General features: G+C 42.7%; 2 protein-coding genes and 1 pseudogene across 4 annotated transcripts; 1 reads left to right on the top strand and 2 right to left on the bottom strand.

Annotated features, from left to right (window-relative positions):
* The first annotated feature begins 58,470 nt into the window (after positions 1-58,470).
* On the top strand, positions 58,471-58,953 carry TWIST2 (twist family bHLH transcription factor 2). The gene has a single exon (XM_066640296.1). It carries the CDS (start codon positions 58,471-58,473, stop codon positions 58,951-58,953), a length of 483 nt encoding a protein of 160 aa, XP_066496393.1.
* A 41,970-nt stretch (positions 58,954-100,923) lies between these two features.
* Positions 100,924-284,192, bottom strand: HDAC4 (histone deacetylase 4). 3 transcript variants are annotated; one of them, XM_066628010.1, is made up of 27 exons: positions 284,044-284,192; positions 263,583-263,813; positions 232,350-232,421; positions 202,700-202,944; positions 199,331-199,481; positions 195,568-195,688; positions 191,742-191,863; positions 184,568-184,699; positions 180,391-180,503; positions 176,304-176,420; positions 176,014-176,212; positions 169,808-170,046; positions 160,682-160,936; positions 159,525-159,711; positions 157,413-157,546; positions 148,980-149,100; positions 142,488-142,534; positions 141,929-142,036; positions 137,386-137,441; positions 135,871-135,958; positions 133,428-133,547; positions 131,165-131,262; positions 118,011-118,129; positions 115,638-115,771; positions 112,881-112,965; positions 107,146-107,290; positions 100,924-105,680 (listed from the first exon to the last, which is right to left on the bottom strand). In XM_066628010.1, the coding sequence occupies exons 2-27, from the start codon at positions 263,602-263,604 to the stop codon at positions 105,641-105,643; spliced, it is 3,270 nt and encodes a 1,089-aa protein (XP_066484107.1). In that variant the 5' UTR covers positions 263,605-263,813; positions 284,044-284,192; the 3' UTR covers positions 100,924-105,640. The 3 variants fall into 3 exon arrangements, with proteins under 3 accessions (XP_066484107.1, XP_066484195.1, XP_066484280.1); XM_066628098.1 differs by having other exon boundaries at positions 169,808-170,031; XM_066628183.1 differs by lacking the exon at positions 232,350-232,421.
* Positions 121,294-121,406, bottom strand: LOC136637862 (5S ribosomal RNA; annotated as a pseudogene).
* Positions 284,193-286,838: the final 2,646 nt, after the last annotated feature.

Here is a 286,838-nt window from a genome sequence, read left to right as displayed (position 1 = left end):
GAGGTGCTGATCTTAGGTTTTTTTTTGAATCATCAAAACTTTTAGTTATCTTAAATTTTATGTTTTATCCTAGTGCCTAATGCATTGTAATACACATCATATTATACAACTGCATACCATAAGATATGGTTAAACTATTGATGCTATGCCAGAAATATTGGCATTTTTGAAATCCTTGCACAAAAATTAATAAAGAAACATCAAAGTATTCGGCTGAATATGAAATTATTCAAATTTTGTTGAACAGTGTTATCTAGGAAGGGTGCCTCTGTGAATGGGAGATATGCCTAAGGAAGCTAAAGCCTGGATAATTCTGTATCCCTGGAGTTTCCTACTGCTTGGGGAAGTAAGGCACAAGACCTTACAGATATAACCTACTTATCCACGGATTTTTTGCCCCAGTTTTATCTCAACATGATGAGAAGGGCCCTTTAAGGAAAAAGTCTAAACTAAATGCCTTGCTAAAGGGCAGCTGGCAGACAATCAATCAACCATTCTCTCTCCTGGTGCTTTGAACAGCTTCAATCCAAGGCACTTGTCCCCTCCCCCCCAGCATGTGTATGAATGCAAAGTGGAAGTGATGATCACCTCCTCTTTGCATTCTTTCCCCTCCAATGTGCTCTGGAAGAACTGAGGGGTCGCTGCCTCAGAGTGAAGACTTTCTAAGCACCTGGAGAGAGACTGATTGATTGTCTGCCTTTGTTCTGCATTACAGAGGCAAGGAAGGCTGTTTTTGCACCCTCAAACTCACTATGTCTTGTTCAACATCAAGCAGCTTTGTAAACCCTGAAGGAAAGTTCTTTCTGTGTTCTTTCAATTTAAATTAGCATTCGCCACTTGGTCTGGCAGGTCTGAAGTTAGTGAAAATGCTGTACAGGCCTCCCTCCCCCATTCATTTGACAGGTTAGGGACCAGAGCAGCGTTCAAAAGCCAAAATTGTTGAAAAGCTTACAAATGTTTAGCTTACAAATGTTGCTTCCAATGCTTTTTTAGCTAGCATACAGCAAATACCTTTTTTATCTTGCAAATTCCTGCTGCCACCCAAAGATTTCTGCAAATGAACTCTCATTAATGCTTCCTGGAATGGGAATAGATCCAGAGCCAAAGTTAGCTCTCTCTCTCTCTCTCTCTCTCTCTCTCTCTCCCCCTCCTTCTCAACACACACACACACACACACAACCCAAAACAGTTTAAATCACAATGTTTTATGCAAATCAACATGGGGAAGGGCAATTTTAGCCTTTTGAACAACAGAGAGAGGTTGAAAGAACGGAGCATGCGTTGAATGAATGAGTTCCAGGTATAATAATAAATAATAATAATACAGGTATTTATATACCGCCTTTCTTGGTCTTTATTCAAGACTTTATTCAAGGCGGTTTACATAGGCAGGCTGATTAAATCCCCATAGGGATTTTTACAATTGAAAGAAGGTTCTATCTTTCAAAAACCACAACAGTCCAGATGTTTCACTCTGATCTGGTTTCACATACTGGCCTCCATCCTCCCACGCTCAGAGCAGATGGAATAGCTCGGCTTCAGCTTGTCAGCTGCTTCAAGGTCGCACGGTGCCGGTGGCCTCGAACTGGCGACCTTGTGGATGTTATCTTCAGGCAAATGGAGGCTCTACCCTCTAGACCAGACCTCCTGCCCAATTGAATATAATTGTATATAATTATACATTTAATTATACAGGTATAATTGAAATGTGTTAAAAGAGCGGATCATCGGAAAACAAACGGTCAGAAAGCGGGGTATACCTGTAAAAGTATTTCTCTTTCTCTCTCTCTCCCCTTTGAGACACATGTATATTGTTCTCATAGAATGTGGCAAACTGGTCCCCTTAAAAGCATGAAACTATAAAAGATTTAGAGCCCACTCCTAAGCTCAGTGCTTACTGAGCTTATTTGCTGGCTTACTGCTGGTGCACACTGTCGCAAATGTGCCATAAGGAGCTTTGCTCCACCAGCTCCTGAACATCCGCATCAGTCTCGGCACCTGACACAGAGGCTTTTCCCATTGTGGGGCTACTCCCTTTACTTGGGGGAAGGGGGTGAAAGTCCTCTTCTCCCGAGGTGTTTCCTGCAGCTGCCTTGGGTGCGCAGGAGGCGGTGGTAGCCATCTTCAGTGCCACCGCAGCCACGCACCCCAGGAGCTCAGGATTGGGGTCTAAGTAACAATAAAGCCTATTACCCCTACTTGCTAGGTTCTTTGTCTAGGGATGGCTTCTTGCTGATGCCCTTATTTTCATCGCCTGCACAACCGTTGTTCATTGTGCTGGGATTCTCATATTTTTGAGTAGTTCATCATTCCTAGTCAGTGAAAACTCAAAACAGCATTCCCTTCTTTGGAATGCTCTTTTGTGTCTTTTCAAGGATTTAATCTGAGCCTAGAAACGACCTTTTCCTAATGCTACCACCATCATTTCATGGTTGACCCAGAAAACTCCCATGTGTTAAGTGGTTGGCCAAATGGAGCATCTTGAGAATAGTCCTTTCATATTTTTTTAACTGTGTGCTTCTAGAGTGTCATGTGCACTAATGAAGACAGAGGTAAACAGGCATTTATAACTAAAGAACTGTTTTTTTTGTTTTGCTTATTTCAGATTATAGCAGCCATTTTCAACCATTGTGCACAACCATTGGTGTGCCGTGAATGGTCTCCAGGTGTGCGACAGGAATTTGGGAGAGGGTTATTTATTAGTAGGGCCATTGGGGGATGTAAGCCCCCCACCAGCAGTGTAGTGTACCTTGTCAATTGTCAAAAAACTGACGGTGTGCTTTGAACATTTTAGTCCATTCCCAATGTGCCATGAGATGAAAAAGGTTGAAAATCACTGGATTATAGTAATAGTTCCGTAGCTCCTCGTCACTGAAGACAGCATGTTGTAAATCATGTTTTATTCTTCAGCTATCATGTTTTGCTTAGGGCCAAAGCCAAAATTTGCAGCTCACCCATAGTTTAGTGCTTGATTTGATTGTCAAAAAAGAAAATGTTAAAATGTAGGATGTGGAAGGAATGTTGAGCAAGCAGAATGACCTTTGGATTGTGTTTTAATTGGGCTTCTGAGAGCCAAAATAGATGAGACATAGGAGAGCTGTAATTGAATCTCCTGCTGTTTGAATTCTAAAGTCACTAAATAAAGCAAATAAAATAGCTATTCTCTCTTCCCCACATTAGATTGGGGAGAGTAGAGATAGGAGCTGCTAGTTTGACCCTTCAATCTGGGTCCTTACCCACTGAAGTGGCATTCACAGTTCAAATGAGAGCCATTTCTCTGAACCTGCTCCCAGGGTGGGTTTCAAAATGAGGATTTGCCTTCTTTGGCTCAGAAGGGCCCATTGCTGATTCATGGGAATCTTCTTGATGCCTTGGTGCCACCCTTATGAGGTGTAGCGGAGTAACCTCTAAAATCTTAAGACAACTTTTATTACAGAATCTATAGACTAAACGTTACACTCCCAATTCCATTTTGATGAAGAATTTTGCTGCATTTCTAACATGTTAGTGGCTGATACAGCACAGTCAGTTTGCTTGTCCCTGAGTTGTCCTAACAAGGATGTTAGTAAATCACATTAGTTGCAAAAGCAGACTTTACAATGGAAAACCTCCCTGGCTTGTGCTGTAGCAGAGCAGAAGGAGCTGGCAGGAGATGTCATTCCCACATCCTGCCTGAACACTTTCCCTGCTCTGAACACACACATATAAACCAGAGCCCAGCAATTGGAATGATTTCTCTTCCAGGTTTTCAATCTTGTATGCTGATTTAACCTGAACCATCCCATGCTTTATGCCAGGGAAGGAGGATTGAGAGTTGCACATTTGAAGAGAAACTGAAATAAATATCAATAATATTACAGCTGTTCTTTGGCAGCACATAAGGGGAATGTCCCCCTGTTCCCAAGGGGAAAAGGTTGAATGCAAACAGAGAATCAGCTTTGTTTTTATTTCAAGTTTGTCTTCATGATATTTCCTTCCTCTACTTGTTTGATTAACGTTTATGCCAGTATTATTTTCCGACTATCATTTTTGTGCAACCCAGTTCAATCTCATGCAGCAAAAATTGTATCAATTATGAGTCAGTCTTCTGAATGATTAAGCAATACAGTTGATTCTCTAACTGTACAGGTGGATAAAATAGCTCATCAGTGCAAATATTTTTATTACCAACAAAAATGGTTTTTCAATTGTCACTATTGGCAGTTGGTGCTGCTGGAGGCTACTATCTGCTCGTGTTATCTAGGGCAGCATTTCTCGAACTGTGGGTTGTGCCCCAATTTTTGGTGGGCTGTAGGTCCCGGAACCAGGAAACTGCAACCTAAAATGGCACACAACCCACTTCAGTGCCTGCTGTGTGCTGCCTGGTTCAAAAATTGGGTCACAACCCACAAGTGGGTCATGAGAACCATGGCACACTGCAGCCAGTGAAGTGGATCACAGGCCAGCGTGACCCAGAAGCGACTTCTGGGTCATGTGCTATTTTAGGTTGCAGCTTCCTGGTCTCAGGGGGGCCCTGGATCCACCTCAGACAACACAGTAGATTGCCATGAAGGGGATGAGAACCCTGCCCTAGAGATCTCCAGCCCTTATTGCCAACAGTTGCTATTGGCAGTTGGTTCTGCTACTGGACCAAAGGAAGAGTTATAATCTATTTGTAGAGTATTAGAGAGAGTGTAGCCACTGAGTTACCTGTTGCTGTTAAAATGGGGGGGGGGTGCATTCACATATGGAAATAGTAAGCATGCAAATGAAAGTGATGTCAAAGAGGCCCCATGAAAGCAACCACAATAGATGTGGTACTCCAGTTCAGACTGCAGTAGATCTATCAGCTGGTGGAAAAATTGTATTTTTCCAATTATAGTTTGAATTCATATTAAAAGCAGTACCTTACATGTAGTTATGTCCAGATGTAACATCTGGACAGTGGGTTTCATACAACTTACATATTGGCTACAAAACCTATGGTAAAAGCCCTAACTGGAGCTTCCAGGTTCATCGCAAATGACATTGTGCATTGATAATTCATGCCTGAACATTAACCATTTTACTTCTTATATCTATGAAGCATTTTGTTGTCTGCACTTGCGCCCCCACTGATCACATTTACTGTCACAGATGGCAAAGAACAAAGCCTTTATTGTTTATTGAAAACAATAAAAAGAAAAGGATGTGTGTTGTACATCTGGAGGCCAGAAGGTACAACAAATGATCCATGGGACAAGAAATAAAGGAGCAAGACTAGAGCTTGCTAGTGTCCAGCATTTGAAAAATCCATGCCGTCACACAGTACCAGCTGGTCATTCAAGGTCTCCTTTTATTATTATTATTATTATTATTATTATTATTATTATTATTATTATTATTATTATTATTAACAGTATTTATATACCACTTTTGAACTAAAAGTTCACAAAGCGGTTTACAGAGAAAAATCGAATAACTAATGGCTCCCTGTCACAAAAGGGCTCACAATCTAAGAAGATGCAAAAGAACACCAGCAGACAGTCACTAGAACAGACACTGCTGGGGTGAGGTGGGCCAGTTACTCTCACCCTGCTAAAAAAAGGAGCACCCACTTGAAAAAGCATCTCTTACCCAATTAGTGGGGGTAATTATACCCCCACTTTTGCTTTCATTATATGGAAGAATGCATAATTATAGAGAACTCAAAACAGAAAACTGCTGTAAATGGTATGATATTTCCAATGTGTGTCATATAAGGCAGATACTGGGGTTTGCAAGGAATTCCTCCTGACTCCCACTTCAAAAGGTGTGAATCCTCTCTTCTGCACCATCCTGCACCAAAAGCTGGCTAACAGCCCAATCCTATGCATGTCTACTCAGAAGTAAGTTCCATTAGAGTCAATGGGGCTTACTCCCAGGAAAGTTTGGATAGGACTGTAAGTGATTTGCAAAAGTGCAGTAGCACCCTGTGGGATTTTTCACACTGGAAACAACCAGAATTTTTCGGCATCACACTTACAGCAAATATACTTCATGGTTAACTGTAGTGAATGTCACCGAAATGTCTAAAAGATTCAACAAGACACGATTCTACCTTTCCCCCAATCATATCACTGGATTCACAGGACCAGAAAAACCTAAGAACATCTGCAGGTGTTCAAATGTGAACAATAAATATGGTTAAATGAAGAAGTTGGCTCCTCTGTGTGAGGGTCCATATGAGAACTTACCAGTTCATTATTATATGATACCTGTGCCATGGGCTGGCCCACTCAATTTAGTAGCGGGGCAGGAGCTTTAATACGACTTTAAGAAAAGGATTTGATAAATTCATGGATGGAGCATCCAGCTATCAACAACTGTTAGCAAAGATAACAAAATCTGCTAAGGTTGCCCCTCAGGCACAGAGAAAAACCATCATCTTGACCCATGCTTGTTGCCACCCAGACCAGTGGAGGTCACAAGCAAAACAAGGAGAAGACAAAATAAAAAATAAAAAAAAGAGATGGATACATCAAAAACAGTACTTGCTGGGAGAGTGCTGCTAGACTAGAGAGAATGTTGTTAGAAGAACACTATCACGCATTGGGTTTGGTCCACTACTGTTCATCTGCAGTACTAGGAGAAGCAAAGTCACCTATCCTGTTCCTAGTTTGAGGTTGCTTGCTCCTGCTTTGGCAACACTTCTCATTAACTTATTTCCTGACTTGTTTTATGTTTCCCTGCCCAACCACCATGACCATTTAGTTCCTCTCCTGCCACGTATTCCTGCTTTGGAATTTTATACTACATTTAAAGATATAGCTCATTTCATCCCAGACGCTTTGCATGGGTAATTGAAAACAAACCTATAAATAAAACAATCCCACATACAGAGCATCTCAAGAAAATGTACACCTGCTGTATAGTGTCAAATTTATTATGCTATAGTGTTGGTATCCTTCAGTCTTGGAAGACTATGGTATAGTCTGAATAGTGGTTCTGGAACAGAGTGTCCTCTCCAGTGCGCGAAGCCTGGGTAAAGTAGATATGGAGGATAGACCCATGCAGCAAATTCCCCCTCTCCATGTCACTGAAATGGTCCAATGGAAAGGCAGAGGCCAATATGGTTGGTTCCAGCAGCGTCGCAGGAGTTGCCAGAATGTGACTGTGTTCAGCCATGAACTGCCTCAGGGACTCCGGCTCCGGATTTTGCCTTGAGGTTGACTCCTGAAGCCTTTTCCATAACTAGATGTAGCCACAAGGCAGTGGTGGTTTGGGATCCTTCTGTTACCCTGCACATGTCTGATCCTGTCTGATCTTGGGTCAGGCCTGGTTAGTACTTGGATGGGAGACCGCCTGGGAATACCGGGTGCTGTAGGCTTATACCATAGTCTTTCAAGACTGAAGGTTGCCAATCAGCTCCTATTATGCTATAATTCAAACATATACTACAATACTATAATTTGCACATATACTGCATATGTTGTACACAGATTCAGTTGCTCTACTCCAACAATCAGTTAATGAAGTAGATCAAGAGCTCAGAATGTTCCCCATTGCCATCTATACACCACTGTCAGAGTTGACGAAGGGATCTCCAAACATCCACCAATCTATGTGGCTGGGATTTTTCCATACATCTCTTCAGTTGTATCCCTGAGATATTCTCAATGTAGTTCTTACACCCAGATGAATTTGCACAAGATGGTAGCCTATAACCAGTTACATCTGTCTCTCCTGCACTCTTTGAGAAAGACAATAGCCTAGATATAAATAAAACTGACACATTTTCTGTTTGTTTCTTTTCAGTGACTTTTCTGTGAAAAAGTTTTAATAGCAGCGCTTGAGCGTTCCTGACAATATCCTTCTTCGTGCAGGAGAGGTTCCAGATTTCTGCTCCCACTTCCCCCTTTTCTTTGCACCTACAACATCCAACTAAATGGGGTTGAGTTTAATAGCCCAATCCAAAATAAATCCCTGTGTGGTAATGCAGTGGCAATGGCACGGCCTATACTGCATGCGGCTGGAGTTCTCTTTGGGGTAAAGGAACATTTGTTCCCTTGCCCTGGGGTAAACCCCAACAGCAACAACGGGTCAACTCAGACCTGTGCCAGCTATATTGCTGGCACAAATCTGCGCTGATCCATGCAGTCAGAACACACCCAGGTAGTGCCAGCCCCACAAATCCTACCCCACTCCATAAATTTTGAAATGAAAGAACAGATCAAACTTGAGAAAAAAAATTAATGCAGGAAATTTCTAAGCTTATAGCACCACAGAGCAGGTTGCTAACAGCCTGAATGCTGGTTAAAACTAGCTCTAACACTAAACAAGAAGTGGAGGTTAACCGCTTCCTGTTTAGCATTAGAGCTAGTTTCATCCAGCAATCACGCTGTCAGCAGCACTGCTCTGCTGCTCTGCAGCTTAAATGTTTATAGTGACCTGTTTAAACAAGAATACATCACCCCACTAAGCTTCTTAACCATATTAATTGGTGGGGGGGGGGCATTCAGGGGCCACCGATTCATGGATAACTGAATCTGTGGATACGATGGCCTGCTTGTATTGACAGTTGAAAAACTATAAGGACAGTGTTGAAGTATGGTGGGAGGGAGATAAGGGAATTAAATTTAAATTAAACCTGTTTAAACAAGAAAATATCAAACTGGTAAGCTTTTTTAAAAAAAAATTATTTTGTGCAACAAAAAGAAAAGAACATATATAAATGTGATCCTTATAATTTACCAGTTAGAGAACTGAAAGAATGTAGGAGAAGCACATAAATTAGGTATAACATAATTTAAAAGTACAGTTCTCCCTTCTGTTTTAGAGTTTGGTGCTCAATATCTTTTGCTCTGCTTGTTGCTCTGTTTTGCTCTGCTCTGTGCACAAGCTGTGATATTTCTGACTGTATAGATTAGCACTAACTCATTGGATGCATTAAGAAATCTGAAATGATACACCCAAAGACTTCATTTAACACAAATGCTCCATACAGAGATAGCCTTTGAAGCCTGTGTACACCATAACACCTTGTACAAAGCATTTACTTGCTTCACTGGGAATATATTTTGTATTGGCCTCTTGCAGTGGAAAAGAAATGCATATACAGTACGATGTATATACTTTTTTCTGTTATTCTAAAAACAATTATTATGACTAATGGTAATTAAAAATATTTGATTAGGTTTGTAGAAATGTGTGGGAGCAGAAAATACTGACAATTCCATGGTGACTGCTCAACTAAATGGAACCAACTGAAAGACCTTGAATTATTTATTTGCTTCCCTCTTTTGTTTGAAGTGGAATTGAATGTTTTTAATAAAGCCCTATTTTATAGCTCAGAGGAAGGTCAAATAAATCTTCATTATAATCAAAGGAATGCAGAGAATTGTAAAAGTCTATAGAATGGGGTTCAGGACCATGTACCATGAAGCCCAGTTTAATGTACTGTAGTTTATAGGTGTACAAAATTAGGGCTTGTCCACATTGAGATTTGCTGTTAATGTTATGAGTGTGTAACTGCTGACAAATCACACATGTAAAGAAAAAGTATTATTTAAAAAAAATTTTATTTAATTCCCTACGTGCAAAGATTAAGGAACAGTACAGTAGGGCAAAGACTGCAATATTTCTTTCATATGCTGAGAAAAGACAGTATCTTTTGATTGTAGTGTAGCTCATTTTGTTATTATGATTGCCTCTAATTTTGCTTCTAATTATGGAATTTCATTAAAACAACAAGCATGCCTTACCAAATGTCCTGCATGTGTTTTCACTTTTTGAAACCAATGCAAACCACATGCAGTGACTTTTTCCTCTTCATCGCCCTTAGTACCATTGGCAATACACAGCTGAAAGCTAGTACTAGACTTAGGGTTTCACAACTTGGGGAAAAAAATCATAAACTCTGATGCAGGTAACGTTTGTTATGACTAGTGGCTCAATGCTGCACAGACTTGGAGGCACATGAAGGTTCTGCTGCATCCTCAGGATGCATCCTCAGGATGGCAGCTCCTCATGGAAGGCAGTCTCCAGGATGAAGAACATCATTCTGGAGAAGAGGCAAAAATCCCCCAGTAGGTTCCCCTTCTTCAGAAGATGCGCCCATATACACTCGCACTAAAGATACTGTTCGGGGGGAGTGGGTCAGGGGCTCCATGTGGTTGGCTTGGCAGGAACATTGAAACATGGTGACGGGAGGTGTGTGTCTGTGATGGATGAATGTTCCACATGGTGACTTTGCCTGCCTTGTTGCAAAGGTTGCTGACACAACGACTTATTTAGATAGGCTGCTAGAAAGTGCTGGGGTAGGGGCAGTGATGCATGTCAGCACCAACAATGCATTGTCATGCAACCAAGAGGTCCTGAAGGCCAAATTTAGGCTACCAGAGAGGAAGCTCAAGGTGAACACCCTCAAGGTATCATTCTCTGAAGCTCTACCTATTCCATGAGCAGGGCCAATTAGGCATGTGGAGATTAGGGGGCTCAATGAGCCAGTGGTGATGATAGGAGGGGTTTCACTTCAATAGATACTGGGACAAGCTAGTCCTGGTGGTGCGTAACATTAAAAAGATGACAGAACAGCTTTAAAACTAAGACCTTGAAGAAAGCCAACATGAGTAGCATCCATTTCAGGACTTTTCAGCCCTATGGGACAAGGCTGGAGATGTTCTAGAGCAGCAATGCAAGGACAGAGTAGAATTTAGGAAGGCAAGCACGGCAGGACATGAGAGCTGGTTCAGTTGTAGGAATAAGGAACAAACAAGCTGTCCTATTCAGGGGAATCAGCATGTTGCTATTCTTATGCAAATTCATGGTATGGTAGCTAAGATGGGGGAACTGGAATGTTTGAGGGCTAGGGAAAATATTGATGTAGTGGACATAACAGAACCCTGGTGGAATGAGAACTAGTGGGATATCACTACAGGCTATAAACTCTGTATGAGGGACAGGGAGGGGTGTGTTGCAGGTGGCTTGGCCCTCTATATCAAGGAAGTAGTAGAATCTGGCAGAGGGTGTCCAAGTTTGCCATATAGGAATTTATGAGGCCCAAGGAGCAATTTAATCATGGGGGAATGCTCTTATCCTCAGGATCAAAAGTCTGAAGGGGACCATGAAATAAGAAACAAATGAGGGAGGTGACCATAAGAGATACTGTTGTGATCATGGGGGGAATTCTAACAAGAAACCTGTTAGAAAAGCAGTTGGCCTACTAGACCAAGGGTGTCAAACATAAGACCTGCAAGTCGAATGTGGCCCCCAGAAGCAATTTATCTAACTCAGTTGTAACTGGATTCTCCCAGCATGATCATTGGGCTCTCTCATATCTTGAAAATCAGTCCGTTCTTACCAACAGTGAATTTGCTACCTATTGATTTACTTATCTGTGGGCAGGGATATGCCAGAGCCATACCTCAGAGTCCACCCCTGAGTCACCTTGAGTCACCCACGAGACATAGCAGTAGCCATTGTGACTCATCCAGAGCTGTTTTTCGAGCCCAAGTAATCCGAGTCACAGCTCATCCCAGTCTGTGGGGAGTATATTCCCACTTATCTCGCACCATCCACTGACTGTTCTTGACGATCTGCGTCTGTTCGCTGCATCCGCCAGCATTCTAAATGTTTCTACAGCCTCCTGAAGGTATTCACAGTGGCCACTTTCAGCCCTCTCCCTGCCATTGTAAAGATCTGTCCTGTATTCGGGACCTCTCCACAGCCATCCTGACACTACTGGGGTCATTTAGGAACTCTTTGCAGCTATCCTGAAGCTATCCCTGGCATCCATTCTCAAAAGGATTTGCTGCATCCGACTCATTCTGTATGAAATCCTGACTAGCTTAGCTACCTCTCCCCCAACCTCATTGATCTCATAGGATCAATTATTCCTGTGCATAGATTCGGTATTCACTGGTTTTCCAAGAACCTTAACCAAGCAGATACTGAGAACTGACTGGATCTTCTGAAGAGGGGAGAGACTGCATTTGAAAGTCGTGTCTAAAGAAGCTTTGAGCTATGTTTTCTGTTTGTGTAAATCAAAATTTATTTCACTATAGTAATTCTGACACCCACAGCCAAGAAGCTGTCCCAAGCTGTTTCCTGTGCTCTGTGGTACTGCTTTGAAACAATTTTCAGCTGGGGTTTATAGGAGAGAATAATTAAACGCAGCCCCATCACAGTAAAACTTGTTTCCGTCACTCTTGAAGTCAGAACATTCTTGTCGTTTATGCTTTTGTTTATTTCAGTGATATTGCCTGGGTAATTTTAACTGGATTAATTAAATTTTTTTAGAAGACAGATGTGGAAGGAGGAAGGCGCAAGCTTCTCCCTGGCTTGGTAGAACTGTTTGCTATAATTTTCCCTGGGTTACAAGCCTGAGACTCACCCTCTGGGCATGGAGTAATCTTGATTCTTGCTCTAACCCTAAATGCACGCAAAACCGGAAGGATGATAAAGGGCAAATCTAATGGAAGTTTGAAAAGTGTCTTATTGGCATCTCTCCTTTGAACAATTCTTGAATAAGTGCTCTTTGGATTAGCTTCTTAACCATGGCATGAAATAAACATGCAGGACATGGGTTACTATTGCTGGTGCTAGTGGAACACAACACACTGTGAGAGTTGTGTGATACCTTTCCACAGGTTTCCATGTGTTGCTGTAAATTAATGCAGGAGAGTCACCGCATAAAATGGTGGATAGGCATTTGGCAAACAGTTTAAATTGTGCAGGTGATTCCACTCACCATTTCACTCCTGAGCGAGCACATGAAGGGAGGAGACATGAACCTGCTTTTCCCTCAGTCTCCATGTGCCTCTCATAGTGCACGCATCTCATCACACTGAGTGTGATTGAAATGTTTAAAAGTACACTGTGTATTTTTCAAACATGGTTCCTAAATATAACCACCTAATTCACTGGGTTCAACAGTTCTGAGAACCAAAGAGACAATGATCTGTTTCAAAGATGGAGGAAGAACTGGCTCTTTCGGACAGCGTAAAATGGTATGTTGATACTCAATTTGACATATACATATGACTGCAACAAAACATTCATCTGTGCCACCAAGATGAGAAACAGAGAAATTTGTCAAGTCAGGGCATCAAGTGCTCCAAAAGCTGCTCAGGTGATGAGCCAAGCAGGGGTGAGGAAGGGGGGCGGGAGGGGGGGGGAAATCCCTCAGGCCCAGGCTTCCAGGGGAGCTGGGACATGACAAAAAAACAAGAGAGAACAAAACAAATTTATTACAAAATAAATGTAGGTATCTCAAGCTCAGCCTATTCAGGGCTGATTTTCCACTACAGCTTTAATTCACTTTCAGTGCACTTCTATTACCCCAATGCATTCTGGACACTGTAGTTTGTTAAGGGTAGATCTAACAGCTCTCAATTCCTTAACAAACTACCGTGCCACCAGAAAGCATTGGGGGAATAGAAGTGCACTGAAAGTGGATTAAAGATGTAGTGGAAATGCATCCCAGGTCTTCTCCATAAGCACCAACATGTATTATTAGTACAATTTAAACATGGAAAAGTGAATCTTACAACTTTATAACAGGCCCCAGTAGTTCTGGTTTATAGGAAAATTTGGGGGGGGGGAATAAGGCATCTTATGAAGTGCCCAACTGCACTTACATTTCACGATCAGAAAGACAAGCCCCCTGGCTTCCAAACAGTTAAAGATTCTGTGATGTTTTGTGGCTGGGTATTTAATAAAGCTGGTCTTGCTCTACATGGCTGCAAGTACCTCTGCCCCAGAAAGCAAGAACAAAAATCTCCTGCCTGTGTTAGGGTAATTAAATAAAATGCTCTGATGACAGCTGCATTATTTCTGGATTCGTTCCACAAGTGTTTCATTCCAGAGATCAAGTGGTACCTTGAAAAGCCTTGACATTAAAGTGTTTCTGATCCACAGACAATGTTCCTGGCTGCTGTATCCATTCTCTTTTTCCTTTTTCAATTCCCCCTTACCTGGTGATGGGGCAGCCTCTACTCCTTCTACTCTGTGGATAGACGTAAGGCTCTTCCACTCAAAAGGGAGAAATCAAAGTTTCTATTGGGCTTCCCAGTATAAGCAGCACTTTAGATCCAAGTTTACAATATGCATCCACCATATTTGTAAGGGCTATCGCCACAGGGCCTTACAACAATTTTAAAATACAAATGAACATACTATTTGAAAAAACACAATACACATTCCCACCAATCAAAAACCTGGCTAAAAACACAGTAGGCCAAATATGTTTTGACAATTCACCCTGGTTCCCTGTCCTCAAAGTGCTCACAATCTAAATAAGAGATGCACAAGAGATGCCAGCTACTGGAAAAGCAGCTATATGCCATATGATTGATTGAACTGGAAAACCAGAAATGACAGTAGGGAGAAAGTTGACCATGATCCATTCTGTGCATAGGAATTGCTCAGCCAAATCTCCAGTTTTAAATAGCAAAAGGGTGTCTTTTGGATCCAAAAGTAAATAATTAAATTAATTGCTCAGAGAATACTCTCTCTTCCAGAATAGTAACTTTAACCATTGTTGTTCCTTGCTGCCACCATTAATGCCATTTTCCCCTTGTGGCTCCTGCATAAAGCAGAACATAGAAAATAGCAAAAAGGCACCCCAAATGAACATCAAAAAGGCAAAAGCTAACCCTAGTGAAAAATCCTGACCATCCAAAAAATAGAAGAGATTGCTTTTGAACTGGTTTATTTATAGATTCGGGAACAGCATCTGGGAAGTATTTGTGGCTAAGCAAGTGGTATGCCTTTGCTTAGGTGTCTGACATTGTAGTTCATCATTTTACCCAATTGTTGTGGTATCTGGATTGTTTCTAGAAAATTGGAAAAAGCTTTGCTATCCCTGGAGGATGAAGTCCTATTCCTCTGATCTAGAAGAGAGCTATTGAAAGAAACAGACACAGCAGGGAAACAATCATACTACGTTCCTTTTCAGGCACCACTTTATGCTGTCATGCTGTGACTCTTCCAGAGTGGCAGCTTTTGATTTCCTAACTGAATAGATTTGGTTAAAAGGTTTAAAAACAAACAAATCTACCTAATGTTGATTTTCTTGGAAATGGAGTTAGATCATATATGACCCATTCCTTTCTGAATATTGGGCCAATGTCACACAGATATCAATGTGACATCCATCACAGTATTAGCTTGTCCAGGTAATACAGTGCAGTCTGATCAGTATCGCTTACATAGCACTCCAGAACAGGGGCAGGGCAAAATAAGATTGTGAGGAAGGTCTAAATTCCACATCAGCTGTGCCACAAAGTTGTTCTTTAAGCACCCAGCCACAGCAGAAGCAATGCATACTTCATCTGACATTTAACATTGCAAACCACTGGGAAGGTGTAGCACACAGACCTATCAGAGGATGCAATGCATGGGCCAATCATTAGGCTGCTTTAGGCTCCCCATTAGATACAGGATACCTCCTGCAATGGCCTGGCTCACTACCCACATGCACATACATCCTGTGCCCTTTGCATCATCCCTGGCACTGCAACATCTTGCAATAGTCAGATTTGTGTTCAGAGTAAAATATTTTTTGTGTGTGACTTTCTTGGGCAAGGTCAGATTCTATTACTTATAGATTATACTATATATATGTCATCACCCTGGACAGTAGTGCAAAAAATGATTCCCTATTCTACCAATGTTGCGCATTCATATCACCCCTGATTCAGGCATATGGAAGCACCTTGAATTTTTTCTGTAGGCATTTACCTCAACTTGGAGATCCCCTGAAAATGTTGCCGAAAAGCACCATTGACAGTGATACACAAGCACATCTGTAGTGGAATATGAAGTGTTGCCAGTGTAAATTTATTGCAATATATTCTGTCAATTACCAATACAGGTTGAGTCTCATTATTCCTGAGGGTTCCATTCCCAGAACTCATGTGGATGGCAAAAATTGAACTATAGCAAATCAATTTAAAAAACAAAGTCCCCTTTGCTAGGTGACATAAAAACAGCCTTGCTGACCTTTGTGATGTTAAGACAGAGTCATTAAGATGGCAATCCAACAATCAGTCTCTCTCCATGCACTGGAGAATGATGGATTGTCAGCTGGCTGCACTCTCTCTAACTATTGTAAAGGACTGTTTTCCTTTAAGGGCCCTTCTCATCATGTTGAGATAAAAATCTCTACAACAGTAAGAAAAGTATTTTAAAGAGGTGCATTTTTCCAGTTCTCCAGGGATTAGCACATTCCTTGTCATTTGCAGTGGCCATTTGTGTTGAGTCAAATCCGTGTATAAAAAATCTGTGTATAACAAGGTTGGACCTGTATAAGGAGAATCTCTTCATAGTCTTCAAAGAGGTCTCTGCAACCTAACTTGGAAAGATGAATGGAGGGGGGAAATAAGTGAGAAAAAAATTAAATATAGGAGAGTATATAACTGAGAACTGGGTAATCATCCATTCTGCCTAATACAAAAGTCCTTGTATCTCAGAAAATTTAATCTGCATTCATCTAGACCAGGGTGTCAAACTTAAGGTCCGTGGGCCGGATGCAGCCCCTGGAAGCTCTTTGGCTCTCCCAACAGCTGCTCTTACCTGCTGAGCTGTGCTGAGGTGTCACTGCTGAAAGGGCAGCCCACCTGATAATTGGGTTCTCCCATAACTTGGAAATATAATCAAGATTCGTATACTTTCTCTTCTGTCATTTGCAGCTAAGGAGTTCCTAAGTGAAAAACTGCTTATTTCTGGGCATTTCTGGCTTAATGATATCACTTCCTGCTTTATGACCACACCTGGCCCACAGCAGGCATCATGAGTGCCATTCAGACCACTGTATGAAATGGATTTGACACCCTGTGATGAAGCAGTTGTGGTTTCTGTGGAGGATTTTCCCTCCAATTCTGAGGTGCTTCAGGTTTCAAGGGTTAGCTAGCCAGTTAGAAAGCCAGGGAGGCAGGCCAGGGAAAAGAGCACCAGGTCTGAGGAGATTTTCTCTCCCTCTGTTGTGCACTTCTGACAGGGCAAGACAGGGAGAGCCCACTCTCTGTTGCAAGGCTGCTGAGGAGAATCCAGACAGTTATGTACCCAGGGCTTTTGGCACCCAGGGCAATGCCTGACGTCATGATGCCACATAGTGTCATGATGTCATCAGCGCACTCGCTTCTGACGGGGAAGCACCTGGCGCACAGGTGCCTGCTCAGCAGCCGGGCAGGCAATTTTGCCCAGCCAGCTACTGTCAGGGCGCACATGCGCTCCAACTATTTCTTGTCAAGAAGTAGCCACAAAGTGATCGCACGCTCAGCAGCTGCTTGGGTGATTTCAGCCAGCCAGCTGCTGACAGGGCACATGTGCTCCAACTCTTTCCTGATGGGGAAGCAGTTGGAGTACATGCTCTGGCAACCCCCCTTGTCAGCACCCATTTACACCACAGGGGCAGTACACTTCTGGCCCCAGGGAAATAGAAAGGGTCCAAAAATAAGCCAGGAGCATTAAGTTTTGTTTATGTTAGTTTGTCCTCCCCATTCAGACATTGGGAGCTCTTGGTTACCTCAGCTTACACTAGGCCGACTTGGGATCCAGGCTCTCAACCTAGTCCAGCAGGGCCTGTGCATGCGGCTTCCCTTCACAGCCAGCACCATTTAGGGGATAACCTGTGAAGAACCAAGCCTATTTACATTGACTTTTTTTCCTCATCCCTTAATAAAACCTTTTTGCTTAGAACCTCTGCCTGTTCTGGGATCAGTTCAGCCTCTGGGATTTGTCAGCCTCCCTGCTCTACAGGTATTACGGTCAGAGCAACGGCATTTTATTCAAGCATTCCTGAATAGCATTCTTGGGGATGGGTTTTGCCCAGGGAACCCTCTGGGAACCAGATCTCTTGGGCTGGTGGCAGAGGACTAGGTCTACCAGGTCTTGTTCCACCAAGCTGCATGTCCAAACCAATTGGAAGAGTCAGGGATGGGAAGGGAGTGAGTGCTTGCTACTAGGCATCACTGCCTAGTAATCTCTTGTTTTCCCTTTGGTTAAAGACACTGTGCTAGGGTGAAGAGGGACAGTTATGCTCCCCTTACCTAAATATAAGAGAAGCACCTCTTGAAAAAGTGCCTCTTTACCCAGTTAGCAGGGTAAATAGCAGGGTAATAGCTGCACAAGCTGGCAGCACAAGCACAATGACGTTAGCTGACCTGCCAACAATGGTGTCAGTCTCCATGTCAGCCAGTACAGGTGTGTGCTGGGTGGCACCGGGGGGGGGGGGGGTAGGAGAGGGTGGCAGGAGGGAGTTTTGGAAGACAGGAAGGGGCTTTTCTGTGTAGGGGAGGGTGGAATGGGGAGGATTGTGCCTGCGAGGAGGCAGGATCAGCAGTGGCAGTGCATGCCATATCCTAAACCCTGCTCCTGGACAGAGCAGCACTACATGGGCTTCTTGGATGTGTATCAGCTGTATAACTGGCACAGATCCGAGTAGCCCCTTAGGGCAGGCTGGGGCACTATTTGGATTAGGGGGGAAATATTCCCTTACCCCAAGGTGACCTCCAGCCTGCCCCTAACCCGCATTGGACACAGCACAGGCCATGTGGCCTGGCTCTACTAGGACATGCTAGGATTGTGTTGCAAGATGCACCACAAGACCTTCACTGCGTTCACTCATATGTAGAGTTTACAGACTGACTTGCAAGGGCGATTATCTTGCCTTTTGTCTCACACGCATTTGTTCCTTTCTCCTGTTCTTCTGCACCCCAAAAATACACAATCAAACCAGTTCTTCCAACGCTTGTTTCATTTCTCTCATTTTGGAAACGAGTTGGAGTTTCCTGGTTCACGCTGATGGCGACTTGAGTCTCTTTGAAGGGCAAGCCTCAGACTTCAGCCTGGGAAGTTCTGGATTCCATTATCTCCCTTGTTTCTGGCACAGTTCTTGTTCCTTTGATAGGTACACACACACACAGAAATGCAACAGATTGACCCATGATGCTGGGTGAAGCCTTCCCTGTTAGAGACAGCTGTTAGAGACCCAAAGCAGGAGATACAGTACAGAGATACTTTGCAGGACCTTTATTAGACCCACCGTTCACACTGTGCCATCTCCCAGGTTTGCTGACCTGTGAGTGGAGCCTGATACTGTGCCTGTAAAAGCAATGTGACCTCAAGGGAAGAGCAGTGATCATGTCCCTGCCAAGAACAAGCTTCACCAATGAATTTCTGTGAATCAAACACAGGAGACTAGTGTCTTGGGTTCCCGTCCCCCTGCAAATTGGTCACTGTATTATTTTTTCAGTCTAGAGGTTTTGTTAACTCCTGACAAGAAGCAGTGGTTGAATATGGTCATATAATGCTTGCCAAGAGCCCTCTGAGCCAGGAGCACCCCCTTTCCTCCCTGCCTTCTCTTTGTAATGTTCTGCTCACTCAACAATGGTGGCAGGTTGATGACATCATCGCAGTTGCTGTTTAAAGGTGCTTGTTCTAACTGCACTTTGACAGTTAGGTTCTGTCCTTGACTGGATTAAGCATGTTGTACTTCACTTTATTTCTACATTACTTTACCAGAGCTGCTTTCAGGGTAAGCAATGGTGTCTGCAGCTCCCCATGCCCCCAGTGACAGCACTGATGGGACATTTCCTTGACACTACTGCAGGCAATGCCAATAATGGCCTAGGTAGGGATGAATATTTGAGACTCAGCAGATGAGCCAGGCAACGCTGCTTGTGTTAAGTACTCAGTGAATGCTGCCAGGAAGGCAGCCTTGTCCGTCTGTCATCCGTGTAGGTTCAGTACCACCCTCCTTCCCTCCTCACCAGGCCCTTTGTCTGCCCCCTTGCAGGAAGCGCCTGCCTACCCTCCAATACCCAATCCCTTCACTGCAGCAGGGGCTTGGGCTACAGGAGCCCCCATCTTGGCCACCCACTGGGAATTGAAGGAGGAGAGACTGTGAGCCCAGTACCTCAAGTGGTTCCCCAACCTCATTTTGCTGATCTTGTGTAAAATCCTACTGGACACACATGTGCAACCTCCAGTGTGTGCGGAGCCTTGGAGTAGGGGGAGAGGAGAAAATCCATCAGCATCACAAATGGGGTGTGTTTGGACATCTGCACAAATGGGTGTATATCAACATCTTTGCATGTAATTGTGTGTTTCTGTGTATGTCCATATATGTGGATAAATCTATTTATATAGAATTGAACATGCAAAGCAATGAAGGTTTCAGCCCAGAAGTTTGACTGCGCGTCAGCGTGCTTGTCTTTCTGCATTCTGGGAGTCCACCTGCCATCCTCAAGGTTTATGTCTGGCAAAGGATAGCCGCTAAATGCATCTTCTGTCTTTATTCTCAGAGCAAGTCACTGAATCATCTTTGGCGGTCAGAGGGAACTGCCATACCCTCTCATGAGCTAAGTGATGACACCTCTTGTGCTCTGGAACCAGAGAAAGCCACCAGAGACGTTGATGCAGGATATGTGACCAGGTGTGTTCGGTGATGGTGCAGCCCACCACAGCCCACCCCCAGACTCCACCTGCTGTCACTTCACAGTCTGCCAAAACCAAATGGAGTGTTCTTAATCTTTCTGTCTCTGAAGCCTCAGCCAAACCCAGCCAGACCCAGAGGAAGAATGCTAAGCACAAAGGCAGCTGGAGGATCTTGTCAAAGCTCTGGAGAAGGTGAAAGCACCATCCTTGGTACTTTAGTGTGGTTGACAGTGCATGTGAAACTGCTGATTGCTCTTGGTGATGGCATGGGCGCTAGCCCATTGGCATTGCTCACAGTTGACAACAGGGTGTCGATGCTGTGTACCCCTCCTTGTCCATCCTGCAGGATTACCATCATCCTGCGTTGAATGTCCTGAGGGGGGAGGGGGGAGTCAAGTGACCATGTGTGGTGTGAAGTGGATTATACCGTACATAGACATCTGACCCATTCTGCACACATCTATGTCCTACCCTCCACCACCACCCCCAATTCTTGTGTAAATTCACACAAAACTTGTGTAAAATCTTTTGTAACATTCCACTGGACACACGTGTGCAAATGGTCAGGATCACTTGAGGGCTAATATCTGTACCCCATGAAATGCTGGGTATGGGAGTCAATCTCTAGTATGTGTGGAGCCTTGGAATAGGGGGAAAGGAGAAATTCCACGAGAAGCACAGATGGGGTGTATTTGGACATCTGCACAAATGGGTGTGTGTCAACATCTGCTTTAGTTACCTTTGCATGTAACTGTGTGTATGACCATATAAGTGGATAAATCTATTTATATAGAATTGAACATGCAAAGCAATGAAGGTATCAGCCCAGAAGTTGGACTGCGCATCGGCGTGCTTGTCTTAATGCATTCTGGGAGTCCACCTGCCATCCTCAATGTTTATGTCTGGCAAAGGATAGCCGATAAATGCATCTTCTGTCTTTCTTCTGAGCTAAGTGATGACACCTCTTGTGCTCTGGAACCAGAGACTGCCACCAGAGACGTGGACGTAGGATATGTGACCAGGTGTGTGTGTCTTCGGTGATGGTGGGATGCGGTGGAGCAGCAGTGATAACAGCTTGGAAATGTCTCACTTTTCATAGTTTCACCCTGCACGGATGGCACTCAGCCTGTTGATCGGAACTGGCCTTTGAAATCAGCTATTTTCAAAGAGTTAGGGCTCAATCCTAATGGTAGTGCATCCCTGCCAACGTTCCGGCAATGCAGCTTGTTTTGTGGCTGTCACAAAAGGTGACACACCATACAGTGCAGCTTGTATACAGCAACTTGCTGGCACAAGTTCAAGTGGATCTGGGTCAGGGGATTGAGGATCGGAAGGGGTATCAGCAGTGCTTCAGCCGCTGATGGCACTGCTCCCCGGCTTTGATCTGTCCCCTTACTCCACCAGTCTCCTACATTTCTTCCTACCCTCTTCCATCACCACCACACCAACACAGCCCACCCCCAGACTCCACCTGCCGTCACTTCACAGTCTGCCAAAACCAAATGGGGTGTTCTTAATCGGACCCAGCCAGACCCAGAGGGAGAATGCCAGGCCCAACGTCAGCTGGAGGATCCTGTCCAAGCTTCGGATGAGGTGACAGTACCATCCTTGAAAGTACCAAACTGCAAAACCGCTCTTGATGATGCCCATTGGCATTGTCCACAGGTGCCTTGTTTGCAACGTGCAGAATTTTTTTAAAATTTCTGGACTCTTGTGATGAAGCCTCTTTTATTTTCCACTTTCTCCTAACTCTTAGGTTAGTTGGAGATAGAATCAGCTAAGTCCATCTCTGCCTTCCACCATTAAGTGTGGCCACACAATCCAGCTCTTTTTTGTATTGCTCATCTTCCTGGTTTGACAGTAAAGAAACCAAAGATCATACCAGTCCCCCTGCTGAGACTGAAATGGACCAGTCCATTGGGCACTCAAGCCCACCTTGACCAGGTAGAGTGTAGACTCTGGTGATCTTGACCCCACTGATCAGGAAAGAACAGTTACCAGGGTTACTTAAAGTAGCACAGCCACCTGCTCTGGGCTATTGTTGATTCTGATGCTCTTAAGGTCATCCAATGTATCCAGAATAAGATGCTGAAGAAACCAAGAAATGACATCTAAGTAACTGCTTTTCTAGGCAAGGCTTATGTCTTGATAAGTTGCATGAGGATTGTCTTGTTTTCCCTCTGCCTTTCCACATAAGATCCGCCTTTTATCTAACTCTAAGATCAGTGCTCATCAAATTGTAAATGCCTGTTTTTACCACCACTGGGGTGAAGCACACCCAGCTTTCACAGAATTGGAGGGGGGCAAATCTCTCTTCCTACAGCAGCATTCTGCCCTGTTTTTGTCTGTTTCCAAAGTTACTCCCCCACAACGTGGGCCATGAGGCTGCACTGAGCCACCAGCTCTGGCAAGAAAAAGTAAGGTTTGCACTGAATGTGACAGCTGTGCTTCCAAACTGGTCCTACAGCTCTTCAAATGGTGCATCTGTTGAACCTTCTTCACAGGATCTTTGTGAAGATAAAATGGGAAAGCCACATGTATGCCACTCCAAGCTCTTTCAAGAACAGCCACAATACAAATGAATTGAATAAATAATACGATGAGAATGAGCAGCAGCCATCTGAAAGAAATTCTCTTTGGTCTAACTGCGGCCTGTTTGGACACCGTTGTCATAAAGTCTCTCTCTCTCTTTCTTGCTTTCAAGTTGATGGGACCTCTCCCTGTTCTCCAAAAGGTGAGTCACTCTCTCTTATATTTGCTCAAAGGGGTACCAATTACTTGGGATATTTTTTTATCACAGTGGACATAACCCACAGGGAGATTCTTCTGCATGGACTCTGTCATGCCTCAAGCTACAGCCTTTAACACTGTTCTTTCCACTTTGTCCTGTCTGCTTCCTGCAGGCCAGTTACAGGAGTCAAGTGCATTCCATACCTATCTCCTAAGTGATGTCCCCTGATGCACCCCCTCACCCCCCCACACACATAATTAAAATTGCTCACCAGCCAGTTGCTTGAGTTTAAACGGCAAGATCTGAGGCTTGGAGTACTCTGCAATGGACACCATCTGTGATTCAGTTGTTTGTTTTAGGAAATGGCAGGTGAAAGATAATTTCTTTATCTGTTCCAGCCGTTTGTTGGGACAACCTTGTAAGACCTTCAAATAAAGCATCAGTAATGGGACTTTTCCAACATGCTTCAGCTTTGCATTTCTCCTTGTCTTTTGTGACCTCAGCTTTGGAAGGTTTATCATTTAGGCAGCCTGTCTGCCACCCCCTTCAGGGTGGGCAGGAGGACCTTTTTCCTGCCTTTTGTTGGCATAACAAGACTGAGAACCATCTGAAAGGTGGAGCGCTTTTTACTTTTAGTTTCAGACTGTTTATAATTTTGTGTTCTTTAGTTCCATAAGAAACACCTAACTCAGTCCCCCACTTCAAGCTCACAGTTTCCTTCAGAGGGTAGTAGGCAAAGTCCAGCTGCAATCCTAGTTGAGATTACTTCTGGACAGAGCTACTGTCACTTTCCAAGTTAGCAACTCATTTTGCACCAAATAATCTTTTTGTGGAAATCTGTTATCAAGAGTAGCAGGCAAACTAGAATGGCATTTCCAAACCATTCAGGTAACTCCACAGACAGGCTGATCAAAACTCTGTACTTTCCAGGTGGCATCTGCTTAGTCCAGAAGTGTTCCACCAAAGGCTGAGGCACCAGAAAGCCCAAGCAACAGGCATATTGGTAGCCACAGCAATTTTGACACTATCAGCTTGAGAAGGCTGAAGTTGGAGTAGGGCTAATAGCAAATCGCTATCACAATTGTTATCACATCCTAATAGTTTACTGGCCAAGCGACACTGTAGGGAAGTGTTAGAAAAGTGTGTGTTTTTTATTGTGTCAGTGTGTGTTTTTAAAATGATTTTAAAGGATTTTAAAAAAATTAAATCTTCTTAAAATAGAGCAGTATTAGTTTTACTAGTTCTTATGTGACAGGAATATTTGCATGGTCTTGTGTTCCAGTTTAACACAACAGATTTGCATTCAACTTTTCCTCTTCATTTGCCCCATTTTTGTTTAAATGCCAAGGCCCCACATGTCCATTGCATCAAAGGGACAGGATCATATGCGTTTGACAGCATTATAATGGGATTAAATCTGTTTTCTTGGTCAGCCTAACAGCATCTTTAAAGATAAAAGAGACACGCTTTGTAGCGTCTCTCCCATAATTACTAGGCAAAATCAAGTAAATGAACAAATTTGGTAACATCATCAATGGATTCTCAATTCGGAATGGCATAGAAAATGAACTTTTTGTTATCCCAGACTAACCAAGAGATAATAGAAGGCTTAGGAAGAGAAGAGAACAGGTGACGACAAGGCTCTTAGAAAAGCTACAAGTATTTAAAGCTTTAGAGCCAACCAGGTCTGCAAGCCAAAGTACTGTGTAACTATACAGGTGGCTCTCTGTAGCAATAACAAATTGAGGGGGCTTCTGGAGATTTTGCTTAAAATTAAGACCAGAACATCCTTTTCTTTCTAGTGACAGCAAAGAGTAATAGTTTTTTAGTTTTAAATTTCCATTCGCAGCTGATTGTTCAGTTACAGAGAATGGAAGTACCTTTCTTCAGTCTTGAGGAAGCTTCAACATCAGATTGTCCATTCTGGGCTGGTGTGGACTCTTTTGACCAATTCTCCTCTCAGTCAGATCATTATCTAATGGACTGTTTGCCTCCAGCAGATGAAGACTATTCTTGGCTGCCTCTTTCTTGCCAGTCCTTGTTTCCTGATGCTCAGATACCACTCCCAGATCTTGGTGGGCAGATTCAGCAGCTTGCGGGTAGTGCTGAATTGGACAGCTCCTTGTTGCTTCTATCAGATGATAGCGATCCGCAGCAGGAATATCAGAAGCCCCTTCCTGCTCACCCTGGCAGGATACAAAGACATGCCGCCAACATCAGGGAGAGAAAGAGGATGCTCAGTATCAATTCTGCTTTTGATGAACTCAGAGGCCACGTACCAACTTTCCCTTATGAAAAGCGTCTCTCCAAAATTGACACTCTCAGACTGGCCATAGCATACATTGCTTTGCTTAATGATATCCTGACTTCAGGATCTGATCCCAAGTCCTATTTGCAGAACTGTCTGAAAAATGGACATAGAGGTAATCAGAATGCAGTCTGGAACACAAGTGGTAAGTGCCCAGACGTTATTTTGATAAAGACCTGCCTTTGATTGCTTTGCAAACTGGTTTTGATTGCAAGATTCTTAAATTAGTTCAGGTAAGAAACACTCAAGTGAAAGAATCGTTCAGAGCAAGTATTTGAAAAGATTGTTAATGTTACAATATATCAAAACATTTCTGGGATTAAATAATAAATATGTAAGTATTGTAGCCGCCAATAATGCGAAGTTTCCTTTAAAAATATTGTGTTGTTTAATAAATTCTTGTTGTTTAATAAATTTTCTAGAACAATTTTGCTTCATAACACTAAAGAAGTCATCAGTTTGCCTTGGAAAACCTTGCTTTTTGTAAATATTCTGTCTGCAGTGTCACATCTTTTAAACTGTTTAGTAGGGGGCTTTCATATTTCTTTTTACAGGCCCTTGAATACATTCCCTGTTTTGTCACCAAACAAATAAACCAATGGTTCATGAATTTTAAAAGCCCCAGGCGTTTAAAAGAAAATCACTAAAAAAGGAGAAAAACATAGGCATTTGTCATGCAGGAACAAAATTTAGCCATTATCATGTAATATTATTAACCATAATAGAGGTAATAAAATACTGCATTCCCTTGCCAGTGTGACAAAGTGGAAGATAAATAAATAATTACAAATATATGCATGTAGAATCTTTGCTATATACTCACTAGAGCCACAATATTAGACAAACCTGTGAGTAAGCCCACTGAATGGGGTATTTCTCAATAGAAATGCATAGAATTGTGCTGTAGGTGGCCTTAGGCAAGCCAATATGTTCCAGTCTAAATGTCCTTAAATACAAGAGAGAGAGAATAATACTGTACTAACCTTATGGGACCTTTTGTGAGTACAAGTTAGTGTTAGTGCTTCAAACACTCAAAACTACTACATAAATGCCTACTTTTTTATTTTTGTTTAATGCTAAATGATTATCAAGTAATATTAGTGAAAGAATTATTGTGGCAGTAATGAAGATGATGAGCATGTTACATTCAAATGTAAAATAATGAGACCGGTTCAGCGAAAATAAAGCACTTACAAAGCCCATTAATTTCTATAAGGCGAATCTTTCCTATTGAAAATAGTACAATCCTATAATGTATATGTTTTTTCAGAGGTAAATCCCATTGTGTTCATCAACTTCAGTGGCATTAGGTAGTATAATTCTGTGAAGGATTTCAGCCACTGTGCTTCACCTTTGGATTTGCAAATGTCAAAACAGCACAAATATTAATAAGTATATTTAGTAGTTTATATAGTATACTCTCTCTATATATGTGTGTGTGTGTGTGTGTGTGTGTGTGTGTGTTGTTGTTGTTGTTGTTGTTGTTGTTGTTGTTGTTGGCATCCTTGGCATATTGTTGTTGGCATCCTTCAATCTCGGAAGACTATGGTGTCACGCTCTGAATGGTAGTTCTGGAACAGAGTGTCCTCTCCAGTGCGCGAAGCCTGGGTAAAGTAGGTATGGAGGATAGGCTGTTACCCATGCAGCAAATCCCCCCTCTCCAAGTCGCTGAAATGGTCCAATGGAAAGGCAGAGGCCAATACGGTTGGTTCCAGCGGCGTCGCAGGAGTTGCCAGAACGGGTATGTCCCATTGGATAGATGGGACTCGTCAGCCTGGGAAGGCAGCTCATCTGAGAGAAGGAAAACTCTGATCCCAAATCTCCACTGCCTTGTGGCTACATCCAGTTATGGAATATATATATATATATATATATATATATATATATAGAGAGAGAGAGAGAGAGAGAGAGAGAGAGAGAGAGAGAGTAGTTTGGAATCTTCAGAGCCTTTCATATATCAATGCTCAATGGATTTGTCTGAAGTCACCAAGAGCATAGAGACAAGATGTGAATGAGCAAGCCACTCAATAAGTCACTTTGCTACATGTATAACAGGTCTAGCATTGTTATACATGGATTTTTTATACAGGGATTTGACTCAACACGAATGGCCCCTGCAAATGAGAAGGAATGTGCTGATCCCTGGAGAAGGGAAAAAATGCACCCCTTTAAAATCACAGTTTAAAAAACTGCTTTTTACTGTTGCAGAGAGACAGTCATAGAAGTGATTACAGGTATAACCTAAATATCCACAGATTTTTCTTTCTCAAAGCTGATGAGAAGTGCCCTTTAAATTAAAGGAAAACAGTCGTTTAATAATGCCAGAGAGGGCAGCTGGCTGACAATCCATCACTCATTCTCTCTGCAGGCTTTACTCCTCCCTTCCCCCTGAGCATGCGAAAGAAGGCTAAATGGTAGCAATCATCACCTTTTCCATTCTTTCCCCCTTGTTGGGGCTCCTGGTGAAGGGAGGGATTGCTGCCTCCTAGTGAAGACTAAGTGCCTGGAGAGACACTGATTACCTGTGTGTGCATTATAAAGGTCATCAAGGCTGTTTTTAAATCACCAGAGGAAAGAGACTTTGTTTTTTAAATTGATTTGCTATAGTGCTTTTTTTGCCATTATTGTGAGTTCTTGGAAGGAACCCACAGGAATAATGAGGCTCAACCTGTATGTTTAATCATAGCATAAAGCAGACTCCCACTGAAACAAGCAAGTGGACTTGAAATGTTCAGCATCTACGAAATCTATTGAATCAACACAGTCCATCCTGATGGTACTTTGCTAATACAATGAAATAAATTAGACATCTACTTTAAGGAAAAGCATGTTAATTAATCCTTTATATAATTTTCCCTCTTAGCTTCATCAAATGTAGGTTACTGATGGGAAAAGTAATTGTGAGACAATTGATCACAGATTCAGCTATTTGTTAGAATACCACAAGTAGGGTTTTTTCCAAGAAGCATATTCTTTTTCAAGCTTTCTGGTTAACATTTTGCTCATGACATGTCCACGTAATGAAGTTGCTTCTTTGGAACAGGTGGGGCAGGTGTTCATTCTTCATTGGGTTTATTTCCTGCTCTCTCTGCAGATCTGACAGCCCGTTTGTCCTGGATAAAGTGGGATTAAGAGTTGCACAGGATGGGAAAAAAGAACAGCTTCTTCAAAGGCTCTCCTACATCAGCTGTTAAGTTCTCACCGTGGCAAATTTAAGGCATTACAAAGAGGCACATAAGAGACAAACAGTATTAGCAATGAGTGATTCCATGTATTCTCTCATTAAAGGCCCAATCCTATGCTGCCGTGGTGCCACACTGTACAGTGGTGCTGAAATGGCTGCTGCTGTATCCTGCAGGGCTAAAGCAGCAGCTAGAGGTCTCCTCAGGGAATGTCAATTCCCTTACCCTGTGTAGAACTCCAGAGGCCCCAATGGGTCTACTCAGAGCTGTACCCACTATTTAGCGGGAGCAAAACGAAGGAGACCCATGTCAGCTCTGAGGCTCTGCCACTGTCCCTGCGCCCCTGGGCCCAATCTACCCTCCATCCTGCCCTCCCTCTGCCCAGTTTCACCCCATCCCTGCTTCCCTCCACCCAGAAAATGCCTCCCTGCCGCTTGGCAGGGAGCTTACCATCCACTGCTCTTGCTGCACCTGCCGCCAGCGGGGAAGCCCAGCACAAGCCTCCCCACCAATGTTGTTCCTCTTGTGGCTGCAGCAACGTGCCCTATGCGTGTTTGTGACAACTGTTGCACGAGCAACACTGCCCGGGCTCAAGATTGGGCTGTTAAGTGACTGTGAACCAGCTTGGCGGCTGTAGCACCATAAGTCTCACTTGTGGAAATGAATTGTAGTTTAATTTCGAAGTGTTTGACAATGTGTACACAAGGATTATTGGTTGATCTGTGTGCACCTATTGTGGAACCGAGGGCTCACTCCTGAATGAGTCATGAAATTAGAGGAAGAAAAGGCTGAGAAATGAAAACTGAAACAGGACAGCACCTTTGATCTCAGGAAGGGACTGGATGGTCAGTCTGGGCACAGCATCTGCTGAGCATCGTGCATATATTCCAGGACTTGAGTTTCATATATCTGGAAGGAAAGGCTGGATTTTAGGAGAAAAGACTTTATGGACTTTATGAAGTCCGTCATCATCCATGTTGAGACATAATGTGACATAGTTTACTTTCTGAAGTATGATTTCATGGGGTGCATACTGTGACTCAGTTAAAAACTGCAATACAGGTCCAGCCTATTTATACATGGATTTTTTTATACACCAATTTGAGAACATGAATGGCCCCTGCAAATGAGAAGGAATGTGCTGATCCCTGGAGAAGGGGAAAATCCACCCCTTTAAAATCAGGTTAAAAAAACTGAACAGTCCTTTAACAATAGCCTCCTTAATATGAGAGAGAGAGAGAGAGAGAGAGAGAGAGAGAGACATGGCAGCTGGCTGACAATCCATCAATCATCTCCCCAGTGGACCCCTCCCTTTCCCTGAGCAAGTGAAAGAAAAGTGATCCCTTTGCATTGGTGACTGGAGGGGCTGAGTGTAAGCTCTTGGAAGAGGACTGATCCGATGGATTGTCTTGTTATTGACTCTTATCTTACATCACAAAGGTCAGTAAGGCCACAAGATAAAAAAGATATTTGCAATTTGCAAAAAAAATTGCAAAAAAGCATTGGAAGCACCATTTGTAAACTTAAAAAAGACCAGGTTCCGCTTTTCAACTGTTTCCGCTTTTCACTACTGCTCCAGTCCCCAACCTGTCAAATGAATGGGGATGCCTGTATCTTACACCTTTCATCACATGGAAAGCACCATCAGGCTGGCTAACAGTACAATCTTAGGCATGTCTACTCAGAAGCAAGTCCCATTATGTACAATACTCACAATGGAGAGAGGTGAAAAATGGTGTACCCCAAGGATCTCTCCTGGGACTGATGCTTTACAACCTGTTCATAAATGACCTGGAGACTGGGTTAAGCAGCGAGGTGGCCCAAATTTGCGGGCGACACCAAATTTTTCCAAGTGGTGAAGACCAGAAGAAATTGTGAGGAGCTCCAGAAGAATCTCTCCAAACTGGGAGAATGGGCAGCAAAATGGCAGATGCATTACAATGTAAGTGTAAAGTAATGCACATAGGGGCAAAAAACCCCCAAAACTTTACATATAGGCTAATGGGTTCTGAGCAGTCTGTGACAGATCAGGAGAGGGATTTTGGGGAGCTGGTGGACAGCTCAATGAAAGTGTCGACCCAATGTGTGGCAGAGGTGAAAATGGCTAATTCTATGCTTAGGATCATTTGAGAATAAAACAACTAATATTATAATGCTATTGTACAAATCAAAGGTAAGACCACATCTGGAGTATTGTGTCCAGTTCTGGTCACCGCATCTTAAAAAGGATATAGTAGAAATGGAAAAGTTTCTGCAGACACTGCAGAAGAGAGCAACCAAAATGATTACTGGGCTGGGGCACCTCACTTACAAGGAAAAGTTACTGTGTTTATGGCTCTTCAAAAAAGGCACCTGAGGGGGAATATAATTGAGACATACAAAATTATGCAGGGGATGGATAGAGAGATGTTCTTTTCCCTCTCACACAACACTAGAACCAGGGGATATTCACTAAAATTGAGTGTTGGGAGAGTTAGAACAGATAAAAGAAAATATTTCTTTACCCAGTGTGTAGTTAGTCTCACTGGCATCGCTAGGTGGGTGCAGGGGGTGGAGGGGGTCATGCACCTGGGGGTGACGCGCCTTGGGGGAGGATGCACTAACTTTGCAGCTTTTGGAACTACCCCATCATGCCATACACCGTTGGATGCAGAATGACCAACAGAGTGCAATGCAAAAAACAGAATTGAAATAGCTCCTTTCCTTCAAAAGTTATGGCCAAAAAACCAGAAAGAAAAAATGCATGGAGCCCTATGGAAAGTGAAAGTGAGCCGTATCGCGTGTTTACACGCAAGTAGGCGTACTTGCCATAGTATGTCAGAAAGGGCAGGATGAGAGGAATGCAACCACATCACAATGGTCCTGATCCAATGAATGCAGCCCCAAAAAACACAAGAAGGAGGTCCCTGCGTCCCTTCCAGCTGCATCTATTGAGCCCGAAAAGAAGCCACGTGGCCATGTTTACTCACGAGTAGGTGAACTTGCTTTAGTCCAGGCAAGGACTGAGAGGACTCAGGTAGGCTGAGAGGACCCCAAGGATGTCAGAATGGTCCTGATCCAAATAATGCAGCCCCCAAAAACACAAAAGGGAGAAGGAGGTCCCTCCCTCCCAGCCCTATGGAAAGCAAAGCAGCCTCATGGTCATGTTTACTCACAAGTAGGCAGACGAGCCTTGGCTGGTGATCAGGTCAGGCAAAGGGGAATGTGAGGACACCAGAATGGTCCTGATCCAATGGAACTGAAGCTCAACATATGTTCCAGAAGGCAGCCTCTCCCCCCCCCCCCCAAAAAAAAAGGGACAAAAAAAGAAGCTTGACTGGTAAGGGGAAAGTTTTCTATTTTGCACTTGCAAAGCCAGGTGGGTCTTTATCTGGATATGCCTGACATAGAAGAACTTTAAACTGGGCACTGGGAAGGCTGGAAATCTCACTGATTGTTCTTGGGGGGTTGTTATTGAAGGCAGACTACAGAGTAAGCTCCACTGACCACTATGGGACTTACTTCAGAGTAGACATGCATAGGCTTGAGCTCACAGGCTGCAATCCTACCCACACTTTCCTGAGAGTAAGCTCCATTGACCACTATGGGACTTACTTCAGAGTAGACATGCATAGGCTTGAGCTCACAGGCTGCAATCCTACCCACACTTTCCAGAGAGTAAGCTTCATTGACCACAATAGGACTTACTTCAGAGTAGATTCACTTGGTGGAACAGGACTGGCTTCCCTTTATTTATTTCTTTTATTTTAATTTAATTATTTATAATTATTTATTTTAATTTGCTTGATGATGTCACTTCTGGCCATGACATCACTTCCAATGGACAGATTCCTGGACAGGAATTCCTGGACAGATTGTCATTCTAAAAGGTGGGTCCCAGTGCTAAAAGTTTGAGAACTGCTGCAATAAGGTGTTAGTAAGTTGACATGGGTGTGTGTGTGTGTGACTCTACAAGTTTTCAAAATCACTAAAATCAGAGTCTGGAGGAATAATACGATCGTTATTGAAATCAATGCGTAATTTCATGCAGAATGCAATGAAACAAACCACATTGAAATATCTGTGTTCTAACAAAAGATACAGCCAAAAAACCAGTGGGGGTGGGGCGATGGCACATCACCACGCCCACTACCTGGGGCGTTGCCCTGCCACTGCATGGGATGATGTGCAGGCCTCCCGCACCGGGTGACGCTAATCTTAGTGACGCCACAGGTTAGTCTGTGGAACTCCTTGCCACAGGATGTGGTGATGGCATCTGTCCTAGATTAAAATTAAAAATTTAAGATCAAAAATTAAAACAAAACAAAAGCTAGGAACACCAATAAGCATAAACCAGCAGATTAGACATCCAGGCCCCAAAACATGAGCAGAACTAAGTGCCACAGAATAAAAATAGAAAATAAAAACAAAGATGTTTTTGTGGCCCATCCGCAGGCCAGTACAGATTGAGCCAGCAGTCCTGAGGAAATGAGTTCCATAACCTGGACTGGTCATGAAACTTGGTCTCCAGTTATGAATGCACATTCTGAATAGAATCTTTGGAGTAATTCATATCTATCATCAATAGCTAACGTTGACACTACGTACAGTTTCTTTATGTTGGATATACTATATGAAATATCCTTGCTGCAGTTAAACATTAGTTAATGCTAAGAAAGGAAAGATAACAATGTATTATGCATTATTTAGATACTAATTGCTTAGTATTGCCCTCTAGTGGCAGAATGTGAAAGCTCTTCCTTTGGGTTAAGAATAAAAGCAAACCAACGATTCTACTATTTCAGTGACATGTTCTTATCCTTTGCTTTGTTGTTTTGCATTCTAAAGCTCTGCTTGTGATCTTACCTGTCCAAGACAGGAAGACAAGAGCTGCCAGCCCACCTCCCCTCAAAACTTCCTGTTCATGGTTATACTGGGTACTTGGTTAATGTAATCCATATTTGAAAATGCTCCTTTTCATTTGTGATGTCCTGATTTTCCTTAGTACAAAGATCTTTCACCCCCATTCTCACTTCAACAGCCTAGTGACAGGAATTTTTTAAAAAATCAGAATCATATTGTGCCAAGAGATGCTCTGTTTAGGAACCCCAGGGTGGGTCTCCCATTTCAATTGAAAATGTACACAGTCAGAAACTGAGAAAGTTTTCATTTGTTTATCATTTGGTTTGATTTTAATTAAAAATGAATTTAAACACCTGGCAAACATTTATTTTGCAAGTGAATGCACATGTCTAAGAGGTAGTTAGCCACTTTTATACTTACAAAAGGAGACAATTGCAATGGTCCCTTGGCCTTTGCAGTATCAATAGCCACAGATTTGACTATTTGTGGATGCTGGCAAACCTGAGCACAGTGCAGTCTCTGGTATTCCTGGAAGATACTTCCAGGTTCATGACCGCTTTCCTTGGCCCAGAGTCACCCCAGAATGCACTGCAGTAGAATATGGAAAACACTTCTGCAATTCATTCTGGAGTGCACCAGGGCCAAGGGAGAGGGTTGTGGGCCTTGGTGCAACCCAGAAGTGGCTTCTGGGAGCTTCAGAAACTGCCATAAGAACATAAGAAGAGCCCAGCTGGATCAGGCCAAAGGCCCATCTAGTCCAGCTTCCTGTATCTCACAGTGGTCCACCAAATACTTCAGGGAGTACTCAAGACAACATCCCCCTATCCACTCTATCCATCCCCTGCATAATTGTGTATCTCAATCATGGCGCCTTTTTTCTAGACTGAACACTGTAGCCTTTCCTTGTAAGAGAGGTGCCCAGCCCAGTAATCATTTTGGACGCTCTCTTCTGCACCTTTTCCATTTCCACTATATCTTTTTTAAGATATGGAGACCAGAACTGGATGCAATACTCCAGAGTGGCCTTATCTTTGATTTGCACAATGGCATTATAATATTAGCTGTTTTATTCTCAATACCTTTTCTAATGACCCCAAGCATAGAATTAGCCTTCTTCACCTCTGCCACACATTGGGTCAACACTTCATCTAGCTGTCTACCAATACCGCAAGATCTCTCTCCTGATCTGTTACAGACAGCTCAGAACCCATTGGCCATGTGAAGTTTTGGTTTTCTGCCCCTATGTGCATTACTTTACACTTACATTGAAATGCATCTGCCATTTTGCTGCCCATTCTCCAGTTTGGAGAGATCCTTCTAGAGCTCTTCACAATCCCTTCTGGTCTTAGCACTCAGTAAAGTTTAGTGTCATCCGCAAACTTGGCCACCTTGCTGCTTAACCCAGTTTCCAGGTCATTTTGAACAGGTTGAAAAGCATCAGTCCCAGTACAGATCCTTGCAGCACACTGCTTTTCACCTCTCTCCACTGTGAAAATTGCCCATTTCAGTCCTGAGCTGAGGTGAGGTGACTTTTGCTTTGCGTGGGATTGCACTATCCATTCGCTGTGACCAGCAAAATATGATTGAGGCACATGGCGTGACGAGTAGTCATACAGTTGGTGATGTGACTGGCGAAACATTAAACTCAATCAAGTCCTTTATGTTTGGAAAGGCAATTATTTAACAGTTTCAACCCAGCAAAATTGCCAGCCAACATCTGAACTGGAACACAAACATAATTTAAAGTTTGGCACCAACACTGTCCCTTTTTTCATAGCCAGTTGAAAAACATTGTTTGTAATTCTTAATCTTTTTATCTCTTGGCCTATAATACCTATAAATATGTTTACATTGTATTTGTAAGTGATGTAACTGAATAATTTTGAATTGTTTGAATTGAAAACTGCACTGTAATTATATTAAACCTGATACTGATGCTTAAAAATTTGCACTTGTGAATAAAAACAGAACACACCACATTTTGCATTTTAATTCAACAAATTTTCAAAACAAGAGCACCTTTTTCAGATACCTCTACCTATAAACTTAGGCGTACAGTCCTTAAATGCTTCTGAATGTATTAATGGGGCTACAATCAGAAGTGTTGGAAATAGGAAGATAATTCTTGAAAGATACATCATGTTAAGTAAACAAAAATCATAGGAAATGCTGCACTAGTATGAATTCTTTCTGAATCTTTTAGGAAAAAAATCCAAAGCCACAGTATGGTAATATCTTTGTCAGGACCAAGCAATGATGTGAGCTTTCAAGTGCTGAAGCAAAATTCCATCTAGAGTTGGGGCACTCTTGGGTGGGTACAGTCAGTGGCATAGAACAGTGAGGAACGGCAAGTATTGCAGGCACTGCAGCATGCTGTGTAAGCAGCCCCTCCCACTTGCCATTATTCTGGGCAGCAGTGGCGATGGTGAGTGGGAAGGACCACATACACTGTTTGCTGCGGCACCTGCAGTGCCATGCCCCCCCCCCCCGGTCACTCAGCTACCGAGCACACTTTAGAGCACTGTCATGGGCATGGACGCCATTCACTGATGGTATTTTTTAACTAGAAATATCCCTATTCTCAAACCAAGCTCTTGTTCTTGAAACAGAATCTGTAAAATACTGAAGGCAGTAAAAGGGCACTAAGAGTAAATGTTGGGCACCAGAGTGGCCTGAGCTGTATCCAACCAGGTGCCAGCTGGAGTGCAACTCAGAGTAAGGCTATTTTCACCCTTACCCCATGTTGTGCCCCAGCTGCCCCATAGAGTTACTCAGAACTGTGCCACTGAATTTGCTGGTACAAATCCGAGCAGCCTGTGTAAGGCTGACTGGGCCAGGAGTGGGGGTTAGGATTCAACCTGCACTGCCGCAGCTGATCCCACACTCCTCCCTGGCTCAATCTGTCTCCCAGTCCACCCTCCCCACCCAAAAGCAACCCCTCCAGCCTCCTTTCTGTCATCCTGCCACCCTCTCCCGCCCCTTGTGCCAGCCTGCCTGGGCCGGTGCAAACCTACCCTCCAGAGGGGATCCAGCACCTGCAGGCCAGTGCACATCTTTGTGCCAGCCTGGCTCAAGAGTAGTTGCAAACTTGCTTTACAGTGCATTCGTGTCACTCTTGGGTCCAGCGCAGGGGGCTTGCGCTGGTGAGCACTCCTTCTGGATTGCGCCCTGAGTCATCTGTCTTCTGGAGAATTGTCCTGCAGGCAGCGTTGTATCCTGATGGGTACACAGAGTGGGAAGAGTGCCATTCTTACACTCACCATCAATATGTTGAGTATGTCAGATGGTTTCTTCCTCTGCCTTTCCTTCAGCCTTGTGCTTATACCAGAGGAGAAGGGAGGGAACCTGGAAAAGCAATGGCCAGTTAGATGGCTCATTAGGCCTGCCAGCTGCATCTCTCAGCCCCATTATCACTAGTTTTACATGGCATGGGCTCCCAGGCCGATCTGTCTTATACAGACACATACCCACATGAAGGTAATGTAGGGACAAACCCTTTCCCCCCTTCTCCTTTGGCCCTGCGTGTTTGGCATGGTAATGTACCACTATCCCCAAACATCAGAAGAAGGCAATAGCAGACAGCGAAGCAGCCAGGATTGGCAGACTCAGGCTATTCATCTTCTCTAGCTTTGCATACGAGTGAGGTTGGCTGGATGGAAACTAATAAGAGACACTTGCTAATAACACGCACAACCACAATGTAGAAAGCCACTTAACTCATTGGCTTGCAGATGTTTAACGTACAGGTTTCTATTTCTGTATGTCATTAAATCTTAATTGTGCCACCAACTGGGTTCAAAACATCTATTTTGTATGACTTGAAAAAAGTACTGCACTCGGATTGGCTGGAGAGACTGATCCTACCTCACAATCTCCTCTTCTTCCGTGCCTCAAAAACATGTGCAACTTGCTTTACTAGCCAATCCATTACAGCCCAGCACACAAAAATAAAGCCATATAAAATAAACCAATGGAAAGAACTTGTGCAGAGAGAACTATTAAATAGGAACATATTCTTTAGATTAAATGAACCTATTTGACTTTCCTGGATTTTTTTCCACAGAGATCAAGGGACTTTGGTTTGGGCCCTTACAAAAGCACATTTCCTATCCTGGCACTGGAGCGCAATAAGATCAAACTAATTTAATTCTTCCGCCAGCACCATGCCAGCTGCTCATGAGGAAGAGGCAAGGAAGGATTTCAAATACTGGTCAGTCAATTTTCTGTCAGAGCATCACTATCTGCTTAGTCCTTCTACCGTTCCCTCATGTGATCCACAATTATGTGCTTCTCACAGAGATTTACATTGGCCTGTTTGGGAAGTGATATAGGGCCCAATCCTATCCAACTTTCCAGGGCATCTGCAGCTGCAATGCAGCCCTGAGGTAAGAGAACTGACGTTTCTTTGCTTTGAGAAGGCCTCCATGAATGCCCCCATCACATAATGCAGTGCGTGCTCCATTGGCATGGCAGTGGAAAGTTGGATAGGACTGGCCCACAGTCACCCAGTCACCTTTGCCAGATGCAAGGGAGGGCACCAGGATGAGGTCTCTTGTTATCTGGTGTGCTCCCTGGGGCATTTGGTGGGCTGCTGTGAGATACAGGAAGCTGGACTAGATGGGCCTATGGCCTGATCCAGTGGGGCTGTTCTTATGTTCTTATGCTCTTAAGTGGAATGTCCCCATCATTGACTCAAGGTAAAAATACCATGGAAATTATCTCTGCAGTTGATCCTCAATTTACACTTCATTCATGCAGGTTCTTAAACAGGCAGCCAATTGTAACATTTGTGTCAGCTATGAAATGTTGCTTTATATTCTATTTGTCTTCCCACAAATCATTTTGTGGAGAGAAGACAGTCACCAATCTCTCAGGAGGTTAACCTTCACAAGCACTTGTGAAATGTGATAAGTGCCTTCATTTTAAATATTCATTCCAATGAAGAGAAATAACAAGCAAGGGGGAGCCTTACCCTTCTCTGTCATTTGGGGCACAATCCTAACCAGGTCTACTCAGAAGTAAGTCCTATTTTGTTCAATGGGGCTTACTCTCAGGAAAGTGTGGTTAGGATTGCAGCCTGAGGGCCCATCCTATCCAACTTTCCAGTGCCGGTGCAGCCACAATGCAGCCTTGAGGAAAGGGAGCAAATGCTCCCTTACCTGGAGGAGGCTTCCATGATTGCACCCTCACTGCAGGATGCAGCGCATGCCCCATTGGCATGGCTGCACTGGTGCTGGAAAACTGGATAGGATTTGGCTCTTAGTTGATACAGATGTGGGCATTGCCATTTTAAAAATTCATCACAGAGTAATGACTTTTCAACACACATTTAGTTGAGAAGGGGGGACAGGGGATAGAGAAGGTTTGTATAACTCACATATATATCCGGTGCTAATGACAGGCTCTGTGGCAAATGGTTCTTTAAAAGGAAATGTTGGTATGTAGCATTTTGACTACTAGTTTCTTTTTGCTTCTCCCAATCCTGAAATAACTCTTTTTACTTTCTTTATTGCTTTTGCAGAAAAACAGCACTGAAATTCTACATCTGGCTTTGTATAAATTAAAATACAATGCAAGCACAGGTTCATCAAAGACTTCATCAAGTTCCGATATAGCATTTCTTCGATATATGTCATGGCTTCCTCCTAAGGAAGTTGCTTGAACCATTCACTAATGAGGCTATGCCATATCTCCAAAATGAGATGTGATAGGGCAAAGCGGGTGTCATTTTTTGAGTCAGCACCCCAAATTCATATAAAACCACCATAAATTTTGACTTCTTTTCTGATCCTCAAATTCAGGTGTAATTAGTAGAGACAGGGTTCTTTAAAAAAAAATTCACACACAAACACACACACACACACACACACACACACACAGAGAGAGAGAGAGAGAGAGAGAGAGAGAGAGAGAGAGAGAGAGAGAGAGCAGCTATTGAGAACAATTAGAACCTCTTTTATTCTCAGGGCTGACCTGGTTCACTGGAATATGAATCACAGATTAGCGAACACAAGCTCTGCTGGATCAGGCCAAAGCCCCATCAAGTCCAGTTTCTTGCATCTCATAGTGGCCCACCAGATGCCTCAGGAAACACTGGAGGCAAGAAGATACCTGCATCCTGTTGCCACTCCCTTGCAGGTGGTGTTCAGAGGTAGCCTACTTCTAAAATCAGGAGGTTGTGTATACCTTTCCATTGGACCATTTCAGCGACGTGGAGAGGGGGGATTTGCTGCATGGGTAACAGCCTATCCTCCATACCTACTTTACCCAGGCTTCGTGCACTGGAGAGGACACTCTGTTCCAGAGCCACCATTCAGAGCGTGACACCATGGTCTTCCGAGACTGAAGGATGCCAACATGTAGGATGCCAACTGAAGGATGCCATCATGGCTTGTAACCTGTGATGGACTTTTCCTCTGTAAATCTATCCAATTCCCTTTTAAAGGCATCTAAGTCCAGGTGCCATCACAGGATTCTTCTGCCTCTGCTCAGCACCCTGCATATTGGCTTGAGTAGATTCCCTAACATCCCAATCCTAAATGTGAGGGCCACCACAAGGAGGTGCTGGCCTCAGCACTGGCGCCATGTCCTCTCTGCCAGTGCAGGAGTGCCTTAAATCACTTTTGTGATGGCAGTTGCTGAGGCAGTGTGGAGGACTGCCTCAGCTCAGGACTGGGCCCTAAATTAGCTCTGCAAAAGTTAGGCTGCAAAAATGCTGTGCAAAGAGCAGAACACCCATGGCCTATGATGCCATGGCAATACATGTATAAAATCTCTAAGTTTGAAAATGGTGTCTTTATTCAAGAGAAGCGTCTCTGGCAGCAGGAATTATAAACTGTTTACTGGGTTGGTTGGTTGGTTTCTGTTCTGTTATGTTGGTTTCTGTTCTGCCTGCAGATTATGTACTCCAGGGCTGAACCTGAAGCATGGAGTTCTGAAGACCTTGAGGACAAAAGCCACAGAAGCATGATCATTTCCCAAACAACCTGGTTAAATTTTTTGGCCTTCTTTCTTTCTTTCTTTCTTTCTTTTTTTGCTTGATGAAAGTGTTCTGTGTAGTGTCATTGCTGAAGGCATCGATAGTGGCAGTGAGATCTTTCCCCATAGATTAGTGTAGATGGTTTTTAAAATGGGCTAAAAAATGATCCCAAGTAATTGGTCTTTTTTTTACTATTAACAGTTCAAAGATGGACATTTCCTGACTAGAGTGGGACATTTCTGAGCACAGAGGATTGTGGTGAATCTCACAACTTTAATCACAATAAGCAAGACTAACTGCACGTGTGTGGCTGAGGTGAGGCTAGACGCTCAGAGCTCCTGACTAACAAACTCTGCCACATCAGCTCTCAAAAGCAAAGCTTAACAGCTGAATTCATTAGCAGAGGTAATACCAAGAGGGGAAGGCATGTTGGCCAACAATAGTAAAGAAAAACAATTCCATCTCTGTTAAATTGATATCATATTCCCTTTTTGATGAAAGGGCACAAATAAGGAGTGAAAAGAAGTTAATGGAATACAACAGCCAAGTAAATTGCAGGGGGAAATATAGAAAAGGAATCAGGCAATATGAACACTGGACTTGAAGCTTAAAACCATATTTATGTTTAATGCCTGACACGCTCACAAAAGACCTGATTCTGTCACATGTTGAGTCCATTCCAACATCACAGTATGTCAGGCAGCACGAGCATGAAGTCATTTTTAATGTGGGCTTGACCTTGTCAGACCTTTTGGACACACAACATCTGTCTCTTGCACCTCTGTATCCACAGGGGATGCAAGATTGCTATGAGAGATCTTTTTGCCCACAGACTAAAAATGGCACTTTTCCCATGTGGTCACAAGCCAAAGTTATGTGGGCTTCTCAAGGTTTCTCTCTTATCTTCAGTACTGGGATATGCATCCCATAGACACAGCTCTATTTTGCATACCAAGGGGGGCTTGAGTGGATGGGGGCTCTGGAACTTAAAAAAAAAAAGGTCAAAAAAGAGCCTGCCTGGGACTGAACTTTGAGGAGTTTTGCAGCCTCAACTGGCCCCCCTTTTGGCAACTAGCAACCAACCTTTATATTTTGCAGCCATGGAGCACCCTTCCCACCTTAAAAAAAATAAAATATTCCTCAGTGGGATTTGAATCCCTAGCCTCTGGCTCCACAGACCTACAGTTTCACCACTGAGCTACCAGAGCTCTTAGGCTCAAAGTGTTTGGAACTAATACTTGAGGCACTGATAGCCACCAGCTGGGCTGAAGACCTTATATATTAGTTCTGAACACTTTGACAATAGGCTTTCCTATAGCCCAATGGAGAGAGTGCTGGGCTGTGGAGCACAAGGTTGGAGGTTCGAATTCCTCCCTAGCCAGCAGTGCAGAGCGGGGTGGTGCAGGCAGGGGAAAAAAGGTGGGGGCAAGGAGGAGGGGAAAAAAAGGTGCCGGAACGCCATTCCGGTGCGTTCCATTACAAAAAAAGCCCTGTATATACAACCGTTTTTAAAAACTGTGTTGCCTATGACTGTTTCCAAAATCTGAACATTCTCTCTAACCCCATTTTGGTTTCTTAATATAACATTCCTAGGAACCAGCCAGCATTTCACCCTGGAGGGGATGAGGTAAAGCTTTCTTAGAAAAGGCCATACTAAATAAGGGCCATTACTCAGAACAGAATACTTTAGCAACTGGAGCTACTGTGTGTCACACCCTCTACGGCAGTGGTTTGCAAACTGGGGCATAGATGCCCCAGTCCAAAGGCCCTGGCCTCTTTCCCCTTAAGGGGTGGGGGCAGCGAGGAGGCAGCGACACAATCCCCAGGATTGCATCGCTTACAGGGCTGCAGGGACTGGGATGCACTCACCAATCCCTGCAGCAGCCGTCCTGGGGCATAGGCAGCCCTGCACGAGTGTCTGCAGGGCTCCCCAGCTCATTAGAAGTGCAGCAATCGTACTAAGAACTGGTGAGTGCATCCTAGTCCCTGCAGCCCCTTAAGCAACACAATCCTGGGGATTGCGTTGCTGCCTTCCCCCCACCCCCGCTGCCTCCCCCTGCCCCTGCAAGGACTTACAGCAGTGCAAACTCTCCAACAGAGTTTGAAAACCGCTGTTCTGTGGTCTTGCATAGTGATCCCCAGACTTACCTGGGTCATGTGGGTCAACTTACCCACAGCATCTTCTTTGAGGCTCAGCCAGGTGCCACCATCTTGGATCTCACAAAATCTCATGAGATCCCCCAAAGATGGCAGCACCCAAATCTCACAAGATTTTGTGAGATCCAAGATAAGCAGCACCTGGGAGAACACGTAGGAGGGACCACTGGGGACATCCTGTGGCATCTCTGTGAATTTGCCAGGACACCCAATGCACACTTTGGGAACCCCTGGTCTTGCAAATTAGGGCCCTCTACCTTGCTATATTATCTCTGCAAGCACAAGTCATGGCATAAAAATTAGGTTCCAGCTGTCCAGGGGCCAATTCTACCTGAACAGTTCTTTTAGATTCCTTCTCCAGGAAGCCTGTCACAACAATGACCTGCGAATTGGTGCACTCTCCATACCTTTTATCCCTCAGGAACCTCTCTAAGCAGACAGCAATCAAGCTTTTGTACCCTTCTGGAAGGAAACATCTGAACTCAGTCAAGTTCATGAAATGTGATGTGTGGAAAAGTCATTGAGGGCTAATATTTTGTTCTGGACTTATAAGACAGACATCAGAAATGTGTTAGTAATGTAACTGCTTGGTTACATATATGGGTCAATTTTCATAACATAACATGTGGGAGAAACACGACCTGCATTTTTCAGTTTTGATAGGAACACATGTAAATGGTTAAGAACAACTCCTGGACTGGAGGGTAGCACTGAATGCAGTGATTGCAGGAGCAAGCCTACATGAGTGATTTGCTTAAAATCTGATTGCATGCACCAGATGCCAGAATAAAATGAAGCATGACTTCCTCTTAGATCCAGGGATTTCAGGAGCTTTTTTAAAAACACTGCTTGCAGAACTCCCTTGCTTTCCAACTTTTGCACCATGCCTGGCCATTTCATCCTAAAGCAATGCCATGGTTTATCTGGCAAAGGATTCTTAACACTGGATGCTTGCAAGATAGAATTTCTTCTGCCTGTCCTGAAAAAGACAATACTTTTTCCTATTTATATTGAGGGGGAAAAAAGATATTTTTTGCTCATAATAGTTTTTGTTCAGCAAAACCTTTTCACTGGAATTAAAAAAAAAAAACTTCAGTAGCTGCAGATTCACTTCAATTCAAATCATCAAATAATAATTCAAAAAATTCAAATAACACAAGCCTACAAAACTGAGGGTCAGAAAAGTTTTTCCCAAACTTTATGATGGTTTGATATGAATTTGGGGTGCCAATTCCAAAAATGGCATCCATTTTGCCCTATCATTAGTTTTGGTGATATAGTATAGCCTCATTAGTGAATGGTTCAAGCAGCTTCCTCATGAGGAAGCCATGGTGTAGGATTCCTCATGAGGAAGCTGCTTGAACCATTCACTAAAGAGGCTATGCCGTGTCTCTAAAACTAGACGTGATAGGGCAAAACGGATGCCATTTTTGGAATCGGCTTCCCAAATATACCCAGGAATTGGTGTAATGTTTTAGGAAGCAAAATGTGTGTTGGCCTGTGTAATCAGGCTTTTGACATGATTTAATAATAGTATCATACAGCAGTTGCAAACATATGAACAGTTCAGACTTTAAGGATTTTGAACTTATTTTGGAGATTCAAGATAGCCACTGGCTAACAGCTCTTTTGCTGGAGTGCTCCTAAAACAACATCTGTGTGCCTGATTTTGGTCCACTTTCTTAGCATACCCCCCAAAAAAATTTTTATTGGCTAGGATTCCTCTTTTAGCTCTGCTATTTTTTACTTGATTTTATAACAGACAAGATGAGGATTGTTCTGGATCGGTTTCTGACTGCTGTGGAACCAAATTGATAAACACTCATGAGGAGGAAAAAGAAACGCCAAAGAGTTTCCCCAGGTCAGGGCTCTCCGACGAAAGCTGCTAAGCAACTCTGTTTAGAGGATTTATCAGGCTGGACTAAAACAGCAACTGAGACTCCCATCCCTGCTACTACAAACAAATTCTCTGTATTGGAACCATTATCTCCTGCAGTTGAAAAGGAAAATGGGGATTGTTGTGAAAATGCCCCTGAACCTGTTTATGAAAGATCTCTGCAAGCTGGGAGACACAATACAGCTTCTACATCCTCCCTTACAACAAAGGAAAATACTACTCTTATCGACCGCCTCCAGGAAGATAATGCTGACTCAGACGAACCTCAGAACTTAAAGGAGGGTAAGTTATCACCTAATAGTCCCTTGCTGCCTCCTATGGCGGAGCAGTGTGTGATAACAGGGAGAACTGCCTTGATTTTCTTTCAAGAAATAAAGTGTATAGCCTCCCGTGTTCACACCCTCCAGGAGTCAGTCACCTCCGAGAATTGTTTTGTAAACATTTTGTTGACTCCCAGCCACCGCAACAGCAGACACACTGGAGGCATAAAAGCTTCACTCCTTTATGCCTGAGAGGCATAAAAGGCAAAAAAGTTTAACTCCCAAGCCTAAGAATGGGGAAAGAGAAAGGGAGAATGTGGAGAAGATAGAGAATCCAACTGTATCTTGGCATCTTCTAGTGAAACAGGTGACCCTTGAACTCAAAAAGAATGTATATAATGTTGGGAAATGGCTAAATAAATTTTAAATTGTGGATTCACTGGCTAGATTACTTAGATCAGATCCCAAATGGATTGATTTAAAATATTTCCAGAGATTGGCTGCCCCTCCAGATAGAACAAAATGGAGGCTGAAATTTTCTAGCCCGACCAGCTCCCTGATGCTTTTCAGAATGCGGGACTTTCTGAACTCTTATGAAATAAGAGCAATGAGAGTTTTTACAGATATAAACCGGCCATCAATGCTGCCTTCTAAATGCCTATCTGCAGCTCCTTCAGATGTTATCATTCCAAGGTCAAGATTTGGGAGGCTTGGCGTGCAGCCTACCACTGCTGCTGCAAATGACCTGCTAGAGAGCTATGTGGTTAACCCTCAAAATACTTTGAAAAATCTGCCCAGGACTTGTGCTGCTAATGGTTTACAGATGAGCAGTGCTAAAAATTTGCATGATGCTCCAAATGACCAGGATATTTTGGAAAATCCTTTGAATACAGCCACAAATGAATTGGAAGAGATGACAGCCTCCCTTGGCAAGGCTAACACCTAGGGTCCTTCCCACAGTGGCAGTAGAAGCTATGGTCCATTCAAGTCAGGTATGCCATGTTGAGGACATGGACACAGCTTCCCCCACTGGACCCGGCAGAGCTGGATGACTCTCAGGACTTGGTACTTCTACTGGCCTCTACACAAGAAAGTGGAGGAGAAAAAGTTGAACTAACATCTCCTCCTGCCAAACTATTTGGGGAGCCAATAAATACTGCTGATAAGGCACCCAACAAAGAACAGCCAACAGCTTATTTACAATCATCTAGCATTAGTGCTGCACTCCAGAAATCCAGCATGGTCAATGGAAGCAATATGGAAACTTTACGCACCCAAGACAGTATTGGGGAAGAAGACCTGGATTTTAGAGAACTTTTGTTCCAGCTGGAGGCTGAGGAGGGATCTCTTTCCCCAGAGGTTTTGGAGGCTTTTAAAAATTTGACTGCTGGAGAGCAAGCCAAAGTTATTGATAATTTGGATAAGATCAGAGTCCAACTTAAAGACTCCTTGGCTGGCCAGATGACCATGACCTCAACTGTTATTGGAACAAGGATTGCTCAGACAGACTCTAATGCTCACCATCAGAGTCTCCTGAGCACAGTTATATACACAACAGCTGAGATCCAGCGACACCAGCAATGTCTACTTGATGGGGTGCCTCTCTCAGATGAGGTCACAACTGTCCAGGCCTGCTCAGAAGAGAAATTAGGTCCTGGTACTGCAATTATTCCTTCACAAGTATCTAAGGAAATTACAATAAAGCCAGAAATACATAGACAATCTGATTCATCTGAGCGAATGACAATGTCTATAAAACAGCTGCAGGCTGCATCTGAGGATCACTGACCATCTGCTGTTCAACATTTTAAATCATAGAAGCTTATTTCTTTGGGACATGGAGAGGAAGACATCCAAGCTCTCCGATCAAATTGACTTACATCTGCAATATCTGATCTCACACCAAGGACATATTAAAAATTTCTTTCTTGGAATATTGCAGGATGGCAAAGCAAGGTTAACGATGATAATTTCCAGAGGTATTTGTGTGATTTTCACGTAATCCTTTTGCAGGAAACCTGGTCTCAAATTCCTTTATTCTTTCAAGGTTTTAATTCCTACAATATTCCAGCCTATAGAACAAGTTCCAAGGGGCGTTTGCAAGCGGGGATGACAATTTTTGCCTCCTTCCAGCTAAATTCAGAGCTGGTGGTCACCAAAACAACTAGCAAATTATGTCATGCAGTCAAGCTTATACTTAACAATCTCCAATTAATAATTGTAAATGTTTATCTCCCTCCTGGCTTGAACAACCAATTATTATCCCAGAATTGGAGCACCTTTGCCGAAATTGTCAAGGAGTTAGACATAGAATTTCCTTCATGCCATGGTCTTATTGGTGCGGATTTCAACGCCAGGGTTGGAAATTCAGAATTGTTGCTCAGTACTGCCGTAGACCTTGATCATGATTCATCCTTCCTTGATTTATTTACTTTAGAAAGATACTCCAAAGATAGTAAAATGAATGGAGCTGGCCAGATTCTGTGTAAATTATAATACAATATGGCTAAATGGCCTTGCTGATTTCCCCAATTCAGGTGAATTTACCTACATTTTAGCCATTGGTTCCAGTGTTATTTCTTGGTTCCACTTCACCCCAAGGTAAATGATGATGATCTAGGAATGAGTGATCATTTTCCTTTAATACTTAAGTTAGATTTAGGTTTTTTTCAATACTCTACCCCTGATGTAGAGCTTGAAAATGAGTATGAAATTAGGCCTAAAATCTTGTGAAATACTACAATAAATCAGAAAATGAGGAAGCTGCTCTACACAGAGCCAAATAAGAGCTATAGAATCCAACTCTTAAATGAGTCAGATCTGATAGACCTATGAGATTAATCATGATTAATCACCTTAATCATTAAACCCCCATTAAGGTGGGTTTCATCCACCTTAGTCTTCTACGCCAGAATGCCCTCCGCTAAAGGCAGTATAGAGGAGGGATCCCAAACAATATCCCCTTGGTTTGATAGGGATTGCATGGAACTCAAAAATCAGATTAGATCCGTTTACCAGCAGTATCGCTATTCAGTGGACATTCAAATTCCCAATACATATCTTACACTAAAGAAGCAGCTGAAACAATTGATTCAAGAAAAGCGACATAATTATGCTTCCCGCTTGTAGTACAAACCACTAGCCGCCATAGAACATAAAAATTTTAAGCAATTTTGGGGTATAATCACCAATTCCTCTCAGAAAACTGCTCCTCGCTTTCAGATGGTCATCTCCCCACGAGTGGTGCCACTACTTCTCCACCTTATTCTGCCAAGAGGGTGAAAGTGGCTCAGCATCTCTTACTATGATCTTTTAGCAACCACCCCATGGCCTCCTGTATCCCCTGAAGAAATTATAGAGCTAGTCTCTCAAAGTAAACAAGGGAAAGCACCTGGGCCAGATTTGGTATTGTTGGAGATCCTGAAAGTGGACCCCGAATGGTGGGCCCCCATTCTATCTCACTATTTACAGTGGTGGATCAAACAGGTATAATACCAGCTGAATGGACAAATGCAACTATAGTGCCTATTTACAAAAAAGGCAACCATCGTGATCCCTCCAATTTTAGATCTATAAGCCTTTTATCAGTAGGGGGAAAACTTTATGCAAAACATCTCTTAAACAAGCTGTTATCCTGGATGGAAGATCTGGGCCTTCTAGGGTGGGATCAGATAGGATTTCGAAAAGGATTTTCACCAATTGATCACTGTGCTATTTTAGCTCATTTGATTGATAAGCACACAAGGCTAAAAAATTAAAAACTATATGTTGCTTTTCTGAATCTCAGCCTTTGACTCTGTTACAAATTAGTTAATATAGACACTAGACTTCTGATTCTTATTCAAAAGCTTTACTCAGGCACCACCTGCCAAATTAAATTTATATCTTTGGGGAAATTGACCCCCAAAATTCAGGTTGAAAGGGGAGTGAAACAGGGGTGCATTTTAGCACCCACCATTTTAAATCTTTTTCTATACGATTTTACCCCCTTTTTGCTTCAGATAGATGGGCATATTCCTAAACTAGGTTCACTGCATATTCCAGCATTGCTTTATGTGGATGATGCAGTGCTAGTTTCTTGTACACCTATTGGACTTAAGCAACTTTTAAATAGAACTTCTGACTATCTGAAGTGTAACAAACTCGAATTGAACTCCCAGAAAACCAAAGTTATGGTCTTTTCAAAATCATAGAGCCCAGGTACTTGGTCTATTAGAGGGGAGAAACTAGAACAGGTCAAAAGTTTTAAATATCTTGGAATTCATTTCCACTACAATCTTTGCTGGGGTACTCATCAAAAATTGGTTACAAACTTAGCCTGTGTTACTTTGCAGAGCACCAATCAATTCTTTTTTAGTCAGGGCAATCATTATATAGCAGCTGCTCTCAAGGTATTTAATGCCGTACAGCTTCTGTACAGATGCCCTATCTGGATCAGCACTATAAATCACAGCTTTGAGAGTATCCAAGCTAAATTTTTGAGGGCTATCTTGGGTTTACTTAAATCTGTACCATACTCTGCATTATGTTTGGAGACAGGACAATCGCTCTTAGTATCAAGAGCATGGCTTTTAGCCATATGTTATTGGCTCCAGTTACACTATAATGTGAAACCGGGCAGTTTCCTATCCAAAATGTTATCTGAGTCTGGTTCTTCTAAATGGTATAGCCAAATTAAACTGAAAATTGAATTGATTGGTTTTTCATTGGATTTTTAAAGTTTATTTTCATTCCCTGGATTTTACCAAAGGGTAAAGCAAAGAATGCTAGACATTGAGGCACAAAACCTATTTGAACTTGCTTCTAGAATTTGCTCCCCTCTTAATTTCTCTATCCCGCTTAAGTATGGGCAAATTGCTCCTTATCTGAGTTTTTGATCAACGCCTCTGAACGTTGTGCAATCTCCTTGGCAAGATTCAGTGTGTTTCCATCCAAGGTCACTGAAGGCAGATATAGGCAAATACCATATAAAGAATGCCTCTGCCCTTGTAATTTGGGAAATATTGAATCAACCATACACATTCTTTTTTATTGTCCTCAGCACACTAGATCCCGCCGCACTTACATGGCTCCACTTCTTGGCAAAATGAATGGTCTTTCGGATGAGGCAAAACTGAAGAAGCTTCTGTAGCATTTTAGTGCTACTTGGGAAGCAGCTCGAGATGCTGCTTTGGTGTGGCAGAGAAGCCATGGCAAGAATTAGACAACAGAGCAGGTTTTAGAGAGGTGCAGAACAGCTGGAAGCAGGATCAAGAATGAGAAGTCTGTCTTGCCCCACCTCCTGCCAGCTTTATTTATACTTTAAACATGTCACAATCCTTTGCAATACTAAAAAGGTTATTGTCGGTGAAAGATTTTACTAGGAGCTTCTACTAGGCTCTGACCACAACATTCCTTTGACTAAGATAAGGGCTACATCTTCATAACATCTTCAAGGCTAGCTCTTTCTATAACCTTCTACTATTTTCCAGAGCACTGGCTTTTCAACACTCAACATATCAACAAAGCGTGTGCGCAGTCACAGGTGTGCCTGCCAGGTTTGCCAAATATGCAAAGACATCTCAAAGTTCAGCGCCTGTACATCACTACATCTTCTAAATGACTGACTAGATGTACTACAGGGAGTTTCAAAATTTTTACTTTTAGTGATTTCTAAGCCTTCTTAATGTAATCTGTTTTTAAAAAACTGATACTTTATGTTGAACTGTAAATGTACTATTAGCAATTTAGTAACTCACCGCAGACACCCGCCTATAAGTCGATCCCACAGATAAGTCGAGGGTAGGTTTTGAGTCAACAACCATGGAGTTTTCTATGACCCTTGGATAAGTCTGGGTTTAAACTTAGGGGGGTGTCTGACTATAATTTTGTCTGGTTTTACTCGAGGCCAGATCCTGAAAAATAACCCACCACTAATTGTTGCCTAAGAACTGTAGTCTCTAATTTATTAAAAATATAGTAAAAGATCATAAGATACATTTTTATTCTTTTTAAATTCTGGTCTTCATCACCTTTTTGTAAGCACTATCAGAGTAAGTGCACTGTAAACAACATACCAGTAAAACAGTGGTTCCCAAACTGGTATTCATGTACTCCCAGGGACACTCAACAGGACCTTTAAGCATACTTGAAAAAGAATGGAATAATGGTAGAAAAAGGCAAGTCATGTTCTAGAATGCCATGCAAGACAGGAATGCCTTGCAAGGACCAGCTAGGCAGAAAGGGAGATAGCTAGTTGGCTGTGAAAGCCCCACCAATAGCTAGTTTTTGGTCATCAATTCATGTATGAACCAGTGATTGAAAACCAGCACAGTGAAAAAGCTGAAACATAATATGGAAAGTGATCAATCACCCAGAATTTCTCAGCACACTTCTGGTGCAAAACCGTGCAACGGCAGAGTCTTCTGTTCTTCAAACAGATGAAAAGAGAAAATATGTGATGCCTTTAAGTCTGGGCTTTCATATGGAGGAGATGAGGGCTTGTCTTACTAATTACAAACATTTTGCTAATATGAAGGGTACAATTTATGGAAATGGGCTGCCAAGGGATATGCAAGTGAAAAAGGTTGGGAACCACTGCAGGAGAACCATGAATCAAATCCACCTTTAAGGTGTCTGGTGTGTTAAGCCAGAAGCTCTATGTACAACATACAACACATAACTGGGAGTGTGCAATTCAATTCACAGCAGAGAGATGCAGCTGCATATATTTGCAACCCTTTTTACTCAGAAGTAGACCCACTGCTTTCCATGGGTGTTATTCTTAAGTAAGGGTGCATTGAATTGTAGCCTGCTTCAAATGGAAAGGAGGATCCCATCCTGGTGTTTCCAAAAACAGATCTGCTTTGCAAGCATTTGCAAAGCAGAACCAGGCTGCAGCAGAAGGAAGGAGAATAAAAGGTTAACAAATTGCTTCTAAGGAGCTGTACCTGCCTGCTGCTTGAGAAACAAAACTGTTCAGAGTTGAAAGGCTCTGCCCTCTGATTGACCCAGAGATCAGGCCAAGTGATAATTGGAGCTTGATTACTTGGCAAAAATTTCAGATACTATAGGCGAGTAAACAGGATTAGGACTGATTATGTCTGTTTTTATGGTTATCTAAGCCTAATAAAGGTTTATTCATTCATTCATTCAGACTGCAAGGGCCCAATCCTGTCCAACTTTCCAGCACTGGTGCAGCTGTGCCAATGGGGCATGCACTGCATCTTGCTGTGGTGCAGAGGCAGAGATCTCAGGGCTGCACTGTAGCTGCATCAGCACTGGATAGGATTGCGCCCTGAAACACTATGCTGCACCAGCCTGATTTACCCTGAAGTAATGGAAGTATGGAAATGAATAATTCATCTATAATACTTTCAGATGACTGTGACTCCTACTGGTGAAAAGCTGAGCGACTTCCTCAAAATAGAAGGTCGGCCTGCAATCAAGACTGGCCCAGGACCTCCTGATGCCAGAAGCGCCCATACCTGGTCATGTGCCAGCTTCTGTTCCTCCAACACTCTCTAGCTCACTCCTCTCCTCTCTGCCCATTTTCTCCCCCTCTTCCTTTTCCAATCTAGGGAGTGGGAGGATCAATGCAGGTGAACAGATGAACGGAACTAGATGCCCCCCTGCCAGTCTTTCCCATCAGGCAATGGCTTCACTAGGCCTCGTGGATGGGCTGGCCCTGGCTGCAATCCTATACAGGTTGAGACTAATTATTTGCGTGGGTTCCGTTCCAAGCACGCACATTCCAAGCGTGAATTTAAAAAACGCACTATAGCAGATCAATTTAAAAAACAAAGTTTCTTTGCTCCAGTGATTGAAAAACAGCCTTGCTGACCTAAGATAAGAGTTATTAAGAAGACAATCCATCAGCACTTACTCAGCCTCTCCCTTCACCAAGGCAAAATGATCCCTTTCTTTCTTTCTTTGCTGGGGGAAGGGATGGGTCCGAAGGAGAGAGAAGGACTGATGGATTGTCAGCCAGCTGCCCCCCCTCTCTCATTAAGGAGGCTGTTGTTAAAGGACTGTTCAGTTTTTAAAACTGATTTTATTATTATTATTATTATTATTATTATTATTATTATTATTAACAGTATTTATACAATATTTCAACTAAAAGTTCACAAAGCAGTTTACAGAGAAAAATCAAATAACTAAATGGCTCCCTGTCCCAAAAGGGCTCACAATCTAAAAAGATGCAAATGAATACCAGCAGACAGCCACTAGAACAGACAGTGCTAGGGTGAAGCGGGCCGCATTTTAAAGGGGTGCATTTTTGCCCTTCTCCAGGGATCAGCACATTAATTCTCATTTGCAGGGGCCATTCGTGTTGAGTCAAATCCATGTATAAAAAATGTGTGTATAAATAGGCTGGACCTGTACACGATTTTCTTGGACTCGTGCATGAACAGACATTCATCAGATTGTGCTATTTGAGATTTCCTTGTTCATAAAGCATTTCCTCCCCTCATTCCCATTCCCTTTCAAGTGCAGGATCACAGCTTTCCAATGACTTGCCTTTGTCCTCCACTGGTTTCATTTACTTTTATTTATTTTTCACATTTTTATAGCACCCTTCCTCCAACAAGTCTTCCCCTCCTTTTGTTCTCAACAAAACCCTGTGAGGTAGGTGAGGCTGAGAGATAGTGACTGGCTCAAGGTCACTCAGGAAGCTCAGAGGCAGTCCTGGTGCTTTTCACACCAGGGGCTGCCCCCCATCTGCTGCCCCTCTGACCTGGAAGTAATTGCAGTGACATCAACACATCACTGCAATTAATTCCATGCCACCTCCTCCTTTCCGCCTTTTAAAAAAAGGTGATGGAGCCCTTCGCACTGTTGCTAGCAGCACAAAAGCCTCCATCAGAGTTTTTTTGTGTTGCTAGTAGCAGCACCCAGAAGGCAAGCACCACTTTTAGGGACGCAAAAAAGCTCACTGTTGGAAGCAGCATGGAAAAACTCTGATGAAGCCTTTTGCACCGCTAGCAGCAGCATGAAAGGCTCCATCATAGCTAGAAACAGTGCTCGCTTCCTCCAAAATCAGAGGAAGCAAATGCTGTTTCCAGCCAGCTACCCAGCCATTCTGAGGGCCTCCTTTCTTTAAAGGGGAGGAGAAGAGGGTGGCCCTTAGACACGATCCGGAATCACATCGACAGTGGCTGTGGGAGTGCGTCCACTGTCAGTGCGATTCGCCATCAATCTTGAGGGCTGCCCTCTTCTCCTTTAAAGAAAGGGAAGGAGATGATGGTGGCCCTCAGACTGGCATGGAACTTCACCAACAGTGGCTGTGCTCCTGCAACAGTTCAGGACTGCACCAAAAATCTTGTGGCAGGGGGGTGGGTTACAGTGCCGTCCTCCCAAGCCTGGCGCCTGGGGCATTTGCTCCCATTGCACCTCCCAGGTACACCACTGAGGAAGCTACATGACTGAGCATGAATTTCAATCTGGATCTTTCAGGTCTAAGTCCAACTCCTGAACTGAGTCCAACACCAGAGATCTTGAAGAAAAATAAAAAAGGGGAATGTTGGGTACCTGCTGCATGGCACAAACTGGCACACCTTCATACAGCATTTCCTCTGAAACCAGCATACTATAGTAGCATAGTGAGAGCCAGGGTAACACAAAAAACTGAACTGTGAATCTGGGAAGTCTCTGGATTGAATCTTTCTTCTTCCACCAACTCACTAGCTGGCCTTAGGCTAACTGAACCCTTTCAACCTTAGTGCGCCCCATCTCCATTATGGGGTTAATACAGTATAACTGACATACACTACAGGGTTGTTGTAAGCTTTTTGAGAAAATATATGTGAAGTTCTCTAGATCAGTGGTTCTCATACATTTCACACTGGGACCCACTTTTTAGAATGAGAATCTCTCAGGACCTACTGGAAGTAATGTCATGACTGCACTGGCGTCACTAGGGGGGTGACGTGCCCTGGGGGAGGACGTGCTAACCTCGCGGCTTTTGGAGCTACCCTGTCATGCCATACACCGTTGGACATGGAATTCACAGTGGAGTGCAATGCAGAAAACAGAATTGAAATAACACCTTTCGTTCCAAAGTTATGGCCAAAAACCAGAAAGAAAAAATGCATGGAGCCCTATGGAAAGTGAAAGTGAGCCGTATCGCACGTTTACACACGAGTAGGCGCACTTGCCGTAGTCCTTTGGAAAGGGCAGGCTGAGAGGAATCCAACCACATCACAATGGTCCTGATCCAATGAGTGCAGCCCCCCAAAACATGAGAAGGAGATCCCTGCCTCCCTCCCAGCTGCGTCTGTTGAGCCCGAAACGAAGCCACGTGGCCGCGTTTACTCGCGAGTAGGCGAACTTGCCTTAGTCCAGGCAAGGACTGAGAGAACTAAGGGCAGGCTGAGAGGACCCCAAGGACATCAGAATGGTCCTGAATAATGCAGCCCCCAAAAACAAAAGGGAGAAGGAGGTCCCTCCCTCCCAGCCCTATGGGAAAGCAAAGCAGCCTCACGGTTGTGTTTACTCATGAGTAGGCAGACGAGCCTTGGCTGGTGGTCAGGCCAGGCAAAGGGGAATGTGAGGGCACCAGAATGGTCCTGATCTGATTGAACTGAAGCTCAACATATGTTCCAGAAGGCAGCCTCTCCCCCCCCCCCCCAAAAAAAAGGACAAAAAAAGAAGCTTGAATGGTAAGGGGAAAGTTTTCTATTTTTGCACTTGCAAAGCCAGGTGGGTCTTTATTCTGATGTGCCTGAAATAGAAGAACTTTAAACTGGGTACTGGGGGGGGGGGGCTGGAAATCTCACAGATTCTTTTTGGGGGTTGTTATTGCAGGCAGACTACAGAGTAAGCTCCATTGACCACTATGGGACTTACTTCAGAGTATGCATAGGCTAGAGCTCACTAGGATTCTAGGTCCTCCCTGGTGTCTCTGGAAGTTTCATATCTGAGTGGGTGGGCAAATGCACCTCGCCTCTCATGTATACATGCGCAAATGCTCACAAACACCAAAAGATAATTCAGTGCACACTCTGCCGTTTCACACATTGCTCCTGCTGGGTATATTCTGAATTGCTCGTGATGCAGTAGAGCGAAGGGGTGTTTTTCTAGTATGTCTTTAAGCAAAGCCCTTTTAATCAGTGAAGGACAGGCTACTGCAGAATAAATGAATCCCACATGCAGAGTAGCACCCCTGGTGAGCACCTGTTTGTACTTTCTCTTCTGCCTCCCAGTTCTGTTTCAATCCTACCCACACTTTCCTGAGAGTAAGCCCCATTAACCACTATGGGACTTACTTCAGAGTAGACATGCATAGGCTTGAGCTCACAGGCTGCAATCCTACCCACACTTTCCTGAGAGTAAGCTTCATTGACCACAATAGGACTTACTTCAGAGTAGATTCACTTGATGGAACAGGACTAGCTCCCACTTATTTAATTATTTCTTTTCTTTTAATTTAATTATTTATAATTATTTATTTTAATTTGCTTGATGATGTCACTTCTGGCCATGACATCACTTCCAATGGGATCTGGCCAGATTGTCATTCTAAAAAGTGGGTCCCAGTGCTAAAAGTTTGAGAACTGCTGCAATAAGGTGTTAGTAAGTTGACAGGGGTGTGTGTGTGTGTGTGAGAGAGAGAGAGAGAGAGAGAGAGAGAGAGAGAGTGACTCTACAAGTTTTCAAAATAACTAAAATCAGAGTTTGGAGGAATAATACCATCATGTTATATATCAATCAATGTGTTATTTCATGCAGAATGCAATGAAACAAACCGCATTGAAATATCTGTGTTCTAACAAAAGGTAAAGCTAAAAACCAGTGGGGGTGGGGCAATGGTACATCACCACGTCCACCACCTGGGGCGTTGTTGGGGGCCCACTGCATGGGGTGACACGCAGGCCTCCCATACCGTGTGACGCGAATCCTAGTGACACCACTGCGTGACTGGAAGTGACATCCCCAAGCTGGAAAATTTTTAACAATTCTAGGCTGTAATTCTACCCACATTTACCCAGGAGTAAGTCCCATTTATTATAATTGTTAAAAGATATACATAGTAACTTGTTAAAAGGTCTATAACATTTCCCCACATGCAATCACATATGATGATAGCATCAAATCTAATATATTAAAAGTAAAATATTTAAAACTCACCAGAAATTGGCTCATGACCCACCTATTGGGTCCCAACCCACAGTTTGAGAAACACTGCTCTAGACCAGTGGTTCTCAAACTGGTGGGTCACAACCCACCAGTTCATGCAACACTAAAGGGATGGGGGAAGGGGAAGGGATGCAAAACGGAAGTGCTTTGGTCCCGCTTCTATTGCAGGTTCCAAGCCTTGGGGAGCCCTGCGGAGGGCTGCGCAGGGCTCCCCGCACCTCTTGCAGTCTGATGCAGCCCTACACCATGCCAAGTAAGTCACAAGCACCCCCCCTCGCTCCCCTAGTGGTGTGACCCTGGGGATTGTGTCGTTGCCCTAGCCCCTCTCCCGCAAGAACTTACTGAGGGAGTAAAGCTCCCTCAAAGTTTGAGAAACCCTGCTCTAGACAATGAAAATGTTCAATGTCCATCAACATCGTGTGATTTCCAATGTACACCCAAAGCTCTCCCAGTGGTAGGCTGCAATCGTGATGGATACGTATGCATCAGAATTCAGTGTACATCATTCCAGACAGTTTAACCCAGGTAGGTCAACCTCCAGCTAACTTCACTAGCAATAACCTTCCTACATGTCTGCATATGAGAACTATACTAAATGTAAATATAATACATTCTGCAGATTGAACAACAAATGCATAATACCTTTAATTTATTATTTGACTCATTAAGTGAAACTTATGTTAACTGTATTTACTACAAATTAAAGTAGAAGAGAATGCACTGGAATTTAAACTTGGAAGAAACAAAAAGATGGATTAGCTCCAACTGCTTCTTCTACTTGGCTTACAGAACATGGGTGTTCCTGTTATCATACTGAGAAAAAAAGTTATTTGGGCGCCTGACAAGGAGAGGTGAAATCCCTGTTTTGCACTCCACAGAAGAGTTTTTTCCCCCCCTTTCCAAATGAAAATAATTACACCAGATAAAATGTCAGCCGCTTCTCTGTGGCCTTCAAAATATCAGGGGGGGACATCTTCTTTGGGTCCTTTCCATAGCCCAATAAACATAGCCTGGGGCTTTAACCTTAAACGTATTCCACAGTTTGAAGCGGCAGCCTGACATTCTCCTTTACAATTAGCTAAATCTGACATCCTTTGCTGGTTTCCAGACATCCCAATGCAGACCCCTTCTGGTGTTGTCTTTAATCTGGAGAACCTGACATAGCCACAAATACATGAGTACTGAGTTGGGGAAAAGTTGCCATTGCATCTCATAGAAGGTGCATGTCCAGGATTTTTCGTTGTGTAACATAAAACTTTAAAAGTTTAGCTGGGGGAAATGCTTTCCTCCCACTGGCGTGCTCCTCCAATCAGAAAGCAGCCCTGCATCACCCTTATTTCTGACCACTGTTTAGCAACTGAGCTCAGCTAAAGTTTCAAAAAAAGTTAGAATAACTTCCTCTCTCCAAGACCTCAATTTTTGCACAACTCTGTCCTTGAAATAAGATCTCTTCAAGAGACCTGGAAAACGTTTGCTCAGCAAAACCCTTCTGTTTTTCCAAAGGCTGTCTCAGGAATTTAAAGCACCCTTTTAAAACACACACACACACACACACACATACACACACCACATAAGGAGGGGGGAAATACTTTTCCCTCCCCTCCTTACAGAAAGAATGGAAGAAAGTTCCAGTTCTCCTGTTTCTCCTGTGGATAGCTTGGGGACCAGTGAAGAGGAGGTGGAGAGGCAGCCAAAGCGATTTGGGAGGAAGCGAAGATGTAGTAAAAAATCGAGTGAAGATGGAAGTCCAAACCCAGGCAAGAGGGGAAAGAAGTCCAGCCCAAGCATCCAGTCCTATGAGGAGCTCCAAAGCCAACGGATCCTTGCGAACATTCGAGAGAGGCAGAGGACTCAATCCCTCAACGAAGCCTTTGCAGCTTTAAGGAAAATCATCCCTACACTACCTTCTGACAAGCTCAGCAAAATCCAGACTCTCAAGCTGGCTACCAGGTACATAGACTTCCTCTACCAAGTACTTCAGAGTGATGAGATGGACAACAAGATGACCAGCTGCAGCTATGTGGCTCATGAGAGGCTCAGTTATGCCTTTTCTGTGTGGAGGATGGAAGGAGCCTGGTCAGTGTCTGCCTCACACTAGCCATCAGGGTTAAAACCAACACCACTGCCAAAGGGGTAGGTAGCTCATTCTTTTTACTTGGGGTGAAGCTGACTGACTTGTGCTGTACTCTGTGCAACTCCATGTTAAAGGCACTGGAGATGACGAGCAATTCATGTGGCAAATATCAACATGTGATATTGAATAGAGATGTGGGGTCAGAATCACAGTTCCACGATTTAAATGTAGAGTATACAGCTATAAATGTAAGTAGCTGTTAAAGTGTTACTTGCTCATCCTCAGTTACTTATATGTAAAATAGGAACAAGCAGCAAAATACATAAAGAACTCTTGTTGTCCTCTGTAGCAGTAACTTTATTGTCGTTGTGCTACAGCACAACTAAATTTGTGGTCCTTGAGATACAAGCATAAATATATACAACAATTCCAACAATCACACTCTACACACTCACCCACACATTCTATACAACATGCATCATAATATAAAAACAGTATAACCGACCATAATGCCCAGGAGTATGGTAACAACTATATCGCCTTATTCAACGTAATTATGGCTGTGGGGTAAAAACTGTTCAGGAATCGTGTGGTGCTGCTCTAATAGTTCTGTATTGTCTACCTGAAGGCAACAGCTCAAAGAACTTATGAGCTGGATGGAAGGGGTCATGCATTGTGTTTACATGCGTATAATGTTCAAGCGAGGTTCCACATGAGTCAGTCAGTACCATAGCCATTATTTACTTCTAATCCCAATAAGAATCTTGAATGCTTGAAGAAATCTTGAAGAAAATCCTTACCTCTGGCATGACTCTCAGGATTCATGACCAGGCATAACATATATGAGATTTCTGGTATATCTGGTCATACCAGGTGTAAGTGTCTGTACACTGAGAGATGAAACATAGCTGTCATTCAAAAAATGACACCAGGAAGAGAATGGCAAAACTGACGTCTGTAGGTCTGCATTTGTTAAAAAGAACTTTAAAAGAGAGGAAAAGACAAGCAGAAATTGTACTGACAAGTAAGATCTGGAATAGCTGCTAAGTGTTTTTAAGAGTGTGGAAATAAATGGAGAAAGCAGACGTACAGCAGTTTTATAGCATTGTCCTTTAGGGGCGAGTGTTAGGGGCCGTTGCTTCTTTAAACAATCAACTACATTCTGGTCTTAGTGAGATTTCTGTAGGTTAAACAGATTATGGGTTAAACAGAATACAGTACTGAAGTATTTGTTTCCCTGGGCTGTGCCCCTTCCACATCACCTATGAAAGGTTAACTCAGAACAAGCCTTCTTGTCAGTTTCTGGCGACGTTTGCTTTCCTTGTTCATAAATTAATGTCATTTATTTGAGCACCTTTGTAACTTTGCATTATTCAAAATAATATCAGAAAAATGTAATCGTTTTCGTATTCCATGTAACTCATGGCAATACAAACATTAATGTATGTATGATATACAATTGTTCATATTCTAAGCGTTGCAGGTATCCACAGATATGCAGATAGACAATAATCAATGTTCTTAGAGCAAACATTTGTAGTTCATAAACCTAGAACAGAAGATATATTTTGTAATGCAGAGTGCGGCATTTAGAAATAACACACATTATTTGGGGGAAACAAATTTTGTAGATTTCCACAAATAGTAGTGCTCATCCATACATCTTTTAGCATATACCTGTATAGGATTTACAGGAAAAGAAAAGAAAATCTTGGCATCCTATAATCTGGAATAAGGCAGTGCCTTAGAGTTGGAATGACTATTGTCAAAACAGAAAGCACAACAAAGGCAATTTGAAAATCTTTTCAGAAATTGTCAAATAATTGTGCTTTATTTGTATTTGAAAAACAAATACAATATTTGAATGCATGTCTTAAAACTTTCTTTCAATTTAGCAGTGGCTGCAAATTGAGTGAAGCAATAAAACCCTTCATGATTAAAATAAAAATAACAGTTATTTCTGGTGTTGTTTTGCTTTGGTTTCAGTTATAAAGAATCATGCAAAATATATTTTAAAATTGTAACAGAACCATTTTTTATAAAACAAAATCCACTGACTTCTTTTGTGTAAAAATGATTTGCAAAGCCTAAATCAAGAACAGGAAGAGGGAGAAAGTTCAACTTTGTGGGAATCTTCTGCTGCCTTTGCCCAAAGCAGATGTAAAATGTCTCAGACACATATTTGGCTAGAAGTTTAGATTGTGTTTTTTTCTATTCTGTTAGAGGAACAATAAATGCATCTTGCCTGCCATTATGGAACTCTCTTTTGGCTGCAATCCACAACTCTTTACTCCACACAAGGCCCATTGAGTTCAATTGCTTAGAGCAGCCATTTTCAACCACTGTGCTGTGACACACTAGTGTGCCACGAGTGGTCCACAGGTGTGCCACAGGAATTTGGGGAAAGATAATTTATTAGTAGAGCCAATGGGGATGTGAACCCCCCACTGACAGCATGGTGTGCCTTGTCAATTGTCAAAAGCCTGATGGTGTGCCTTGACAATTTTAGTTCCTTGTCAGTGTGCCATGAGCTGAAAAAGGTTGAAAATTGCTGGCTTAGAGCAAGCAGTCTTCATTTATTCTCTCTTTTATAACTTTCCTAAATTTGTACATTTGAAAACCAGTTAGATGCAATTAAGAATCAGGATGTAGCTGTACCATATTAAACTCTTGTTAGTTTATACTCGTAACATTGCAAAAGCTTTTCCTGAGCATAACACTACCAAAAGCAAGTACTGTTAAATAGTTTAAGAGTTTAAAAAAACAAAAAAAACCTGTGAAAGAATATTATGGAATTTCTTCAAGTATCACACCATGCCCGAGTAGAGAGTAGAAAACAATTCCTATCCAAATGGACTTTTAGAAGCATTTTTACACATACAGACTTATGGTTGCTTATTTTAATGCTGGAAAGTAGTTTAATAGGTATCTTTTTGAACCCTGCCTAGTGCTGAAAGTGGGTCTTTAGGTTTTTTAATTTTTTATTGTAGTAATTCATACCTTCAGATTTTATTTTTTATTATTATTATTATTATTATTATTATTATTATTATTATTATTATTTTAATTTCCACTGGTCAGTTAATGGGAAGAGGCTTGTTCTGTGTTCAACAAAGCTAAAGAAAATTCCAAAAAGGTATGGATTTGGGCAGTGGTTTTCAAACTCTCAGGGAGGGTTTGAACTGCAGTAAGTTCTTGCAGGGGGAGGCCAGGATCACAACACTAAAGGGCTGCAGGAACTGGGATGCACTCACCAGTCCCTGCAGCAGCCTGTCAGGGTTGCGGGGAGCCCTGCACGAGTGACTGCAGGGCTCTCCGCAGCTTAAAAAGTGAAAGTGGAGCAATCGCGCCCTGCCTCCACAAAACCAGAAGTGGAGAGTGATCGCTGTGCTTTCACTTTTTAAGCTTCGGGGAGCCCTGCAGAAGGTCGCACAGGGCTCCCTGCACCCCTGACAGGCTGGTGCAGGGACTGGTGAGTGCATCCCAGTCCCTCCAGCCCCCTTAGCAACGCAATCCTGGGGATTGTGTTGCTAACTCCCCCCTTGCCCCTGCCCCTTAAGGGGAAAGTGGCTAGGGCTCTCTGGCTGGGGTGTCGCAATGCCCCAGTTTGAAAAGCCCCGGATTGGGGAAATATAGGTTGATAATTTTAATAGTCTTATAAACCTTAATATTCTTAATGTTAATATTTATTAATAGTCTAAGATCCAGGTAGCCCATTGTGCAAGCTGTTACATTTGGATAAGCATCATTACTGAGAGCAAATGTCCCCCAGATCAGCAGGATTTAGAGATTTCTTCATACATATTTCTTCTGTGGAATGTGCAGTGAGGTCCCTAAGTTAAAAATTGTCCTGCTTGATGTCACTTCCAGTCATGATGTCACTTCTGATGAGTTCTTACAGATTCTCATTCTAAAAAGTAGGTCCCAGTGCAAAACGTTTGAGCCCTTCTGTTTATTTCAGTGTCTTCTGTCTTCCCATTTAAATAACAAGCAGATTCTTTCGCTGTCCACCACCATACCACTGTAGTTTAGGCTTCAATCACAACACAGACTCACCTGCCTGCTCTCCCTCACCCAAGAACCTGTGCAAGGCATCCCACCTGAGCGCCAGGACTGCAGGCAGAGGAGTGCATGCTGGGATCCCAGGGAAGGAGGCTCCACTTGCGGGCTTGCAACTTGCTTGCTAAGATTGCAGGAGGGATGCTTGACTTTTGCAAACCTCTTGCCTGCTCAGATGCCCCTTGAGGAAGAGGAGGAGGGACATGTGCCTCTCTCTCTCTCTCTCTTTCTCTCTCTCTCTCTGTAGGCGGCTGGCTGGAAAATTGGTAGACACGGCCGTTCCCATGATCCTTGCCAGGAGGAAGAAGGGGACATGCCTGCCTGACTCCCCACCCAGCTATGCAATTTTCCTTACATGCCCCCAGTGTTTGCAAACTGCCCACTCAGCCTTTTCATAGTGTCTAGGCTTCTCCTGCCTGGTTGTGTGCATGCATCTTCTCTCTTTTCATTCTCTCTGATTTATTCTGCCAAGAGACAGAGGTCTTCTGTGTGAAGTAAGCCTTTGGTGGTCAGAAGATCTGACAGATCTTTAAACAGATCTGATCCAGAGCACTTTGCCTCTTCAAGTGGCTGCACTACCATTTTAGACTCCAGCTCCAAATCAAGATGATCAATAAACCTACTACAATCAAGTAACAGAACCTCAAATCTCTGAAATGCTGGGTGAGATCGAAAACTTTAAAAAACAAACTTGTGCACCACTTAACATGTGCGCCACTTAACGCCAGGGATATTCCAATCCCTGTCGTTATGCAGTTAGGTCATTATGTGAACACTCAGTCTAATCTATTGCCTTTGTTGTGTAAACAGAGCTTCCCTGCCAGACACTGGCTGGTTGCACAGGCTACTGGAGATAGACTGCCTTTTCTTTGCATTAAGAGCCTCTCTATTATGTAAACAGACACTCTGCTGCAGGCTATGGGAGATGCAATTACCTCATTAAGAGCATCTTTATTGTGCTTTGACCACCATCATATATGCAGTCTTTCCTTAAGCGAATGGTTGTTAAGCAGCTCACGCCTGCAGTTGCTAACACAACAGTAATTTTCTGTCTTAAAAAGATGGGATTGTTCGCTTCAGACACAATGGAGGAAATAGACACTGCAAGGGACATAGAATCCTGACTTGAACGTCTGTCAGAAGAAGAATACAGCAGAGCCAGGCTAGCAATTATTAGAGAGCTGAATGGGGCTGAGCCTGCAAATCATCCAAGATTTTTCTGGTCCGTTTTTGCAATGAATGGCATAGTGGTGTTTGGGAAATGACTGCAATCTGTCCAGTGTCTGGGATTTTATATGCAGTATCACTGGGATTGCAAACACCCGAGAGAGATGCATGTCCCCCAAAGAGAACTATGTTCAGGAATTATTATGCAATTATTATATTATTTAAAAAATTATCTTAATTTTTTTACCAGCAGTGAAGCTGCTGGTAAGGTTAACATGTGGCATCTCCAGCAGGGAAATGAAGTGTCACCTTTTGAATGTCAATACAGTTTATCACGCAACCATTAAAGGCACAGCAAATATGGCAGAGTAATCCTAGACCTATGTGACAGAAACTAACTTTTTTTCTGAGAACACCATTGCCAGAAGTGGAAGATCCAATAAGCCCAGAAAAAAATTCTTTGGATCTCCCAGGAACTGTGAGTCACTTAGGGCCCAATCCTAGCCAACTTCCTAGCATTGGTGCAGCCGCAATGCAGCCCCCAGGTAAGGGAACAAGTGTTCCTATAACTTAAGGAGGCCTCTGTGACTGCCGAACACCACAGGATATAGTGTGTGCCCCATTGGCTTGGCTGCACTGGCACTGGAAAATTGGATAGGATTGGGCCCTAAGTGATGCCTGATGAAGTGCGCCAAATGCTTCCCCCCTTGTGATGTTCCAAACTCTGCTCCTCCCACTCTAGCTCTCCTCCCCTCCACATTTCATTTTCCTGTCTGCCTTCCTTTGCTACTCCAAGGAGTGGCAGGAGGAGCAGTGGGGGCAAGTAGGTGGATATGAATGGGCACCCCCCACCTCGGCTGCCTGAGGCAACCATTTCAGTTGGCCTCTTGGATGGGCTGACCCTATTAATATGTGAAAGAGAACAAGGAACGAGTCATTCAAATGCACAGTACTCAGGTAGTACAGCTCTCTCATGTGACCATACACTTCAGCATTTGTATTAAGTGAAAAGTGCGGAAGAGTTTCGCAAACATTTTATTCCCTCTCAGAAAATGCCCCCATGATTTAAAAAAATGGAGTGGGTGGGTGGGTTTGAAAATGTACAAATATTTTTGTGCCTGGTTTTCAGTATACAGTCAGTTCTTGGTATTCACAGAGTTTAGGTTCCTGGAAACCCCAAATCCACGGAGAGAGAGTCATTGATCAATAAGGGTTTAGGAGGGAGATGTCAGCAGGATACCTGCTACTAACTAACCTGCCAGCAGGAGACCCTCAGGATCACAGCTGAAATCTTCAAAATGGCACCCACGAGTAGCACGGAAAAGTTTGCACATTTGAATTGGTTCCAAGTTCTCAGAGTGTGGTTCTGAGCAAATTGTTGTATTTCAGTGTTATTAAATGTTGAACAGTGCAATCTTATGCATGCATACTCAGAAGTAAGTCCCACTGGGTTCAATGGAACTTACTCTCAGGAAAGTGTGTCCAGGAATGCAGCTTAAATGTGAACTTTACATATATAATGTACCTTTTTAAAGTTCTGCTTAAGAAGGCATATGAGAGGTTTGTCACAAGAACAAATACATAAGCTACATTATTTTATTGGCATTATTGTTGAGCTGTGTATTTATCAGGAATGGGAACTCCAGTTAGGTGACTTGAATTTGAGTTACAAAAACACGTGTTTTTCACTGACTCATGCAGACTCGAGTCACCTGCATCGATGACTCGGGCATTGACTCAAGTCTGAGGCCACTGACTCGGCACTCGGTTCCCACGCATGCAAACTCGAGTCTGTCCGTGCTTGCTTACTTTTTTTGTGGCATGAAAGACCTCGTGGGGCCATCATTCAAAATGGGCAAGCAGCAGGGAAGTTCTAGCCAGGAGGCAGGCAAGGGTTAATGTTTTTGGTTATGCATTTGGGGGATGGTGGGAGCGGGCTCTCCTGTCCATCTCTGAAGGAACTGATGATCATTGGAAGAAGGATGGGCAGTTTGATTTTTTTCTTTGAATGAGGTAGGGCAGGAGGAGGAGCCCAAGGGGGTTCTTAGAATTGACTGGAGAACCAGGGAGGGGGAGAAAGGGAATTGGGAAAGCAGGGAAGGCAGTTTGTAGCAATCCCACTTTTCAACCACAAGGTTCCTCATGGCTCTGTTGTTTCTTGGGAGAAGGAAGTCTCATTGAATGATCTGTGCAAATGGGACTACTTCAAAGTGGAGCTGAAAAGGATCAGGTCATACTGGTAAGCCTCCCAGCTGCTGTGCATGACCCTTCTCCCTCTTGCTGCTTCTGTCCCTGCTCTCACACAGTCCATCCCACCCCCTCCCACCTTGTTTATAGATGGGATGGGGACAGTAGGGAACTGTTTAAAGAGAATGTGGAAACACACACACACACACACACACACACACACACACACACCCCTCAACAGCAGCTCTTTTTTTCCCCCATGGAGCCACAGCTGATTTTTTAAAGGGGAAAGATCAGTGACTCAAATCTTTTCGAGTTGCCAGACTACTCTGGGTGACTTGGAAAATCTGCCCATTATGGCTCATTTTTGAGTCAAGTCATGGGGGTAGAGACCCATGACTCTACTTGACTCAAACCACGCTTGATTCGACCATCCCTGGTATTTATTAACTGCTGCTGCCAGTGGTCACCTTATCTTACATAACAACAACAACAACAACAACAACAACAGGTATTTATATACCGCCTTTCTTGGTCTTTATTCCAGACTTTATTCAAGGTGGTTTACATAGGCAGGCTTTATTAAATCCCTTATTAAATAGGGATTTTTACAATTTCAAAGAAGGTTCTTTCTTTCAAGAACCACTACATTCAAGGTGTTTCATTTCGATCTGACTTCACATTCTGGCCTCCATCCTCCCACGCTCAGAGCAGATGGAATTGCTCGGCTTCAGCTTGTCAGCTGCTTTAAGGTCGCACGGTGCCGGTGGCCTCAAACTGGCGACCTTGTGGATGTTATCTTCAGGCAGATGGAGGCTCTACCCTCTAGACCAGACCTCCTGCCCTAACAGAATTACATGTTATGAATTCTGATAGACCTCCTTTATAACATTGATTAGCAGTTAATATGCCATAATCATTGGTTGATTTAATCAATGATAGCATCAATTAAACCAAGTGGTCTGATAGTTGGTGATCTCTGTTGAGTATTTTGAATGAGACAGTCCGTGGAGAAGATGACACTTCTCAAGGCTTGGGGAGAGCCAGAGAAATTGACAGACAAGACATCCTGTACTTTTTTCAAATTTATGTTAAGGCTCATTCATGCAGTCAGTTTCCATTAATTATCAGCAGCCACAGTTCATCTGCAATCATCTATACCCAGATGATCACATAGGAAAATAACACCATTGCTTCCCCCAGTTACAGTCACTGGGAAAAATGCTGCAACACTTTTGAAAACTAGTCAATTCTGTGTATGACCCAGGTCACATAAATGTTGCAGCTATGACCTATGTGCCCAGGAGTAGGGTGGGATTGGCAATGGGTTCCCAGCCTCATACTTTTATTTTATTTATTTATTGGGGTTGTAGCACAAAAAACGGTTGAAGACCACTAGAGAATCTGACAGTGTGACCCAGCTCATAGAAAGCTACTCGTGGTAATGTACTGTACTGTATTGTTTGTTTGTTTGAAAAAGTTGTGTTCTGCCCTTCTCCCAAGATTCAGGATGATCTACAATTGTATTGTACAATACAATGCTGGATCCACCCCCTCTGCTTTCAGTTCCTCCCCAACATGCCCCATTATTCACCCTCCCTGCCCTGACCACTGATAACTCCCCGGTGCCTCTCAGAGCTGCTGCTGCATGTGCTGCATGTCCTCTTATCATTTACAGTAGTGTCCCAGCAGTGCACAACAGCAGCCCCTGCAAATCACCTTGTACTACTGCAATGTTAGTCTGGCAGCAGAAGATCTCAATAGGATTGGGGTGCTAGAGTTGTTGTTTCTGGCAGGATCATGCTCCATATATGTATAATAATAAAATATTTAATTTATTTCATAGCATGATAATTAATTGCTCCTCATAACTGAGTTTAAAGGCACCTTTTAAAGTTGTGGTTCTTGAATATTTAGCAGGGCTGGAGCAAACTGTTCCTGTTCACCCCAGTGTAGTATCTTCTCCAGTGTCTATTTCCTGGTGACTCCTTTGTCCTTTATTTTGATTATAAGGCCCTTTAGGACATGGAACCATCTTCTCAGTCCTTGTGCTATGTGTTTGAGAACTTTTTTGTTGAAATGTTTGTATAAATAGTCTCTCAAAATAATCATAATAATAATTAACAGTGTTTTTTATTTCAAGGGAAGAGTTATGCAGTTATGCAAAATCTATCTAAATTTTCAGCCCTAGTGTAGCCATGCCAATGGGGTGTGTGCTGCATCCTTTAGATATAGGCTTTAGATATAGGCTGCAAACTTTAGATATAGGCTGATGGGTTCTGAGCTGTCTGTGACAGATCAGGAGAGAGATCTTGGGGTGGTGGTGGACAGGTCGATGAAAGTGTCGACCCAATGTGCGGCGGCAGTGAAGAAGGCCAATTCTATGCTTGGGATCATTAGGAAGGGTATTGAGAACAAAACGGCTAGTATTATAATGCCGTTGTACAAATCTATGGTAAGGCCACACCTGGAGTATTGTGTCCAGTTCTGGTCGCCACATCTCAAAAAAGACATAGTGGAAATGGAAAAGGTGCAAAAGAGAGCGACTAAGATGATTACGGGGCTGGGGCACCTTCCTTATGAGGAAAGGCTACGGCGTTTGGGCCTCTTCAGCCTAGAAAAGAGACGCCTGAGGGGGGACATGATTGAGACATACAAAATTATGCAGGGGATGGACAGAGTGGATAGGGAGATGCTCTTTACACTCTCACATAATACCAGAACCAGGGGACATCCACTAAAATTGAGTGTTGGGCGGGTTAGGACAGACAAAAGAAAATATTTCTTTACTCAGCATGTGGTCGGTCTGTGGAACTCCTTGCCACAGGATGTGGTGCTGGCGTCTAGCCTAGACGCCTTTAAAAGGGGATTGGACAAGTTTCTGGAGGAAAAATCCATTATGGGGTACAAGCCATGATGTGTATGCGCAACCTCCTGATTTTAGAAATGGGTTAAGTCAGAATGCCAGCTGTAGGGGAGGGCACCAGGATGAGGTCTCTTGTTATCTGGTGTGCTCCCTGGGGCATTTGGTGGGCCGCTGTGAGATACAGGAAGCTGGACTAGCTGGGCCTATGGCCTGATCCAGTGGGGCTGTTCTTATGTTCTTATGTTATCCTGTGGTGGGAGGGTAGTTATGGAAGCTTCCACAAGATAAGGGAACGTTGGTTCCCTTGCTTTGCAAGGTTGCATTGCAGCTGCACCAATGCTGGAAAGTTGGATAGGATTGGACCCTCAGTCTGCTATAGCATATGGTTTTGAAAACTGAAGTAGCAACAAAATAGGAAGGTTGTTAAAACTTTCACACTTCATTACACATTTCTAAAAAGATAGAGAAGAATTGAAAATTGGGGGGGGGGGAAACCCCAGTATTTTGAAAAGTGGCATTTTCAGTTTGGAAATGGCAAAATCATAGAAGGGGATCTACAGATAGAATCATGATGGTGGTTTTCCTTCATCACTAGCTGAACTTGATTTCTCCTGTTTGGCTTTCTTCACTGGTCATTATATACCAGTGGCCAGAATCCACCGCAGAGGCAGTGTATTGACAACACAACCTTATGCATGTCTACTCAGAAATAAGCTCCATTGTGTTAAGTTGGGCTTACTCCCAGAAAAGTGTGCATAGGATTGCAACTTTAAGCATGCCTAACTTGGGGGGAGGGGCAGGACTATGGTCATTTACCGCACTTCCTGGTTCCTCAGCAAGATTGATTTTTTCCTCAGTGAAACACACGAGGACTGTATGCACATCTAGTATAGGTGGACCTAGTATCACCTAGCCTACCACCAATCCCTAGATGCATATTTATTTTCGAATTGGATTATATTAGCTGATTGTTTTTACAGCAGTAAGATTAATTTTTTTACTTTCGTCTACAAGGAAACCTTCCATTTCTTGCCATGTGCGCCACTTTCCATTCCAGAATGTTCCAGAAGTGCACAATTTTAAGCGCTGTCAAAGCACCATTTATGACATCTGTAAAGCAGCTACCACTGCCAGAATGCTAGCTCCAGCAATGGTAGAGCCCAAGCTGTAAAAGACTCTACTACATATGGTACATACTACTACTAACATATGGTAAATGTTGATTGAGGGTAGTGTCCATGGTCGATGCAAGGTACCATTTAGTACCTAGTACTGGTACTGCTCTGCAAACATGGGAAATGGATAGTACTCAGCTGAAAGATAGGTTAGTCCCACCTTTGCGGTGTGTGTATATCATAGTAGATCTGAGTCACAAACAGAGATGTCATAGGCTGCCTGTCTTAAGGTTAGGCTTCCTATACAATCCTATAAGCATTAACTCAAAAGTAATCCCCACTGATCTCAATGGGACTTACCTCTAGGTAAGGATAGGTGCATAGCAGTGGTTCCCAACTTTTTTGACTGGCAGTTCCCCTGACCTACTGGGCCATTGGCTGTGGCTCCCCATTAAGGTTACAATTATACATACATTATACAGGGTGGTGGTTTTTCACGAGGATTCTGTGGCTCCCAGGGAGTCATGGCTCACAGTTTGAGAACCAGTGGCGTATAGGATTCCATCCTTTGTTGCCTCTACATTTTGAGAGAGATCCAGAAGTAACTGGTCTGCATAGATGAATTTGTTTCTTATCACATTCAAAACTGGTACGTACCTTGAATGGCATAATGTTGCTGCCCTGTCTCTTCCTTAATTAAATCATTCAAGCAAACTGAAAATTAACATCGCAAAGAATATTCATTTGCTATTTTGGCAGCTGTGTGACCTTGGGACAGGCATTTCTAAAGGTCCTGTGGGCTCTTAGCTGAAATTTTACTGCTCTTGGAAAGGATGTACTCATCTTTGATCTGCTGGGATATGTAGGATGCCAAGGTCTGCAAAAAGAGAACATTGACAGGGGATTGAATTTGAATGGTGGGAGCAAAGAATATCAAGTTTTGATTCTACAACTCTAGCTGATTTTTTTGTTTATTACTTTAAGAACTGCATATGGTAAAGCAACACTTAAACTAGTGGTTTTTCATTTGTTTTTGTTTTTTTATGAAGGTCTCTGACTTTGGTCCAGTGCTTTGATTCATTCATTATTGCTCCATCCCCAAATTTAAGAACTTTAAAAATCCAAAGTTTTTAAAACGCACAGCAAAAAATTCTATCTATATATAAAATTCTATCTACTTGTAAATTATGCAGCATCCATCACATTTAATGTGTTGAGTCCTGTGTTGTTGTTTTCTTTGAAAATTATTTTACCATTTGGCTGCATTCCCATTCTTTGTCCCACTTTATCTAAAGCAAATTCTTGTGACAAAGCAAACAAATACAGTCATTTGCACTGAGCACTTGTATGGGAGCATTTGTATGTGACACCAAAAAAATGTGAGAGCAATTTAAATGTTCTCCTTAAGTGTCGCATATGAAACACTTCATCCTGTCTTTTTTTATATAGTTGGTGGAATTAGGACCACTCAAAAATCAAAATACTTTCAGCAGTGTTTTAAAAGGCCCAAGGGTAAGATTTTCTGACATAAACCTTTTTAGCAGTATGTAAAGAATGCATAAGAAGCCATTTCAGATTTCTGGACCAATTTTTAGCTTATGGAAGTAGTGGTGTAGCTGAGGCCCAGGGTCACTGAAAATTTGGCGCCCCCCCACAACAAAATCAAAACCAATTAGTAATTAATAATTGTTATATTAATCAATGAATAATACTAATCCATTAATGTATCATTAATTAATATACAGCATTAATTCATCTATATTATTAAGAAGCAGTAATACATTATCAATCTCTTGCTATGAAATTCAGCATGTACTAACCTCATAATTTAGACAAGAAGTGAAACAATATCAACATGAAAATAAAACTGTTGAGAGAGGGAGATGAATTAATAAACAAATGAATAAAACTAGTAAATAAGACAACTTTTTATAAACATTTCCAAACAAAACTGAATAAATTTGGGCAGTGGATTGTAAGCAATAAATCAGCAATGATAGATTTTAAACATTGGAGTGGAAGAAATGTATAAAAACAAAATGGTTGAACTTGCTAGACTAGCTACACTGGAAAGGAGTTTGAACATCACCAATTTAATGCAGTACTGATGGGAAAACATCAAATGTCATTTGGGGTTACATTAGCAGACACACTGAGTACATGCCAAGGGATAATACTGCCTGCCCCTCTTTTTAAACACAGATCAAGCCTCAATTCAAAGAGTATTAAAAATGTTATTTACCAGGATTCCATCCAGTGGCATGATTCTGTGTTGTGAAAAGTCAACCCCTTTTTGCTTTGCAGCTATAAAACTAGTTCACTGACTATTTTTGTATGGTTCAAATGAATTACCTTGATACCGTTATTTTCTGCATCAACTTTCCTATAATTTTAATGCTGCCTTCATTCCAGTTATTGGACAATGGGAATATATTACTCTGGGGCACAAAGGTGTTTCATAAAAGGAAACGTGGCAGAAAATTGAAATCCAGCACATTTTAAGGGAAAAAAAAATCACTGAATAAATAACAGAAATGTCCATTTGCCTGTCCCTTTTAATCCTACATCACACTCAAACTATTGGGCACGTAACTGAATATCACAACTGTACCCGAAGAAATAATGGAGTGTCTTTACAGTAAAATATAACAGCAGTAAACTGATGAGTTTAACTCTGCCGATAGAGAGGCTGTAAACATGACAATTGACTGTGACTGATTTCAGGCTAAGGGCACAATCCTGAACCACCCTTGGGCTGGCACAAGTGCTTTACAAGTGTCACACCACCCCAGGAGTTGGGAGGCTGAATCCAGCACCATTGCGCCAGGACAGCAATGAGTTCTGCTGGCCGAGTCAGGCCAGCTGGAGGTCTGGGGAGAGCAGAACGGGGGCATTTCAGGATGGGAGAGGGCTGGCAGTGGGCAGGCTCATGAGTAACCCAGGGCTGGGTGGGAGGTGAGCCCAGGATCCAGCATTTAGGCTGGATTCTAACCCCACTCCTGGGCAACCCTGTGCAGCGCTGGGCTGCTGCTGTGTTACCTGGGGTAAGGGGGATTAATCCCCCTTGCCTTGGACTGAACCGCAGCCAGCCCCAACCCTGTGCTGGATGCCTTGGAGGCTCGGATTGGACTGTTAATTACTCTGCACTGAGTTCTACAGCACTGTGCAGGAGACCTTAAAGGTAGAGAGATCAGCAAAGTATTGGAACTCTGATTTGACTTTTAATAACTCTTAATTACCCTTAAGGGCTTCCGTAGCTTTGTTTAAAACTTAGGAGAGCTTCAGAAGCTTGGAGTATGTAACTGATTTACGGCAACAGTTGCACAAATCAGCAAAATGGACAAGATAAGAGGTGGTGTGGTTGCTGCTGATGCTGGGGGGGGGCACTGCCACCTGGTATTACAGGATACCCCAAGCCCTGTGGGAGCTGTGCCAGTATGTGGAAGTAGATCAACAGATATGCTGTCACATTAAATCTGTTGATATACTTTGCCATGAGCACCTGTTTTATTAATACATGAAACTAGAATATCAGAATTCTTCTAGAACTATGATCAAATTTTGTTGATTAACTACTGAGTAATTTCAAAACAAAGAAAAACAGATTCAACCAAATAGGACTGATGCTCCCTCAAGTTCAGTTTCTTCTCTGGAAAAAACCTTAGTGTCATTTGAAGTGGCCTGACATACTGCAAGGTGCAAAAAGCCTGATAATATTGTTGAGGGAATAGTGATGCTAGCAGCAGTGCAAGGGTGAAAACTGTGGAATAGATGCTGTCAAGAAGAGAGAAACAGTACTACAGGTGGACCCACGTTATCTGCGAAGGCTCCATTTCACGTAAAGCCTCCAGTGGGCCTCAGAAAGACCTCCGGTGGTCCTAGAAGGGCACTGCCTAGAAGAGTTGCCTCCAGAGGCTTCAAGTTGGGCCGAAATTGGTTTAATGGGGGTCCAGAGGACCCGTGTTGAACTAAATCTGTGGATTCAAAATCCAGGGATAAGTAGGCTCAACCTGTACTTTCTAACAGCATCAAACAACCAATTGTTAGAGAATATTTTGGATCAACGTCTTACGGTGCTACCATTTCTTTCAAATTTTAGTTGCAAATGGATGAATCTGTGGATATAATAGGTCATCTTCAATTCAAGGTTTTTTTGTGAGATACAAAGGAGAAGAGCACTCCAGCAAAATTTCTGCAATGCCTTACCAACTACCAACCAGTACAGAAGACATCCTTAATATGGTGAACATTTCCCCTTCCCCCCCCCCCCAAGAAATATTGCCTTCTCTAGTTGGACTGTTTGGCTGTGTGCACTGATGGAGCTTGGTGAAAGTTTCAATATGGATTACATAGCTAAGAACCAGGTAGCATTCTGGTTGCAAACATTAGGAAGCCATGATGACCAAGGTTAGGGCTTTAAATTCCTGTATTTTCAATAAAATGTGTGAAGAGAAGGGATCACATCAGCAGGACTCATTGTTCCACTCTGATTTCCGTTGGCTGCCTCGAGAAAAAATTCTTGGACGAGTTGCTGAATTTAAAACTGAAATTGAAATTTTCCTACAGGAGAAGAAGCATACATTGCCTGACTGCTTTGGAGATGTTGCTTGGCTGGCAAAGTTGGTTTATTTGACTGACATCTTCAGGCACTTGAATGAACTGAATGCAGACATCAAACCATCATGGACATCAGTGAAAAAAAATTACTTCACAAAAAAACTTGAATTGTGGAGAGAAAAAATGACTAAAAGACAAAATGGCTGATTTCCCAGAACTGAGTGCTGTGCTAGAAGATTTGTCACAAATAGTGCTCAGTGATATTTAAGTTTTTCCGAAGATCATTTGCAGAAGCTTGAGGAAGAAATGAACAGATATATGCGTGAAAATTTGACATCATGCAAGATAGCTGGGTCAGGAATGTATTCTATGTGAATGAAGGCTGAGAAGATACCCCAGGAATTCAAAAAGAACTGACAGTCTCCAGGGAAATAAAATGCAGAATGAACTTTTTGAAAGCCTTTCGTATTCAAAATTTTGGACTCTGCTCAGAATAAGCCCATTTTGACATGAGAAACTGAAAGAGCTCTTCTCCTGTTTCCCACAATCTGTAAACAAACAAAAGGTTTGAGTCTTTCCTCAAAAGGGAGTTCTATGGGCCACTTACAGCAGTGGATCTAGCAGATTGCCTGCTAGAAGGCTGCTGGGGGAAGCAAGAGAGTTCAGGAGTTAACCTGGAAGATTCAGGTTCAAATTCCCCTTCAACCAGGAAGCTTCCTGGGTGACCTTGGGCCAGGCACTATCTCTCAGCCTCTCCTGCCTCACAGGGATGTTGTGAGAATGAAAAGAAGGTATTTGTATACCACCTTGAGCTTCACCTTGAGTGGAAGGGCAGTGTAAAACTGTGAAAAATATATGGGCAATACAAAATGAAAACTTCAGAGTAAACTAGACATGATATTTTCTGTTTTGTGACTGGATGTCTGGGGGGACTCCGCACAAGGGAACTCCGCACAAGAGCTGAGTTTGGTGGAGTTTGGTGGAGGCGGTTTAAGCAGGGAAGCAGCTCAAACCGCTATCAGCTGCAAGGAGAAAACCGTATGAGCACAAAAATTACACTGTGTAATACAAAAATTGATTGTGTTGAATTTTTAGTATTTTTTTAACAACTCATAGGCAACAACTCCAACAGCAATCTTATTTTTTTTGTATCATCAAAACTTTTTTTTAGTTAACCTAAATTTTGTGTTGTTATTTATCTTGTTGCCTAATGCATTGTAACATACGTATTATACAACTGATTAGTGTTATTTGTGGCTAAACTATTGATGCTATGCCCAAAAATAGCAGCATTTTTACATCCACACACTAAAATTAATAAACATTGAAATACTCAGATAAACACAAAATTTTGTTAAAGTGTTATGCATATAAGGATAGCCCCCCCCCATAGTAGTTTATTTAACTGATTTATATCCTGCCTTTTCCTCTGAATAAAAAGAACACTCAAGGCGGCATACAACACAGAGGGGGGGAAATAGTAAAATGTCAAAATAGGAATGAAATACAAAGCGCAATAATAATAAGAATAAGAAGAATAAACAATAGTACAAATTAAATTTAAAAATATAACCATAATTTGAGGGGGCTATCTTGAACCATACCACCATTTATACTGCCCTCTCCCTCGCAGGGCAGAGGCAGGAAGTCTTGAGCAGCCGATTGGCTGGCTGGCTGGCTGGGAAGGGGGTAAGGTATGACTGCTTGCTGGGCAGACTGGTGTGCTCAGCAGCAGCTCAGTGCTGATTTCAAGCCGCTCCCACCTGCCCCATGTACTGAGATTAGCTAGTTGCTACAGAAACTACACAGCTAGGCTAATCAGCAGCACTAATCACTCTTCCTAATGAGTATATTTACTAAGAAGCTGTCTGTTGGATTGCATGACTCCGGAACAGCTAGATGACATGAGTTTGGTATATGTTCTGAACGGCAACCAGACAGCAGACATTGATAAATAGGTGGCTTTTTAAATATTATGCAAGGACATTATCCTTGTATTGCAAAATTCATGTAACCTCACTGACAGCCCAATCCTATGCACGTCTACTCATTATAGTCCCATTATTGTCAATAGGACTTACTCCCAGGTAAGTGTGGATAGGATTGCCTTAATCTCTGCAAATGCAATGACAATTTGTTAGTCTCTCTGTGTACTATGAAAGTGTAGAGCAAATCTAGATGATCTTGTAAATTCCAGCATCATATTGACATGGTCTAAAGTTCCATGGTCTAAAGCTCTCATAAGTTCCATTAATTTAAATAAGGGAGTTAGGTTTGTGATTTTTATCTATTTCACAAAAATCAGAGACCCTGGATCAAACTAGATGTCACCTTAAACATGTGAATAGAGATTTCCCCCAGACAAACAGCAGGCCAGATTGACACAAGAGTGGGAGGAGAAAGGGTTAAAACTGTCTTCTTCCATGCCACGGTCCTGATTTGAAGCAGGCCCGATCCTGATGTTCTAATATTTACTGGACAAAGAATGGTTGCCCCAATCACATGCTTAAAGTTACATCTAGTTTGATCAAGGAAACCACACTTTCCACAGAACAAAATAGGAACTTTCTTCTGAGTAGACCTGGTTAGGATTGTGCCCCAAGTCAGAAATGCTCAATCACTTAAATCTTGAATAGACTCAAAATTAAATTGCAAAAAACCCTTGTGTTTATGCCACTCTGCCGCAGAAGGTGATGTCCCTTCCCAACCTTCAAGAAAATTTTTGATGTGTCGTTATATTGCTAGGATAAGCAGATGTACATTGATTATGTTTTTTCTAGAGCTGCACTTCTGCCTCTCATTGTCTGTTTTACTGTTTGGGTGGTTGTCATGAAAGAGGAAGGGGGTCTCTCAGTATCTTCAAGCTAAATCCAGGATGGTAGGATCTAGTGGTTAGCATGCTCATTCCAGTCCTGCTCCCAGGGCCTCTGAGAGGAATTTTGTCAGGGGGTACAAAGTTTCTTTTGGGCCCCTTCCCAAAGGGGGAAGGGGCAATGGGAGCAGGCAGAATGGGAGACAAAGTAAGGCGGGGGGGGGGGGGTGCTGACAGCCAGAATAGTCTTTAAAGCCCAGGTCTACCAGGCTTCTTGATGTGGAGCCCAGGTCTACCCAACCATGCAGCATTGGCGGCTAGATAAAGTAATATGGAAAACCAAACACACTCCTTTATCTCTCTAAAATATTTGAAGTTTAGCAAATCATTGCAGAAAATTAGCATTACTGTAGTTAGAGTCACACTAGAATGGACAGTGTCCTGTGTGCACCAAAATAAACTTCTGCAGCAGCTATAGACCTGCAGCTGGGTCCCTGAGCTCCGATACAGTCCTTCATGGTTATTGGGTCCACAAGGCAAAGAGCTATGGTAGCAGGTCAGTTTCCTCCCAGATGTGATACGGTGTTAATGAGGGTCATGGATGCATTCCTGGGCCCAGTGTGCATGGCTTGCAGCAGCAGTTGCCACTGCATGCCCACCATTGTGCCCCCAACATCATGCTCAGGCAGCAAGTTCAGGCGAGTTAGGAAAATGTCAGATCCCAGGAACTTTCTGGACCCCCTCCTTTGACTCCTGGGCCCAGGTACAAATTACCCCCTTTACTACCCTCTCCTAGGCCCTGCCTGCTCCCTCTCCCCCACAGCTGAGTGGGAAAAAGACTTGGTAGACTGTATCTGCTGCCACCAGCTCAGGAGCCAATGATCAGTCTCATTCCTACCTCAAGTAGGAATTCTGATTCCTGAAAGAGAAGGTTCGTCCCTCACCGTGGCTTTTGACTTATTGTTTCCAGTGAGTAAGATATAACTTTCTGAACACAATGGGCAGGATGTGGTGACGGCATCTGGCCTGGATGCCCTTAAAAGGGGATTGGACAAGTTTCTAGAGGAAAAATCCATTACGGGTGACAAGCCATGATGTGAATGTGCAACCTCCTGATTTTAGAAATGGGCTATGTCAGATGCAAGGGAGGGCACCAAGATGAGGTCTCTTGTTATCTGGTGTGCTCCCTGGGGCATTTGGTGGGCCGCTGTGAGATACAAGAAGCTGGACTAGATAGGCCTATGGCCTGATCCAGTGGGGCTGTTCTTATGGCTTACTTCTGAGTAAAGTAAATAACACCATTTTCAAACACCTCTGCTTATGGCATTGTACAAAACAAAGGAACAATGCCTGCAAGCCTGCTGCTCCCAGAGGCTGAATGCACAGAAGCTGCTAATGAGTTAAACTTACCGAAAACATGGAAATACATGTATTTTGTATTGAAAGCAAATACACAGGAAAACAGGGGAACTTGGGGAAACTGATTCATCACAGGTTTTATTTGACTTTAGTACAGGGGAGCATGACACCCCCCCCCATTTAAGTGGCGCCCCTAACCAAATTCACTCTTTCTGGCCCTCCACTGTGTTTCTCTGCAACCTTCTTTTGACTACAGCAGCCCTGAGAGAAGTGATGCCATTACCTCTTATGTCTTCTATTTGACACTTTTGTTAATGCAACCCCAGAACGGCATTTCCTTTCCCCTTTGTGTATCAGTGTGTCATATTGTGACCTTAGGAAAAGAAAGGAAGAGTCAAAAAGAACAGCATTGGAATGCATCCAATACTAATCTGTTTATTTTTCTTTCTTTTTCCCTAGTCTGTCCAGTTTTGGAGACTGAAGTGAAGCTGAAATGTATCCATGTTTGTGGCTTGTGAAACCTTAATAACCTCAAGAGAACTGGTCTAAAAGAACCACTTGACTTCCCTGGCTTTGAACTCTTGCAGAGCATTTAGAGGGAACAGAAACACAGGACCAAAGCTAATGGGTCTGAAATGTTGCAACATCTCTCTCCCCAAGAGACTAAACTAAAACACAAAGAGACTATTCAAGATTGTATTTGCTGGAGCTTTTGCTTGTGTGTGTGCTTGTTACATTTTTTTTTTTTTTTTTAGAGAAAACATTAATTCAGGAACACATAAATGAGAAATCCTTGGGTTTGGATTTCATTTTCCTCTTTGTGTTTTTTGTGTGTATAGTTTAATTAAAATCATGTTGTATAAAGTAATGTCAAAAACTGGACCAAGGCTCTTAGAAAAAGCAAACGTTCCCAAGTTCTGCACAATTTCTTTTTCTCATTATGGATGCCTGGAATTCAGATTCTTCTTTCTAAATACCCTTCATGACTTAACTAATCGATTAGCTAGGCTTTAGCTAGCCTCTCTCTTTTGAAAGATGTACTGTACCAGCGGGTAAGTTTATTATTTGTTTTATTTATTAAGACTTTTTAAAAAATAAAAGACTGTAAAGGTTCTGGCGTACACTGCTTCTCTAGTTCATAAAAATAAAAAAAATGCAGTTTACAGAGAGGCATTTGATTTGTCAATTTCATTTAAAAAGTACATGAAAAAAATCTGAAACAAATATAAAATTTGTTTTACTGACTGAACCATAAACTGCGGGCAAGCAAAATGAAGCACTTTGCAGTGCCATGGATTTCAAAAGAGGGCAGTTAACTGATAGAGCTGAGCCAAACATTTTCCAGGTTAGCATTTCAGGCAGAAAGTTCCAATTGGTTCTTAACCACCTTTCTTACAACTGTTTGCTACTAAGCCAGGTTTTGCTCCTACATGGCTTGTTCACTGCTGTTTTATGGGAAAAAAAGAAAAAAAAAAGCTGTTAGAAGTGCCCTATCAGTAATTAGCACTGCCCAGGATGGTCTGCATATATAGGAGAACTAATCCACCATACTAGTTACCAGTTGGACTGAGCTTCCCAGAATAAATCATATGTCAATAAAAATTACTTTTGGCTTCCCATCAGGTTGTATAACCATGCTGAGCACAAGAGATGCTATCTCTGGCAGCTTCATCTTGAGGAGGACGAATAGGGACTCGGAAGAGAGAAAGAATCACAATGTCCATACCAGTTTGATATGTGTGAGTGTCAGCAAATACACAAACAAATTCACAAAGGTGTGCCCATCAGAAGGGAGTCATATGAATTACAACAGAAGAATTTGGATTCACCTTTCAGAATGCTAATTCCATCATGCAATACCGGCCACAAAATGGGGGTGGGGGTTCAAAGGCAAAGCATTCACTAGAACTTGAAAAGGTTAGTGGTCATTTACCTTACAAATCTAGGCGGGTCCATAGCTTGCTGATACTCATAAAGTAAACAGGTGGACACATTTCTTCCAGATTAAAAAAAAAAAAATCTGACCTCAACATGGAAACATAACTACTTTTTAAAGCTTTGCAGGCTTAGATACAGAACAAACATTCAAAACCCCATGTGGAAATGGTTTTCTCATCCATGAGGTTTTTTTCCACAGAATAAACCTTTTCTATCTGCAAGTTTGCAATCAACCAAGTGGGTTTTGAATGTTTGGCAGGAAACTCATGATTAGCTGACATCTGTGACTTTAGAGTCCTCAGAGAAGGTGTGATGAACAGCACTGAGGGAGGGGTTAGTGTGGCCTTCTCCACAGATAAATTCGTGTGAATGCAAATTCCACGTGGGTTGATGCTCATGGATGCAATTTCCCACAGATGTGATTTGGACCTTACTGAAAGGAGGGGCTGATAGAGGAGGACATGTCCAATCAGCTTCTAAGAAGTGAAGATTGCTTCCTGTTGAATGATCAATGAAGGAAAATTTCCCTACAGCCAGGTGACAGCACCAGTATCTGCATTTGTAGTAGCCGCTTCTTAAAATTGGAGAAAACCCCTTGGGCACGGAGACAGGAAGACACATTGGGCCAAAGCAGTCAGAAGTAGTTAACTAAACAAAAGGGGAACATGTGCATAGAGGGAGTTTCATGGAGAGAAGTCTGTGTAACTCTTACTCATAGATATCCAGAGGCCAAGCAGGGCGTATTTGCAAGCATCCATGCTGTGGAAGTGAAGTGGGAGTATTCTGCTTAATCCAGTCACGGTCTCTTGGACAAACCAATCACACTCTCATCCTCAGTTCTCCAAACTGAAATATGTATGGCAGGTAGGCACAGGTTGTTGCCTGGATGAAAGAGAGAATTAATTGCCTTTCAAACAAACATGCTAAATAGTGAATAACAATGCCTGCATTTATTGTAACAGACAAGATAACAGTTAAACAACTGCTGTGAACCCAATATCCAGAACATGATCAGGCATTATCTCACCAGTTCTTCAACTATTGGGTACAGTTCAAACTAGTGAGCACCCAAAAATCCCAGTCCAAACATCTGGTGGGCTGTGACACCACTGATGATAATAGTAATAAAATAATTCAATGTGTCCATTTCAGGTCTTTCTCTTCTTCAAAGCAATACCCTTCCAGCTAGCCTGAGTCCCTCTGGAGCAGCTGGGGAATGCTGCTGACAGCGAGGGGGAGCTGGAGGAGGAGGAGGACATCCGAGTTACAAGCTTAGAGATGTTTGTAAGCTTATAACTCTTGGGGCCACCCAAGTACTATTTCTGTACAGAATAACTTGCATTAAACTGTATCATGAACCCAAGGATCAATTCTCATGTTTGCAGTGAAAGAAAAACTGCTTGTTTTATTAAGATCCTGCAGAGTTCAGATTATAGACTTTGACCAGGCAATGTTTAGTGCACTCCAAACATCATGAAATGCTATTCAAAAGGATAAAGTAGCCCTATACATGGTCAAAGTAATGTACAGTGAAAACATGCTTGTAGGTGTATGCATACCTACAAAAATTGAGCTGAGTGTCCCTGTGGAGTTCATGTACATCCATGTGGCCTGCCAAGTAATCTGGGAACAATGCCTTTCCATGGATGTCAGTTAAATGTTGGAATGAGCCCTACATACATTACAGTGTACATATGTAGCCTTTATATCAGGGATGTCCAAACGCTGGCCCTGGGGCCACTTGTGGCCCTCGAGGCCTCCCAATCCAGCCCTCAAGGAGCCCCCAGTCTCCAATGAGCCTCTGGCTCTCTCGAGACTTGCTAGAGCCTGCGCTGGCCTGATGCAACTGCTCTCAGCTCTCAGTCAACTATTTGATGTCTTGCGTGAGCAGAGTGACGAGGGCTCCCTCCACAGCTTGCTGTTTCACATCTGTGATGCAGCAGTAGCAGCAAAGGAAAGGCTGGCTTTGTGCAAGGCCCTGAGCCCTGAGCTATAGGCCCTGAGCTATTGCAAGACCATCATTCATTCATATAAGTTCCATCTCTAATACATTTGTTTATGTAAATTTATTCAAATTTGAAATGTAAATTAATTCTTTTTTTCCCCGGCCCCCGACACAGTGTCAGAGAGATGATGTGGCCCTCCAACTGAAAAGTTTGGACACCCCTGCTGTATATAGACTAATACTAATACAGTCAGGTCACATGTTACACAAGGGTTAGGTTCTGAAGTCAACATATAAGGGGAAAATCATGTATAGTCAGAACTACCTTAAATCCAAAAAATACATACTGTCTCTTTAAAAACTAAAATCACACTAGAAAGCCTGCACATAACTAAAATATACTTGTCCTCAATTCAAAGAATTGTGTGACATGATTCTGGCAGCTATAGCAGATCCAGTTTTTTTCCCCCCCACAAACAGCACCCTAATTTTCAGTCCAAATAGAGAATGACAGAGGCTTGAGAGGTTGCCACCTTGCCACAATCATGTGCAAGTCACCCAGGACCCTGAGAGAAGGTGGCACAATTGTCTCAATGTTAGATGCTCACATTTTCTAAACCAAAAGGAATTATATCCTCGACTAAAGTTAGAATTAAAAACAAAAAGAGAGAGTTTGATATAATCATCCATTGTCAACAGGAAGAAACTCTGGGAATTGTGGTTTTTCATTCCTCACAAACAGTGACTAAAGAGAACATAAGAACAGCCCCACTGGATCAGGCCATAGGCTCATCTAGTCCAGCTTCCTGTATCTCACAGTGGCCCATCAAATGCCCCAGGGAGCACAGCAGATAACAAGAGACCTGCATCCTGGTGCCCTCCCTTCCATGTGGCATTCTGACATAGCCCATTTCTAAAATCAGGAAGTTGCACATACACATCATGGCTTGTAACCCATAATGGATTTTTCCTCCAGAAACTTGTCCAATTCCCTTTTAAAGGTGTCCAGGCCAGATGCCGTCACCACATCCTGCGGCAAGGAGCTCCACAGACCGACCACACGCTGAGTAAAGAAATATTTTCTTTTGTCTGTCCTAACCCTCCCAACACTCAATTTTAGTGGATGTCCCCTGGTTCTGGTGTTATGTGAGACTGTAAAGAGCATCTCTCTATCCACTTTATCCTTCCCATGCATAATTTTATATGTCGCAATCATATCCCCCCTCTTTTCTAGGCTGAAGAGGCCCAAACGCCGTAACCTTTCTTCATAAGGAAGGTGCCCCAGCCAAGTAATCATCTTAAAGGTGCTCTCATTTGCACCTTTTCCATTTCCACTATGTCCTTTTTGAGATGTGGTGACCAGAACTGGACACAATACTCCAGGTGTGACCTTACCATCAATTTGTACAACGGCAGTATAATATTAGCCGTTTTGTTCTCAATACCTTTCCTAATGATCCCAAGCATAGAATTGGCCTCCTTCACTTCCGCTGCACATTGGGTCGACACTTTCATCGACCTGTCCACCACCACCCCAAGATCTCTCTCCTGATCTGTCACAGACAGCTCAGAAGCCATTAGCCTATATGTGAAGTTTTGATTTTTTGCCCCAATGTGCATGACTTTACACTTACTTACATTGAAATGCAGAGAGTCACACTTTCCAGAGTGCTTGACAGGAGGCACAGCTTAGAAACAGTTTCTTGCTTAAGCTTGGTTGGTTTTCTTGGAGAAGTGTAGGAAAGAGAGAAGTGATGGGAGAACAGCAGACTAGAACAGGGTTGTCCAAATTTTTTGGCAGGAGGGCCACATCATCTCTCTGACACTATGTCAAGGGCTGGGGGAAAAAGAATTAATTTACATTTCAAATTTGAATAAATTTACATAAATGAATATATTAGAGATGGAACTTATATGAATGAATGAAGGTCTTGCAATAGCTCAAGGCCTATAAAAGGCCTTGCACAAAGCAAGGCCAGCCTTTCCTTTGCTGCCGCTGCTGCATCACAGATGTGAAACAGCAAGTAGTGGAGGGAGCCCTCATCCCACAGCTCATGCAAGTGGTCCGTCACAGTTGGCCGTCACTTTGAGAGCAGTCGCATCAGATAAGCACAGGCTCCAGCAAGTCTCTGGAAGGCCAGAGGCTCATTGGAGACTGGGGGCTCCCTGAGGGCCAGATTGGGAGTCCTTGAGGGCCACAAGTGGCCCCAGGGTGGGGGTTTGGGCACCCCTGGAATAGGAAATTTGTGCACAGCAGAGGTAAAATTCAAAGAGCCGAGTGGTTGCACACATTCGCAATAGCTTAGGGATTTCTGAACTGAGGAAGTGGGTTTTTGAAGCCTTCCAGTTTGAAAAAATTCAATCCATCCCTAATTGTATTTCTGTTAAAAGAAGAAAAGGGGTTGCAATGAAAATGCTGTTTGGTATTCTAACTATGTTGTCATTCTAAGGGGCTTTGAATTTATGTCTCCACTGAGAACTAGCCATGATCTCATCTGTTCTGGAAGAAGAGAGACAGTTTGTGAATATAGGGAATCTATCTAGAGCTCAGCATGCTGTGGTCACAAAATAACATTGGAACAGGTTATGAACTTTGTTACCTTTAAAAAGCCAGGAAAAAGTACAGTTACTTAGCTTAGTTTCCTACGTTTTGAGTGATGGAATATGATTTCATATTTCTTCTATGAAAAAGGAAGATGACCAGTAGCTCTGTTCCTTCAAAGTGATGGACAGCATAGCTGAACTTGTTCTGAAAATTGTAATAAATGTTGTTAGTCTTCTGAATCAATCATATCACAGATTTTCTAATTGCTTCATTATGGCATTAACATGTAAACATGTTATATCATGTAATATCATACTGGAACAAACAGAGTTTTACTCACTTCAGCAACTTTTGCAGAGAAATCACATCAAGAATGCACTTAGATTCACTTTTCCCTTCTAAGTAAGTCATACATAAAACAGGGGTGGGGCATGGCAGCCAAGTGCTGTGGAGGGCCTATGGCAGCAGATTTCAAGAGGAGATCGCCAAAGATGCACTGCTGTTGTATGTAATGGGATCGCCAGTTCCGGGATGCCACGCCAGATCAGGTAATGTGGTGAAAGGGGGGAGGGGGAGAGTCTCAGCAGCAGGAGTGTACACCTAGATCCTATCCCCCTTCCCATCCCACCCCCAGGGATCCCCTTGGACTTTCATCAGCAAAATATTTGGCATAGGTTCGAGGAAACCCATTGGTGCCCAGGCCTCGCTGGCCATCTTGTTGCCCCCCTCACCACAGCATGCAGCACATGCATGGTATAAACTGATGGGGGATAAGATTGTGTGCCGTGTGCATCCATATGTCTACAGCCACCAATTTTCCCCAGAATACTGCATCAATCTCTCTGGAAAGGGAGCGCAACTGCTATGGAAGATACTCTAGCTCCTGTAAACCAAACAGAACTAGGTTTCAGCAGTAGACAGAGATCTGTAGCTGTTGCATCAAGTTTAGCTTTGTAACTGCACAAATAATTTAAATGAGTATTTCTCATCAGTATGCTCCCTGTGATATGTGGTGTGACCTTTCCATTCAGCTTCTTCTTTTACCTGATACTAGCAGTAAACTCATGGTGGAAGCAGCAGGCTAAAACTTAATGTATTTCTGTGATGTAGGTCTTCTGCATCATCTGCTTTCCGTGACAGAATGCGATTGCTGTCAGCTGTTTTCCATGCTGACCTTGAGCTGGCATCAGATGTGAAAAATACATACTTGGCAGTAAGTCCTCCTGAAATCGTAAGACTTGCTTTCAAATAAATATGTTCAACATCAGGATATTAATCTGCTGCCTCCTTGATTTTTATGGCTGCAGTCCAAAATCCAAACAATTAGAAGCAAATTCTATACAAATTTGTTGGGGAAAGGGTTCTATGGATGCAACTTACATTCATAGAGTGGAAGAGCATTTCCCCCATTGCTCCCCACCACTAGTTTGCTGCTCACAGTAAAACAGGAGTAAAAAGGTCTCAAATAAATTTTATTTTACTTACAGTTCACAAACATGTTGGCTATACAGGTCCTAGACTTTTGAAAGGGAATCCTACTGCTATTATCTTTGCATGGGTGCATAAGACCTCATGGCATGCAGCTGGCAGACCACATGGAGGCAGGTCCTGCACCCTAAAAGGAGGAGAAGGAAGCCAGCCAGCCATGGATCAAAGAAGACAAGAGTAAAAGTCTCAGATAATTCCAAGAAAATCAGTGGGAAATTTCCAAAGAAACTGATTAGGATCAGGCTGTTCCATTAGCCCAGCTCATGGTTTTTCACTTCAGAGGCTGGGACTTGTGGTTAGTAATTACTGTACGTCCCTTCTTCCTTGCAGGACAAGTCCCAGAGTATTTGAACATGAACTGGAGTTGGCTAGATTATTATAAGCAGTTGTTTCTTCCACATCTGAAATTTAGATTATACGCTTCTCAGGTCAGAGACTTCTCTTTCTGTTTGTTACTCTGTAAAGCACCATGCACGTGGATGGAACTGTGTAAGCAATAGATAATTATGATTATCCCATGTATCATTTTATGCCAATTGAATGTCAGCCAACAAAGGTTGGGGCATCACTGAAATTCAAACTACACATGATGTTCAGTTGCAAAATTCATTCCTTTGATTTTTTTAGTTATTCAAGACACCTTGAAAGCTGCAATATAGAGCAGGGGTGTCAAACATAAGGCTCGGGGGCCAGATGCAACTCCCTGAAACTTTTATCCGGCCCTCAGGCTCTCAGCTGCTGAGGTGTTACCACTGAAACAGCAACCAACATGAAAATTGGGCTTTCCCAAATCTTGAAATATGATCAAGATTTGCGTATTTTCTCTTCTGTCATTTGCAGTTAATGAGTTTCTATATGAGAACAAGGTCTGATTTCTGGCCAATAGCTGCTTAATGATGTCAGTTTTGCTTAATGACATCACTTGCGGCCCTCAGCAAGAGCCCTGAATGCTAACTTCGGCCCTCTGTATGAAATGCGTTTACCCCTGATATAGAGTAAGAGATGAGGGAAGGTGAAGAGCTGCATAACCCTCTCCTTCCATCCATTTTCTACTCAGAATCACCCTACAACACACATGTTCAGAGCAGCTTTCCTGCGTGTGCTGGAGAAGACACAGGGACCCAGTATCTTTTTCTTCATGAGGCCACACATGTATGGAGTGATTTGTTTTTTTGTGGACAGTAGTAGGAAAGGAAAGGGTTAAGCAACCCTTCTTTCTTTGCTCACATTTTCAAAAAATGTCTGCTGTGATTACTTGGAATTTAACACACACACACACACACACACACACACACACAGAGAGAGAGTAAAGTAATGAGAAAATATGGGAAAGCATAATGAAATACATTAACATGGACAAACTACCCATTACAATACATGATCAGCTCCAGTGTGCTTGATTTTTCTTTCATAAATAGTGACCACTGTAGGAAGGGACAACCCAGATGAGGAATGTGGCATGGGGGAGGGCTTTAATGCTTTGTTCCCACCATAGTCCAGATCATGGTTCGTATCAGGAGCATAGTTTGAGGGAGTGGCACTTTAACCCCTTCCTCCTGCCATGGTTCTGATTCAATCATCCTTCCCTTCCATAGCTGCAATTTCCCTTGGGATGGAAGCTCCTATTGGCATCAATGGCATCTTCCCTTCCAGGGCAAAATAGCTGACATGAGGAGGCAGATGATTCCATCTGGTCATGTCCGGGAGGCCTTCTGAGACCCAGGGAGGAAGCACGCAGCCACTCTGAGCAGCTGGCCGCTTTTTTCACCTCACTTATGCTGTCAGGGTGAGGTTGGCACCCTCTCAAGGTGTGGTGCCCAAGGCAGTGTACCCCCTGCCCTGCTTAGCTACACCACTACTTGTCAGATGCCCAGTGACAAAATCTTAATGTCAATTCTTTTTTAATCTCAACGCTGCATACAGTTTGAGTCCCAGGCAATGAAGAAGCCAGCATATCTGACCAGTTTCAACCTGGAGGTTTAAGATACTTAGCAACATCTACTGCAGGTATCTGTTGCCCCCTCTCCCCTTTTCCTACAACGATGTCAGGGGAAAGCACTTTCTGAGAACCAATTTATACTACACTTGTGTCAACACCTTTTACTGTGGAATAGTCCTGTCCCCCAGCATGATTCATAGCTGGATTCCTCCTTGATAAAAAAAAAGAAGAAGAAGAAGCCACATCTGGACCAAGTATGCTTTGTTATATAACAGCCAGTTGAGAATCTGAATACACAACAAGAAAGTATTCACTTGGTGCTATATGTATATCAACCTCTAATGACTCTGATCCACAGCTAGTTGTGTGCAACTGTTGTGTTGTCTATCATGAGCAGGCAAAACACTAAGCAGGGGGTGTATCTTTACATCCACATTACAAAATATGTGAAAATACACAACTCTATGCCCTTTCTAAAATACAAAAGGGAACTGCATTGAAAACTTCACATCCTGGATGATCCTGATGATGAACCTTGCTGAAGGTCTTCCTTGCTGAAGACAAGGTCTTCCTTATCCAACATCCTTTTTCCCATGATCATCACCAGATGCATTCAGGAAGTCCACAATTAAGGAATGAAAGTAAAAATTATCATTATTTTTTATTATTGATAAAAATGTTTATCTAACACTTTACATAGCAAAATAAATGAAGACATTGTTCCCTATCCCAGATGATCTCACAATCTTAAAAGATACAAAAGAGGTACCAGCAAAGGGCCACTGGCAAAGATGCAATAACCTTCTCCTCTTACTTGACCTGTAAGCAATTGATCTTCAGGGATACACTGTCTCTGACCATGGAGGTTCTATTTAGCCATCACAGCTCACAATCCCTGATAGACCTATTGGTATTTGAATGTAATCTATAGAAGGTGCTAGCTGCTAATCTAGCAAGGGAATCTGCATGCAGCGTCCATGTTCAAACCTGAACAAACCTGCTCAAGTCCATGAGCAAACCTGTCCCCCACCCCAAGACATTTTGCCTGATCTATTCTTTTGGCTTCCCTTGAAATTCCTCAGATGAAGCTCCTGAGAAGGAATCTCCAAACAAGCTTGGGTGAAATCCAATGACAGCTCACAATGCACAATCCTCCCTCCCAAATCACTCTCCTCTGAGAACATTCATCTCTCTTATTGAAACATGCTTTGGCTTCTCTTAAAATTCCTCATACGTTCAGCTTCAGGAGCGATTCTTAAATCCAAATTCCAGTTTAGATGAAGTTAGGTGGCAAGGGTATTTTGCCATTCAAGTCCATCACAAACAAATTGATACTCTCACCAACTTTATTAAAGGGAGACTGAGAGTTGAGATGGGACAGATTCCTTTCTATCATATTAGAAACTAGAGTGAACAAGAAAAGGGTGGAGGGCTAGAGAGGGACTCAAATTGTCCTCGTGCCAGTGGAAGAAAAATTTGGCCAGATAATCATTTTTTCTGCTTTGAAACGTGTAAGATCTACTTGGATTAATTTTAGTAGGCTATACTAAAGCTGTACTTACGAGTCCCAGTGTGCTAATTAATAAGAGGTGGACAGTGACTCATGCTGGAAAGAGCCCAGCACTGAGAAGAATATCGATATTCAAGCAGATGAAAATGTTCCAAAATGAGATGACCTTGAGCTAATGGGATGGGAGTGGGGGAAGGAAGGTCAGGATGGTCTGAGAGAGTTGTAAGGATTTCATATTTCTGTTCTAGCCTCTCTCTTAAGGATCAGTAACATTTGCCAAAAAGCCAATATAAATAAACAGCAAAGACAGCCCCCTTCCCATCTATCCCCAATGAGGAAATCCCTGCCAAATTTTTAAAATTAGTCTTTCTTGTTGCTTGAGCTTGGGCTTTGGCAAACCTCTGGAGGAAGCATGTGCAAAATTTGGGAGCGGCAGCAATAAAGAGATCTCTGTCTTGTCTTTTGCTTTTGATGTATCCAGAGGGTACTATCAAGAAGGTGAAGAAAAACATAAGCCTCACGTACTATGATGCTCACTTGTACCTGGACATGCTTTGCGCACAGAAGGTCTCACATTCAAAAATTCTCATCATCTTCAATTAAAAGATCTTGTGTAGAAGAACTGAGAAACATCATGACCTGAGACCTCGGAGAACCACTGAGCAATGGCCATTCTCTGGCATTTTCCTTTTAGAAAGTACTGCTCTCAGATAACTCCGTGCTTTCCTATGGCCATGCAGAAGGAATCAAATGCATTTCAATTGCTATTCACTTTTATTCATTTTAGCATGTCACAAGAGCCACCACCAGTTAAACTCCAGCCTGTATATAATCTTATGAGCAGCAGTTCTTCAAGGTCTTTTTCTGCTTTCTCTGTTCAATTGGATCTGAGTGACTTTGGCAGATATAGCCTAACAGGAATGGACATGGACAGCCCAGTCCTATCCTGCCCTGGAATGGGGAGGTCGGCTGTCCTGCCCCATATCCAATGTGGGATTGGGGCTGGTTGCAGCTCAGCCAGGGACAAGGGGAATTCCTTCTCCTTACCCCAGGTAAAGCTGCATGAGCCTCAATGGGGCTACTTGGATCTGTGCTACTTCAAGAGCTGCTCTGCGCCTCATAAGTGTCAGATCCTGGCCCATTCTTTGCTCCACCACTGCCTGTCCATGGGCCTGTCTGCCACCCACCCTCCCTTTGCCCCAAAACACCTTCCTCCCACCCTCCTGCTACCCACAGACCCTCATACTGGCCTGACTCAGCTGGCGTGGGCTTCCTTAAACACCAGCCTGGCATAGATTGGGCTGGCCTCCAAGCTTAATCAGTGGCGTGAAAGTGCTTTATGGCACTTTCGTGACACCGTTGGGCAAGGGACATGCACTGGCCCATTTATTGTCTTGTATTGCTCCCTTAAATATATTAGAACACCATGGAACTTCTGCATAACAGTTGAAAGTCTCTCACGCATTCGTTTAACAGTGCACAACACCACACAAACACACAGCACTACCTGAATTTGTAGGCAGAAGCTCTCCATTCCTGATTCCAAATTACAAATCATTGCTTCCTATAGCATTCAAACATAGACTGAGACTAAATCTAAAAAAAAGTTGAATCCTGAATCTTGCTGATTTGTCTCCCCTTCCATTCACAATTCCCTCCCTAAGACTGCTTTGGGGACAGAAAGAGCCTATCAAAGTGTTCAATGGAGTGCTCATTGTGTTCAATGGAGCAAGGTAAGGTATGCATTGGTGCATGAGAAGAAGTATGCTTGCAAACACAGTACAGTGAATGCTAACTGCTTATTATGTATCATTTGTTGTGTACCACATGCTTGTCATTACGCATGCTAAGAAATTGCAGCCACTTCTGACTAACTTGTACCTGCACAATACACGTATTTGGACTACACATCTGTAATAAGCAGGAATCACATTCGTATGAAGTGACGTCATGTTTCTTGTATCCCTATGCTAATTAAAATTGTCAATAGGAAGTGTATCTCACACTCTGGAGATGTCTACGTAATGTCACCTTTACTAATAGCATCATGGAGACAAAGTCCTATGCAATTCTTATCTTCACCTCTCTGAGCAGGGGATCAATCCCTTGTCTTACCGGTGAGAACAGGACCAGCACCAGCAGGTAGGTCTACCTGGAATCATGCCAGGAACCCCTGATCCCCTGAGGGTTCAAGGCTGTGGCTACCCCCTATAAAGATCCTTTGGAAAATTGCATGGTGACTCTAAAAGTACTTAACTCTATGCTGGTCACCACAGCTTGAGGTTTTCTTAAATTAACTTGAAGCTGCTGTGATTACTGATGTGGTCAATGGCCAATAAAGGACCCCTCTAGTGCCCTCTGGGATGCTCCCAGCAGCAGTGGGACATCTGTAGTGCTCAGAGAATGCTAGGGTAGGAACAACAATCTGTGTGTGTGTTGGGGGGGGGTCAGTCTTGTACCTATTTGGATACATCTAATACCTATTCAAAGACGAGCCATTGTCTTGCTTGAAAAGCTAAGCAGGATCAGCTTGGGTCTTGCCTTGGATGGGTTAGCGGAAGCTGCTGGCTAGAGACAAAGGAATGTGGACTGGCAAGAAATGGATCACAACCTGAAAATCAACCTGAGGTGTGTTTTGCAGCTGCCTGTGGAAGCTTGGAAAGCACAAGAACTGTGCAGCCAGGATGACGATCACCCTATGATGGAAAACATCTGAAGAAATCAAGACTTTTATGAATTTCTCTTGTAGAATAACACTTGCAAAAACCCCATTTGAAAAAGAGGAGGGATTATGGTCAGTCTGCGTATGTAAACTGCCCTGAGTCTATGAGAAAGGCGGTATATAAATACAGTAAATAATAAATAAATTGATGTCAGTGTGTAGCTGCCTGTGACAATCACAGCCCACACAGTAGTCTGGGCCAGGGATTCTCCAAGCTATGTGTGACCAAGCCTCATTGGTGGCTCAGAGCATGAAGGAAGGTACAGCTGACTGATGGGAAGCAGGCAGGCCAGCAGAAGGGTGAGGGAAGAAATAAAAGGAGAGAGGGGGAACAGAGGGAGTGGTGGATGAAGAGAAGGAGTGGAGAAGGGAAATAGATGGGGAAGGAGGGAGACAGGTAGAGGATGCATGGGAGGAGGAGGCTTAGCTTCTAAAACAGAAGATGGAAGAGGGTAAAACCTGGGAAGTAGAATGGGGGAGGTAGATGGAAGGAGGAGACCTTCTGATAGCAGAAGAGGCAGCACAGCAGGACCAAGTGGAGATGAGAAAGAGAAGACATGAACAGAGAGAAGGACTGAAGAAAGGATCTCCTCCTCCCACATTTTTTATTCATTATTTTTCTTTCCCCTTCCTGGTTTATGTTCTCACATTATAATAAAGGACAATATAGACTCTGACACCAAGCAACATTGCCACGGATGCCACAGATGTTAGTTAGCTGCAACTTGCAGAGATGACAGCAAAACAGATCAGAGCTACACAATTTAATACAAGTGTCTAATAAGAACATATTTTAGATGATTGGTGAAGAGGAAGTCAAAAGTCACACAAAAAGTACTGCTTATTTTAATAAATAATAGTATTCTGTTACTTGTCCTTTGGAAGGAAACAAGAGTAGACAGACACTGTCACATGTCATAGAGGGCAAAACTAAAGGTCTGATGGCTCAAACCTATATACTGAGTTACAGTAGCGGAACAGAGTTCCACTGTCATGATGGGCTATATAGCAGTGAGCACAGTGGGCCATGGCAGCCATTTTGGGGCCACCACCACAAATGGCCCATTGCCTCATAGCAAGTAAGCAATCTGCTCTAGAGCAAGTAGGGTGCACAAGGGTGCAGATCATGAGTTAGGAGGGGGGTGGAACCAGGCATTCCAGTGGAGGAACCCGGGGAATGAGGAGGGGGTAGAAGGGGTGGATCCAGTGGCAATAGTGGATGCTGGATCTTATCCCTGCATTCAGAAACCTCCTGCCACTTTTTCTTCCTTCAACATACACCACCAAAATAGGTGGTCCCTGTTATGTATATAATCAAAATCCTGCATAACTGATTGGCCCAGACTTATGGCTGGCCAATCGGGTGATGGATCAAAATCCTACCATCAATTGACCCCCCAGTTAATGTTTCAACTGCACCAATCATGGGGAGTCTGGGCGGAACTAAAGGGTTTAAAAGCCAGGGGTGTTTGCCTTGTGTTCTCATTGCCAGTTCTGTTCTGAAGATGGAATAAATGTATTGAGCTGTTAGCTCTAAGCCTTCCTTTATTCGCATGGACCCACTATATAACAGTCCCCCAAATGTCCCAAAAGTTAAAAATTTTTACTTACCTCCCATTTGCCTTTGGGTTTGTACCCACCATAGGCTGCAGCATGTGCCTCTTGGGGACGGCTGCATTAGCTTCTTGGCATGGGATAGAATTGGTAGTCTCTGCGCCATCTGCCACCTGGACAATACACCAGTGTCCTGCAGACTGTGCTGTAACCATTTCTCAGCAGCTGTCTCCCAGCCTGTTTCATTCTTGCTCATTTGAACTTCTCTAGCACTTCTGAGAAAAACAAACCCTCATCCAGTTCCCTCCCATCATTCCCATGGTTCTCATCCAGGAAAAAGTTCACTTCCAAACCCAGCATCACACCCATCACACCCACCTTACAAGGTCTATTTTTTACTATCCCACATCCCAAATTAATCTGTTTGCAACCTAAACCCACTCCTGCCTTGCAACCTATTTTGAAAGTGACAGTGCTGTACACCAGGTACAGACACCACCAACATGAACAACTGCACAACCAAACACCACATATAGAGGCAGTACGGGGAAACTCACATCACATAAATTTTTAACAATTCTAGGCTGCAATCCTATGTACACTTACCCTGGAGTAAGCCCCATTAACTATCACGTTAAAAACATATACATAGTAGCCTGTTAAAAGCACAGATCTCCCCAAATGCAGTCACATCCCATGGTAGCATCAAGTCTAATATATTAAAAATAAAATATTGAAATGAATGGGGACCCACCTGAAATTGGTTCGTGACCCACCTAGTGGGTCCCAACCCACAGTTTGAGAAACACTGCTCTAGTGAGTCTCCTGGATGTAAAACATTCGAGTTTTTCTTTGAGCCCATTGGTTGTCAATTTAAAAAAAGATTTCATAGCTCACAAAACCTTTGACATTCAGTGATTACTGAGAAACCTCCATATTCTTTGTGGGTGGTTCTAGTTTGGCAACACAACCATTGGCACGAGGGGGAGGACTTTAGAAATAGGGACAGGAACAAGAGATATGTCAGTGCTGATGAGGCATGAAAGCACCGTATAACCTTCAGAAGTGCCCTTCTGAAGATCTATTACTAGCAGGGAACAAACAATGGGGGAGACCATTGCACCTGGGTAACTACATAGATAGAAACAGGATAATGGATTGGAAAACTCCTTGTTGTTGTGCAGTCAATTGCTTCCTCTTTATTAAAGAGGAAAAAACTTTCCGTTTTTATCATCTGAAATCCGTATGATTCATAAGAATTGGTACACACTTTGACCATTTGTCATTATGAGATCATTATCAGTGCATTCTTTGTAAGAGCCTCCACCCACGATTTTGTTCTCTTCTTGGCTGCTGACTCAGTGTTGATGTCCTTTCAGTTAGTTCCCTGTGTCTCTGGTTGGAAGTAGGACAACCTTTTACTGAGACTGAATCATCTACCTGCTGGCATCGCACTGCTAGCAACCTCAGAACACAAAACAACTCAAAACTACATTATATATATATATATATATATATATATATATATATATATATATATATATATATATATATATATATATATATATATATATATATATATCCCTTTGGGGAGAAGGGCGGGATAAAAATAAAGTTTATTATTATTATTTTATACACACACACACACACACACACACACACACACACACACATCCCTTTGGGATATATATATATATATATATATATATATATATATATATATATATATATATATAATATCTTATATATATATATATATATATATATATATATATATATATATATATATATATATATAAGATCTAATGATATTATATATATCATTAGATCATATATACATATGATCATTAGATCATAATATATATTTATTTATATATTTATAAATAAAATATATATATCCCTTTGGGGAGAAGGGCGGGATAAAAATAAAGTTTATTATTATTATTTTATATATATATATATAGTACCAGAGGTACTTTATGGTGCATCATCAGAAAATGAATCTGTAGTCTCTCATTTCGTAAGCAACATTAAAAGGCAATTTCTTACTTCAGTTAGACACAGAAAACCAAGTGCCTGGGTTGGACAATGAGAAATGAAGGGGTTAAAGTGATACTGCCTGATGCAGAGCCATGTATTCTCTTGTGGAGAGCACTCTTTTGCGACAGCCACATTGGCTTCTGGTCTGTTTCCAAGCAAAACTCAAAGTGCTGGTTTTAAACTATTTTGGGATCAAGATGCTTCTTAAAGTAAAAAGCAGATCATTCCCCTACTTACCATGTTCCTTGTGCACTGCTGTGAAACCTGAAAGTGCAGAACTTCTGGGTTTCATGGCAGTGTGCAAGGAGAATGGTAAAATGGTTTTTTTGGGGGGGGTTGGTTGGTTTTGTTTTGTTTGGTAACCCAGAGGTGGCAGACCCAAGATGGCATCAGGTAGCATTTTGGGTCACACCTCTCGCGGTTGATGCTGCAATTCAATCTTTCCATTTGCTTCTAGATTAATCTACAAGGCAGTTTGACATATTTTAATTGCTTCCTTAATTTGAAGTATGGAATTCCAGTGTATATTTGTAAACCACCTTGGGTGGTCCTTTTGGAAGGTGAGAGGTAGGATTAAAATTCTTTAATAAATAACTTGCTAATAGAAAATGTCAGCAATTAAGGCTAAAATCCTATACACACTTATCTTGAGTCCCATTGAACTCAGCGAGACATACTTTTTTTAAGTAGACATGCCTAGGACTGCTGAAGTTCTCTGACATATACTTTGTAGATAAGTATGAAACACAAACACGGACTGCATTGCAAATAAGTTGAAGTGTTTTATAAGTCACTTAAAAATAGCATACAATTTCTAGATGCTATTAGATCATGAAGCCCTCCAAGAACTTCATCATCTAATGACCGGTAGGCTCAGTAATTAATCTATTTTTGCCAAACTGCAGCCCTATTCAGCAATGAAGCAAACCAGATTTCTGTTGTATTCTACTTAATTTGTTTCTTATCTTTCACAGTCCTGTTTGGTTCTTGTTTCCTAATTTGTATTTCAGTTGTGAAAGATCAGCTGGACTAATATGAGCAACCCTCACTACCAGCGGATAAGTGAATCCGCGGGGAGCACAACTGCCACTTACATTGTTGTAGTCTTTTGTTGGCTATCTGTGGCATTCTTAAAGTCTCCACATCTTCCACAAGCATCCTGAAGCTATTCACAGCAACATTTTCAAGGTCTCTGCACTATTTGCAGGCACCATTTTAAAGTTATCCATGCCATTTTGAAGGTCTCCGCTGCATTCAGAACATCAGTGGAGACATTCAGAAAGCAGCAGAGATCTACAAAACACAGCCCATGAATACTGTGGGTGGCTTTAAAATCGCCGTGGGCATCCCCAGGATGGTGTTGCTAATAGGGGTGAAAGGGGGTGATTTTACTTGCTGCAGGAGTTGCGAGGAGCCACACGCAGCCCTCCGCAGAGCTCCCCGAGGCTTGGAATGCTGAAAAGAATTCACAAAGCAAATAGATTTTATTTTCCAGACTTTATAGAGAAGCAGTAGAAATACCTAAACATCCCCAAAAAATGAACAGAAACTCTACACATTAGCAATACCTGACTTCCAGTCCTAAAAAGAACAGATATTAAAGGACCTTGTAAGGAAGAGGTCCCAGCAGAGATGGAATACTGTGACTAGGCTGCGTTTGCTTTAAGAGTCAGCAAAATGGGACTCTACAGCCAAGCAATTAACTCCTCATTAAGCACCTAGAGGGTGCTGCTTCTTAACTGCTGTTTCTGACCTCCTCTCTAGCAACATGTCGTATCTAGGCTCGTTCCCCGACGAAGTTCTGAAAAAGTTACAGAACAAAACATTGGACCTTTCTAACGACATGGATTTTAATCCTTTGACACAACCTTGGTTTCCCACCCAGACATGTTAAATTGTTGGATCCTTATTTTCTTTTTTAAGCAAAGGTATTATGGTGCTAACCAGTTTAATACAGCTAATTGGAGCTAATTGCAGTTTGGTTACCGAAAATGACCCCAAACCTCAAAATTAAGGCATGAATTTTTGAGCCAATGAATTCACATTAGGGTTAGAAACACTGTTTTGGTTGGCATTAGAGAATTACTGCATGTTCACACAGCTCTTTGCAATGATGTACATTTTCATAGCTTTCAAAAATACCCAGTTATATGGAAAACAGTTATATGTCTTCCAAAACCGGATGTGTGCAAGGACTTCCCATTCTCATTCATTGTAAGAACATATAATTCTTACAAAGAATTCTTTGTAAGAACACAGAAATTGCCCTGTTTTTACACAAAGTATTCCAAGGCCAAGCCAAGAAAGTGGAAGAATATCCTATCTTGTGTGGCATACTTTGATTTTCATAGCTTTACTCTTTCAACTGCTTCTGATTAAAACCACATTTCAAATTTTGGTCACGATTTCTTCTTTCATCTGATTTCATCCAAGCTTCCACAAAATGCATCCATGTTCTTATGTTTATTTTCCTATTTTTTCTATTTATTTAGATATTGCATGCATTTACATGTGTGATATAGTTTGTTTCTCACAGGCCAAAATAAATTTGCAAGCTAAATAAGGTTATGACATTCATCCATTTTTTACTTTCATCCATGCTCTGGTCCTAACTAAATGAAAGTGCAAGGTATACAACTGATGACATTCAGATGTCAAAATCTGTAAATGGCACATTTGCCTATAATGACATAATACCAAGTGAAAAAACATATTTTGCGCTGGTGCAACACTGCTACTGGTCACTGTTCTCAGAAATGATTTGTTCATTTCATAAGAAGGGCCATGAAAAAATCTTCCAGCATTTGATGATATTTTGCATGAACATTATTGAAAACACCCCAACATATACTCTAAGCACACCCCATAGAATGATGTCTTGTTTCCTTTCAAAAGAAACATCACCTTGCAATTTATTTATTTACTTACTGACTTCACTCAAGTTGCAACAGAAGCTTACTGGGCAGTGTAGAGTCAGTGGCCAGTTCTCTGGATGCTGGCCTGCACACTCACAGATATGATTAGAAGTTCAATGGGTGAAACCAATTTATAACAATAGTTTTTATTTTATAAACAGTTTTGATTTTATATAAAACAAAATGTATGATTTCTCCACATGTAGTCTGATTCTGTATGCTTTGGGAGCGAGATGCCACTAGGATAAATCTAGCTTGATAGATTTTTTTTGGAAAAGGTTCGTGATGATGACAATTTCATCCTTACGATATAGACTTAGGTTTGGCACAGGAAGTGGCAAACCTGCACCTGGGCACCTGCACCACTTCTGACAGCAAATGGGTATTCCCAAGGTTTCATACAAATACTAATATGGGTTGAGCATCCCTAATCCGAAATGCTCCAAAATCTGAAACTTTCTGAGTACCGACATGACACCACAAGTGGAAAATTCCACACCTGACCTCCTGTGATGGGGTTACAGTCAAAACACATGTGCAGTTTAATCAGCTCCCCAAGGGATAAAGACCCTCCAGTCCCCTTCAGCTGTGATATCTCTTCCATACATGCCCAGATTCTCCCATGCAAGCACACCCACAAAGGGTAATAAAATGGCAATAAAAAGGGTAATATGTTTTAAAAATATTGTATAAAATTACCTTCAGGCTATGTTTATATGTATATGAAATACAAATGAATTTAGTGTTTAGACTTGGGGCCATCCCGAAGATAGCTCATTACGAGTATGCAAATATTCCAAAATCTTTAAAAAAATATCCAAAATCCGAAAAACTTCTGGTTCCAAGCATTGCAGATAAGGGATACTCAAACTGTATGTCAAGGTGAACTAGTATAGAAGGAATAATCAACCTGTACGTCTAAGTGAACTAGAATAGGGCCTCCCATATGCTCATTTTCTCTATGTGGTAATTTTTTAAATGTTTAAAGTAGCATTCAAATATGAGCCTTCACCTCAAGTCTGAAGTGGTAGAACTCCAAAACAAATTTACTATCTCAGTGAACAGAATGTGTGTTTCTTTAAAGACATGCATTTGCAGAAGCTTTTCCAGCTTCAGAGCTCTGAAGGAAGAAGAAAGGAAGCATATCATTTCTCTGAGCCACGATCAGGAGACAACTCCTCTTAAGTACATCTCTAGTGTAGGAGTCCAAGAATGAGTCAAACAATGAACAAGACAACAACAGAGATGAAGATCAGCAGCAGAGTGGTACTATAATTCACTTTTTCTTTTTATTTACACCACAAGAATAACAAGTTGTCATAATGTGGTACAAAATACTGGACTTCTATTAAAGTTGAAATTGAAGTTGGTATTGTCAGAGAAAGACACCATTGGCCAGTAAAAAACAAAACAAAAACAACAAAAATGGGAATGAGAGCCAGGAAAAAAAAAAAACTTTCAACTCCACCAAGTAAAGGAAAAAAGGTCATCAGGAAATTTAAGTACAAAGAATATGCTACCATCACTTAAATGGTTCATACAGTTAAGAGTGAGTCTAAATTACAGAATAAACTGGTAGCTGCTACCAATGGTGACAACATACTGAGCATGTATAGGTATAAAGCAGAATATAATAGAGTTACAACTTTTGGTTCTACATATTTGTAATAAGCTCTTGGGTGAATAGTTCTCCACTCCGTATATCTTGCCTCCAATGTAGAGCACCAGAAGTGTTAAATTATTATTTCTTTTTCCATAGGATACCTTTTCATCAATATCAAATACAAGGTGAAGCTGGGAGGAAACCAAGCTCAACTATCACTATGAAGAAACTTCATTTCTTGCTGATATAAAGTTGTGTTTGTAACCACAGTGATTTGCACAGTGTCACTGCTTAAAGTGAAGTCTACTGTCACATCACCCCAAGTAATTAAAAAATGTTAACAGCTGTGCTGAAGAGTTAAAGTCCTTGTCCTTTTCATCTGAGAATTAATACAAAACAAAGTCGGCGTAGGGTTGTGCCTGCCTTATCCCTTCCCTGCCTAAAAGAAGAAACAAAACAAAACTCCTCCCCCTTCCCCCTTTCAAAGAAATGACACAGGCAGTTTACTTATGTGTTCTGTGTAGTTTCCCCTAGAACATTATTTCTACATAAATACAATAAACTCTTACTGGTTTGTCACAAGTGCTAGATAATTTTTTTCTTAAAATGTCAAATATTTAAGTAGTCCTTTTAATTTTTTTTCCATTTTATAATAAAAAGCACAGGTCCTTAATAAGTTCAATAAGACGAACGTTTTTCCCCTCCATGCTCCTCATTTTTAATTTGCATGACAGAACCCAACATTTTATCTCTTGCTAATACCATTAGAGGGGACTTTTTTTTCAAAGCTGCCAAGTGTGGCATGCAAATCTGTATACAATATAAAGACATGCCAACCTAACAGACCATGCAACCTCAAGGTGTAGGAAACTTAAAAAAATATATTCATATATATTTTATATATATATATTTATATATATCTATATATATCAATGCCCAGAAAATGTGGGCCCAAAAAGTTTACAAAAGGAAGAATGGAATGAGTACATGACCAATAAAAAGGAATGTTTGTGTATCGAAAGTAAAATAAACCCCAAATACTTGATTATTAGTATTGTGTAGTACAATCGGGGACTCACTTCTGGGCAAAACAGTTTTAAGATGTTCCTCCTTTTCTAACTGCTACAAGAGAAAGGCCTCCCAATACATTGGAAGCTAGGTTAGTGAAAACAACCACTAGTATCTTGCTGGTGGAACTCAGGTACCTCCAAATTTGTATTAAAAATGTGGGAATTATAGGTACATTGCCTAAATCAGCTGGGATTCTTGGTTTATCCACACAGCTCAAAAGTATTCCCATCAGGTCCAAGTTAAGTAAACATCTAGAAAAAATCAAGGCTACAGTGGTACCTCCCCAACTCCCATGAGGCCAACGTTCCCTTGTAGAAGGAAACCCAGACTCAGTGAGATTACGCAATTGCCATTGTAAAACAGATCCAAAAGCTTTGGACTGTGAGGCAGACTGAGGCATAACAAAGATGTTACAACTTTAGAAAGGTTTGCATTGACAACGATGTTTGTAAGAAACAAAGAATCTTAAACATCACAACATTGAAAGCAGTTACTGGTCCAGGCCATCATACCAACACCACAGAGTTGCGTAACAACCATTTCTTACAATGAAAAATGTAAATGCTTTGACAACACAAAAATTGGTGTTGAAAATAAAATGTATTTTAAACTAAGTGATTATGAATGAATCACTTTTATTGACAGTGATAAAGGAGTAAATTAACAAAATATGAAATCAGGCGATTCCACAGCAAAAATCTTTTAAGATCACAGCAGCAAGGTAGTCATTTTATAAAATATACATTTTAATCTTTACTGTCAAACGTTACTCTTAGAGTATGTTCTTGGCAATTCTAATGCCAAAAAGTATTCATTAATTTGAATGTATTTGGGTTAGCAAGAATTCAAATATTGTAGTGTCTATCTTAAAAACTGCAGCTCTAGCATTAAATAAAACCCCAAAACTCTCTTCTGGACTCACTCAGATTTGTTTTATGCTTAAATTCTCACAACTCTGCTCTGAATGGAATGAAAAAGAAAACTTCTTCCAGAACCCAAAAATAAGTTACTATAAAATGACCCTGTCAGTTATACCAAAAATTAAAAGAAAAAAGGAATAATTTTCAAAATACCACTGGTTATTCAGATAAGGGACATGAAATATCCTACACTGCTTGAAAAAAAACACATCAATTCAGTCTCCTCCAGCCATCTAATTTCACTACTAAAAGTTTAGTTACTTACTTTGAGGGTAAACTCCGCCACCCCCAAAAAATTCAATGGAAGAAGGAAATGGTGGCAAAGTTTAGTACCCTCCCAGCCAACAAGAAATTATTACTATTCATTATGAAATAGTCTTGTAGAGGACTTACTCAACCAGAGTGGTTCAGGAATAAGTTCTATGTTTGCATTAGCATTAACTTCACCAACAGAGTTCGGCAGATCTTCAACATGGTCACTTAAGTTATTAATGCCTTTAATAATCCCTGCCACACTCTGAGGATATACGATACATCACTCTTTGTAATACTAATACATTTTTAAGGTAAGAAAGTTCCTTATTTTCTTTACGTAACATAGCAACTATGACTGAAGAACTGAGAAAATATACAATCCATTTCCTGATATAAAAAGACCTTGGAATCCTTCCTTTTGTGAAAATGGCTTTCTGAAAATGAAGCGTAACAATCTGCAACTGTCCAAAATGACCATGAAAGCCACTGACTGTACAACAGTCCAAACACAAATGAAACCCGAATGTGCAAGGAAAAGTGAAATAGGTCCAGACAATGGTTACTGTTTGGAAACACAGCTATTAAATGGAAACTAAAAAGGAAAATTCATGCAAATAAGGCTGTTTCAGGAAGTCGGTGAAAACCAGTAGAAAAGAAAGCAACAACAAATTCGTATTTGCCAGAAAACTCATTTTGTTAAAAGAGAATCAAGGTGAAAAATCTTAAATTAAAATAGCAATGTTTAGGGTAGTTGCTCAGTGGCTCAAATGTTGGCATTCTGAAAACATTCCAAACTACAGTTTGAAAATGGTCATGTTTCAAACCAGATCTCTTTTCTGAAAAACCCTTACATACCAATTCACAAATAAGTGTTTTACAAGGGATCTTCCCATGGCTCTTACTGAAAATCTGCATTTATTGATATATTCTGTATAAATGCATTATAAATATTTTACCAATGATTTGTAAGAGTCAGGTTTCTAAGCTTGGAATACATTTGGAATATACATTATACATATACATTTATATATTTATTTATACCTAAAATATTAAGCAGTATCTCATGCTAGTTGCTTTTAATAAAAAGCATTCCAATTTTTTTTAAAATTGCAGTTGTGTCTGACGCATGCTTTAAAACCAAATTGATAGTTTAAATGGTTATACATAATGTATAGGAGAAGATGGTGGAATTTTTAAAAACAGCTGAATTTTAGAAACCCAACAGTATTTGCCACATTACTGGCAACTACCTTAATTTCATTTTAAACAGCAATTAAAAAAAAATCCAAACTTGTAGACTGTTTTAGAGAAGCTCCGGCCATTGCTTATTTTAAGAAGTCATGCTAGTACAAACCCTACAGCCTTTCTTGCTGACTGCAGTTATTGGCCTACCCTGCCAGAGGAACTGCTGCAGAGTTATTTTCTTAAGGCATTGCCCCTAAAACATTGGAAAAAAAACCAGCTGCCCAAATCAATCCAATCTGTTTTTTTTAAAGGCACAAACTCTTCAGATGGCTTTGGAGAAACAAAAGCCGATCCCCTTTCTGGGCTATCTTCCTTGTTCTTCGTCTCCATACGTATATAGTCTGCATTATATAGGTATAAAAAAAGCTCAGGTTCTCTTTTTGCCCTTCATATAAAAAAAAAACACAAAAACCTTCTCATATTGTTTGGGTTTTGAAGAGAGTGTCTGAATCACAGGTAGGCAAGAGTCACAAAAACGGAAAATAAAAAAAACTACAATATGGTTTGAGTGGTCATAATGGAGGGTAATCAAACTTTAAGCACCAGTTTTAAAGAAAAGTTGTCGTGTTCTTGTTAAATCTTTGATTTCTTTTTTTCGTAAAGTTGGCAAGTCTGCCAAATACTCCACTGGCTTCTTGCCTCTTATGGCTTCCATTTAAGAAAAGAGGAAGAATGCTCAGTGCACGTGTCCTTAGTATTTCTTCTCTTCACCTGCATTTCTTTTTCCACAACCGTATTTTTACATACACGGAGACATTTTGCTTTCTTTTGTGCATGGCCGCCTTTCTGTAGTCTGGAAGAAAACCATGACAGGATGCAGGAGTAACAAGAGAAAGCTTCTTGGCAGAGCGTCAAGACAAGACGAACAAACAAGAGAACTCCAGCCCAAAAGACGAGTGCTACATGGGAGGATCCTCTTCCATGGGCTCCTCATCCGGCCTAGAAACAAATGCACCAAAAAGAGTCAAAAGAATGAGGTTGGGTGCAGTATTCCCTCTAATCTGCAGCCCTGAACGTGCGGAGCCCTACCATGGCTGCATGGGATGGTTGCAGAGCACTCGGCAATGGCCTTATCATCACTGAGCTCCGGAGCACAAAAGGGAAGCTGCGCAAGGCTTTTGTTAGAGCTGTGCAACTTAGAGGGAACAGTGATTGGGTGAAGCAGAAGAGTGAGAATGTCACAGAGGATGTAGGGATCAGATGTACAACATATAAATTCTACTACTCAGCTTGACAGTCTATAGAAATTAATATTTTTATTCTTAATAATGGCTTCAGAATATCTGAAACAAAACTTGGCCTCCAAAATTTAACAGAATTAGGGTAATTTTTAGTTTCGCCTCCCTTCAACTGAGTTTAACATTAGTATGCAAACGGAATACTCAGCCTTAAAAACTACATGTGGTTCTTTTGTGCTTCAAATTTTGGAAGCCACAGAACTAAAGAATCTTAACAGTCGGAGAAACTTCCAGGGCAGCGACTTTCACCCAGTGTGCTGTGGCACATTGATGTGCCACAAATGGTCTGCAGGTGTGCCGCGGAAGTTTGGGGGAGGGTCATATATTAGTAGGGCCACTGGAGGATGTGAGCCCCCACCCCACACACACACTGGCAGTGCGGTGTGCCTTGTCAATTGTCAAAAAATTGATGACATGACTTGGCAATTTTGGTGTCTACCGTGAGATGAAAAAGTTGAAAAATCACTGTACTAGGGGAAACAAAACCGACACCATGGCAATATGAAAAGATTCTGTTTTCGAGACCTCAGATTCTCTGATAGATGCATGATCACCCTCACTTTAAAATCTTTAAAAAATCTTTAGGGGAAGTTTTTTTCTATTATTTAAATTGTTGTAATCCACTTTGGGTCCTCCCTCTGGAGAAGTAAAGTGGGATAGAAATATGTAAATAAACAACAAATGAATCTTTTGTACTGTTGTAATCTGCAGCCAGGAGCTCCTTCCATTCAGTGAGAGTTGTGCTCACAGGAGGGGTTCTTCCATGGGTGGATGGAGCTTTTGGTCACAGGGTGTTTTATCATGAAAAGACAGAATTAAATGCTTTCTATTATTCAGCCTAAATCAATGCTTCTGCAGGCTACCTCTCTTATGGGGAAATAATGTTATGTAAGCCTTCTCATTTAAAAATGGTATTTCATTCTACAGATTTCTGTTTCTCCAGATTGATCATAACTAGTTCTTGTTATTCCCCTTCTGACATTTTTAAAGGCCTTTGCCAGTATTGTTTCTCTCTTCTGGAGTCTCTGGGATTAGTTTGCATTTTTCTTCAAGTCACAATAATTCTTCAAAATCTTTCAACTTCAAATTAGTTACAGGTAGATTGACATTATTTTCTACCTCTTTACTAAAATAGCGTTAGCTGAAATGGAGTGAACAGAACTCACTTTTTGTCAGGTGGTGGCTTGACTCCTACTGATAATGATGCCATGGCAGTTACAGTTTCTGCTTCTTCATTTTCACACTTCTGGGCCTCTATCAAAGAATAACTGACTGTTGAGGAATATCGCTGGAGTGAGTGCCAGTACTTATCTAAAGGAAATACAAAATGATATTCTTTTAGAGCATCTATTGCAGTCTTGTTTTAAGATCAGTTACAGAAGAATCTCAACAACAAACCTGACACATGGTTAATGTGTTAATCCAGTGGTTAATCCAGCAGTTGTCAAGCTCTCAGGGAGAGTTTGAGCAGATCTAAGTTCTTGCGGGGGCGGGGGGAGGCAGCAGGGCAGGGGGAAGGCACTGGCACAATCCCCAGGATTGTGCCGCTCAGGGGGGCTGCAGCAGGCTTGGGTACACTTACCAGAGCATCCTGCAGCCTCCTGGGGGTGCGGGGAGCCCTGTATGACCTTCTGCAATTGCACTCCACTTCCGCTTTAGTGGTGGGGCGCGATTGCTCCACTTTAGCTTTCAAAGCTGGGGATCCAGCTTTCCTGGGGATCATGCCACTGCCTCCTGGCTGCCTCCACCCCTTAAGGGGGCAGAGGCCAGGGCCCACAGACTGGGGTATCGCGATGCCCCAGTCTGAAAAGCCCTGGGTTAATCAACCAAAACAGTGTTCACAACCTCAACACAGCAAAGGGTGTTACAGCTGTGCCAAAGTTGAAGGTGCTGATCTAATTATTCAAGAAACTGACCATCAGTCTTCATGAAGCTTTTAGAAAGATGAGCTCTGGGGATAGTTTGCAAAAAAAAGTATTAAGAATAATTGAGAAAAAGGTGAATGGTAGGGTGGTGAAACATTAGAATTTATTTCCAGAGAATTTCTGCTTGAGGAAGAGTAAGGGGGGGCATTCCTGACCCTTCAGGAATGGGTGTCCCCTTGAGTGACTGGGCTGTGGTCCCTGTGGGTGACAACTGTGGGTGACAGTCATCACTTCCTGATGACTTCCTGATGACTGTATAAGCCTACTCTATGCAAGCACGTAGCCAATCACTACCAACAGGCAAGGCCAATCAAAGCATTGTCTCCCCTCTTGCTGTGGAGGACATCCCATTCCCAGACCATCCTGGAGAGCTGGAACATCCCTCTAATCTCTAACAAAATAAAATAGGATGCTGGAGTTGAGAATCTTCGGAAGACAGTTAAGAAAAAAGGCAACAACCCATAAGTATCTGGAAGAACAATGCAAAAGGAAAAAAGGATGTGCCTGGATAGGGATGCCAATACAAACATAGAGTCGACAAGCTACCTCACCACATGTAGCCTATTGCCCAGAAGTGAAAGTTGCTGAGCCGGTATAAGAGGTGGGTGGAAAGCCCCCTTCCAGAACAGGAATTCTCAGGTAAGAAATTCCCTTTAGAAGGGGGACATTCCTGACCCCTTGGAATCTACCCAAGTATCCAACATACTGGGTGGGCCAGGCAAGGTGGGAACATCTCAGGATCTCTACAGAACCCACCTACAAAAGGCAGCCATATCCACCTTATAAGGTTTAGAAAAGCATGGGTGAATGACCAAGTGTAGGCTACAGATGTCCATCAGTATAGCCCTCAAATAGCAGCTGAGATCACTGTCCCCTTGAGCGACTGGGCTGTGATACCTGTGGGTGATTACTTCTTGATGGCTATATAAGCCTACTCTATGCAAGCATGTAGCCAACAAGAATGGGCACTAATGGACACCTTCATCCCTATGGCAGATCCCTGAAAAGGAACTCCATTCTTATAATCTGACCAGTCCTCTCAGTATAAAAATGCATGCCACACATCTAGGGTATGCCAGGATCTTTCCTTGGGGAGCATAGGACTGGGATAGAACAAAGGCAAGACCAACTCCTGTGCATGGTGAAAAAGTGAATTCACCTTTGGCATGGTCAGGTCTCAGTACCACTTTTACTCAGTACCACTCAGTACCACAGACATAATTGTGGAGATTGATGGACAGGGCCTATAGGAAGGTTCTCCATGTGTAGGGGCAGTCTAAAATAGTAAAAAACAAAACAATGCTATAATACAAAATTGAGCTTATAATGCAATAACACCCAAAATCTTGCTCAATTAACTCATTTTTGCCCGGCCCACAAGTGGTCCCTGTTGAATATATGCGACATTGGGCAGAAATGGCTTAACAACATCACATTGACATGTACCTATTAAAGTGGCTGTGGAGCATCTGTGGATTGTTCCAAGTGTTTCTGACTATGTTTCTAAGCCCCTAACTCCTTCAGAGCTCTGTTGTTTTAACTGGCTGTAGTCTTCTGATCATGCTCAGAAGCTGCCAAGGAAAATGCATGCAGCCCTATGGAAAGTGAAAATGAGCCCTAGTGCAAGTTTACTCATGAGTAGGCAACCATGCCTTAGTCCACTGGAAAGGGCAGGCCGAAAGGAATGCAATGCCACCAGAATTGTCCTAATCTGATGAACGCAGACCCCAAAAACACTCAAGAAGGAAATCCCTCCCTCCAAGCTAATAAATGTATTGAACCCTGTGGAAAGCAAAACCGAGCTATACATTTGCATTTACTCAGGAGTAAGCAAGTGGTTAATGTTCCTTGCTATGCTGGTGTTTTTTTTTCCCCCTGCACTTTAAAACAAGTTTGTTTCCATAGCAATTCAATGCTATGGTCAATTCTGTTGGTTCAAGTTGCTATAGTCTCAATGTTTTAATCTGTTTGTGTTTGGCAGCATTAGGTTCATTGCCTTTGTTCATATAAGTAGCATCTTTGTTCATCTTAAATGGCTCCTGTAAGTTTAATTCTTACAGTTGTTGACTATGTAGTTGTCCTCTTCATGTATGTGTGTGTTTGTTTTAATTTGGAATAAAAACACCTAACAGCGGTTTCAGGTGTTTTTTTTGTAAGACCGCCATCCATGAAAAAATAAAACAGTTTCAGACTGCCTCTATCCATGTGGAACCATATACTTTCTTTGTCAAAGTATACCATGAAGCTGTTGAGTTAGGTGTTTAGGATGCTAGCTTAGTACTCAAAACACACAAGTAGTTCAACCTCCAAGCCATCAACTGGAAGAGATGTGGATGTTCCAGAGGCCGCCGGATGAGTAGGTCTGGGCCAACTGGGAGTGCCCAGTGGGTCTGTACTGACAATTTCAGGAGCTCTTGAAACCAGAGGTGCCTGGCTCACTTCGGAGCAATGAGAATTACATCATCTGGCCCTAGATCCTCTTGAGGACTCTTGGAATCAGTGTGATGAGAGAAAAAGCGTGTAGTAGACCCTGTGGCCACCGGCTCAGGAAAGCATACATGCCTTCTGTGTTGTCTTCATTTGTTCTGAAGAAGAATCTTGGGACCTGCATGTTCTCGCTTGACGTGAAAAGGTCCACCACGGGAGTCCTAAACCTCTGTGGCATCCGCCTGAATGGTAGGCTCAGCTGCCATTTGGACTCCCAGTTCAACAGTGTACTGGCCTCCCTATGTGACTTGGAACAAAGACTGCCCTCGTGATTGATGTATGCCTAGTGTTGTCAGTCCTGATGAGGACATGCTTCCCTTCATTTGATCTCGAAAGGCTAGACGGACCAGGAGAACTGTCTTTAGTTCTAGCCAATTCATACTTCCCTTCAACTCCTCGGTCAACCAGATACACCCTGTGTCAGAGAGCATTCCCATGTGGCAGGGATGTGTGGTGCAGATGACGCAGAACCACCCCATTGTAGTCCATGTAAAAGCACTGCAGCCACCCCACCCACTTACACTTGAGAAGGCTCTCCTTGCACCTGAGAAAGCAGGTGTAAGAAGAGCCTCCTCAGGCGTAAGCGAGTGGGATGAAAGAAAGGTGCTTTTTCACAGACTACAATGGGGCGGTTCTGCCTCACCTGCCACTCATGTCCCTGCCATGTGGGCACCCCATTCCAGGAGGCTGATGCCCATTTTGATTCTGATTCTGTTGGGGATCCCCAGGCTTATCCCCTGGGAGAGAAACCTATCATTTGCCCACCACCAGAGCTCTGACTTGTGGGGGGGGAATGAAAATGATCTTGTAGACACACCTCATGATCACCCACTAGTGAGGGGAATAGCAATCACTAAGATGGCAGGGATGAAAACAGGCCCAGGAGAACACAAACTTGAATGCACAGGTGACAAGCCAGTGCCATGATATTCTCCTGAGTCACCTCCTCTGATGACTGGAGTGCATTCAGTACTTTGTGCCGTCTTTCTTCCAACAATGAGATCTGAAAAATCTTTGTGTCTATGTTGAGGCCCAGATGCTCTAACATTTACACTGTTGTGAGGCTCTTCTCTGTGTTGATCATAAAGCTGAGTTCCTCCAACCACCATCTTCAGAATGCTATGCCAGTTCTGTGCCTTGGGAGGTGATCTGATGATATTGCCATCCAGGCAGGGGAGAGGAAAATTCCCTGAAGACACATGTATGCCACGAGCAGCACGAGGACCTTGGTGAACACTTGGGAAGTCACTGTGAGCCTGAAGGACACAGCCCAGTACGGAAAGTGTTGTGATCCATACAGAATATGAGAAAATGCTGACAGTGCTGGGGGATCGGAATGTGAAGGTATACCTCTGATTGACTGAGTCCAGGAAGTCCCCATCCTCCAGTGCCAAGCTGATTGACAGCTAGATCAACATCCTGAATTTGCATTATTTCAAGAAACTGTTTGGCCATTGGAGAACCAAGATCACCTGCACATCCCTATTTTTCCCAGAGGGGTGGGGATACCAGGAAAAAGATGAGGGAGACCTTCAATTGCCTCTGGTGCTAAGGAATCAGCTCTGATGTCCAGGAGATGCTGAATTGCAAGCTAGTCTTGTAGAAGTGGGGATGACTGTTCTTGATCTTCTGCCACATTCTCTCTCTCTCTCTCTCTCTCTCGTGCTGCTGGCATGGAGTGAGCGCAGCACACGGCAGGGGAGAATGCATTCTACTCAACCCACCCAATCTAAGAAGGCAAGGGGTGGGGAGTTGCTGTTGGAGTGCGCTGGGTAAAGCCCGATGCTAGAAGACCTTGCCAGACCCTAAGCTGCTGGCTAGGGAGCTTGTAGGCTCCCCAAAGGCTTTGCTGCCACTGCTGCAAGAGGCTTGGATGAGAGACAAGCCCTCCTGGACTTGCCCATCCAGTGCTGATGGGCAGCCTGGAGAGAGGGCCATCAGGGAGAGACCTCTGCAGAGCACATGGTCATTCAACATGCCTCTATCCTTCACCTGCTACCATTCTCCCTGTCCTTTAACAATCTCACTGCAATGTGGTGAGCAATTCTGTGGACCTCCATTGCAGCTTCTGGTGGCTGCCAGTGTTTCCCTTCAGTAAGTTTGGCACTGTATTTTCTTCTAATGCAATCTACATGCAATTTCAAATAGCATTTAGCAAATGAATTGCAGAAACTATTATCCTGGTAATTGGACAAACAGGCAGTCTTTAAAATAGTGGCTCTCATATACAACAGAGGGAAGAGCAAGTGACACTATTTAGCCCAACACCGCATTCCTCCCAGTGGCTGTTGCTGGTGTTTCTTTTTAGATTGTGAGCCCATCTGGAACAAGGAACCACCTACTCATTCCATTTGCTGTGCTGTTAGAACTTTTCTAACAAAGAGAATATATAAATATCCCAAATACCTACATAAAGTAACCTTTCAAGGTAATTAAGTCACAAATTCAGTTTAACTATAGAATGGTAATGACTAGTTCTTGATACTCACTGTGTATTTCAATGACTTTTTCAATAGAATGCACTGCATTGGCATTTGCTCTTTGCTGCAATACCTTTTCAGGAAGAGGATCGAGCTGAAAAAAATTAAAAACAGCAACATCCATTTTAGCCTAATAGCATTATTTAAAATTTGACGGTATTACTCTATTATTATTATTGTATTATTTCAGTTGTGACAAATTTTCACAGAAGTCAATATAAATCCCATTCACATGTTCTGGCTTTGGTCATGCCTACCACCTGTTGGTCTTAAGAGAGTTGCACCCTCCCCAAGCACTGCCGCAAGTGGGTAGAGGTGTGGTGTGTGCACTAGCAGCTCTTGGAGGCTCTGCCACTTTTAGTAGCTGGTGGCAGGGGTGTGTTTTGGGCAGGGAGGGGGAGGGGAGTATTGGGGTGGGGAGAGGGAGGGAGTGTGTAAGTCACATTTCTACCCCTTCTTTTTCAAACAGCCCCAAGTTCCCCCACTGGGCCCACAGGGACTTAACTTGGAGCAAATGTTCCCTGACACGAAGGAGGCCTGTGGAGGCTGAAACTCCCACAGAGGATACACCAGAGGCTGCCCTGGTGACACTGCATTGGTGTGTGGAGAGTTATGTTGGATTGGGTTGTTTGGCTACAATCCTATCTACACTTGTCTGGGAGTAAGCCCCATTGACTAGAATGGGACTTCTGAGTAGACATGTATAGGATTGGGCTCTCAATCATATAGTTTCATATCAGGTGCACATTTCATTGACTGCTTAAATATAGGCTGAGTTCCAAGGCCAAATAGTAATAGCTGTGTTTTCAATTTAGGCTGAGTCGCCATTTACATCCTACCAAAACTTCAAAATCTGACCAAGTATCATCTCTTAATAACTCTATTCTCTTATACTATATGTAGGGCAATGTGGCTGCCAAATGCATATGAGGGATACAAAAGCTAGCTAAATATGCCCTTCACAGAAATCTATCAACTGCACCTGCGGGGAGAAGAGGATGGAAATGTGTTTTATGCTCTAAAACAGCGTTTCCCAACTAGTGGTACTCATACCACTGGTGGTACCTGAGGTGGCTTCTGGTGGTACTTGTGGGATCTCCAGACCCCTGCCACCTGGCAGTGAAACCAGTAATGCAATGTGACAAGCAGCAGTAGGAGGCTCAGCTCAGCAGACAGAGCTCCAGAATGCACTTTTTGCCCGCTTGCAAAAGCCCTCCCATCCGTCCTGAGTTTCTTACCAGTGTTTGTCACATTGCATTGCTGGCCTGGACTCCCAACCTGGAAGTAACTGGCGATGACATAATCACCAATTACTTCTGGTGGTACTTTCAATAGATGGACCATGCAAAGTGGCACAGTGGGGGACAAATACTGAGAAACGTTGCTCTAAACCAAATGTAAGCTGCCTTATTGGCTTCTCAGGAGGTGGAGAGGCAGGATACAAATAACTAACTATACTCTTCTACAGTCATGAACTTCATTCTTTGATTCATTTTGCTATACAAACCACTTTGTTGAAAAGCAGTATATAAATGCACTGAATAACAACAACATAATAGGTTTTGTGTAGTCCAAATAGGCTACAGTATTTGGGGCTCTTCAGTCTAGAAAAAAGGTGACTGAGGGGGGACATGATTGAGACGTACAAAATTATGCAGGGAATGGACAGGGGGATGTTCTTTTTCTTCTCACACGACACCAAAACCAGAGGACATCCACTAAAATTGAGAGTTAGGACAGACAGAAGAAAATATTTCTTTACCCAGTGTGTAATTAGTCTGTGGAACTCTTTGCCACAGGAGGTAGTGATGGCATCTTGCCCAGATGCCTTTAAGAGGGGATTGGAAAAACTTCTGGAGGAAAAGTTCATTACGGGTTACAAGTAATATTAGGTATGTGCAAGCTCTTGGTTTTAGAGGCAAGCTGCCTCTGATTGCCAGATGCAGGGGAGGGCACCAGGACACAGGTTGTGTCTGTTGTCTTGTGTGTTCCCTGAAGCATTTGGTGGGCCACTGTAAGATACAGGAAGCTGGACTAGATAGGCCATTGGCCTGATCTAGGGGGCTCTTCTTATGTTTTTATGCCTTTGTTGTAACCTAGCATGATCAAGATCTGAATCTCTGAGCAGGGTTATTCATGTTGGGCAAGTTTTCAATGGCTTCCACTAAGGGGTAACACAACTGCCATCTGTAGCTGATGCAAGAGTACGCAAGTGTGATAAAATATGCCTCTGGAGTAAGATGGAGATTCTGCCCTCCTCACTCCCTCATGAGGTATTCTCCTTTAGTTTCACCCAGCTAACATTCACTCTTAGCACCATATTTGGAAATAGGATAGCAAAGAGGAAATAAAAGTACTGCAAACCTGGACAGTCGGAGCAAATACAAACCCAAGGAAGTTTCAATTTGGGCAGTTTTTAAAACCTCTTTAAAAGGACTAATACATGAACAAGAAATAACTGGAAAATTCCAATTTCCGTTCATATCTTTAGAATGTCCTAACTGGCTGGAATTGCTATCCTTGCATTCTTGAGAAGATGTCAGTAGAGCAACTGTAGAGTAAGTAACCTGGGGATGTTAGCATCATATTGTATTGTATAGCACTGTAGTTGTTTGTAAACAAAAAATAAAGACAATACACAACAATTGTAAAAACCGACTTGCTGCAAAATTTGAGTCTATATGCCAATTACTGATGTAGCAAAATGAGCGCCACACTGAATATGCAAAAATAAGTAATCCAGAATGTCTTTGCTTTTCTTTATACCTCATTTCCTAGCAGAGCAGAAACACATGCTTCTGATGCATCACAAATTGCTGTCAGGTCATGTCCTCCTTCAAGAGCCAAAATGATTCGTCCTCCCGCTAGACCCATAAGCTGTTTTGTCAGGTACCCAAAGCCTGTAAAACAAGAGAACAAGGAATGCAAGAAAAGGGCAAATATTAACAGCAAAATCAAACTCCTCTCAAGCTGAAAAGGTTATAAAAATGAATGACATTATAATCAGTACTTTTAGGGAATGTCTGTTCAACTTACAAATACACTGAACCCCAGTTTCTAGTTTACAGCCAATGCTGCTGACAACAGAAGACACTTGGGAGCAAAACTGACAACTTTCAGAGTGAAACTGACAGCATTCAGAGGAAATCTTACAACGTTTGGAGTGAAAGGGATGGCACCAAGTGAAACTGACAGCACTGGAAGCATCCTGAGTGAAACTGACAGCTACAGCAATGGAGACTGGGACATTACTGTACTTGCAAACAAAGCAACATAGGGCCCCTGGAACCTAATGTGTTTCTACGTAGTGAGCTTCTATACAAATACTTTAGCCATTTTTAAGTTTGTGTGCTTTGTGATTTGATGGAAGAATTTTATAGTGCCTTCCTTTTAAGAAAACAAAAGTCTAACACTTGCAGTTTGAAGTTCACTTCAAATCTATCATGACACTCTTATTCTGAATGTCAATCTTATTACGGCCAACAAATTACATAGCCTAGTAACTCATTATCAAAATTATTCTACATGGACACCAGATACATTAGCATTTACAGAATGACATGCATTTGATTGACAGAGTAGCAGTAAGTCTGTTGAAGCAACTAAGTAGCCTTAGTCTTGGACGTAACATTGTTGCTGGAGAAACAGGTGGCAGATGCGATCAAGTGACTATTTTATCAGTTACATCCAGGCCCCAATCCTATTAATTTTCCAAGGGCTGATGAAGCCATGCCAGTAGGATGTGTCCTGCAACCTGGGGAAGGGAGCAGTCACAGAGTCCTCCTCAAGGTAAAAGGATCATTTGTTCCTCAGGCTTGCATTGTGGCTGCAATGGCACTGGAAGGTTGGATAGGATTCGGTCCCCAATATGTCAACTGCATTCTCTCCAGGAAAACAGCAGTCACAGATTTGCTTTTGTAATATCCAGAATTCAATGAGCTTCATCTAGGATTGTTCTGAAAAGAACAGGTGCTGTGGAACACTGCTGTCCAACTCCAATCAGGTTTGATGAAGCGGAAACCTAATTCAACCACAGGGTTCTAGAATTCCACTCATCATCCTCACAGTAACATGTGTCCCATCTGATGAAGACCCCACCTTTCTATCTGACTAATAACTAAGACAGTAGTAGGAACTGTTCTGATTTTCCATAGTGCAGTGCACACGTGGAAAAGGTTCCTTCCTCTCTGACTTGAAAATGGAGAGCGAGGCTGGGGTTGACTGTTTGGGTGCCTGCAGTGCCTGGAGCCAGTTTGCCACCCACCCAAATCAGTCCCAGCCTTCCAGTCTCACTCTTATTGTGGCAAGCAGCATTTGGAACTTTATATCACCATGTTTAGTTGGCTTCTTCTTGGGATTACTTCTCAGTAAACGTGCCTAGGACTGCGCTGCAGAAGAGGGAGAGGATTCTGGCAACCATGAACTTTGGTTAGGTTCTACGGTTGGTCAAAATTTGTCAAACGCTTTTCAGTCAGTACGCTAGCTTCCAATTAGCATTATTAACCCAAAGGGCTGCTTTGCACCATTAAAAGCACTACATGGATATTAACAGTATTTATTTGGAACAGAAAGTTCTCAGAGAACCTTTTTCTCTGTCTGAAACCCCTCTTCTTTATTGCCAAGATTTGTAGGGAACTCTCTATGTTAAACTGTATCTTCAAGATTCTTTAGAATTGCTGCGGGGAGGACCAGGCTTTTTCTTTTATCTTGAGACTGTGGGATGAACTCCCCTAGGAGTTCACTTTTCATGTGAAAAACAACTATGAAAACCTACTTCTTTCATTGACCTTGGCATAAATATTGTTTTTATTGTACTTTGGTGCTGTTTTAAATGACTGCATTTCTATACCCTAACTAACCTAAACTGCACGTATACTGCTTTTGTAAGTTGTAGCAAGGTATGGGTGAAATATGGATATTTAAATAAATACAGTCAGGCACTAAATTCTCTATTCCACTTGGAAAGTTCTGTGATTTTGCACTTGTACCATGTTATATTTAAAGAATCCCAAGACCTAATTGGAGGATAAGGACAACGTGCAAGGAGTTATTATGAAATACAGAACTGAAACAGATTGTATAAACAAGTAAAAATGCAGACAAAATTTTGAGGATAATGAAAAACCTGAAAGAACTTACATTTTGCTGATAGATTATATCCTCCCAGAGGTGCAGGATGACCTTCTACTGCATCAAAACCAGATGATACCAGCACAACATCTGGAGCAAACTCATTAGCAATTGGCATTACTACTGTTCTGCAACAAAAAGGCAACAATGGAAGCACATTACTATACTTTGAATAAATGCAGAAAAGACAGATTGCTTACCTGCAACTATAGTTCTTCAAGAGGCCATCTGTGCAACCATATGCTGTGGAATTATGCACATGTATAGGGCTGAAGGTTCCAAAATTTTGTCAAGCATTCTGCTGCTGCCCTCAAGTGGGGAAACCCCATGCCGAATCATGTACCTCAAGAGAAGGAAGAGTAGCCAATTCCTCTGTTCCTTTGAAGAGTACCCCCTGGTCCAAATTCTCTATCTGAAGATAGTTCCAACTGATGGAGTCATTCCTATGATTTGGGATTAGACCTGCTGAGGGAAGATTCAAGTGGGTCATGTGTCTGTACAGATGGCCACACAAAGAACATTAGTTACAGGTAAGCAACATGTTCTTCTTTGTGGTCTCTATGCAGACACACATTGTGAAATCTAACTAGCGGTAGCCTCCTTTACCTGAGGTGGTTTAAGACTGGACTTGAGAAGATGTCCTGCAGCACAGCACAGCACACCAAAACAAGGCGTGGGCTCTCAACCTTTTATCCAGAGCATAGTGTCAGAGATCCTGTGTCAGAGACTGACGAAGGTGCCCTGAAGAGCTCTGAGAGTAGGATAACTTTCAGGCGTCATTGGAGGGTGAAACTGCTCTGGTGCTCTCAAGGAGACTGGTGGCTCTTTCTTAGCCAGCTGCCTTGGCTGTAAAAATGAACACTTGGCATGAAGCCTCTACATCAGAATCAGCACTCTATACTTCATCACTGTGGTTCAGATTCACAACAGTGTGACCTCGGTGAAGAATTCTAGAGCAGTACACTTTGATACAGAAGCTTCACTCACGGACAATCAGCTTGTCTCCCTCCCTGCTAAGAGCATCGAAGTTGCTGGATTCCCCAGCAAGAAGGACAGCCATTGAGGTGATATGGGGTGACATGCCCACAGGTAGAGTTTTGCCCCACAGCAGCAATGCTTTTAAAAAGTGCTTTCTGTATGATAAGACACGGTTAACTACTAACTACTGTACTTTTTAATGTTTTATGTGTTAAGGGCACAATCCTAACTAGGAGTTAGGCTGGCGCAAGTCCCTTGCACTGGTGTCACAAAAGTGCTGTAAAGAACTTTTGCACCACCCTGGAGGCAACAAGGCCATCACAAGGGACTTGCGCCAGCCTAACTGCGCTGTCGCAGGCCCCCGGGACGGTGAATTTGCACCAGCCGAGCTTGGCTGGCACAGATGCCTGGGGAGAGTGGGGAGCAGGAGGGGAGGAGGTGTTTCAGGGCTGGGGGAGGGTGGGCGGCAGGCAGTCCTGGAGACGGGCAGGAAGTGGCAGGCAGGGCTTGGACTCAGCAGTTATGCCGATCCCAACCCTGTTCCCCCAGCAGTGTGGAGAGGCTCTAAGCCGCTTGGTTCTTCCCAGACTAGCGTAACCTCCTGAGGTGGTGCAGGACCAAGGACACCCACTGAGGCTATGGTAGCTTATCTGGGGGTAGGGGAAGAGTTTCCCCTTGCCTCTTGCTGAGCTGATTCTGGCCCCAGTCTTGTGATGGATACAACATAGGACTCCTGGCCTTCCTGTTTCCAGCGCAAGTTAGAATTGCACTGCAGTTCTTTTGTGCACTTTCAGCACAATAACGTTACTGAAAGGAAAAGAGATGGTTTTGCTTGTAAAGCTCAAGGGACAAAAAGAAACGTTCCCAAAGTATGATGATTCAATAGAAAACACATACACAAAAAACTAAGGGATTCCTGCACTTGAGGCAAACAACAACACGCAGAGTTTCCCTATTCACTGGCAGAATGCTCAACAATGCTTTGGAAGCTTCAAGGGTCGGCGATGTGTATGCTAAGAACTTTGCTACGGGTGACTGTATGACAACCATGAAGAACATTTTGATATCTTCATTGACATCAACTTGTTTGATGGCACTTTCATCGCAAAACTGGTAGCAAAAGTGTAATAACTACAATCAAAGAGAACCAGGCATCCTGTGCAAGGGAATGGTTGATCCATTTGGAGCTTTGCAATTTCCACCACGCCTAAGCTACAACGTAAAAAATAGCCTGCTTTGCACATTTGTGAACAGATGCAGAATAAGTTCAACCATATACGTGAAATATGTTCACTGGGTCCACAGCTAAATACACCTAACAGCATATCTATTCAGAAAAAACACCACCTGGATGAAATGGGACTTACTTCCAAGTAAATGTTACATACATTTTGTGTCCGAAATCCCACTGAAATCAACACATCTAATTTGAATGTATACTTAAGTCCAAATGATTGATTGATTGATTAATTGATTGATTTTTGAGAATTTTATTCATTTTATTTACATAAATCTGAGGAGCTAGAAGGGCTGGCAACTGAGAATGACAAATATTTTGAAAAACGTTCTGCTTTCATATTATCATGCTGAACAACAAATATGATAAAAAGAATCTGCAGCCCCTCAGTGAAAAATCATTCCTAATTTCAATTACCTGTGGCAACTTCACATTCTTTCAGCAGCAACTGTGCTTCTCATACAATACATCTCTAACAAAAGGCATTTACTAACAGAAAACACAGAAACAGTCACTGATTTAGAACCCAATCCTATCCAACTTTTCAGCTCTGATGCAGCTACAATGAAGCACCAATTTCAGGAAATACTTTCCCTTACCTTGAAAAGGCCTCCCTGACTGCCTCCCGTTCTTAAAATGCAGCACACGCCCTACTAGCATGGCTGCATCAGTGCTGGAAAGTTCAATAGCATTAGGCCCTCAGTCAGCTTTAAAGGGGATTCGATAAATTAATGGAGGATATGGCTATCATTCACCAAGACTGAAGAATCGGAGGCTGCTTGTACATCTACAAGCATCTATATTTCTGAATAAATAGAACATTTAAAAGTTTCACATTGTTCTCTCCCCTTACCAACATACACAACTTGATTGGGTTCTATAGCTTACAAACATGTGAAACACTAAAACCAGAGCTGTGCACTCAGGCTGTGCATGTATTGAGGTACCTGGGCACCCCCCAAATACCCACCTCTGGGCACAACACTACACTGCCCCCATTCATTCTCAGCTTCTACTACCCATTTCTGCTGCAATGAGAATGGTTGGCAACCTTCAGTCTCAAAAGACTATGGTATAAGCCTACAAAACCGGTATTCCCAGGTGGTCTCCCATCCAAGTACTAACCAGGCCTGACCCTGCTTAGCTTCCGAGATCAGATAAAATCGGGCATGTGCAGGGTAATAGTTGCCGCAATGAGAAAGTGTTGAAAGAAAGGGGGTGGATCCATAATGTCATGCTTTTGACAAGAGATTCAAATCAAAGATACTTAATAACTCCATTAATAAATACTTTGGTTGTAAGTGCAAGTAATGTGCACAGCTGTTAAAAATGTTAAGCCTGAAACTGTTTTCTCTTCTTACCATTAATAACAACAGTTTTTAAGCAAAGAGGAGCTGGAAGGGAGAGGAATAAGTCTGGACTGGTAGAACGAATTACACATAAGATCAAGAATACAAGATTTTAAAATAGGCATATATGAAGAAGATGCAAATTTGGATAAAATCTTGATTGTTGAGGGGAAATACATTAAGAAAATGTACAATTTTCTTCTTGAGATAAAGATGGAAGACGAAGTAGTGAAAGACTCAATGGTGATATGGGCAAAAAATTTAGGATACAATATTTTGATTGATGATTGGAATCAAATTTGGAATTCAAAAATTAAGTTAACGAAAGCGGTTTCTTTTAAAGAGAATATATATAAAATGTTTTACAGATGGCATCTGACCCCAGATAAAATAGCAAAAATGTACCCAGGTTTATCAAATAAGTGTTGGAAATGTAACCAAATTGAAGGTACTTTTTATCATATGTGGTGGACTTGTGAAAAAGCCAAGATATATTGGAAAATGATACAAAATTTTTTTAAACAGATATTTAATGCTGTAATACCATTCAAACCGGAAATATTCCTCCTGAATATAGTGTCATAAATTAAAGACTTACAAAAGAAATACCTTATTATACAAATCAATACAGAGGCAAGAATATTGTATGCACAACTATGGAAATCTACAGATACCCCTAATAGAGGAAATTTAATAAATAAGATTTATGAAATTGCAGAAATAGATGTATTAAGAGAAAGAATGAAAGATAAAGATCTAGATAAAATAAGAAGATATTGGAAGCCATTTTATGATTAGACTCCCGATCACCCAATTAAAGAGGTGGTCGGAGTTTGTTTGGCCTGGCCTGGACACAAGAGTCCATCCCCTCCCCAAGGGGGCTGGGTCGGGCAGCCACAGCCGACCTTTTAAAAGGGGACGAGACCCAGCCCTCTTCCTCCTTGTGCACGTGGGCACCTTGGGAACAGAGTGGACCTGACCCCATCCAGCCACCTTAGGACCAGTGCAACTCCCAAGGAGGACTCCTGCGCTGGATCTCATGTGCAGCGTGTTTGATCTATAAGGTGGGGATGGGGGTTTGGACAGGCTCTGCCCAAGGAAGGATCAGGTGCAGTCCAGGCACACCTTCCTGGGAGTAAGCCCTGGGGAGTGCAGGGGGACTTGCTTTCCTGGGAGTAAGCCCCGGCGAGTTTCCCAAACTTTCCTGGGAGTAAGCCCCGGGGAGGGCAGAGGGACTTGCTTTCCTGGGAGTAAGCCCCAGGGAGTGTGGGGGGACTTGCTCCGTCTGCTTGGAGTGTGCGCTCAGTCCCTGGCCTGGTGGACAGAGGGGGCAGGCAAGCCCAGGGCTCCCAGTCCGCTCCACGTGGGAGCAGGATCTGCATGGCAAGGAGCAGGCGCCTGGCCGCACGTGGCTCAAGCTGCAGGACTGCTGCAGCTCCCTGCATGCGGCTGCAGGCCAGCACAGGGCTCCAGGAGGTGTTCCGCCGAGCCCGGATCCCTGCTGTGTGCAGGATCACGCACATGGGGAGTCGCCATGGGAGGCGGGCGCCAGCTCAGCACCTCCACATCACCCACTTTCATGTGAGTAAGCCCCAGAGACCATAATGGGGCTTGCCTCTGAGGAGCCAGGCAGAGGCTTAAATGCTGGGGCTGCAACCCCAACCACAATTTCCAGGGAGGAAGCCCCTTGGACTATAATGGGACTTGCTTCTGAGTAGGCGAGAGTAAGCCCCATAGTCTATAATGGGCCTTGCTTCTGAGGAGGCAGGCAGAGCCTTGGACTCTGGCTGCAATCCTACACACACTTTCTTGAGAGTAAGCCCCATAGTCTATAATGGGCCTTGCTTCTGAGGAGGCTGACAGAGCCTTGAACTCTGGCCACAATCCTGGACACACTTTCCTGAGAGTAAGCCCCATAGTCTATAAAGGGCCTTGCTTCTGAGGAGACAGGCAGAGCCTTGGACTTTAGCCGCAATCCTAGCCATGCTTTCCTGGGAGTAAGCTCCATGGACTATAAGGGAGCTTGATTCTGAACAGGCACACAGAGACTCGGTCATAGGGTTGCAGTCCTCACCCACTTTACAGGGAGTAAGCCCCTGGGGGATAATGGGGGCTTGCTTCTGATGGGGCATGCAGAGGCTTGGACACAGGGCTCAGATCCTGGCTCCAACTTCCAAGGAATAAGTCCCAGGAGTATAAGGGGTCTTGTATCCGGGTAGACATAGCTGGACTTAAGGCTACAATCCTGTCCACACTTTCCTGGGAGTGTATTCCATTGATTTTAATGGGACTTAATGATGAGTATACAGGCATAAAATGAGCTCCAATGAGTGCAAGCCAGTACAGATACACCAGCCCAACCACCTGCAACAATCTCCTCCCAGGCACCTGACCTCCTCCTTGTTAATACTTCATCAGTTTGGAGGATATTTAGAGGCATATGGGGAGCCCCTGGCCATCTCGGATTGCTTACAGCATACACTCCATCTATGTGGGAGCTGCTTTGAAAACTGCCTGGCCAGGCTTCAGCACCCAAGGAATGGGGCAGAGTGGATGGGGCATTTAATATGTGAGTATAGCATTTAATATTATGTTTTCCCTGGGCATCAGCAGGGCATTTAGTAACTCGCTTGGTGGGCATGCTGCCCTTGCTCCTTGAGGGAGGAGATATGTGTGCCGCCCCCTATGCCTTTAAGGGAAGAGTGGCATTCTATTACCAACCTGTTTAACAGGCATGCTACCCCTTCTCCTTAGGGGAGGATGATGATCTGTTACTAGGCTGCCTAATGGGTGTGCTTACCCAACTTCTGTGGGGGTGGTGGTGTTCTATCAACAATGTGCTTACCAGGAGTACTGCCCCTACTCCTTTCAGAGAAGGGGAATGTTCTGGTGCAGACCCACTTAGTGGGCATAATGCCACTAGGCCTTTGGAAGAGGGGAGGAGGTTTCTGTTAACAACCCACGTAGCCATTTCTCCTTAGAGAGGGGTGATGTTTCGTTACCAGCCCACTTAATGGGTGCACTGTCCCGGCTCCTGGGAGAGGGGCAATGTTTGGTTACAACCCCCCTTACGGATTTGTGGCCCCTTCTTCTTTGAGATGGGAGTGTTCTATTAGCAACTGTTTTATGGGTGCTCTGCCCCCACCCAGGAAAGGGGTAATGTTCTGTCGACCAGTATTGCACGGTTCACTTCAGTGACTCTGGTGTTCCGGGCATTCCCCAATCTGTGGGGGAGCAGCATTGGAGGGGATGCCTTGCTATAACCTCTCTGCTTTCATCTTGCAGGATGCTGTGGTGGCCCAGGGTGAGTGTTAAGCTGTGGCAGCAGCAGCAGGGATACCTTGCATTAACATCTCTGCTTTCATTTTGCAGGACACGGTGGTAGCCCTGTACACGTATTAATCTGCAGCCACTCCATAGTCTTTTTGGGCCTGCAAGAGGGCGGCTGCAACCCCCCTCAGATCGCACGTCGCTTGGTTAGCCAAGAAGGGGATGAGATGGGGCCAGCTGCTGCCGCGTTTTGGGTGCTCCACCTGGGCGAGAATGACCTTTGCAGGATGTCTGGTCTGGCTCTGATGAGCAGAGCCCGTGAGGACATCAGCACCCTTATGCGTTGGCTGCCTGGTACCGCCTTGGTCTGATCGGACCTCTTGCAGCGTTGTGGATGGCGAAGGGCCTTCTGCTGCACTAAGTTTAAAAGGATGCGCAGGAAAATCACCAAGGGCATTGGTGGCTTGGTGTCTCGTGCTGGTGGCAGCGTGGTAATGCATCTTGCAATTGTGTTCTCGCTATCTTACCTGTACAGGGGGCGATGTGTGTTCATTTGTCGGAGAAAGGCGCAGGACCTGCAGGAGGGCCTTAAGTCGCTTCTGCCCCTGTTTGGGAGCGGGGGGGTCAAGCGCTAGGCTGACCCCTCCTTGTGGCAGGTGGTGCGGGTTAGGAGGCGTGAATGGGACTTTGGCATGCACCTTCAGGCGGCATAGGCAGGGCAGAACCCTATTTCAGTCCTCAGGGGCTTGGCGGCACGAGGACGTAGACGGGGCCCTGGCCGGGACCGCCGGGCACACCTCAGAGGCTCAGCGGCTCGAGGTGGTGCAGTCTGCGGTCTGGCTGCCTTCACCTTAAGGGATAGACATGGATGAGACGCGCCGTCCCAGCAGCGGGGCGCAACTCGGAGTCGGGTGCATGCCCGCCTGGGGGCAGAGGTTTCTGGTACCGCCCAGAGGTCCCTCCTTGCACCACAGGGGCTTTCGCTGCCTCAGATGCTGCAGGTCTCAGCCTCTGCTTCTCTTGGTAACATGAAATAAAGTTGCCCTTTCTCCCATATCTGTTGTCTCGAGTGTTCATTGGACAGTGCGGAAACAAAGATAGTATTGAATAAATATTTTAGATTGAGTAGATTAAGTTAAGCATTTTAGGGTGCAATCCTAACCCCTTATGTCAGTGCTTTCCAGCACTGACGTAAGGGAACAAACATTCCCTTACTTTGAGGAGGCCTCTGTGAGTGACACCCAACTGCAGGATGAAGCACATGGCCCATTGGCACCGCTATGCCAGTGCTGGAAAGCACTGACTTAAGGGGTTAGGATTGCACTGCGCCCTTAATGTCTTATGCGGTGATGATTTATATGGATAAGTTCATATTTAGTGTTATTTTGATGCTTAAACTTTGTTTTAAAATGCATTTTGTGACCCAGTGGCCAAATATCCTGTTGTGTTGTCTAACCCATGTAACCCCATACCTAAGTTTATCCCATATCCTTGCCCAGTATCTGTAATAAATAAATAAATAAATAAATAAATAAATAATTTATTTAAAAAATAACAGCCCTGTTGGATCAGGCCAAAGATTCATCTAATCCAGCTCCCTGTATCTCACTGTGGCCCACCAAATGCCTTGGGATGCCTTGTCCTGTACATGAGACTTGCCCTGTATCATGTTGCCACTATCTTGCATCTGGCATTCTGAGGTACCCTACTACTAGAACCAGGAAGTTGCATCATAGTTTGTAACCTGTGATGGACTTTTCCTTGAGAAATCTGTCCAAACCCCTTTTAAAGGCATCTAAACCAGATGCCATCACTACATCCTGTGGCAGGGAATTCCACAGATTACACGCTGGGTAAATAAATGTTTCCTTTTGACTGTTCTAGCTCTCCTGACACTCAATGTCAGTGGATTTGGTTCACAACACCTGGTTCTGATGTTGTGTGAGAGGGAAAAACACATCTCTTTATCCACTGCATAATTTTATACATCTCAATCATGCCCCCTGGTGCCTTTTTTTCTAGACTCACAAATCAAAAGGTTTACCAACCCTTTTCAACATCAAATAATGGGACCACTAAAGATGCAGAAGACTGGGTTCCTAATTTTTCTATTTATTTAATTGACTTTTACCCTTCCATTCCCTCCATTAAGGGTGCCCATTCAAATATAATGAAAACAATAAAAAAGCAAAATAAAATAAAAGTTAATAGTATACAATATTGGTGGTACATTAAAAACTGATTAAAAGATCAAAAGACTCAGTGTAAAACTAGTGGCAGAAACAGATAAAACAGTCAAAGCAGCTACCATATATAGAATATAAAAATATATAAAATGTTTATTTATATAAACACTAGTTTTGTGATAAAAAGCTATATTGTAATATGTTTATGACAATGTAGCTTTTGACACAGATTGGCTGAGCTGGTGAGATGTTTGTGAATATTCCATGGCATTCAAGTAATTCAAGGAATTTTTAAAAACAGCAGAATAGTACATGTTGGTGGGGCATGAGAAAGTTATCTGTTGAGTGAGATCAGAACCTCACAGAGATTTTTGGTCCAGGAGGATCTGTACAAAGCCATCATAGGAATACAGGAGAAGAGGCTTCACAAAGTAACAAAGCTGAGAAACCATAGAGCAAGGTGACTGAAGGAAGGGGATGGAGACTGAGAATGAAAGAAATGTACGTGAGATGATAGAGGATGGATTTCATATTTTCACTTACATTAAATTACATTATGTTATTTGGCTTCAGACTTCATAAGGAATATGTAATTGCACTGAAATTCTGGACAAAATTAGGAAAAAAATACAATATTTTTCACAGCAGGCAGCTTTCTATTCAAGGACAATGTGGAGTTATACTAGGAGTTAAAGAAAAAGCTTTTGTATCTTTTCCTAGCTCAAAAGGATTTCCACTGATTCATCTGAAGACTTCAAAATGTTTGAATTGGGCTATTGGACTGGTTTGAATTAGAGCTCAGTTCTCAATGCTAAGTTTCCAAGTTCATAGTGAAACTTCCTGGTGCTTCTGGATTTCATTAGGGCCAATTTTCTTATCTTTTCTTCATCTTTTGGCTTGATCCCCTAGAAATGCAACGTGGCATTCCATGGACTAGCATAACAAGGTCCTGCCTTTAAGGCATGCATTGTCTCACAAGGATGGCAAAAAGGATGCAGCCCTTTCTCCTTCATTTTTCTGACTCTACAGGTTTTATAAATTGTAAACTTCAAAGCTTTTTTTAAAACATTAAAATCAATAAAAGTGAATCAGGAAATAGGTTTTTGAAGCAGCTGGTTAAGATTCTTAAAGGTCACTTGACAACGTATCATCATGAAAAAAACTTGGCATAAGATTAAACAGGGTTCCAATGTGTGCATTTATTGTTGAAGTTATTTTCTGTACATGTGATGTACAGGCATACAAAATTCTTTTACTAGAACAACTCCAGTGATCAGGCAAGTGATCTGTGCTCCACAAAGCGAGTGTGAGACACGCATGCATTGGGGGGGGCAGCTTTGACCGCTGGTGACTCTCCTGAACCTGGCTATTATGCTCTTATTGACCAGGGGAAGGGATGGACAGCCCTGGTCACAACCACCACAATTTGTGGCCAACTTCCACCTCCCACCTCCTGCCCCCAAAAGAAAGCCAATATACAAGGTGTGAATTAATTCCCCAACATCATACCTAGGGCCAACTCAGAGTGATCCCAACTCATAAAACCTCAAGCACTACAAAATCTTCGGACATCTGACCAAAAAGATCTAAAACTACATGGAAAGTTTTACACAGGTTTCTGCATTTCTTACATGAGAATGAGATGCTAATAATTTAAAATATGTGCCAAACTTGGAGGAGGCTTTGACCAAAATGTTAGGCAAGAAGAGGGTCAGGCTAATCACAAGCATGTTGTCTCCTTCCCAGACCCACATCCATCTCCACTATAGAAGGATCCTCAGTTAATGACACAGTTGATCTAGAGCAGCAGTTTGCAAATTGGTGGGTAGTGACCCACCACTTTAAGGAGCAGGGAAGGGGGGGAAGGCAGCAACACAATCCTTAGGATCATGTCACTGCCGGGGACCAAGGGGCTTTTACCAACTTTCCTGTGCTGGCCTCCAGTGGGGGGGGGGATGGGAAATCCCACAGAGTCCTCTGCCAGGATTCCCAGTGTTTAAAAACAATGAAAAAAATGCGATCGCAACCCACATCTGGGACCTACCTCCTGCCTGATGCATTCTTGGGGATAACGTCACTGCCATCCTCCCACCCTCGCAAATACTTATTAGAGTTCTCAAATTCTCTGGGAGTTTAAGAATCACTGATTTAGAGTAGTATTCCACATGCTAGATCTTGTGAAGCATTTGGCTGGGGCCTACCTGTATGATTTCCATTCCCAGATCTTTTGTGGATACCAATTTTCATGGCTAATTAAATCTACAGAAAAATCCTCCAGGATGTTATCCCAAGCACCTTCTGGTTCCATTCAGAAGGTGTTCTGAGACCCTGGGAGACTGCACATGGCCTCCCATGGCTTCAGAAGGCTTCTGAAAGGCACTTCTGGTTTTGTGGAGAAACTCCCTGAACCTGTGTCCTTGTGGGCCCTCCAAATGCAGGTTCCAAACTTGCATTGATCAAATCTGTGGGTTCTGAACCTGCAGATGAGAACTCACTGTACTAAGAGTCTTTCTAAATTCTTAGAAAATACTGTATCAGAAGATCCAACACTCTTAACTTGATTTACTGAAGTTCACTCTTCTAACTCGTTTGTCCACAGAGAGGGAAAGGTTTGGGCTGACTCAAAGATGCAGATGACACCTGGATTATGCCAATCTGTTTATCATGGAGTCATGGGTGCTCTCTGTTTAGAATTTGTAGCTAAAAACTGAACCACAGTATGATGCATTCCAGGCTATGCTGTGTTCTGAAATTTTCCTTTGAAGAGGTTTGAAAGCATGCACTAAGGATCCTGGTACGGACAGCGGTAATCCTCATCCAGTCACAGCCTGAATAAACAAAGGATCTTATATTGACTAGTATTCGTCAAAATATTAAGGAATGAGACCTCACCTATCAAAGATGAGAGAAACAGAAGAGATGAGAGAAACAGTAAATACATATATAACCTGAAACTAAACATGGGTCCCTTTAGGGAGAAGGGCAGGATATAAATAAAGTTTACTACTACTACTACTACTACTACTACTACTACTACTATTATTATTATTATTATTATTATTATTATTAATAATAATAATAATAATAATAATAATAATAAACATGGAAGGGTATCAGCAAATCAAATAAATACTGATAAATATGCAAGAATTTTATATTAGAGGTGGACATTTTCTTCTGCTCTGGTTCCCTACCTTATCATTTTGCCTCCCATTTTTCAACATTACAGTGATTATTTTAAGCATACTTTCTTGAAATTGAAGCCCCATGGAAAGCAATGGAATTTACTTACAATTTGATTTTACTGGCAGTAAATGAAATGCAACAACTGTGACCTTTGAACAACTATGGGCGCAATCCTAACTGGCAGTTATGCTGGCATAGGTGGCCCTGGAGGGTCGCAAATGTGCCGTAAAGAAAGAGCTGCGTCGCCGACATAAGCAGCAAAGGTAGGCGTGGGGGGCATGGGGAGGGGGCATTACTGGGAGGGCGGGCCAGGGGACGGGCGCACAGGGAGCCGGGGACGGGGCTGGGACCCAGCGGTTATGCCATTCTCCTCGGACTTGTGCCACCTCCAGAGGTGGGGAAGGTCCGAGGAGACCCATAGGGGCGCGCAGCCCTTACCCAGGGGTAAGGGGAAGAGCTTCCTCTTGCCCCTGGCTGAGCCGCTGCTCGCTGCAAACCCATGTTGAATGCAGCGCAAGCCTCCTGGCTTGCCTGCTCCAGCGCAGGTTTGGATTGTGCCCTTTGTCATTAAAACAGGAATTTTCATAAAACCCCATTTTGTACAAAGTTATTCAAAAGTACAATTCAACTGCACAAAAACAATATATTTCATATGAACAGAAGAGCCTGTTCATATGAACAGAAGATTTCATACGAATAGAAGAGTAACACAAATGTATGCCTCTGACTAGCAGGGTTATCAAATAAAGAGCAGTTCAGCATTTGTCTAGTGTTTAATCTGTCGACACTTTGTCAGCACAATACCATCTACATCAGCAAGGAAGGTTCTTTATTTGTTTTGGGATGTGTATGACACACACACACACACACACACACCAAAAAACAACAATCCAATAGGGTATATGTATAGTTTAGAGGGAAACTACAACAGAAAAAGTAATGAGATTTGAGAATTACCTGAAAGCAGTTAAGTATTCTGCATCTCCTATTGGTGGATCAAGACCACCCGTAAATGCCATATTAACATTGAAACCAACACCTGGTCCTATGCCAACCTAAGAATGGGGAAATTAAAAAAAAAATTAAGTAGCAGGTTACATCTCTGACAAATATCGCTGTGTATTCCCCCTCCCCCCGCAATAGGTTATAGGAATCCTATAATTCATTGTGAAAACACAATGTTTCTACAGGAACTATTTTATATTTCCCATAAAACCTCTTGGTCCTGTCCTATTGTAGCAGCCAAGCTACTATAAGATTCAGAATTGAGCAGAACAGTACAAATTGATTGAAAAACAAAACAGAATTGTGATAGAACACAAAATCTGCTATATGCCAAGAATACCCAAGAAAGCTAAAATTAAGAAAGAGAGGCATTTCTAACAGTCTCAAGAGTAGGCCTTCCAAGTATTTTGGAAGTATGTCTCACCGAGTTCAATTAGTTTTTAATCTAATGCTTTTAGTAATTTTATATTTTTTTTAACATTGAAATGTTTTATAGATTTTTCTTCTTTTGTAAGACATCTTGTAGTGACAGTTACATGGTCAATGTTTTATTTATGTTAATTCTGTTTAATTTAGGGCATGCAGGAGGCACACATCTAGGTACTTGATGATAGGTGCCTGCCTGGAAAGCAAAGGGCCAGACTAGTAATGTGGCTATTTACAGTTCTGATGGCAAGACACTGCAGATCCACAGGCCAGGAAAGCCACACTTTTTCATTTGAATAAGAACATAAGAACAGCCCCACTGGATCAGGCCATAGACCCATCTAGTCCAGCTTCTTGTATCTCACAGCGGCCCACCAAATGCCCCAGGGAGCACAGCAGATAACAAGAGCACCCTGTATGTATGCACATCATCCTGGTGCCCTCCCTTGCATCTGGCTTTCTGACATAGCCCATTTCTAAAATCAGGAGGTTGCGCATACACATCATGGCTTGTACCCCGTAATGGATTTTTCCTCCAGAAACTTGTCCAATCCCCTTTACAGGCATCCAGGCCAGATGCCGTCACCACATCCTGCAGCAAGGAGTTCCACAAACTGACCACACGCTGAGTAAAGAAATATTTTCTTTTGTCTGTCCTAACCCTCCCAACACTCAATTCCCTCTTTAATTAATCCATAAATTAATATGCCTCAAATCTGTTCCAAAATCAATTTGTGTGGATAAATTTGCTCCAAATGGAGACCCATTTAGTTGTTAAATGTAAATGCACAATTATTGTTAAAAGTAAATGAAATTTCATATGAAATTTTCATATCTCCAAAACGTTGATGAAGTCATTGGCTCCAAATTCTACTGGAATTGCACATTTGGTGTCTTCTAACCCTGGCCACCTTTACTTAACACCGTCTAAACTTGAAGTTGTGGGGGGGGGGACTTTAGTAAAACAAAGGAAAGACTTCACACCTTCAACACTTCTCACAAACTCCACAACTGAGCTCCAATCAAGGAACAATTCAATGCCCTTTAACTACGTAGTTACCACACCCTCAAATGGGTGGGAAAACAGAGACAGAACCTCTGGACAGCCTGACTGAGTCATCCAATCTAAAAATCCCACAGGATTCTATGGAGCAAAACTTAAAAAAAAGAAATACATCCTTGCATTCTTCATTGCATATTTGTTCTTTGCTCTTTGGCTGCTATCCAACTTTGCTGTAGATCTGTGTTGCTGGAGGCTTAACAAGTACACAGAACAGACTGTAAACCTGTGTATCAATCACTTTTAATAGAAACAATATACAGATCCTATGTTTTAGAGCTAGAGTTCTCATTTTTCCACACACAAGAACCCATTATTTAGTTAGGGGGTGCCCTCTGCTGGTGGGAAAAAACTGTAAATCAAGGCGAACCAATCAAAGCAAAACTGGACATTAAATATCTACTTTTAATTTATAGAAGTACCAACCATAGTTAAAAATAATAAATGCATATAGCAATTTCTTTAACTGCCCACCCACAGTATTACTAACATTTGTCTTTTAGTGTTGTGGACACAGAGGTGTAAAAACTGAAATACAATTACAGAGGACTTAAGACCAGTAGAGTTACATTTCAAAATGAAAGATATCAGGTTATTTTCCATAGATTATATTGCAAGTATAGTATTTTGTTACTTGAACGGCTTCTAAGATTGAGAGACAAACATTGCAAATGGTGCAAATGCTACATACAACAGTACTTATTCTAATACAATAGTACTTATTCTTACTTCATCAGGAGCTCCACTGCCTGGAAAGAAGTTTCCATCATCATAGCGATGTAGTGAAATATAAAGAACATTAGGATCACTGTAGAAAGCTTGTTGAGTACCATTTCCATGATGTACATCCTTCAGGGACAGAGATTTATATGAGAAAGGTTACCATGAGTGACTGTCTAAATTTAAACCAATTGTAATACTACAACTTATTTTTTTTTATGCTTACATTCCAAAAGCCCTGTACAATGAAAGGCTAGACTAGGAAGATATGAGTGTGCACACATATATTCATACTGATTTCATCAGCACCTATGTATAGAAAACTGCATAAGATTGCTGCAGTATGAAATCTGCAACAGTATGAAATACTGCTTTATCAAAATTTTATCAGTGAAATTTTCACAACTGAACCAAAATTAGACTATAAAACATTGAGCAGCTTCTGAAAAGAGAGGCATACTGTATAGAGACCCCTTTCAATCCTCTGATGTGTAAGCATTCTTGGATGTATAGATTTTCTATGGTACACTGTCCACTACATATTAAAACCAGAAGAACACTCTGACTCGTCCAATCACAACTGTGTAACTGAGAAAAGTAATTTCGACTGAGAATGAAATTCTATCCTGCTTAAGTCAGTGAGGAGGGCTGGCTTTCCTCCTCCTCCTCCTCCACCATCAGCCTGTTGGAGAGGACTTTCCTCTCAGTTCCTGGAGATGACTATAACACGGATTAAACTTTAAGATAAAAACATGGCTTGATAATAGAGTCAACTTGAAAAACAGGAAGAAATCAGATGTGAAAAGACAAATGTTATAAACAGGTAAGGGAAAATACTGGAATCCCTTACCTGGCATAGTGGAGGAAGCGTGCCAATGTTTTGCTCCCAGTGCTTTGCATGGCCACCAGATAGCTGGGGCTGCTACTCTTACCACCTACACAGAAGGGAGCTTCATGGTAAATAATAAGGAGTTGAACTTAACAATATGATGCCAGAAAAGTAGTGAACTACTACAGCTGTTCCGAATGCCAGGGTCGGAAGCAAGTGGTTAGACCCCCATATTGGATCTAGAACAGAACTTGCTTCAGGACCCATGTACTGAAGGTTAGCATATGCAGAAATGTAAAGGTTTATAGTGTCTCTAAAAAGTGGCCAGCGAGACCTGAAACAGGTCTTTGATCAGGGTGTTGCATGCCACATCCCTCAGGTTGTGTGCAACATCATCTGCTGGAGCGGCAAAACCACTAGCTTGGTAAGCCAAAACAATATAATCCTTGATTCACTCAACGGAGGCTCTGAAGACATGGGAACTCTGAATACGTCTCGATTTTATAAAAAAAAAACACGATTCTGTTCTTTTGATGTAAGCCTTCAAGCATCCCCCTACCCAGATGCTGAACATATCCACTAGCATTCTTTATCCTGGGGCAGAAAATCCAGTGAAGTTGAGCTGCTGATACCTATGAAACTGCCTCAAAGGGCCATATCACACCAGCCCTCTGCAAATAGGACTCCACATTCCAGGTTAGTCCCCTGAAGAAAATACAGGTTCTAAGATGGGAAACTATGTGCTAGAAGAGGATAAGATACAGACCCTTGGAGGAAGAATTTGACATGTGGATGTTACAAAATGGAAGGCTTGATGGGTCCAACCAAACACTATATGAGGCAGCCACCTGCCTTTGAGCTGAACAATTTGATCCAAATCCTGCCTGTAATAAACTGAAAACCTCCACCAGAGATGCAGAATCAGACCCAGACTCCATGCTGAAAAATTCATCCTAGCAGATAGTAGATGACACTACAGAGAGGTTCTTTTGCTACAGATGATGGCAACAGATAGGTGCATTACCATCCCTGCCAAAAGGTGGCCCTTTTGGTTCTAAACACTAAAACTCCAGTGCACTGAATGTTTGCTGTGCTACTGCGCCATTCAAAAGTTGATGTGGCTGGAAAGAAGGACGGTATCAGAGGAGGGACAGAAGTTATGCCCTGTGTTTGCCAAGGGAATCCAGCCCCCAGTTTGCCAAAGGACAGTAAACCATCATATCGAAACCACTGGGCCTTGCATTGTCAAACTGGATTCCCATCTCAATCTTAGAGACTCCAATCCAAGAGGACAAAGTGAGGAGGAGTGCCCCTATGTTTATCCTCAGTCATCTTTCTCTATTCTTCCTTTAGGGGAGGGCAGCAAAAACTCAAGAACAAAAGCCCTAGATCAACTGCTCTTTGACCTAGACAGAACCAAGAACTGGGCAAGAATTCTTCATCTTTGAATATAAGTCTGATGTTCTCTTATCTTTCTGAGTAGACGAAAGGGCATCAATAAACTAGCAACTGATTGACAGTTTAGATGTTTTTGAAGATCTGAATCAGATCTGAACATGTTTTGAAGATCTAAAATTTTGGAATGAATTTAGAAGATCTGTATCAATGAAAGCTGTGACTCACCCAATCCACTATAAGGATTTTGTTCACATTCAATCTCTGCTGTAGAAGCTTGGCTGAAATTGCCACAGAGTTAAAATAGCAAAAACCCCTGAAAAAACAATGAAATATACACTTAAGAATTTCAGTACCAAAAGTTTTTGTACAAGCAATAAGGGAAACAGAAATATCACTAAACAGGAAGCTAGCAATATGAAGTATTTACTGCACAGGCCATTAATTAGTTGCACTGAAAGGATAGCGTTCCAACTAGTGTTTCTGCCATTGGAAGCTTCCTCCAGGACTAGAAGGAGCACTTCACTTGTGCAAAGGGTTCTTTGCACAAGTGAAATGCTCCTTTTTCCAGAGGGAGCTTTCAATGGCACAATCCAAAGGTACTAGTCAGGATGCTACTTAATGTTCTCCAATATCTGTTTTTAGGTCAAAAGGTACAGTTTGGGGGGGAGGGAGAGGGAAGAACATTTGCTGGGGGTAAAAAAACCTGTAGTTGAAAAAATGCTGAAATCCTTCCTGGAAATAAGCCCCACTGAACACAATGGGTCTTACTTCTGAGTAGACACACACAGGATTGTGCTATTGTTCTATTGTTTTTCTATTGCGAAAAACTTGCACTGAAGCAGTTAAAATGGCATCTTATGGCATCTAAAACCATGTGGTAGTACTGTTCCACATGCCATTAAACCCCATTGCTACACATTTTTAGTTCCAAAAGGCCTGGGCTGTTGAAGGCACACCTAAAGTGCAACACAATAATATGAAGTTTTCTTTCACAAGAACAATCAACTACCATTACCCATTAGAGAGACCTCAGAATCAAATTCTCTATTCGAGCAGCTTGCTACAGTGACTTTACTTAAGACAATTTTCCTGGTTGCAATAACATCTGCAAGAAGGGTGTCCAAGCTTGGGGCCTTGCCCTTATATCCAAAATTATGTACAGTCCATAAAGATAGTCTTGAGACCAGACCCAACATTTATTCCAAAAGTTAACTCAGTTTTTTTCACCGACAAGCGGAACTAATGCTTCCCTCTTTCTGTCCAACACATCAAAGGGAAAAATCTTGACCAGAAAAAATAAACTACAAAACTCCTCCCTCTAAAGGGCCTGCACCCTAGGTACAGAAGGGGAAAAGGAGAATAAGGAGACAATAATATACAAGGTAGGAAACCTTGAAAACTATTTTAAAAATGCCTTGCAGACAAAGGGCCCTGCAACAGACCGTCTCTCTTCAGTGACATAGGGCCAGACTGGGGCAACTGTCATCCCTCATGCTGGAGGAGACCAACGGTTCTAACCATTTCAGTGGACCCTACCTTCAACTGGTATGAGGGGGGGCTTCCCATACTGTGAGGAATGCCTATTTCTCTGCCAGGGAAATCAACATTTTTGCAATCAGATGTTAATTAGAAACAATTTATTAATGACAGGTCAGATCTGCCAGTTCTATATCATTCAGATGGCTTTCTTTACTGAAGGTTCTAACAAAATAGGTGATCAGAGCTGGAACATATACTCACATGGGTGTACTTTCTTCTGCATGATGACCAGGAGGTCGAACAACTGCAAATCCATTCTACCAAACAAAAAACTGAGAATTAGACATAAAAAGGCTGCCTGTATTTCAAACACATTAAATAATTTTACTAGAATAACTACAGTTTCACAAGTATTCCAATGGTTTTCTTAGCCAGCAGATACTGGTTCTGGGATGAGAAGGAAGAAAGGAAGGGAGACAAATTTAAAAAACAAACAAAAAAAAAACCACAATTCAAACCCTTGCATCTTCCAGGCATGAGAACTTCCTTCTGTACATTTATAGGTAGGACTCCAAGTGAACAATAATAAAAATAAAAACACAATTTTTAAACCCACCTTTTGACTTAAAAAGCCCTCAAAGCAGCTTACAAAAAAATCACTCATTTAAAAAAAAAAAATACATAAAACTCTCACACATAAAATAAAGTTTCCGAGCCTCCATCTAACGAAGGCATGACTGCAAAAAGTGGAATGACAGTAAAAGGAACCATGAGGTATTTGGCTAATTGCATCAATGAGAAGAGTACTTAAAACTGAACTCCCTCTTAATTACAACTTAACTGTGATTAAAAACCATCATGAGTGGGCCAAATCTGATCAGGTTGTCACATAGAGAGGTTAGTCCAGTGATTCCCAAACTTTTTAGCATCAGGACCCACCTGGAAAAGTTTCACTTTATAATGGCATTTGTGCAGCAGTGCTCCCACCCCAAGCAGTAGGTTGTTTCACCCTTGATGCACAAAGCCTAATCTGCCTTGTCAGTGTTGTGGTCCACGAAAAATTGGTCACAATCTACTGGTGGGTCTTGAACCCATGGTTTCGGAACCACTGGGCTAGTCCATTCTCATTGTGCTTTTATATGCCCCTGATATGGAAATCTGCAAGAAACCACTATTCTGGACACACAGTGGTGGGGGAGGCAATTTGTCATGTGAAAGCAATACAGCAGGAAAGGGTGTATTCCTGTGTACCCTAATTTTGATCAGAATTCCACCCTCATTCCCTGTGGCTGCTTTTAGTCAACTAAGGGCGCAATCTTATCTTGCGCTGGAAGCAGGCGGGCCAGTGGGTCTGCGCTGCATCTGGCACAAGTTTGGGGCCAAAAGCAGCACAGCCTGAGGCAAGGGGAAACCTTTCCCCTTGCCCCGTGTCACAATGCAGCTGCCCCAATGGGTCTACTCGGATCTGTGTCACCTGACAATGTGGCACAGATCAAAGCAGTAGCCAGGTGCCTCTCTGCGCCACCCAGGAACAGGGCCCTGCCTCCTACTCCCCACCTGCCTGCCCCTGGGAATGCCCACCGCCTGCCCTCCTCATGTCCTCCTCAGACCCTACATTGGCCAAGCTCGGCCGATGCAACTCACCCCGTCCTATGGCCTGGAGTGGTGTGGGGAGGCCAGCACACAAATATGCTGGCCTCCCCACTCTTCTATCTCCCAGAAGAGTAGTGCAAAAGTGCTTTATGGCACTTTGCAATTCTATACACTTCTGTAGGTACCTGGGAGTAAGTTCTATTGAAATTAATAAGGCTTACTTCTGAGTAGATACGCAAAGGATTGGGCTGAACGAGACACTTCCAATTTTAAATCTTACTGACATGATGAGCTATGCATTTAGTTTAAACCTCAGAATATGTTTTTTGGTCAGCACCAACAACTCTTCTAAATATGGGATATGTTACTAGCCTTCTATATGCCTGGATTCTGACAAAGTCTGAAATAATTCCTGCAAGAATTACATTTGATTTACAACATCAAATGTTTTCTGGAGCTACTTGTGAGGGTTCAAAAAAAAAATAAAAATCTGACAACATTTCAAGCTGTATTTTAGTCAACACATACATGCATTACTACTTGTTGCAACATATGGTTTCTGCAACTGCATGATGACAAGGCCCAGTGTGCTGAGAATTGCAATAGGCAATTCTCTCAATTTTTAAACTCTTATCATGCCAACTAAATTCCGAGAGACACATTGCTATGACTTGGAACTTTTGCTTTTATGATAGCATTTTAAAATTGTTATATCTGTTGTTGGCTACTCTGGAAGCCTCTTTTAGAGAGCAAAGGCAAACTGCAGCTGGCATCCTTCCTGCTGGAAAAGCCACTCAGGTGTGGCGCTTTCGACTCTGTGTTGCAGCCTCCTATCTTTCCAGCCAATCTTTCCAGAAACTCATGCTGGGCAGCTGCTTCTGCTGCCCATTGCCCCAAACAGGCTCTGTGTCCCGACTTCTGAGTGGAAACGGCTGCCTGGTGCAACTTTCTGAGAAGGTCAGCTGGAAAGATAGGAGGCTGCAGCATGTTACGGAAAGCGCCACGCCTGGGTGGCTTTTCCAGCATGTTGTGGTTTGGAAATCACTGATCTAGAACAGGGGTGTCCAAAGTTTTTGGCAGGAGGGCCACATCATCTCTCTGACACTGTGTTGGGGGCCGGGGGAAAAAAGAATTAATTTACATTTAAAATTTGAATAACTTTGCATAAGTTTACATAAATGAATATATTAAAGATGAACTTATATGAATGAATTAAGATCTTGCAATAGCTCAAGACCTATAAAAGACCTGGCACAAAGCAAGACTGGCCTTTCCTTGCTGCTGCATCACAGATGTGAAACAGCAAGCAGTGGAGGGAGCCCTCATCCCACAGCTCACGTGAGCGGTCAAACAATCGCCCTCACACTGAGAGCAGTGTGGGCTCCAACAAATTTATGGAGGGCCAGAGGCTCATTGGAGACTGGGGTCTCCCTGAGGGCTGCATTGAGAGGCCTTGAGGGCCGCAAGTGGCCCCAGGGCCAGGGTTTGGGCACCCCTGATCTAGAATATGCTTGCTCTGAAATAAATCTCACCAAGTCCAGTGAGACTTCGGCGCAATCCTAACCCCTTACGTCAGTGCTTTCCAGTACTGGCATAGCGGTACCAATGGGACATGTGCTGCATCCTGCAGTTGGGTGTCACTCATGGAGGCCTCCTCAAAGTCAAGGAATGTTTGTTCCCTTACCTCAGAGCTGCATTGCCCTTATGTCAGGGGTTAGGAATGTGCCCTTACTCACAGGAAAATGTGCATACTGCAACATTTTGTTGCAGGACCTTTTATGCATCAAAAATCCAGAACTAAAGGACAAATAAATCTGAGTTCAAATTAAATCAGGAATAATGAGGTTAGACCATCCTATTACACAGCAACACTATAAGGAAATCCTGGATTTTCGTGGGAAGAAGCCGTCGATAGTTTAGAAAAAGGCCCTGCTCCTAGACAATATCTATCCAACCTCACAAAAAAAGGAAACTGGATCAGGGCCTCCACATCCCATCTTAGTGGTTGGAAATTCAAATAAAAGATCTGTGCTGAAATAGATTGAGGTGTGAATAAAGAGCTTTATAGGTAAAATCAGCTCTTTGAATTGTTCCTGGAAGCATACTGCCAGCAAGTGCAGAGCAGTGCAGCAATGTGTACCAGTGTACTGTCTTGATCCACCTAGAAGCATTAGTTACAATTCCTAAGTGTTCTTCAAGGACAGCCCCATATATAACACATTATCATAGTCAATTGTTGAAGTTACAAAAGCATGGATAACAACTGCAATATACTGCTTATAAGGGTGGAGTAGGATGAGCTGGTAATGGTCATTGTCAGGGAGACAATGAGTAGTAATAATTACAACTGCACAATGAAAATTAAACAAAACCAAACCAAACCTTCTAACAGTACATCTGACTGGTGATTAGATTTTAAGATCAAGACTATAGTAAAATATAGCCCAGGAAATCCATCTTCTTTTGCATCTTTTCCAGTTTGACAGCTCAATCCAGCATAACTCTTCTGGCACCAATGCAGCCGCATCAATGAGGTGCATGCTGCATCCCACAAAGGAGTTCAAAGCAGCAAAGACTTCCCTAAGATGAGGAAACATTTATTCCCTTGTTCTGGAACAAGCCTTTGCTGTACCACTGGGTCTACTTGGACCTGCAGCAGTGATTTTGCTGGTGCAAGTTTGAGTGGGTCCAGGTACATGGAATGAGGCCAGGAAGGGGGAAGGATATCAGTGGAGCTGCTGCCACTGATACTACCCTCTTCCCAGCCTCAACACACCTCCCTTTGCACCCTGCTATTTTTCCCATTCCTCCTACACCCACCCGCCTACCAACCACTCACCCCCTGCGCCTACTTATCAGCGCCAGGGCTTTTCCAGAGACTGCTGATGCATGGTTGCTTGCAGCTGCAGGTCAGCTGCACAGAATGGCAGGTCGCATTTTGCAACCTCCATAAAGCACACTGCACCACCAGCACATGTATTCTGGTGGCACAGTGGCCCAACAGGATTAAAGTAACTGTGGAAATAATGTTCTCTGGTGTTCCGCATCAAGAAATCACAAACACTTATTCACAGTGTAACCCTATGCATGTTTATTCTGAAGTAATTCCCACACAGTCCCACTGTGATCAGTTAGGCTTATTCTCTAGTAAGCAGTCCTAGTCACTCTGAGATCAATACAATAATGTTAAACCACTGAAAATCACACTAACCTTCAGGTCTCCTGTAGCCACTTTAAAAACAAGCTCTATGACGCAGCCAACAGCAAGGCGAGCAGCACTAAATGAATGTACCTCATTCCAAATTGTATCACTGTCGACCTAAATAAAACAGATTCACAAGCCTAATAAAGTCGGGTTCTGAAATAGTTTTATCAGTATCAACAACAGCACTGCTACTACGTTTTGGAACAGAAGCTATGTTACTGTCATAATTCTAGTACTGATTGCCAGAATCATCAAGATCCAATGGCATAACTCTTGCATTTTTGTCGTATGAATGCACACAAACTACGTTAAGTTGCTAGTGCCACAATGTATTCCTTTTGAATAGACTGAAAGAAAATGTAACAGTAACACCTGTAAACGATGGCTGAACTAAGTCTCTGTATTGTGTTATTTGTTGAATCAATTTATATTTTAAACATTCTAAAATATTTCATTAGTCAACTGATGGAGGTTTTTTTTAATCAGTCAAATGCTAACATATGATCTGTGTTATTTTTTTGTAACTGTAGTGCAAATGTGCATAAAAAAATACATATATACTTACTCCAACACCACCACAAGGGAGCCTGACAAACATTGATGTAAGGGAACCTGGGGAGTTAAGAATAGAGGTGAAAAGTTGTTGAAGTTACTCAATCCATTGACTCTTAGACTAATTTGTATAACAAGATCATCCAAGACTTACTTACAAGAGAACTAACAGATAAATTCATGCTCTTCAATGGATGGAGATTATCCAAGGGTTACTCCTCCCACTGGCAAGCAGGGCCATCCTGATAATAATTTATTGCTGTGATCCCCTCCCATCCTAGTTCCAAGACATCATGAAGCAGAAAACAAAATCTTATAATGGTACGCCAACACTGAATAAAAACTGATCATATTAAAAAAGGCAATGCAGGCTGAAGAGGCAGCCCTACAAAATGAAGGGAAGGAAGAATGAGAAGTTGGAAGAGAAAGTCATCCCCAGAACTGAAATTATTCTGTCCAGAAATTCAAGGAACTGGAGGAGCTTTCTGACCTATTCCCATATAGCATGGGTCCCCAAAGTATGGCCCACAGGCCACATTCAGCCCCCGGAGACCTCTCATCCACAGTAACTCTCTGGGCCACAAGAGACCTTGCAGGCGAAAAGCTCTTGCCTCTCTGTGCTCTTCCCTGGGCTGCACCAGGAACCCTCTGCCTTGTTGTCACTTGCACTTGCTCATCAGTGAGAACAAAACACTACCATACCCCTTCCTCCTTCCCCCACCAGGCCCACCACAAGCCCACAGGATGCTTACCTCAAGACAAGATCTGAGGCTGACTCTTTCAGAGCCTGACCACTTGTTTGTTTATTTTAAAAGTTCACCTTATAGATTGGTTTACAATGTAAATTGCACAGCAAAGTCTCAGCAGCAGGAGGGAGGCAACCTTTCTAAGTCATCCTACCTGCTACAGCTTCTTGTGGATTTGAAAATCATTTTCCTCCCCCCACCCCAGCACAGTGAGTGCTGCCTTCTGATGCTCTCTCCCCCTATTTCTTTGCTTCTGCATGACAATATGGTGCTTGTTTCACATATGTCCCCAAACAACCATTCCCACATCTAGCTCTATCTTAAAACAACAGCTCTATCTTGACTCCTAAAATAATCTTTTAGTTTTTTCACCCTGGAGGAAGGACAAACACAACAAGAAAACAGAAGTCTTCCGGATATGTTAAGGAAAACAGATTTAAACTCTTTAATGCAAAATGAACACATTTCTGTTTGCTACTTTCTTTCCCTTTCTCTCTTTCCTAAGTTTCACTGTACTTCACTTATCAATGAAGTTTGACAAGGAAAGAGGGAAAGTTGGGGGGTGTCAATTCTAGGATGTACTTTCAAGTCATTTCTATACAGTTTAGAATGAGCATATGCATAGCAGGATATCCTTAAGAACATAAGAAGAGCCCCGCTGGATCAGGGCAAAAGCCCATCTAGTACAGCTTCCTGTATCTCACAGTGGCCCAGCAAATGCCCCAGGGAGCACATAAGACAACAGACACAACCTGCATCCCGGTGCCCTCCCCTGCATCTGGCAATCAGAGGCAGCCTGCCTCTAAAACCAAGATCGTGCACATACCTACTATGACTTGTAACCCGTAATGAACTTCTCCTCCAGAAATTTGTCCAATCCCCTCTTAAAGGCATCCAGGCAAAATGCCATAACTACTTCTTGTGGCAAAGAGTTCTACAAACTAATTACCCGCTGGGTAAAGAAATATTTTCTTCTGTCTGTCCTAACTCTCCCAACACTCAGCTTTTGTGGATGTCCCCTGGTTCTGGTGTTATGCGAGAGGGAAAAGAGCGTCTCTCTATCCACTCTGTCTATCCCCTGCATGATTTTGTCTCAATCATGTCCCCCATCATTTCCTTGAGAGGAAATGATGGAAACTTGTATGACTGCTTGTATATAATGTTTATCTTGATAATCTTTGATCCTATTTAACAGTCATCTACATACCTGCCCCCTTCCCCATTATAAACTGCCTAAAAAATAGCTTTAGGATTTGTAGGCACCTGTTCTAGCAATGTTATGCTGCCAATCTCTCTCGCCCATTGACAATAATCCCCCTAGCCCCTTCTCCTTCTTCCCATCCTCTCAAACACATTCACACCAGAAAAACTCCAGCAAGATTCTCAACTCCCCTAGTTATAACACACCCTTTGTAAATCTGAGAAAAGGAGATCCTTCCAGATACATTCAATACTCATCAATACCCTGATCAGATTGATGGCCAATCAGTCCCATCTGTCCAACACATACTGAAAGCATGTTTTCTCTTTACAAATTAATTTATCTCTCAGATTTCTCCCAACTTCACTTATTACTCAAATGTACCCCAACTCCTTTTCCTACCAACACATTAATTCTCTCTCCAGTCCCCTCCAAATAATTTTCCCTTCAAAAATGTTTTTTCAAAAAAATATTTTGTGCCATATTCATCCTTTCAAAAATCCATTCTCCCAAAACTAATTTTTCTTTTCAAAATCCACTCCTCCCTCTTCCTGCACAAATCCATTTTCCCTCTGCTTCTCTCAAACCTTAGTGTGTGTGTGGGGGGGGGGGGGAGTGCATCTGAGAGACAGAGGGGAAAAAATCTTATTCATTCATCTAAGTTCCATTTCTAATGTATTTATTATTTATTTATTTAAATTTATTTACTTATTTTCCGGCCCTCATCACCATGTCAGATATACAATGCGGCCCTTGTGCCAAAAAGTCTGGACCCCCCCCCCTCCTGCCATATAGCATGACAACCATACCAGGATAGCCAAGATAGCTTCCATCCACTGGAGAGAATGAACATATCAAGGTAAACCCAACATTCTTTTCTACTTTAGCGGAGAAGGTTGTCCTTGCATGAATTGTCCAAAAATGATGTCCATCTCAAGATGCTTCTGCTGAGACATTTGTTCAACTGGTAATGCAAAACAAAAGTAGATATAGACGATCACATAACTAAGGGTGCAATTCTAACCTGCAATGGAACAGGCAAGCCAACTGGCCTACACTGTATCCACTGCAGGTTTCGTGCAGACTGGGGCACAACTCAGAGTAAGGGGATTTCCTTCCCCTTACTCCAAGAAGTGCCCCAGGCAGCCCTATGGGGTCTACTTGAATCTGCGCCTGCAATTTCACAGGTGCAAATCCAAGCAACCCGAGTAACTCCGCTCGGAACGGGGGTTGAGATCTGGCCTGCACTGCTGTGGCCAGCCCAATTCTCCTCCCAAGCTTGATCCACCCCCTGGCCGCCCTCCCCAACCCAATGATAATCCTAGAAACCCTCCTGGCAGAGGAGATGGCCACCAGAACCAAGATTTTTCATGACAGAAATTTCAGAAAGATAAAACATAAAAATGATTCTTTGATAATACAAAAATACCCTCTGGAGATCCTCCTATATATCAGTGCCGCCTTGCCAAAACCATTTCAAGTGTGAATGTGCTGAAATTGGGTCATACAGGAATACCATGCACTTTCATTTGGCGAGGGACTACAGCATGGATGACTGTCAAAGCATAGCCTTATTTAGCTTGCAAATTTATTCTGGCAAGTAAAAACCATAAGTAACTATATAACATATGTGGATGTGTGATTAGCATTGTAGATCACTTACAGCGATCTAGGTTTGCAGTATAGCTGTGTCCTCAAGACAGTCGTAGACAGTTTAATGGGAGCAAGAGGGTAAGCTGGAGCCACAGCCTCATTTCCATCCAGCCTGGAGGCCTTCAAGGTAATCTGAGAGCAGGGTCGGCAGTATGTGACAGGGAAAGGCCTGGCCTGGCTCTTTCTGGTGCTTCCTTTGCTGTGCTACGCACTCTGCCTTGATTGATGTTCGTGTGCTCACCTGAGTCAGCTGGGGCATGAAGCTGGGGCATAGGAAATGCTGGGGAGCCCCAGGGGGCAGGGGGGAATGACCCGGCAAGCCTGAGTTTCACCCTATCTTGGGTGGAGGGAAACATGGTTGCCTCCCAGCAGTTGCTACCCAGATCCCAATTGTGTGTGGGGGGGGGAGGGGTGCAGAATCTGTGGCATGACCCATCATGGCAAGGGGGAGGGTTAGGCCTAGATAGCTGCGACATCTACTTCTTCCATGATTAAGAAAGCCTTCCCTCTGAAACGCGGAAAGGAAGGAATGTAGAGCCCATAGCCACTTATTGAGGTAACAGAACCTGTTTGGCTGTCAAGAAGGGCATTCAGGGAGAATGCTGAATCCAGTTGGCCTTACACACAGAAAGGGCTTGAGGCACTTCAGCCTTTCCCAGAGAGATCCTGAAGCAGGTGAAAGAGGCCTCTGACTCTAGCATTTAACCAAGAAAGAGAAAGGAAAGGAACCAGCTAAACTGCAAAGGAAAACAAAAATTTTTCTAAGAAATAATGCTCAGCAGAAGCCAAGCAGAGAATGATCTAATCTGTAACCAAGCAGAATCAGTCTGAGGAGCAAAGAGAGAGAGCTCCCCTTAGGAGTCTTTCGGATCATATGATCCCGCCTGTTACCAATAGGAGGAGCTTTCCCAAAAGCAAAGACTGAGGCACCCTGGAACCACTGAAGAATTACCTTGTGAACTGAGGTTGATGGTCTAGTACAGGGGTCTCCAAACCCTGGCCCGGGGGCCAGATGCAGCCTGCAGAGTGTTTCTATCTGGTCCGCGGCCAGCCTCTGATCCCCCGAGAGCCTCTGGCTAGTGTTGACCAAACACAACCAGAGTTGTGCTTGTGGGGTGGGGGAATGGGGGTCCATTTAAGTGTGTGTGCTTTATTTCCTGGACCGTGTTAGTGCTTGGAGAAATCCTGGGCATTTGAGCCCATTCATTCATTCATTTCAGTCATTCATCTAAGTTCCATCTCTAATGTAGTTATTTAAATTGTATATTTAATTTTTTTTCTGGCCCTCGACACCATGCCATATATTTGATGCTGCCCTTTGGCCGAAAAGTTTAGAGACCCCTGGTCTAGTAAATGGCATAGTTGCCTTGGAAGGGGGACAGCTGAATCTGTGTTTGCCACTACGGTGCTGAAAAAAATGTCTGTTCCCAACACGACTGACTAATCTGGATTGGAAAATGGAGAAAGGAAGACAAGAAAACCTGGTGATCAGGGAAAGAAACCCTTTAAAATTGGAGCTCTAGTGCCTTAGAGAAGGTAGACTAAAAGAGGAAGGGTTCTCTTTTTTTTCCACAGCAAAAACATTGAACTGAATGGTCTTCTCTATTAAATAGAGTGGAAGGAGTAATGGACAAGAATGAATCTACCACTGAAAGATAAAATTTGCAATCAAAAATATTCCTGGGGATTCAGTAAGATGTCAGCTCCAGCAGCAATCTAGCCATTGGTATAAATATATTAAGTCCTGCCAAAATTAGCCCTGCACACATTTTTTTGTATCAGTAAATTTTGCCTTTTTCAATTTCACATATCTTCAATCTGGATTATCCCATACAAACTCCCCAAACCTTCATAATCCATTTATACCCACCTATAAAGTCATCCTAATGATCTGTAAAGATGTGGGTTAGGTGCTGTAAGAGGAAAGAGGATGACTATATATTGGTAAGATGTGGATTACAGCACTTACTTAAATAGGGCCGTAGTGGGCCAAATGCTCTGGAATGGTTACAAAGCCCTGATGGTATTTGTGTTGCCAGATTGTGCTACTATAAGGTGTTAAAAACAAACATTTGGTTTTTCCTGATCGAGATGGATATCTATTACTACATGCTAATCTTTTTAAGTTACGTCTTAATCTTTTTATTGGTTTGCAAACTATTTATGAAGTGTGCAGTGGGCTGGCCGGGGACGGTGACACAACAGAGAAGCAAGTAAAGTAATTTTTTAGTTACTTACTCTGCCACACCTGAGCTGGCAAAAGTCCAAATGGGCCCAAAGGGGTATGCTGAGGCCAGGAAGGGAGCACAGGATATCAGTGGTGCTGCCACCCCCAATATCCCTCCCTGACAAACCTCCAACCAGCCCCAATATTTGCCCTGATCTTCCCCTTCCTCACCTCAGTCTTCCCTCTCACCTGCCTGATAAGCATGCTTAAAGTTGCTTAAAGTTGCTTAGTGTTGAAATTAAAGAAAGAGGCTCTTTCAAAAACTCTTTCTAGGCTGCAAATTTGGTAGTAGATGCTGCTTACCATTCAGTCTTAAAAGTAGTCACATCCATGCTCTCCTTAGAAATGAAGGAGATCTGACACACACTAGGAACCTTTATATATACAAAGGTGTTTCAATTCATTTCAGTGGAGGTGGATGCTCTATACATCGCTATAGCCTTACATGGGTGTAAGTCTCCCTCTGAACAGAAGTCCATTAAGGAAGCCTACTCCTATAATGAACATGCATGGATTCCAGTGAAGTCTGGATTAAAAGATCAAAAAAGGAGATCATCAACGCATATCTTGTCTATAAATTCATGTCTATAATGCATGTCTATAAACGCATGTCTATAAATCCACTGAACTTCACTGGCAAAATGCCAGAGAAAAAGAACATGGAATTCCCCGCTGTACCTAATAGTTTCTTGCTGTCCAATTTCTGTCTGTTCAGAGGATTGGTACCATAAAGAAGGGTGTGAGCCTCTGAATGAACAGTCTGTAGTTCTTCTAGAGTTGCTTTTCTTCCACGGATACACTGCAGGAGAAAGGAGAGCAGTGAATAGATTTTTTCTATTTTAGGTATTGAAAATGAAGGAAACAATGTGGCATGAAAAACACACACACACAAAACCTTAGAATAATGGCTCTCTGAATCGGTTTAATTGCCTCAATAAGAAAACAGATTGTAGTGAAGCATTATAGGAAACTTGAAGTAACTCAACAGTACAAGTATAACATGACTGATGTTATGACTGTAACATGATCTGTAGCATGACTGTAACATGATTACCAATGTTAACGAATGAGCAGCAAATCTCAAATGGAAATATGTAAAGATAAAGAATGACACATCTAAACATTTGGGGACCCAGACAGTTCTGTGCATGAGTGAATAGCTCTTCCACACAAGCACAGAGGTTGCCAATTCTTTCCCCATGCTGCATGCCTTAGGGAGTGTTTTTCGCTTCAAAATATTCCCAGCATTTAATCTGCAAGTAAATTGTTTTGTTTAGGGTCCTTGGGTTCTGTAAATAAACACAAAGAAATCCATGTTTTGAAATAACAGTGTCTGCATTGTGTTGCGCATGTAACTAACTTTCAGTAACCATACAAAGGTAGGTAAACTGTGAGCAAAGCATAAGCTAACAAAAAAAAATTGGTTAAACATGTTAATTATATATAATCCCCTAAATATATAAATCATTTGAATTGTTCCTTACAAGAAAGTAAAGATAATCAAAAACTATTTAAATCACTGACCAAGATCCAGTAGGCCCACACAGCATTTTACATATACATTTTCTATTTTCCTTGTCTGCTGTAGCCTCTTATGCACCCTAAAAAGTCACTTCTGTGGTTTGTTGTCTCAACAATACTATTTGCTTATCTCTACACCCTCAATGTTCTGTTGAGGTCTTTGAACAACAATTAAGTAGCAAATAATATAAACAACCACCATCAACAAACTAGCAATTAAAATGGTCTTCTAGAACAATTTACAACAATGTTAAACACAGCAGCAGCAGTAACATCCTAAAAATCCGAAGTTGACGGAACCAGAAAGAGAAAAAGTTGACAACAGAACTGCACACCTGGATGAGGACTACACTGCATTTCAGGGATACTGAAACATCTAGCATTAAAGAACATTTCCGATGAGTGGGATATTTCCCCCAGATCTGACATGAGTGGTAGGTCAAAAATGAGGTACTAAAACCCCAAAGAGTATTATTTAAAATATTTATATACAAGCCTTTTCAACAAAAAAAAAAAGCTCAAAAAGTTCTGTTTATAAAATAGAACAAGTGAAAAAAAAAAAAGAGATTGGTTCTGTCCCAAAGGGACTCACACTGGCTAATCCTATCCTTTTCTCTGCCATAACAAGCAGCTGTGCAGCTGCAGGTTATGGTTGAGGAAGTGCTGATCAGGAGGCTTGGGAGAGGTAAGTGAAAATATTTTACCTTACATCCCCATAACCCCCTCAATCGCCAATGGGTCTCCTAGGACCTGCACCAGCTAAAGAGCTGGTCCAAGTCCAAGGAACAAAGGGCACATGTTGGGAGGCTCCAGACAGGACATTTGGCTCAAGTCGCACATGCTAGGTGACATCCCTCCTGACTTCAACATGCCCCCGTCCTTCTTCCGATCCATCTTAATCAGCCCACCCTCCTGCCTCAATCTTGTCACCCCACCTTACCTACATACATAAGACCTTTATTGGCATAAAGGAAATACACAACAACAAACAACCAGAACAAACAGAAAACAATAAAATAAAACAATCATAATCATTCATTACCCCCTCCTCCCATTCACCATAATGTAACAGAAGACCCAGAATTCCGTCCTGCCAGTACCCCAGAAACAAAGTTAGCAACCTTGTTGAGAGAATCAGTTTCCAATATATGGAAAGAAGAGATTGCAACTTAATCGAAACCTCCCAACCCTGCATTTTATTCAGCAGTGGAACCAGATAGTTCTTACGAAGGATCTCATGAAGTGGGCAGTAAAAAAATATATGCTGTAGTGTCTCCACACAATTCCTGTCAAAGGTACATCTTCTTTCTGAGTAGGGAATGCCACTAAACCTACCCGCTAGCCACCTTGCCAACATCTGCGGGGCTTCTCTTCATTGCCGCTGTGCACAGGGTCCTCCCTGCCATCTGTAGCGGAAGCTCAGAAGCACAAGGCTACATGCGCTTCTGGAACGATGTTTGTGAAATTGTAAAGCGTGCTCTGCCACCCAAATGCTAGTTCTGATGCTCAATAGCAGGGGTCTCCAAACTTTTTGGCCAGAGCGCCGCATCAAATATCTGGTGGGGTATGGAGGGCCGGAAAAAAAATTTAAATAAAAAATTTAAATAAATAAATTAGAGATTGAACTTAGATGAGTGAATAAATGAATGAATGGACTCATTCATTCCACCTCTCTGGTCCTCAGAACATCCTCCAGACACAATCAGAGCACAGTTCTGGTCATGTTCAGTTGAGTGGGCCAGAGGCTTTCAGGGAACAAGAGGTTGGCCGCGGGCCGGAAAGAGACTTGCTGCGGGCCACATCTGGCCCTGGGCCAGAGTTTGGAGACCTCTGCTCAATAGGATTAGGCCAATAATCTAAAAGACACACCATCAAACAGCCACTGGAAAACATGCTATGTTGAGGACAGTTGCTCTTCCTGCTAAATATAAGAGAACCACAAGTTGGGAGGTGCTTCTTTAGCATATGGTACCACTTTGGACCACAAGAGGGAGGATAAGATAAGATCTTTATTGGCATATATAACAAACACAACAACACAGCAAAGAGAACAACAGTAGTGAGTACAAGCCTATGATATATAATACATAACTGAATAAGATATATTTGTCCCATATAAAACATAGTGGCCTAACATATAAAATATACTGGATAGCCTCTCTTGGGTCTACTTGCCACCAACAGCTGCAGACTGCCACCCTCTTGGTGATAGGACTGAACACATCATTCAGTTGTTATGGCTTATCACCGCCATCATGAATTTTGAAACCTTTTTCAATTCTGAGGGTGAGCAATCATTTAATAATAATTTTTTCCATATCTGGAAGACCCACCTTATTAACCAGGATGGGCATTAGATAGGTAGAGAGGGCACTATTATGCCGAGGACAATAAAAAAGTATATGCGGGAGAGATTCTACCGACCCCATGTTACAAGGGCAGATACTATCTTGATAGGGAGTTTTATGATACCTACCAACTGTCACCCTTAAGGGAATAACGTTGAACCTTGCCAGGATTATGGCACAATGTTCTGTGGGGTCTGTCAGTGAGGAGAGATAGATTGCCATTTTCCCTAACTGGTATGGGATGGAATAATACAAGGGCGAGCAAAATTTTGTTGCCTGATCATTAAGATCTTGAAATTCAATATCCAATAGTCTGACTGTGATGCTCCGATAGGCCTCAGCATATGTACGTGTTCAGATGGTCTAGTGAGATCCCTATTGTCTCAATTTTCTTTGTTATATAGGTTGACCATGAAGAAAGGTCAAGCTCGCTGAGCATCAAATATAGCAGACTGCCTAGTGGCAAATTGTAATGAATGTGCAACCAATAACGGATGGACAAAAGCCAAGCTCTGGTTAACAAGAGCATTTGCCCTGTTTCCAAGTATATGGTGGCATATGGGGCACACCTAGGTAACCCCAGGATTGCCCTAAGAAATTTTGCCTGGACTCGTTCCAGCTCATGGTTTGCTGCCTTAATCCAAATTGGAATGCCATATAGTAATCGCGCAACTGACTTGGCATTAAAGATCTTAACTGCCGCAGGAATGAAACAATTACCTTTTCTATGGAAAAACCTAAGAATAGCTTGGGAGGTAGCATGGGCTAAGTTAACTGCCAATTTACGATGAGTGCACCAAGATAAATGATATTGGAAGTGTACCCCTAGATCAGGGGTGCTCAATAGGTGGATCGCGATCTACCGGTAGATTGCGAGGCAAAATGAGTAGATCGCAGAGTGCCGACCCCCCCCCTTCAGGTGCCTCTGGAAGGAAACGCCGGGAGTAAGGCCCATTGTACTCAATGGGGCTTACTCCCAGGTAAGTGTGGCTAGGATTGCAGCCTCACAGCCTAGTCCTAGGCATATCTACTCAGGAGTAAGTCCTGTTATACTCAGTGGGGCTCAAGGCACACCAACATACATTGTACACATAAATGCTGTATGTTATGATGGCGCGAACATTGTAAAAAAAACTCTGGTAGATCTCCGGGCCTTGCTGGGTTTCAAAGTAGCTCTGGAGCCAAAAAAGTGTCAGCACCCCTGCCCTAGATATTTAAAACTCTTGACCTGTTCGATTTTCTCACCATTTATATTCCAGGTAAGCAGGTTCCAGGATTTAGAGAACACTAATATCTTCTGGGTATTTAACTCCAATTTATTTTTTGAAAGGTAGGCAGAGTTTCTTTTTAATAGTCCTTTGAGGCCAATTCGTGTTTGAGAAGTCAACACAGCATCGTCTGCATATAATAAAATGGGAATATAGGTTGAACCTAGCTTGGGAAAGTGCCCATCAGCTTTAAGAAAGAAGGAGGCCATATCATTTTAAAAAAGAGTAAAGAGGCAAGGTGCCAGAATGCACCCCTGCTTCACACCCTTCTGCACCGAGATTCTGGGTGTCAACTTCCCAGATGATTTACATTTAACCTGACAAGTCGTCCCCATGTGGAATTTTTTAATAAGGGCTAGGAGCCTGGGATCTAGCTTAAGTCTAGCTAGTTTCTCCTATAGCAGGGCATGGTCTATGGAGGCAAATGCTCCTTTTAGATCTAAAAATGCCGTATACAGTTTTTGCTGATTGCTCTTAATATACTTCTCAATAAGGTGGGCTAAAACTACACAATGACCAAGGGTTGAGAAACCGCTGCAAAAACCGACCTATTCAGGGCCTGGTAACCCTTGGGCAGACATCCAAGCTGATAATTTTGCCAGCAGATGTCTTGCATAAATCTTCCCCAGAACTGAGAGCAAACTGATGGCTCAATAATTGGATGGATCTTGGTGATCTCCTCTTTTATAATCTCCTCTTTTATAAATGGGAACCACCATTACATCAGTTCCGGCATCATGCTGGTTTGATCTATCACTGTGAAGAAGGATGCCAGCATGGGTGCCCACCAATCAGGTTCAATTTTCAGAGCTTCAGGAAGTATCAGATCTAGGCCTGGTGACTTTCCGGACCTTGAGTGGAGAATAACATCCTTCACTTCCTCAGAAGTGACCGGTGGCCAAAATGGCATTTCTTGTAAGGTTGAGTCGGGAGAAGTGACATTACCAATCCCTACCTGCTGAAATAAAGAAGTGTAATAAAAACACCAGGTTTGAGGGGAAATGACCATTGGAGTGGGATTGGGTTTCCGGAGGAACCCTGTCACTATGGACCAGAACTGTTTGGAGTTTTTATGGTTAACTGCTGCTATTAACTTTTTCCATTGCGCAAGAGCATATCTCTGTTTATTTTCTTGAATCAGCAGTCTTAGTTGATTTTTAATGGCAAAATATATATCTGGGATCGTAACTTCCCCAGAAAGTCGGTACTGATGATAAACCTTCCTTACCTGGTTTTTAAGCTTCACACAGTCACTATCAAACCAAGAAGATGGCTTTGAATTCTTTCTTTTGGTTTCACTTTCAGGATTAGGGATTAAGGAAAATGAGAGATAGGTAATTACAGTGCCTCATAGATTTTGTCGCTTCCAGGGGGGGTGTGATTTCCTCATCATACTTGTTCTATAATTTGGGCAGATCTCAGCTTGTAATAACTTCCTCGCTTTTTGGTAATATTATTCCAAAAGACTTTTTGACAGAGTTCGTAGCTGGCCCTGCTACGCTCAGTCAGAAGACTGAGACTGGCCACCACTCATGCTTATCTTCAGGAGTAGTGTGAAATGGTCACTTATTATAAAATCATCGACTGAAAACTCCATTACATTAGGCCTTAAGGTGGAAGGAATCAAGAAATAGTCAATCACACTGGAACCCTTGGCTGAGGCAAATGTGAATTCACCTGAGTTACTAAATTCAGCAAGCTCATTCAGCCAAATTTTACTGAATTTAACACAGAAATTACAGCTGGTATCCTTCAGTCTCGGAAGACTATGGGATCGCGCTCTGAATGGTGGTTCTGGAACAGTGTCCTCTCCAGTGCGCGAAGCCTGGGTAAGGTAGATATGGAGGATAGGCTGTAACCCATGCAGCAAATCCCCCCTCTCCGCATCGCTGAAATGGTCCAATGGAAAGGCAGAAGCCAGTACGGTTGGTTCCAGCGGCATCGCAGGAGTTGCCAGAACGTGACTGTGTTCAGCCATGAACTGCCTCAGGGACTCCGGCTCCGGATTTTACCTCGAGGTTGGCTCCTGAAACCTTTTCCATAATTGGATGTAGCCAAAAGGCAGTGGAGGTTTGGGATCAGAGTTTTCCTTCTCTCAGATGAGCTGCCTTCCCAGGCTAATGAGTCCCATCTACTGTTTAGTCGCCTCTTACGACAAGTACAGCCAAACCGAGGGCCTATTCTTATCCCCAGCCCCCACAGAAATTGGCCATCTGAATACCTGCTATGTTATAATGTTTGTCCTTGGAGCTTCTACCCAAAATTAAGGTGTCCAAGAAGGAGGCCTCCGTGTCAATGACTAGGGTTTTATAGAAAACTAGATCCCCGTCGCCAACCCTGGCATTCATATCTCCAGCAAATAAGCACTCAGTTGATTGGAGGAAAAACTTCCTCCAATTCCTCGGCCAGTATGGCCAAACAGCTACAGAACTGAAAAAGGTCGGAATTATTCTGGCTGGGAGGAGCATATACATTGATTATTACTGGAGTTTCACTGAGTAACAGTTTAACCACTTGAAAATTATTACTGGTTTCCTTAGTGGCGGCAATTTCTGAATTTATTTTAGGGGGCACAAGAATGGCTAATCCAGCTTGAGCTCGACCCTTGGCATTGTTTTTATAAGCAGGTAAGGCAAGGTTTCTCAAACCGTGGGTTGGGACCCACTTGGTGGGTCGCGAACTGAGGCCAGGTGGGTCATGGAAAGATGCGTGCGGCCATCTTGGAAACTGGCAAATTAGGCAGCCGGTGCCATCTTGGAAGCTGGAACTGCCTTTGCCTAAGCATGTTCTGTATCTGTGTGGCCATCTTGGAGGCTGGCAAATTAGGCAGGCAGCGCCATCTTGGAAGCTGGAACTGCCTTTGCCTCAACTTTCTGTGTATGTGCAACACCATCTTGGAGGCTGGCAAACAGGGCAGGCAGCCATCTTGAAGCTGGAACTGCCTTTGCCTCAGCTTGCCTGTATGTAGTCAAAGCTCCTCCCAGGAGCAAAAGGGCGGCTTGCACAGGCGCACAGGAGTGAGTGTGGCTGCTGAGTATCTCAGGGAGCCCTGCTGGATTACTGAGGTGGGCTGCAGCCTCTCCCTGCAAATGGGGGGCAGGTTTGTTTGTTTTGCTTTCTCTCTCACCACCTCCTTCCAGCTCAAGCTCTGCCCTGTGATCCAGCCCCCTCTCCCCCCACTTGCATCCAGCTCTGCCCTTCCCACCCCCCTCCAGACACTTAAACCTCAGCAGAACTCTGAAATGGGGGAGGTTTAAATATGTGTCAAGATTTAAATGGATTTTTTCTCCTTATACTTTGCTATTGGAAAATGGCTGAGAAATAACCCAACCCAAGCTAATAAAACACCATGAGATACTCTCCCTTTAATACAGTGAACAGGTGGGATGCTTGGTAGCAATGGGGGGTGTGTGTGGTGAGAATTGAAACAAGCTTCTGAGCTGGTCTATTTTCTCTTGTCATTTGCAGTTTATGAACTACTAGGTGAGAAAAGTGATGTCACTTCCAACCATGGCATAACTTCCAGGTTGATGACATCCCTTCCGGTGGGTCCCGGACAGATTGTCATTCTGCAAAGTGGGTCCCGGTCTAAAAGTTGTGAGAACCACTGAGGTAAGGTATAGGTTTTGAAATCCTTAACCTGAAAAGGGGTCAAAGAGGGAGGAGTTTTGAATGCTCCTTCATGTAAAACATCACACAAATAAAACACCTAACATATGAAAAGGACAGGCTGTGATTCTACCTGCTTCCTGCTATGCTAGTTTCCTACTTGCAGGGAAGATTTCTTTCTTTTTAAAAATAACAAAGGGCAACATTAAAAAAATAAATTCCCCCTTCACATGTACAATCCAAGATGGTACAGCCTAAATTCTATCAGGTTCGGTCTCGACTCCCTCTCCAGAACAGACCTCATTCTCTTCAAAGCACAAGCCTTCTTGCCCTTTCCCTCTCTATTAGACCACCCATTACATTACCTCACACTTGCCACGAAGACCTGTTTCTTGAAGCCGTGACCAAATGCTCTGAATTCTCCCTGCATGTTCAGGGTGACTGTTCGTGTTGCCACAAGTACACTGGTGTTTTAGCATCAAAGTGTCATACACAAGGCCTGCATTCAGGGATGCAAAAATCACTTAGTATGCAATTATATTAGAACGTTCAGAAAACATATTTTGTAGTAGAACATTTTGAATTCAGTTCTAGTTTTAAGCAAAAGAAAAATACACATGACTACTGTATTTTAAAAAACACATCCTAAATACTAGGCCTGTTAGAACAGATATGGTCAGGTACTAAAAAGATACTTTACAAACAACTAACCTTGTTATATTTTCCAAAATTTCCTTGTAATACAAGGATAGTATTGGTAGAGGTGTTTGTTTCCAGTAAGATAGGATTACAGCCAAAGTCTTACAGAATACAATGGGCTTACTTCTGAATAAAATAAGTAACATCAGTTGCAAATATCTAAGTCAGCCATTTTCAACCACTGTGCTGTGGCACACTGGTGTGCCGCGAATGGTCTGAAGGTGTGCCATGGAAGTTTGGCGGAGGGTCATTTATTTGTAGAGCCTTTGGGGGATGTTAGCCCCCCACCAGCAGTGTGATGTTCCTTGCCAATTGCCAAAAAACCTATGGTGTGCCTTGACCATTTTAGTACCTTGTCAGTGTACTAAATCTCACCCTGAGATTAAAAAGCTTGAAAATCACTAAGTATTGGATAGTTAAGTGAGGACATTCTATACCTCTATAAAGTAGCAACATAACATTTTAAAAGTAAAATTAAAGAATGTGAAACTAAGCAAAGTATTTGGATTAACAATGGTATCAACAAATTCTGTCTCATACACATTTACTGGAGTATACAATGTAGTTCAATGTCTGTATTTCCAAGATTGCTTAGCCTCTATATATCACAGGCCTACAAAACTGGGGGTCAGAAAATTTTTTCCAAAACTTTATGGTGGTTTGATATGAGTTTGGGGTGCTGATTTCAAAAATAGCAACCATTTTGCCCTATCGCGTCTAGTTTTGGAGATAAAGTATAGCCTCATTAGTGAATGGTTCAAGCAGCTTCCTCATGAGGAAGCCATGATGTAGGCTTCCTCATGAGGAAGGTGCTTGAACCATTCACTAAAGAGGCTATGCCGTGTCTCCAAAACTAGATGTGATAGGGCAAAACGGATGCCATTTTTGGAATTGGCACCCCAAATATACCCAGGAATTGGTGTAACGTTTAAGGAAACAAAATGTGTGTTGGCCTGTGTAATTACAGCAGCAGACGAAAGGAAACCTAAGGTGTGCATTTTTATTATTTTATTTGTCTGTGCTACTAAGCAGAATAAAGAAATACATTCTCTCATAGATGCATTATCTAATAAAACCTGGTTCTCATTAAAATGTTACACTTCAGCAAACAAGACAAAAATACAATGTAAGGTAGAGGTCAGGGTAGAAGTCAGACAAATACAAAAATTACTTGGTCATGCTCTATTATGGGAATCACTATTAAACTTACTATAAGTCACTAAAAATTTATTAGATTAAGTTTTGAAGAACAAAGCATTATGAAAATGAGGCAAAGTACTATCAATACAAAGTACTGCTTTTAAAATAAATCCAATGATAGTTTTTTAAAGTTTAGTTTTTGGGGTGTGTGTGTGTGTGTGTGTGTGTGAGTGAGAGAGAGAGAGAGAGAGAGAGAGAGAGAGAGAGAGAGAGAGAGAGAGAGAGAGAGAAATGGTTATCCTGGATATGGAACAAGGGCTTCCATGTTGGTTTTGGTGTATGTTTTAAAGTTATAATTGCATTGAAAGCCCCCGAAAGTACAGACGTTATGAAAGAACTTCTAGTAATAACATTTCCAGGACTACAGACTCCACACCTTTCTTCCTTCCCAATTCTCACTAGGCAATTCTGTATTCTACCAAGTTTCTTCCATGAGTGGCAGAGGAAACACTGAACTGTTCATAGCAATTGTGCCTCAATAACACTTCTCCTGATCTTCAAAACCAATAGTCAGATATTTGGGACTTTCAACAAATTCAACTGACATTTCATACCATGAAAATAATTTTGCAAATTACCTGTTGTGAATTGTGGCTTGCAGGGTGGCTCCTGTACAGACATGGGAAAGTTAGCAGAGGCAGGTGAAGACTGGGCACGAGAAAGTGGCCGATGTCCACCAAATGATACTGGGATGCCAGCAGCTTCCATAGAGGCCTGGTAATTCCTCAGTTGGTGAATGCGTTGCTGCTCCAGTAAGAGGGCTTGCTGTTAGGAAGGATGGATTGTACTATCACTATGAGGATGCATCAGTGATTTCAAAACTTGGGAGCTGGAATTACTACTGGCTTTGTGACAATGAATCCTGTCTCAGCCATACTAACCAATACAACCAAACATTAATTAAAATGCATGGCTGATAAAGCTAAAATTTCAAGCCTTTTAGAAGTCAACAAAGTACTGAGGGAAATGAGAAACAAACATCTGTGAGAGCTAAGAAGCAGGGCAAAGAAGCAGTGGCACTTACATCCCCCATTCTCAAAGTCACACTTCCACACATAAAACATAGAAATAAAATACAACACAAAAAGGAGAAAGAATAGGAAAGCAAGATGAATAAAAGCTGAATGGGGGAGTGGAGTAACAGCCCAATCCTAAGCTCCGAAAATGGCTGCTGCCACATCCTGCGTGCCACAGGCCACCGCAGGTGGTACCTGGGCTTGCACAGTGTGCACAGGCACTAAGCCGCTGCATTGAGCTCAGGATTGGGCTCTAAGAGAGAACAGATTTAGAAAGAGAGATGAAGTAAAACATATATAAAGGCAAATGCATTTCCCTTAAGCAAGAGGTAGTTGGACGAAGTCAAGTACACAACTGCTACTTATGGATTACTGTTTTTTGTTCAAATCTGTTGCACAAGAGCATCCTTGGTTTCAAATATTAGACCAGGTCTATGTAATTTTATATATTCTATTTCTATCTCTATCTCTAATAAGCAGCATACATACAAATCTTCAAGCAAAGGCTGGATCTAAAGGAAGACAAATCAATCTTCCCACTTTCCATAGCAAAGCATCCGTCTGTGGGTGTCACGGGGTGGGGCAAGTGCCTTTCCCCTTAAGATGGCAAAAAAATGTTCACACAAGCAGCAGGAGCAGTGCTTTCACTTCATGCAAGAGTACATGAGGTCCTACCCAATACTCATTAATGAAGAAGTGCTTACTACAGTCTACTTTACCTGTCTGAATAGTAGCTCCTGCTCAGCTTGCCTCTGCCCTGGTTCCAGTTCTTGTTGCAACTCTCCGTCTTCATCACTCTCAACAGGTTCTTGCTTCACCTGAACCATATTGGTCAACCCTTGAATGTCCTTTTGGTTTGTTAGTCTATCAATATACGGATCCTCTAAAAACGCCTGATGTTCTCGTAATTCTTCTTCAGTCTCTTCAGGATGGCTTTCATGCTGGCGGGAAGACTCATTTGATTTTGGTATCATCTGAAAATATTGTTCAAAATTTACTGCTCAAAGAGAGGTATTTGGATCAGAATACAGTCTTAACCACTTAAAATAGTGAAGAGTTGGGTGAATTATTTAACAAACATGAAATTCCTAGACCACATGTATGCAACAGGCTAGTTTTTTAGATAAATTCACAGAACGGAACAAGTATGTATCTTGGCAACTTACTATAGTATGTTCACTCTCTTTTTTGGCATTTCTTCTGTTTATGCACACTCTCTCTCTCTCTCTCTCTCTCTCTCTCACTCACTCACTCACTCACTCACTCACTCACTCACTCACTAAAACATACTGTTAGCTGCTCCACCTGTTATGTTCAACCATTCAGGACATTTAGGGCAGGGGAAATATTCAGATTACAGCAGATATGCAGTAAATATCTAAGCATTTAAGGATTTTATCACCAATTAAAGCATAAGAATATGTTGTACTATACATCTTCATTACTATACTGTTTAGCCGTATTAAACTTTGCAAGCTGCATCCAGAAAAGCTTTCAAATTCTGCAAAGCAACTATGCAAAGAACACATGCACTTTCAGCTGAAAAGAATAATGTATGTAATCAATAGTTTATTCAGTATCTATTCTTCTTCTTTGACTTGGGATCAATATAAAGGCAGTAGTACAAAATACTCATAATGCTTGAATGTGTTCTTGTCTTCTTAACCTTCTACTCAAGGCTGTAAGACATCTGATGTGACAACAGGGTAAAGCGCAATAAAAATTACAAGAACGTTCAGTCCTGTGCTAACCTCTAAAATGATTTTGCAAACTACAGCTTTCCTTTCTTATGCTCAACTCAGAATGTTGCTTTATTAACAGTAACAGTCAGGACTAATCTACCTCTGCAGCCGCTACAAGCGGCTTCAACGGTGGCTGATTTTGGGCGGGCATGGGATGCCTGTCACCTTGAGTGCACTACCACCTCCCTCCAACTGCCACCTCTTTCCCTCAGTCCAAGCATAATTGGCTGTGTGACAGTGTAAGCATGAAGCTGATCATTCTCCTATTTACCAGGTTCATTGTGCACTGTGTTGAAGGTGTTGTGTCGAAGTGTTTCACCAGAAGTCAAATACTTCCAGGTTTCAAAACAGCACGCGAGGAGCACAGTAAGAGTTTCAGTTGTTGTTCGCTTTGTTGTTTGCTTTGCTTTGCTTTTGCTTTGCTTGCACAGGGGTAGCAGACCAAAGCCTGCATCAGGTGGTCTTTCAGGTCGATTCTCCCCCCCCCCAAAAAAACACACATACAAATGAATCGTTATTTTATCTTGAGTGTAATAACACTTGGCATACATTTCTTCACAAGTATCTCTTCCCTAGGCGATGCCTGAAACATTGGTTGTTGCAGTGACTGCAATTCATGAAATATAAAGAATGTCATTATCAGTAGCATAGCTAATGGGGGCTAGGGGTCAATTACCCCAGGTGCTGAGGGGGTGTCAGGGAGGCCTTCTGAGGCCCAGAAAAGTTATGTGAGACCTCCCCAAGGCACAGAAGGCCTGCCAGAGGCCTTAGAAAGGCACTTTCAGTTTTTGCTGAAAACCGGAAGTAACTTTCTAAGGCCTTCTTGGGGGGGGGGGGGATAAAAAATGTTGTGCCTCTGGCTGCCAGATGGCATAGCTATGCCACTGTGCCAAATATAATTAATACTTGGATCATAGTCTTGAGAATAATTATTGCCAGCGTTTTTTTTTAATTTTAAATCATGGAAGCAATTTTTCAAAATTGATAGGAACAGAAACTGACATGGTTTTAATGTTTTTAAAATATACCATAGACTCTGATTATGATTATGCCATAGATTCTGTACTTTGTTAGAGAGTACATTTATTATTTATTTATTTATAGAATTTATATCCCGCCTTTCTGTTCCAGTAAAGGGCATTCAAGGCAGCTTACAAAAGAAATAAAATAAAAACATAAAATATATAAATATATATATAAAATAAAACATTTTAAAAAACAATAAAACTTGGAACCCAAAATTAAAATAAATAAATAAATCCACTCACTCTATTAATGGTGGCTGCACTCCCACCCCCCAACTCCCTTGAGATGTCAAACACATTACCCTTTGGCAGGGTTGACCCATAAACCACACAACCTCGACCACACACTCCACTCGGCATTCAGTCACTCTCACCTCACTATTAAATTATTACTACATACAACACCCCCTCTCACTGAACTCTCCCACCCCCTGTCCCCCTCTCACGGAGCCAGAAGTTTCCACCTTCTCCCCTGTCCCTCTCTCACCAAGACAGAGGACACCAGCTTCTCCTTGAGTTCCTTAATCCAAAACCAAAGGTTAACACTCCTGAATCACAACCAAAACTCACTCACATGACACCTCCTCAACCACCCATACACAATCCTGCATTCAGTCTCACACAAACCCTCCTGCTGACACAATGCCTCCTAACCCCTTCCAGGTGTCCAATCATTAAACAGCACAGTACTGCATAAAAGGGGAGGGTACAGTGCTGGCGATCAGGGATCCAAAGATGATGAGCCGCTCAGCAACAACAGCCACAACAAGGAGTCATACAGCCTCCTGATCCACTGTCTTCATCCACGGGCAAAGAGCCCTTCGGCTCACGCCAGAGGCTGATGTACCTGAAGATGTGCAGAGGAGGAGGAGAAAAGGCAGATGGAGTCCAGTAGCAGGCTCCACTGGTGTTCCACTCCTTCTCCTTGTCCTTCTGCAGCCTTCTCTCCCAGCTGTTCCACTGAGTGCAGGTTGTTCTCTCTCCATTCAATCTTCACTCACTAAATACTTATTAATAATAGTATTTATATACTGTGCATTTTTCCACCATTTTTATTTGAAATTTGAGAATTTCAGAGTTGATGAGAGAGTTGATGCTCTCTCTCTCCACACACACACAAAGTATGCCCAAAGAAAAAGAAAATCAGTCAATAAAGTTTGAGAAAAGTGTTCTATGAAACGAAATGTCCCATGAAATAAGCAAAAAGAGAAAAAATAGACAACAATCTGATAATTCCTTATACTGTTCAAGCGTCTTTAAAGTTTAAATAACAAGAAAAGATGGAATTATTCTTAATAAAACAGCTTTGTATATAATATTGTAGAAGCAGCATTTATACTGCTTTTCGACACCCCTAGCATGCAAACAGAAACTTCAGTATTTGCAACATTTTCAATTTTTAAAAGAAGTCTTTTATTTAAAAAAAAAACAAAAAAAACAACTACAACATACACAGATAATAATTACTTCATATATCCTTTAAAAGGAAAGACTTGTAAAGAGTAATCCAACTAAGGGAGCAATCCTAACCAACTATCCAGCACTGACTTAGCTGTGCCAGTGGGGCATGTGCTGCATCCTGCCATTGGGGGCAGTCATGGAGGCTTCCTCAAGGCAAGGCAATGTTTGTTTCCTTACCTCGGAGTTGCATTACCCTTAAGTCAGTGCTGGAAAGTTGGTTACGATTGCAGCCTAAGGCTGCAAACCTACACACACTTTCATGGGTATAAGTGTGAGCTATTACTTCTGATACTTCTGATACTTCTAATAAGCTATTACTTCTAAATAGACATGCATAGGATTGTGCTCTAAATGGTGAAAATTGATAAAATAATGGAGTGCATTATAAGATTTCACAGAATGCAGCTATTTCACCAGAAGCTTCTTCCTTAAGCAGACAGAACATTGTGCTCATGCATGGACCCATTCCTCTCATGCACCTGAAGATGTGGGGAGGAGGAGGAGAAAAGACAGATAACATCCAGCAGCTGGCTCTGCAAAGGGCTCCCTAGACTCTCCACCCCCACCCTCCAGGACTCTGGCGCTGGCTAGAGGCAAGTTTTAAAAAACCCTCCCGTCCCCAGCAGCAGCACAAACTTGGGGATCGTGTCATTGCCTTCTGCCCCTTAAAGGGGTAGAGATAACTTATTCCCTGGCTGGTGGTTTGGGAATCACTACCTTACAGGAATGCAACACTTCTGCTTGTGGAAGAAGCTTCTGAGGATGGAGTTGCATTCGGTGAAATCTCGGGATATAAGCCAGTAATGGCAACCGGACTGTGTCAGCCAAAGGTATCTATGGAAGCAGCAGTTCTGTTAAGGTGGTCTTGCCATGAAGAAGAATGAATTCAAACGGTTTTCAGAATGCTCTAGAGATGCAGCAGTGTTGACATATTGCTCAGTGTGTGGCACAAAACAAGCTACTATCTGTAACTGATGTTTGAGTGGTCATCTGAGGGTACACACACACACGGTTCTACACTGTGTAAAGTCTGGGAACATTTCAGAACTTGAGTCACAAAGCTGGCAATCTCGAGAGGAGAATTTTTTTTTTTTTAGTATTGGCCTGAAAATGCCTTCCCTTCCCTGCCACACACACTGTCATAGCTTGTCTAGAATACTATGAAAGGGGCTAAGTTTTAGCAATTTTCAGAGGCTTGGAGAACACAATTTAGAGGGGGAAACTCATCAGATATGCAATTGGCTGAAGCCTTCATTCTGCTGTTCCCAGAATGCCCCTTTGAACAAGACTTTATTAGACAAACAAAGTTGCAGGCTCTACCATCATCATCATCATCAACCCATTTCTGACTGGACCACAGTGTATACATTTGATCCCTGTTGCACATATGCAACGTTAGGCAAAAATGGCTTAAGAATACTTATACAGTGGATCCTCCTTATTCGCAGGCTCAATATTCAGGGATTTCAGTATCCACAGATGCCAAGCCTGTAGCTGGAGGGCCGTAGATGACCTACTGGAAGTGTCTTCTGGTTGCATTCGGGAGGTGTTGTGGGAGGTAGCACATGGCCTCCCGGTACCTCAGAAGGCCTCCTGGTCATGACTGGAAGGCACTTCTAGTTCACACCGGCAATTTCCGGTTGGGTCCGGAAGGTTTTCTAAAATGCTGCTTTATGATCCAATCTGAGGAATCCTTTGGAAATCCATGGTTATATAAGGGCGATACGGAAGTGGAGCCAGGATTGTGATTGGAGTATCCACCAGAGAGATATTTAACCACTCCACATCCATTCTGAAGAGTGCATAGAACTTAGAGGAAGGTCTGTGCACTTCCCCGTTCTTAGCTGGATTGGCCAGCTTCTCCTCCAGTAACATCAAGAACGACCTTGGGAGAAGGAAGCCAGGAGCAACATCCCACTGCAGGGAATACTGAGCTGCATCCCCACACCCCCCTTGTCAGGTTGGTCATTCTGTTGGAGCTCCAAGACCCTCATAAACTTTTGGAGCATTTTCTGGTAGAACTATGGTGGGAAAAGACAGGATTCCTGTGTCTCATCCTCCGATAGCTCCCCTTCCTCAATTGCAGAATCAGATATGTAGTCCTGTGACTCAAGGGAGTCTGGTTCCATTGAGACTCTTAGCTTCTGTTGGGAAGGGGAACTACACTCCCGCTGGCCTAAGCTCTGTGCTTTGGCAAGCTCTGGCTCTAAGTTCATATCCAGTGTACCCTGTTTGGGGGGGGGGGGGAGGTCTTGCTCTATTCAACTGTCCATGTACTGGATGTTCAACATCCAGTTTGTTCCTTTGAAGGAACAAAATGGTCCAGCCTGGCCTTGAATTCTCCCAAGTACATCCCTTGCTGACTTGGAAATCACTGTGGGAAAGGTTGGGCGGGATGGAAGAAAGCAGAGGCTCCAGGGAGGTGATCCTCTGCTCCTCTAATGGACTGTCTAACATAATGGAGCACTCAGTGCTGGTGTGGGTTGATTAGTCAAGTCCTCTGCCCTTTGGTCTTACCCTGGCTCCTCTTACAACCCCAATAACCCCTGGTCCAAAGGAGGGGCACTCATCTACTCCAGTTGGGTTGCCTCCTTGCCAGCCCCAAGGGTAAGCAGGGAGCCTGTGGCAGCTGTGGTAAACAAACCCTGCATGCATATGCTGCCTTACTCCTTCCCAGTGGCCATTGCCTATGGCCTCATGGGCCTGTGCCTCTGTCTCTGATGCTGGGTGGGTGGGTGGGTTAAAGGATGTCTCTCAGGGCCACTACATCCTGGCGTGAAGTTCCCTCTGCTCGCTTATCTGTGCCCTGGATTGTTCTGTACCGTTGCAGTCTCCTCTGCATCACTAGTCTCCTCACCATCTGCGGTGGCACGTTGAGACTGAGTGTGCTTGGTAAGGTGTCTGCTGCTGGACAATCGTGCACTGCCAGCTCCTTTCTTGGCCTGGAATCACATGGCTCTCCCCCCGCCTCACGGACCAAGTATCTGTGAGCATGGGAAATTCAAAGCGCTATTGTGCTTGCATACACTGGCAAGCAGAAGGCAGCCCACTCGCTCACTCTGCTGTGTCCAGCTCAGTAATCTGGAGCTCCCTAGCAAGGGCTTGGTGTCTTCAGTCTGTGTGGACTTGAAATGAAAATAAAATTTGGAAAGAAACTTGCTATTGTAGAATGAAGTGTAGAACCAGTTGCCTGTCCATGAGGCAAGAGCAATCTGGGAACTAGAGGGAGCCCTCCCACCTAGAAAGACTTGGATCATCTGACACTGCTTGCCTGCCTGTGGAAGAGAGGCTTACCAGTCACCAAGACTGTACCAACCTAGAACCACTGGAGAAACATAAATCAGATGCATTCCTCAAAAAGCTCTTTTGATGGCCTAGCCTCCATTTCTTACAGTTGGCAGGTCTGCAAGCAAGCAGATACCAACAAGTGGTTGAGCCAAGAAACAGTAAGGTGACAGAATGTTCAAGGAGGCAAGTTGCTAAACAAGAGATGGGCAGCTGGAGACCAGTTTAGTCTATGCCAAGTGCTCAGACTAAGGAATGAGACCAGAGTCAAGTAAAAACCCATGGGCCCCTTTTGTCACCGGATGCTCCTGAACTGACAATTGCAATACCCTCTGCCCATCTCAATAGTGGCACTGAAGCACAGCACATAACAGGTCAGCAGTTGCCCTCTCTAAGCTATGGTGACACAGAAAATAAAAAACCTGAGGTCAACAGCCAAAGTGCTCAGTTGGGAGAACCTGGCACATTACAGGTATTTTTGTAGTCCCCATTTTGAATATCCATCTCAGTTTTGTACAGGCTTTCTACATTTATTTCAACTTAGTAAGCAACCATGGAGTAAAGCCCTTTGGACTTTCTCCTAGTAGCTGCATGCACCTATGACACCAAAATTATAATTTTCCAATGCGACATAACTGCTAGTTTAGTTAGGGAAGGATTCTATTATGGATAGACTGAAACAATGAAAATTGGCTAGTTAAACTGTAATCCACCACAGTCATAACCTGTTTTTTAACTGCTAAAAAGATGACATCCTCCCACCTAGAAATAATAAGTACACACACAAAACTGATTCCAGAAAGGTCTGAATGCATGCCTGAATAAATGAGGTCTTTTAACACATAGCTACTGCAATACTAGCAACGTGAATCTTGAAACTTAACATAAATGAAATGCAATATATTTAATGTCAAAGAGAGTGTATCACCTATGACTTCTAATAACCCTAATTTTACGGTTTGCTCCACAAAGTATGTTTGGAAAGCAGCAAGCAAAATCTCCATGGAAATATCAGCTCTAAAGCACATCAGTATGTTTGAATGAAGTCCAGGCCTGGCACATGCAAAGCAATGGCACATTTCCAGAAGTACAAAAATGACGTCAGTAGCTTGTGTAATCAACTTGTCTTAGCTCTGCACTAAAACAGAGTGCTTTTTTTTCTAATTGTCTCTGCTTTTCTCACTGGGAAAAAATGTATACAAGCAGCCAAAATTTTAGGCTAATGTAGCTCCTGGTTGGTCTTTCTCCTTTAAAAAAAAAATCCTAGAACTGTAACATTGGGAGTAGCTGAAAGTCTCTCTGCCATATATGAAACAGCAGCACTTTGAAAACCGAAGTGGTTACTGGATTTTTCTCTACGTGTCAAAAACTGACAGTAAGGTACAGATAGAAAGGAAGGGTAGAGAACAAGGTAGGAAGGAAAATCACAGTTTAATAAGCTGAAACACTTAGAAAGGAAAACATTCGTGAATTACTCCCCTTTGACAAAAGGCTGGCTTATCTAGCAAGCTATGTTCACTCATATGTGTATATTTCAAACAGTTAAAAACAGTTAAAAAGGAGGTAAAAGATTTTGCATTAGTGTGCATGTAGCCATATAACCTCCCACCCTCATATCTATCAATATAATGTGCATATATGGACACATGCAGGACACATGCAGAGTGCATGTGCACATGTGGACACATATGGACACATGCAGAGTGCATTCACATGCCCACACATACACTTAAAAAAAAATCTTCTCCTTCTAAGCTATGGCAAAATTATTACCTTTTTGTTGTTAGATATAAGAACATCATCTTATACTCTAAAGCTTTTTGGAATTTCAGATGTTAAAAACACTTAAGTAATTCTTTCAGCCTTCACACACGTTATAAATATTAATAAGCAACATACAGAGCCCCTTTGAGAAGGACAGTCAGAGAAAGTGTGCCGCAAAAGGCCTTAGAATGAGCCTGCCAGGCTTACAGCTGTGAAAAGAACTCAAGATTCCCAGGTGCCAATCCAGTATTCAGAACTATTCACTCAAAATGTTATTCTGGTGAATGAATTAAGCAAACTTATACCCCTCACTCAAATGACGGTTAGCTGATTTTCAATGAAATCCCTCTCATTTCCTGCTACTTAGCTTTGGGAGGCCACATTTTGTAAACATTTCCAATGTAAAGTTTTTCCCTGTGTTCTCTAAGAACATCCTAACAGTAAGCAATCCACAGATGAAGACCAATTGACATTACATAATTATAAGCCATGCAAATTATAGCAGAAGATATTTCTAAATGGGTACATTAAAATTGCATGAGCAAGAACTGAGAATCGGCATACCTACCTTGTTAATGTGCAGCTGCTGCTGCTGAAATTGCTGTTTGTGTTTTTCCAGGAACTGCTGATGCTGTTGTTGGATCACTAATTGCTGGAGGGCCTGTGCATTCTGGGGAAGAGGAGCAGACTGTGTGCGCCCCAAAGGGCGGTGTTGCCGCAGTTTGTGTATTGAGGGAGAAAGCCGATCTGCACCCACCACGGACTGCGCATGGAGGGGCAGTGCCCCTAGTCCTGAAAGATACCAGTCTGAAGATAATATGGAGGAAAACAGAAGAAAGAGGAAGAGAAGAGGAAGGGAGAAAACAGTAACTTTTGAGTAACTCTCACAGTACCAATGTGTGCTTTTAAGCCAGTCACCTTGTCATTTCATGCTGCTGGAAAGCGTTAAAAGCAAAAAGGTCTCAAGAAGCACAACAGCTATAAACAATAAGGCACACTTTGGTGTCTGATTAATGGGTAGTGACATCACTGTTAAGAGCTGTCCTGCATAAAATGAGGGCAATTTTGTTTTCTTGTTACAGGTTTTGTCACACTAAACCACAACTGTAACCCAGCCGACATACCTCCAGTTATATGTCGAGGAACTAATGAAATCTGCTTGATTAGGGTAAAATGACAGGACTGAAACCTCCTGTGCACTGCAGAACATAGAGTTTATTTGGGGGATAAGAGAAAACTTGGTTCTCAACATAACCTTATCTTGATGAAAAATACACAACTGTGGGTCAGAAGACAGAGCACCCAACTCTGAGGTTCTCCTTGCCAATGTTATTGCTGTAATGCTGCTCTTAGCATTAACAACTTAAGAGAACATGGTTCCAAAGGCGTCACCATCAGAGCCATCATGATCCAATTTCAGAAGAGGAATCACTGGAGGGCTGATTAGCACTGCCACCCGAAAGAGACTGGCACTGGACTTACTCCTCAGCAGACCATTAAACTGTTAAGAGCAGTAACAACATTCTTTTTGTGGCCATTCTGTAAAATTCCCAGGATATCACTGACCCTACTAGCACTAACAGATCTTTTAGAGAACACCACCCTCCTGTGCTATGAAGACACTTCATAGACACTTTGTAGCTCATCTTAGAGGAGGTTTTTCTTACAGAGAACAGTGTTTATGTAATCCTGTCTGAATAGCCCATGTCTTTTAGGCCACCATTACACTGCCAAATGGAACATCTCTGGTCGAGGGAAACTAATGTTCCCTGCCATAGCAGATCTTGATTCAGTGGAAATTTCCAGTTCCCGTGCTGACAGATTTATCGAGTTATTATTATTATTATTCACATTTTTATACTGCCCTTTCTCCAAAGAGCTCAGGGTGATGTACACAGCTGCTCCCCTCCTTTTGTCATCACAACAACCCTGTGAGGTATGTCAGGCTGAGAGAAAGTGACTGGCCCAAAAAGTCACCCAGGAAGCTTCATGGCTGAGGTGGGATTCAAACCTGGAACTTCCAGGTCTAAAGTCCACCTCCCAAACCACTACACCAACCTGGCTCACCCTGACTAGTTGAGAAATTAGACTCCTTGAACAGCAGGGAGCTACCAGGGTGACATCTGCTCCTTGCTCCTGGAGTATGTGGATGAATCAAGGTAGAAGTGGCAGAAGTGGGGAGGCATACAGCAGGCCTGATAGTGAGGGGGCTGATACAGAATCCATTCCAAGGTTGCACAGATGGCTATCTGTGCTTCAAAGTCCCTCAGAACCAATCAAATCACCCTCCCCTCCAGCCAGTTGATGCTCCATGATGTTTTCTGAGGGGCACTTGACTTATGAGTGACATGCCCCTCCATGTGGGCACCCCACTTGACCAGACTGGCATCCATAGAAATTACGGCCTCAGCAACGTGTCCAAGTTGGTCCCCCAAGACAGCCTTCCTGAGTCTAGCCACCAACACAGTAATCGTCTGACTTCAGTCACTTCTACTGTTTCTGGGCAATCGGGTTCTGAAAGGGCAGCTAGACCTCTCTTGAGTGGAAATTTAACCATCCCACAATGTCTTAACATGAGACTATCAGCCCATTGAAATGGGTCAGTCACAAAAGGTTTGCCCTCTTGCTTTCTTCCTGGTCTTCAACTAGTGCTAAAGTCAGTTTATGTCCTCTCCTCTGTCAGGTACAAATCCTCTGTGTCTAGTACCACTCCAAGTGTGAGATTGGGAGGGTGTGCAAGAGCATTAATAGTACCTGCCTCTTGTATGTCCACCTCATTAGGACTCTCTGTCCTATCCACCATCTCCAGGGACATTTTTTTTTCAATGTAGCTGAAAACAGCAGGGGAGGAGATGGCATGAGTGATTTCCCTGACTATCTCAGCCTTGTTGAGGTCTTCCCATGTCCCTTTTCCACAACCCCTAACTAAGGATTGTAGATGGAACATGGAAAAGGTTCCAGTCATGAAGGTTCAGGTTCCATGCAACTTAACAAGGAACCATACTTGCTGCCAGATGAGGACATGCAAAAGTAAAAACCCTGTCTACAATTACAGGGAGGAGGTGCTCCCTCAACATTTTGGAGTGCCCTCCAGGAGAAAGGAAAACTCAGGGCTTTTCATGGAGTACAGAAAGATATGAGAGTTATGCATGGTGTGAAGTGGAGAAAGTGGACAGAAAAATCTCCCTCCATCTCTCAAAGCTCTAAAATGCACTGGCAGTAAATTCAGTACAGGCAAAAGAAGGTACTTCCTTCACACAACACAACATTGATTCCTAGAATTTGCTACAAGATGTGGTGATGGCCACTGGCTTAGATGGCTTTACAGGGGGTTTAGACAAGTCAATCAAGAAAGCTAAACATGCTTTCTCTGAACTTGGAAGTTATATCTCTGAATGCCAATTGGGGACAAAGAACAGGTTTATCTGAAGCCTGCTTGATGGCTATTGAAGTTCATGGCCTGCTTGTGGGCTTCATCCAAGCATCCTGCAGGGCCTTGTTCAAAACAGAACACTGGACTAGATCAATCTCTGGCTTGAGCCAGAAGAGTTGCTGTCATGGTTCTAGTAACAGAGTGCCAACATTTTGTCTGTGTGTTCCCCAAGCTTTTCTTTAATAAGATTAAACTATCTCTGAATTCTATGTCTAGAACTCGGAATACTAATAGTTCTGAAGGATTACTTCACTGTCAGCCAAACAAAACAACAATGTTACAGAATAGTTTTTTAAGTGCTAGAGGTTTCAAACTGAAAGCTTTAACAGCAAGGCTCATGCACCTCACTCCCTTTGCCACCAAGGCAGCTCCCAGGTGAAAGAAGTTATCGAACTGATCCTTGTTACACTGTAGCACCTATGGCTGGAGATGGTACTGCAGTTCTTCAGTCCAGGTGACCTGGGGAAGCATTAGGATTCTGGCTGGTTCTACGATATACAGTTGATTCAGTCAAAGCACCTCATCTCACTAAATAGCAACACAGGCTTGCCTTGCCTCACTTCATTTGCTTGATGTGATCCAGGTAACAACCTGTCCTTAATCATGTTTTCTGTCTCTGGTTCATTTTTAGCCCTCATCTATTTGAACCTCTTCTGACCACAACCTGTATTGACTACATCATCTGCTACTGGTCCATTTGATCCTTGTCTGCTTGCACTGGTCTCAGATCCTCAGCTGTGGCTTGTATCAGAGCCTGACATAATGATTCTGTTTAAATAACAATGGTTGTGGTCTGTATAATAGATGCAAGAAGCTACCCTTAAAATCTGAATTTTGATATAAATGAATTTGAAGGGCAGTGCATAATACGTATAGCAAAGGTTTTAAATAAACAATGATGTGGGGTCACAACTTGATGGCACAGAAGGTATATAAAACACACTATCCTGATTGGCTGGTTGTGGAACAGAACATAGTTTGAACTGGTGGTGTTGGGAGATACAGTTGATTTATAAGAAGTGATGAGGGTTAGCTGAGAGTGAAAAGGGGTCAATTAGATGTGATAATCCATTATGATAGATAAGGGAAGACTAATAAATAAGGGAAGGGGAAATGATGCCTAAACAACAGGGGACAAGTGGATACGCTGGTTTAAGAAGAAATTTTATTGATAGGTTTATTGTTCATAGGTTTTCATGGCCAGCAATAATCCAACAATTTAATGTACAGGTCCAATGTTGTTAAACACAGATTTTTTTATACACGGATTTGACTCTGCACGAATGGCCACTGCAAATGAGAAGGAATGTGCTGTTCCCTGAAGAAGGGGGAAAATGCATCCCTTTAAAATCACAGTTTAAAATACTGCTTTTCTTACTGTTGTAGAGAAACAGTCATGAAAGCAATTACAGGTATAACCTAATTATCCATGGATTTTTTTTCACCTGTTTTCTCTCTCCAGGCACTTAGAACCCTCTCTTCCCCCTCAGCATGTGAAAGAAAGATAATCACTTTGCTCTTGGTGAAGGGAGGGGTCCCTGGCACAGAGTGGAGTGAAGCTTTTCTAAGAGACTGATTGATGGATTCTCTGCCTAATGACTCTGTTTTACATCACAAAGGTCAGCAAAGGGACATTGAATTGACCCAGCAAAGGGACATTGTTTTTTAAATTGATTTGATTAATGTGATTTTTGCCATCCACCTGAGTTCTGTGAAAAGAACCCTCTTGAAAAATGAGGCAAAACGTGTATATTTATTTGGGTGAGAAGACCATGGCTTTGTCAAAGAATTAGATTCCATGTTGTTAAGAAAGTTATTAAGTTGCTGTTAAAAAGTGTTATTCACACTTTCATTTTAAAATATCTCGGTTTAGTTATGTTGTTTCCATTTTAAATAAAGTTATAAATTTGCCTTATCAGTATGACTCAGAATTCAATCCCCATGAAGCATATACAGGTGGTGCCTTGGTAAATGCAGGGGATTGTCCTCAGACCCCCTGCAGATACCAAAAAACAGCAGATAATTCACGGTTAGGCACCCCTTAAAGCCTCTGAAGGCGACAGGAGCTGTGCTTCGGTCATCTCTGGAGTCTCTTCTGAGGCCTGTGGAAGCATCCACAGGCCTCAGAAAGCCTTCTAAGGTATCTGGGAAGCCTTATAAGGTCACTTCCGGTTTTGTGTCAAAACTGGAAATGACGTTTAAAGGCCTTATAAGGCCTTTGGAGGGCTGGGGAAGCCCTCCCAGACCCCCAAAAAGACTTCAAACATTGCTTCCAGTTTTGATGCAAAGTCGAAAGTGAACTTGTAAGGTCACCCTAAGGCGTACTGTATCAAACTAAATGAGACTATAGTTAATGGAAGTAGGAAGGTTCCCCCCTCCCATTGATTGCCTTTGGGATCCAGGATTTTCTATCTATCTTTTTCAAAATGATCTCATAGGTAATTTATTTAGTACTGATCACCTTGGCATCACAACTTTGCTTTCATAAAGGAAAAGTTCTTGCATCTAGCTGGCATAACTAGGATAGGGCACATTCTCTTACATTTAGGAAGAACTTTCAGTACCTGGAACTATATGGTTCAGAAGAGTTAAATGTCACACAGACAGAAAAGTGGAAGAGCTCTGCATTCAGGATGACAATTGCACCATGAATGGAAACATCTGGGGAAACAGAGGATCCTACAAGTTTCTCTTTGAACAACAGTTGTAAAAACCCCATTTTTAAAAAATGGAGTTTATGGTCAGTCTGCCTATGTAAACTGACTTGAATCTATGAGAAAGGCAGTATGTAAGGAAGGAAGTAAATAAAGGTTAATGGTAGCAGGCATTCACTGTCATCAACTTTGCATCTCATCCTTCCCCATGCACCTGAATTATACAGCAGCCTTGAGTTCCTGCTATATAATTACAAAATGTGTTAAAGCATCTCTTTTGAACCAGTTCAGTGCACTGAATTTACGTTCTTTTCTCAGTGGTCACATACAGGACCAGCCTATCTAGGAGGCCAACCACAGCTGTCACTTCCGGCAGCAGGTTGGGGGGGTGCACTCACTGCTGTCTGCCTACTTGCCTCAACTGCTCCTCTTCCTCCTTCCACAACCTGGATTGGAAGACGAGATGAAGAGGAAATGTGGAGGAGAGGGATGAGTTTGGAGACTAGGAGAAGCAAAGGCTGGCACCTCACTGGGTAAGAGGGCAGCATTTGGCCTGCCAGCTCAGGTGTCAGGAGGCCTTGGGCTTGCCCTGGTCACAGATTTTCTTCTTTTGAATACTTTGCTCTCAGTATATCACATTTTTACTTTTAGCAATAACTCTGGGTTTTCAATTTTGGTTATTCTTACCTGGGACTAAGGAATTTTGTGCAGTTGGTTGTTCCAGTAAGACCATGTGTTGAAGCAGAGGGTTGTGTGCAGTTCCTCCATCTCTCTCAACTGCTGTATTACTCAAATAAGGAGCGAGGTGGGTGCCAGGAAATAAGGAGATCCGTTGTTGTAAGGAAGGAATAGCAAGTCTTTCAGCATCCTGCTGTCCTGATCCAGCCTGCAAGCATATAACTGGTAATATAAGAAGCTTATGAATGGTGTTAGTGTAAAAACAAAAAAGCCAGAACATTGTACTGAACATCACTTACACCAGAGGGGGCAGTTGCAGGTAGTCCTAATGTTATATTGGGCAAGGAGGGAGAGGTGTACAGAGGAAGTTGTGTTACTGAGCCTTCACGATTCACTAGTCTATGAGCCAAGTTGGTCTGAAAAGAGAACCAAGAATGCTGCCTCAGGACAAATGACAATACAGAAGCACATTTTTAGTATCCACTCTACCTATACGTGGCATATAATCATAAATTATTATCACTGCATAACAGCAATAAAAAGTACCTACAGATAACCAGAGGATGAATAGTAGCTCAAATTCTTGGTCATTGTACTGTTCTGTTAGTAATTATGTTGAGCCCTTCTGCAATTTTATAGTTTATTTCAATTATAAGTAAAAAATCGTGGATATTTTCATACTGAAGTTAGAAATGAAGACAGGTATGTTCTATAATTATAAATATACACATCATGTGTCACTTACTGATGAACTGTTTTTAAGGTGAGATCTGTAACATCAGAACTAAATGAGAAGGCAATTTACTACTGATACAGTTGGATGAGGACAAGTGGACAGAAATAATGCCAAGTACTTGCTATCTAAGCTCTACCAAGATGGTTATTAAAAGAATTTAATAAATAGTACGTGTAAGAAAGGAAGGAGGAAGTAAAAAAATTTTTACTTCATCTTGTATAGTTGTCAATTTTATTACTTTTATTTTATTATTATTATTATTTATATTTTATTGTTATTTATATTTTACGTTTTATTATATTAACTGTATACTGCATTGAGTTTTGGAAAAACAGTTTATATATCTTTTAAATAAATAAAAATAAATGAATAAGATTTCAAATCTGCTTCTTGGCTGGCAGCTCTGGGATGGGGAACTGGAATACAGCTGAAATCCATTGAGGAAAGTATGCTCAATGTTTTGTAGCTTTTAACCCATTTAGAATTTTATTTTTAAACAAGCTGATGAAGACAAGTTTCGGCAGCAATTAGCTCCTATCTGTATTGCTAAAAATATAGGAAGAGGTTGTTCAAGAGAGGATTAGATTTTGCCAGGTTATGTTTATGATTATGGGAAAGCTGTTGCTTCTGGTGTTCCAAAAAAAGAGAGGTATTTACTGCAAAAACCCACAGAATTTTAGGCAGCATGTGATGAACAAGTTATCTGAAAATAACTGAAACAGACAAAAATGATGGATAGGAGCAATTATTTTTCAACAAACTTGATTATTGGTTCAGCATCTGTCATCATCATCCTACCTAATACACTACCTAATGCACATCCTACCTAATACACTGTACGTATCCTTGCTTTAAAAAAAATATAAAGACAGTTGCTCTCCCTCTCATAATGTGAGTGCTGAGAATTTGCAGGGTTGCCTGCTGGAGCAAAATATAACCCACAATCTTAAAATTCCTATAAATATATTTCACATCCTCACTAACTACTGTTTTGATTCAATTTGTATTTAAAGAAATATGGAGAACTGAACATGAATTTTAAAAGTGTTTATAAATGAGACATCATTTCTTCCAATATTAGAGTGATAGCTGGCGATCAACAAAAGTCATCTTCAATTTTTTTTCGTCCATCACATCCATTATTTTGCATTCTTTGACAGAGCTTGTGGCATCTAAACCCTTCAACCCTGTGCATTTTTACTTAATCAAGGCTCATGGTAAATTGTGATATCAACAGGCTTATAGTGCAAGTCTATGCACCTGTACTCAAAAGTCAGTCCTACTAAATTTAAAGGGACTTATTCTCATGTAAGTTTATATAAGATTGTAGCCTTACTCTTCTCAGATATTTGTTGATTTCTTCCTTTTGGAAGAGCAGGTAGATTGTTTTTCCAGATATGTTGTTATACAGTACTGATGAGTTAAGCAAATGACTTGTGGATGTCTTAAATTCTCATTGTTAGGGTCTCTTGTTGATTTCCAATATTTATCTAATTTCAATATTGTTAGAAATGAAGCTTACTGGCTCCATTTCAGGTATTATGTGGCCTAGAATTACATTACTGACCGCGTTCTCTTTCTAGTTGCTCTTTTCTATTATCAAGGGTTTGATGTTATTTTACTCTATCTGGTAAAGACAATGTTATTGCATTTATATATTTGCATCTATTTATAGCAATTGCCACAAAACTCAGATTGACATCTATAATCTGACTTCAAGTTAAATTATAGTTTAAATCATATTAATTAATTTATATTAAAATTACAATTTAATTTATTTATTAAATGGAAGTCATAAGATATTTAAAGGTCTCATTAGGAAGGACTCCAATATTATTGCTTAAATCCTAAGTAACATGAGATTGCTTCTGCTTGCATGGAGACTCGTCTTCTCTCTCCCTCTAGAAACAGCCTCCACTCAACTCCAAAAGAATTCCATCTGAAAGTCAAAGGGACTTCCAGGTCAGTGGGGCAAGAATACATAAATGGACCTTAGCTGGAGAAGAAATTTAGCGCCCTAACCCAAGCGCACATGAAAATATTTCCCATTTATGCAGCCTGTGCACATTAGCGTCGATGCAGCTGTGCCATGCTACATGCTGTAGTGTGAGGTGATCTGGAGGCCTGCAGGCTATAAGGAAAAGTATTTTTCCCTTTCCTCTTTGTAGACCCATTGATGACCTATGGGTCTCTTCAGACCTATACCAGCCACATACCTGAAGTACGTCTGATGAGACAAAGAGGGATAGGATTTTGCATGCATATTTGCTGCCAAAATCCATGGTTTCTAGCCCACTCTCTGCCCCTGCCTTCCCCCAATCAGCCCAGAAACAATTCCTCCCTGCCCACAGAACACCACCCACCAACTTATCTGCCCTGTCCATGATCCACATTAGTGTAGTTCCAATGCTGCCGCCGCTTTACAGCAGTGGCTCAGACTGGCCCAATGGCAGTGTCCTCTGCATGCTGTAGCAAGCCTTTCATGACAGAACACTGTCCTGCTGTTGTAAATTGGGGGGTAAGATTGGGCCGTTAAGAGCTGTGACTTGATGCTTCAGAAATATTAAACAGACTAGTGACATTCAACTGAACCTTGATTAAAAACTACACAACATTCCAAAGTAACAAATATATATAAGCACTGTCTATTGTAAAAACATGATAAAAGACACCCAGTTTTAAGCCTGAATCCACTATATAACATTTGCAACCCTTAGCACCTAGCTGTCAGCTAGAAAGTTTCTAAATGAACTTCTACTTCAAACATAAACTATATTTCACTCCAAAAAGCTACATTATGTTCATAAGTTTAACGTGTGTTATTTGGTCAGAATACAAGTAAGCAATTTGCCAAAAAATTGTTTTCAAGGTAAATACATTATTACTATAAAAATACTAAAAACATAGCTAATGTCTTGAAAAATTGCTTCAATTTACTCTTTAAAACTCACTCTTTTAAATGTAGGGCTGTGCCTTAAAACATCTTGAGTGGTATACAAGTAAAACTTATTATCTACATATCATGTAATGGCCCAATCCTGTCCTTCCCTGAAAAGGCATGTGTTGTGTTGGGGGGGGGGGGCACACAGGAGGCTTCGGAGGAGAAAGGGAACTTAAATCCCCTTACCCCTCCATAAACTTTGAGCTCCATAATGGGCCTCCTTTGACCTGAGACAGCTCAGGCGCAAGTCCAAAAAGACAAAAGGGGCAGGGAGGCTGTCAAAATGGAGTATAGGATCTGGCACGTGCCATTGCTTCCAGATTTGCCCCCGCCATTAGCCTCCCCTCCTCCACTTCTCCCCATCACATTTTGTCCCCTGTGTGCCCCTGCTGCTGTCTTACCTATTTTGGTGGCTCCAGAGATCCACTGTCACCCTGGGAGCACTGCTGCCTTTTGCGGCAGAACTCCCAAAATGTTGTTGTAACATTTGCTATTACATCTGCTATTGTAAATGGTTGCACTCAACAGCACAATCCCAGATAGGATTGGACTGTAAAACTGTCAGTAAATTTATTTTTATTTATTATATACAAAAGGGAAAAAGTTACTAACTTCTGAAATAAAGAATTTTGCTATCCATAATATAGAAAGTAGGCTGGTATATTCTCAAAACAGATATCTTACAATTAAGTACAGAAATGTTGTGTACCTCTGCTTGAATATTTGCAACTGATCCAGTAATTCCATTCTCAGCACTTATATTACTGGAACTGTTGTTTGGAGAACTGGGGCCGGATCCAGGAGCACTGTTGCATGCAGAGTCTAAAACACATTTAAGATCATGTAGTAAAAAATACTATCCTCCAACAATATTCAGGAATATCAGATTATTGTCAGTTTCATTATGGGTCAACAAACTAATCCTTTAATTTGTTGGGTTATTTATTTATTTCAATAATAGGTTTGCAACCAACACTCCTGGAGTGCTTATCTATACAGATCAGGTTTTTGGAAATGCTGACACCAAAATCTGAGATAACCCTAGGAAAAGGCAGTATTTGCCTGCTTGCATCCATGAGCAAAGTCCGGGGGCAGTGAGATAAGTCACTCCCAAGGTTATACAGGCTTTTGTCATTGTGGAAGTTAATAAAAGGAGAGTTTGGGATAAAGTATATAGCTAATAAGCATATGTTATCACTATTTTTAAAAAGGTTTATAAGAGAGAAGAAACACAAATCTGATGAAGTCTTAACACAAAAGGTATATCTGTAAATTGGCTTGGAACCAGTGATATATTTCAGTTGGAACAGGGTTCCTGCTTGGCGAGCAGAAATGTGACACTTTTTGGTAACATTTTGATTAAAGAATGAGAACAAAAAACAGATAAGTTATGAAAAACAGAAACCTCTGAGAGGTTTTTTCTAAGCAAAACATTGCCAAGTCAATTTTGTATGTCTTTAAGTCTTATGAGATGCCCCTGTAAATATTATTATTATTATTATTATATCCTGACCCGTTGGTTTTTATTAAATGAATAGACAATGATATCTGATGATCATGGGTCTTTTTTTCCTAAGGTTTACAGCACAATCCTATGCACATCTATTCAGAAGAGAGTCTCACTGGGCCCAATAAGACTTAAAGGTGAACAGGATTGCATCCAAAATCACTAAGACTGCTGAAAAGACATTCCCTATTAAAAGGAAACTCATCAACTCTAGGTTTTGGTAGAAGAGTCGATGATCCACATTGCATGTGGCCCATGTTGTTGAGCTGCTCATCACCCTTGGATCATCGATTGCCAGCCCTATACCTTCCCCTTTGTGCAATGCCTAGCTGTGCAATGATAGGACATCTGAAAGGGGTTAGGAGGCATTGTGTTAGCATTGTGTGTGGGACTGAAAGCAGAACTGTGAGTGGGTGGTTGGTGGAGGCGTGATGTGAGTGAGTTTTGGTTGTGATACAGGAGTGTTTAATTTTGGCCTTGTAATAAGGAGACCAAGGAGAAGGTGGTTACCTCTGTCTTGGTGAGAGGGGAACGGGGAGAAGGTGGTGACCTCTGCCTCGGTGAGAGGGGGACGGGGGGTGCAGTAACCCAAGTTTCAGTGAGAGGAAACTTGCAATAACCCAAGTTTCAGTGAATATAGAAAGAATTCAATAGTGAAATGAGAGTGATTGAGTGCTGACTGGAGTGTGTGTGGTTCAGGTTGTGTGGTCTGTGGGTCAACCCTGCAGAATGGCAATGTCTCACACCTCAAGGAAGCCCGGGGGATGGGAGTGCAGCCACCATTAGTAGAGTGATGGGTTACGGAAGATACGGAGGTGGGGGTCAGGCAGGCCGTTACGGAAGAACGAGAGTCAGTCATAGACAGACTGTCCCTCTTTCTGGTCCTTCCCCCATCCCTCTGACCCTTGGCCAGGGGTGCTCAAACCCCGGCCCGGGGGCCACTTGCGGCTCTTGAGGCCTCTCAATGCGGCCCTCAGGGAGCCCCCAGTCTCCAATGAGCCTCTGGCCCTCTGGAGATTTGTTGGAGCCCGCACTGGCCTGACACAACTGCTCTCAGCATGAGGGCAACTGTTTGACCTCTCGCATGAGCTGTGGGATGAGGGCTTCCTCCACTGCTTGTTGTTTCATGTCTGTGATGCAGTAGTGGCAGCAAAGGAAAGGCCAGCCTTGCTTTGTGCAAGGCCTTTTATAGGCCTTGACCTACTGCAAGACCGTCATTCATTCATATAAGTTCATTTTTAATATATTCATTATGTAAACTTATGTAAATTTATTCAAATTTTAAATGTAAGTTAATTCTTTTTTTCCCCCGGCCCCCGACACAGTGTCAGAGAGCTGATGTGGCCCTCCTGCAAAAACTTTGGACACCCCTGCTCTAGGCAAAGATCCCGAGTCTGAAACCGCTGCTCTTGAATGCCAGGTCAGTGAATAATAAGACATGCCTAGTCCAGGATTTAATCTAGGATGAGGGTGCTGACTTGGCATGTATCAGGGAGACCTGGCTAGATGAGATGGTAGGCGTATACCAGATTTTGAAGCCCTATACAGCTCGGGCTTATACAAGCCTATACAATCCAACAGTCCTCTCAGGTCATCAGAGGGGGCCCTTCTAACTCTGCCACCACCAGCAGAGGTGAGGAGGATGGGGGCAAGAAAGAGGGTCTCCTCGGTGGTGGCTCCCCATCTGTGGATTGCCCTCCCCCTGGAATTGAGAACAGCTCCCTCCTTAGAGTCCTTTAGGTGGGGTTATTCAGGCAGCTTCCCTTTTTATTCAGGGAAACCTTTTTATGCTGACACCAGAGGGCATGGCGCTTTTTATGAACGTATTTTAATCGGGATTCAAGTTTTATTGTTTATAAATATAGAGACTGAGCCTCATTTTTTGCGTGGGTTCCATTCCAAGCACTCACTTGGATGGCAAAAAACACACTAAAACAAATCAATTTAAAAAACAAAGTTTCCTTGCTCTGGTGATTTAAAAACCGTCTTGCTGACCTTTGTGATGTAAGGTAAGAGTCATTAAGAAGACAATAAAAACATCAATCAGTCCTCCTCCAAGCGCTTCACTCAGTCCCTCCCTTCACCAATGCAAAGTGATCACCTTTCTTTCACATGCTCAGGGGGAAGGGAGGGGTCGCCTGGAGAGAGGATTGTCAGCCAGCTGCCCCCCCTCTCTCATTAAGGAGGCTATTGTTAAAGGACTGTTCAGTTGTTTAAACTGATTTTAAAGAGATGCGTTTTTTCCCTTCTCCAGGGATCAGCACATTCCTTTTCATTTGCAGGGCCCTTTCGTGTTGAGTCTAAACCGTGTATAAAAAATCCATGTATAAATTGGCTGGATCTGTATTGTTTAAAATGTGTGCGTGTATGTGTTTTAATATTGTTGTATTTGTAAGGCACCTTGGGATAGAAAACCACCTTGGGATATATATTCTTGTCCCCAAGGAATATGAATGGTACAGGTGTTCTTGCTCAAGTAAAGAAGTTAAACCGCTCTTCTTAGCTCTAGATGTTTCCAAAATGCTGGTGTAAATCCCATAAATGTGTCTGCAAAGACTATGAAGAACGTACATGTATTAATTGTTGCCAAAATGACTGAAGCTTACAAGAAGAAACTGCATATTCTTACATGTACACGTATAACCTAATTATCCACAAATTTTCACCCCCAGGTTTGTCTCAACAGGATGAGAAGGGCCCTTTAAATTAAAAGGAAAAACTCATTTAACAATAGCCTCATTAATGAGAGATAGGGCAGCCAGCTGACAATCCATCAATCATTCTCTCTCCAGGCAACAGCTTCAGTCAGAGGCAAGAGACCCCTCCCTTCTCCCTGAACATGTGAAAGAATGCAAAGTGGAAGTGATTATCATCTCCTCCATTCTTTCCCCTGGCGCTGTGGCTCCTGGCGAATGGAGGGATTGCTGCCTCAGAGCAAAGTCTTTCTAAGCGCTTGGAGAGAGAATGATTGTCTTGCTTGATGAATTGCAAAGGACAGCAAGGCTGTTTTTAAATTGCCTAGCAAAGGGACATTGTTTTTTAAATGGATTTGCTTTAATGCGATTTTTGCCATCCACAGAGTTCTGGAAAGGAACCCTGGGAACGAATAACAAATAACTCTGGGAACGAATAATGAGACTCAGGCTGTACTGGCATTTTAGAATTTGGGTAATGGCTACAATGTTACAATTTACTAATGGGGAAGAAGGATTCAAATGCAGCAAATTTTTGGAAGATAACCATAGCTCATGGGATACTGCAATAAACAGTATAAGAAAAATAAAGGTATTGCTTAAGAATTACTTAATCTAAAAACGGTTCCATTTATCTACCTGCTTTGTAATGTGAAATAAAATTAATTGCTGTCTTTACAACCTACCTGTCACATCTACAGGGCGCTTCTTCAGAGCTGTAACTACAGGACCATCTTTCCGCCGTAACAAGGGGCTGCTACGTCTTTCAGCTACCTTCTGCTTTAATCTTGAGCGCAATTTGAGATTGGGTTCAGATGCTGAAAGTGAAGGGAGAGAAGATACATTCATTGTACACAAATAGGTTTTCCAGTAATACCTTCTTGAAACAATATAACATTTCCTGGGCTGGTGCAATGACATACCAAACTGTGGCAGTAGATCAGTAGTGCAGGCAGATATTACAGAGTAAATGTTTATACTTGAGAGACCAATAATCTATTACAGTAGGCCCTTAGTATACATGGGCTTCCATCTGTTCCCAGACCCACCACGGATACCAAAATCCATGGATAAGCAAATCCACAGGTCTGGATCACAGAGCACCTCTGGACGTGACTAGAAGTGTCCATATTCTGAAGCCTGGAGAGGCCACGCATGGTCTCTCTGGGCCTCAGAAAACCCTCCTCTCAGGTGTCAGAAAGGCTTTCTGGGGAAAAAGAAGAAAAAAAAAAGTGCCTTATGTTCCTAGGAAGAGTTCTGCAGCTTGGAGGCCTCAGAAAGCCTCCCAGATGTGACCAGTAGGTGCTTCCAGTCACGCCGAGGAGGTCAGGTAGGAACCTCTACTGCATGTTCAGAACCCGTAGTGAGTCAAGTCCGTGGGTTCCAAACCTGCAGGTAAAAAGAGCCCACCTATATTCATATTTTAAACGTTATGGAAGAAGCTCATTTATACAAGCAGAGAATATGAGATTCAGACAGCTTACTAACACCACATTCCTATTTTATGTTTATGCGTATTTATTCACAAACAAACAATGTTGTTTACTCCTGGCTAAGTATGTTTAGGATTGTGCCTAATGAATCTTGCAGAGGGCTTTGGCCTCCTCAGGGTAAGGAAACATTTGCTCCCCTTCACCAGGGTAAGCCCATGCCCTGTCTACTTGGACCAGAACCAGCTCTACAGTTTGCACAAGTCCATGTGGACCTAGGTTGGGGGACTGAGGCTAGGAAGGGAGTTAGGCTTTTAGAATGTGCTGCTGCCACTGAAACCACCCCATCCCAGCCCCAATCCACCCCCTCCCACCTCCCTTGATCCCCCTGCAACAACTTACAGGTGCTGGTGTGCATCTCTGGACCACTGGCACATGGTCCAAGATACCTGTTATTTGTAGCCAGCCAAATAATTTGTTGCCTTCTGGAACCTCTATAAAGGGCCTTACGCCACTGGAAAGAGCATTCCAGTGGTGGAAGATCTGCTTAGGATTGGGCCGTTACTCAGCAGTTAAGTCCCACTGAACTAAGTGAGACTTACTTTGCAGTAAATATGTTTAAGTTTTTTTGGTAAACTTTTTTCTGCTTTTTTAAAAAAGTAATTGTGTATGTAATCCACCATTGTAAGCCATCTTTGCAGCAGGATTTATATCACAGTAAATAAGAAATGTTTTAAAAATTGCTAACGGCCCTATCCCATCCAAATTTCCAGTGCTGATGTAGCCGAGCCAATGGGGTGTGCACTCGTATCCTGCAGTGGGGAGCAGTCACAGAAGACTCCTCAACAGCTGTTCCCTTACCTCAAGACTGCATTGCACCTGCATCAGTGCTGGAAAGCTGGATAAGATTAGGCCCTAAAACAGCTCATTAATGTGGCAGGGAAGAGAGAGGGTCTTTCTTACCCACTCTCTCTACATTCTAACATCTTATCTTTCCAGTGGTACAGGCTGGGCCACCTTTGTGACACTCCTTATTGTCCTTCTGGAAACAATGAGGGCTTCATTTGTAGCACCCTTTCAGACTCCAAAAACCCCTTTGCTGCTGTGACTTGTCTTGCTTATACAAGCACTCAGCAACATGGATTAGGGTTATCTACACAGTGTGAAACACCTAGAGTGTGCTGCTATCAGTATACTGGCATGGTGCAAATGAATGAAGATGGCCCTCCAACATCTCTTGCCTCATACTGTATGGTGATGGTTCTATTGACAAATATGTCCTAGGCATGGTGTCTCAACATTACCAAGGGATTCAATTAGCACCACTGGCCCCTTTGTTCACTGCCTGTGGTTGAGCCAGCTTCAACAGGCTCCTGGCAATATATCTTTGTACAGTGTGCAAAAGACAACAAAGAAGGCAAATTAACTAGAACATCTTCATATCTTCATCACACTGAACATGGCAAAGGAACACTTAGCCTGTATATATAGGATATGCAGCACACTTTCTTAGGGCCTAATTCTATCCAACTTTCCAACACTGATATAGCCACACTGCAGCCCTGAGGTAAGGGAACAGACATTCCCTTACCTTGAGGAAGCCTCCATGACTGCCCCCCAAATACAGAATACAGTACACACCCTACTGGCACAGCTGCAGCAGTGCTGGAAAGCTGTATAGGATCAGGCCCTTAATCCTTTATATTCAATTTCACATCAATTCTATTATAATTTCATTCACTTATAACATTCTTCTAGCCCCTATGAAACAGACTCTAAATTTTATCATTAAAAAAAACCAAATGTAACATAAGCAAATAATGAATTAGGTCTGTATAAAGAAGGGAAGGTGTTCTAGACATCTAATAGCACCCCCAAAATATAGTGCAAATAATAATATTAGAAGAAATATAATTTTCTCTCCTGCTTGGGTACTGCATTGGCGAAATGAGGCTCACTGGAATAAAGAATACAACACACAGAACCATGCTAGCATTAGGAAGTACAGGATGTGTTGAGATAGTAACATGACTGATGCCCTACGTATCACAAAAATTGAAAGTTTTCTCTGAATCGTAAACACACACTGCGTTAAGCACTTCTAAGCTGTTGAGCAATTTTTGTAATGTCTCTTAATGCATTCATGAGCTCAGTTATCAGCTCACAGAAGAATATTTATTACTAAAACATACTGGTACTTTACAATCCAATCCAATTTGTTTTTAACAGGAAGTGTTCATGGCAATTTGATCAGCATAGCAACAGCAGCACTTTCCCTACACTTTTACCAAAATAAAAAACATCATACGTACATACTGCACATTACACCTAATTTTCCTGTTTCCCAGAGTCACCCAGCATTATGTGATAAATGTTCCTTTGCAAAATGTTACTGTTTTTCAGGAACAGAAAAAATGCAAGCATCTAGCAGCAAGTACAGCTTCATTGTAAGATCTCAGCAACTTTTAAACTTCACTGTTCAGTCTATGGGCTAAACAAAAATATCACTAAAAACATGAACAGAGAAAGGACTATCAAGATAGACATAACTTCAACAGAGAAAGGACTATCTATAGCAGGGGTGCTCAATAGGTGGATCACGATCTACCGGTAGATCGGGAGACAAAATGAGTAGATCACGGAGCCCTGTCTCTCCAAACTGTTAATATGTCAGTTTCGTCTAGTTACTAGATGAAACTGACATATTTAGCTGACACTAAACTGACACTGAAACTGACACTTTAGCTGCTCTTCAGGCATGCAGCAACAAAACTGACGAAACTGACTAGACTCCAGCAGGGGCTCCATACATTAAAGAGGGTGTCCGTCAGACGCTTCCTTCCCCCCGGTAGATCTCCGGGCCTTGCTGGGTTTCAAAGTAGCTCTCGAGCCAAAAAAGTGTGAGCACCCCTGATCTATAGATTATCCAAACCCTAATCACATTCAAACCCTAACCATAATGCAGTGCACTAGTGAGGTTTTCCACTGTCAGAAAGACAAGAAAGTCAGTCCAAGTTTTTTCTTGATTCAGGATTCCATACATCATAGTTACCCTCGGTGGGCAACCCCAACCAGATTCATCCAGACCCTCCCCTGAAATACTGTGTATTTGAAAGAAAATACAAGACCAAGAACAGCCCCCTGATCCAAACCTAAAGGGGGGAAATTTTGTTCCTAAATGTCACTGTGCAGCGAAGTCTGAAAACAAAGCCCAAGCACTCGTCTCCAGTTTGAAGCTATGGGAAGGGTTCACCCCACATTTTGTTGGGCTTCTAAACTCAGATCAACTACAGATTTAAACATTGTCCCCCTCCAGAGAGAGAATAGTGCTGGGGCTTGCTTTGGTGTTTCAGAGCCTCAGAAGCCCAGCACCAAAACAAGAAAGCTTGGCTGCCAACTCCACAGCAGGACAGGAGCACTGGGCTTGGCCATTTCTGACTTTGCCTTTTTAAGGCACTCTAAGGAAGAAGTGCTGCAAAGTGCAGCATAACTGCAGAGATAATCTCCATCCCTCTCTCGCTCCAACTACCAAGGCCAGAAGTGCTCTTCACACTTGCCAAGATGGTGGCACAATTTTGCCACAGCACTACAGAAGGTCTAATCACACTTCTAGCCATCTGCTACCTTATCACATTTAGTAGGAATTAGAGCACTGCTTCCCAAACTCCTACAAGGGAGTTGGGAACACTGTAAGTGTGTGCGGGGGAGGGTGGAAGGTAGCAATACGATCCCCAGGATCATACTGCTGCCAGGGATGGGAGAGGTTTTCTTTACTTACCTGCACCCAGCACTGTAGTCTGTGGGGAGGGGTTCTGGGGGGCCCTTCAGAGGGCTCGCCAAGCCTGCAAAAGTCTTAAAAAAGAAAAAGGGAACTTCCGGTTTTTGAGATGAAACTGGAAGTGCCCAGGTTTTTTTCAATTTTTTTAAAAAATTGCTCTGCTTTCACTTTTACTGCTGCGGGGAGCCCTGCCAAAGGTTGCACCAGGCTCCCTGCACTCCGGGGAAGCTGCAGGAGGCTTGGGTAAGTGCACCCAAACCCCTGCAGCCCCCTGAGCGGCGCGATCCTGGGGATCATGCTGCTGCCTCCTCCCTGCCTCCAGGCTGCCCCCGCCCCTTAAGGGGGCAGAGGCCAGGGCCCACAGACTGGGGCGTCACAATGTCCCAGTTTGAAAAGCCCTGGGCTAGTGGGATGCCAAAGCTCCATTCATCACTTACACGAGAAAACTATTTTCTGTAGCACATCCACTTAGGTTGCAATCCTAACCACACTTTCCTGACAGTAAGTCCCATTGAACAAAATAGGACTTACTTTTGAGTAGACCTGGTTAGGATTGTGCCCTTAGTCTCCAGTTTGACAAAGAAAAGAGATTCAATTGGGTGCATATGGGCCCCTAAGAAGGAGGTCCCCATGACTGGGTAGTATCCAATACTGACCAAATGACAGACCACAAATAAAGGGCAAAATGGACTAACAAGAGCCACCTTGGGACTGCTTCTACCATCAACTCCCAGGTACTTCAGATAAAATAAGTAGAAGAGGAGGAGATCCCAGCCAAACCACTATCAGAGTATTTGGATCAGTCACCTCTAAACATGCCAGATGAGATAGTTCAGGTAGGTGTTCTCTGGAAAAAACAGATGGGGTCTGAGTTACCATGAAGTCTGGCAGAGAAGACCCCCATGTGTGAGGAGTCCACTCCAAGACCTATATCAGTTATCTCTTGGAGGTATCTCTTGGATCTTTCTGTTTCATTCAGGAGATTGTAAGCCTTCTAAGATGGTAACTCAATCTCACGTTCCCTAACTGAATACAGTAGTTACTGACAAAAAAAAATCCCTAGCCAAAAGTGTTAGTGCATGCTAATGCAGAAAAACAAGACAGCTAGATCAACTGTGGGAAGTACTAGTCAATTAGTGCTTCTCAAGGACTCCAGCCGTGATAATGTCCACAGGACTACTCTGTCTCTAGCCACCAAGGGGCTGGTGTCTGTAACGATAACTGATCTTTCCAGGAGAGCTAAGACAACATCTCTGGACAGCTTTCACAGCTCCTACTACTATTCCAGGGGTAAGCTAAGATGGGAAGAATTGCCACCAGAAATTTTATTTGGGATATGATCTAGCTGTAGAATGAAAAGCAGCATATCCTAGAAAAGAAAGCTGTGGGGATGTGACCAGTTTAGCCTACCTTGGCAGCACACATCAAATCCCAAAGCCAGGTTAACAACAGGAAGTCCACTTTCTCAACTATCTTGACAGAGAAAGATAGCTGAAATAGCTGACCTGTTTTTCCTCCAAGAAACATTAGGGCGCAATCCTAACCCCTTATGTCAGTACCTTCTAGCACTGACATTAGGGCAATGCAGCTCCAAGGTAAGGGAACAAACATTCCCTTACTTTGATGAGGCCTCTGTGAGTGCCCCCCCCCAACTGCAGGACACAGCACATGTCCCATTGGCACTGCTATGCCAGTGCTAGAAAGCACTGACATAAGGGGTTAGGATTGCGCCTTAGTCACATCCAATACCAGCCCCAGGTCTTTTAACACCATAAAACGCCACTTCTGGTTTTGAATTTCTAAGGCTTCCCAGAGGCCTTATAAGACATTCCAAGGACCAGGGAGGTTGCTTGCATAGCTCCCCTCTCCTCCGGAGAATTATAGGGGCCCCAAACCCACAGATTTCAGTATCAGTTGGTTTCCTTATCGATGGGGGGGGTCCTAGAACGGAACCCCCTCAGTTAAGAACAAGCCCTGATCTTGCTATTTTTCTTGATACGCTCAATTTGGATTTTGTTTTGACTTTTAAGATTTTTCTATTAGTTCTTCAATTTCTGGAAAAAAGATCTAAATTTCACAATCGTACACAAACAGTTTCATATGGAAGAGGGACATGGAATATGAACCCACCTAGACACATCTATGAACCCACAAAAACACCTAGAGTTTTTGCTGCATGGTCCCCCGCTGTCTGGAGTACAAGAAATAGGTACATGAAACAAGAAATTCTTGTTTGTTTTTATAAGGGTTTATAAAACCCTTTATTATTAATAAATTAATAAATAAACCCATTATTTATTATGCCTTTATTATTATAAGGGAAAATCCTCTTCGGAGGCCAAATACAGCCTGCACAAATCTCCTTTTTTCATGTGGTGAAAACATTGTTTTAGCAAGCTTTTTGTAAAAGTGCAAGTCTATTACAATAGAATACTATTTCTGCTAGTGTTTCATTGATTTTTTTCATGTTCTGATGCTGAGCTTTATAAAGTTTTATAACTGTGTTCTCATTATTATAGTTAACTGCCAGAGAGAAGTCTTTCACAAGGTGGAGTATAAATATTATAAAAACAAACATACATAAATGGACATGTCACCATATAAGACAGAACCTTTTAAAAGAAAAGGCTTGATAATAAAGGGTGGATTTACCTGTTTTTCTAAGCGGAAAATCATCTTTGGAATCATACATTCCTAGTACAGGATGATTGTAGGTGCCTGATACTCCACTTTGTGGTGGAGAGCTCTGATCAAGAGAACTATGTTGTGTTTTCCTAAAGAAAAAATAATATTACATACAAATTACATACAATTTTAATTATGTGCTGGTACCTTTAGGAAGCAAATGATATGCCTCTTACCATCTATTTGGTCTGAAAAACAATAAGGAAATCCAATGCTATCACTCTGAAGCTCTCCAATTCTAGACACACTTGTATTAGACTGCATGAACATTTGAACACTATCGCCATTGTTTCTTGCTTAAATGTGTCAGTATTACAACATGAAATTACATCAGTGGATGCTTATAGAACTTTTAGATACAATTCTTGCTTATTCCTACCTGCACCTACAAATCATTCCACACAGAAGGAAGTGCTTCAGAACTTCCAATATTTTCCTGTAGCTTTTGAAGTACAACTCAGGGTGCTGACTTTGATAGCTGAAGCCTAGAGTGACTTGCATCTATATTCTAAGGATCATTTCAGAGATGCTTTTCCATTATGGAACATTTCTATGTTGTAAAAAGCAGGAAACCCTTAGGTAAATTATCATCTGTGATGATGGCACACACATTTATCTTCCTATACACAGTAAAAACTTTGTTAAGTGGCATCCTTGGGGATTGCCAGTTAACCAAATATTCCAGTTAAAAACAACACAGCTGCTTCTACATTGCTACTCCACCATCCTAGCTTCCTCACAAGGACTCTTCTGATGTCCCCACCCTCTTGGGCACCTTCACCAGGAGAGGAGGGAGATGTTTATCTAGAGTCCCCTACAAGGACACAGCTTGCTTCTCTTGTCTATTTCACCTGTCAATCAACCAGCCAGACCAGAAATATACTTCCATGCCTTTATTCTTCATAGACCCTTTACATTTGTGCGTAGGTAAGTTCCTTCAGTCTGTCCTACCATAGACCTATTAACACGATCATCTTCTTTGTTTGCAGATAAGGTGCTGTACCTTCACAGGACTGGGCACAGTCTGACACCACTGGGTCTGGCCCCAGTGCCACAGTTCCCACAGACTTCACCCCAGTCAGTTGGCCTGTGGAGGCTCTGCCCTCACCTTCTTTTTCCCTAGCTCCTAAGTTTCATGCATCATGCAGGTGCTTCAGCCAAACTGAACCTCACTGCCACAAACAAGGCATTCCCCTTCTTATTCACCAGCTTCATCCTTTAAAGGGCCGTGCTTTCCTCTAGGCAGTTAATCAGAAGTGTCTGGCACTCAGCCCTCTTCAGCTGTTCCAATCTCCCACACAGCTGTGCAACCATCAGCGCAGTTGCTTCTGGCCCCCTTGGAGCCTCATCAGACTGTTTCGCTGGCTCTCGCTGTCACCTGACTTGTGCGACTATAGATTCCAGGCCTTCTTGTTGGCCAGGATACCAGTGCGGACCTCACAGCCCTCTAGGAATGGGGACTCTATTTGCAAGCAGGGCACTTGTGAGAAAGGGAGTGAAAAGTCCCCATTTCTAGAGAACCCCTGTAAGAAAGAAAAGAGGGTGGAGTGGCACTACAGAAGGAGCCCTGTGAGGGAGAGAGGCTGGCAAATGAGCAGGCAGTTCCAATTGACATTTCATTTGGTTAACTGACATCTTCACCCACAGCCTCAGGCAAGTGGAGATTCTGGTTAACAGAGTGTGTGGTTAAGCAAGCTTTTGCTCCAGCACCGAGGAGAAAAATACGCACATATGCACAAACTTTACACAGGAATGTTTATGTACACTTCATAATTTTTCCTACATGAAAGCTCTTTTCATGAAGAAAAAAAAGTGTCATGTGTGAAGTGAACCTTAAGTCTTGCCAAGGGTTAGTTACAGTCTTAAGCTGGGAGCTTCCAAACTGTGGATCTCAGGTTGGATCTGGTGCGCCCAATAATCACGGCCTTACCACTTCGGTGCAAAGTGAGTTTTCATGCCATGACTTTGCAGAGCCTCGCACCAGGTAGCCATTTCCGCTGCCAATCATCCCAGCAGAAGCAACTGCCTGGCGCATAGCTCTGCAAAGTCATGGCATGAGAACAGATCACTTTGTGCCAGAGTAGTAAGGCCCTGGCACAGCCATGTTGCACCCAGAAGTGATCATCGGGCATACCATGGGTTGCGGTTTGGCGACCACTGGTCTTAAGCATTATTATCTTTTTTTTGTGCACAGTTTATTTATTACAGATACAGGTGAGGAAAATGGGTTAGACTTAGGGCTGGGACTACACAGGTTACACATGGGGGTATTGGCCATAGAATACAACATGCATTGTTCCAAAAAAAGAAACCAACAACTGAAAAGAAAAATACTCATCAATACAAAAGTTATCATATTTGTCATTATACTAATTAATGATTTATCTAAACAGTCAATATTGTTTAACTAAATTGATATTGTTTAACTAAATTGATAGATATTGTTTATCTATCCAGTCACAAAAAGGTTTCCAATATCTTCTTTACCTAAATCTTTCTCTTTCATTCTTTCTGTTAAAACCTCCATTTCTGCTATTTCATAAATTTTATCTATTAAATTTTCTCTAGTTGGAACATCTGTAGATTTCCACTTTTGTGCATACAGTATTCTTGCTGCTGTACTGATATGTACAATAAGGTGTTTCTTATATTGGTCTTTAATTTCTGAAGTCACATTTAAGAGGAATATTTCCAGTTTGAATGGTAATACACAATTCAATATCTCTTGTAACAATTTATGTATCATTTTCCAATATTTCTTTGCTTTTTTGCATGTCCACCACATATGATAAAAAGTTCCCTCAGTCTCTTTAAATTCCCATCACTTGTTTGATGACCCAGAGTACATTTTTGCTATTTTCTCTGGAGTTAAATACCATCTATAAAATGTTTTATATAAATTATCTTTAAAAGATACCGCTTTAGTTATCTTAATATTTATATTCCAAATTTGTTTCCAGTCGTCAATCAGTATATTATATCCAAAAAAATTTGCCCAGCACACCGTTGCGTCTTAAATTGTCTCATCTTCCAGTCTTATCTCAAGGAGAAAATTGTACATTTTTTAATATATTTTCCCTCATCCATCAAAAATATTTTATCAAAACTAATATCTTCTTCATAAAAACCTATTTCTTGGTCTTCTTGTATTAAACATTATTATCTTCACCATCTAATGCCCCAACCTATCCTCACATTCAGCCAGGAGAAGTGAGAGGACGTGACACTCTGTAGGCCAGTGCAATGAATCTGCAGGCACAATGGCAGTTGCATACGTGGGCCAATACCACCCTGGTGTGGTAGAGGCAGGTGGTGGGAGGAATGGGAAGTGTGTTGGGGTAGGGAAGGAGGGGGCATTTACCAGCTGCACTCATGTGCACTTGTGTCCTATGCTCCTTCGTTCTTCCTTACTCACCTTGGTTCTATGCCAGCAAAATGGTTAGAGCCCTCCATGACTGCCACCCACCATAAGATGCAGCATGTGCTCCACTGGGGCAGCTGCATCAGCCAGTGGGTGAGGGGGGGTATTTCAACAGGACGGGACTGCAGTTCTTATTATTTGAGTCATGGGGCAGGAAGAAAAATTGATTTCCAATCTCCCCAAAATTAGAGAAGGCCACAACATTTACACTACACTCCTAAGCATGTTTACTCAGAAATAAATATTCCAGGTTCAATGGAACCTGTCTCTAACAGGTGTATTCGTACTCATTATGGCTGCAATTCTCTTAGTCATCTGTATCTATGCATTAATTAGAATTGTATGAGACAGGACCTATCTAGAATCACTTACCCATACCAGAAGCGAGGATCATTGGAAATGCAATGGTTGAGATTCCTTTGTGCCAAAGCTTTTTTTTTATTTAAGACAAACTCTTGTAACTTCATTTTTACTTCTGTGCTTGCCACTGCACCTGAAATACCAAACCAACAGAAAAGAAAATAAATTTAACTAAGACCTACTACATTAGAGACCAACTTTACAAGCTTACAATAGGTTATCTAAAGCTTTTCATCAAATGCATTCAATATTTTAAGCTATCAATAATTTTTCTTTGTGATGAGGATGGATATACAATTACAACCAATGCTTGGAAATGGAAATTTAATCAGAGATTTCTCTTTTTCCTATAAAGGGAGGAGCAGCTGAATATGATTTTATACACAATTATGCTTAAAGTAAAACACTTATAAATTCTACCATTCTCTTAATCAAAGGCATTTAAGAACAGAAGTTTGTACATACTCAGGTTTCTTTTTTTTTTTTTAAGTCACATCTGCTGGCAAAGGTTGAGCAGATGAATGGGCTCATGTGCAGAATTTGTCTTGGAAGAACTTTCAAATAAGGATCTTTGTTTAAAATATCTGTGTAAAATAAGGTCTACATAATATTTCAATTCACAGTCAATCATCTGTTTTGTTAAACTGAAAACCAGGCGTCTAAGAAAACGATGCATCTTCAAAGTCTAGAATTGCATTTCTAGCTACATAATTTCTAATCACTATTTACTTCACAAGATAGCAGTCTATCAATGCATACATAGATTCTTATACTGTGACTTTAATGGAGCAAAAAATTGAAAAACTTTACTATTTTGCCATCAGCAAGACTTTTCAATCTCAAAGTTCTGAATCTCCATGTAGTTTAATTTCTAATGAGAAATAGATGCTGTCCATATTCAAAAGTAGTCCAGGGAACAAGATTTGGACTTGTATATGCCATTCACTGACTTGGGTAATGAAGATCCCTCCCTTGGTATAGTATTTGTCTATGCAGATAAACACTCTACGCCAGTGGTTCTCAAACTTCTCTGGGACCCATTTTTTAAAATGACACTCTATAAGGACCCACCTAGGTTTACCAGATTTTTTAAAAAGAAGATGTAGAAAGAAATATTTTATTTTATTTGTAATAACCAGAAAAAAAACACCCTCAAACATTTATCTCCCTATATTTACACAAGCATGCAAACTGCAGGAGCTGAGACCTTTGCAGGTAACTAGCAGCTACAGTGTTTGATTTTTGAATAGTCTCAGGGCTTGAGGCCATTAGTTATCTGATCTTTCCATCACCCTTTGGAGACCCACCAAAAATCAGGCTGAAACCCACCAGTGAGTCCCAACTCACAGTTTGGGAACCACTGCTCTACGCTTTTGGGGACAGGAGTGTTGCTCCACAAGCCTTTTTTTTTTGCTCCCCACACATGGAGTCACAAATCTTAGCTTAGTTTATAACCAAGCCCTAACCACCCTCCCACCCACCAACCTGACACAGGCATGCATACACCAAACAAAACTGAGGGCATAATTTTGGTCAGTAAGGTGTCTATTTTATTTCCCCGACCAAGAATCTTTAACACAACAGACAGAATAAGTTTTTCAAGTAGTTGTCCTGTGGCATGTAAAGAAAAAACATTTTTGCAGCACATTTTCACAGGCTACAGTCTTAAAACACAAATTTTCAAGCTGGGTGAATCTCTTTATTCATAGTGCTGGAAAAGCTGTATTTGGATGTTATTTTTTATTCCAGATTCATGACAAAACCAGAGTATTAGCACTGTGGCTGCAAAACCGAGCTATGACTCAGAAAGTTCTAGATTCTTATCTCATTGCTACCATCATGGCCTTAAGCAAGTCTTACCCTCAATCACCACCACTACCACCACCATCCCACCATAGTATGGGAATAATACTTTCCTATCTTATAGGCTGTTGTAAAGCCAATAACACGTGCAAGATACATTCAAAAGCACTACAGAAATGTTGATATTAGGGGGACATGAAAGGGCCCAGAAATGCCCCAGAAAGATCTACTAAAAATTTGGTAAAAGTATATGATTAAAAGGAGAATTTGTAATCAAAGAACACTTCCTAATTTCCAGCTGCTCTCAACTACAAACTGCTGCTCCTTATGACATTCTTCTAAGACAGCAATCCTGTGCAGATTTTCACGGGAGTAAGCTCCACTGGACTCAATGCAACATATTTGCATTGTTGCATATTTGCAACAAACACACATAGGATCAGTCTACAAAATGCAGTAAGCATTTGCATCATGATTTTTCTTCCAACTGCTACGTCCTGTGGGAAGAAGCACTTTTTCCAATCAGTTCCGAGTCTGAACACAAGTTCTAGTATTAAAAGGGGAAAAATTCTTTGACTCAAAAGTCGCATGTGTCTTACTTATATAGGTCCCCATATAATACAGATTATAATTAAAAATTATGATTTTTAATAAAGGACTTTATGGGAGTGGGCATTGAAACAAAGCTAAAATTCGTTTCATATTACAAAGCTTAGACCCAGAGTGTCTCTCAGAACCAGAAACAAACACCAAAACTAAAAATAAACACCCCCCATGCTAGCACACTAAAGCAGAGTTTAACTTGCCCATTCTTCCCAATACTAGCACCCTAGATCACAGACTAGTGTGAACATACACACTCAGCCAGCATATAAACACACCATATGTTCCACTATAGGGGGCCCCCCCATATCTGTGGAGCTTGTATCCGCAGATTCACTTATTCACGGATCAGGTCCGTGGCCTCCGTGTGTGCCCCCTCTGGAGGCGAGGAAGAGCTCCGCTCCCCTTACCTTCAGAGGGTCCTCTGAGCCCAGCATAGGCCTCGGGTGTCTGTCTGCACTCTCTGCCGGGCTCAAACTAAGCCTGATATTTTTTTTTTTAAACTGCTACTTCTGGTTTCTCCATGAAACCAGAAGTAATTTTTTTAATGCCTTATAAGACATTAAAAAGTCACATCCGGTTTCACTGAGAACCTGGAAGTACCTTTTTTTTTTTTTAAACTGGAGGCAGAGCCCCCCTTGCCTCCAGAAGATGTGGAGGCATTCCCTGGTATCCACAGTTTCAGTTAACCACAGGGGGGGGATGTTCCAGAATGGAACCCCTTCAGATACCAAGGCACACTTGTTCTTTGTTAAACCATCAATGAAGGTGGCAGGAGAAAAGAAGATAAAGTGCTCTGAATTGCAAACTAAGACTTACTCTACAAACAGGAGTGTTCGTGAGGAAAGTCTCTTTTGCTTTTCTCATTCTCTCTCAGAAACAGGTGGTACCTCGGAATCTGCTGGGGTTTGTTTCTGGGACTCCACACAGATACCAAAAACAGTGTTAAAAGCAGTTAAAACATACAAAAACAAAAAACAAACCACCCATCAGTCAGTCAATTAGAAATGCTATTTTGCAGCTCACTCACTTCTCACTTCTCCCTGGCTCTGGCTAGTGATTAATCACTTCCACCTTCCATTGTTCAGCGAGCCAGGGCGAGTGGAGGGAGATCACTTTTCTCAGAGTGAGTTGCAAACTAACAGTTTTAATAGTCTGACTCCCTGACTAATTCCCTAGAAAACAGTTATTAGACATGTTTTTCCCCCTTCTTGAAGAGATCAGCAGGGTCCTTCTTATCTGCAGTGGCCATCAGTTTTGAGTCTAATCCGTGGATTAAAAAATCAGTGTTTAAAAAGGTTGGACTGTGTTCTTAAACTACTAAATAAAAGTTTCCATTACCCCTGAGATTGGTTACCTGAGTACTTACTTTCTTTTCCTTTCTCTTTGTTTTTGAGCTGTTGTAGTTTCTGTTCTCTATGCTGTTTCTCTAACTCTTGCTCCTGACGATGTTGTTCCAACTTCCTCTGGTGTTCCAAGAGCTCTTGCTGATGTTTCATTGCCAAAATCTCCTGTTGCTGCTGTTGGTCCAGGAAAAGGGGAGAAGAGGGAGAATTATGTAATCTTTGACTGTTTCAACAACTCAAAATGATCATAATAAATGAATGTGGAAACTTTTTAAAAGCCTGAACATTTCAAGTTCCCAGTAAAGGGAGGTGCAAGTTACTTCCAAATTTCCAACTGGTGCACCAAATAACAAAGCCAGAAACACTTAAGACTACAAGTACAACCTTATTTAAGGACAGATTAGATTCTGGAGGTCTGTAATTAAAACATTATTTATGTGATAGTTCTATAAATAATCTATAAAATAATTCATTCCCAAGGGAATGTATATTCTGTGGTAATCCTAATTTTGTGCACGTGTGCATATGAATGTGCATGTAATCTACAGAATGGACCACCTTAGATTGGGGGAGCTGCATTTGTGTTAGTTACACTGTACATTTTACAAGAAGTTACAATTTGTATTTGTATTCGTTGGTGAGGCCCAAGAGTATAGTTCTCTATTAAGTATTGTACTGATTCTCCTTTACTTACCATTTCAGCATCTCCAAACCACAGCATCTCTCACTCTCTCAAAAAGCAGTGCTACCGAATTTGCACAAAAATGTTGGAGCGGTTAGACTACAATTGCATGCCAGTGTGACACAGGGTCCTTAAGTTGAATTTGAAAGGGTCCTTAAGTTGACATTTAAGTTGAATGTCTTCAACATTGGGACTACTCATACAAAAAAAAAATTGGTGTAGAACAAAGCTTGACAAATCCCAGGCGCTAGATTACCAAAGTGCCTAGAAAGTCAAATTGTGGTACCTAATATTATTAACAAGATTATTAACAAGCAAGAATTATTAACTTCTTTTCAAATTACCACAACAGTAAAAAGAGCAAAGATGGCATCATTCAAGCATTAATCTTCAGCAGTGAATCCAGGTGCTGAATTATTTGTTCAGCAACATTTGCAATCTTGTGTATCATGGTGCATGCTTAGTGGATATTTTTGTCTGCACACTACACAAAGGAATACAGTAATTGACTTGTGTGACAAACTGAAAATTGACATAGGCAGTAGATGTGCAACAAATGACATCCTATTGTGTTATGGCAAGTTAGTCTGCATGTTGAGGTATTTGTTTTTGTTAGCAAATCCTAAGGGAATTTTAGCAAAAATGAACCATGCAGTAACACCTGGGAGGCAAGAAAATACAAATGTGTACACATTTGTCATTTCGTATTGGAATGCTGTTTTGTATGACATAAATGCCCATGAGGTTCCTCTCTATGGTTATTTATATGCCAAATCTAAGTTATACTAATCACTGGTGGAGCATGTAATATTGGGGGGGGGGGAGAGAATTAACACACAAAACCCTGAAAGTTGAAAAATTCATGACTCCTAATTTTTAGGGTTGACCAAGTTCCAAAGCAAATCTGTAAAATCCTGTTGTAGATCTTTCTATATCAAATAGATATCTAGATATGGACAGTCACTTGTGTATTTGAGGATATTTTAAGTGTGCTCAGGGCTTCTGTTCTTAACACAAAGAAAAGTGAAAGAATACAGGTTGAGTCTCATTATTCACAAGGGCTCCAATCCCAGAACTCAGTGGATGGCAAAAATTGCAGTAAAGCAAATCAAATTAAAAAACAAGGTCCCTTTGCTAGGTGATATAAAAACAGCTTTACTGACCTTTGTGATGTAAGATAGAGACATTGAGAAGATAATCCAACAATCAGTTTCTCTCCAAGCGCTTTAAAAAGCTTCCCCATATACCCCTCTTTGAGATCTGGCAACCCTAGATCCTGTTTTGCTAGCCCAAGTCCAGTCCTCAAACATAACAAGTAAAGGTATGCCCCTGTAACTGCAGGGGTTTCGTTCCAGAACCCCCCACAGATATGTGGCTCTGTGGATATAGGGGACGCCTCCAGACGGTCTTCTGAGCCCAGCAGAGGCCGCGTGTGTCCCTCCCATACACGCCCACCCTCAGAATGACTGTCAGGGGTGGAAAATGGCACTTTAAGTTTTTTCAAAAAAAAACAAACCTGAAAGTGATGTTTTTATGCCTTTTTATGCTTTTTAAAGGCATAAAAATGAGCTCTGTAGGGTCTTCAGAGGGTCCTCTTAGCCCAGCAGAGGCCACGCGCGATGCCTGCAGTCTCAGCCGAGCCCAGAATAATTGTCAGAGGTTAAAAAAAGGCACTTCCTTTTTTTTTTTTTTTTTAAAGTTGGAAGTGACTTTTTCACCTCTGACAGTCATTCTGAGCCTGGCAGAGGCAGCAGGCAAACACATGTGGCCTCTGCTGGGCTCAGGAGATCCTCTGGCGCTCAGAAGACACTGAGAAGACCCTATGGAACTGGGCTCAGAAGACACTCCGGAGGAGTGCAGGTTCTACAGACCCAATGCACAGTTAACTGAAACCACAGATATGGAATCCACAGATACAGGCCCCCGCACCCCGTATCTTTGCATATGCACAGAATGCTTCTCTCTCAGCATCAGGTCTTTTCACATTTCTCAAAAAGAATAAAGATAAAAGACTAGGATTTTTAAAGCAAGTTTGAGCCCTATCACATTTTGCTTAGGAAATTAAAGAATGAATGCTGCCAACTTTAGTGCACTCAATTGCCGAGATCTAATCTCTTTCAACACTAAGCCAGCACACTATGTACAAATATCAAAGCCAACACTCAATGAAGTCACATTTAACTATGATGATCTCACAGTACTTGCTCAAAGGTGGTCTCCTGCAGGTGGAATAAGAACATCTGCCTATCTTGCAGTAAGCAAGTAGGAGAGTCTGCAGATTTGGTGAGAATTAACTCAAGTAGCCACGGTTACCAGTGACCAAAAAGACAGCACTAAAAGATGGAGTAAACCTTCAGACTAAACTTCTGGAGTCCACAGCAAAGTTTCAACAGAACTAACTGCAAACTATTACCATAAACAATTCTGTAAGCTGCTGTTAGAGTCAAGGACTAAAGAAATTCCATCTCCCTGATCGTTTTCACTTGTGGTATACAGAAATTTAATGAACTGTACTTTTTTTGTTTTGCTTTTAAAACACACACCAATGTAACACATAGTTAGACACACACATTGCTGTGCTGCTTTTTGGCCCAGAATGTCCAGCAAATATATAGAAGGGCTTATATCAAATCAGTCACTGCTAAAAAATTCTACTCTAAGGTTAGAAGCAACTTCATCTGCTACAAAGACCTTAGTCTGCAACACTCACCTTTATATGCTCATGTAGCTGAGCTTCATGCTGACGAGAGAGCTGTTCATGTTGTCTCTGGAATTCTGCTATAAGAATTTGTCTTTGGATCTGCTGTTTTTGTTTGAGGGCCAGAAGTTCCTGCTGCAGCTGCTGTTCTCGCAATGTAGGCTCTGCTACTGGCATGGAGAACTGGTGGTCCAGACGGAGATCCATAGGGACTACAGATGGCGCAACTTGCAAGGGTAGTGTTGTGCTCACATCAACTGCAAAAAGCAAAAAAGGCCAGTCCGTAATTATTATATCTATTCCTATAAAGCTGAATTCTTTATTAGGTGCCAATAAGCAGCCAAAACAAGACCACCCACAGGCAATAGGGAGGTATTCAAATATAGATCATTCCTTAGTTTCAGAATTTTCTCAAATATATACCTCTAAGCTGGCACCCTGAAAACAACAACAACAAAATTAATGAACAAAGCAGACAGCTCATATGAGTGCAAATGTAAAAATTCCTTTCAGGATGGAACCTGTTAAGTAGTGCCAAAAAAGAATGGCTTATGTGGGGACCAGGACATACTTTTGGCATTCATCTGAATACCATCAACCCTCTTGGAATGCAGCCTGCTTCAGTAAACTTGGCACAAAAGCCTTCAGGGGTACTTCTGGGTGGCTCAAGTGATAATCGGGCTCTTCCAGTGCCTCAGAAACATCTCCCTCTTGGCTTGTGTTTTCCCTGTAGCATTCCTTGTCTTCTGAGGCCTCCTTCTATCTCTCCTTCCCACAGCTTCAGCAGAAGCAGCTCAGCTGAAAGGAGGGGTGCTGAGAGAGACCAGTTATCACTTGGACTGGATGAAGAGCTTCTGCAGGCTATATCTGGCTTATAGGCCTTATGCTTGACACCCCTGGTTCAGGCAACTTTTATTTGGAAGACTTATGCCCAGGCTTTGACTGTATGCATTGCAGTTTCCTAGATTAAAAGAACACTTAATGTAAAACAAGTTCATCTCCGTATTTACTCCTTAGGGGAGTATTGGTCATTCACGTCAAATAACCTAGTAAAATCAGCTTTGGTTTTGGTTAAAATCAAAACAGATTGTGAAAAACTCTAAACGGACCTCTCCAAACTGGATGAATGGTTAACAAAATAGTAAATGCAGTTCAATGTCAGTAAACAGATGCAAAAAAAAATTAAATCATCCCAGTTTTGCATATACAGGTTGAGACTAATTATTCCTGTGGGTTCCATTCCAAGCACTCAGGGTGGATGGCAAAAAAATGAACTATCGCAAATCAATTTAACAAACAAAGTTTCTTTGCTCAGTTGATTTAAAAACAGCCCTGATGACCTTTGTGATGTAAGATAAGAGTCATTAACAAGACCATCAATCAGTCCTCCTTTAAGAGCTTACAAAGAGCTGAGAGCTTATACTCAGCCCCTCCCTTCACCAATGCACAGGGATCACCTTTCTTTCACATGATCAGAGGGAAGGTAGGGGTCACCTGAAGAGAGAAGGATTGATGGATTGACAGCCAGCTGCCCCCCCCTCATTAAGGAGGTTATTGTTAAAGGACTGTTCAGTTTTTTAAACTGATTTTAAAGGGGTGCATTTTTCCCCTTCTCCAGGGCACATTCCTTCTCATTTGCAGGGGCCATTCGTGTTGAGTCAAATTCGTGTATAAAAAATGTGTATAAATAGGCTGGACCTCTACACAGATGACATCTGAGTGGTAGGTGACCAACTAGGAAAGAGACCTTGGGGTTATGACGGACAGCTCGATGAAAATGTCAAACCACTAGGCAGCAGCACTGAAAAAAGCAAATTTTTGTGTACATAGGGAAGAGGTACATACATCATGGTTCAGTGCTGTGCAGCCTTTTCTCACCATGGGGAAGTATGTGTGTTTCAGTCAGTCCCAGATTAGATCAGCTGGAGGCCCTGGGTCAGTAGACCTTGGGAGGCTCAAGTTTAATAGCCAAACTCTAATCATGAGAAACAAAACTTGGTTCTCTTCTTTATCTACTCAATGAAAGTAGAAATTTTAGCACTGATAAACAGATGGTTTATAAAATTATAATCTTTAATAAGTTTACAAACTTATGGAGTTAAGGAAGATGTTCACACACAATATTAATAGGGGAATCATAGCTATAACATTATGCTATAAACAAAGTCAGAAGAGTTTGAGCTTATATCAATTATATCATTGAAATCAGTTCATAAGAACATAAGAACAGCCCCACTGGATCAGGCCATAGGCCCATCTAGTCCAGCTTCCTGTATCTCACAGCAGCCCACCAAATGCCCCAGGGAGCACACCCAGATAACAAGAGACCTCATCCTGGTGCCCTCCCTTGCATCTGGCATTCTGACATAACCCATTTCTAAAATCAGGAGGTTGCGCATACACATCATGGCTTGTACCCCGTAATGGATTTTTCCTCCAGAAACTTGTCCAATCCCCTTTTAAAGGCATCCAGGCAAGACGCCATCACCACATCCTGTGGCAAGGAGTTCCACAGACTGACCACGCACTGAGTAAAGAAATATTTTCTTTTGTCTGTTCTAACTCTCCCAACACTCAATTTTAGTGGATGTCCCCTGGTTCTGGTGTTATATGAGAGTGTAAAGAGCATCTCCCTATCCACTCTGTTCATCCCCTGCATAATTTTGTATGTCTCAATCATGTCCCCCCTCAGGCGTCTCTTTTCTAGGCTGAAGAGGCCCAAACGCCGTAGCCTTTCCTCATAAGGAAGGTGCCTCAGCCCCGTAATCATCTTAGTTGCTCTCTTTTGCACCTTTTCCATTTCCACTATGTCTTTCTTGAGATGCGGCGACCAGAACTAGACACAATACTCCAGGTGTGGCCTTACCATAGATTTGTACAACGGCATTATAATATTAGCCGTTTTGTTCTCAATACCCTTCCTAATGATCCCAAGTATAGAATTGGCCTTCTTCACTGCCGCCGCACATTGGGTCGACACTTTCATCGACCTGTCCACCACCACCCCAAGATCTCCAGTAAGTTGCAGTTTATCATTTTCTATTCAGAAAATGCTTAGACCAGATTATTGATTATGGGACATTGATCTACAATCAACATTCTTTATCCTTTTTATGGCACAATCCTATTCATTTGCAGTGCTGGGGCAGTAGCTTCTACACCAGCGCTGGATGTCGTAAAAGCACTATAAAGTGTGTTTCGACACCTGGAATGTAAGCAGCGCAGGCAGGAAAGCCTGCACAATCCTGCTGGTGCTGAATCCCAAGCTACAGCTGCTGGAAGATCTGTAAAAGCTGCTCTGTGCAGTGCAGGGGTGAAGGGAGGGTAGGTGTTTCTGAGTGAAGGGAGGGCAGAACAGGGGGCAAAATCAGCAGAGGAGGCTTCAATAACGTTAACATAATTTTCAGAAACAGCTGTAAGAGCTTTGCCATGTGTCTGATATCCTGTCTGATAAACGTTTAGGAACTTTTGACTCAGGAGACAAGAAATATTTTAGCACTGCCCATATATATTATACGTTTAATGTTACTAAGCAACTGGACCTAGAATAAAATCAAGGATTCAAGAGCAAGTGTGTTCAGCACTTCCAACAATGTGTTCCTGAATTTTGGAATTGTGCTTACAAAGTCTATTTCAGCTGAGGTACACCATTACAAATGAAGTAAAATTAACAGTAATTTTTTTTTATTTGGCAGGAGGCCAAGGCCAAGGCCCATGAGAGGACAGTGCAGAATGTAAATTATATCTGGGCCCAGGATCAAAAAAGAGGCCCAGGAGGGAGCCCAAACATTTCCTGGGATCTTTCATTTTCCAATCTCACCAGGGTCGCCAAGGGAGGGATGTAGGGGATACATTGTACCTAGGTCCAAGGTCAAAAAAAGGGAGCCAGAAATTTCCTAGAATTTCAGGATGTTTGCATATATTGTGTGAAGACCAGCACTCACATTTCATGAAAGCCTACATCATTTTATAATTCACAGAAATTATGATCCAATGATCATATGAAATTACGATCCAATGGAGAAGGAAAGGAACAAAAAATAAATTGTAGCCCTTGATAAAATTCCTCTCAGAGGCCTTGCCCAAGGCCCCCCTTGATTTTGAGACCCTGGGCTGCAGCTCTATATAAATTCAGCATGGTTTCAGTAAGAGTAGCAGCCTGTGTAATACACACTTGCCAGAGCTGAAAGGTAAGCCTGATTCATGCACACACACTTGCACACATGTACACTATGGAGAAAGGGTACTTGGAAGAGCTGCTGCTCAGTATGAAGGAGGTTGCCATGACCTGGAGGGAATTGATAAAGCTTCCCCTGCTCCTTTTCTCTCTACAAGCAGGGAAAGGAGATTTCTGGCACATCCTATGCACATCTACTCAGAAGTAAGCACGGAAAACAAAACAGCACATGAATCTTGCTGTCACATGCAAAAATAAGAGCATTCACTGCCCCCAGATGGACAACCTCCTATGGGAAGGTCCCACCCCTTTCAGTTGGAAAGTGCTGCTGGGATAACAAGGACACAGTTAGTCTGCTGGAGGATGATTGGCCGTGTGGAAGGAGGGAATAGCCCAGTTTTCACCATGAAGAAAGCCCTGGATTACATGAACTTTGGTTGCATATCCCATGTGAGTGTAAACTCATAGATGTGTTGTTTCCATGGAAGAGCTGCACAGTTGGGATGGACCTTATTCTTAGAGCACGCTCTTGCAGAGTATGTCACTTGGAACACGTACTCTCCTCAACCCTCTCTCCAATAGATCATCTAGCCATGTGCCTGTCTCCTCCACCATACTGGAATGGAATGGGGTGGTGGGAGGAGGAAAACATGCACTTGTTTTACAGCATATCTACTTATTCATAAGCTCATTGAATTCAATGGGACTGTCTCCCAGGTGTGTGTAAGATTAAACCATTAGTGCTATGAATGTTAACTTTTAAAAAATGGACAAATTTTGAAACAAATCCATGTGCTATCACATTGGTACTTGCCATGTTTTCCTACCACCATAGGAGTTGAAATGTGCTTTCTGAATTATTGCTTATATCATTTACTAGTAGCACATGAGATTTGAGGGTGTGGTGATTTGAGGGTGTGGTGTTAAAACCTAAAATATTTGTCTCACTTCTAAATTTTTGGGGTGGTTCCCAGATCTAAAGCAAATTCACTGAGACCTGGTTTATGCTATACAGGTATATAAACAAGACCAGAATCCATGCTCAAATGACTAGATTCAAGACAGTAAAATATTCAGTAGGACACTTGACCATAGTTCAAGTCTACTAACATTTAAGATGACTGCAATTAACCTCCAACAAGACTTAAGTTTGACCAACTTTCTCAGGATTGGGGCCCACACGTGAATGGAACAGCTCCTGGAACACAGTGCACCCTGGAAAGCAAGAAACCAGTTCACAAAATACGTAGTCTGTTCAAAATGAGACTCTGCATTGTGTTTTTATTCCTGTATTTGACGTATAGCACAAGCAATCAATTCATTCACATACTTCTCAAATTTAGTCGGTAAAACCAGTTATTACTTGCCAGAGTTTTTATTACACTGTAGAAGAAACATTCTCTAATGAAAACCTGCCCATTTTCACAGGATAGTTGTCATAAACAAATCTACATCATATGCCTTCATTACTAGAAGAGTATGCCAGCTGCAGAGATCATCAACATCATTCCCATTCATTGTAGTCACAGTCTGGTGCGTCAAACATGACAAACTATTTCAGTCACAAAAAATGATCAGACATGCCATGAGTTCCAAAGAGAAGCAATGAGTGCATCTGACCCACAGTACTCTTCGGGAAACAATAGAACCTTCTCTAGTTAATGAACATGTCAGCCAAAGAGAAAAAGCCTGTATTGTAATGAATATTTTATGGCAAACTAGAAAATTGCTTTTAACAGCTATGTCTTCACAACGTATTAGTATGATCAGATTCATGACGTCTACAGAAAAATACAAAGGCTACATTCAGAGTTTTAACAAGGAATGCCAAAGGCACAAATTAGATCTAAATTATGAATAGGTTGTATTCTTGAAGTCCAGTCTTTTTTAATCACCATAAAAGACAAATTATACAGATTTTCAAGACTTAAAAGTTTATCAGATGCAGACAGATAACTTGCTTAAGTTACCATTTTAATACGTACATGAAAATAAAATTTTCAAGATCATCACACATGGAACACAATTAGACTTCAATACATCTTTAGTGTTTACTGACTGTAGGTAGAGTTTAAAATCAAAATGTTCGTGCCAATTTTTGGTATTTTCATATAATTCGCTCTGTGTTCATATATTCTTAAATTAAAATTCCTATCAGATAAAATATATTTTCCCACCCCCCCCCCAAATAGCTCTGCAAAAAACTGCTTAAAAGTCAAGTGGCCAGGACTTTAACCAACACGAGAGGGTACTCCACTCATTCACTAAAACATTAAGTGCCCCATTTAAGTTGGCAATCTCTCCAAAAGATATCTCCATACAACAAATGGGGTTATCATTGGAAGAACCCCCCCCTCCCCCACACACACACTCAGTGCCCATTCCAAAGCACGTTCCACTTGCAGACTGGGAGGCTGAAGAGGGGCTGGATCTTGTCTAATCCATGGAATTCACATAAAGATTAAAAGAGATGTTTCAGATCTAATTAACAATTTAAAGATCAATAAATCACCAGGCACAGATGGCATCCACCAAAGTTATTAAGGAACTGAAGAATGAAGTTGATCTCTTAACTAAAATATGCAAATTATCCCTTAAAACAGCCACAGTACCAAAGGACTGGAAGACAAGCAAATGTCATACTGATCTTTAAAAAAGGAAGGAGACGTGACCCAGGAAACTACAGGTTGACCAGCGTCTGTTCCAGGTAAGATGGTGGAATGCCTCATCAAAGATAAAATCTTAAAACACATAGATGAACAAGCTTCGCTAAAGGAGAATCAGCATGGCTTCTGTAAGGGCAAGTCGTGCCTCACAAACCGTTTAGAATTCTTAGAAAAGGTCAAAAGGCATGCAGATGCAGGAGAACCTGTGGATATTATATATCTGGGTTTTCAGAAGGCATTCAACACAATCCGTCACCAAAGGCTGCTGAGAAAACTCCACAGTCAGGCAATTAGCCGCCCTGGGTCCCGTTAGGGAGAAGGGCGGGATAAAAATAAAGTTTTATTATTTTATTATTATTAGAGGGCAGGGCCTCTCATGGATTAGGAACTGGTTGAGGGCCAGGAAACAGAGAGTGGGTGTGCTTTTCAGTCTGCTCATAAATGACCTGGAGACAGGATTAAGCAGAGAAGTGGCCAAGTTTGTGGATGACACTAAATTTTTTTGAGTGGTGAAGATAAGAAGGGATTGTGAGGAGCTCCAGAAGGATCTCTCCAAACTGGGAGAATGGGCAGCAAAATGGCAGATATGTTTCAATGTCAGCAAGTGTAAAGTCATGCACATTGGGGCAAAGAATCAAAACTTTACATATAGGCTAATGGGTTCTTAGTTGTCTGTGACAGATCAGGAGAGAGATCTTGAGGTGCTGGTGGACAGCTCAATGCAAGTGTCAACCCAAAGTGCAGCAGAGGTGAAGAAGGCTAATTCCATGCTTGGGGTTATTAGAAAAATTATTGAGAATAAAACAACTAATACCATAATGCCATTGTACAAATTGATGGTAAAGTAACATCCTGGAGTACTGTGTCCAGTTCTGGTCACCACATCTCACAGAGGATATAATGGAAATGGAAGAGGTGCAGAAGAGAGCGACCAAAATGATTACTGGGATTTGGCATCTCCCTTATTAGGAAAGGCTAGAGCCAGTGTTTCATTTCAACATATTTTCAATATATTCCACTTAATACTACCATGGCATGTGACTTCATATGTGGACACGTTACAGATCTGTCTTTTTAACAGGCTACTATGTCTATGCTTCGAGGTTGTCTCCTGAAGCCTTTTCCATAACTGGATGTAGCCACAAGGCAGTGGAGATTTGGGATCAGAGTTTTCCTTCTCTCAGATGAGCTGCCTTCCCAGGTTAACGAGTTCCATCTACCTGGTGACTGTTTAGTCGCCTTTTACGACAAGTACAGCCAAACTGAGGGCCTCAGTTTTTGTGTGTGTGTGTGCAAAGTTTATTTATTTATTACAGATACAGGTAAGGAAAATGGGTTAAACTTAGGGCTGGGACTACATAGATTACACGAGGATATTGGCCATAGATTACAACATGTCTTAATCCAAAAAAGAAATCAACAATGACTGAAAAGAAAAATAGTCATTGATACAAGAGTTATCATATTTGTCATTATACTAATTAATGATTTAACTAAACAATCAATATTGTTTAACTAAAATTATTTATCCAGTCATAAAAAGCTTCAAATTTTGCACATACAACATTCTTGCTGCTATACTGATATGTACAATAAAATGTTTCTTATATTGGTCTTCAATTTCTGATGTCACATTTAAGAGGAATATTTCCGGTTTGAATGGTACTACACAATTCAATATGTCTTATAATACACATCATTTTCCAATATTTCTTTACTTTTCACATATCCACCACATATAATAATTCCCTCAATTTCTTTGCATATTTAACAGTTATTTGATGACCCAGGGCACATTTTTGCTACTTCCTCTGGAATTAAATATCATCTATAAAACAATTTATATAAAACCTCTTTAGAAGATACCACTTTAATTATCTTAATACCATTTTAATTATCTTAATATTTGTGTTCCAACTTTGTTTTCATTTTCATCTGCTTTGATTTGACATAATTAATGGAATACTCCTCACTTCTGAGGATAATTCAATCCATTAATATCTACAAAAAAGTTTCCACTTGTTATTCAGCCATTTTCACTTCCTGTCTTAGTATTTTCTTTGTTCTCTGTCTTGTTGATATTTTCCTTCTTGCTCCTCCCACTCCTCCTTCTTCCTCTTAATTCTCTTATATTTCTTGATCCCTCTCTTTTCTTCTTCTGTTTTTTTCCATTTTATTCTTTTTGAATTTAATCCAAAGATTCTTCTTCTTCTTCTTGAAAGGACGCGCTCTCTTGCACTGAGAGTTCCCTCTTTTTTCTTCCTGAAAATTCTAATAATAAATGCTGCTTTTTCCATCTCCTGTCTCATTACAAAAATCTCCAATTCTTTAGTTTCATCTGACATTTGGTCCATTCTTTTTTCCATCTCCTCCATACTTTTCTTTGTTTGTCTGTCAGGGAGGACTGAGGGCCTATTCTTGTCCCCAGCCCCCAGGGGTTAAATCCCTGGCAAAATCTGGAGCCGGAGACCCTGAGGCAGTTCGCGGCTGTATACAGTCACGCTCTGGCAACTCCTGCGATGCCGCTGGAACCAACCGTATTGGCTTCTGCCTTTCCATTGGACCATTTCAGTGACGTGGAGAGGGAGGATTTGCTGCATGGGTAACAGTCTATCTTCCATATCTACATTACCCAGGCTTTGCACACTGGAAAGGACACGCTGTTGAAGAACCACCATTCAGAGCATGATACCATACTCTTCCTAGACTGAAGGATGCCAAGAGTATGTCTATGCTTTTAACAATGATAGTAAATGGGACTTACTCCTGGCTAACTGTGGATAGGATTGCAGCCTAGGATTGTTAAAAATGTTCCTGCTTGATGATGTCACTTCCAGTCATGACATCATGGGTGGGTCCCAACAGATTCTCATTCTAAAAAGTGGGTCCTGGTGCTAAATGTGTGAGAACCTGGGCTACAGCTTTTGGGGCTCTTCAGTCTAGAAAAAAAGGTGCCTGAGGGGAGACATGATTGAGGCATATAAATTATGCAGAGGATGGATAAAGTGGATAGGGAAGTGTTCTTTTCCCTCTCACAGAACACCAGAACCAGGGGACATTCATTAAAATTGAGTGTTGGGAGAGTTAGAACAAGAGAAAATATTTCTTAACCCAGCATGTCATTAGCCTATGGCAGGGGTCGGCAACCTTAAACACTCAAAGAGCCACTTGGACCCATTTTCCAGAGAAAAGAAAACCTCGGGAGCCACAAAACCCTTTTGACATCTAAAATGAAGATAACACCGCATATATAGTTTTTTTTTACCTTTATGCTATGTATAAAAAAACTTTTTAAGAAAAAGTTTTAAAATATTAATGAAAAAATATTAAATACCTGACAAACTGTTATTGAAGATATTTCCATATTGCTGTTTGATTGGCGTCCTCATTGGCACTTGCATGTCCAGTAGGCCCCACCCAGTATTCCCATCAATTATCCAGACACCCATGGGTGCACGTGGGACGCGGTCAGGGCTGCTTAGGGGAGGGGGTCAGGGCTGCATGGGGGTCAGGGCTGCTTGTGGGAAGGGGGGTCAGGGCTGCTAGTGGGAAGGGGGATCAGGGATGCTTGGGGATCAGGGCTGCTTGTGGGAGGGGGGTCAGGGCTACAGGGGAAGGGGGTCAGGGCTGCTTGGGGAAGGGGGGTCAGGGCTGCTTGGGGGTCAGTGCTGCACATGGGAAGGGTGGTCAGTATGTAAAACCTTGCCACACGGGCAGGCAGCTTGCGCTGCAGCTCGGGCGGGAACGATGCACAGCGACAAGGGGGCTCGCCCTCGGGGGCGGCGGGGGCTCTTTGGGCGGGAACTGCTCCGGCGCCCTCCTCTTTGTCCCGCCCGCGCCGTCCCTCTCTGTAGACACGCACGGGGGGGAGGGAGACGTTGGAAGGGGAAAGGCGGGGAGGGGTGCACACGAAACGTCCGAAGGCAGAGGGGAGACTGAGCCAAAGCGAATGGCAGGGGGGAGGCTCCTGAGGGAGCCATTTTATGAGGAGCTATCAAGCGTGGCACTGCCAACATACAGCACGCAGTGGCCAGCGCTGCAGCTCCCATCCAAGGCACGCTGGGGAGAGCCGTGGGGGGGAGCGAGAGAGGGAGGTCAGCCGGGGTGGGTGGGGAGGCGGCCATGGCGGTTCACACAGCGCCACCTTCCCTCGCGCTGCCTCATCAGGAGGCATCCCCCTCTCACCACTGCAGCGTGGAGGGGGCTTCAAAGGCTTTACTGTGCAGCACACGCCATGGGCGGGACACGACTCTGAGGGAGAAAGAGGTTGAGCAGCATGTCCCGTCCCTCTCAGCCGGGGAGGGGAGGGGAGGCGCGGGGCAGGCAGGAGGCGTCGGAGCTGCGCGCGCTCAGGCTGGTGAGCGGCAGCCGCGTCATGGGAGACTCCTGTTGGCCGCGTCTGGCTCGCCCCGGCAACCTCAGCACCCACGGGGAGCGACCCCCTTTCCCCCGGGAGGGGTTGGCCCCGCACGGAGCCGCAGCAGATGGCTGAAAGAGCCACATGCGGCTCCGGAGCCGCGGGTTGCCGACCCCTGGTCTATGGAATTTGTCATAGGATGTGGTGATGGCATCTGGCCTGGGTGCCTTTAAAGGGGGATTGAACAGATTTCTAGAGGAAAGTCTATCACAGGTTACAAGCCATGCGCAACCTCCAAGGTATGTGCAATCTCCTGATTTTAGACTACCTCAGAATGCCAGATGCAAGGGAGGACACCATGATGCAGGTGTCTTGTGTGCTTCCCCTGAGGCATCTGGTGGGCCACTGTGAGATACAGGAACCTGGACTAGATGGCCTTTGGCCTTATCCAGCAGGGCTCTTCTTGTATTCTTACAGCACCAGTGGGTTAACAGTCCATGGTTAGCAAGGCAAAATAATGCACAATGGAATCGCCAACACAAGGCGCTGAAGCCCAAGGTTTTTGTAGTTGTTGTCCCCTCCACTGAATCCATGGGAACTCTATGTAGAATAATTCAGAGTTCTCTACTGCACTCTATTCTCACCTAGACAAGGATGCAGTGACTAGTTTAGTGGCTCATTTGAATGCCTCCTCGATAGAGCTTAAGCATGGAGTTAATGTAGACTGTTAAAGCAGAGAATACTTTGTTTAGTAAAAATCCCCTCCCCACCCAAAATATGGAGACTAAAAAGGTGCTAAGGATATAGGATACCAAATCTGCTGTCCTTAAAGGATTTGGAGGCAGTAGGCTCTATTTGAATTTTGCTGCTGTGAAGACTTCATTTGAATAAACAAGTAACTGCTTAAAATTTAGAGTGCTGAACTCCATGGAACAATTAAGGAAGGGTGGGTGATTACATGGCTGAATCAAGAAGTCTGATCTTCTGGCCTTGGATCTGTGACCTTTTGCCATCACTCCAGCAAACAGCAGTGTTACGGGTCTGGCCCAGCTTCACATATACATGCAGAAATGTGTGTTCTCTAACTTATAGTTCTGTGCTACTATGCCACCTGCAGTATATACTAATACTGTATATGATACAGCAAGCCACAGCAAGCTATATTCCTCAAATGCAATGTACTGTGTAAAACAGCACTATAGGTAGTAAATAACACTGTTCTGATAAAGATGTGTTTACAATACTGTATTCACCAGTGCATGAGGTCAGAGCCTGCTACGCAATTGACAAGTGCTATTGTCACTCCTCTTACGTGGCAGTAGTGGAAGATGACAGGAAGAGCTATTCCCAGGAGAATGAGCTAGGTTGTTCCTCATCCTTGGGAACTACAGGCTTCTCACTGGAGACAGCATCTAGAGTAGGCTACCCTGCTTGCAGTTCTCTTCCCCCAAGCATTTCCTGGTAGCAAACAACTGGCTACCATGGTGCCAAGTAGAATATATAGTTCTTATTGGTTCAGCACTAGCCAGAATATGCTGCTTCTGTTGGTTGAAAGTACAACCCAAACAAGAGTACTTTCTACTCTGAACCTCTGAATGGTTTCACTGATTTTCTTTTTTACAGTTGAAAAAATTATATTCGTAATAATGATATAATAAAAAGAGTGTTATAGGATAGTACTATTCAAAATGGTGGTCTGGACCATGAGCCATTGGCTACTATTTCACAGCAAATTTCCAGAAAGCAAATAGTAATAATATGGCAGAGATATGGTACTGGTCCGTGGCACAAAGAAAAAATTTGCTGATCCACCACATCAGATAGTTTGAGAAGCACTGTTATATAAGGTACTGTGCATGACAGTCTTTATTTTAATTTTTCCTTCTAGTGAGAAAAATACATTAAAGACAGTGCAGATACAAAACAAAACAGAACAATTACATTATTTGAGCAATCTATTCTATTGCATGTTTTGCATGCTGCATGAATTAGTCTAGGGCAGAGGTCTCCAAACCCTAGGCCGGGGGCCAGATCCAGCCCACAGCAAGCTTCTATCCGGCCTGCGGCCAGCCTCTTGTCCCCTGACAGCCTCTGGCCCACTTGGCTGAACATGACTGGAACTGTGCTCTGGTTGCATCTGGAGCAGGGGTGTCCAAAGGTTTTGGCAGGAAGGCCACATCAGCTCTCTGACACTGTGTCTGGGGGAGATTAATTTACATTTAAAATTTGAATAAATTTACGTAAGTTTACATAAATGAATATATTAAAGATGAACTTGAATGAATGAATGAAGGTCCTGCGATAGCTCACGGTTATTGCAAAGGACTTGCACAAAGCAAGGCTGGCCTTTCCTTTGCTGCCACTGCTGCATCACAGACATGAAACAGCAAGCAGTGGAGGAAGCCCTTATCCCACAGCTCACACGAGAGGTCAAACAGTTGCCCTCATGCTGACAGCAGTTGCATTGGGCCAGCATGGGCTCCAACAAATCTCCGGAAGGCCAGAGGCTCATTGGAGACTGGGGGCTCCCTGAGGGCCGCACTGAGAGGCCTTGAGGGCCGCAAGTGGCCCCAGGGCCGGGGTTTGGGCAGCCCTGAACTGGAGGGTGTTCTAAGGGCCAGAGACGTTGAATGAATGAGCCCATTCATTCATTTATTCACTCATCCAAGTTCCATCTCTATTTATATAAATTTCATATTTAAATTTTTTCCCAGCCCCCAACACCGTGCCAAATATTTGATGCAACCCTCTGGCCAAAAGTTTGGAGGCCCCTGGTCTAGGAAAACCTTCCAAATATCCACAAATAGATCTGTCTGAAGTTGTCATCTGTAAGTCATTCGTTCAAAAGTTGATGAAATCAAAAGGTCTCCAGTCCGCAAATAGGGGAGTAGAGGGGCACATTCTTCCAGTATTTCAATAGCAGTCTTTTAGCCACCAGAAGGGCACGGAGCTGCCCCGCTGTTAAATTCCATGATAGAGGTAAATAGTTTAAAAGGACATATGCATCAGCATGTATCTGTGATTGTTGCAATGTAACAATACCATTAATAACTTCATCCATGAGGAATGTATTTCTGAACAAGAGGGCGGATCCTGTGTATTAACCAGCCTTTTGCTATAAAGGTGCTGTGATGTTTAAATTAAATGCAGTCTAAGATGCATAATGTTGATTTGTAATTTAAAACCATGTTCTATTGGTTATACAAGACAAGACAGCCGAGCTCCGCATTCCATGTTGCTCTAAGTATTCGAGTGTCATGTTTCTTAAATAACATCAGATGTTAGTAAACAAATATTACAGTCTTTTTTTCATTGACTCTAGGAATATTTTGAAGTCATCAAGCCTGAGAGATGGACAGTGCTGCAGGACCAAATTTGGACTCTAGTAGATGATGCAGTCTTGAAAATGAAAGTAACTCTTGATCTTGGCTGATTAATTGGTCTAGTAAAAAAATCAGTTCAGGTCTTCCACAGAAAGGATTCTTCCCAATCTTCCATTCAGGTTTGGCCTAGAACAGCCATTTGCAACCACTGTGCTGCGGCACACTGGTGTGCTGCAAATGGTCTTCAGGTGTGCCTTGGAAGATTGGGGGAGGGTCATTTATTAATAGGGCCATTGGGGGATGTGAGCCTCTTCCCAACAGCATGGTGTGCCTTGTCAATTGCCAAAGAACTGATGGTGTGCCTTGACAATTTTAGTAACTTGTCACTGTGCCATGAGATGAAAAAGGTTGAAAATGACTGGCCTAGAATGTTAACTTAGCATGTGAATAAGGATCAAACTCATACTTCCACACCATAATGCTCCACACATATCTAACCATAAATAATGTTAATGGGATGTCCTTAGTTTTGACATATGTAGACCCCAACAGAATGTTTCTACAGAGGAGCCATTGGAAAAGGTTCAAAAATAGTCTAAGGCTGAATTTGCATGTATGAAAGAATAATCTCAATAGTTATTGGGGGTTAAGCAGGCCTTGCAGAGGGAAAGGCTTCTGTAAGGGCTGATTGCATGGCTTCTGTAAGGGTAAGTCTTGCCTCACGAACCTTAAAGAATTCTTTGAAAAGGTCAATAGGCATGTGGATGCGGGAGCACCCATAGACATTATATATCTGGACTTTCAGAAGGCGTTTGACACGGTCCCTCACCAAAGGCTACTGAAAAAACTCCACAGTCAGGGAATTAGAGGACAGGTCCTCTCATGGATTGAGAATTGGTTGAAGACCAGGAAACAGAGAGTGGGTGTCAATTGGCAATTTTCACAATGGAGAGAAGTGAAAAGTGGTGTGCCCCAAGGATCTGTCCTGGGACCGGTGCTTTTCAACCTCTTCATAAATGACCTGGAGACAGGGGTGAGCAGTGAGGTGGCCATGTTTGCAGACGACACCAAACTTTTCTGAGCGGTGAAGACCAGAAGTGATTGTGAGGAGCTCCAGAAGGATCTCTAAAGACTGGCAGAATGGGCAGCAAAATGGCAGATGCGTTTCAATGTCAGTAACCCCTGCTAATTGGGTAAGAGGCACTTTTTCAAGTGGGTGCTTCTCTTTTTAGCAGGGGGAGAGTAACTGGCCCACCTCAACCCAGCAGTGTCTTTTCTAGAGGCTGTCTGCTGGTGTTGCATCTTTTAGATTGTGAGCCCTATTGGGACAGGGAGCCATTAGTTTTTTAATTTTTCTCTGTAAACCACTTTGTGAACTTTTAGTTGAAAAGCGGTATATAAATACTGATGATGATGATAATAATAATAATAATAATAATAATAATAATAAGTGTAAAGTCATGCACATTGGGGCAAAAAATCAAAACTTCACATATAGGCTGATGGTTTCTGAGCTGTCTGTGACAGATCAGGAGAGAGATCTTGGGGTGGTGGTCGACAAGTCAATGAAAGTGTCGACCCAGTGTGCGGCGGCAGTGATGAAGGCCAATTCTATGCTTGGGATCATTAGAAAAGCTATTGAGAACAAAACAGCTAATATTATACTGCTGTTGTATAAATTGATGGTAAGGCCACACCTGGAGTATTGTGTCCAGTTCTGGTCGCCGCATCTCAAAAAAGACATAGTGGAAATGGAAAAGGTGCAAAAGAGAGCGACTAAGATGATTACGGGGCTGGGGCACCTTCCTTATGAGGAAAGGCTACGGCATTTGGCCTCTTCAGCCTAGAAAAGAGGCGCCTGAGGGGGGACATGATTGAGACATACAAAATTATACCGGGGATGGACAGAGTGGATAGAGAGATGCTCATTACACTCTCACATAACACCAGAACCAGGGGACATCCACTAAAATTGAGTGTTGGGAGAGTTAGAACAGACAAAAGAAAATATTTCTTTACTCAGCGTGTGGCTGGTCTGGGAAACTCCTTGCCACAGGATGTGGTGATGGCATCTGGCCTGGATGCCTTTAAAAGGGGATTGGACAAGTTTCTGGAGGAAAAATCCATTACGGGTTACAAGCCATGATGTGTATGTGCAACCTCCTGATTTTAGAAATGGGCTATGTCAGAATGCCAGATGCAAGGGAAGGCACAAGAATGAGAGCACCAGGATGAGGTCTCTTGTTATCTGGTGTGCTCCCTGGGGCATTTGGTGGGCCTCTGTGAGATACAGGAAGCTGGACTAGATGGGCCTATGGCCTGATCCAGTGGGGCTGTTCTTATGTTCTTATGCTAAGCTTTAATGAGGCTATAATGAGATTAAGCTTTAGTGATGTAAACTAAGATGAGCAAGTCCAAATACTCTTTCACGAAATAACAGCATCCATGGAAGATAAATCCTACATAGTGCAGACCCTCATAAAAATTACTAAGAAGGTAAAATTTATTAATATATCTTTGTGCTACAGTATATTCAAAAGTTGCACGTAAGACAAGTTGTATGAAGTATGATATCATAAGTATATTAACTTTAACCAAAAGAGACAGATATAAAGGGGTCCATCTTCCTAAGTTCAAAAATATATCATGTATCCATTTATTAAAGTTCAACCCAATAATCTGTGTTATGTTTCTAGGAATTAAAATTCCTAGGTACTCAAAGACATCAGGGCACCATCAAAATTGCCAATAGTTAAATACATTCTGTAAAATCCTGTCTTCTGGAGGCATCACTTCAGGTTTAATACTAATCAAATGTGCTGATAAATAACCAAAAACAGTCATAACTTTTCAGTAACCCTGGTACAGATATTTGGGCTTCAGAAATAAACAGCAAAATATCATCTGCTTACAAGCTAGATTTAAATTATTTAATACTATGAATAGTTCTATTTTGTCTGACAGCAAAGGCCACTGGTTCCAAACACAGATTAAAAATAAGAAGGAAGAGTAGGCACCCTTGTCTTGTTCCTCTCCCCAAGTGCAATACAGAAGAGAGGCAGCCATTAGTTAATATTCAGATCCAGAACACAAAATTCTAATCAATTTCAGAAAGTGCTTACAAAAGCCATTATTTCATTAAATAAAGAAAAATTTCCAATTTACCATATCAAATGCTCTCTCACTATCTAATAAGAGAATAGCTGCCTGTTTAGACTTCTTAGCTTCCATGCCATCCTGTCTTGCCTACAATCACCCTGGCAATTTGCTAGCCGCAGACAATTTTTGTTCCTCCAACAGTTTTATTTCTTAAGGGTGCACTGCTTTTTCACATCCAAATCAACCACAATAAAAGTGCAATAAAGTAGCCCTATCCAACAGATCCTTATTTAAAAATATTTATATCCCACCTTTCCTGCCAAAAAAAGGGGAAGCCCAACGCAGCTTGTTCACTAATCTGTTAAGGATGCACACATAGTACAGGGCTTTTGTATAAGCAAAGGCATTCCTGGTGTATGCCTGAAGTTCTTTTGGACACTAAAATGAATAGGAAATCCTCACACAAACACTGCAATGATGGGTCCTAGAGAACACTACATCAGGTTTATTGTTGCCAAAACAATCTTTCCACATCAAAATATTGCATACAATTCAGGTATCTATAATATGCCAAAGAATTCTTTTAAAAATCAGATTTAGGTCAAATCCTTGAGATTACACTTTGAATATGAAAAAATCAATTTCTAAAAACTATATTTTATATCACTTTGCCTGTCCACTGTTTGTCAGAGTTAAAGAACACTTGCTTAAAAATGGCATTGTTTAGAAGAACACTTTGTATATGCAATGCATTCTTTCCACCGTCTACACTTCAGTAAATGTCAACACTCGCTGAAAAGCTAAGAGACAGTGAGATCATAGCTATTTATAGAAACAAGCTTCTGCAGTATCTGACTGCAGTACCAAAATAAAGGAATGATATTTTAATTTAAGCTATAACAGAGAATACCTCAACATGAAATAACTGGAAGCCCATAGCTCAACACGTATTAAATTTATCTACTTTCAAATACATTTCAGTAACAATCAATGAAGCTAAATTAGTTAGCTAATTTAGAAGATAAAAATCAATTTTAAAACACAATAGAAAAAGATTATGAGACTTCATATTCTAGCTAAATTCCTAGTTATATTAATAGATATATAAGGCAAAGCACATTCATCAAGAAAAGCTGCTAGTCCTTGATACAAACACAAACAATTGCCGGGTGCACACAATGTTCTCAACCTGCAAACGACGGTTAAGAGATAAGGCACATGGTACAGGATTACACACTCCCTGCTTCATGCTATGGCATGAGATCCTCCTTTCTTTCCTTGGTTAAGATTACATGTGCACTGACAGTGCCAACAAAAAAAGAAAGGAGGGGATTCATGAAGAGTTGGGGGAGAGGTTAGCAAGTTTGCAGAACATTCCCAATTCCCATCAATGGTCAAGAAATCTGGGCCTTTATGTCTGCATTAGGTCTAAACATAAACCATTCTCTGCAGAGTAGGCTGACATTAAGCAGATTTAGTTTATTCAGCTAACATTTAAATGACTGTCTATCCATTTTCACTCTGCCCTAAAATTAGAGAATAATTGGCCAAATAGCCTCCAGAATCATACCCCCAGTGGGAACAAGCCTTATATACCCTCGCCCACCAAGTTTGCAGATGGGGAGCAGCAGCATACTACTGGGCTTCTCCAGTGATATGGAGCATACTACTAGAGCTTCTCTCACAGCAGCAACAGCTATGTCATCAGTTAGCTACAGTGCTAAGGAACTATCTTTCAAACTTTCTTCCAAGGAACAGAGGCAAGAAATGTCAGATTCAGCAAGAGCTGAGAAGGTTGTCTAGGTGCATAAGCACCATTCTGCCCATCACCCCATGTAGATAACAAGAATATCTGCATCCCTTCTGTGAGTTGTTGAGAAGGGGAATGGCTGGCAAAAGAAGGAAGCCTGTATCACACCTCCACCAGGAAGAGGAGGGAGGCTTGTTGAATTAGAACAGGGGTGTCCAAACATTTTTGGCAGGAGGGTCACATATTCTCTCTGACACTGTGTCAGGGGCCAGGGGGAAAAAAGAATTAATTTACATTTAAAATTGGAATAAATTTACATAAATGAATACATTAGATATGGAACTTATATGAATGAATGAAGGTCTTGCAATAGCTCAAGGCCTTGCACAAAGCAAGGCTGGTCTTTCCTTCTCTGCCACTGCTGCATCACAGATGTGAAACAGCAAGTAGTGGAGGGAGCCCTCAACCCACAGCTCATGTGAGAGGTCAAACAGTTGTCCTCATGCTGAGAGCAGTTGCATTGGGCCAGCATGGGCTCCAGCAAGTCTCTGGAGGGCCAGAAGCTCATTGGAGACTGGGGGCTCCCCAAGGGCCTGACTGGGAGCCCCCGAGAGCCGCAAGTGGCCACTGGGCAGGGGTTTGGGCACCCCTGAATGCCCAGGCTGTGGAAGGAGAACTTACTTCTGAAAAAACATGAAAAGAATTGCACTGTAATATACCATTTATATTTGAGATTTTTTAATCACACTTTTGAATTTTTACACATATTTAAAGATGTAGCTCAAGAAGTTCCAAAATAAAAATAAGAGGCAAGAAACAGACACACTAAAATTTAACATTTATTTTTTCTGTCTTAGTGGGGTGTGGGCATCATGATGAGCTGCTGCAATTCCAAATTTGCTTCCTCAACACTGCCTTCCACATAGAGATATTAGGACAGCAACAAGAAAGCTTAGACTAAAAATAAAGCACAATTGTACATTCCATGTGATTTCTCAGATTCAGGGCCCAATCCTCAGTGCTGGTCTTGTATGGGCTGTCAGGAAGACGGCCACCGTCAAAGTGTAAAGCAGTTCACAGCAGCCAGGTAGAGGGACACGCTGGGCCTCTGTGCTGGTTGAAGAGGCTCCAGCAGCAATCAATGATGAGCCTGTTGCTGAGAGGTGCAGAGGTGCTCCAGGAAGGGTGGAGGGCAGGGAGGGGGCAAAATCGGACAGGGAGGTGGACCAGGTGCAGAAGAGGGCAGAGATGGAGCATAGTCAGTTGGCGGTGGTGGATGGGCCCCTGGGACAGTAGGTCCAGCCTTCGAGGCAGGGGTATAGGGGATACACATCTCTATCAGGTCTGTGTACCAAGGGCGGCAAGACCTTGGCCTGCTCTAGTCTGACCTTTATGAGAATGCTTGGGATGAGTCTGAAGGCGTACAGGATGCCCTTAGGCCAGGGGTGATGAGGGTCCCTTCTGCATTTGGATAGCATTGCCTGGAGAAGAACCTAGGGAGGTGGTGGTTGAGGTTGCTGGCAAACAGGTCCATGGTCAGTGGGCCGAAGTGCCAGTTGGTGACTCCCTGGTAGTTGTGGTATGCCCTGACATGCTGCCTGTATAGATGAGAATGTCCGTGCTCCTGACTTGTTCAATGAAGGCCTTCAAAGTAAGGATGGTGGTCCTGAGCTTGATGCTTTCTCAACTCTTTAGGCGACCAATGACCCTAAGTGACTGTGCCTTCGGTGTGGGCTCCCCAACCCTGCAACTCATGTCTGTGAACAAGGTGGTTCTGGTGTGTACCTGGATCAGCGAGCCCTGCTCCAGTCTGTGTAGAACCAACCACCAGTGTAGGTCTGCAATGATGAGAGGGCCCAGTCTGACACACCTGCTCCTTTGATTCACGATGAAGTCCTGGAACCGAAGCAGTAAAGTCATGCCTCCTGATGGCAAGGAGGATGGAACGGAGGGTCTCCATCCTGAACTTCTGTTGGTGCAACCACAGGTTGAGCCACTTCAGGTCCAGAATGGCTCTGGTGTCACCAGACTTGTTGGGCACCATGAGGAGTCGTGAGTACACTCCAGAGCCCTGCTGGTCCCTCAGGAAAATTAAATTAAATGAGTTAAATTAATTAAATGAGAAAAATTAAATGAGTTCTTTGCATCTGTCTTCACGGCTGAAGACCTCGGGCAGAAACTGCTGCCTGAATGGCCCCTCCTGAGGAATTAAGTCAGATAGAGGTTGAAAGAGAAGATGTTTCAGACCTCATTGATAAATTAAAGATCAATAAGTCACCGGGCCCTGATGGCATCCACCCAAGAGTTATTAAGGAATTGAAGAATAAAGTTGCTGATCTCTTGACTAAAATATGCAACTTGTCACTCAAAATGGCCATGGTGCCAGAAGATTGGAGAATAGCAAATGTCACACCTATCTTTAAAAAGGGAAAGAGGGGGGACCCGGGAAACTATAGGCCGGTCAGCCTAACATCTATACTGGGTAAGATGGTGGAATGCCTCATCAAAGATAGGATCTCAAAACACATAGACGAACAGGCCTTGCTGAGGGAGAGTCAGCATGGCTTCTGTAAGGGTAAGTCTTGCCTCACGAACCTTTTAGAATTCTTTGAAAAGGTCAATAGGCATGTGGATGCGGGAGAACCCATAGACATTATATATCTGGACTTTCAGAAGGCGTTAGACACGGTCCCTCACCAAAGGCTACTGAAAAAACTCCACAGTCAGGGAATTAGAGGACAGGTCCTCTCATGGATTGAGAACTGGTTGAAGACCAGGAAACAGAGAGTGGATGTCAATGGGCAATTTTCACGATGGAGAGAAGTGAAAAGCGGTGTGCCCCAAGGATCTGCCCTGGGACCGGAGCTTTTCAACCTCTTCATAAATGACCTGGAGACAGGGTTGAGCAGTGAGATGGCCAAGTTTGCAGACGACACCAAACTTTTCCAAGTGGTGAAGACCAGAAGTGATTGTGAGGAGCTCCAGAAGGATCTCTCCAGACTGGCAGAATGGGCAGCAAAATGGCAGATGCGCTTCAATGTCAGTAAGTGTAAAGTCATGCACATTGGGGCAAAAAATCAAAACTTTAGATATAGGCTGATGGGTTCTGAGCTGTCTGTGAGAGATCAGGAGAGAGATCTTGGGGTGGTGGTGGACAGGTCGATGAAAGTGTCTACTCAATGTGCGGCGGCAGTGAAGAAGGCCAATTCTATGCTTGGGATCATTAGAAAAGCTATTGAGAACAAAACAGCTAATATTATAATGCCGTTGTACAAATCGATGGTAAGGCCACACCTGGAGTATTGCGTCCAGTTCTGGTCGCCGCATCTCAAAAAAGACATAGTGGAAATGGAAAAGGTGCAAAAAAGAGCGACTAAGATGATTACTGGGCTGGGGCACCTTCCTTATGAGGAAAGGCTATGGCATTTGGGCCTCTTCAGCCTAGAAAAGAGGTGCCTGAGGGGGGACATGATTGAGACATACAAAATTATACAGGGGATGGACAGAGTGGATAGGGAGATGCTCATTACACTCTCACATAACACCAGAACCAGGGGACATCCACTAAAATTGAGTGTTGGGAGAGTTAGAACAGACAAAAGAAAATATTTCTTTACTCAGCATGTGGCTGGTCTGGGGAACTCCTTGCCACAGGATGTGGTGACGGCATCTGGCCTGGACGCCTTTAAAAGGGGACTGGACAAGTTTCTGGAGGAAAAATCCATTATGGGTTACAAGCCATGATGTGTATGTGCAATCTCCTGATTTTAGAAATGGGCTATGTCAGAATGCCAGATGCAAGGGAGGGCACCAGGATGAGGTCTCTTGTTATCTGGTGTGCTCCCTGGGGCATTTGGTGGGCTGCTGTGAGATACAGGAAGCTGGACTAGATAGGCCTATGGACTGATCCAGTGGGGCTGTTCTTATTTTCTTAGGAACAGTCCTATTGCCCCTATCTGCATGAGGTGCAGGATGGCTTTGAGGGTCTGTGCATGCTTCAGAGAGCACTTGGATCTGTGCACGTGGGTGAACCGGTCTTGGGGGATGGCTTTGAGATCCAGAGCGTAGCCCATGTGCACGGTGTTCTGAACCCACTTGTCAGTGGTGATCTCATCCCATCTGTCGGCAAACAGTAGAAGCCTTCCTCTGATGGACCTGGACGAGGATGGTTGGGTGTCGTTGGGATTCGTGGCCCTTGTGGCTAAAGTGCTGAGGCAGCTGGGGGCCGGCTTGTAGAGTTGCCAGATGGGTCATTGTCCTCTGTAGAAACCTCTCGAGGGGGTTGGAAGAATGCTGCCTTGTGGGGCAAAATGACCAGTGTTGGAACCTATGGGAGGTCCCTGCGGGTCTGTCCCTGGTTGGTAAGACCTTTTTCTTCCCTTTGGACTTGACCAGCAGGGGGTCCAAGGCTTGGTCAAAGAGTTTGCCTCCCTGGAAGGGAACACTGAGGACTCTGGAATGAGAGGAAGCATCAACATCCCATTTGTGCAGACAGGTGCTGCACCTGGTAGTCACCCCAGCCATGGATCTGGCAGAGAATTGTAGGGAGCTCGCCATGGCATTAGCCACAAAGAACGTAAGAAGATTCCCACTGGATCAGGCCAAAGGCCCATCTAGTCCAGCTTCCTGTATTTCACAGTAGCCCACCAAATGCTTCAGGGACAACACAACAGACACAACCTGCATTCCAGTGCCCTCCCCTGCAACTGGCGATCAGACACAGCCTGCCTCGAAAACCAAGAGCTTGCACATATTTACTATGACTTGTGTCCCGTAATGAACATTTCCTCCAGAAATTTGTCCAATCACCTCTAAAGGCATCCAGGCAAGATGCCATTACTACTTCCCATGGCAAAAAGTTCTACAAATTACACACCTGGTAAAGAAATATTTTCTTCTGTCTGTTCTAACTCTCCCAACACTCAACTTTAGTGGAGGCCATTCTCCTGAGGTCAGAGCAGGCCTTGGAGGGAAGCAGGTGACTCTCAATGAACTCCTGCATCCACAGGGCCAGAGCTTGGGAGCAGAGGGAGGCGGCCATTGAGGTACATAGGGTGCAGGCCCTTCAGGTAGCTAACTTGACCCTCCTGTCAGATGGGTCCTTGGGGAGGCCATCACTGTCTGCAGGCAGGACTGAGGGGAACCCAGGGCTGCAACCGGGGCATCAACCAGAGGGAATTTAAGTCAGGCCATGTCCTCAGGCGGTACCCCATAGAATCTGGTGGAAGGCCTGCCGGAGTCCCGGCTCTTGGCTGAGTTGGCCCACTCCTTATCAATTAACTGCTTGAAGTAAGGAGGCAAGGGGAACCATGGAGACTCCTGTTGGTTGGGGAAGCCGGCCAAAGCCCCGCATTTAGACTTGGGGTCAACGCTCTTGGCTGATGCCTGATCTCTCTGCAACTCCAGAACCTCAAGTACCCCCAATAACATCTTGTGAAACTGCTCAGGGTAAAACAGATGGGAGCCCTACTGCCCTGGATCAAGCTCTTCTCCTGAGAGTTCTCCCTTCTCAATAGAGGTGGTGTCGGAAACCTCTTCCTCCAGATCCTGTTCTAGTGCACTCTGGGTGTGCTCGGAGGTAATGCTTTGGACGATGAAACCCGTGTTTCTTGGGGGTGCTTAAGTTGCCTCCTCATCCCTGGGCGGAGTGGTGGAAGGTTGAGGGGGTCTTCTGAGAGAAGGGAGGGCACCCCGACCTTCGGGAGAGATTCCATGGTAGTGGCTATGTTTGCGGACATGCCAGCCTCGACCATCTCTTTAATGGTGCTGGTGAGTTCCCCCCAGTCAAGAGTGCAGAGCTGGACGCAGGGCGGGCGCACTTCTGGGGCCTCTGAGTGGTCCACCGTGGATGATGCAGGGTGGGAGGGCCCATATGGCAGACTCACCGCCTGGCTGAGGGTGCTGGAGCTCCAGGGTGGTAAGGCTGTGGTTGCTCAGGGCACTGTACCACATGCTGCCTTCCAAGATGGCATGGAGCAGCTGTGGCAGAAGCAGGGTTGTTGTGCCTCGCCAGGTGACCTTATGCTTGCCCAGCCAGGAAGCAGCAGCCTGAGCCAACAGGCTGCAGCCTATGCTTGGCAGCCTGCTGGCAAAAACAGAGAAGAGCAATGGGACAGAGGTTGGAAGGCAAAAGGGATATGAGGTCCATGGATGCTCTCCTGGATCTATGTGTGGGAGTCTGTGGGAGCTGATCCAGACTCTACCTGCTTTGCCGAAAAGCAAGGTCAGTTCTGGGAAATCCAGGCAGCCCCTCTACTCAGGAAGGCTTTCACTTGATCTGCCTACCTGAGAGGAGCTACCCAGATGGAATGGCTGACCCTGGCATGGAGATCCCACCAAAGAATTTTACTTACCATTCTTGGGTAACAGGTCACCCACCCCACCACCACTGCATGCAGCACATGCTCAAGCAACACAGCTGCACAGCGAAAACTTGAGGACAGGATTGGGTTATTAGTAGTAATTTTACTGTACCTACCTGGTTTCCACAGCATTGCCATAATACCAATTACTTGTCTACACACACACACACACACACACACACACACACACACACACACACAGTACAAAGTTCATTGTGGTGAAGTGGCTAGAGGACACTGGTCATGAACATAAATTCAAATCTCACCCAGCCATGAAGTTGACTGAGTGACCTTGCTCCGGTCACCATCTCTCTCCCTCATAGCATTACGGGTATATAGGGAAATAACCCACATCCATTTAAACCTCCACAGTTGAAATGAAGAATGCTGTAATACAAATGTGAATGAACCACCACCACCACCTTTTCTGCACCTAGAAAACTGACATTTTTTATCCTTTGTGGAGGGAGTTTTTGGAATGGAGGAACATTCAATCATGTAAGCCTCCACCCACAGAAGTACAGCTCAGACACTCTTTCATCTGCTGTTTGTGACACAGAAAATATATGCCTTTCTCAAAAGACTTGTGTGGACTACAAGGGTTTTTTTTTTCTTTTAATTGCAATTTGGATAGTTTAGGTTTTGAAATTTGTATCTTCAAATCTCATTTTCAGGGGGCTGCCCATGACATTTCACATTTAAACTTGAAATTACAACCAAGCAGACAGAAGTAATGTAATAACAAAGGACTATTCATTATCATGGGAATTGCTTCTTGAAAATGATATGACATCCAAAGAACAGAGTGTTTTTGCAAATGATGCTACAAAGAGTAAGTGAATTTTCCACATTCCATAATGGCGTAAATACACATAAGATTTCAAAAAGTGTTTCTCTTGCACTTAATGTCACTCTAACAAAATTCAGCATCGATACACTGAAGAACTAAAATGTATTCTTGGTGAAGTTTGCCTTGTTGTAGCTTTTACAATTAAAGTATATTTGCCCAATTTATTATCTAATACAACCTACGCCCTTCTCTTCAGAATAACCTAACAACCAGCAAATGGAAACCTGTCTGCAACCCCAAAAGTCACCAGTTACCATTTCATGTGTAATTTCCTAACAAAAAGAACAATTTCCTTATAGAAAAATGTACATATATCATACTAAAAGCAGCACAACTGTTTTAGCTACCAAAGATTAACAAACTGGGGAGGGGGGCTGCATTGACTACCTGATTTTTACAGACAGCAGAAGAAACAGTTGTGTCCCATATGTTCCTCAAACTTGTTTCAAATTTGTGATAATGTTGTCTATGAGAGTGACACATGAAGGAACCTTAACAGAAAGAAGACAATCACATTTGGCCAAGAAATGACCTGCAATAATTTATAGTGAACAAAGAGAATGGGACAAAAAGGAAGGAGACTTTCCTTCCCACCCTTTATTTCTAACCCCCCCCCCCACGTGTCAAAGTCTAACAGTAGATTATTTTTATTTATCCAGAACATTCACACTTCAAATATCCCAGAACCAGCAACATTAACATAAAATTAAAAGGGTAGAGGCAAACTGTCCCTAATTAGATAATGATTTAGTCTGAGCATAACTTATTAATTCTGCTCAAAATTATATGTTAATTTCATGTCTACCAAGTTAATAATTCAAACAAGTGGGACCACCTCACTTAAGTAGATCAATGGATTAAAAGTTAGTTTGTTTCCAATAAGGTGATACTACTCTTGAACTGAATCTTTAATGAAACTGCCAGATGTTATCTAAATGACAGGAAAGCAACTTTACTGGAATTTCAAGCAGCAGAATTCCTACTTTAATATTTGGACTTGGTAGCCATTGTAGGCCTTTATATGAAAGTTGAACAATCAGGACTGTGAAAGCTGCATTTGAATGCAGTCACACAAAAGTCAAGTTGTTGCTGTCTCTGGTGATAGCAACTAAACTAAGTGGCTGAGATCGTGCTGTCAAAAGATAACTAGGCAAACATAACTAAAACATTACATAAAATCCATAGTCATAAACAAAACATGGACACACTTGCAGAAACAACTGGAAAACGGATTAGAACTGTGCTGGACGCTCGACCAGTCAAATCTAAGAATGAGAATGGATGAGAAGTTAGAAAAAAATTAAGTTGCATGCAATTCTTCATTATTGGTCCTGTCGCATCCAGCTTGAAGTGATGTATTACAATTGAGAATATACAAAGACATGCTATGAAAGCAGTAAAAAACACACACAAAGAAACTACTGATGCAGGAAAACAATGTGGCTTAAAGGGCACAACAGTGATGCTGAATGACTAAAAATGATCTCCTTTTAAAGACAACTCTCAATTAAGGAACAGTGTCAATCATATGGTTGCCATTAACACTGATACAGTGTAGAAAAGTTACAAACAGAAGTTACAAAGGGAAAGTCGATGAAAGTATTTCCATTGTCTTTGGCTGTGAAAACTGTTCTCCAACCAAGGCCATTGCACATATGCAACAGGAAAGTATGGCAGGATGAGACATTTTTGCTGTCACCAGGCATGCGGCTGAGAAAAAAGAGCAGAGCCAGCACCACTGCTGAAGGTCCTGGGACAAAGGCTGGACCCCCACCCTCCCTTTACCTGATGGTACACTGGTCTCTACCACTGCCATAGACACTGAGGGTTCAGGGGTTGAATTCATCAGATAGGTCTCAGAAGTGCATAGCTCTTGACCAGTATCCAACTGGACCAGCCCCAGTCATCACCACTGCTGGAAATAATTTCTGATCCGTAAGAGTAACATAGCATGATTTCTGAATGCACTGGTAACTTAACTCCATAAAGAAGGATACACTGACCAACGTTTTAATAATTCGAAATCAAGAAAATTTGTCTTCACTTTACAAAATTATACACAGAAAATCTATGAGGCATGAACTACAACAACCAGGTTTCAAAAAAGTTCAGCTGACATTAAAATTTTCCCTTGAAGTGTAATTTGCACCTTTATAACTATTAACTGTACACCCCTCATATCTGCAGTTTTTCCTTCTGCCAAAAATATAGGGAAATGGCAAGAGACGCCTTTGCTGTTTTGATAAAAATCCATTACATCTCACAGCTGAACAGTCAAATATGTTTTAATCAATTGTAGGTCATCAACTGTCATTTGTATTTTAAGCTCCTCTTCCAAGAATGGGAGGGATTTTTGTCAATCTATCAACCGCAGGGCCCTCTCAGTCCCACACACTCCTCTGGGGAGTTCTTCAGCCGTCTACAGTGGATTTTCAAATGGTGTGTAGTCGGATGCCATACCAAGGAAGCAGCAGGGGTTTCTGCAAACTTCCACACCCCTACACCAACATCAGTGGTGGATGGATTGTCTCCCTGAGATGTTTCTTTCTTTCCTCCCTCATCACTCAGAATGCAGCACAACATCATTAAAGAGTGTGTGTGCTTGCATGCAAGTGTGTTTGAAGTTAATTTTCCTTCTCTCCAAACATTAAGATGGATAAATGAAGACTCTTATAGTCCTTGTAAAAGCTGCTGAATGATGTACATACTACAGCTTCCATCACTTTCACTTTTTCTTTGGAGAAAATGAAAAAATTCAAAAAGCCGTTAACCATAAACATGTTTGCATACAGAGCAATGGAGGGGTAAGGGGAAGAATCTGCTGAAGTAAAGGGTGTGTTGTGGGGGGTGGAACATGAGAAGGAGGGAGAAGGGTGGCAACATGAGACCAAGATTCATCAAGCTCATGCACAGAAGTCACATTTTGGGAGTTCATGCTTCCTTTTGTATGTGTAATGGTGGAGAACTCAGAACCTCAAACTCACTTTCAACCTCCAAAACCTAGAGAATTTCAGTGGCATCTTTATATACCACTTCCCACCCATGGCACATTCAATTAATAAATGCTTTGCCTCTTACCAGAACTTGGCATGTGGTTCACTTTGGCTGGATTTAGCAACTCCACTGGCTGGTCCCTACCAGAAACTCCATCTGGGGGTGGGAAAATAAATCAACTGAATGTTAGTTCAATCAGACTGAAGTTAATCAAAGATTCTGGAGGAGTGATCAGTTGAAACATTAGATGGCACAAAGAACAGGCAATTGTACAAATATTTAATTCTAAAGAATAGTAACAGTATATAGGTGTGTGTCACTTTGCAATGTTCCAGCTTATGTTGGAATCGCAAAACCAACTACCACACATGATCACATGGTTGTCGGGGGCACACATCCCAACCCTCCAAAAGCAAGAGATGTAGATTTCCCCTCCCCTCTGGACGGTTGTCAAGCCTCCCAGAGGCAGCGCATGTCCGCACTCAGGTTCAGACTGAGGGAAATTGCGTCTCTTGCGCAATTTTGGTTTCTTCCATGAAACCGGAAGTCACGTGAAAGACACAATTTCCCTCAATCTGAGCTCTGCAGAGGCAGTAAGCAGATGCACACTGCCTCTGGGAAGCTCAGACGACCCTCTAGAGGGGAGGGGAGCGGAGCATCCCCTTCCCTGAGGAGGATCCAGATTGCGTCAAGCCCCGCTTGACGACAGGCTCCTGTCCTTAAGTGGTGCATGACTGTATTTGTTTTGTTTCACTTTTATTTGATGCTTTTCATGAAGGGTTCCTTTCTTTCATATGACTTATTGGCACATTGCACTTTGCATTTAATTTCTGAAGACTGCCGTGACTTATGGCTAATACAATAAAATGTTATCTTTCTTAGTGATGCCTAGAGTGTAGCTGTGTTAGTATGCAGCAGCACAAAGATTACTGTGGCACCTTAAAAACAATCATATTAATTTTCTAATGGATCAGGTTGGAAGCCATGTTATGAACAAGACCAGATTTATACTGCAATGACAGCAGAATAGAAACAATTTCAGCAAAGAGCATTAGAGCACAGAAAAAGAGGGAGAACTGGGAAGAAGGAAACAAGAAGATATTGCTGGACCTTCATGTACTATTTCATGAGTATATCTACCACACAAATATAGTATTCTGCTGTTTCTATTTGTTAGCACTACAAATCAATGCACAGTATATTTGACATACTGATATATATATAAAGCTCAACATTTAACTTAATAAATAACTTTATAAAACTCAACATTTAATTTAACAAATCTGAAAAAGTAGGATTGTGCTCTAGTTATGTATAGTTGACTGGCAACAAATAAAAAAAGATTTGATTATGTTGTCAGTAAATAAATTTTCTATTTATTGACCACAATGTGAGTTCTTGAATGGAAATAAGGAACCTGAACAAGCAGATTAAGAAAAAACTGACAATTGGGGAAGGGGAGGAATTGACGAATTAAACAAATGATTTAAAATGAATACACCTGAATTTCAAGAAAATCATATATTTAGAAGACTTGTTTCATATTGTATACACAGAAATTCATGTTGACAAAGCACTTCTGCTTAATTTTTCCTACATTCTCATGAATTTGCCTGTGAAACGAAAAACAGAACGGAACACGTTGTACAGTTTCTCAATCCCAATTTAATTACTTCAAATTCACAGACACCTGGAAGGCTGTTCAGTTTTTCCCTGCTCATAGAGAAGTACTTTATGATCAGGAACCAAGCATGTCAAAAATCTTTATCAACCATATAACAACAACAACAACAACAACTAGGTATTTATATACCGCCTTTCTGGTCATCGGATTACTCCTCTGACTTTATTCAAGGCGGTTTCCATAGGCAGGCATTTCTAAATCCCTCAAGGGGATTTTTACAATCATAGAGGTTCTCTCTTTCAAAAACCAACAACATTTCAGAATGGATCTTCCTGGTTTGGTCTCACTTCTGGCCTCTAGTTCTCCCACGCAGGCTGACAAGCAGCTCCATCTCTCACATGGAGGGCAGCCAAGATGCTTCTTGCTCACACCAAGAGCAGGTGGAATCACTCAGCTCAGCTTGTCAGCTGCTTCAAGGTCTCGCCATTCTCAGCTGTTCAGGGAGCTGCCGGTGTCCTCGAACTGGCGACCTTCTGATGTTATCTTTGGGCTAACCGAGGCTCTACCCTCTAGACCAGACCTCCTGCCCTGTGTCCATTATCTGTGTTTTATTTTAGGAAATTGTAACCTTGGGCATTTCATCTGAATTTCAAAATATAGCATATGACTATTTTAAATAAATCACTCTGTCTAAAGGAGTGGTTTCAAACACAATATTAATAAGATAGGAAACTAATAGATATTGGTTTCAAGATAAAAGCCACACCTTCAATTCAATTTACGGCCCACTGTTAAAGTTTCGTCATGTCCTTAGAGGGTAGTACTGTAGGCCAAATAATCTAAGATCTGCAATCTTCAATAAAACCCCTACAACTAAAAATGCTAAATCAATGGTTTCCAAACTATGGGTCAGGACCCAATTTTGGAGGGTTGCAAAACTGACAAGCAGATTGCAGACAAGGAAAATACACTGAGCCCTATGGAAACAGAAAAGGAGCAGTACCTGCATGTTTACTCACAAATCAGTAACCATGCCTCAGTCTACTTTGAAGGGCAGGCTGAAGGGAACACACTACCATGATGAAGACCCCAACAAACTCTCAAAAAGGTAGCCCCCTCCCCGCCACCAACAAGGAAAATGCATTGAGGTTTATGGAAAGTAAAACTGAGCCACACATGTGTTTACTCATGAGTAGATGACCAGCTATTAAACAGCCTGGTGAAGGGCACACAAGACCACCAGAATGGTCCCACTTTGATGAACATGGAGCTCAAACACTTCAGAAGGTGCCCCCCCCCACACCACTGTAAAAAGGATGAAAACAAAAGGCTTGAGCAATTGGTGAAAACTTTTTTAGTCTCCTAAAGACTAGGTGTCTAGTTTCATAAACCAAATAGAGCAGCCATTTTCAACCACTGTGCTGTGGCACACTGGTGTGCCATGAGTCATCCACAGGCATGCCACAGGAATTTGGTGGAAAGTCATTTATTAGTAGAGCCAATGGTGGATGTGAGTCTCCCACTGGTAGCATGGTGTGCCTTGTCAATTGTCAAAAATCTGATGGTGCACCTTGACAATTTTAGTGTCCTGTCCGTGTGCCGAGATGAAAAAGGTTGAAAATCGCTGTAATAGTGTCATTCTAAAAAAGGGGTCCTGGTGCTAATAAGTTTGGGAACCACTGTGCTAGATCAATAAGTCAATTCAAAAACTTCAATTGCCAGAGAATGTAGCTGGCAGTGTTTTGCTCATACTATAATTATATTGTGACAGCTGCAATTGTTGCCAATTCATTTCCAGGTCTAATTTAAAATGCCAGTTATGACCTTTAAAGTCCCATATGGCTTAGGACCATCTTAAGGTCCACTTGTGCCTGTATGATACTATTCATGTACACATTCTGCATTTTAGACTCTGGTCTGACACCTAATAGGAACATGAGAGCCAGGATAAGATAGTTAGAGAGAGAGCCAAGTTTGGCAATTGAACTTAGACCTGGAAGTTGGATTTAGACCTGGAATATCCAGGTAATTAAAGAAGTACAGTTAAAAATTAAAAATGTACAGTTACATTTGATACATGCTAAACAAGACCACTGGAAACAATGGAAAAGAAGCAGGTAATTTAAGGATGTTAAAGGGTATAACACTGACACAGTCCACAAAGGCAAGCAGCCACAACTGAAACAACTGCATGGAAGTTTCCCCAAAGAACCCATACTTTTGATGACTTCCCTAACAAACTGTATTTGTTATAGTTTAAAAACTGCCGGCAGCCAGTGAAGACTCACTCCCATGAATAGCTGAAATCAGGCAAATATGCACACTGGTTCCCCAAGTTACAACCCGCTACGTTGATGCTTTTGCACAGGCACAATGTCCCCTTTAGTCATGCTTTCGCATATGCAAGATAGTACTGGGCCAGCAGGAGTAGGATGTTTCCAGATACTGACCTCTGTACAGACCTCCAGAACATCCATTACATCAGTACCTACTGCCTTGAAAATTGAGCACAGAACACAGACAGTAGGATTTTCTGCCTAGAGCGGCATGAAAATCTTGCTTTGTTCATGTATATCAAAGCCTATATACTTCTTGTTCTCCATTTGATCTTCAACCCCTGCAGTTCACGCCTGTGCACCTTTCTGATCCCTCAGAAACACATAACATGACATAGTTTATCACATCTCACCAGCCTGATGCCTCTCCTCAAAACCTTCAGAGGCAAATACTTCAACACAATTACATACATTTATTACTATTAGATACAGCCAACCTAAAACAGTGTTTTAAAAGCTGTGGACAATTACAACAAAATAACTTGCATGTATGTTGATAATGCTATCACTATTTTGCTGGCAAGGAAATATTCTGGCTTTCAGGGCAGCAGTTGGATATGTATTAGCAGCAGTATATGCCATCTATTTGTGTGACAGAGAATGAGAAGCATCTCTCTGTCCCAAGGGGCTCACAATCTAAAACTGACACAAAAATTATAAATTGGGGTAGAACAAACAATATTGCCTTCACACAGGGCCTCCGAGAGGAATTGTATCGGGGGTACAAAGTTTTTTGGGGGTCCCTTTGCAAAGGAGGAGGAGTGAAACAGAGTGGGGGGAGGGTGGTGATGGGTGAGTAGAATGGGGGCAGGAAGGGGTGAAACAAGGTTGTGGGAGGGTGGAGACAGCTGGAAAAGTCTTTGGAGCCCAGGTCTACCCACCTGTGTGATACCAGTAGTGTCCCCTGCATCCCCAGTCATGGTAGTATATCCCTGCATCCCATATACGCAACACATCTGAATAAAAAGGAAAATGCCAGATCCTGGGAAATTTCTGGGCCCCCTCCTTTGGCTCCTGGGCCCCCCTTTTGACCCTGGGTCCGGATACAAATTACCCCCCTCTCCTAAGCCCTGCGTTCACATACGTGGGCTTGGCTACACCACAGTATGAATACAAGGTGATTGGACCCCAAGCTTCATGGAAAAGATTTAATTTTAGGAAATTTTTAAAATAAATGAGAAGAAGCACAGCAGAGGCATTCTGGGACACAATTCCAGGTACAAAGCGCAATAAGGGAGAAAAAGACATTTCTTACTGTGAATTCCTGTTCTCTTACTTGCACAGGAGATTCCAAAACAGCTAAGGTGGAGCCTCCCTGGGAAAGCAGGCACATCTAATCCAGAAGTAGTCTTACTACTGGGGGGGGAGGGGGTTCCCTGCTTGTTCAGATTGGTCTGAAACAGCTAAGGAATCCCTTAACCCCAACAGAATATAAACTGCCAAGGAAATCAGAACCTTTTTCTATGTCCCTAGGTTTCCATGGCCTGCAATAATCCAACAGTTTATCACATCCATGTAAGAAGACCATGATTGTATCAAAGGACTAAAATCCATGCTGTTAAAAACACAACATTTTGTTCTGTGACTCTTCCAGAACTTTGTCAGGGAAAGAAACCTTTAGGGGTCACATTGCTAGAGAGAAAGCCAGGAAGAACAGTTAAGATGCAGCACCCTCCAGGTGCTAAACGAGGAGTTAGGGCGCAATCCTAACCCCTTATGTCAGTGCTTTCCAGCACTGACATAAGGGCAATGCAGCTCTGAGGTAAGGGAACAAACATTCCCTTACTTTGAGGAGGCCTCCGTGAGTGATACCCAACTGCAGGATGCAGTGCATGTCCCATTGGCTGGAAAGCACTGACATAAGGGGTTAGGATTGCACCCTTAATTGCTTATCTGTAGAGTTCCATTTTGCTGACTGCATTCTTAAAGCAAACTCAGCCTAGTCACACTATTCCATCTCTCCTGGGAACATCTTCCTTAAAGAACTCTTTAGTGTGCGTTCTTTCTAGGACTGGAAGCCAGGTATTGCCGATATGTAGAGCCACTTCTCTTCTGTTGATATTTTGGGGATGTTTAAATATTTCTATTGCTTCTCTGTAAAGTCTTGGTAAATAATAACTATTATTAGAAAGATTAAAAACTGTCAAGTTTAAATCAATTTTTTTGGTTAGGTATGTGGATGATATTTTTGTAATTTGGGATCATGGAGACAGAGAATTGGAGAATTTTCTCAATCATCTTAACAAGATACACCTTATAGATAAATACTTTATTAACGGTCATCCGACCAGCTACTCACAAAACAGCACAACAAAATACACAAAATTAAAACCAACATCCCTTTACACATATATAAAATCATAAAATCATCGATTTATACTCTCAATTTTCTTTCTTATCAACTGTGCAGCATGGCAGAAACAGGCCACCCTGAACGATATATCAGAATTTACATCAGATAGCAGAAAAGCAAGTTGCTCCTCCACCTGCATCCCTGTTACAGCGCCAAAAATCAGGGAAATAAATTTAGATCGCAAATCATCATAATTTGGACATTGCAGAATAATGTGGGCAGTTGTTTCCACCACATTATAATGGCAGGGGCACAGTCTCTCTAAATAAGGATGCCTTGCATAACGTCCCAAAAGAACTGCTGATAAGAGTGCATTTAGTAAAAGCAATCCTGAATTTTGGAATAACGATATTATAAAAATATCTGGCAGGAGAAAGCATAAGAGCTTGATCCCCAAGAAAAACATATGCAGAAAGTCTGGCTCTCACAGATCTCATTTCAAGATCCACCAACCTCTGACGCAAAATTTCTTTTGCGTCTCCCGGGCTCATCATCGTTAAAGACTCGGGGAAAGATCGCAAAAATTAGTAGTCCAGGCACCTCTTTTCCCAAGAGCCTACAAAGGGATCCAAAAAGATCAAATGAGTAAAGTTATCCTGTCTCGAGAGAATCTTCAAGAAATAATGCAAGGCATTTAGCCACATCAACATCTCTATACTTGGGGTACCGGATTCCAGCCTAACAACAGTATTCGGCACACATCGGGGGACAAAATCAGTTGACGCAAAAATTTGGTCTGGATCACCTCTAAAGACCTGGTGTTTAAATATGGGGCGATCTCAGAACCATAAAGCAACTGAGCCCTAGTTTTAGCATTATGCAGCCTTAGAGCTGCAGGGAGAAATTTGGCGCCTTTGGATGAATAAAAACGATAAATGGCACCAGATGTTTTCTGTGCTGATTGACCGACAGTTTTTATGGGCCAAACTGCCACCTTGATAGTGAAAAATCACCCCCAGGTATTTTATTAATTTAACCTGCTCGATGGGTTTCCCATTTAGGAGCCATCGATGGGCCAAGATACACCTTATAGCTGTATCAGGTTCACAACAGAGAAAGTAAAAGATGGAAGTCTACCATTCCTGGACACCCTGATCAACAGAAAAGCCGATTTCACTCTAGGTTACCAAGTTTACAGAAAACCCACCCATACAGATCACTATTTACACAGTTGCTCCAACCAACAACCTAAACAAGAACGAGGGATCATCAACACTTTTATAAACAGAGCAGAGCTACTCTCAGAACCGCAACACCTGAAGAAAGAATTGTACTATGTCCAACAAGTTCTGTAACATAATGGGTATACCAGAAACGATTGCAACAATATTATGAGACAACATAGACGACATAAAAATGCTAAGGTGCCATCTGCATATACAGGTTGAGACTAATTATTCGTGTGAGTTCCGTTCCAAGCACTCACGTGGATGGCAAAAAACGCCCTAAAACAAATCAATTTAAAAAATAAAGTTACTTTGCCCCGGTGATCTAAAAACAGGCTTACTGACCTTTGTGATGTAAGATAAGAGTCATTAAGAAGACAATAAAAGCATCAAACAGTCCTCCTCCAAGCACTTCACTCAGCCCCTCCCTTCACCAATGCAAAGTGATCACCTTTTTTCACATGCTCAGGGGGAAGGGAGGGGTCGCCAGGAGAGAGTAGGATTGATGGATTGTCAACCAGCTGCTCCCCATTAAGGAGGCTATTGTTAAAGGACAGTTCAGTTTTTTAAACTGATTTTAAAGGGGTGCATTTTCCCTCTTCTCAAGGGATCAGCACATTCCTTCTCATTTGCAGGGGCCATTCATGTTGAGTCAAATCCGTGTAGAAAAAATCAGTGTATAAATAGGCTGGACCTGTAAAGACAATGTTATCAAAGGCACGACAAGATTAGTAATATTCTTCATAAAGCAAATTTTAGAACCATCTTCACGCTGATTACCAAAGTTCAGCAACTTCTTAGAAATCCCAAGGATAGGAGACAACAGTCAGACACCCCTGGCATGCAGAGAATACCCTGTGAATGTAATCGTGTCTACATAGGCACCACCAAATGTTCTATAAAATCAATCAGCAATAGCACAGCATGCACAGCACAGCATTTGGTTCAACAGGTCACCAAATTTCAAAGCAACGCAGGTTCTTTTCCTTGTTTCCCTGACAAAGTTCTGGAAAAGTCACAGAACAAAATGTTGGATTTTTAACAGTATGGTTTTTAATCCTTTGATACAATCATGATCTTCTTACCAGGATATGATAAACTGTTGCAGAAGCTTTTCTTGTTGGAAATATTGTATGATTACATTTGGAAATACTTTGAAACCCTAATGTTATATATGACAACTGCTGCAAGAATATTGTATGCTCAATACTAGAAAGTTCCATAGATACCTTCAATGGAAGAATGGTGGTTAAAGATATTGCCGAAATGGACAAACTCACAATGCTTCTTAGACAAATCAGTAAAAACTTTTGCGAACAACTTGAAACCATTCATGGACTTTCTGCCATGAAGGGGAAAATGGGTCAAATGAACTATGGATTTGATGAGTAGACAATGGATATATAATTTTTTTTCTTCTTTTCTTGCTGTTGAAAATGTACCTTAGAATAATTATCAGACCATTTAAGATGTGATACCTAACATGTTACATGATTTTGTAGAAAAACAAAGAAACAGACTGAGAACTCCACACCTGCCACAAAACTTTCAATGTTTTTTATTTTTATTTTCATTTATTTCTATTTTGTATTTCTAACTCACTGAGTTTGTATGTTTCAATCTTTGATCTTTATAAAACTATAATTAAAAAGAAATCAACTGCCAAGGAAAAACTGGTCAACATTACCAAACCTCACAGCAAAGAGAACAAAACACACCAAGAAAATAGAAAAAAGCTTCACCTTCTTTCCGCACATGTGAGACAAAGGCATAAGCTAGTGGTTCCCAAACTGTGCACTGTGGCAAACTTACAGGGGTGCTGACTCTTCCAGGCACCACCATCTTGGCCGGGCCAGGATACCGCGTGATCTCAGGGGGGTACTGGTGGCTGTGTTGTCCCACCTGTGGCACAGTGACCAGGGTAAGTTTGAGAACCACTATCATAAGCCTTAGGACAAAGCCACTTACAGAAGGGACACTCCCTCTTGGAATGATTAGATGAGGTGAAATGGAATGCGCTTCAAGAGTCTAAGAGAACAACACAGAGCCGCAAAATTGAGGGTCAGAAAAACGTTTCAGAGTTTATGGTGGTTTATATGAATTGGGTTGTTGATTCCAAAAATGGCATCTGTTTTGCCCTATCACATCCAGTTTCAACGATACAGCATAGTCTGGTGAATGGTTTAAGCAGCTTCCTTGTGAGGAAGCCACTGCATAGGCTTCCTCACAAAAAACGTTGCCTGAACCGTTCACTAACAACACTATGTCGTATCTCCAAAATTAGATGCAATAAGGCAAAACTGATGCCATCTTTGGAATCAACAAATGAAATGGAGCGAAGCGTTCCATTCTCAGAAATCTAACTCACTCCACTGGAATGAGATACTTCTGTGGATTTCCACTAAATCCAAGGTATGCTCAGACTTCAAAATTTTGATCCTGTTCATGTGGCAAAGAGAATGCATCACACTGCATTCTGCAACTATACTGGAGGAAGAGAGCAGTCTCGGAGCAACCAGGAAGAGGCAGCCGGCAGCTCAGAAGGCTACATGGAGCCTGGAAAATGCAGTGCTTTCCCTGTGCATCGGTTAAAAAAGCTATTTCTGCCTTCTCCTCTTCCTTTCACCTTAGATACTCGCCTATAAGTCGACCCCAACGATAACTCGAGGGCAGGTTTTGAGCCAACAATCATGGAATTTTCTGTGACCCTCGGATAAGTCGGGGGTTAAACAGCGAGTGTCTGACTATAGTTTTGTCTGATTTTACCCGAGGCCAGATCCTGAAAAATAACTTACCACTAATTGTTACCTAAGAACTGTAGTCTCTAATTTATTAAAAACATAGTAAAAGATCATAAGATACTTTTTTATTCTTTTTAAAATTCTGGTCTTCACCACCTTTTTTGTAAACACTATGTAAAACAGTGGTTCCTAACCTGGTATTCACGTACTCCAAGGGACACTCAACAGGACCTTTAGGGCTAATTGAAAATGAATGCAATAATGGCAGAAAATGGCAGGTCATGCTCTGGAATGCCTTGCAAGGACCAGCAAGGCAGGAAAGGAGGTAGCTAGTTGGCTGTGAAAGCCCCACCAATAGCTAGTTTTCGGTCAACAATTCATCTGTGAACCAGTGATTGAAAACCACCACAGTAAAAAAGCTGAAACATAATATGGAAAACGATCAATCACCCAGAATTTCTCAGCACACTTCTGGTGCAAAACAGTGCAAAGGCAGAGTCTTCTGTTCTTCAAACAGATGAAAAGAGAAAATATGTGATGACTACATGAAGTCTGGGTTTTCATAGAGAGGGGATGAGGGCTTGTATTAATTACAAACATTTTGCTAATATGAAGGGTACAATTTATGGAAATGGGCTGCAAGGGATATGCAAGTGAAAAAGCTTGGGAACCACTGCAGGAGATCCATGAATCAAATCCACCTTTAAGGTGGACATGAGGAGAACCATGAATCAAAGACACCTTTAAGGTGTCTGGTGTGTTAAGCCAAAAGCTCTACATACAACATACAACCCATAACACATAACTGAGAGTGTGCAATTCAATTCACAGCAGAGAGATGAGATATTCGCAACCCTTTTTACTCAGAAGTAGACCCACTGCTTTCCATGGGTGTTATTCTTAAGTGATGGTGCATTGAATTATAGCCTGGGACTTTGCTTCAAATGGAAAGGAGGATCCCATCCTGGTGTTGAAAAAAACAGATGCAAAACAGAACCAGGCTGCAAAATGGAACAGAGGAGAATAAAATGTTAACTTTGGCTGGAATTTCCCTGCAAAGTTACTATAGAAACTAATCTCTGCATTGCTTCTAATGACCCCCTTGAAGCAAGAAACTTTTCAGAGTTGAAATGCTCTGCCCTCTGATTGGCCAGGAGATAAGGTGAAGTGATAATTGGAGCTTTTTGGCAAAAATTTCACGTACTATACTATCCACGGTACTTTTTAATGGGTGCCCCCAGTACCCACAGATCCCCATTATCCGACGGGGGCCAGAACGCAACCCCCGCAGATATCAGGGTACACTTGTGTGTCCACAGCTTACCCCGATCTAACAAGCTAGTCACCCTGCCATTTTAGGAAATATGGTTTGTCTGGCAAGACTTGCTCTTAAGACAACCATGCTGGCTCTTGGCAGTCACCCCTCCCCCTTCTAAATGGTCAGACAAGGACTGTTTGATGATTTACTCCAATACCCTCCTAGGTGACAACATCAAGCTGACTGTTTGGTAGTTGCTTGATTTTTTTCCCCCTTTCTTGGCAATAGAAACCATGTTTGCTCGCCTCCAGTCTCCTGGCACTTCCCCAGTTCTCCATGAGTTCTCAAAGATTACTTGCAGAGGCTCAAGATAATGTCTGCCAGATTTGAGCACCCCAGGAATGCAGTTCATCCAGCCCTGCAGACTTAAATTCATTTAGAACAGGTAAATGATCCAAACCACAGACTTACCTATCTTAGGCTGTGGCTTCCTTACTCCCTCCTTTGTTCAATTCTCACTGAGGCAAAAGCAGTCTTACTTGCAGGGGAAGGCCGAAGAAAAGGAGGAATTGAGCAGTTCTGCCTTCTCTCCATCACTCATTTACATTTCACTATCTTCTTCGTGCAACAGGCTTAGAGTTTCTTCTCTTGCTCTAAACATAACCATAGAACCCTTTGTTTTTCCTCACTTCTCTCGTGAACATAAGTTCATTCTGAGCCTTCGTCCTCCTGACTCGCTCCCTATACCTAATAGCTATGCTTGTTTCCATCTTTGTCAATCAGCCCTCCTTCTACTCCCTACTTGTGTATCTCCTATGCACCTAATCCTCAGAAAGTTCCTTGTGGAGTTGCTCTTTAGGCACCTACCCTGCTCAGGATTAGTTTAGATTGTGCCTTCAAGATTACCCTTGTAAGAAACTCCCAACCATCCAGAACCATTGTCTCCTGGAAGGTTTCCTGACCACAGAATTTTACCCAATATTTCTCTCATCTTTCTTAAGTCAGCTTTCTAAAGTCAATGGTCCACATCCAACTTGACTCGACTTTCCCGTCTCTGTATCATAAATCCCAGGAGGTTATGATCACTCACTTTATGTAACTTTAGGTTATGTCTCCCCTTCACCAAAACCAGTTCAACCACTAGTGTAGATTAGGTCTAAGATAGCAAGTCCCTGGGTTCCTCCTCCTACTTTTTGGAACATTAAACTGGCAGCAAGTTGTTGGCAACCTTCAGTCTCGAGAGACCATGGTATCGCGCTCTGAAAGGTGGTTTTGGAACATCATCTAGTGTGGCTGAAAAGGCCAATTCGGGAGTGACAATCCCTTCCACAACGGGAGCAAGTGCAGTCTGACCCTGGTCTGTCTCCCTGGCTATGGGCCTTCCTTCTTTGCCTCTTAGCCTCAGACTGTTGGCCAAGTGTCTCTTCAAACTGGGAAAGGCCATGCTGCACAGCCTGCCTCCAAGCGGGCCGCTCAGAGGCCAGGGTTTCACATCAATAATTCAAGAAACTACTCTTGGAGGAATATGTTTGCCAACAGATATCCAGGTAGTTGGTTCCCTCTCTCTTTGGAAGTTTGGCCATTTGCTTTGGAAAGTCCAGGTCTTCCCTTTATAAGACTATCACAATTATTTCACTTCTTTCCCCTTTTATTATTACCCAAACACACTCATCTGGCCTTTCCATCTCACCTTCTTCATTGATTTCTTTGCAGATGTCAATTTCCTTAACAAAAGAACAGGCACTTCTTGAGGAGGGCACCCTGGATCCTGCAGGACTTCTGCACTGGCTCTTGTTAAGTAAAAATCCTCCCTTCCCACCACTGGCAGCAGTGCAATCCTGGAGATCACTTTGCTGCCTTCCCCTTTCCTCTGTCCCTTAAAGGGACAGGGTTAGAACTTCCCTGGCTGGGGCTTTGCAACATCCCTGTTTAAGAAGCCCTGGTGTAGAGACAATCTAAAGCAACATTTAGAAGCTCCATTTCAATTCTCCATTTTGTCCCTTGCACTGAAGTTTCCTGTCTCTGCAGTTTCAGAGGCCTCTATGTTACCCTTGTTCCCTTTTCAGCCTTCAGAATCAAGTCAACAATGGAGTCATCTCCCTTCCCCTGAGGCTTAAAGCCTTCCTGGTCAGGCTTGCAAGTTTCTTCTTGTATATGTTTTTCCCAGTCACCTTGAAGTGCAGTCCATCTCTAGTCAAGAGCCCAAAAGCATTCACCATGGTCAATGCTTCTTGTCAATACTATCCAGACAACCATTCATTCACTTCCAGTATTCAGCATCTCCTTCGAACGCCACAGCCCTCCACCAGAAATACTGACGAAACATCACCTACATACCAGAAACTCTCACCTTCCAGCCAAGATCCTCATAGTCCTTTATGATTTGCTCAAGGCCATGTCTGACAGTGTTTTTTCCAACATGAATAGGCAGAATGGGCAATAGTCATTGGGCTCAATAAGCCTGGGCAGGGTCTGACAGGTTCCCGATTTTCACGCCAGGGGGACAGCACACCTTTCAAGCTAACTTTTCAGGGGCAGCACACAGCAGAGATTCAGCAGTGAATCTCTGATCACACCACACTTCTTTCTCTTCACCCGGGACACAGTGGCAGTCCTTTCCTGTGATGGATGTCCCAGTACTGTTCTACACAAACCCAAGAGGGTATCCAGACACTAGCTGGAGGCTGCAACAGGAAAAATTCAAGTTTTTGTGTCACATGCACAGAAAATATTATTCATGTACGAGGACAATTTTCTAGACATGAGAGTACATCTGAAAAAAGTGCCTTATCAGTCAGGCTGGGAGATCAACTGTGCAAGGTCCTGAAAGAGTGACTTGCTGGGATTCTGTGGGGCTGATTAGTGGGAAACATAGGAAATTCCAAATGGAGGTATGATATTAGTTTCATGACATTGTGTCTACACATCTGCAGTGCAGTTAGACAAGGTTCACTTTTATTAGAATGATTACAAACTGGTGATGGAACAACATATGCTTCCAGATGACAAAATCTGAAATGAAACCCCAGAAATAATCCATCAGCTTGTGCCCAATAGTGGAATGTGACAGACTATATGTTTTCTCTGTCAGTGACCTCTGCTTAGATGTCCTACTGGCCAAAGTGCAACTATGCCACCCAATCCTTCAGACACACCTATGAACAAGAGCACCTCTCTCCAATCATAGTATTCACCAGTCATGTGTACCACCACTGAAAAATTGTTTTTAAAAAACATTCATGTCCTGTCTTAGACCCTCATGGATTGAAGTCTTCCAGGTACCATAAATAAAAACATATACCTATAATGTGGATGAAAAATGGGAGTTTAGACAAAAGAATTAAAGCTGATAGCTTTAATTGCACTTGCATTTCAAACTTCACTGTTCTCAATTCTAAAAACTTGATATACAACCATGATCCCTGAGAGTCATTTGCCATAAACCACTCTGCCACATTATCCTGCTTAATGGCATCACCTTTGGCCCTCCACAGGTGTCATAAATGCTATTAGGCCCACTGTATGAAACAAATTTGACACCCCTGGCTTAGTGTATGTATCATCAAATGCTATGATAGTCTGATAACCAGCAGGCATCACAGATCACTCTTCAGGGGGTGTGGTGACCTTGGTTGCTTTCAGAAGATCCATGGCCAGGTGTAGTAGTCACTGAGAAACAACAAGGGTTCTCTTAGTTGTCAACCATGCCAAGTAATGTGGTTGAAGACATTCTACGGTGCATTGTGCATTCCATGTGGCCTGGCTCAGGTGACTCAACAACATTAGGATGTTGCTCAAGTAAGAACAGATGGCAACATTACAAAGCCAGGCCACCAGGGTGATGAAAACTTAGAGAATACTCGGGGTATGGAAGACAGGCTGAATGGGAAAATCCAATACTGAAAGCGCTGTCCAGTGTGGGTAAACCAAATGAATTTTCTATGGGGTGGTCTTACCGAAACACAGAGATACGCCTCCAATAAGTCTAAAAAGTCTCCATGTTTAGAGACATCAGAATGGGCTGGAAGTGTACCTTCTGTATCCATTCTTCAGTCACTTGAAGTTCAGGATTATTTTGTATCTCCATTTTTCTTGGGAACTATAAAGTGGACTTTGAAGCCAGCCTGACACCACAGGTGTTCTATTTTAGATTGATTCAGACAATGTTTTGACATTGCGCCTGGCCCTCAGAGAATCTCTGAATCTGTTCCTCAGGATCCATAGCAGATCTAGTGTGTACCTTCCTCTGCTGATTCCAGAATCCAATGGTCCAAGTTCATGCACTTCCAGGTTAAGACAACTGCTGCAGGCTTCTCCCATGTGCACAGGCAGGGACCTTCCAGCACCATGAGGAATGCTGTTTCCAGCCTCCCCATGAACCCAGGAAGTGGTACACTGTTGCCCTTACTTGGGTTACAGTCAGCTGAGTTTTTAAGCTCCCAATACCTCCAACATTTACGAGTCTAAACATTTACAAGTCATTTACGAGACTCGTATTAGAGTCTAAAAGGTTCAAAAGGACTGAATTCCTCCTATCTTGTGGGCACAGATCCTTGATCTCTACAAGACTTGGTTCTAAAGATTCAAAAAGTCTGATGCCTTCAGATGGGACACCGATCAGGCCACCAGGCATTCCAGTGCACTACTATGTTATATGCCATAGCTCAGACAGCTAGTTGCATCATGTCCATGGAGCAGCCTACTAGGAAGGCAGCAGAGATGGAGATTTTGCATACTTCATCCTTGAGCTTTGTTGGCAGATTGGATTCTGCTACAGGGAGGCCCTGAGATCACAGACAGCCCTGTAAGGATGAAATTAGAGATCAATTTTTTCAAGGAAGAAGCATCTAATCTATTCTTTAGAGCCAGCTCAATGCATTTATCACACTGGTCCCTGAGTGAACCAGAATCCACTGGGATAATGGAAGACAAGTTAGAGACTGCCAGCAAAGCAACCACCAATGGAGTTTTTTATTTTCCCATTTGCATCAGAAGAAATGCATAGAACTTGAGACCAGTTTTGGAATGATTTGCCCCCAGACTGGCCAAGGTCATCCTCTCTCTAGAAGGTTTCTGAAAATATCCAGAATGAAAATCTCAGCTTGTTTCTCAGACACTGACAGATCATACTGGACCCCTTGTGTTTTGGAACCTATGAATATACTTGGTAGAAGAATAACACAGGAAAGTTTGGAAGTTATGTGCAAATTAACCAACTACATAAAGGTGTGGGTAAAAAAATTTACAGCCACAGCTAGTCTTCTATGCCATTTTAAGGATTAGCAAAAGTGCTCAGTTTTTTGCAACAAAGACAATTCAAGGCAGAATATGCATACTTTCACTGTTCAATATGCAAACGTTTTTATGTTATATACTACAAAATCTTTTATTATTGTATTATAATTTTTGTCTCCATTTTTACTGTATAATTCCTTTTTTCAGTTAAATAAATTATGTGAAACATCAGAGTAGCTCCTGAACCAAAGAGGATGAACACTTAACATTTGTGCATTTCTATTAATTGGGTAACATGCAGATAAGTAGCTTGTTTCATCAACTGCATAAGAAACCATAAGATGAAAGTATCTTTATAAAGACTGTACAAATGAAATTTTTGCATTATGACTCACATTTAGTCTAATCACCTAGAAGACCAACAGGACATTTCAAGTCTTAGAGATGTGCGTCTCATTCACTTGCATTTTTCAAGGTACAGCACTTGTGTTAGTGGTTGCCAAACTGTGACCAGCTCCCCAGGGAGCCATGGAAACCAGCCAGGGCAGCTATGGAATCCACATGGAAAAACCCCACTGTGCTATACAATGCATAGGATAGTAGCCCTAATGGGAAGCCGCAGCCAATGATCCAGGTCAAGGGAGCCACCACACAAAAACATTTGGGAAACACTAACTTATGGTATCATTTATTTATAGTGCATGTAAACATCATTAGTATGAAGCAATCTGAATGCCACTAACTTCTGTATTTTACAGAGCAATCCTCGGCATGTCTACTTAAATGCAAATCCCACCGATTTCAAGGGGACTCAACCCCAGGAAAGTATGTGTAGGAACACAGCCTTAAACATGTAGCCCCCACCAATCATATTTTACAGAACAGAAGTTTAAAAACTAGTTTTTTGGAGAACTGACAAAAACTGAAACAAGTTCCCACGAGCAACTGTCACCTGACTTCTGGCAATCATCCCCTCCCTACCACTGCTTTCGGCATTATGTGCCAAACCATTTCCAAAGGTTCCCTGACCCTCAGGACAACTGTGGGGGCACAGAGGCTGGTGGGAGGAGGGATGGGCAGGAGTGTTCCCTTCTATGACCTTCCTTCCACTTTTGCAAAGCCTGGATACAATCGCCCAGTGAGGCATCAACCTAACTGAATGTTGTACTCAGGGGCCTGCTCTGTGTGTGTGTGTGTGTGTGTGTGTGTGTGTGTGTGTGTGTGTGTGTGTGTGTGTGTGTGTGTGTGTGTGTGTGTGTGTGTGTGTGTGTGTGTCCCTCCCCAGTACAATTGGAATGGACCTTGTAGTGTGTTTTAAAAGCTTGTGAAGACATTCCTACTTCACTTGGCTTGGATAAGTTGAGTTATGTTGTCTGCATTTCATGTTGGTGCTTATTTTTGTGCTCCTACTCCACTTCAGATTTTGCTTTTCTGTTGGTTTTTAGTGTTTCAGTAGTCTTTATGCAATTTTGATGTAAATCACCTTGGTGGTCCATAACAGGACAAAAAAGTATTTTTCACATTTTTTACCACCCTTCCTCCAAGGATTTCAGGGTGGTGTACATAGTTCCTCCCCTCCTTTTATTCACACAACAACCTTGTGAGGTAGGCGAGGATGAGATATAGTGACTGGCCCAAGGTCACCGAGGCAGCTTCATGGCCAATTTGAACCTGGGATTTGAAAAGCAAATAAATATTTTTTAATCAAAATGAACTCAAAGTCTTAAAGTATTTCAAACAAAATAATTTCTAAGACTTGCATTTCACTAATATTGTTTACAATTTTAACAAGAAGATGAAGGCACTGATAACATTTTAGCATACTCAAAAGAGTTGCATATTAGATCTAATTTTCCCCCCTCCAAGCATAAATCCTCACATTCCATCCATGCATCCCATTAACGGAGGGAAGTTATTTATACCAACTGATTATCACACTTTCAGACATTCTGCAGAAGATAATAGGGTCCCCTCCGCCTATTCTCACCTTCCGCTGAATGCACCGAGATGACGGACAGAGCTAGCAACTGCAATCCCAATTTTTGTCTAACTGAAGACATGGACAAGATGCAAGAAAGTAACTAGTAATCTCAAAAGAGTCAATTACAACTTTGAAAACCCAATCCAACCCATTCATTATGTTCCTCATTATGAAACTATAGAGTTTTAGGATTGGAAAATTAACAGAAATTTAATTTGGATCACATCTCTGACAGCAATTACTATAGTACATTAGATATACACATTGCTCTACAAAGAATGAGGGGACAGGTGCCTGCACAAAGGGGCTTGCAATCTAGACACAAGGGAAACAGAGGAAAGGTAGAAAAGTGGAGATGAGATAAATGGGATGAATATGCAGTTGTGTTAGCCACATGTAGGAGGTCTGGTCTAGAGGGTAGAGCCTCCGTCTGCCTGAAGATAACATCCACAAAGTCGCCAGTTCGAGGCCACCGGCACTGTGCGACCTTGAAGCAGCTGACAAGCTGAAGCCGAGCCATTCCATCTGCTCTGAGCGTGGGAGGATGGAGGCCAGAATGTGAAGCCAGATCGGAACAAAACACCTTGAATGTAGTGGTTCTTGAAAGAAAGAACCTTCTTTCAAATTGTAAAAATCCCTATTTAATAAGGGATTTAAATAAAAGCCTGCCTATGTAAACCGCCTTGAATAAAGTCTTGAATAAAGACCAAGAAAGGCGGTATATAAATACCTGTTGTTGTTGTTGATTATTATTATTATTATTATTATGTACTGAAGCTTAATTACAATAGAAAAAAGGCCATGGGATTCACAAAAAGGTGGGTTTTTAAAAGGGAATTTGAAAGATATAGAGGAAATCCTGTGCACCCACATTGCATGTGTTACTACTACAGGTATTTTCTGGCAAAAGTGAACTGGCATTAGTGTAACTGGACCATGGGTTTCTGCTGTCCCTAGTCTAAAGGACCTTCTTTTCTGGTATGCTTTTGTTTCCCCCTTACCAGTTCTGATTAACTTCCAAGACAAGTGAAAAGCAACTACAGTACATTGTCATGCAGAGATTTGCATAACATTGTTATAAATCATAATTCACTGTAAATGTTTATTATTTCACTGTTTCATAACCATTTACCAATCTGACTGCATAACTACCAGAAGCCTCTTTTGCAGTAGTAATAAACTAATGTTTTAAGTGTTTCAACATGACAGCATTGATGCAACATTTCCATTACTTGTAGTATCAGAGTAAGCCCTGTATTCATAAGCTTCCTCCTCCCCCCCCCATTTCCTTGTGTGCCTGACCAGGAATTGATCCCAATTTGAGGGGATTCAGCCCCAGCCTTCGTCCTCCTGAGCCTTCAGCCCTCAGCCAACCCCTTCTCATCCCTGGCCCACTCCTTTTATTCTCCTGGGCTTGGCTGGTCCTTCCTCCCCTTCCTGGTCCCACACTCCCTGGTCACCCTCTGAATCTGATGTCTCTTCTTCCAGGGGAAAGGAAGGCTCCCATAGGTATTTGACATGGGACAGGTAGGCTCCTGCAGATACCTGCAGCGCAGGCAGGTACACTCTTCTCAACAGGTTAATAGACCACACCCTGCCCAGTTTAGGCCTCTCAATCCATCCCAGCATGTACCTGGCTCTGAGCTTGCTGGATAGGCCACTACCCAAGGCTGATAATTTTGGCCCCAGACAGGTTAAAACCAAGTTTGACAGTTCAGCTATAACAAACTGTAGGTCAAATAAGCAATGAAAAAAGGAAAGCAAAAGAGGGAGCATATAAGCACAGGATTCCTTTTGATACTATGATACTTGAAAAGGTTATTTAGACGGAGGTTCAGAAATTTGACACCTGAATGCAGCCAATATTGACAGAAAATGCCCAAACACTACAACAGGTTTACAGCAGATTTGTCCAACAGAAGCCATAATTATGCAAAATCCTGATGCGCTGCCATTACTGCAGCTGGTTTGGTGAGCCATTAGATATTTGATTTTCTCTGTAAACCGCTTTGTGAACTTTTTGTTGAAAAGCGGTATATAAATACTGTTGTTGTGGGGGGGGACAAGGCAAAGACAGACATGCACACAGTAAAGCTTCAGTAGAATGCACTACTGTAAAAAGCTGCACAGACACCTATGGAAATCTGTCACTGGGCAGAAAGTTACTGCACCCAGTTTGTGACTGAACAACAAGGAAAAAATGCCTCCTAAAAATTGCTTGGTGTCTCAAGTGACTGTCTTTACAATTTTTGCCTTTTATCTTGCCCTGTTTATTAGCTTCTTTGACAAAGGTCAAGCCTTCCTACATCCAAGACCTACTCCAGACAGGGTGTTATTCCAGAAGAAACACACATCAATGAGTTTCCACGATTTGTGACTACAGTATGTGTTTAGCGCAATCCAGGACTTGCTTTGTGGTAAAAGCCACACTAGTCCCTCCTCCACACTGCCAATTTTTCCACGAGTCTCCTCTGCCTACATGTATCCCAGCAGCATCTGCTTGCCAAAACAGGTGCGCACTTCCCCCAACGACAGTAAATATCCTGCTCCTGTAAGCAACAGCAGCATTCACATGCTGTTTGCTGTGACAGCTTGCATGAAGGTTGTCCATTTGCATGTGGGGACAGTCACCCAAGCAGCTGTCCTACATACCCACACTTGGACCAGAACTATCTCAATTCCAAACTATTATGTCTATACTATACACACTTTCCTAGGTGTAAACCCCACTGAACACAATGAAACTTTGAGTAGGCATGAATAGGGGTAATAAAAACAGCAGCACTCATGGCACCCTCCCCCCTTCTCCTTCCAGCAGGAAGAGGATCAAAGAGCTGATGAAGGGGCTTAATTAGCTATATTGAAGGGGAGTTTTTTCTCCCTCTCCCAAAGCCCAACCAGATCCAAAGAGTGAAAGATCAAGCAAAATCTGCTTTCACTGCTGTCTCTCCTACTCACCACAAGCAACACGGCAAAGGCAGCTTCCCTAAAGAAACAGACAAGGAGATGATGAGCTGTGGCAAAAGAGGATTTTACCAGGAGGCAGTGTAGGACACCATCTCACCTCCTCCAAGGACTCAAAACACATGGATATTGAAACCCATGCAGAAGACTAGAACTCACAGAATTAAAATACTGTGTAGGCACTTTGGCTATTCCATGGCAAAAAAGAGAAACCCCACAGAAGACAGACTTGAATTTCCGAAGGACTAAAACACAGATGCACCTGGTGAGTAAATATATTTTCAGGCCCTAAACCATTGCACAACAAGACCTACAATGCAGAGCCACGCTTATTTTGCTGCAGTGACACCTCTTTGTGCACCCCCTTCTGGGCCCTCTTCTGGCTGAGCCATACTGAGCTCAGCCGAGTGGCTTCTTCATGTTCACAGGCCACAGTCTTCTTCTGGTTCAGTCAGTAGAAGAGCACAAAGAAGCAGCCAAAGACCCTTTCCTCCTCCTTTGGAGGCTAGAGCTGGCAGCAGCTTCCTAGCCAACACTCTGCTTCTGCAGAGCCATTGCAAACCTTCAAGCATAGTGCTGTGCTCAGAGGTTTGCAGTGGCTCGATGGGACCCAAAAGTTGGCCAGGAAGCTGCTGGAGCTGGAACCGGGAGCAGTACATCATGAAGCTGCTGCCCTTCTCCAAACCTGGAAGTGGCATTGTGTGACAGCATGACATCACCGCCCCAGGCAGAGCTGCCCCAGCTACATCACTATGGTGCTGACAGCATTGGCTACTCACATGCCGAACATGACAGCATGGACTATACATGCTCCTGAGTCCAAACTGGAAAGCATCTGCAGATGTAGATGTCAGTGCAGACATAAATTCTTAATTATAAAATCATCTCAAAAATACAGAAGTAGGCATCCACTTCACCATGTTTCCTAATTAAGAAGGGAAATCCTAAATTATTTATAACACTTTACAAAAAACACTTCTCTGGGACAGAATATTTTCTAGAAATTAAGCACTCTCAGAAACACACACTCTCCTTGTAGATTTAAATATGGTCTGTCTCTGTTCTAAACATTGCTGTGAATTTAAAGTTAGAAGATAATACCAATTATCATAAACATTTCTAAGTTACACTTTTACAACTGCACATCAACATAATTAGCCTTATAGGCTATCTATCAAGAGTTGACAGTAACAAAGCCATCAAGATCAGGAACAGAATTAACTCCTTCACCATATCAAAGTCTAGGAAAACAGGGAAATTTGGTCTTACCTGCAAATTCTCCTTCTCAGTGGATCCAGAGTGGCTCAGTCATTGCTTGTGGGAAGCTCCTCCTCTTGGCAGTAGGCAGGGCACATGATTCCAAAGTCTCCAAAGGGAAGGGCTCTCTTTGCACCCCAAACAGGACCAAGCAACTGGAACCCCTCTGCCTAGCACATTAATTCCAGCAAGGAGCTTGGAGAGAACACTGAAAGTGCAATCCTAACTCACCCTTGGGCCAAGGCAAGTCCCTTACACTAGCCCAGGAGTGAGTGAGTGACTCACCTCCTTGTGAGTCAGCTGGGCCAATGTAAGGATGTGCACTGATCCTCAGAGTTCATGCTGGCCTCCCTAGACCGACACAGGGGCTTGGGGAAGGCAAAACAGGGGTATTCCAGGGCAGAGGAAAGGGCAGGCAACAGGCAGGATAGGCCGGGGAGAGGGGTGGGATAAGGATCCAGAACTTAGGCCAGGTCCTAACACCCATCCTCGGCCCGGGCAGACTTACATGGGCTGTTCAGATTTGTGTCAGCGATTTCACTGGCACAAATCCAAGTAGTCCCATAGAGCTGGTTGGAGAATTACTCGGGATAAGGAGATAAATATCCCCTTACTCCAAGTTGCACCTCAGCCCACACCTAACCTGTGCTGGATATAGCACAGGCCAGTCAGCCTGCCTGTTCCAGTGCAGGTTAAGACTGTGTTGCCCATTGGATAGGATACAATCTAGCGATACTCACAGGACTCTTACTGCCTATACCCATGGCAGTGGGCTCTCCCATTATCTATCCCAGTGTGACACACTTGATATGGGTGGGACGACTGATCCACCCTGGAACTACTGAGAAGGGAAATTCAAAGGTAAAACCAAATTTCTCAATTCTCCAGTGGTTCCAGGGCAGCTCAATCTTTGCTTGCAGGATAAGACATAGCAGTGCATTCCCAAAGGGCAAGAACTAGTCTGTAGCCCTCTGAAACACTCACTGTAGTACCCATTTCGCAAAGGCAGCATTGGCAAAGGCATAGGTCTCAACTCTGTAATGGTTAAAGACCTCCAGATTGTTGCCTTGATGCAACTGTATAAAGAATTTGGCCCTATGAGACCATTAATGGAATTTGAACAGTATTGTATAGAAGAAAATAAACATAATAGAAAAGGATTGACTTCATTCGTATATAGAAATATTATTGAGAGAGAGTATGGAAAGGGTATGGGAGTTAAAGTAGCTTGGGGAAAAAATTGAATATTGATATATTATCGGAAGTATGGATGGGAATATGGACCAAATACCCCTAAAAATCAATATCAGCTAGAATGAAAGAAATGGTATTAAAGGTAGTTCATAGATGGCATTTGTACCCCACAAAATTGCATAAAATTAGTGGAGATATATCAGATATGTGTTGAGGAATTGCGGACGAAAGGGTACATTGGAATATATGTGGATTTTTTGTCCAAAAATAGGAAAATATTGGCAGGAAATAATCACATGGATAGAAGCTTTGACTAATCAAAAAATAATTGGGAATGAAACATTATTATTATTTTCATTATTCACTGGGGAAAATGAGAAGTTGACTAATAAAGAATTAATTGCAAATCTTATTGGACTAACAAGGTGTGAGATGGCAAAAAACTGGCAAAATACCCAAGATATTACATTACAGAGATTTTTGAATAGGAACTGGCAAATAGTTACTATGGAAAAATTGACCAATAAGGCCAGAATATATAGAGAAATAAATGATCAATTTATGAAAATATGGCAGTCCTTGTTAACATACAGTGCTGAGTTGGATAGGAAGAACGATGTGGAAAGTGGTCTTTAATTTTTTAGGTAATGATATTGTACTGTTGCCTCCGGAGATCAAGGCATTTCCTTTCACTTTGAACTTGGGTTCTTAGATAATATGTCCTCCTGAATGTTTTGGGAAGTCTTGTGCATTTATGGGAAAAATGGGTCTTCAGTCAGTGATTAGTGTTTTTTTGCTGGAGCACCAATGTCTTTTGAACTTGGAAAAAAGAGTAATGTGGAAAATGAAGAACCTATTTATATGGTCATCTTAAATAGATTCCTTTTGTTCTAATTACAAAATGTTGTACTTGATGCTTAAAATAATAAATTTAATGGGGGGAAAAATGAGCCAAAAAAAAAAACCCAACACAATATATTCCCTGAGTCTGTCAAAGAATTATTTAACCCAATTTTGATTATCTAAAGCAGCAGGTGCCAAACTCCAGCCCGTGGGCCAGATTTGGCTTCCAAAAAATGCCTTCTCCACTCAGTGCTTATCACCGTGTGCTGCAGTCGCTAATCTTTGCAGCCAATCATCCCAGAAACTCACACCAGGCAGCTGCTTCCACTGCCCTAGCAGGCTATGTACCCAGATTTCTGGGTGGAAGTGGTTGCCTGGCATGAGTTTCTGGGGTGATTGGCTGGAAAGATAAGCAACTGTGGTGCAGAGCAGTAAGCACTGCATCACCCAGGGAAGGCATTTTCTAGACGCAGCAGTCTCATGGTGTGGAGACCACTGATCTAAAGGAAACGAACAAAACTTTCATCTCAATGTCCAAATCTTGGACAGGCAGAAGCCGAGTTCTGCAGACATCTAGGATGTGCCAATCCTGCTCACTAGGATGCAATGCATCAGGACACAATGAAGGACAATCTCTTCCAATCTATGAAAACTAGAATTAACCTTTAGAATGAAAGGAAGATCTGTGTGTAAAACCACTCTCATCACGGAAGACACACAGCTCCTCATTTACTGAGAGCATGCACTGCTCTGAAACTCTTCACCAACGTGATACCAATTAGCTGTATAGTTTTGAGGATCAACTCTCTGAGGGGGCAAAGACAAGTGGGCTCAAAGGGGGAACACATGAGCTTTTAGCACTACATTGATGTCCCAGGAAGGAACCCAATGAACTGGGAGAGGGCTCTTTTCAGCTTCTCCCCCTAAGGAATTTATACTTGAGAGGGTGGAATGACAACTTCCTCCCCAAAGGATGGCCCAGGGTAGAAGCAATTGCCGAAACTTGGTGCCAAGACCCTTATATAGGGCCAGGCTAGAGAACGTCCAATGGCATCTTGATGAATAGGGGTTCAAAGCATTCCCCTTTCTGGTGCACTACCTGATGAAGACAGGGTGGTAGTGTAAACCCTATTTGTGGAGTATTTATGTGCCTTAAGTAGACATGCTCCTCCATTCCACCTCTATGGAGTAGATGAAGTACCACAGATACCTATAGTACGTAAAATTTTTGCCAAAAAGCTCCAATTATCACTTCACCTTATCTCCTGGCCAATCAGAGGGCAGAGCCTTTCAACTCTGAAAAGTTTCTTACTTCAAGGGGGTCATTAGAAGCAATGCAGAGATTAGTTTCTATAGTAACTTTGCAGGGAAATTCCAGCCAAAGTTAACATTTTATTCTCCTCTGTTCCATTTTGCAGCCTGGTTCTGTTTTGCATCTGTTTTTTTCAACACCAGGATGGGATCCTCCTTTCCATTTGAAGCAAAGTCCCAGGCTATAATTCAATGCACCATCACTTAAGAATAACACCCATGGAAAGCAGTGGGTCTACTTCTGAGTAAAAAGGGTTGCGAATATCTCATCTCTCTGCTGTGAATTGAATTGCACACTCTCAGTTATGTGTTATGGGTTGTATGTTGTATGTAGAGCTTCTGGCTTAACACACCAGACACCTTAAAGGTGTCTTTGATTCATGGTTCTCCTCATGTCCACCTTAAAGGTGGATTTGATTCATGGATCTCCTGCAGTGGTTCCCAAGCTTTTTCACTTGCATATCCCTTGCAGCCCATTTCCATAAATTGTACCCTTCATATTAGCAAAATGTTTGTAATTAATACAAGCCCTCATCCCCTCTCTATGAAAACCCAGACTTCATGTAGTCATCACATATTTTCTCTTTTCATCTGTTTGAAGAACAGAAGACTCTGCCTTTGCACTGTTTTGCACCAGAAGTGTGCTGAGAAATTCTGGGTGATTGATCGTTTTCCATATTATGTTTCAGCTTTTTTACTGTGGTGGTTTTCAATCACTGGTTCATAGATGAATTGTTGACCGAAAACTAGCTATTGGTGGGGCTTTCACAGCCAACTAGCTACCTCCCTTCCTGCCTTGCTGGTCCTTGCAAGGCATTCCAGAGCATGACCTGCCATTTTCTGCCATTATTGCATTCATTTTCAATTAGCCCTAAAGGTCCTGTTGAGTGTCCCTTGGAGTACGTGAATACCAGGTTAGGAACCACTGTTTTACATAGTGTTTACAAAAAAGGTGGTGAAGACCAGAATTTTAAAAAGAATAAAAAAGTATCTTATGATCTTTTACTATGTTTTTAATAAATTAGAGACTACAGTTCTTAGGTAACAATTAGTGGTAAGTTATTTTTCAGGATCTGGCCTCGGGTAAAATCAGACAAAACTATAGTCAGACACTCGCTGTTTAACCCCCGACTTATCCGAGGGTCACAGAAAATTCCATGATTGTTGGCTCAAAACCTGCCCTCGAGTTATCGTTGGGGTCGACTTATAGGCAAGTATCTAAGGTGAAAGGAAGAGGAGAAGGCAGAAATAGCTTTTTTAACCGATGCACAGGGAAAGCACTGCATTTTCCAGGCTCCATGTAGCCTTCTGAGCTGCCGGCTGCCTCTTCCTGGCTGCTCCGAGACTGCTCTCTTCCTCCAATATAGTTGCAGAATGCAGTGTGATGCATTCTCTTTGCCACATGAACAGGATCAAAATTTTGAAGTCTGAGCATACCTTGGATTTAGTGGAAATCCACAGAAGTATCTCATTCCAGTGGAGTGAGGTAGATTTCTGAGAATGGAACGCTTCGCTCCATTTCATTAGTGATAATGGGAGCTCTGCGTTGCTGAGGTGTCACTGCTGTAAGGACAGCTCACATGATAATTATATACTCCCAGAGCTGGTCTTTTCAGCAGCACTGCTTTTGCCAAAAGCGCTGGAAGAGAAAGGCCTCAGAAGGCAAGCAGCGATATGGGGGAAGAGGCAGGCCAAAAGGAGAGACAAAGAGAGAAGCTGTCAGAGCTCTGAGAGAACCCAATTATTACAAAGGCCACCCTTTCAGCAGTTCTGCTTCTGCCAAGGTGTCACTTTGCAAAGTACCTTTCAGCTGCTGAGCTGCAAAGTGATGCCTTGCCAGAAAGGTGCAATAATTGGACTGTCCCATACCTTGAAAATATGAGGAAGATTTGCATATTTTCTGTCATTTGAAGCTAATGTGTTCCTAAATGAGAAACAAGTGCTTATTCTGGTCATCACCAGCGTAATGATGTCAATTCCTGCTTAAAACATCACTTTGACCCTCAGCAGGTGTCATAAATGGTATTAGACCTGCTGTATGAAACACGTTTGACACCCTTGGCTGAGTGTATATACTTGCAATGCTATGATAGTCTGGATAACCAGCAGGCATCACAGGTCACTCTTCATGGGAAATGGTGACCTTGGCAGCATTCAAAGGAAACTTCCTGCTGGTTGACTATGTAGACTAGCTACCTGGACTTCAGTTCATACTATTTTCTGACATGACAAGATAGATGTGTTTTCATTGCCAGGTGCAGGCTTTGACATGCATGTCCTGCACAAGGTTTTGTGTAAGCTATTTTCTGGTTAAAATTGATTCCTGCCTTGGAATAGCACCAATTCTGTATATCTTGACAGTCTTAGAATACCAGGAATCTGAAGAAAATTACTGTGAATTACACAGCTCAACACACATTTTGCTGTCCTTAAAAATTAGACTTATTTCTGGGTTTTTTTGGATTGTTGATTCCAAAGATGGCATCAGTTTTGCCTTATTGCATCTAGTTTCGGAGATACGACATAGTGTTGTTAGTGAACGGTTCAGGCAACTTTTTTGTGAGAAAGCCTATGCAGTGGCTTCCTCACAAGGAAGCTGCTTAAACCATTCACCAGACTATGCTGTGCAAACTATAGTCTATAGACTATACCCTGCAAAGCATTCTGGATCACGACCTGCCTTTTTCTGCCATCATGCCATTCTTTTTCATGTACCCCTTAAGGTCCTGTTGAGTGCTTCTGGGAGTACATGAATCCCTGGTTGGGAACCACTGTTCTATTGATATGTTGTTTACAGTGCACGGATAGTGTTTACAAAAAGGTGGTGAAGACCAGAATTAAAAAAGAATAAAAAAGTATCTTATGATCTTTTACTATGTTTTTAATAAATTAGAGACTGTACAGTTCTTAGGTAACAATTAGTGGTAAGTTATTTTTCAGGATCTGGCCTCAGGTAAAATCAGTCAAAACTATAGCCAGACACCCCCCTAAGTTTAACCTCCGACTTATCCAAGGGCCATAGAAAATTCCATGATTTTTTACTCAGAACCTGCCCTCGGTTTATCTGTGAGATCGACTTATGGGCAGGTGCCTGCCCACATGTTTTTGGTTTGTTTTGTTTTTTTACTTTAGTGGCCACTAAGTTCTAGAACCATTGTACCAGGGAGGCCAAGTTCAGGGCATCAGGTCCTACCACTCCAGGAGGAGTTAGAGGTTCATATGGTGGCTGTCCAGCCCCATATAGAACCCTGAGACTATGACTCTTAATCACAGAGTTTAGGGAGATGATAAAACGGGAGAGGCCATCCTTTGGCACTGGAAACAAGGAACACACACCCTCTTTGGTAAAGGGGTACAGAAGCAGGTGCCCCCACCAAGATCCCTTTAACGCTCAGTCAGTCCATGAGGTGAAGGCAGAGGCACAGTGAAAACACTCAGGGGGCAGTATCAATGATGCCTTGAAGTTTGTTTGTTTTTTATGTGCACACCAAAATAAAATGGCAGAACTCTAACCACTCTAGCACTATAATTCAGCCCCTCAAGGATAAGATCACCACTTCAAGGATGTGAGGCACCCTGCAGTCTAAGGGACCGCAAGCCACAGGTTGCACCCTGGGCTGTCTCTGCCCAGCCCGACAATGGAAGGGACATAGATCCTTCCTTAGTAGGAAAAGCCACGCCACAGGAAAAATCAGGCCTAGATGGCTGCAGGACCTACTGCTCTCATAAGTGATGAAGTGTTTCCTACCTATAGCCTCAGCCTCTTATTGTGGCATAAGAATCTCTCCCACCACTGAGGAGGAGGAGGAGGGCCAAATCAAGGGACCCTTAGGTTGAGTGTAAGGACCAGAAAGGACCTGAGGTGTTTAAGCCTTTCCTGGGGAGATTCTGAAGCAGATGAAGGTTTCTGCTTCCAGCACTGTAACTAGAACTGGGAACAGAACAGGATTAAGTCACAAAGGAAAATAAATATTTTATGAATGAACAATGCTAAGCAGGAGCCAAGCCAAGCGTATCCTAACCTGCAACCAGACATCGTCAGTCTGGGGTACAAAGGGAGATCCCTTTTGGATCATGAGAACTTGCCTGCTGCCAAGAGGAGTAGCTTCCCCCAAGTAAAGGTGAGACACCCTGGAAGCACTAGAGAAAATTAACACAGTATCAAAGGAAAAGAAACACATAAGTAGAGTAACACTTCAAAATTAGGAGAGCATTCTCTATGGCCAATCGCCAGGCACCCAGCCCCACAGCAGAGAACGAGTGGAAGGGTATTTAGAAGGGATAGAAGGGGGATGTTAAACAAAATGAGGGCAACATCTCCCAAAGCTTAAGATCACACAAATCTGAAACAGAGATACATACTGGATAGCACAATCCCTTAGGAGACATACATTTTCTAAGTTAGTTGATCAGGGGCCAATGACTTCCCTAAGCTACATATCTGTCCAGCCCCTATTGAAAACATGTATGCATTGGGAAAGTGGCAGGATGCCAATCTTTTAAAAGAAGGCAATTAACAGCATAATTAAAATGAAAGAATGCAAAAAATTGAGAATGAAGTGGTTCCTTTCTGTTTCCAAAAAGCATTTGTTTCCTGGGTGAACATAAATTGCTGAGCAAGGTAGTTGACCCATGACATCAGGAATCTGTGAGCAAATCTGGCAATGTAATAATATCCTGTCCCATCTTTTTACCTTTCTCCAGCTGTTCCTCTGCCTCTACCACTTAAACTCTCCAGAATTTTCACACCGTATGGTTTCCAATACGGCATATCTTAAAACAAGTTAACAATGCCCACACTTCTACTTGTTATTTCAGCGACAGCACTACCTCATAAACATTCTTTACTCCGATTTTATTTCTAGGGGGAATTATGTCCTGGGTGCTGTTGCATGTCTACATCCATCAGGCAACAGATACCAAATATAATTGAAAGAATGTAAGTCACCTAGTTTGCTCTGAATTGTACACACCACACTAACTTCACATCATGTATTGTGAAAAGCCAGAAACCCAACCATTTGCTTTTAGAAAGAAAGGAATGTTGGACTTACCTGGATGGCTTTGAGAACTCATTGCTAGCAGAATCTAAACTTGTCTGAGCAAGTATAAGAGAGTCTGCTTTCTGTACAGAGAACAGCCCTGAAGTGCTTCAGTGCTCCAGATAAGCATAGGAAGTATATCCAAGATACAGATTCATAGCCACTAGAAAAACATTCTATTTGGTAAAGTAAGTAATCCAGAAGGATGGCAGACTATCCTCCAGTTGTTTTCAAAATGTAAGCCTGTAAATTGAAAAGATTCCAATGAATATGGTTTCTTAGAGGAACAAATTCACACTCTCACTTCTTGTTTGAATTGCATACATTCCATGACACAGCAGGTCATCAGAACCTCATTACTCAGAGCCGTCCCAAACCTCTTTTATGTCTTAGTAGGCCTCTCACTCTGAACATGCCAAGCTCTAGTCACTTCAAACCTGATAGTCTAGGTGCACTTGTGATGGTGGACACCATATTCTGTGGTTTTTTGAAGTGATTTAGTTTCCAAGTTGCAGTAGGATTTACAACACCCAGAAGGCTCAAACCCCTCCTTGAAGTCATCTTCTTATTCAGACGCCGAGAAGCAAAAATCTTCAAGAGGGTGGCATGTAGAAGAGAAGCTACTTTAGTTTCTCTAGAGTAGTGCCATTTTCAACAAGGTGGAGCCAAGCTACAAAAACCAAGGCAGTCACTCTAAGAGACCTGTACCATCCTGAAGACTTGTCACAACTGGCGGAGTGATGAGGCAAAATTCCTTTCCTTCTATAGCCCAACAAAATGAACAACAAATCCTTTAGCACATTTACACATAAAAATCCAATGATGGATTTCATCTCCTGGTTACATGGGATTTCTCATACAAGGCATCCTTTTCTACATTCAGGACACAGACAGGTACCAAAATACACTATAAGCAATATGCTAATACATTACAACAGCAAAACAAAGTTTCCCATATCTGAAACAAGATACATCTCTCTTCTAGAGAGGGTTACAAGGATATTAAAAAGTACAGCAGGCAGCATTTGACTGCTTCCCAGATCATACTTGCTTCATGCATGAAAAACATGGCTACCTTGAATCTTGAAAGCAAGAGTAAATTCTAGAGCAGTGGTTCCCAAACAATGGGTTGGGTCACACAGGTGGGTCACCAAAGGGTGATGGGAAGATCAGATAATAGTATCAAGCCCCGAGGCTACTCAAAAATCAGATCAGTAGCTGATAGTTGACCTGCAAGGAGCTGAGCTCCTGAAGTTTGCAAGCAAGTTTGCAAGACTACACAAACTTTGTTTCGGAGAAAGGAAATAGCACATCTCAGTGGCTAATGCAAGTCTTCTTCAATCCACTATTAATATTTGCTGCAGCTCCTTGAAGAAGAAAAAATGTTTACCAAGAGAACATATTCACGGAAGTGTCAAACCATTTCTCAGTCCAAGATTCCTACTGACTTGAATACATTCAGTACTGGTTCTCTGACAAGAACCCGTCTAGGGAAATGAACTTCTATTTGAAGTTTATCAAGGTAAAAATGGTTAACTGCAAAAACAAAGTTGCAAGGGGAACAGTTCGTTAACCTTGCATATTGTTCCTGCTCAGGTCTGGTGAGTTATGAAGGGGCAAAAAAATTTTCAAGCTCAATATCAGAAGACATTACACAAGAGACCTGGACTCTAGCCCCAACTGCAAGGCAGATTTTTTGTTAAGTTTGTTGTTTAAGGTTTGATGAAACCAACCAAGCATTGAAACAAGGTCTTTGTTCTACCACCCAACCATTTCATCTATTGCTATCAGCCTTGGGACCAAGGGCTTTCAATATGTTCATAAATAACCTCGAGCTGGGAATAAGCAGCAAGGTGGCCAAGTTTGTAGAGGACACTCAACTTTCCTGTGTGATGAATCTAGATTGTGATAAACTCCAGAAGACTCTACAAACTGTTAAAATGGGCAGCAAAATGGCAGTTACACTTCAACATAAGCGTAAAGTGATACACATTTGGGTAAGAAGCCATAATGTCACATATACACTGATTGGTTCTGAGCTGTATGAGTTAGATCAGGATCAAGGTCTTGTAGACAGCTTGATGAAAGCATAAATACAATGCATAGCAGCTATGAAGGAAGCTAATTCTATGCTCAGGATCATTTTAAAATGATCCTGAGCATAAAATGGTCAATATTATGCTATTGTACAAATTGATGGTAAGGCTACATCTGGAGTATTCTGCCCTCATGTCCAAAAAGGATCTAGTGGAGCTGCAAAAAGTGAAGAAAAGAGCAAGGAAAATGATTAGTGTTCTGGGGTGTTCCCTTAGTGTTCCCTTCCAAGGAAAGCCTCTAACATTTGGGGCTCATCAGTCTAGAACAGGGGTGTTCAAAGTTTTTGGCAGGAGGGCCACATCATCTCTCCCGGGCGGAAAGAATTAATTTACATTTAAAATTTGAATAAATTTACATAAGTTTACATAAATGAATATATTAAAGATGAATTTATATGAATGAACAAAGGTCTTGCAATAGCTCAAGGCCTATAAAAGGCCTTGCACAAAGCAAGGCTGGCCTTTCCTTTGCTGCTGCTACTGCATCACAGATGTTAAACAACAAGCAGTGGAGGGAGCCCTCATCCCACAGCTCACGTGAGAGGTCAAATAGTCACACTCACGCTGAGAGCGGTTGTGTCAGGCCAGTGTGGGCTCCAACAAATCTCCGGTGGGCCAGAGTCTCATTGGAGACTGGGGGCTCCCTGAGGGCCGCATTGAGAGTCCTCATGGGCCGCAAGTGGCCCCAGGGCTGGGGTCTGGGCACCCCTGGTCTAGAACAGGGGTGCTCAAAGTTTTTGGCAGAAGGGCCACAACATCTCTCTGACACTGTGTCAGGGTCCGGAAAAAAAAGAATTAATTTACATTTCAAATTTGAATAAATTAACATAAATGAATATATTAGAGACAAAAAATGAATGAATGAATTCAATCCAGTTTATGATCCCATTCACCCTAATAAGGGGGGGATCTTCATGCCAGTTTATGATTCCATTCATACACACACAAATGGAGGGGGGGATTTTTCACACTTTCACACACATACACCCGCCTGCTCACCTGCCCCCTCGCTCTCCCTCCTTCGTTTTCTTGGGCTACCTGCCTGCTTGCCCAGCTGCATGCCTGCCTACCTGCCTGCCCATGTGCTGCTGTTGCTGCCTGCTTGCCTGGCTGGCCAGCCAACCAGCCCTCCCTCCCTCGGGAGGGAGACGTGCTGCGAGCTGGGCTGGACTCTCCTCCCCATGATATCTCTCTCTCTGTCTCCCCTGGCTCAGGTTGCAGGAGGCGAGGGGAGGGGAGCCGAGCCAAACGAGGCGAAGCCCAGCCCAGACCATGAGCAAGAAAGAAGAGACTAGCAGGCAAGCGTGCAGGGTCTTTTATAGTGGGAAGTAACACGAGACCTGCAAGTCTCACATTACCTTCCCACTATAAAAGGCCCTGCATGCCAGCTGGGCTCGTCTTTCCTTCGCTGCCACTGAGCTCAGCGGCAGTAAGGGAAAGCAAGGCGTGGAGCTCACACGGCAGGCCAGTGCGGGCTGGGTTGAGGGCCGAGTGCCCATTGGAGGTGGGGGGACCCTCTGGGGGCCAGATGGGGACCCACAGCGGGCCGCAAGTGGCCTGTGGGCCAGGGTTTGGGCATCCCTGGTATAGAAAGAAGATGCCCGAGGGGGATACAATTGAAACAATTATGCATGGGGTAGATACAGGGAATGTCTTTTCACTCTTGCACAACATCAAAACCAGGAAACATCCACTAAAATTGACTGGCACGAGACAGAACAAAAGGAAATGTCGCTAATGGGTAATTAACCTATGGAATTCTTTGCCACAGGATGTTGCAATGGCACCTGGCCTGGATGCCTTTAAAAGTGGATTGGACAAATTTATGGAGGAAAAGTCCATCAAAGGTTACAAGTCAAGATGACTATACGCATCTTCCAGGATGCAGGGGAGTGACAACAGGACACAGGTGTCTAGTCTTCCATGCTCCTTGAGCATCTGGTAGGCTGGTATGAGATATAGGAAGCCCCTGACCTGATCCAGCCCGACCTGATCCATGTTTTAAATTGGGCCCTCAAGTTTTGCTTGTATTTGGAACTGCAAGTTTAAAGATATGCAGCTACAATAAGAGTTGCCATAACTTGATTTTCATGATGTTTCTCCAAAGTCATACTTTATTACTAGCCAAAACAATTTCTTAACTCTCACTTTCTAAAAACTTTATGCCACTATTCATCACACAGATGCTTCAAGATACTTTTGTTGCTTTCTCCTTGCTGTTGCTTCTATTACTTATGATACCAAACAATAGAGGACTAAAAACAGCTACACTGACCAATATTCACACCAAATGGCATGCTACTCATGCTAGAAGCTTTATGTGTACTGTTCCTGTTTTGCTTATCTAGCAACAACTCAGTCTTACCTACCCAGTATTTTCCTTTTTGAACAATACTTTTGTTATTCGTTGCTCGGCATGCTAAGTTGGTCCTACAGGAAGCTCAGAAGACATACCCAGATGCCAGATATGACTACATCATGAAGGATTCCATCTGGAAGTGAAGAGTTCTACAAGTGTTCATAAAACAATTATTGTAAAAATTCACTTGAAATAAAGATGAGTTTAGTTATAGCCTGCCTATGTGAACTGCCTCAAGTCTGTGAGACTCTCACAATGTGTTGTGAGAGTCAGAGATAAAGGTGGTATACAAATGCTGTAATTATACTTATTATAACTGCTTCATTCCAGCACTTACATGCATGCTGTGCTTACACATTTTTCCTGTTTGGGCAACAATTCTGCAGCCAACTGTATTTCCACATTATGCTAGGTTACCTACTTAATTGTAACACCATCACTTTTAACCACAGACTAGGGTAGTGGGTCCCAAATGGGGAGCCACAGTAACCAGCCAGGAGAGCCGCAAAATTGTCCTGAAAAACCTGGCAGCCTACACAATGCATAGGATTGCAGCCCTAATGGGGAGCCATGGCCAATGGCCCAGTAGGTCAAGGAAGCCGCCAGTCAAAAATGTTTGGGAACCACTGGTCTAGGTGAAGAGCATATTCTTTTCACACACAAGATCCTAAGTTTAACTTACAGGTAGGGCTAGGAAGGACTCTTGTCTGATACCCAAAGAATCACCACCAGATAGCATATATACAGTATGAGATCAAATGAACTATTTGCATACGGCCGTTTCATACTTTCAACAGTGTGATGTTGTCTGTACAGGTAATTTTCTGTCCTTGTTTTCACAATAAAGATGAGCAACTGTTGCTCATTTTGTCTCACGGTTTTCTTGGTTGAATGGAATTTTTTAAAAAACCAAGTTCTTGACTTCAGTTTCAACCAACATTGCCCCCAACATACTTCAGTCTTTCAATTCTACCTGTTCCTCACAGAACGATGCAATAAAGTTTTGAGAGGGTGATCTCAATACTTTCTTTTCCGTGCTATTCCATACTTTGATTTACCTAAAGCTAGTAAAGTTAGTTATTGAATTTGTTTCCAAATGCCCTTCTGTTTTATACCTCTACTAGGACTACCTCATTTTAAAAGATTACTTGTTTTCCTTTTGCAAGCATATCCAGAGTCTCTCAGCCTCAACAGAAACAAGTCATAGATCTCACAAGCAGCCAAGAACCCCTTCAGGTTTAACTGCTCTCACTCAAATCCTCCTAGAAGCCAGTAACCAGAGAATTGACTAGGTAGTTCAAATCAATATATGAAATGCAGCTGCCGCTGCTGCCACTACTCCCTTTCTTTGCAGTTTTTTCCTTAAGAGTTGCCAGTTAGAATGCTGCAGGGCAAGCAGAATCCACAAACAGCAGGCATCTGAAAGAATTACAGCCCTATCAGGTAAGTCTGCAATCACTATGCTCTGACCCATAATCCCCATCTTCTCCCTTCTTGCCCCTACACCCAGTATAAAATTTTGGCTTAGTCTTATTGTCTTTGGCTTCTCTTTTCATCACATACCCACAAGTTCCAGTTCTGTTTTTCAGCCTGCCTATTTTACCAGATTAAATGTTTTGCAGTTCTTCAAAGTATCATCTCACACAACCTTTGCTCCCTGCATGCAGCTTCTCATGACCTTACAAGCAAGATTTCTTCAGAGCATCCTCAACATCCCATCACTTTTGCCCTCACTTCAATCCATCCTTTCCGTGGTTTCAGGTTTCCAAGCTCACTGCCTATTCAGTCACATTTCTGAATTCCTGGTCTTTTAATATCTTTCTCCTGAGACTTAGTACTCTATTTGATCCACAAAGTTACTCTTGTTCGTACAGCCTGTGTGAAGTGGTCTTAATCCCAGCTAAACGTTTCAACCAACCAGGCATATAATATAGACATTATCAGGGACTATGAATAAAATGACAATTTACAGTGGCCCCATCTATTTTTAAAGTATAATCACCTAAGGCAAAAGCCATTATATTTATTCTGTCTAACCTGCAAATATTATTCCATTCTGTGGTGATCAAAGTTCATATTGTAGTTGGAATTGTTCTACAGTTCAACCTCAATATCTGCGGCGGTTCTGTTCCAGAATCCCCAGCAGAAACAAAAATCCACAGATACCTGAATTGTCTTTTAAATGCCTTTAAAAAGGAAAACTGCCAAAATTGCTTTTCTTACCTTTGCACAGTCAAACTGTGAGGTTTCCAATCCTCTCAGGGCTAAAAATAGCTCATTAGATGCACTTCCAGGTCTCTCAGCATCAGTATATACCACATTCAGCCACTAAAGATGCATTGCTAATGCAATGGAAAGGAATAAAGTCATTTCATTATATTCAACACTTCTAATGGCCGAATGTAGTACACACATCACTTAATGACATAGGATGGACTGCATATCAGCCCAAGATCAACAAAGAGGCTCTTAATGAGATAATCAAGTCTTCAGTAGCCTGCCTACCAAGTGTCTGTTTACACAACAAAGAAAGGACTCTTAACAAGGGAATCAGATCTCCCATAGCCTGCAGCAAAGTGTCTGTTTACACAACAAAAAAAGAAGCTCTTAAGAGGTTCTTAATGAGGCAATCAGTGCAGTGAGTGTCTGGCATGGAGAATGTGTTTACACAAACACACTAAATGGGGCTAAATATTCACATAATGACCTAATCACATAACGACAGGGATCGGAGAATATAGTCCCATCATTAAGTGACACACACCTATATATACCAATGCTGGGAGACCCAGACATACATCTTCAGAGCTATTTTTAGCCCTGGAGGATTGGAAATTGCATGGTTTTGCTGCACAGAGGCTGAAAACCCAAACTTCACACACTTTGTTTCTATTTAAAGACAGTTAAACTGGGACTCAGGCATCTGCAGTAAGTCAAAACCACAGATGCCGGGGTCGGACAGTATAGACATTCTGACACAAGGGTCAAACATGTCTCCTATAGGCTGCTGCTCCCTTCCAAAGTGAGCATGCCATAATACCTGGTAGGGCAAATTTCCCTTGGACTATATAAGCGAATGTAATTCATTCCACAGTGAAAGAGATGGTGGGCAATTATACTCTTTACTCCAAACATCCCTTCGAATTTTCTAACTCTAGAGCTGGGGAGCCCAAACCCCGGCCCTGGCACCACCCCGGCCCTGGATACCCTCAGGGAGCCCCCGGTATCCAATGAGCCTCTGGCCCTCTGGAGACTTGCTAGAGCCCGTACTGGCCCGACGCAACTGTTTGACCTCTCATGAGAGCTGAGGGATGAGGGCTTCCTCCACTGCTTGCTGTTTCACATCTCTGATGTAGGAGTAGCAGCAGTAAAGGAAAGGCCAGCCTTGTTTTGTGCAAGGCCTTTTATAGGCCTTGAGCTATTGCAAGACCTTCATTTGTGCATTCAAATAAGTTCATCTTTAATATATTCATTTATATATTATACTTATGTAAGTTTATTCATAATAAACTTATGTAAGTTTATTCAAATTTTAAATGTAAATTAATTCTTTTTTACCCAGCCCCGAAACAGTGTCAGAGAGATGATGTGGCCCTCCTACCAAAAACTTTGGAAACCCCTGCTCTAGAGCAATGGTTCTCAGGCTGACATGACACACCAGCCCAAGAACCACTGCCCCTTTTCCCTTAAGGGGCAGGGGGAAGGCAGGGTCATGATCCTCAGGACTGCGCTGCTGCCAGGGACTAAGTGGCCTTTTCTGTTTGTTTTTTTTTACAACTAATCACCCTTGCACCATCTCCTGGGGTCCAGGGAGCCTCTGCAGGATTCCCCATATCTTAAAAAGTTAAAAAAATGCTATTGCAACCCACTTCCAGTTTTGCTGAAGTGGGTTACAATCACAATTTTTTGAACTTTCCAAGATGCAGGGAATCCTGCAGAGGGCTCCATGGGGCTCCCTGCAATCCACGCCCCTGCAAAGACTTCTCAAATTCTACACAAGAGTTTGAGAACCACTGCTCTAGAGCAGGGATCTCCAAACCCCAGCCTGGGGGTCAAATGCGGCCTGCGGCAAGCCTCTATCCGGCCCACAGCCAGCCTCTGATCCCAAGAGCCTCTGGCCCAGTTGACCAAATACAACCGGAGTTGTGCTTGTGGGGCGGGGGAATGAGGGTCCATTTAAGTGTGTGTTTTATTTCTTGGGCTGCGTTGGTGCTTGGAGAAATCCTGGACATTTGAGCCCATCTAAGTTCTATCTCTGTTTAATTTCTTTTTCCGGCCCTCGACATTATGCCAGATATCTGATGCAGCCCTTCAGCCAAAAAGTTTAGAGACCCCTGCTCTAGAGCACTGTTTCTCGAACTGTGGATCACGACCCATTCGGTAGGTCACAACCTGGTCTTTGGTGGGTTGCAATAGGCAGGTGGCCACTATCTTGCAAGACAGCAAATGAGGTGAGTGGTGCCATCTTGGAAGCTGGCAAAACTAAACCTGGGCATCGCCATTTTGAAAGGTTCCAGTCAGCCTAGAGAAGCTTTAAGACTGCTGCTGGGATGAGTGAATTAAGCAAGTTGGTGACGTGCAGGAGTATGTAACGTGGGCAGGGAGAATTGGGGGTGGGAGAGAGTGAATTAAGCATTCTGGTGATCTGCAAGGTTACGTGAAATGGGATGTAGGAATTGCTGTGATGGCAATGGTGATGATTGTCCTGGCAGTTGCCCTTTTTAAAAAGAAAAAGAAAAAAGAATGCCTCTTGCGGCTCTGAGGATGTTCTTTTACACTGTTCTCAGAGCATCTTGAGGGAAATTTCTTCCACTTCTTACTCTCCTTCCCCCAGTTCTTCTTCACACCCTCTCCCTTCCTGCTACTACCAAATCCCTAGTTTTCCAACCTCAAGTCCCTCTGGTTAACCTTCAGATTTCCTATCCTACTACCCACCTTGTTTACATCATTATACACATCCTTTCTCTTGAAAAGTGGAAGAGGAAAGTCTTACTTCTACCTAGTAACCACTTGAAATTATTTAAAGTCGAAGGTGGGGAAGGTGAATCTCTTGATCTTATTCAAGGAATGGTCTCTGAAATGAAAGGCAGAAATCTGCCCTTGGGCTCTGTTTTGCAGCCTCACTGGTGGGTGGGGGGGTGGGGGTGGGGGGTGTGTAAGACACAGTTTTGTAAGCCTGACTTGGGATTGGTGCAGTAGGAAGCCCTGGCTTACTAGTGTGGCTCTGATAAGCTACTTTCATTTTTGCTTTCATTTTTCTGGGTTTCCAGCTCATGGAATTGTGACTTACTTCTAATAAGCTGAGATGCTGACATTCCTGCAAGCAGACCTTAGAATAATATTTGTTCTGGCAACCCTGCAGTCCAAGATATTATTTTGTTGTGTCAATGCTGTCAATAGGCTTTTTCGCCTTACACTTTACTATTAGAAAATGGCCAAGAAATAACACAATAAAAGCCAATAAAATGCCATGAGCTACTCTCCCTTTAATACAGTCAATACTTGTGCCTCCAGACATGGTGTTGACTGTATTAAAGGGAGATGACCTTTCCTGCTTAAAGACATCACTACAAACTCTGGTATCACAATGAGGGCACTTCCTATTTGATGTCACTTCCAGCAACAACATCACTTCCAGGTTGATGACATCACTTCCGATGGGTCCCAGACTGTCATTCTCAAAAGTGAGTCCCATGCTAAACAGTTTAAGAACCACTGCTCTACACTGTCCCAAGAAAAAACCCAGCACTTGACAAGCATCCAGAGTGTGCCAGTCCCACTCCTTTGGGGTTTAGGGTAAAAAGGTAACACAATGTCTTCTGATCTGTGAAACTTAGAATTAATTTTTGGAATAAAGGATGAGTAAAGATTATGAAAAATACATAACTATTTACTCAGAGCAGGGGTGCCCAAACCCCAGACCAGGGGCCATTCGCGGCCCTTGGGGGACCCCTAATCCAGCCCGCGGGGAGCCCCTAGTCTCCAATAAGCCTCTGGCCCTCAGGAGACTTGCAGGAGTCCACGCTGGCATAAAGTCCCACAACTGCTATCAGCATGAAGGCAACTGCTCGACTTCCCATGTGAGCTGCTGGCCAAGCGCTCCCTCCTCTGCTTGCTGTTTCCCAGCTGTGATTCAGCAGCGGCAATGAAGGAAAGGCTGGACCTGCTTTGTGCAAGGCCTTTTATAGGCCTTGAGCTACTGCAAGACCATCACTCATTCATATAAGTCTCACCTCTATATTCATTTATGTAAATTCAAATGTAAATTCAAATGTAAATTCATTTTTTCCCTGCCCCCAACAGTGTCAGAGATGTGACCCTCCTGCCAAAAACTTTGGACACCCCTGACTTAGAGTGTTAATCTAATACTCATCAAGAACACCATCTTGTGTGCCAATATTTGAGTAGGCACCTAGCCACAGGTTCAAAGAAAAGAAGACCTTCAAAACCAAGCTGAGGTCCCAGAAGAAACCAGAGAAAGGGGGTACAGAAGGATGCCTTCCTTAGCAACTTGTGTATAGGAGGATTGAAAAATATATCCCTCTCCCAAGAATGTCCCAGAAAAGATATAAAGGCTGACACTTGACACATGAGCATGCTAATACTCAAATCCCTTTCCAGGTTTGATAAGAAAAATTCAAAATGTTTAACTGAAAGATGATCAAGGGAACGTCTTTCTTCCAACACCACTCAACAAATAGACACCGTGCTGAGTTGTACACCAAGTCAGCTGAAGGTCTCCTGGTTAAATGTAAAGTACTTGTAACAGCCTCAGTACCCAAGGCAGATGGACTCTGCCACTCAACCCCCATGCAGTTTGCTGTTGCACATCCAGCTGAGGATGAAGCACCTGCCCCTCCATAAGGGACCTCTCCAGTGGCAAAGCTGTCATGGTGGCTGAGTAGGTATCTCAGTCAGATTCCTGAACCATGAGTGTCCAGACTAGCAGGGGGCTACAAGAACCATTTCTGCTCATTCCTCCCTTATCTTCAGAAGAACCTTTGGAATCAGATGGAAGGGAGAAAGAAAGCAATACAGTGTTTCTAGTGACCACAGCATGCCCAATCATTGCACAGATCTGCCCTGGAGAAAAACTTTTAATCTGATGGTTGGTGGCCTACACAAACATGTCCATTCTCCCCCTAAAGCCTTCAACAATCAGCCACAAACATCCAGATTCAGATACTATTACAAATTATTTGCTGAGCCAACCCACCATCACAATGGCTTCGCTAGGGAAATGTTCTGCAGGCAGAAAAGAACCGCAGTGGGTGTCTCAGAACCCTGAGGAAATGATACCTTGGAGCTCTTAGGCTTAGAGCAAACACCCCCCTACTCATTATCAAGTTTCTGAGACAGTTCTAGGCTTCTGCTATTTTAGGTAGATGTTCAGGAAAATATTTATAACAGGTACCTTGCGGGTCTTCTGTCTGGATCTCCAGGGAACAGGCAGTCTTAAACGCCTCTGACTGCTACTGGACAAACTCAAAGCTGACTATGCCAGAGGGAAGATTACATTGCTGGGCCCCAAAACATTCTGCAGAAGCCTAAAAGGGCAGAAGATGTACGGGGAGAATGGCAATGGGAAGTCTCTGGCTTCCTACCATGCTCATTACTAATGGGTCTTCACAGAGGTCTTCCCAATATCATTCACTCAGTTCATAAGAATGATCTTGGGAGCTCATACTCTAACAGCTTTGCAGAATGCTTAGTTTCTCACAATAAATAGATATGGCTCTGCCAGTCAAACAGTATGGACGTTTGCTTCCCATCTCATGATATCTAGTGACTGTCAACCCTCTTGCTTCTGCCATGTTCTGGACACTTCTGACTACACACACCTAGAATCCCATTTGCTTCCAAATAAGGGTGCATAGGGTTTCAGTCTTAGCCTTCTAGTAAATTATCATATTTGATATTCTTATATTCATACAAGTGGATGAAGAGTCAATAGCACATGAGCAGACAAACCAGTGCATCGTCTTGAAGGGCATGAACTGTAGCCTCCAACAGTAGGAGGAGCCGTTTCTTCACTTCCTACACCTGACTTCTTTGCCTTCTTGGTTTCCTGTTGATTGTTGGGCCAAAGTAAAAAAGCCTTTAGCTATCTTGTTCCTGTTTCTTTTCTTGTGGGAAGACTTTACAACTTTGTTGTATGTGAGACATACAACTTGGAAGAATCAAAGAAATGTATATCCATAAGGCTGCACTCTTACCTCGGAATAAACCCCACTGAACATAGCTGGTCTTCTGAACAAACATGTATAAAACTGTACTGTAAGTAACAGTTTTTTTAGTGCAAATGCATGTAGAAGTCAATAATCTGTGCCTGGATTATGCTGATAAATTGTACAAAGATCATATTTAGTTACAAACTATTACATTTTAATTCCTGTATCAGTGTGTTACATGATGCTCCAGAAATACATGCATTTCAAAATGGTCATGTTTAAATCCATTATGTTAACTAGTCTTTCTTCTTGACTATTTAAATCAAGAAGTTGGATTAACTCACTCCATTTGAAGGAACATACCCTTGAATGTCAAACACAAGCAATTAAAGTGATGGTTTATTCAATTCAGCTTTGAGGGGAAAGACCAAAAGACTGGGTCTACATAGGCCACTACAGAGTTTAAAAAGGAAACACTCTTCAGTTTAGTTGACAGTCCGTGGGAGTTCCTGGTACTTAGCATGCATGTATCTGGTTGTCTTAAAATTATTCCTTAGCCTGGAGTCACAGTTAATATGAAGTGCTTCTTCCTTGCCATCTGCTTGTAGACACTTATTCAGATTTCCAAGGGTCTCGGCTATGTCTTTCAAGTCTTCAGAATTGCCGAGACACATTGACAATGCTCAGCTCCGTACTTCCAAGGGTAACATCAAAAGGTGCACAGTACCTGTTCTTGTCTACCTCATCCCCTTCTGTGATGCTTTGCTATTTGCACGATAGGTTTACATGAAAATAATTTACACAATTTTAATAAACCAACTCAGCTAATGTTTAGTATTTCCATACCCAGTTAAAAAACCGTTTCCCTCTGTTAACTGTCTTCTTCCACGGCCACCTCGCTCTTCAATTTTGTTGTTATCTGTCCTTTAGCATGTTTTTCCCATTCTCATCTTTCAGCATTATCTTTGCCATGTAAAAACTCACACTCACCAACATTAGCACAGTACACAAACTAAGAAATTTGGAAAAAAATGGACTAGTTTTCAGTCTCACACTCATGACTGTTATCCCTGTGACAAACAAGCAACTTCCATGCAAGCTGTTTTCCATTAATATTTCTCTCTACTTAAGCACGTAAAAACTTTAAAAGCCCAAATGGCTAGATTTAGAAACTCATTTCCAAAGCAAATGGCATATGTCTGCTTATATCCACTATAAATTCTATTCATATTATTCACAAAACAGATTTAATTTAATGGGGAAGGGGAGAAATTAAAAGTGCATCTTGTGTAGCATTTAGGAATTCTGTTCCCAACTAAACTTGGCAAAAAGCAAGACTATTTTCCTAGTATATAAAAAAACTACACAGATAATCAGATTATGGTTTCAACTTTTTTTACAGCAAGAATTCTCAACTCACACCAAGCACAGATTAAAAAATACTGCTTTAAGTGCTGATGACAAGGAATTGAAATATAATTGGTTATATTGGCTGGGAAGCATTGTCAGAAATGTTTGCACTATATTTCTCCACTGAAATGCTCTACTGCCATAAATGTATGTATTGTTCCTGATTTTTATGAAACAATGCAACACAAATCAAATAGAGTTCTTTCAAAGTTGCAGTTTCTTACAAAGTAACATTATAAGATCATTATCGCCAGAATGCAAGACGTCACCTTTTGACATTTGGCTGGCAGAGACCCATAACAGGGCCTTTTCCTATCATGAAACCTAGACTCTGGAATTTTCTTTCCTCTTTACTGGCCTTCCACAGGGCCTGAAGATCATCTTATTCTGCCTTGCTTTTAATTTGCATGTAACTGGCCTTTATTGGCTGTTTTTTCTAGTATAGTTTTATCTTATGTAAGCCACCCCAGAGGGGTGAAATGGCAGGGTATATATCTTTTAAATAATAGTAATCTGTTCTAGAGCAGCGTTTCTCAACCAGTGGTATAGGCACCATCAGTGGTACTTGAGGTAGTATCTGGTGGTACTCACAAGACCCAAGACATCTGGACACCTACCACCTGGCAGCAAGACTTGGAATTCATCCTGAGCCTCTTACCGGTGTTTGTCGCATCACATCTGGCCTCCAAACCCAGAAGTAACTGGCAATTATGTCACTGCCAGTTACTTCTGGTGATGCTCTGAATAGGTGGACCACGTGAAGCAGTACAGCAGGAGACAAATGTTGAGAAACACTGTTCTAGAATATATTAACCTCATCCCCCGATACTTTTTATTTGACTCAGTTCTTCAGACTCCCTCTCTGAAAAGATAAGCTTAGGCATGAGTACCTGCCCTACACATGCTGCCGAAATGAAAGATAAAGATGCTTATCTGCAATCTACATATCCCATCTAGGTTTCCTTTTTATGCCTTTGTTATCTAGGTAATGACTCTATTAGCTATCCAGATGTGCCAGGGTTCATCACAGATACCACTTCCTTCCACTGTAATCTTGGCAGAAACAGAATACAGCTTAAGTTTCTGATTCAGAATTATTTGAAGTGGTATCAAAGGGCTGAGAGAACCAGATGCTATATGCAAGTGTATTGGAAAGATACCTGTGACAGTGACAGTTTCCTAAATCAGAAGAAATCATGGCAAATGTATAGTAAGCATAGCTTACATTTGTTAGAGAGACTATGTAATTCTAAAAGGTTGCTTCATGCTAATTTTGGTTGCACGAAAACCCTGTGAAAACTTAATCTCTTCTTCCGGGGTGGCATTTTAGATTTCCAAATGTAGCACAGAGAATGTTGCCATAGCTACAGTGAATTCTATGATAACTTTACTGCCTTGCGATGGCTCGATGCCTGTATGCAAGCGCTGAACTTACTCAGTTTCACTACTCAACTATCAGGCTCAAGAGCAGCCACCTTTTGATCTAGAACAGCGATTTGCAACCAGTGTGCTGTGGCACACTGGTGTGCCACAAGTGGTCCACAGGTGTGCCGTGGGATTTTGGCAAATTTATTTATTTATTAAATAAATAGCATTTATTAATAGGGCCATTGAGGGATGTGAACCCCCTACCAGCAGCATGGTGTGTCTTGTCAATTATCAAAACTGTGATGGCACACCTTCACAATTTTAAAGCCTTGTCAGTGTGCTGTGAGATGAAAAAGGTTGAAAATTGCTGATCTAGAACCTCAACACAGACCCCCCCCCACCCAGAAAATTTATTGTAATCAGAGCACCTTACAACAAAGCTTGGTTAGCCAGTGTTTCCAAGTACAAAGCAGAGTGTATTCATCCCAAAACCTAAGACAGACAGAGAAAGAAGCAAAAGCATACTCAAAGATCTAGTAAAGAAAAAATAAAAGAAACCAGAAACCCAATGAAAAATTATTGTTCAAGGGGCTAATGGGAATATCAATTAATGGTAGAAGTCATACATTGGTCATGGAAAAGGTAACTGCTTCCCAATAGCTTGCCCTGGGAAATAATTTATCAGCGAGATCAAAATCTCAGTCAATTCAGATGAGCTTCACCCCATAAGATTTAAACACTTTTAATGCTATTATTTTATTAAAGGCTCCTTGCACAATAAAACAAATTTTATTCACTATATGATTATAAATTATAGTCTACTTCTCTACTGAGAGGTTCCAGAACCCCAACTTACATACATCAATGTGGATTCACTGATATTTGACCAATGGCTATCAAGAGAAGCAAAATGTGCAGAGATCAGAGTTCAAGAAGAAAAAGAAATCAAGAATACAGACAAAAACAAATAAAATTCATTATAAATACTAAGGCTTTCACAGCCAGTACTCGTGACAATGTTCATTTCGACGTCCGGGCTGATAGGTGACAACAGCTTTATTTGACCGCAGCCTAACGTTTCACCTACTACTTTGGTAGGCACTCTCAAAGGACAAAGCTACAGCAAGTAGCTCTTCAGACAGGTCTTTTAATAGTTCTGACATAAGCAGACACCAGAAATTCATAGGACAACAGCTATGCGACCAAGCGTACTGCAATGGTGGTTCACAGACTCACAGTTTGAGAACTGCTGTACTGGAGGACAGGAAAAGGATCCAGGGTGATGGAAATCTGGGACAATGCAATCAAAATCAATCTCTCAACTGAGATAAAACAAATTATGCAACCGAGTAGGAAAAAATCAAAAGCACATATATGATTGGGGGTACTTGCCTGGTCATTAGCACATGAAAAAGATCTAGGCATTTTAGTGGACAATAAGCCAAACATGAGCAGGCGGCATGAAACAATGGCAAATGGAATTACAAGCTGCAAAGTACTGAAATCAAGGTAATGACAGTACCATATCCTGCTTCAGTCAAACCCACCCCCTGGAATACTATGTCTACTTTCAAATGCCACAGCCGAAGATGGATATTGACAAACTGGATGCCACTGTTGAAGAGGGATATTGACAGACTGGAACAAGTACAGATGACAGTGAGGGAGACCATACCCATGAAGACAAGTTGAAGGAGCCAGGCAGGTATAGTTTGGAGAAGAGATGGTTAGGAGGGAACATGATATATATCTATAAACATCTAAGGGGCTTTCATTTGCTCTGGAGGATAGTACCAGGACAAGGGAGACTTCAAAATAGCATCCTGATAGCATTAACTGTTCAGCTGTGGAACAGTCTGCCTCAGAAGGTGGTAGACTCTCCATCACTTGATGTCCTTAAGCAGAGGTTGGATAGCCACCAATCAGAGTTGTCATAACTGTGGATAGACAGCACTGGCATGGGGTTGGGATTAGTCTTGTAGGTTCCTTCCGACTGTATGATTTTACCTACTATGAACTAGACTTCAGTGAGTTCACAAGTCAGTCATTACACCAAGTACTGTACTTATTTGATCCAATGTATTCCCAAAGAGCCAGAGTCCTCCTTCAGTGCCAGTGTTTCTCAACCAGTGGTACACATACCACTGGTGGTACTTGAGGTGATGTCAGAGGTACGCGCAGGACTCCTGGACACCCACCGTCCAGCAGCAAAACCAGAAACACAAGGAAACAAACAGCAATAGGAGGTGGACAGAGCTTCAGCGCGCACTTTTCACATGCTCAATAAAACCCTTCCATACAGCCTGAGCCTCTTACCAGCATTTATTGCATCGCACCTGGTCTCCCAACCAGTAACTGCTGGTGATACTTCCAATACGTGGACCAAGCAAAGTGGTACAGCAGTGGACAAACATTAAGAAACACTGCTGTATACCAAACAAGGATAAAAGACACAGCCAAACACACCTTAGATCAGAGGTTCCCAAACTAGGCATCGTGACATTTCCAGGGGTATTGTCCCTCTGCCAAGTCCCTCAGCAGCACAAGTGAGACATGACACACTGGAGCGTTATCTTTATAGGCAATACTGAACCTGATGAGTCTGGACATTGTGCCAAGCTGCAGCACAGTGAGCTATACATCTAACTTATTAAAAATTGCTAATTATCAATCTTATCTAATATAACGATACCATAGTCTTCCGAGACTGAAGGATGCCAACAACAACTAGCAACATTTGCATAAAAATATAAAAATGCATTCTAGACCATTCAGATGCTAACAATATTTTTCATATTTGATCTGTAGCTTCAACTGAACTTTTTGTAATGAACCATCTATGGTACAAGTTTAATAGGCTTATATCTATTTGAACTACACAAACACAGATCTTGATAGAGCATATATTCTACAGGCCAACTTCATAGCTACACTGTTTGTAAACAGAGAAGACAGGACCACAAACTTGTGGCTGTTTTACCTGCTGCAAGTTCATGAAGTGTGTGGATTTTGTGCGGCACAGTTCTTTAATTCAGTGAAAGTGTTTTCTTCGAGGAAGACAAACTAAACCCCCAATAAAGGAATAGGGAAAGATATCACCACTGGAGTCTGGAACAATTTTCTGGCAAAGGCTACCAAGAAAGCTCAATACATAGGAGACTTATCACATAGCAGTAGCTCTAAGAGAATACTACCACATATTAGAACAGGTTGATACATAAGAAATTGCCTTATAATTGGTAAATTCACTGTTACAGCCTAACACTAGTGGTAACCAGAAACAGGCTTATGGCCTAGGTTTTCACAAACCAGAACACAGTTCATCAGAAACATTATCCCCACACAAGGATGCAAGAGTAAAAAAAGGCATGCGTTGTAAGAGACAGCAATAGGCTTTCAGAGCACACAAGGAAAGATTAAACTACATTTAAACCTAAACCATATGTCCTTCAAGAATCATCACAGGGTAGTGCTATGTGGTCTTCCAAGCTCCATGTCATTCTCACAACCACTCTGCAAGGACGACCACCCCACGAACTCAGTTCCATGAGATAATCTGAGATAATCAGATTATCTGCCTCAAATAATCTGAGGGCTCAATCCTATCCAACTTTTGAGCTGCGATGCAGCCCTGAGGTAAGGCAAGCAATGCTCCAACATACTGAGGAGGCCTCTGTGACTGCCTTCCCACCACAGTGTGTAGTGCATGCCCCACTGGCACAGGAAAACTGGTTAGGAATGGGTCTTGAGCCTCCCCTGGTTCTAACCGAACGTGTCACAAACAGCACACCCTACCTGTCCTCCAGAAACGGAACAAAAGCAGGGACAGAAACAGGGACGTGTGGTGGGTGGGAAGGCAGGTGAGGCAGTGCCTCCCCAGCTGAGTCCTTTGAAAAGTGCTGCTGCCGCGCGAGGCGCCCAAGCACCCCCAACCCACGCGCAACCTTGGGCACCTCGCATGGCGGCAGCGCTTCTCGAAGGACTCCGCTGGGGAGGTACTGCCTCACCTGCCTCCCCACCTACCACACATCCCTGAACAGGTGCCCTCATGCACAACAGCTGTCACCAGCACCCAGAGCACCAGTGTTACTACGTGAGAGTTGTGTTATCATGCCATCATTTTGTTTCTAGACACTCCCATGCAAAGGAGCCACAGGCCAGTAGCTCTTCTTCCCCTTCCTGGGGGGAGAGGAGCTCTGAACGGAGGGGGGAGCCTATGCTGGCCCCCTTGCTGCCCTCCCCACCTCTCCTGCCTCTGCCCTCCCAAGGGAGCTTCTCCAGCGGGGCACCGCCCCAGCCTCGCCCTGATGGGCGTCTCCACGCTCAGCTGCAGCTCCGCTCTCGCCTTCCCTCTATTCCAAGCCCCCCCCCGCGCCTCATACTCACCCCCTCTGGCCCAGACTTCGGGGAGGGGGAGGGGCTTGAGTGGGATGCGAGATGGGCGCGGCTCTTGGCCCCGCCCTCCTCATTCACAAAAAAAACACACGCATAGAATAAACAGGCGCCGCGAAGCACGCGCGCCCCTCAACAGCCGAAAGGGCGGCTCCTCCCTCCGCGCGCGGACGAGGGAGGGACGGAGGGCAGAGCAGGTGCCCATCGAGGGCCCAAGGCCCGCCTCCCTCACCCCCTTCCACAAGAACGGATGGCTCCCCTCTCCCACTCCGCCCTCCCCCCTCCCGCGCGCTCCTCGCCCAACCGGGGGCATCCGACGGGGCTCAAAAGCACCCGCCAAGACCGAAGGCGAGGCCCTGATTGGCGTTTTGGAGTGTCACTCATCTCGCAGCCCTGGACATTCTATTCCAGCCCCCCCCACACACACACGTCTTGCATCTCACCAACCATCAATCGCGTCTCACCAACCGAAAAAGGAGGGGGAGGGGAAGAGACATAAACACTCCGCACACAGAGGTAGAGGGGAGGCGCAGCCCATCCCTTTAAGGGACCCCAGAAGCCGGAGGACAAAAATTTCCCCTTCTTCAGTCGCGCGCGTTTAAAGGAAAAGTGCAGCGAACGACTGCAGAACTGGCCCCATCGCAGGACCTGTGAGGGGGGGGGGGGAAGCCACTGACCTGAGAGTCGAGACGGAGGCCGAAGCCAGGCTATGGGGGGGGCGGACAGACGACCCTCACTCAGGCAGCCGGGACGGGACGGGGGGAGGAGGGCCCGGGCGCTGGCACAGCGGTGCGCGCCGCCAACGGAATCAGCCTGTGACGGGACCCGCCATCTTGGAGTTTTCAGAGAAAAAGTCACGTGGTACAAACCACTTTTTCTGCTCCCCGAAGCCAATCAGGAGGCGATGCTATTAATAGCTCTGTCTCCCCTTCCCCCTCCCCAGCTCCTTTCGTCTCCCCCCCCCCCAGAGGACTGGAGGCAACTCTGCAGCCGCGGCTCGCGCCCGCCTGCCGAGAAAGGGAGCGAGAGGCGTGTCCCTCCCGCAGCCGCCGCATCTTTGCGGTCGCCTCTCCCCTACCCGGGCGCGCGGGCTCTGGGGAGACAAGACCCCTCGCCTGTCCCCCCCGCCCCAGCCACGCACTCGCTGCGAAGCCTGGACGCGCTGCGGCGCTTGGGCACCTTCGGGGGGTGCAGGCAGCTGCACTGCAGCGACGTGCGGTGGGGGGGAGGCGTCCATCGAAGGGCGCTGCCACTGTGTGGGGCACCCACAACCCACGCGCTCTGTGCCCCAGACGGCGGTGGCGGTCTTCTAAGGACTCTGGGGAGGAGACACTGCCTCCCCACCCACTGCTTCACAGGTTGTGAGTGCTTAGCACCTTGGCAGTGGCACTTTTTGAAGGACTCCAGTGGGGAGGCACTGCCTCACCCCACCCACCATATGTCCTTGCTGCACTGAGGCATCTTGGACACCAATCGACTGGTACCCTGACTGTAAATTTTTTTCTGACCAATGGCATACTGACTGTGTCATCTGCCTATCCACCTACCACCTCACAGGTCGCGGCACTTTTGAAGGACTCCAGGATGCTGCCTCACCTGCCACTCCACCCACAGCACGTTCCTGCTGCACTGAGGCATCCTGGATGCCGACTGACTGGCTGTGAATTTATTTTTTTCCTCCCCAGTGGACAGGTGGCACTAAGTGCAGTCTAATCCAATTAACATTATGATCAGAAAATCTTGGAAGGAGGTCCAAAAGGGTTCAGTGGCACTGCTGATTCCCAAAGAAACATAAGGAGGGTCTGCAAATTTGTCAAATTCCTCCTCAATTTCTTTTTAAGGTCCCAACCCTATCCATCTTTCCAGCACTGATGCAGCTGCAGTGCCACTCCAAGGTAAGGGAACAAAATTCCCTTACTTTGATGAGGCCTCCAGGATTGTCCCCCACCTAGGGATGCTGCACATGGCATGGCTGCATCCACACTGGAAAGATGGATAGGATTGGGCCCTAAGATTGTTGCAAACTATTACTCTGCACTCTCCCACCCACCCAATTTTGTTTGTTTGTTTGGCAGGCATGTGTGCCTTTTATTTGGCACACAATATCCAGAAGTCAAGTCACCTTAGAAGTGCACATTTTGGGGTGACTTTTAGTTTGTCTAAACAAAGGTCTTGCTTTAGTTAATGGTTTTATTGTGGTTTAATAAGCCAACTAGTCCCTTAGATGCAAGGGTATCTTATTTTGTGGCGGGCTACCAATGCTAAGCAGATTTACCAAAGTTGACCCAAAATATATTTCATATTAATTTGTTTAATTACTAAATTCAGGGTTGTTCCTACTCTTAGGCAGCAGACTACCACAGGAAATTTAGAAAGCAACGGGCTGTCAGGAATTTGCTTCCTGACAGGAACTCTGTGAACCACTTTCACAGTGATTGTGCTATAAAACATTATTATTATGGAAGAGATGGAATACCATCTGAATACCACTGAAGAGATGGAATACCATCAGAATACCATCAGATCAGAACAGTAGTGTAGTGTACAGTAGTGTACCTAGAACTGCTTACACTAGGAGCAGACTACTCTTACTGCTCTGTCCTTGGTTGCTAGAAACCATGGGTAGACCTGGGAAGTCCAGACCTATTTGGGTAGACCTGGCCCTCCAGCTTGAGGTTCCCCACTGAAAAGGCCAGGTCTTCATGGCATTCAAAGGGACAGGCATGCTGGCACCCCCTTAAAGCATGCACCTAGGGCAGACGGGCCCTCACCCACCCTTGATAAACTACTGCCTCAGAATGCAAAGATGCCTAAAGCCAAGTTCTGACAGAATTATTTCAACTTCTTCCCCCTTCTCTAAAAATCAGGACTCAATGGTGGCATGCTAACCTGATGAAAAAGATATGCTTATAATATGTTATAGTTTATATTCTATGTAGCCCATAAGGCTGTTTGCTCCTTTTTTTTTTTTTTTAGCCACACAAACATTTTGTACACTTTGTGTGAATAAATGAAATAAGGAACACAGAGCCCTATACAGCTAGCAGCACAATCCAAACCCCCGCCCCAAGCCAGCAGAAGTCCCTTGTGCTGGCTGTCAAGTGTCACAATAATAATGGTTGGCAACCTTCAGTCTCGAAAGACTATGGTATAATCCTACAGCACCTGGTATTCCCAGGTGGTCTCTCATCCAAGTACTAACCAGGCCTGACCCTGCTCAGCTTCCAAGATCAGGAATGTGCAGGGTAACATTTGCTATAAGTTGTCAAGAGTTGCAAGCACCTCACAAACAGTACAGGTGGTGGGAGAGGGTGGCGGGACAGAAATGTTCAAGGCTGGAGGGAGGGTGGTCTGGAAAGAGGATTGGACTGCCCTGGACAACCTAGGCTGGATCCTAATCCCCATCCCCAGCCACATGTGTCATGGCCACATAGCAGGTTTGTCTTCTCACCATGCCCACTGGCTGGTACCC

Source organism: Tiliqua scincoides, chromosome 1 (assembly GCF_035046505.1).
Source record: "Tiliqua scincoides isolate rTilSci1 chromosome 1, rTilSci1.hap2, whole genome shotgun sequence".
Lineage (NCBI taxonomy): Eukaryota > Metazoa > Chordata > Lepidosauria > Squamata > Scincidae > Tiliqua > Tiliqua scincoides.
The sequence above is the reverse complement of the archived record's forward strand: the minus strand, read 5'-3'. Positions and strand labels throughout refer to the sequence as shown.

What these genes read in the sequence shown, in the direction of transcription:
- HDAC4 (XM_066628010.1), bottom strand. Translation starts at nt 263,604, where the DNA reads ATGAGTTCTCAAAGCCATCCAG. An exon ending in GGACAGCAAGAAACTATTAG is followed by an intron (nt 142,535 to 148,979) that starts GTACAGCGGGGA and finishes TTAACTCCCCAG; the next exon opens with GTTCCCTTACATCAATGTTT. An exon ending in GCAGTGGAGCTCCTGATGAA is followed by an intron (nt 131,263 to 133,427) that starts GTAAGAATAAGT and finishes CCCCATTCTTAG; the next exon opens with GTTGGCATAGGACCAGGTGT.
- TWIST2 (XM_066640296.1), top strand. Translation starts at nt 58,471, where the DNA reads ATGGAAGAAAGTTCCAGTTCTCCTGTTTCTCCTGTGGATAGCTTGGGG.